This window comes from Elephas maximus, chromosome 23 (genome assembly GCF_024166365.1).
Source record: "Elephas maximus indicus isolate mEleMax1 chromosome 23, mEleMax1 primary haplotype, whole genome shotgun sequence".
NCBI classification, from domain to species: domain Eukaryota; kingdom Metazoa; phylum Chordata; class Mammalia; order Proboscidea; family Elephantidae; genus Elephas; species Elephas maximus.
This window is the reverse complement of record NC_064841.1, coordinates 3,572,291-3,860,648: the sequence shown is the minus strand read 5'-3', so window position 1 is coordinate 3,860,648 and position 288,358 is coordinate 3,572,291. Positions and strand designations below refer to the sequence as shown.

Below are 288,358 nucleotides of genomic sequence, written 5' to 3'. Positions count from 1 at the left end.
TCAGTTTGCCAAACGTTAAGAATGATGATCTTCAGTATTTGAGAGGGAGGGAGGAAATGAGCGTTTATATGCTGCTGACAGGAACCTAAATTGGCTATCATCTTTATTAAAGGCAATTTCACATTATCCAAGTTTAAAATGCACAACCCTTTTGACCTAGCAATTCCTCTTCCTGGACTCTATCCTACAGATAAGCTTACACAAATGTGAAAATATAGATATACAAGGACATTTACCAAATAATTGTCTATAATAGCTATAAGCGGGAGCAAACTAAGGGTCTACATATCAATAGCAGAACAGTTATTAAAAAAAACTATGATTTGTTTACACCCTGGCTACCTGCAGCCCGCTAAAAAAGTAGGTTGATTAATATACTACAACGTTAACTGTAGTATATTGTATATTAAAAAAATCAAGTTAGAGAACAGTATGTAAGTACGATGCTGTCTTTCTAAAACACTGTGTGCATATGGAGATGGGGTGGATATTCAGAGACATATATTTGTGTCTGCTTAGAAAAAAATGTCTAGAAGTGTATACACCAAACTCTAGCAGTTAGTATCTTCTCCTGAAGCCCAGAGAAGTTTCCCATTTTAGGGGCATTTAACACATTTTAAAGCATGTGTTGTTTTTGTAATTAAGAAAACACACACACAAAGAAAGCAGGTCATAAAATTGACTGGGAAAAGAAGGCAATAATAACCTTTAGTTCGTATTTCTAAACAATTCCAGGAATCTTAAACAAGTTGCTCTCTCTTCTAAGTAAAAGGCCTCTTTACTAGTAGGAAAGGAAAGACACCTCCTTGCCAGATTGCTTAACCTTGGCCTATGCAAGAGTAAGGACAGACACTGTGTCCATCTTATCCATCATGATCACTCCAGCGTCTACACTTAGCAGGGTCTCGATATACACTGGTTGAATTAATGAATTAAATAAATAGATTTTTAAAATGACAATGGCTTTGTGACAAATTACTCTAGATACACAACAGAGAAATCTGGCAAACAGTTGATAGGTTTCTCTCTTTGGTAAGTATTCTAGAATTTAAATACAGAAGTTACCAGAACCACCTCAATGTTGAAGAAACTAACCAGACCAAGAAAGAGTGTTGCTCACTGGTTAAGAATCTTCCTCTTACTGACATAGCAGTAGAAATTGCCTGGGCAATTTTCTCTTTGTCAGCTCACAGACTGTAGTGAATGAGGCACGAATCAGGATGACCTGGCATTTCAGTGGGTTAGAGTCTATGAACACAAACTACCAGGATGAAAAGACTGAGGAGAGCCACATACATTGAGTGCCTCCTAAATACCCAGTGATGCACTGAGTTAGTCACTCAAGACATGCTATCTCATTAAGTGTCACAACAAGCTTGTGAAACAGTGTCATCATTTTATAAATGAGGAAACTTGGACTTGGAAAACTTGGGTAACTTGTCTCAGGACACGGCCAGAAAGTGCTGAGCTGTGATTTCAACACAGTTGGCCTGGCTCCAAAGCCCATGCTCACCTCTCAGGCCACCGGAATCTGTCCTGGTTAGGTTGGTATGCCTCACTTATAACACGAGAGCAAAACCTCCAGAAGGCTTCTGAGGGTTTCGTTACTGTCTTAGTCATCTAATGCTGCTGTAACATAAATACCACAAGTGAATGGCTTTAACAAACAGAAATTTATTCTCTCACAGTTTAGGAGGCTAGAAGTCCGAATTTAGGATGGCATCTCCAGGGGAAGGCTTTCTCTCTCTGTCAGCTCTGGGGGAAGGTCCTTGTCGTCAACCTTTCCCTGGTTGAGGAGCTTCTCAGCACAGGGACCTTGAGTCCAAATGACGCACTATACTCCTGGCTCTTGTTTCTTGGTGGTATGAGATCCCCCTGTCTCTCTGCTTGCTTTTCTCTTTTATATCTCAAAAGAGATTGACTTAAAATACAACCTAATCTTGTAGATTGAGTCTTGCTTCATTAATATAACTGCTGCTAATCTCGTCTCGTTAACATTATAGAGGTAGAATTTACAACACAAAGGAAAATCACATCAGATGACAATCACACCATATTGGGAATCACGGACTAGCCAAGATGACACACATTTTTGGGAGACACAATTCAATCCATGACAGTTACTAAGAACTGACTAGATTGGACCATCTGCACCTGTAGGTGCAGATCCAGTGGCTTTATAAATACACGAGATCCCCACCCCATCTTTAACTTTTCTGGGGAAATGAGTCAGTATTACCAAACAGCACTCTCCAAATCTTGAGTAAACATAGGTGTGCTGTACATTTCCTGAACCCGTCCCAGGATGCAAAGCACCCCCATGCTGAGACAAATCGCCGAAATTCCTGAAGAACTGCTTACGAGGCGTCAGTGATGAGGGGACGGCGGTCACTTGTTATAAATACCCTCATGGAATAAAGTTCTCTGTTTACTTTTCCAAAATATCTGCTAACTCAGAAGAAACGGTTTTCATCTTTATTTTTGCCACAGCAGAAAAGTTAACATTCCAGAGTGCTGCAGCTTTCAGCATGTTCACGTCGTGTTTGATTCCTTCTCTGATACACTTTATGCCTGGAGTTTGGCCTCCATTTAGAGCATGTTAGATACTATATCTATTTTCTTAACACGCTCTGCTGGACCTCTAAATGTGGAGTACCTCATGCCCACTCCTGGACTCTGCTTTTCTCTCCTCCCGTAGCTTTCTGTACCTTTTACAAATCAACCCCGCCCACTTTTATTTCTCTCATCTTCCTATCTCCAGTCAGGTGCCCAGGAGGAATCTTACACGGGAGAGTTGCACAGAATTCTCGATTTCTACTTCCATCTCAAGCCATTCCTCCCCGCCACCTTGAATCTTTCATCTCAGTAAATGGCACCACCATCCACACTGTTGCCCAAACCTAAACGTTTTCCTGGTTTCCTGCCTTTCTTTCACTCCCGTATCTAATTCCTCGGCAAGTTTGGAGGCCCTGCCTCCCAAAACACCTGGAATCCATGTGCTTTACTCCATGTCACTGCCAACATTAAGCCGCCATTCTCTTGCCTCAACTACTCCAAGCCTTCCAGTTGATCTTCTTTCTTCTATTCAGTCTCCTGTAAAGCAGCCAGAACAATAACTTTAAAACATACTTGAGATTGGTCTCTTGCTTGAAGTCTTTCAACGTTTCCCGTTGTACCTGGCCATGGTCTACAGGACCTGGTGGTGCAGTGGTTAAGAGCTCCTCGGAAACCCTATGGGGCAGTTCTATTCTGTTCTGTAGGGTCGCTATGAGTCGCAATCAACTCGATGGCAACGAGTTTGGTTTGAATTTGGACAGGACCTGCATTTTCTAGTCCCCACCTACCTCCATGACCTCAATTTATGTCTCTTCTTCTAACTCGCATCACTACAGTCACATTGGTCTTCCTATTTCTTGCACACACTAAACCTAACCGTTTGGAGTTTCCTCTGCTGTTCCATAGGATCTATTCTCAGACTTTCCGTAGCTGGGGCCTTCCTCATTATTCATGTCTGAGCTCAGATGTTCTCAAATGGTTCTCCTGTGACCACCCTAAAGTAGTCAACCCTGACCGAATTCGCCAGCCCCTATCACATCATCCTGTTCTAGTTCTTCATAGCTACAATTATTTTGTTCAATCATTTGTCTTCCTGCTTATTGTCTTCTGTCTCCTGCAGAGTGATGCCTCTACATGAGCAGGAGACCCTTTCTCTCTTGTTCAGTGTTTTATCTCCAGAACTAAGAACGTTTCTCTTATGGAAATAAGAGTAGAAATTGTCTGGGTCGCAGAGTAGATCACTGATTCAGGAAATGGCCTAAATGTATAAAATTTTAGTTTTAATTTTTGCATTAAAAAATAATGTGGAGAATGGGGCCAGAATCTGGATTCTGAATTAGACAATCAGTCTGGCACACTGTAGATGTTCAAAGAAGTTTGTTGAAAGTTGAACGTACAATTGCTTTGAACATGATTACAAAGAGTGAAAAACAAAAACAACAACAAAAAACCCTTTACTAACCTGAGGTTATAATTATGATAAAAGAACACTGTACTCGTTTTAAGCTGTATTCTAATTAAAGGACAAACTCTGGCTTGTATTAAAAATATAAACTGCATTGTGTTATGGCTTACTGGATCATTTATCACATCAATTGGGCACTGCAAAACACCACTTGAATTCATCCAAGGAAGAATACCTGTTGCCGTCAATTCTGACTCGTAGTGACCCTATAGGACAGAGTAGAACTGTCCCATAGAGTTTTCAAGGAGCGCCTGGTGGATTCGAGCCGCTAACCTTTTTGGTTAGCAGCTGTAGCACTTAACCACTGTGTCGCCAGGGTTTCCTAAAGAAGAACGGTAGAGGGGAAGTCTGTTTTCCTAATAGTGACCAGCTGCCCTTATGAACATTCTTGTTTGTCATCTTTTTGGATGTCTAATGTCATTTCTAAAATGCTGAGATGGCCAAATATGGGACACCCTGATTACTGACCTCCATTTCCCCTTCGGCGCACTGGTGGTGCAGTGGTTAAGAGCTATGGTGAGCTATGGCTGCTAACCAAAAGGTCAGCATTTCGAATCCACCAGCCACTCCTTGGAAACTCTATGGAGCAGTTCTACTCTGTCCTATAGGGTCACTATGAGTCAGAATTGATCAACGGCAATGGATTTGGTTTTTTAGGATTTTCCTCTTCAGTTAGTTTAAGTGGATCCCAGCAGCCCTGGCTCTCAGCCAATGAGCTGGCAAAAATGAGGGCCAGTTGCCTTTGAACACCACCCTTTCCCAAGCAGACTTCCACGGTGAGGACCCCTCTCAGTATGACTGGCAGCATAGGTATTGCTCCTTCTCTTTCCCCTCTCAGACAGCGGTATATTATTTATTCTTATCACTACTCACAAAATGTTGTCTGAAAGCATAGAAGCAGAATGCTGAAACACGATAGAACTCTGAGGTTTCCTTTTGCCTCCTAAGGAGAACTTCTAAATAGAGGCATTTTATAAACAGCTGCATGTTCTGTTGGAGAGGAAATTGGAGGAACTGGCTGGCTGAAAGAAAATGAAACATGGAGCTGTATGAATGCCTTTTCTTCTGATAAATTCTGGGTAACCTTGGAGGTGCAGGGGAGACAGTGGTCCTTTCATTATCTGCAAACTAAGGCCAGAGCATGTGGGATGTCCCAGAATGACTTCCCCAAAGTGAGGTGGGTATTTTTTAAGTCCAGGTTAAAAACAACAACAATATGAAATTAAAAGCTGAGGGAGGGTCATTCATTTCAAGAAATTTCTCATGGCCAGGCTCTGTGAATCAGCTAAATCGAACGCTGTTATTTTGCAGGTTGTAAGAGATTTATTTCAGTATTCTGTGGCAACAGAGAGAGCAACATGAGTTCAAGTTAGATTCCACATGGATTTGGAAGAAGGCAAACATACAAATCACAAGGAATAAAATAGAGAAAGATTTTCTGAGGACTCACAGCAGTTAAATTCTTTGGATTAATCTGAAAAAGGGAGCGTAAGATGACTTACATCTGCAACGGAGATAGACTAGGCTGTTTTATCTTGAGACTTCAGGAAACCAAAAGTGAATTTGAGCTTAGTTGAGGTTTCTGCACATATCAGGACTAAAACAAGTAGGGTCATGAAAATTCACACTTACGTAGAGAGGGCTTTGTGGATCTTCTACTCTACCCTTCAATTTATGGATGAGGACATGGGTCCAGAAAGGTTTTGGTTCTAAAGTGAAAAGTTAAGGCAATTTTAGGCTCACACCACTCTCCACTTTTCTGTCTACCCCTCTCTCTGCTTCACCCAGGAAATTCTAAACTATCTGATACTGTAGTGGTTGGAAGACAATTTAGGAAAGGCCGGACTACTTGTCATCTTTGGAAACACATCTCCAATCTTATGTCATGGGAGTAAAGACCAGTGAGGAAAACAAAGTCCAGTATATGGACTTCTACTGGTGGTCCAGTGGTTAAGAGCTCAGCTGCTAACCAAAAGTTCAGCAATTCAAATCCACCAGCCACTCCTTGAAACGCTATGGGGCAGTTCTACTTCATCCTATTGGGTCACCATGAGTTGGAATTGACTGAACAGCATCAGGTTGGTTTTTTGTTTTTTCTGTTTCATGTATCAAGGGATTGCTGTATTTTCTGGAGGTTTCCAAAAGAACTTCGTTGTGATTAGATAATGGTGGTTTCAGTTTTTTTTTAATTTCTACGCACAAGCTAATTATACATTATCTAGTTCCCAATCCCCAACTATTCCACCCTAAGGTTAAATGCCACCTGTTTGCTTTTTGCCTCTGTGTACTCAAAGAGAAGCTGGAGACAATGAGAATTCAGGCACGTACATAGACTGGGTCTGGAATATTTGGACATTGGCATCTTGATTTGCAAGTCTCTGGGGAAATATTTTAAATTACTGTGAGTCAAATGATTTCATTGTCCTTCTAAAGAAATGACCCCAAAAGCATTTCTTTAGAAAGATTTAAGCTCGGCATCATTGACAATAACTGAGAAAAAATGAAAACTCCTTTTTCACTAACTCATAATCTACTCTTCTCTCAAGGGAAAAAGCTATTTATACAAAAAGTGCTCTACTGTATTTATTATAATACTGAACATTGGAAATGTTTTTTTTTTGAACATTGGAAATATCTGAATAACCAATAATAAAGTAGTGACTAAGTGAATCATGACATATAACCTATATGAAATATTGTGCAAGGATCAAAAATGATAATTATGGAAACTGCAGCAATATGGAAATGCTTATTTAATAAAAGTGCAGAGTATCTACAATATTCTGGGAACTGTCCTGGGCAATGGAAATAAAGGAGTACTTTCTACTATTTCTGCAGTAGTAGAAATCAGACATGGATAAGCATTTTAGGAAGGAAGGACAGTGAGAACAAAGGCCTAGAGGTATATCTGGAAACTGTAAGCCTTTCTGGATGGCTTGGATGACAGAGGTGGGAGCAAGGTGGAGCCTCAGAAATAATCAGGGGCCAGACTGGGGGGGTCTTGGGAGGTGCCTTTGTAAGTTATAGCAGAATAACGTACATGACTGACTACTATAGTGATGTATTCATTCATTAATTCAAGAATTCCTTATTAATCACTTATTAGGTGTGTCCTCATTATAGTAGGCACCGGTTCTATAAAAATAAATAAAATATAATCTCTACATTTGAGAAGCTAACAATCTAGTGATAAGACACTGCCAAGTAAGAAAATAATTATAATTATACTGTGATAAGCACCTCAAAGGGGCCATCTACAAGGCTTTGGTGGAAAGAGAGTAGACAAAATGGTCCATAACCAATGTCTTAACAAAGGACATATATCAGTTAGCAAAATAACACCACCACCAACAACAACAAAAAAAGCTTATTGAGAATTTCAGCAGAGAGAATTTAATACAGGGAATTGGTTAACCAAATCCCCAAAAAGACAAAAAGGGAGTACTGAGGTTTCACAGAGACAGTAACCTCAGGGAGTTGCTATCACCCTATAAAAATATATATATATTTTTACCCTCTAGGCCTGAGCAAACAAAGGGGAAAGATTGGAGTTATCAGAATTTAGAAGCTTGGAGAAAAACAACAGCAACAGAAAAACACAACCCAAACCCACTGCCCTCTGGTAGGTTCCAGCTCAGAGAGGTACCCCACCAAGATGGGACCCAGGCCTCAGAGGAGGCTACACTGGCCAGGTGGGGCTGGTGTTTCTGAGAAAGTCTGAGAATGCCAAAAGAACCTGGAGACCAGAAACAACCATTGCTGGCAGGATGAAAGGTTATGGCTGGGTTACATTAACAGAAACAGTAAGCAAATAGGAAGGAACAAGCCCTTTTGTCCTCTTTATGGATGTGCCCCCTATTGACAGCATCAAACAGGAACCCTGATGGCAAAGGAGAAAGGTGGTTTGCATAGTACCAAATCCTGCAACACAACGCAAGACAAAGAAAGGTAGCTTGATCTCCGGCACAAGAGGTTAAATCTTATAAAATGAGGAGGCAAGAAAAAAAGGGATTCCAGGCAGAGGGAAACCACCATGTGCAGGGCCAAGATGCCATCAAAGTGCTTAGCATTGAAATCAGTTGTAGCTGGAAAGCAAAATACATTGGGAAAATATTGACAAGTGCAATTAAAGATAGAGAGACAACGTGGACTGAAGGGCAGGGAATTCCATGCTAAAGAAGGCAGCAGGGTAATATTTTGAGCTCTCTCTCCTTGTATTTTCTCTTCTTAGTAATTCAGGTTTTTTTCACCCTCACAATCATTAAGAATAGGCCTTGAGTCTGAGGCTTATTGTCCTAGGAAAGGGAGTGCACGATACAACATAGAACAAAGAGGTCATCGCTTAGCTTTTTGAATTTCAAAATAGTTTTTTTAAGTCCCTAGGGAAACAAAATAGCCTGAGGGCAAGCCCTTTTGATTTGCAAAAGCTTGGGTCTTTGAGACAGAAAAAGATTGGCTCCAAACCGTAAAAGCTTTATCAAGAGCCAGAGCTGGAGAACTGGAAACCATAGTTTATTCTAAGGAGTCACCAAGTAGGAATACAGATATGACATAAGGCAAGTTCCTGTCCCCCCACCCGCCCCCCAAGAAAAACCAGAAAGAAAACCCTTCAGCTGCTGAGGAAATGAACCAACAGCAATGCCAGATTCCAGCATCCTCACTGTGTTCATTCCTCACCCCTGATCTCAGGGTCAAACCCGGGGTGGTGGGAGGTGGGGAGGGTGGAGTATGGATGTGAGTAACATCCTGAGACATTTAATGGGAAGTCCCAGAACAAAAAGTTTATTCCTCAATTCCTCAGTTGCAGTCTATTCAAACTCCCTGCCCCTAGGAAAAGCCCTGCCTTGGCATGGTGTCACAATGGACCCGAAAGATGGGACTGGGGCAGTGTATCCCCAAACAGTATGATGTGGGGTTTTTCTTGGTTTTGAGCTTTATAAAAATGGTGGGACTTGAGTTTCTCATATTGTTGCATTTGTATACCTGCCCCTGCTATACACAGTATCTTTTTTATTAGACTATATACCAGGGGTAGAATTGCTGGTTATAGACTATATGATTGTTGACCTTTATTAAAAAAAAAAAAAAAGTAAGATAATGCTAAATAGTTCTCCAAACTGGTTGTGCCAATTTGAATTCTCAGCAGTATTTTTAAAGAGTTTCTGTTGACTGCATTCTTTCCAACATCTGACACTGTCTGACTTAATTTTTATCTAGGTAAATCTAGGTAGAGGATGTAAAAAAAAAAAAAATTCTTTTTTTTAGTGGATGTAAAATGTTACCCCAATATTGATTGTCTTGATTTCCATTGCCTTAATTATGAATAAGGTTGGACATATTTTCCTGTATTTATTATTATTATTTTTTTTTGGTATTTGTTATCAGGGTTTTCTCGTCTGTGAAATTTCTTTTTATGTCCGTTACCTTCTCTATCAAGTTATTTTTCCTTTGATGCTGATTTGTAGATCTTTAGGTATTCTGGATTCTAATAATTTTTGTTGTTGTTGTTCTGGTTGTGACAACTAACAATAGCAACAGTCTTAGTTTGTGGTTTGAGTTTTCACTTCCTTAATGGTTGCTCTTTAAGAACAGACATTCTTAATTTTAATGTACACAAACTTATCCATCTTTTTGTTAATAGTTAGAATTTTATGCATGTTATTTAATAAATCCTTCTCTACCCTAAAGTCATAAAACTTCCTTCTAAAACTTTTAAAATTTTGCCCTTAACTTTTACATTATCAATCATTGATATTTCAGAATGGTGTGAGGTAGGGATTAAATTTTTACTCTTTCCATATGGATAACAAATTATGCCATTTATTGAATAATTTTCCATGTAGCCGTTTATATATTAATGTTTCATAACTATTTTAGATCTCTAATAAATCTTACTATCTGATATTATCCCGTCCCCCCACATTGTTCTTCTTTCAGAATGATTTGGCTATTCTTGGCCCTTTGCTCTTCCATATGCAGTTTAGAATCAACTTGTCAATTTTCAAGAAATATCTTATTTGGATTTTTACTGGAATTACATTGAATCCATTTGTTCATCAATACACTCTATTCTGGCTTCAATTCCTAGAACTCCATTAAAACTGGTGTTGTCAAGATCACCAATAATCTCCATATTGCCAAAATCAATGGATTTTTTTTTTTTTCATTCTCATTTCACTTGATCTGTTAACAGCATTCAACACAGATAAGAACTCTTTTCTTCTTGACTTGTTTTATTCTCTGGGTTTAAGGAACATCACACTGTCCTGGTTTTCTTCTTGCCTCAATGAATTCTTCTCATTTTTCTATATCTGGTTCTCTGCCTGAGGAGCCCTGGAGGCATGATGGTTAAATGCTTGCTGCTAACTGAAAGGTTGGTGGTTCGAACCTACCAGCCACTCCGTGGGAGAAAAGACCTGGCAGTCTGCTCATGTAGTGATTACTACCTAGTAAACCCTAAAGTTCTACTCTGTCCTGTAGGGTTGCTATCAGTCAGAATGTACTCAATGGCCCACAACAATAATCTCTTCCTAACCTTGGAAAGTTGGAATGCCCCAGAGCCTTGTTTTCAATTCTGTTCTTATTTCACTCTTTCCTTCATTGTACTCTTCTGGTCCCATGGCTTTAAATGTAACTATGTGCTGATGAAGGAGCCCTGGTGGCACAGTGGGTAAAGCACTCAGCTGCTAACCAAAAGGTTGGCAGTTCAAACCCACCAGCCACTCCAGGGAAAAAGATGTGGTAGTCTGCTTCTGTAAAGATTTACAGCCTTAGAAACCCTATGGGGCAGTTCTACTCTGTCCTATAGGGTCATGATGAGTTAGAACCAACATGATAGCAATGGATTATGGGCTGATGACTCCCAAATATATAGCTAAACTGAGTTTCAGACTCATATACTGAATTCCTTACAAGACATTTCAAGTTGGACTTCAATTAGACACTTAAAGTACCTAAAAAAGAACTCTTGACTTCTGCCCTAAATATAATCCTCTTCAAGTTCTCATCTCAATGAATAGCTTCATCATACCCTCAGTTGCTTAAACTCAAAATCTAGGATCCCTATCCTTCTTGATTTTTCCTTTTCCCTCATCCTCCACATCTAATCCATTGGCAAGTTTGGAGGTGGTGCCTCCGAAATGTATCTTGAATCCATCTATTAACACCATCTCCATTGCCACCATCCTAGTCTAAGCCACCATCTTCTCTTGCTTTGACTACTGCATTAGCTTCCTAACTGGTCTCTCTGTCTCTGTTCTGGCTTCATCATAATCTACTTTCCACTAGGCAACCAGAGTAATCTTTCTAAATGTTGGGACAGATATGTGCTGCCTCTGCTTAATAAAAACCTTCCAAAGGCTTCTCATTGCACTTAGAATAAAATCCACACTCCTCACCATGGCCTACTAATCTGACCCCTACCTACTCTTGGGTCCTTGCTCACTTACTATATCCCCATTGGCTTCCTTTCACTTCCTCAAATATCCACTTCAAGGCTTTTACATGTGCTGTTCCTGATGCCCTGGGCTTCTTGCATGGTTTGTACCTTGTCATCATTCAGCTATTAGTTCAAATGTCTTCAGAGGGGGCCTTCCCTGACCTCCAAATAGCGCTACCCACAACAAAAAGTCTAAAGTAATTTTGTTTATGTATTGGCTTACATATTTGTTCCTACTACAGTTAGGTCAGAACCCTGCTGGGGAAGTGGTTAACACCCCGGCTGCTAACCAAAAGGTTGGATATGTGAATCCACCAGCCACTCCTTGGAAACACTATGGGGCAGTTCTACTCTGACCTATAGGGTTGCTATGAGTTGGAACCGACTTGATGGCATTGGGTTTGGTTTTTAGTTTAGAGTTAAGTTCTCTGAGGGTTGGGACTCTGCCTGTCTTGCTAATGATTGTATCCCCAGCACCTAGAACAGTGCCTGGGGCCTAGGAGATGCTCAATAAATATTTACTGATAAAAGCTTCTCTCAGAGAAAGTGTGTGGTGTGCCAAGGAAAGAGGACAAGACGGCTTAAGCTTGTGGAGCATCTTTTTTTTTTTCTTCTTTTTAAACTTCTATGCAAAAATGAGAATTGAAGCCTTTTAATTGTGGTGTTGGTGAAGAATGTTGAATATACCATGGACAGCCAAAAGAACGAACAAATCTGTCTCGGAAGAAGTACAGCCAGAATGTTCCTTAGAAGCAAGGATGGCGAGACTGCGTCTTACATACTTTGGACATGTTGTCAGGAGGGATCAGTCCCTGGAAAAGGACTTCATGCTTGGCAAAGTACAGGGTCAGCGGAAAAGAGGAAGACCCTCAAGGAGGGCGATTAACACAGTGGCTGCAACAATGGGCTCGAGCATAACAACGATTGCGGGGATTGCGCAGGACCGGGACGTGTTTTGTTCTGTTGTGCATAGGGTCGCTATGAGTCAGAACCTACTTGACAGCACCTAACAACAACAACAACAATGCAAAAATGGGCATGCAAATGGACTTAGTACAGCAGGGAGCAAAGGAAAATGAAAACAACTGATGTGCTACTGTTTGCGTGTTAATGGTATTTCCCTCCTTCCACCATTGTTGTTATGCTACTCATGTACAAATTCAGATTAGTAGAAAAAATGAACTTCTTTGAGTTCATATAGTCTCCTCATGAAATGGATCATTGTCAGCTCCTGAAAACAGTGTATATTTATGATTTGAGAAGAAGAAAAGAAACCTATAAGAAAGTGTTCATCTAGGTGTTTATTTTCAGCTTGTCTGACAATCCAGTTAGCGCCTCAAATACTGAACTCACGCGCTTGTTTTAACATCTTCAGAAATACTTTACTGCTAAGGATGCAATTCTTTAAGTCATATGTTTTGTGTCTTATCTGCTTTGGAGAAGGAGAGATTTAAAACAAGTCTCAATATTTGTATTATTTTTCTGTCAGCTCTAGTTACTATCTTAGTAATACTTTAGTTGGGTGTATTTTTTTTTATAATTGAAAATGGACTATGGCTAATACAGCACTCTGTTTAACAGAGAGAATGTATTGGCTTAGTCAGTAAATAATAATAAATATGTGCCCGTCTTATTTTACTTATTTATTTAACAAACCCGTACATAGCGCTTACTATGGGCCAGGCACTGTTCCAAATGCTTCACAACTATCAACGTATTTTGTTTAGTTCTCATCAAAACCCTATGAGGTAGATAAGGGTAATGATTGAAGAACATGAGGAACGTAAGTTAATGTCACCGAACTGTGCACATGAAGAAAGTAGAGCGATGGTAAATGTTCTGTTGCATATGTATTTAACACACACACACACACACACACCCCAGCACCCTGTAAGGTAGGTACTATTTTTATCCCCATTTTACAGGTGAAGGAACTGTTACACAGAGACCGTAAGTAACAGTCTCAAATCTCGCAGTAGATGCCAAAGCTAGTCTTCAGGTAGTCCTCGCTATTGGGTGTTTATTATAATTGCATGTTCTAGGGATCAAAAATTGATTGAGGAAATGAGAATATGTTTTCTTTGTGCACTGGAAATAATCTTACCATATGCTTGTTATTTTGAACAGCTACTTATTCTGAAATATCATGTGAAGAACGAGTACCACAGGCAGATTGGTGGGGTATCACCTAGCACATTAATGGGTATATCATCAGTGGGTATATTAGTGGGTATATCACTAATTTTGCAGTGACCAGGGCCACTATGGACTATTTTTGCAGTGCACAACTCCAGAGGCACCACTCATATAGGTTTGATGTGGACTGCACCCCCTAGAGTTGTTTAGAGTCTAACCATCTGCAGTAGCCCTGTCTGTGGCCTAAAGATTTATTGGCTATCTCATAAACTGACTTCCCACTGGGAGGCCCTTCTCTCTGCACAGCCCATTTTTAGTTAATACGCCCATCAAAATTTATTATTATTTTATGTAGAGAGTATATTAAAATGCCACTCTGTATGTTAGATAATTGTCATGTCTCTTTTTCATTTTCAGCTCAGCTGGAAAGAAAAAATACTGAAAAGTTTAAATATGTCCGTATATGGTACACTATAAAGACACTTTTTTTTTTTCTCCTTGCATTTAATGTTATGATTTTAAATTCCTTTCTGTGTACTCTCAGAGATGGCAATAAATCAGTAAAGCTGTGAAGTGCCAAACTCATTCACTGGTCCACTTGCCCTTGGATAGTTTTGATAAAACACCCTATTAAATTCTCAATTTTGTTGATGGGCATTCAGCTGGTTTTGTATTCTTGGCCCACTGAGCTTAACCACAAAAGATAGGTGCTCTCATTTTGAGAGCGCACAGAGCTAAAGCAGTTTCGCGTACATGGGATGTTGGAACTGGAGGGGGTCTGGGGACCTGAGCAGCCCTCTGGTCTAATTCTTCTGTAGACAAATAAAGAGCCTGAACCCAGAGAACTGATAGGAATAATACAAGCTGGTCCGCACAGCTGGTTGGTGGCAGGGACAAGACTTGAATCTGAGATTTCAAAACCTTTGTCTTTTGCTTTTTTCCTACTACATTTCACTACATCCTGCATCCCTGTAGAAAACAGAATTTATCTTGGGTGAATACTTTAAACCACTCGGTCCCATCTTTGTTATTTGCCTTTGTTCACATTTACCGGGACAGTCAGTGGAGTTCTTTGAACATTGAATGTAAGCTACTTCATTTCTAGGAAGAGAAAACCTAGCCCAGAAATACAGGCTCGGTGGTTTACTGGTCATTGCTTAGGAGTTTGGGCTCCGCCACTAATTGTGTAAACTAATCAAATAATTGCTCAAATAACTTTTACTGGCTTTGCTTTCCTCAATTATGAAATAAGAGGATTGGACATGTGGCCTGTCATGTAGTACAAGTTTCTAGGAAGTATCATTGGGGTTCCCAATTATCCTTCCCATGCATTTGGAGCATGTAACAATCCTTATGGGTCTTTATTAAATGAGATCCTGTTTTTAGTTGTTAGGTTACGTCAGATTGGTTCTGCCTGATAGCGACCCTATATACAACAGAAGGGAACACTGCCCAATCCTGCACCGCCCTCACAATTGTTGCTAAGCTTGAGCCCATCGTTGTAGCCACTGTGTCAATCCATCTCATTAAGGGCCTTCCTCTCTTTTGGTGAACTTCTACTTTACCAAGCAGGATGTCCTTCTTCAGGGGCTGGTCCCTCCTGATAACATGTCCAAAGTACATGAGATGAAATCTCAACACCCTCACTTCTAGGGAACGTTCTCTCCATACTTCTTCCAAGACAGATTTCTTTGTCCTTCTGGCAGTTTATGATATGTCCAATATTCCTCGCCAACACCGTAATTCAAAGGCATTAATTCTCCTTCGGTTTTTTAGTAACTTAGACAATTTTGCTACCTTATTTTTCCTGTGTTGCTTTCGGAGCTTAGTAGCCTAACCCTCTAAATCACCCCTAAATAGAATGGTGATCAGGGTCCTTGAGTGGGGCAGTTTGCTCTCAGCTACTAACCAGAAGGTTGGCGGTTTAAATCCACCCAGCGACGCCACAGAAGACAAGCCTGGACATCTGCTTCCGTAAGATTACAGCCAAGAAAATCCCATGGAGCACAGTTCTACTCTGGAGCACTTGGGGTTGCCATTGAGTCAGAACTGACTCAATGGCAACTGAGAATTTGGTGACCTGCCATTTTGTCCTGGTTAGTAGTCTATAGGGTTGCTATGGGTGGGAATTGACTCGACAGCAACAAGTTTGTTCTTTGTTTTTTTTTTGGTCAGTCTAGTCTTACTTTCTATTTTTGGAGGAGGAGAGGGTTATTGCTAAAAGGAGGAGAGAAGAAAATCTTCCAGGTGAACTCTTTAGAGTTCTAAGGATCTGCAGTGGTTGTATACTTTGGACCATGTGACTCTGATTAGACTAGAGAATTGTGCCTGGTTCAAAGGGAATCCATGGGGGCATGGTTTGAGAACTTAGCCCCAAATAAATGCTCAGGATTAAACAGTGATCAAACACCCAGTCAGATCCTCTCCCTTGGAGCCTACAAATGGAGTTGCAAAGAGTGCGCTATAGGCAAAAGAGAACAGCAGAGACCCAAGACGTGCTGTGCCAAGGTTCTATGCAGAAGCAGTGAGGTGGTGTAAGTCATGAGGTGGAGAAAAGTTAGTCAGAAAAGGGAGCAAGAGAAGTGAAATTAGATAAAAGCCGAGTCACAAAAATGGTGGTTTCATGAGAGCAAGGATAAATAAACCGGCCTGAGGTGATGACCAGATGACCCAGAGCTACTGCTGTATCTGAGGGTTTCACAATTTGTTGCTGAGGACTGTTCTATGCTCTAGTTCTCTGTGAGACCTGGCCGGCCTGACCTGGCCGGCCGGCTGGCTGCTGAAGCTGCTCTTTGTAGTGCCCCATCTATCTAACAAATTTCCATCTCCTGAAGTAACCCAACATGCCTCTGATTCTTACCACTTGGAAAAGCCTAAGTAACACATAGCTTTGTTGAGTCCACACTCCAAGATCTTGGAGTGCTTGGCACTTCAATAGTGCTGGTATACAGTAAGCACTCAGTAGTACTTGCTAAATGAAGCTGTGAGATGTACAGGATTACTCTGGGAATGACTGAGTCCATGTTAGGCTGGTGAAAGAGTTCATTTTATAGATCAAGGTGTACCCAAAGTTAACTGAAAACCTGTGGGCTGGTGAGTAGGTGAAAGAAAGAGTGGCCAATGTGGTATGAGTACCAGGAAGGCCCCCTACCCAAAATATTTTTGCTTTCAACTTGCCATACTGCCTAAAGTTCAGACTAAGAGATTTGCTTCTTCAATGGAAGACATTGCCTCTCCAAGTTCCTACTTGCAAAGTACTTACGTTCAAATAGAAGATGAACATATAAAGCTGTTATCAGTATTTCACATCTTGGTGGCATTTGTCCAGAAAACCCATTCCTGGATACTTTATCTCCAAGGACTGGGAAATGGAAATTTTGGTGATGTTGGGTTATAGGAGCTGGGGCGGGATGAGATTGTTTCAGAACATGGAACACTGTTCAAGGAAATTATGGTGACCACATGGACATTGGAGCCCTAGTGGAGCAATGGTTAAGGGCACGGCTGCTAACCAAAAGGTTGGCCATTCAAATCCACTACCTGCTGCTTGGAAACCCCATGGAGCAGCTCTACTCTGTCCTATGGGGTCTCTATGAGTCGGAATCGACTCGACGACATGGGTGTTTGGGTTTTATGTGGACAACATGAACTCTGGCTACTTCTGGTAACAGGAAGAGTGAAAGAAATAGTAGGAATGAAGTCAAATGTCAAATAACTCCAAGCCTTGTTCTAGCTGACCCCACTTACCAAATACAGTACAAAAAGGGCAGCCTTCAAGGATAATATATGCTGTATTCCAAAGATTACAAGAAGATCTGAACAAGAAGATCTGAACTCTAAATCACTCCTCTACCTCTTGTTTATTGTATGTATAACTTTGGGCTCTCTTGGCCTCAGTTTCTCCATCTATAAAATGGGAGATGATAATAATACATAATTCATCAAAGGAAGGTAGTAGTAAAGAGCAACTCAGAGGATGGAGATGAAATTGCTTTGGTAATTACAAAGTAGTTGAATCTGGGAGTTGAAGGAGAGGGAGTAGGTAAGAATGACCTTAGCTGAGGGTGGGCCTTTCCTGCTGCTAAGACCCCCTGGCTCAGCCTGGGTGCAGGGAAAAGTACAAGAATGGAGTTTTCTTCCACCCTACACTACTGTGGTGGTCAGTGTCACTTAAAGACATTTTTTTCCTCATCCTCCTCTCAATGGCTGTCTCTCATTTATTCCTTTTAGATCTTTCCTCACTCTTCTATATTAGTTATGAAAATGACCTTAAAATAGTCATTAGATTCTCTCCTTGTCCTCTTCTCTTTCTTTTATAGATCATTTCCAATGGAGAGATATGGCAGTTATGAATCTTTGTTGCAAATTACAGAAAACTCAAATCAAGCTAGTTTAAATAATGTAGGAGATTTACTTGCTTATATTCCTAAACGGTCCCGAGAAAGATCATCAGGAAGCTTGATCCAGCGGCAAAATGATGACAGCTGGGCCCTGGCTTCTTCCGGTTTTCCTATTCTGCTTTCCACAGTATTTGCTTTATTTTATTTTCATGGTCCTAAGATGACTGCTCCTTGGAAGCGAGGATGGCGAGACTGTGTCTCACATACTTCGAACACGTTATCAGGAGGGACCAGTCCCTCGAGAAGGACATCATGCTTAGTAAAGTCACGGGTCAGGGAAAAAGAGGAAGACCCTGGACAAGACAGATTGACACAGAGGCTGCAACAATGGGCTCAAGCATAACAGTGACTGTGAGGATGACACAGAACCGGCAATGTTTCATTCCATTGTACATATGTCGCTGAGTCGGAACCAACTCGATGGCACCTAAAAACAACAGCTAACTCCAGCAAGCTTAAACACAATACTTGGACTATAATAAATATTCAATAATTGCTCATGAAATTAATTCTAGTACAATAGTGAAAAGCAAATAAATATTGGGCATTGGTGGTTCAGTGCTGGAATGTTCACCTTCCATGCCCCTCAAGCACAGCTACCACTTGTCTGTCAGTGGAGGCTTGCGTGTTGCTATGATGCTGAACAAGTTTCAACAGAGCTCCCAGACTAAGACAGACTATGAGGAAAGGCCTGGTCATCTGCTTCTGAAAATGAGACAACGAAAACCCTATAGATCACCAAGGACAGATCCACCACCAGTCATGGAGATGGCACAGGACTGGACAGTGTTTCATCCTGTTGTGCATGGGGCTGCCGTGAAGTGGAACCATCTCCATGGCACCTAGCTATGACCAAAACAAGATGACTGCTAACTGCTTCTGTGTTTATGTCCATCTGGAAAGAGAGAATAACTTTTTCCCATTGAAGCTCTCATGATTCACTTCGGTTGGGTGAGCTTAGGTCACATGCCCACCCTAAACAAATCTCCGTGGCCTGGGGAGAGAATGCCTGGAATAGTTTAACCTAGTCACAAACTCCCTTCCTGGGCCTGGAGGCACAGTCAGCTTTTCCAAAAACACACAGATCTGAAAACAGAATCTGGGCTAACAAGGTGAATGGGAAGCCATGGGTGCTGAGAAGGCCACAAACCAAAGGCAATTACAAAGGTTAAAGGAGACGCCGTCCTAACGTGAAAAGCTGTACGGACAACTGATGTGCCACAAATTGACTTTCATCAATAGGCATGAAGAGCAACCGTTAACCTTTGAATTTTGTGATTTTATAAAGCATTGAATTCTATACTTCAGTGCTGCCATGAGGGAAGATTTCTTTGTTTATGCGTGTAGTCATTTTTACCATGCTCTGAACTGAAGCAGCATACGTATTTTTCTTTTTCTTTCTTTCGGTGTAAAATCGAATAAGCAACAGCACACCGCAGGAAGTCAGTCTAGCCACAGCAAATCTGTACTTGTTTTTGTGAGAGACGAGATGGGAGGAATGAATATTTGCCCTGTGGCATCAATTTCCTGTTTAATGTTCTCCAAGAGGCATGTGGAAAATGTCCAACCACACAGATGTACGTAAATACCATACATAACTTGTTTTTGTGAGTGGAAAGAGGAGTCTATGAAATTATGACAAGGCTGGTTTATCCTCACCTCCTGGTAGCTGGTGAGTCATACCACCTTTAACTTAATGATTGGAGGATGGATCTTTCCAGTGTTTGGCATTGGAAGGATGAGCAGTGTAGGAAAAACATGGCATTTGGCTTTTTGGCCCAAATTCTTATTCCTTTAAAACTACTTTCATCTCAGACTTTGCATGTGCCTGCTGGAGATTGCCCACAGATCACCTGTGAGCAGTCTACAGGTGCCAGGACAGTTTTCTAAACAAACAAACAAAAAACTCTACAGAAATCTGTCAGTAAGATTTGTAGTCACAAACGAGTTTTCAAACAGCAGAAACACGTATGCACATGCTGCTTAGCCTGTCACAGGTGTGGGCAGACATGTTCTCAGTTCGTAGCGTTGTATTAGCCCCAGACAGCTCACATACCGGCTTTGGACATCTTATCTAAAAGGTCAGGAAGAACCAAGCTCCTGTTTTTATTCCAGCGGGAAACCTCTGGGGTTCCTACAGGATTTAAGAATTTGACACACAAAGGAAGATGTGGATGTATAGAACCTGCCCTCTACCTTACCCTTTTGAGCCACCTCCTCACATAAGGCAATATGAGAAATAACAGCTATGATCTATTAAGCACTTCCTTTTTTTTTTTTTTACTATGTGCAAGGAGAACCTTTTATACACATCTCAGTGCTGATCCTCACAACCAACCAACCAACCCACCCACACACCCACTCACCCACCCAACTGCGGCTGAATTGATTCTGACTCGTGAAGACCTCATGTGAGTCAGAGTAGAACTGTACACCACAGTGTTTTCAATGACTGGTTTTTCATAAGTAGACAGCCAGACCTTTCTTCTGAGGTGCCTCTGGGTGGACTCAAACCAGCCCTTTCAGTTAGCAGCCAAGCGTGTTAACCATTTGCACCGCCCAGGGAATTCTCACAACATTACGTCATTATTTGCTTCACTATCCTCCCCATTTATCCTCCCCATCTTATAGATGAGGAAACTGGGACTTAGAGAAAATCAATTTATCAACCCAAGGTCATTCCAGTAGCTAGTGGAGCTAGCATTCAAACCCAGATTTGTCTGGCCCTAAAGCCCATGTCTTTAGTCAAACTCAGAAATAGTTAATCTAAGATTCTTGGATGGGATTCAGGAGATTTCTGTGTCTAAAATTGCTTGCAAATTTGTAAGTATGTGTCTGTATGCATTTTCCTGGGGAGAGGGCACAAAACCTTCATCAGATGCATCACTCGTGTTTCCAGAGACTAGTGCGGTCTTGAATGGACACTCTGAGTCCCTGACACGGAAAAGGGAAATACTCCTGCTTGTAGTGCATGCCTTTGTATGGCTGTAGCTCGTCCCGTTATCTGCCCTCTGGTTTAATAGACCTGAACTTCCACTGCGACTGGCCTTTGTTTTAGATACCTAAATTCATCCTTTTAATAAAGTGAAAAATGAAGAATTTTGTTCATAATCCATTTTGAAACTATCTGATATTTAAATGGAAAGATCAAATGCTTTTAGAAGTCTATTACCAAAGGATCTTTTCTCTCTGTCTGTCTTAAACACAGCACACCAGCGCAAAGGACTGGAAATTCGACCAGTGTTAACCCACAGAAGTATAACGTGAGCTGCAAACACAATTCGCATTTATAACTTTAAATTTTCTAGTAGCTACACTGGAAAAACAAAAAAGAAACAAGTAGAAGTGATTTTAGCAATGCGTTTTTAGCTCAACAGATACAAAATACTGTCATTTTGACCTGCAACCAATGTAAAAAATGATTCGTGATATAGATTACATGCTTTTTCCATAAGAAGTCTTGGAAATCCAGTGCGTGTTTTGCACTCAGTAGGGACGAGCTAAATTTCACAGGCTCAGTAGTCACTTGTGGCTCGTGGCTGCCATTCTGAAAAATGCCAAGTGGAGACTCAGGTGGTTGAAAGTGGTGGGCGATGCTGACAAAGCATGGGGGAAGGAAGAAGAGAATGGGGCATGTCTTGGCACGTGGGGAGACACTTCGATTATCCAAACCTTGATAACTTTACACTGATGTTGGGTTATTGCCAAAATTGTAGCTTTGTTGGTGATTACTGAGATGGGCTCCAGAAAACAGCATCACCTTCAGCCTTTCAGCAGAAGTCTTTGCCTATTCCCTCAGTGCTCTTCTTTCCTTGGTAACAGACGTGCAGACCCAGGACACACACTTAGGGGAAGATGTGAGGCAAAATGACTAAGGTTACGCCCAGCAATCATAATAATTTTTTTCCTTTAACCACACCTAGAGCAAAGGATCTGGGAGTTTTATAGTGCTTGGCCTAGGCAGGCTCCAGCCCCTGGGGGGAGAAAGGCAGAGCAGAAGTCCTGCGGTCCTATTCCTCCGTTTTACAGCTAAAGGAAGGCGGCTACGGAGGGCCTGAGGTCATAGGCTGCAAGAGCAGACAGAGCCGTGAAAGAACCCAGGGAGTTCTGCACACCGGCCAAGCGTTACTCACAGCTCCTCTCTGTGCTTGGTGAGGCTGTACTGAGGCTTTCGCATGGGGAGTGGTCCTATTCTGGCCTGCCTGTCCCAAGGCCTGGGCTTTGGCACACGTAGAACACCTTCTGCTACTAGGCAAGGCAGATTTGTGACTTAGAACACGTGGATGTAAAGTATGTTCTACATTATTCAGTTACTCGACATGACGAGTATAATATTGTCTCTCTCCATGAGATACTTCCAGTCCATCTGGGAGCTTAGAGTCTGGTTCGTGTGGGCACCACACCTAGAATTCCCGAGAACCGAGAAGCATCTGAAGCCACATGCTGTGGTTCCATTTTATCCCTGGCCTTCAATTAAAAACATTTTTTTCAGGCCTGATGGTAGAAGATGTTTTTAACTTTAAAGGAAAAAACCCATACGAAGACCCTAACCACTTGAGGAAAACAAAAACACTCTTCATTAGAAAACTCTCAATTTCAACAACCTCATAGGATCTTGATAACTTATGAAACATTGTTAAGATCAAATTGACATGGCGGAAGGAAGCCTACACCTATATAAGGATTTGCTGAGTCGGATTCCATGTGGTTGAACAAAATCTCTCCACCACCACTGTTACCACCACCATCACCACCATTACCACCACCACACCATTACCACCACCACCGCTGTTACCACGACCATCACCACCACCATCAGCAGCGCTACTACCACTGTTACCGCCATATCACCAGTGCTACCGTCACTGCCACTGTTACCACCACCACACCATTACCACCACCACACCATTACCACCACCACTGCTGATACCACCACCACACCATTACCACCACCACTGCTGATACCACCACCATCACCATGACCATCACCACCACCATCAGCAGCGCTACTACCACTGTTACCGCCATATCACCAGTGCTACCGTTACCACTGCTGTTAACACCACCACCAGCATGCCTCTCTTCCTATTAACCTGCTCTAGGTAGTTGGGGAAGGGACTAGGGAAACATTGTTCTGTGGGAATTTCCTCTGCACGCAGGGCCATATCCTCCCAGCAGGTTACGGGTCATGAAGTGGTATGAATTAGAAGCTGCAGCATTTGAAAACCAATCCACAATCCAAACAATTTCTTGCTCTTCCATGATGATGCAAAGTTCTTCGCCGAGGTAGACATCAACTAGCCTAACAGAAGGATCAAAGAAAGCAATTAACTAGGAGGGCAAAAATACAAGCCAGAGATGACTGCTGCTAAAAACCCGTGGGGAGTAATGAGATAGGAATTCTTAGGACTTAATTCATAATGGACAGCGCCAGAGTGTGGAGGAGTGGGTGGGTAGGTGATGACTCACGTCCCTGCACAGAGGACAATCTCAAAATAGTGAAGCTGATCCTACCAGGCATGTATGAAAACCAGACTCAGAACTGCAGTCACTACTCACGGATGAGCTCTGTGCTGGGTAATTTCTAAGAGCAGTGCCCTGCTCACAGCCGGTTGACAAGCAGGAGCAGCTCGGGAGGATGGTCCTTCAACATTTGTGAGCTGGAGAAAGCTTCCCAATTCTCTGAGGCTTGGTGTCTCCATCAGCAAAATTGGGATAATGTGGTATAAAGTAGATCGTTACATAGGCGCTCAGCACATTAGCAGTGAGGATGATAATGCAGGCCTTGTTTACTAAGAGAATTCCTTCCCTATCTCTATTAATCCCCTCTGCATCCTTGGTGGCGCAATGCTTGAGAGCTGGGCTGCTAACCAAAAGACTGGCAGTTCAAATCCCCCAGCCACTCTTAGAAATCCTATGGGAGCAGTTCTACTCTGTTCTACAGGGTTGCTATGAATCAGAATCGACTTGGTGGCAAGAGGTTTGGTGTTGGGTTTTTGTGCATCCCTAGGAAGTAGGCACTATTATCGTCTTCATTGTACAAATGCAGAAACTAAGGCTCAGTAGGGCTAAGATCGCACAGCTTGCAGGAAGATTTCTACTACATACTCCTTACTGTTGGGTGCAACTAGATTTCTTTATAAAACAGTTTTCAAAATTTACCATTATCCAAACTGCATAAAAAAAGTTTACTCTAGTATTTAATATGAATGACTTGATACCAGCTATGTCCTTTGTTTCTGTACACAGTTTTTGAGAAATACAGTCTTCCCTCAAATGAAATGTTAGGTCACTTGTGAGTAAGCTTTGCTGTAGAAAATGGAAAAATGGGAAGCAAGTGTTCAGACTAGAACTTTGACAGCATCAGGGATGGCTGCCCTTTGTTATAGACTTGCAACTTCCATTCATTTCCGTGTACCATGTACCACCCAACCTGGGCATGGACTCTTTCAGCTACTATTGTTAATCCATGGAAAATATTTTCATGTAATATGTTTCCCTTTAAAGTTAATGAGTTATTGCAAAAAGAATAATGGGATTTATTAAACATGGCGGTCCTGAACCATGCCAGCTATTTTGTGGTTTTGTGGGAACACAGCAAAGGTAGTTATTGCTTTAGTAACAAATGAGGGTCTCGACCAGCCCCAGCTGTTGAACACATGATCATTACTTGGGAGGACAAATAGCAATATTTTCCCATCTTCTAGTGTACATTCTCCTCTCGATACGCCTACATAACTACAATGAATAATTAGTGGGAATTTATATACAGAGAAAAACTAAAGGACCACATTTCTTTTCTGCTTTTCATTTGGCTGATGTCTCTCTAGAGTTAGACTTTCCGTATCATACAAAGCCTATGTTAGTATTTTAATTCTATTTGACAGGATGTCTTTATATAAGCCAATCAAACATTTATATTAAATTTTTTATTATGTCAGGTCTGGTTTTTATTGCTTATTTGTGCAAATAACTAAATACAATATTCAACAAACAACTTTTAAGCACCTACCTTATGCCCAGCACTATAGCTTGCACAAGCAAAGGAAAAGTACCAGCCACTGCCCTATAAGAACTTTAAGTCTGGGTACAGAGATAAAATATATTTATCTAGAATCACAGATATGCAGAGTTGGAAGGGACCACAGAGATAATACTGTGTGAGGTTGTGTTTTCAAACTCCAATGGGGAGTTAGCATAAACAAGTTAAGCGTCCAGGTCAATTGGGTCACCATGTCACGTCAGAAAGTCCATACCACATTTAAAGGGACAGCTGTTTTCCTTCTCAGTGAATTTGCTGCCAGGCAGAAATGTAGGTCTACTGTTCCCTGATCTTCTGATCTTTTCAGAAGCTAGAATTCCAAAATTTTCAAAATATCCTGATTTTTAAACATTTTCAACTAATTTAATTTTACTAAGTTCAGACTGAACACATCTGTGGGCCTTATCCAACCTGTGGGCCGCCATTTTGCAACCTCTGGTGGAGACTAACCCTTCCATTTTACAGATGTGGAAAATGGCCTGTCCAAAGTCAGGTTTCTGACTCCTAGTCCAACATTCTTGGCATTTAACTATACCTTTTTTCAACAAGAAAGCAATTAGATGACTCAAAAAGAGAAAAAATAATAGTTATAAAACAACGTGTCAAAAAGAAAAAGCTACAAAATAATACAATGAAAACTATGGGGGTAAATCCTGTGGGGAGAAGCAATGGAGCCTGCAGGAAGAACTCAGGAAGGCTTTTGCAAGAGGCCTTTTGAACCAGATCTTGAAGGAAGTAATGCTAATTGACAAAAAGGAACAGGAAAGGGAATTCAATAAGAGGGGAATAGAATGAAGAAAACACGTGGATAAGAATTCGCAAATGAATATGCAACAGAAGGTGGCTTAGCTTAATTGAAGACTAAAAATTATGGCACCACAATTCATTCAACAGATAGTTCCTGAGCTCTAATTGTGTGCCAGGCACTGTTCTAGGCCCAGGGATACAGCAGTGAACAAGAGAGCCAAGTTTCTGGTTCTCATGGACCATCTTCTCCAAGCACAGACAGATAATAAACAAGGGAAAAGAATAATGTAAAGTATTATGAAGGAAATAAAACTGAGAAATGTCATAATAACAGCTATTACTGTACACCATTAGGCAGGATGGTCAGGGAGGTTTCTCTGAGGAGGAGGTATTTGCACTGAGTCCCAGATGATGTAAAGAAAACGATCATGCAATGATTTGGGTGAAGAGCTTTGGAGGCAGAGGGAAGATCTATGCAAAGGACCTTGGGTGGAAAGGAACAGTGAAGTGCAGCGAATACTCAGCATGGCCCTTCTAGCCATAGTCTTTGTGACTCCCACACAATGGTTGGGTGGGAGTATACGTAAGGTGCTTGTGGCTCACCTAGGGGATTGGACAGCTTGCTGCTAATGCAAATAAGGTGCACAGAACACTTGTGGGGGTGGGACCATGCAAATAAGGTATATGAAACCCTAACGAGGGGACTGGTCTGTTTTGCCATCCTGCTGGGCTCAAAGGGAGACACAGGGAGGGAGGAGCTCTCACACTGAAGACAGCAAGAAATGGCGGCATAGCAGTAGCAAGAGTGATAGTGGCATGAGATGGCAGGAACCAGGAGACCAGTGCACAACAGCTGTGGTAGGGATTGCCAATCATGGAGCTAAGAGTTGTAACACTTGCCCAAGAAGGCCCCCAGCAGGCCCTAGCAGCAGAGGGCGAGAAGAAGCTGTCCCAGACAAGAACTGTATCCTGAGCTGTTCCTGTTACCTCTTTGTTGCTCTTGATCCTGAATTGCACCCTGTTACTTCCATATAAACCACATTGTAACTGTGAGTATAATCTGTGAGTTCTGTGTGGTCACTGAAAAGAATTATCAAACCTGCAGAGAAGTAGAGAATGCTGTAGGAGGGATGGCTGGTGTCAGAACTGGTAAAAGTGTTGGAGAGAGAAGGTATGTCTGACCTCCACCTCACAGGAATCAGCTTTGGGCTGATGCTGATGGTGATTCTCCCCCCTTGTGAATTAGAGGAGGTCAGATGCCCCCACCACTGCATTTTTATAACAGAAAGAAATAAGTATATTTATAGCAGAGAGAGCTCTGGGGAGGGAGGTAGGAAATGTGGTCAGAGAGATAGGCAGGTAACTTCTAGGCCTTGGGAAGGTGTCTGGAGCGAAATGAGGTTTCCTACAGGGAAGTAGCATAATTTGATAACACATAGAGAGTCTCCAACAAGGAAGGAGCATAATTTGATAAGAAAAGGAGACTGATAATGGAGATTCTTCAGCTGGAGCTGATGAAATACATTCAGCTTCCAGGAGATTCGATAGATTCCAGCAGGCAGAAAAATGGTGATGAGAGCCTATTCTGGCTGAGGAGTGCAGGGAATGGGTTGGGATCAGGAGCTCTGGGTGAAGGCTGTTGCACAAGTCCAAGTATAAGGGAGGATTAGGACTCAGTCAGGAGACATGAAAATGAATTGGAGGAAGCAACTATGAGTAAAACAGAGAACCCCAGGCTGTGGAGAATTCCACGGCCTCAAGCAGCTTGCTTGGCATGCCCAGTAGCTTTACATTAGAATTCTGGTTCCTTTGCTGGATGGCCCTGTCGCTTTCCTGTTCCCCTTCCCTTAACTGCTGCCCAAACTAGAGGAAATTGGCAGAAGCCAGTTTAGGTGCCATGCTGACATTCAGGATAACCTTTAGCTCATTAAATACCTCAGACATAGTAACTTCCCTGCCTCTGGGTGGAGTTTAACTGCCATCTTCTGAACACAGGATGCATGAAGTTATATGTAAACCTCGTTGTACCTGCGTAGTATCATTAAAAATGTTGCTGATGTAACTTGTATGAACTTCCTACTTGGAAATCCCTTAAAGGTAACATTTCCCTTCACCCTCACTGAGCAGTCACCACCATCCCTTGTTTACTGGCTGAGGTAAGTAGTGCCAAGCAGAACCTGGGGTTTCCACCGGGCAACATCATGAAGGTGAATTAAAGAGGATGAATTGACACAAACTGGCATTGACTGTCAAATTCCTAAGTTTCAAGGATAGGAGGCCATTTTGGAAGTGGCCTTGGTGACCAGGATGGGAAAGAATTCTAACTTTTAGGGAATCATGGAGCATGTATAAAAGACAATTAGAAATACAAAAGTAGACAGACCTTGAAAGTGACAGGTCAGGGCAGGAGAGAGGTTTGGAACTGCTTTTTGTATTCTGAATATTTTTGAAATTGAGACTGACAGAGAAGCTAAATTCCCAAAGATAATGTAAAGGAAGATAAAAGGCAGTTGTTGTTGAGTTGGCCCCAACCCATGGCAACTTCCTGTGTATCAGAGTAGAATTGTGCTCCATAAGGTTTTCAGTGGCTGGTTTTTTGGAAGTAGGTCACCAGGCCTTTTTTCCAAGGTGTTCCTGGATGGACTCAGTTAGCAGCCCAGCATGCTAACGGTTTGCACCACTCGGGGATTCCAAGGGAGGATAAACAAGTCTAAGAACTAAATTCTGAGTATATCCATAGTAAGGTCGAGGGTACAGTGTAACTACTTATTTTTTCTATTTTGCTTTTTTTAAATTAATCTGTTCAATAAAGGAAAAAAGTATAAAGCTTGTTTGTCAGTCTTGGCTTTGGGAAAAATGGCTTGCTGGAAGCGGGAAGCTATTCTATATTAATGTAATAAACACCAATATGTTTTACCATAAAAAGGTGTTACTTGAAACAAAATTTAAAGAAACATAAAACTTAGGCTCAGTTAGATGTCTTTTCTTTAATCTTTACTATTTTTTTAACCTTAAAATATTTATTAAGGAATAATTCACATAAAATAGAATTCACCAATTTTAAGTGGCACCATGATGATTTTTTTCTCCATTCCTCCTCCCTCTGTCACCCTGGAAACCATCAATCTTCTTTTGTTTCAGTGGATTTACTCCCAGGTATTTCCTATAAACCAACCAAACCAAACCCACAGCTGTCCAGTCAATTCTGACTCATAGCGATACTATAGCAACCCTACAGGACAGAATAGAACTGCCCCATAGAGTTTCAAAGGAGCTCCTGGGGGATTTGAACTGCTGACCTTTTGATTAGCAGCCATAGCTCTTAACCTCTACGCTACCACGTATTCCCTACAAGTGGTATCAAATAATCTTTGTACTTTTATCTGGCTTATTTCACATAGCATAATGCTTTCAAGGTTCATCCATGTGCTGGCATGTATTAGAACTTCATTTTTTCTTACGGCTGAATAATACTGCACTCACTGTGTGCATATACCGCAGTGTGTTTATCCATTCATGTGTTGATGGGCACTTGGGTTGTTTCTACCTTTTAGCTATTGTGAATAACGCTGTAAAGGACATTAGTGTACATGTGTCTTTCTGACTTGCTTCTTTCGATTCTTTTGCGTATATACCTAGGAGTGGAATTGCTTGGTCATATGCTATTTCTATGTTGAACTTTTTCAGAAACCACTAAACTGTTTTCCACAGTGGCTGTACCATTTTACATCCTACCAGCAACAGACAAGTGTTTTGATTTCTCCACAAACCAACCAACACTTGCAGTTTTCTGTTTTTTTTTTTTAGCCATCCTGGCAGGTGTGAAGTGGTATCACATTGTGGTTTTGATCTGCATTTCTCTGATGAGTTATGATGCTGAGCACCTCTTTTATGTACTTTTTGAGCATTTCCATACATCTTTTGGAGAAATGTCTATTCTCATGTCTTTTGTCCATTTTTAAAATGGAGTTATTAGTCTTTTTGCTGCTGAATTTTGTTGTTGTTGTTAGGTGTTATCGAGTCACTTCTGACTCATACCAAAAAAAAAAAAAAAATCAAACCCGTTTCCTTTGAGCCAATTCCGACTCACAGTGACCCTAAAGGACAGAGTAGAACCGCCCCATAGGGTTTCCATGGAGCAGCAGGTGGATTTGAACCATCGACCTTTTCATTAGCAGCCACGCTCTTAACCACCAAGCCACCAGGGTTCTTTCTGACTCACAGAGACCTTATATACAACAGAGTAAAACACTGCCCCTTTCTGCACCATCCCCACAATCATGGCTATGCTTGAGCCTATCATTGCAGCCACTGTGTCAATCCATCTTGGAATTTAAAGAGGTCTTTATAAATTCTGGATATTAAACCCTCATCTGATATTTTGTTTCCAAATATTTCTTCCCATTCCGTAGGTTGTTTTTTCAATTTCTTGATAATGTCTCTTGATGCACCAAAGTTTTTAATTTTGATGAAGTCCAGTTTATCTTTCTCTTGTTGCTCATGCTTCTGGTGTCATATCTAAAAATCCATTGCCTTAAGGAAGGTTTTGAAGCTTAACCTTAGGTTTTCTTCTAAGAGTGTTATGGTTTTAGCTCTTATATTTACATCATTCATTTTCAGTTGATTTTTGTATATGGTGTGCAGTATGGGTCCAGCTTCTTTCTTTTGCATTTGGAAATCCAGTTGTCCCAGCACCATTTGTTGAAGAGACTGTTCTTTCTCTGTTGAATAGGTTTGACACTGATGTATGGATTTATTTCTGGATTCTAAATCTATTCCATTGGTCTATACGTCAATTCTTACACTAGCACCATACTGTTTTCATTATTACAGCTTTGTAGTATGTTTTGAAATTGGGATGTGTGAGTCCTTCTACTTCGTTCTTTTTTTTTTTTTTCCCCCCAAGATTGTTTTGGCTATCTGGGGACCCTTCCAATTCCATATGAATTTAAGGATCCACTTTTCCAATTCTACAAAAAAGGCTGTTGGAATTTTAATAGTGATAGCATTGTATCCTTGGATCTCTTTGGGCAGAATAGACAACAATATTAAGTCCACCAATCTATGAACACAGAATCTTTTTTCATTTATTTAGGTTTACTTTGATTTTTTTCAACAGTGTCATATAGTTTTCAGTATAAAATCTATCATCTCCACATATGTACACCCATGTTCATTGCAGCATTATTCACAATAGCAAAAAGATGGAAACAACCTAAGTGTTCACCAGCAGATGAATGGATAAATAATATGTGGTACATACATGCAATGGAATACTATGCAATGATAAAGAATAATGATGAGTCTGTAAAACGGAACATGGATGAATCTGGTGGATACTATGCTGAGTGAAATAAGTCAATCACAAAAGGACAAGTGCCACTTTTATAAAAAGTCAAGAATAGGTTTACACATAGAAAGCAACATTCTTCGATAGTTACCAGGGATGGGAGGGGGAGGAAGAAGAACCACTCGCTAGATAGTACCCGTTGCTGTTGAGTGTTTCCCACTCATAGTGGCCTTACAGGACAGAGTAGAACTGCCCCATAGGGTTTCCAAGGAGCAGCTGGTGGATCTGAGCTGCTGGTCTTTTGGTTAGCAGCTGAGCTCTTAACCAATAAGGCACAGTGGTTAAAGTGCTCAGCTGGTAACCAAAAGTTTTGGTGGTTTGAACCTACCAGTCACTGCACATGAGAAAGATGTAGCAGTCTGCTTCCGGAAAGATTTACAGCCTTGGAAACCCTATGGGGTTGTTCTAATCTGTCCTATACGGTCATTCTGAACCAAAAACAAACAAACAAACCCATTGCTGTTGAGTCGATTCCGACTCATAGCAACCCTATAGGACAGAGTAGAACTGCCCCGTAGGGTTTCCAGGGAGTGGCTGGTGGATTCGAACTGCCGGCCTTTTGGTTAGCAAACAAGCTATTAACTACTGTACCACCAGGGCTCCAGGGTCACTATGAGTCAGAATCAACTCGATGGCAGTGGGTTTTTTTGTTTGTTTTGTAGTAAATGCTATAACATATACAATTCTGCACCAATGTAATAACAGACAAAAATCTGTGAGTAGTAACGTAGTAGATATGTACGCTATATGGGTGAGGTAGGGCACATGGGAGTGCGTGCGCATGCATATATAGGCATGGTTATGGTCACTTGTATATACATATTTGTATGTGCTGCATATATTTTCATATGTATAACAGAGCACATAGGGGACACAGTTATAGAAACATCTTAGAAGTATCCCAACACCTCCTGGGATTGAGTTACTGGGCTTGAAAGCTAAGGACCATAGTCTTGGGGAACATATAGGTCAACTGGCATAACATAGTTCATAAAAACAATGTTCTACACCCTGGTTTGGTGAGTAGTGTTTGGGGTTTTAAAAGCTTGTGAGTGGCCATCTAAAATAAAACTATTGGTCTCTTCCTGTCTGGAGCAAAGAAGAATGAAGGAAACCAAAGACTCAAGGAAACAACTGGCCCACAGGACTAACGGCCCACACCAACCACAGCCTCCTGTAGCCTGAGACCAGAAGAACTAGCGGGTGCCCGGCTACCACTACCCACTGCTCTGACCAGGGACACAATAGAAGGTCCTGGTTAGAATGGGAGAAAAACGTAGAACAAAACTCAAATTAAAAAAAAAAGAACAGGCTTACTGGACTGATAGAGACTGGAGGAAGCCCAGAGACTATTGCCTTAAGACATCCTTTTAATCCGGGACTGAGCCACTCCCAGAGGTCATCTTTTAGCCAAATGGTAGATTGGCCTATAAAATAAACAGTGACACTGGCTAGGAATGTGCCTCTTAGGACAGTCAATTATACAAGACCAAATGGGCAAATTTGCCCAAAAGCAAAGGTGAGAAGGCAAGGAGGGGCAGGGAAACTGGAGGGATGGAAATGGGGAAGGCAGGGTAGAAATAGGAAGAGTGCTGACACATTGCAGGGATAGCAGCCAAGGTCACAGAACAAGTTGTGTATGAATTATTGAATGGGAAACTAATTTGCTGTGTAAACTTTCACCTAAAACACACACACACACACGCACACACACAAAAGATCTTTTACCCCCTTGGTTAAATTTAGTCCTAGGTATTTTTTCCTTTTAGATGTTATTGTAAAAGGAATGATTTTTTTAATTCCCTTTTCAGATTGCTGCTGGTGTATAAAATCACCATGATTTCTGTGTGTTGCTCTTGTACTCTGCAACTTTGATGAATTCATTTATTAGCTCTAACAACTTTCTTACAAATCCTTTGGTATTTTCTATATATAGTATCATGTCATCTGCAAGTGGAGATAATTTTACTTCTCTTGCAATTTGGATGTCTTTTTATTTCTTTATGTATTTTTCTTGCCTAATTGCATTGGCTGGGACTTCTAATACAATGTTGAATAGCATTGGTGAGAACAGGAATCCTTGCCTTGTTTCTGATCTTAGGGGAAAGCTTTCAGTCTTTTGCCATTGATTTTAATGGTCACTGTGGATTTTTCATAAATGCCCTTTTTCGTGTTGAGGAACTTTCTCCTATTCTTAGTTTACCGAGTGTTGTTATCATGAAAGGGTTTTGGATTTTGCCCAATACCTTTTCTGCATCAACTGAGATGATCAAGTGGTTTTCTTCCTTCATTCAATTAATGTATTGTATTACATTGATTGATTTTCTTATATTGAACTACCCTTGCATTCCTGGGATAAACCCCCCTTAGTCATTGTCTTAGTTATCTAGTGCTGTTATAACAGAAATACCATAAGTGAATGGCTTAACAAACAGAAATTTCTTTTCTCACAATTTAGGAGGCTAGAAGTCAGAATTCAGGACAGAGGCTCTAGGGGAAAGTTTTCTCTCTCTGTCGGCTCTGGAGAAAGGTCTTTGTCTTTTCTGAGCTTCTCTTCCTGAGTGTTCTTCATATGGCTTGGGCTCTCTCTTCTCCCATCTCTGATCACTTGCTTGCTTATTTAATCTCTTTTATATCTCAAAAGTGATTGACTCACACCCTACACTAATCCTGTCTCTTTATCATGGTAAAGACAACTCATCCCAAAATGGAATTATGACATAGGCATAAAGGTTTACATATTTTTGGGGACACAATTCAATCATAACAGTCACGGTGTACAGTCTTTTTAATATGTTGCTGGGTTTGGTTTGTTAAAATTTGGTTGAGCATTTTGTCATAAATATTCATAAGGGATATTGGTCTATAGTTTTACTTTCTTGTGATTTCTCTGCCTTTCGTATTAAGGTAATGCAGATTCACAAAATGAGTTAGCCAGTGTTCCATCTCCTCTATTTTTTAAGAAGAGCTTGAGAAGAATCGGTGCTAATTCTTTTTTAAGTGTTTGGTAGAATTCACCAGGGAAGCCAGCTGGTCCAGGACTTTTCTTTGTTGGGAGATTTTTGATTACTGTTTCAATCTCTTTCATTGTTACAGATCTATTAAATTTTCTACTTCTTCTTGAGTCAGTATAGGTAGTTCGTATGTTTCTAAGAATTTATTTATTCATCTAGGTTATCTTGTTTGTTAGCATTCAATTATTCATAGATTCTCTTATAATTCTTTTAATTTCTGTACGGTCAGTAGTAGTGCTAACACTTTTATTTCTGACTTTAGCTTACTAGTGATTTCTCCCTTTTTTTCTTTGTCAGTGTAGCTAGAGGTTTGTCCATTTTGTTAATGGTTTCAAAGAACAAGCTTATGGTTTTGTTGATTCTTTATTTGTTCTTATATTCTCTATTTCACTGATCTCTGCTTTAATCTTTATTATCGTCTTCCTTCTGATTGCTTTGGGCTTCATTTGCTCTTTATTTTCTAGTTTCTCAAGGTGTAAAGTTAGGCTGATTTGGGCTCTTCTTTCTTAACGTAGTGTTTAAAGCTATACATCTTCCATCTGAATACTGACTTCATTGTATCCCATAGGTTTTGGCATGTAGTGTTTTCATTTTCACTCGTTTCTAAGTATTTTCTCGTTTCCCTTACAATTTCTTCTTTGATCCATTGGTTGTTTTATCTCAAAAAAGCCGAAAACGAAACCCACTGCCATTGAGTTGATCCCGACTCATAGTGACCACATAGGACAGAGTAGGACGGCCCCACTGGGTTTCCAAGGCTGTAAATCTTTATGGACGCAGACTGCCATATCGTTCTTCCACAGAGAATCTGTTGGGTTTGAACCACTGAACTTTTGGTTAGCAGCTGAGTGCTTTAACCACGGCACCACCAGGGCTCCTGGTTGTTTAATAAAACCCAAAACCCATTGCTGTTGAGTTGATTCCAACTCATAGTGACCCTATAGGACAGAGTAGAACTGCCCTGTAGGGTTTCCAAGGAGTGGCTGGTGGATTCAAACTGCTGACCTTTTGGTCTTAGCCAGTATACCACCAGGGTTTCCGGTTGTTTCATAGTATGTTTAACTTGCACATTTTTTATGGAATTTCTGATTTTCCTTCTATTATTTATTTCTAGTGTCATTCCAACATGGTAGGAGAAAATACCTGGTGTGGTTTTAATCTTTTTAAGTTTATCGAGGCCGTTTTTTTGGCCAAACATATAACCTAGCCTGGAGAACGATCTACATTCCCTGGGGAAGAATATATATCCTGCTGTAGTTGAGTGACGGGTTCTATAAATGTCTGTTAGGTCTATTTGGTTGATAGTGTCGTTAAGATCCTCTATTTATTGGCGCTCTGGTGGCGCAGTGGTTAAGAGCTCCAACCTTTTGGTTAGCAGTGGTAGCACTTAACCTCTGTGCCACCAGGGTTTCCCTATAGAGTCTAGGAGGTTGTTAACCTGAACTTGAAAGCTCTCAGTCTAAAACAAAGTAAAACAAAACAACACACAAAAAAAACTCCAGGCAGATTTTTAGGTCAGCTTTCTACTCTTACCATATCAAAGCATTAATTTTGATCTCTTAACAAAAATGAAATTTGGTAAGATCTTCAACAGTAAAGACTGGTTTAGCATATCACAGAACAGGGGATAATTTAAAGAATAAGCCATTGATGGTGTTTTAGAAAGTCCTTTGCTATCATCAATGCCTCTTAAAAAAAAGAATCAGGGTCATAAAGTGAATATAGAGGCAAAGAGCAAGGACTAACTTTGCCACTCAAAATACCATATCGTGCCCTCTCTGAGGAAATTCTGAGAAAATGAAAAAAGGCTAGTCTAAAAATTCTAAAGGAGTTTTTTTCGATTATTTTAAAAATGCTTCAATCTCTTTTTGTTTTTTGGAGAAAATTATTACTGCTTTTGTAAAAATTAAACATGTTCATTACACACTGCTCATGAAGAATTCAAAGAATACAGACGGTACAAGTACAAACATTAAAAAAAAAATCTCTCTTTCCACCACAGGATGTTGTCGTCATGAAGAGCAGACAAACATTATCCAGGTGCTGTCTCTGCAGGTACAGGGATGGAGGACAGAGATAGATACAGAAGGGTAAGAGAATAGTAGGTAGGCACAGAAATACTTCCATACAAGTTAGGTTCTGTTGTTGCTGTTTTTAATAAAAAAGGTATTACATTGCAGAAAAGGAGAAAGAAAAGGCAAAAAATGGGAGAGGGGGACAGAATAAAGCATCAGAAAATACCAGAAGCCATTGTACTTTGGCCTCTAATGCTTGGTACTGCCTATTAGGTGTATCAATCTTTGTGACTTAGTAGAGCTTACTAGCTTAATTTATGCTATGTTAAGGTACGTGTTTAACACTTCTTTTTGATGTATTACCCTTACTAACCTTTCACGTTTAATCCAATCCAGTTATAATGTACAGGAAAGCTTGCTATCATGAGAGCGTATTTTTCACTGATACATGCTAAAGACTAACAGAGCTAGCACAGTACTGACAGCCCTCTCTTTGCAAGGTTCCAATACGCAGAAATTTCAGTTACATTTTTAATTAAATAACACCAGTCCTCCAACAACATGGCTCAAATTTCAGTTACCGCAGTGTATTAACTGTGCGTAATTGCCCAAAGTACAAACGTTGCTGCTAGCGCTTCAGCCCACAAATCATTACGCAAATAACAGGTAATCATGATCCGTGACCAATCACGTCACTTTTTTCAAAGTGTATTGGCGACTGGTCACCCACAGATAGCAAAGTGTGTAATTGTGTTGCCTTCTTGTCCCCCAGTGATGAGCCCCTGTGACATTTTACAAAATTGGATAACCGAAAGAGGCAACTGGCCAACAAAGATAAAAGGGCAGCAAAGAAACAAAAAGTCATAACGCTGTTGTTGAAACTGGAGCCGAACGCCCGTGGAGTTATGAAGGGAATAGCTGACCGTAGGAATGTTGACGCTGACGCGCTTGGAGAGGCTCTAGATATGCAGCCAGGGGAACCTGGCGAAGGCGACCTCATGGACGTGAATGAGGAACGTGGTTGTGAAGACAGGGAGGACGATGTCCCAGAGGAAGTCAGGGAACTTCCCATGAAAGGACCTCGTGGGGATATTTCATGACATTTGAAAGTGCAAAGGATAAAACGCTGGAAGCTAATCCAAGCTTAGAAAGGAGCATGACAGTTTGCCAAGGCGCAGAGAGATGTTTGTCCATGTAGCAAGTTACAAGACCAGAAGGGAAGTACTGTTCAAACTATGCTTGGTAAGTTTTTTACAAAGAAAGAAAACTTCAATTCTTAATGTTGATAACGTTTTAAATTACAGTGCACTAAACAGATGCTAGTTTTACTTTTTTTTTTTTTTTCATTTCCCTACACATTTATAACCTACAGCATGGGAGTTAATTTTTTTTTTTTTTTTTGGCTTCAACAAAGAAGAATGTATTTCTTCACAGTAAAGTAGGCTAAAAGTCCAAATTCAAGGTGTCACCGCCAGGGGAAGGGTTTCTCTTTCTGTTGGCCTTCTCATCAGTCTCGCCCCAGACTAGGAGCTTTACTGCAAAGGGACCCAGAGTCCAAAGGACGTGCTGTGCTCCTGGCACTGCTTTCTTGGTGGTATGAGGTCCCACGAGTTTTTAATATTTTGACCAAAAAAAATTTCTAAAGGTCAGGAAACAGTCATAATTTGCCCCACTGATTGTTAAGATCCCTTTGCCTGGCTTCACCTTGCACTGTAATTTTAACGGTCCTGCTTGACTTGCAAAGCAAGGGCTGCTTGTACTTAATTACATTGTGCAAATTAACACTTGAATACAAGCTGTCCCTATTTCGTGCATCTCCATTCCCCAATTAGATTTTAAACTGCTCAGATACAGAAATAAGACGCCCTCTCCTCTTTCTGCTTTGTACACTCCACCCAGCATAGCGTTGGATACTTGGTGAATACTTAGCTAGTACCTACTGATTTGCTAATAGGAGCCCTGGTGACACAGTGGTTAAAGCCCTGGACTGCTAACCGAAAGGTCAGTGGTTAGAAACCACCGGTGGCTCTGCAGGAGAAGGATGTGGCAGCCTGTTTCCACGGAGGTTTACAGCACTGGACACCCTGCGGGATCACTATGAGTTGGAACTGATGGCAGTGGGTTTGGCTTGGTTTTAGATTTGCTAATTAGTCTTATATTGAATGATAGGGTGTTTCTAAGGCGTGAAGGTGTGACTAAGGTGTGAAGTCACAATAATAAATATTATTCTTTCATTAGAATGTAAGCTCTAGGAGGTTGGTAATTTCATCATTTATTCCCTACTGTCAAGACTACGAAGTGTGGGTGCTAGGTGGTGCCCTGCATAGTTCCGGGGGGCACTGTTCCCATGGATGATGATGCCCATGGTGGTCTGTTAATATGCTTTGTGCACCATCTGTATAATCCCACAGGCAACGCTTATACCCATTCCTAAAGCCCACTGCTACTGAGTTGATTCCAACTCATAGCGACCCTACAGGATGGAGAACTGCCCCAGAAGGTTTCCAAGAAGTGGCTGGTGGGTTCAAACAGCAGACCTTTTGGTTAGCAGCCATAGCTCTTAACCACTGTGCCACCAGGGCTCCATACCTGTCCCTAGTACCTGGAAAAATACCTACCATGCCAAAGGCACATAATAAAAATTTAATGGATGAATTCGATTAATAGCTACTACAAACATACATTGCACGTTACTGTTACTGTGTACCAGGTGTTGTACATGCATATTCTCATTTTATTCTTAGAACCATCCTACGGCCTCCACTGTAGAGAGAGATTAAGTGACTCAAATGGCAAGAGCATGCTAGAACCGGGATTTGAATCCCGGGCTGTCTGATTGTAATGTATCTTAGCCACAACACTGAGGTTAAACCAGTATCTGTGTCGTGAAATAATCTGTGAAAAGATTATAGAGGAGACGATGCCATTAAGCATCTCTTCAGATGTGTTTCCTTTTTTATCGTAGATCTGTTTTGACAAGGGGAGTACTTATCAAATTTATTTGTGCATGATTTTCCATTTATAATTTCCCTTATGAATATTCTTTTTTAAAAAACTAAAATTTTAAAAGAATCACAGAAATGTATTTCCTAAAATATTAGCTTGAAACAGAAATGGCCAAAAATCACATTATGATTATGTAGAACAGTCTCTATATTTATAAGCCACTTTATGAAGCTCTCCTGGTACACAAAAGAGTATGTGTGTCACTCGTTATGTTAAAAAAAGGTCATGCTTTAAAAAAATCATTTGGTTTTCTGCTTGGTACTTCCCTACACAAATAACTTATAGATACTTCTTGACTAATAATGGAGCCCTGGTGGCAAAGTGGTTAAGAGCTCAGCCTGCTAACCCAAAGGTCAAAAGTTCAAATCCTCCAGCTGCTTCTTGAAAAACCCCACGAGGCAGTTCTACTCTGTCCTGTAGGGTCTCTATGAGTCAGAATCAACTTGACGGCTGGGCAATGCGTTCTTGACTAATAAACTACTGTTTGTAGGGGGAGAAGTATCCCTGCAGCACTGCACATTACATTTCTATTCATTTAATTTCTTAGTCTAGTAGCAGCACGTCAGATCAACCACAGCATGGTTTTCATGGGAAATGCCACGTAGCACACGGACCCTGGAGAGGCCACAAAGGCCATCAGAGGCCATGATGGAGCCAGGCAAACCCGCTGTTGTTGGAGGGCTGTTGTCACTGTCAGCTTGCCCAATGCTCCTGCTTCAAGCTTGTTTTTTCTTCGTATATAATAAAACATTTTTTTGATTACCTTTCTCCCCGGCAAATATATGTATCTATGATATTTGGTGGAATATTCAGTTTGAATTCACTGCCAAACAGAATGTGGCTTGCTCTAACCTCTCTTTCTCTTCCCCTACTGCTCCCACCCCATCCCTCCCCCTAGGATTCTGTAATAAAAAACTGCTTTTTAAAATCAGGCTTTTATTCTTTGATATTTGTTCTACTTTTAGACCTCCTGCTGTGTGCTATTCACAATGCCCTTTTCTGTGGTTCACTCTTTCTTCCTTTAAATCTTCATAGTTGTCTTCCTTTCTCTTTAAAATGGAAGACCTGTCACCTTCAATTGCATTTAGTAAAATGCTCAGTTAAGGTGGTACCTTGGCCTGTGTTTTGGACCAGAAGCAACTGCTTCTATCAATGGTGTTCAGTTGGTGGGGTTCTTCTGTCGGCCTTCCCCTTTCTCAGATACCTCACTCTCCTTGGGGCTTGAACCTCACCATCTCTGAGCAGATTCAGTCATTCAACAAACATTTACCAAGCTCCTACTGTGTGCCAGGCTAGTGGATATGGTGGCCAACAAGACACATAATCTTTTACCTTCTTTGAGCTTACACTTTAGCAGGGAGGACATTAATCACAATAGTAATGAAACAAATAATTAAGCAGCACAGTGGGTAAGGGTTCAGCAGCTAACCAAAGAGTTGGCAGTTTGAATCCAGCAGCCACTCCTTGGAAACCCCAGGGACAGTTCTACTCTGTCCTATAGAAGCGACTCAAAAGCAACAGGTTTTTTTTTTTTTTTTTATGAAAGCAATACACAGTTAGGATGATGTGTCGAAAGGAGTCCTGGTATCAGAAATGGTTAAGTGCGTGTCTGCTGACCAGAAAGGTCGGTGGTTCAAACTCACCCACTGTCTCCTCAGGAGAAAGATCTGATGATCTACTTCCATAGATATTACAGCCAAGAAAACCTTATGGGACAGTTCTACTCTGTCACATGGGGTCTCTATGAGTTGGAATGGACTCAATGGCACCCCACCACAAAAAGATGATGGGGTAGGGGTGTGCTATATAGGACGAGAAAAAAAAAAAAAAAACCCAGTGCCGTCGAGTGGATTCCGACTCATAGCGACCCTATAGGACAGGGTAGAACTCCCCCATAGAGTTTCCGAGGAGCGCCTGGCAGACTCGAACTGCAGACCCTTTGGCTAGTAGCCATAGCACTTAGCTACTACACCACCAGGGTTTCCATAGGGCGAGTAGGAAAGGTATTTCCTAGGAAATGACATTTGCTCTGATAACTGAAAGGCAGTGTTATGGATTGAATTGTATCCCCCCAAAATATGTGTTGTAAATCCTAACCTCTGTGCCTGTGATTATAATCCCATTTGGGAATGGGTTGTCTTTGTTATGTTAATGAGACAGGATTAGTGTAGGGTGTGTTTTAAGTCAATCTCTTTTGAGATATAAAAGAGATTAAACAAGCAAGCAGACAAGCAGAGATGGGGAAAAGAGATGCCAAGCCACATGAAGATTGTCCAGGAGCAGAAGCTCAGAAGAGACAAGGACTTTCCTCTAGGGCCAAGAGAGAAAGAAACCCTTCCCTTAGAGCCAGCTCCCTAAATTAGGACTTCAAGCCTCCTTAACTGTGTGAAAATAGATTTCTGTTTGTTGAAGCCATCCACTTGTGGTATTTCTGTTACAGCAGCACTAGATAACTAAGACAAGCAGTCAACCCAAGATCCCAAGAAAAAATTTTGCAGACGGAGAAAACAGCATTGCCAACCCGAGGCAGCAATGAGCTAGTCCTGCTTGAGGAACAGAAAGAAGGTGTTGAGAGGGGCTGTAGAGCCTGAGTAAAGGTGAGCATGGAGTAGGTGAGGTCAGGAAATAGTCAGGGGCCAGATCCTCTGAGGTCTCTGGGGACCATCGGAAGGAGTTTGGGTTTTATTCCAAATGTAATGGGGAACCACTTGACTATTTTAAACAAAAGAATGACATAAGCTGATACATTTAAAACCTCACTCAGACTATGTGTGGAAAATGGATTTGGGAGAGGGTAGTACATTCAAGGGAGCCCTGGTGGCACAATGGTTGAGCATTACGGCTGCTAACCAAAAGGTCAGCAGTTCAAATGCACCAGCAGCTCCTTGCAAACCCTATGGGACTGGTTGGGAGGGGATGTAGTAATGCAGGTAAGAGATGATGTTGGCCTAAACTAGGATGGTAGCAGTAGAGACAGAAAAAAGTGCAGAGATTTAGAATATATTTTGGAAGTAGAATCAAAAGGACTTGCTGATGAAGTAGCTATGGGAGGATGAGGAAAGGAAGGAATAACAAATGACTCTTAGGATTCTGGCTGGACAACTCTGGTGTGTTTATGCGGATAGGGAAGACCAGGGGGAAAGGCTGAGGGTGAGGAATGAAGAGTTCTGTTTGAACACGTTCAATGTAAGATGCCCATTAGAAATCCCAGGGGCGATGTAAAGAGTAGAGCTCAGAGTTGAGGAAGGGTCAGCATCGTCTGCTTTTAGGCTTGGAGAAAAGTCTACAGAGCAAATGGTTTAAAAGAATATCAATATATCTATCTTGGAATTGAAAGCCTGGTGGCATAGTGGTTATATGCTAAGGCTGCTGACCAAGAGGTCAGCAGTTCGAATCCGCCAGGCACTCCTTGGAAACTCTATTGGGCAGTTCTACTCTGTCCTATAGGGTTGCTATGAGTTGGAATCAACTCGACGGCAGTGGGTTTGGTTTTTCCATTGTCTTGGAATTGGAATTGTTCCTTCGTTTACTAATGTCTGGGTCAACTAACTCACTTTGGAAAACAGAATGGTTCATACAGTAGATTGGATACTAGAAGCACTTAACGACATTTGCTGCCAACTCATTGCAGGATTCTCAGTGAGTGTATTCCAGGAATATTCCAAACTATTTCCCAGTGGATTTTGAAGTAGAGTGACTGGACTTAAATCTCAGCTCCATCACTCACTGACTTTGTGATTGTGGTAAGTTACTTAAGTCTCCATGTCTCTGTTTCCTTGAGTGTAAAATGGAGGTAATGTTGACCGCACAGAGTAGATTTCATCAGAGGCCTCTTTAGTTGTAGGTGGAAATTACACGGAGGGAGACCTGAGAGCAGCAAAGGTTACATCTGTCTATGGTTCCCAAAGCTGACTGTCACCTGAACTGCATTGGCCTAGGAGTCACTAAAGAGCTCAATGCAGCATTACAAGAAGACCTGGGCCCTTGTCTTGCCCTCCTCCAGCTTGAGGTATGCTGTGAAGATAATGACGCCTTGCTGGCAACCTGGAGTAGATGATCATTTAATAAGCTCAGAAGCGGGTGTGGAGTCGGACCACATCTTAGCCTGGGACTATTATGACTTGCCTTAAGAAATAGACACATGTTTATTATTTATACTGATGCCCCTAACGCAGTGGTTCTCAAAGGTAAGTGTGCATCAGAATCCTCTGGAAGGCATGTTGAAACGTAGGTTGCTGGGCCCTGCTCCCAGAATTTTATATTCAGTAGGTCTTGGATGAGACCCAAGATTTTGCATTCTAATAAGTTTTCAGTTGATGATGATGCTGCTGGTCTAAGGACGGCTCTTAGAGAAGCACTGCCCTAATGCATCCCAGGGAGCCCTGCTGGCATGGTGGTTAAGAGCTTGGCTGCTAACCAAGACTCAGCAGTTTGAATCACCAGCCACTCCTTGGGAACCCTATGGGGCAGTTCTACTCTGTCCTATAGGGTCACTATGAGTCAGAATTAACCGTTTTTTTTTTGGTTAATCCATCTCAGATACCTAGGCAGTAGGTGTGACTATGACCTCATCATTTGTATCTGTCACAGGCAGGAATTATTCATATTGGCAACAAAGTTGACAATAAATACAACATCCTCAAGCTATGGGGAAAACCCACCTCTAAAGCCAACTTTTCTCAATTCTCGAGGGAAGTTAAAATCCTGGGTTTCAACATCAACTGAATCAGGAACACAGATGAAACAAAGAACACAGAAAAGTAAGAATCTGCCCTGTGAAGCATCATCCTCTGAGTGGCACACCAGTCCAGGGTCTGGCTTCCCCAGCTGGGACCCATGAATCCTTCATAGATCGGATCTAACCATAGCATTTGGGCCCAGGTTGGACCTAAATTTACTGCCACTTTCCTGCAGTGTCTAAAACGGCACCCTTTCCTCATAGAGAGTTGTGTGGGATACCTTAAGCTTTCTATCTGGGGCTATAAACTGTAGGTCAGGCGGTCAAACGAACCAGAGGAGAGAGAAAGCTTGGAGTTTCTCTGAGCCCCCAAAGACTTTCATTTCTACTCTACAGACAGCTAAGAATAAGGACCTTTCTTCTTGAATTCATTCTGAATTGTGTCCTTTTTCTGCCCTCCCATTTCCTGAAGATCCTGTAGGAAAGTCATTAGGCACATTTGGTCCATTTAGTTCCTCTGATCTTATATCCTTCTGTGAAAGCCTATACTCTCGTCCCTCAGTATCCACAGGGGATCAGTCCCAGGACCCCCACAGATACCCAAATCTGAGATGCTCAAGTCCCTTATATAAAATGGCTGTGTATTTGCATATAACCTATGCTCATCCTCCAGTGTACTTTAAATCATCTTTGAATGACTTACAATACCTAATAAAATGTAAATGCTATAAAATAGCTGTTGTACAGCACTGTATTGTTTAGGGAATAATGACTAGACACAAGGCAAACAATGCTCAAACAACGAGTACTGGACAGAGACTGAGGGTCAGTGAAATGACAGGAGGCTACAGCAGGGTATGCCTACACATCACTTCATTCGTGGTGATTCAGCGTAGTACTTGATGCAGTAATTTCAAGTTTTGCTTTTTGGAACTTTCTTTCTTTTTTTTTTTCCAAATAGTTTTGATGCGTGGTTGGTTGAATACGCAGATGCAGAACCCAAGGATATGGAGGGCCGACTGCATTATACTCCTTGGAGGCTTTCTTTATGTCTGACTGGCACCTAAATCTGTGTCATCGTGCCACAATCTCTTTGACTTTTTTCCCCTCCCAAACATCCCAGTCTGCTTTCTGGAATCAATGCCTGTATCAGTCAGGTCAAGCTAAGTTATGCTGAAATAACAAATGACCCCCAATATTTTAGATGGTTACAACAACAAAAGTTGTTCAATCATTTATGTTAATTTCTCATTCCTATAAATAGCAAGTCAGCTTCAGCTCTGTTCCATATTATGTTTCTTTCAGGATTTAGGTTGAAGAAGCAACTCTTATCCAGGATACTTTTAGCAGAGGGAAAAGCAATGGCAGAACCATGCAATAGCTCTTAAAGCTTTGGCTACAACTGGCACATGTCCCTGCTTTTCACATTTCTTTAGTCAAAACAAGTCACAATGCCAAACCTAATGTTAGTGGGTGGCAAGTATAATCCTCTCTTAATGTAATTCCCCCTAGGATATAACCCTCCCCTTTGGGAGGAGCTGTTAGGAAGGGAATGGTGGGGAAGAGCAGCAAATGCTGTTGCATGATAGTACAATCTAGATGGCCCATCCTCTTCATCACAAATGCTGCTCCATGTGTAAATATACTCACATACCCTCCACCCACCAAGAGAAATAACTCAGAAGTTCCACTGAACAATATCAACATCATGCTCAAAGTCCAGGATCTTGTGAAAAATCTCAACTTTAGGTCTCGATGCAGCACATATCAACCTGCAGATCACTGAATTTTAAAGGCAAGTTATTTGTCTCCCATGTACCCAGTATGCACTGCTGGAGCAGGACAGGACAGCTGCAATAAACGCTTGCATTTGAAAACAGGAAGAACTGGAGGCTTTCAGCTCTGGGAAAGCCCTTCTTATCCCATCACTGTCTTTGGCCCATATGAAGGGGGCAGTGAGGTTCATGGGGAAAGATAAGTTTTCTCAGCCTGTTTCTTAGTATTAGAAGGTTCGGGACCCAAGTCCCACTCAGTTTCTTTTAGTTCAGTTTTGTGCCTCTTTTGACAATATAAACCCAAAACCAAACCCATTGTCATCGATTCGATTCTGACTCACAGCAGCCCTATAGGACAGAGTAGAGCTGCCCCATAAGCTTTCCATGGCCGTGAATCTTTATGGAAGCAGGCTGCCATGTCTTTCTCCCAGCAGAGGGACTGATGGGCTCAAACCATCGACTTTTAGATTAGTAGCTGAGTGCTTAACAATTGCACCACCAGGGCTCCTCTTGGACAATATAACTCCCTCAAAATCTTAGTTGAATTTCTATATATTTGATTCCTGCCGATTGCATATGTCAATAATCACACTTGCAATTCTTTTGAGTTCTGCCTTTCTTTCTAGATTTAACTGCTAGCAGTCTAAGCCTATCAGATTTCTGGGAAGGGGACAACCGGGTAAGGAGGTGCTGATAAGGAAAGGTATATTTTTGAACAGTATGAATTCATGCTGTTGAATTCGTATAGCATTTGGCTACAAATTCTGATAGAAGTTTAACTCGCATCTGTTTTTGGTGCATAGAGGTTGGAACTTGCCAGTCTCTCTCTTGGAGCCCTGGTGACACAGTGGTTAAGAGCTTGGCTGTCAATCAAAAAGTCAGCAGTTTGGATCCACCAGCTGCTCCTTGGAAGCCCTATGGGGCAGTTCTACTCTGTCCTATAGGGTTGCTATGAGTTGAAATGGACTTGACGGCAACGGGTTTGGTTTTCTGGTTTTGTCTTTCTCTTAGGTGGAATTTGCCTCCTAGTAATAATGAGTTGGAATCAACTCAACAGTAATGGGTTTGTTTTTTTAAGAACAATTTACCAGCCCTAATGCCACCCTTGTTTAGATGTGATCATTGGAGCAAAGAGGAAGTCCTACCTGATCTCGATGACCAGCTTCTTGGGTGGGTCAGGGTCACCTTGGAAGAGTAGGGATAGTAGTCAGGATGTCTGTGTGCAAGAGGGCAGCTAGGAAAGGCCAGGATGTCTGTGTGCAAGGGGGCAGCTAGGAAAGGCCTGCTGTATTCTATTTCCATGGAGTTCCAATTACCTCTGAGTGATGCTGTGCATGGTTCAAGTCCCTAGGCTGAATTAATCCTCTGCTAATACGACACGCGCTCACAAACATCGAGTGTTTTGGGGATATGAGAAGGCATGTAGAACACAAGCATTTTTACCCAAGAGTTCAATTGCCCTTCTGTCCTTTGTTCCCTGCCTCCTACCATAGTAATCCTGTATTGAGTGTCCATTTTGTACATTAAAAAGTTGATATTTTAAGAGTTTGATTGAAATTAATTATAATTTAAAAAAAACACTCAGGCAAGACTGAAGAATTAAATGAAATAATGGGTACAAAATGCTTATCACAATTCACAGGAGCTGGATTGGAAATCCTGGTGGTGTGGTTAACAGCTACAGCTGCTAACCAAAAGGTCAGCAGTTCGAATCCACCACGTGCTTCTTGGAAGCCCTATGGGGCAATCCTACTCTGTCCTATAGGGTTGCTATGAGTCCGAATTGACTCGACAGCAGTGGGTTTGGCTTTGGTTTTGGACTAGAAATTAAGTTCTAATTTTATGGGCATCTAGAAGACCCAAGTCACTAGTGTCTGCTCTACCCCCCTTCCCTTTTTTCCCCCTCCTCTCTTTTCATTGTCCATTCTACTCATTTTCTTCCAGTCGATCAAGCTATTGTCAGCTTCTTTGGACTCTACAAATGATCTTAAGCCATCTTTAGTTGAGAGGTTAAGAAAGGAAAGAAGAAAGAGAAACAGGAAGGGAACAAGAAGCCCCTTCATTTAAGAACATTAAATCAATGTACTTTCTTCTTTTTTTTTTTTATTAACTTTTATTGAGCTTCAAGTGAACGTTTACAAATCAAGTCAAACTGTCACATATAAGTTTATATACACCTTACTCCGTACTCCCACTTGCTCTCCCCCTAATGAGTCAGCCCTTCCAGTCTCTCCTTTCGTGACAATTTTGCCAGCTTCCAACTCTCTCTATCCTCCCATCCCCCCTCCAGACAGGAGATGCCAACACAGTCTCAAGTGTCCACCTGATATAAATAGCTCACTCTTCATCAGCATCTCTCTCCTACCCACTGTCCAGTCCCTTCCATGTCTAATGAGTTGTCTTCGGGAATGGTTCCTGTACTGGGCCAACAGAAGGTTTGGGGACCATGACAGCCGGGATTCCTCTAGTCTCAGTCAGACCATTAAGTCTGGTCTTTTTGTGAGAATCTGGGGTCTGCATCCCACTGATCTCCTGCTCCCTCAGGGGTTCTCTGTTGTGCTCCCTGTCAGGGCAGTCATCGGTTGTGGCCGGGCACCAACTAGTTCTTCTGGTCTCAGGATGATGTAGGTCTCAGGTTCATGTGGCCCTTTCTGTCTCTTGGGCAATGTACTTTCATAGATATGAACAAAGCTATGCTCCAGAAGAGAGCACTGGTGGCTCAGTGGTAGAATTCTTCCCTTCCATCTGTGAGGCCCAGGTTCAATTCCTGCCAGTGTACCTCACACACAGCCAGGACCCATCTGTCAGTGGGGGCTTGTGTGTTTCTAAGATGCTGAGTAGGTTTTAGTAGAGCTGCTAGACTAAGAGGGGCTAGGAAGAAAGGCTTGGCAATTTACTTCCAGAAAAATCAGTCAGTGAAACCCCTATGGGTCACAATAGTTCAGTCTACAACTGATCACAGGAAAGGCCCAGGATGAGGCAGCATTCAGTTCTATTGTTCATGGAGTTGCCAAGAGTCGAGGGCCAACTCCACCGCAGCTAACAAGAACAACATGCTCCAGAGGACAGGTTCATCTGACCTGCTTGGCATGAACTTGACCTCAGGGGTTGTCAGTGATTATTGTGTTCGCTTGCCATGATTGCCGTAATTATGAATAGATTTGGGGATGCTTCATGAACATTCTTGACTCCCTTGTGTCCAGAAGGACAAAGACTGCAAGACTTGGAAGAGTTCGTAAGAAGATGCATATGACTATGATGGAAACAAAAATGTAGAGAATAAAGCATTTCAAACGAGGAGAAGATGATGAGAGTTACATGTGTGTAAAGGATGAATTGTTTCACAGAAGGAATGGTTCTGAAGGACAAAGAGAATCAGGCAGCAATTGAAGAGCTGAGCTTTTGCAATCAAGAGTAATCAGCAAGAGATGAGGCAAAGTGATTAACAAAATGGAAAGCTTGGCCCAGAATTAGGTGATCAGAATCAACACGAATGTCCTTTAGCCTGTGTTAATTTAGGAGAAAGCCAAGAGTTTGTTTGAGAACTCAAAGGCTAAATATGTTTGTGGTAGACCAAGGCCGAGCCTGCCTGCAGAATAAGAGGAGCACTCCTACACTCTGCCGCCCAGGTGTAGATAAGTAGAGAGTGCCCAAGCTGGGCACAGCAAGCATTTCAAGGTCTGGAATCTGGACAGCAGCCTGAATGAAGCAGCCTGCTGGGTAACTGCCTTATATGGTAGCGCAAGCTGTTTCTGGTTGCTAAAGTGGTTGGAGGTCTAAAAGACAGTGAGCCCATGCTTCTGGGCTCCATTGACCTCCTAGACACCTTTAGGCTGCCGAAACCACCAAATTCATGGCGACCCTGAAAAACAAAGGAGTCAATGGACAGCGTATCCCCCTCACCTCATGTCTGAATTCTGTACTGCTTACAAGCACTTCAGGGACAAATCAAAGTAAAGCATCTTTTAACTGAGCTCAAAATGTCATTCTGGCCCGTTCTCCCACCTAGACGAGACTCCATGGTGTGTCTCTGCAAGGGGTGAACACTTAGCCAGCGAAGCTCTTGCTAAAAGCCATGAGTGGGCCATAAGTTCAAGACCTGGCCCATCTACAAACGAGTGGTTAGTGCAGATACTGTGTCTGAGGTCCTTCAAGGAATTACTGCCTCAGCAGATTTTCAATGACCTATTCAAAATGGCCAGTGGCACATGTATCAGTAGGAAGGAGACAGTAGGGAGGAGTGTGACTTAGAAGTTTTAAGAAACATCTAACACCTGTTAGGTAGAATGTGTTCATTTACTACAGGTTTAAGCTCCTCTTAGTCACCTTAGGCAGTGGCAAGGGGCCCAAATCCCTCCCGGTTGGTCTCTGCCTTTTTTTGTGAAAATTCCCAGGCACCTTCCCAAGCCCCCGGGGCTCATGACCGTGCAGCTTCTGAATAGCAGTCTCTACATTCTGCGGTGTCAGGAAGTTATAGTCCAAACTAGGACACTTTTGAGCACGAAAGGGGGTGCTACTGATGACTATGCTCTGCCACAGACATAACCTGGGATTATTCTGGGAAAACTGGCACATATAGTCACCCTATAGAGCCCTGGTGGCACAGTGGTTAAGAGTTCTGCTGCTAAGCAAAAGGTCAGCATTTGAAATCCACCAGCTCCTCCCTGGAAAACCTATGGAGCAGTTCTACTCTGTCCTGTAGGGTTGCTATGAGTCGGAATTGACTCAACGGCAATGAGTTTGGGTTTGGATTATAGTGCTCCTACAGATATGCTAATTCCAGTACATACCTGTCCACCTCCTCTTCCAAATGGACCCTGTTCTGTTCATAGTCCCTGCTGAAGAGCAGTCCCAGGCTTATCATACTGACCCTGAGCCATGACTGACTGAACTCAGGTTGAGCACGTGACCCAAGGCTGTAGTAATCCTGAGGTAGTGACTCTGGGAGACCCTGATTAGGTTGGGCTCAACACGGCAATGCTGGTCAAGCAGATTGTCTCTTCCAGGAATCGAAACTTACTGACCAGAAGAAGCAGTGGTTTTATTTTTTCTGCCTCCACGCTGTTCACACGTGGAATGCACACTGCTATTGTCTTAATGTCTGTCGTTACACTGCAACTATTCTCAGTTGGCAGGGGCTGGGGAGGGAAAGGGGTAATATAAAACAGTCCGGCAATGTCTACTGAAACTACAAATGCACACACCCTTTCACCAAGTGATCCCAAGCCTACAATATCCTACATATACACTCCCACACTTGCAAATGGTGTTATTCATTGCAGCAATCTTTTAATAGCAAAAGATGAACAACAGCAATGAACCTCCCTCCTCCCACACACACACAAATAATGCTTGTTAATAAGGGACTGATTATTTATAATACATACATAAAATGAAAAAAACATCAATGTACTAAATGGGATGATCTTCGGGATATAAAAAAAATAGCAAGTAAAAAAAAAAAGAAGCTGTCAAAGTGTGTACAGTATGGTATAATTTATGTAAATGTGGGTCAGGAAAAATGTGTATGAGTTTGCTGTATATGCATAAAATATTCTAAAAGTATAATAAAAGTTGCCTCCAGCCAGGGAAACTGTACAACTGGGGTACAATTGGAGAGCTTTCACCGTATACTTTTTTATCATCGAATTTTGAGCCATGTGAATTTAGGACCTATTTTTAAAATATACCAAAAAAAAAAATCAAAATTTAGGTCACAGAATGTATACATAACCCCAAAACCCCTTAGGTAGGAAAAATTTCAAAGAATTTGCCTTAGAGATATCAACTCTATCTTTGCTGACAGGGAGCCATCTAGGGTCCCTGTGGGCCTGGTAGACTCAGGCTGGATGCAGTCTTGGACTGAGAAGCAAAGTCCCACTATTCAGCAAACACATGCTAGGCACTATGGGGTTTGTAGACATGAATAAGGCAAATTACAGTCCAGTTAGAGCCTGGATAATTTAGTACTTTACCCATAGAAGATGCACAACAAATGTTAGATGGATGGAATAGAACAGGCAGAAGAGAGAATGAAAATAATGAATTAAAACACAAAATGGAATGAAATGATTGTTATAATAATGGGTTAAGCCAGGTGCTGAAAGAGAGTGGAGGAAGGGCCCGTTGATTCCAACAGAAGGCTCAGGGATATGAGTGTTGTGACAGAGAGGAAAAAATTAGGGCCTGGAACCCACACTCTAGGGATCCATTCCTGGCTTGACTCCTTTTCTGGCTAAATGAGTTAATTCCTCATGACCTCCTTGTTCACATCTGTACAAAAGGTCAAAAGACCTTTCAGGGCTGCTGTGCATTGTAAATAAGGCAACTCATTTAAATTACCTAGCAAGGTGATGGGCACACAGTGAGTGCTTAAAACATCTCCACCCTCCCCCACCGCCCCTTGAGATTTAGGGAAAGCCTTGAAGGATGAGTAGAAATTTAATAGTCTGGAGTAAGAAGGAGGTATTTCAACTCAAAGGAATAATACAATCAGGTTAGTCAAGTAAGAAGTTCATTGGAAGTTTCATGGAAACCATTCCACTGGCATCAGATTGATTTTGACTCATTGTAACCCTACAGGACAGAGTAGAACTACCCCATAGGGTTTCCAAGGAGCGGCTGGTGGATTCAAACTGCCGACCCTTTGGTTAGCAGCTGAGCTCTTAACCACTGCACCACCAGGGACTCAAATAACTCTTTAATGTGGCTAAATGCTAGCACAAAGACCTGAGTTTCTTCTTTTCGTTCATTTCCTTCTTTTGACTTCTTATAGCGTTTCTTTAAACCTTCTTCTTTTTCCCCTTCTCCTTTCCCCCCCCCCTTCCTCTTTTAATGATGGAAGATAGATTCTATTCTAAGGACCATCACTATTTTCCCAGGTGGCCTGAAAATGTTACTTAACTTTTCTGAATTTTAGTATAGTTTCATAGGAGTTAAGAGCTAGAAGGAACGAGTCTTCACATTTAAAATAGAGAAGAGGATTATCTGCCCCAGACACATCAGTAACAAACTAATAATAACATCTTTGCTCCTGTACCAAGTGCCTGCTAGGACCTTCACATGAAACACTGATTTCTCACAACTGCAAGGCAAGTATCATTAGCCTCGCTTTTCAGATGAGGAAAATGAGACCCAGAGAGGTTAAGTGACTAGACTCTGTGGAACCAGGATTTGAGCCCAAGTCTGATTTCAAAGTCCATGATCTTGCCTGTGTACTCTCTCCCCTTCCAAAGACCCCTGAATTTCTCTGATCTTCCATCCCTAGCCTTACAGTAATGCTTGCAGTGTTTAGTGCTGTGAGCAATAGTCACATTTAATAGAAAAGAGTGGTTAGGGTAGGTCTTTCACATAAACAAGAGAAAATGACAATAGTATTGCCATCTACTTGTTGGTTCTGAGAGTGGAATTTTATTTAATAGACCACAAAGCTATTAGGTAGTTTATGAAAGCTCACGGAATATGGGGGCATGCCTTTGGCTCCATCAGATGTCCATAATGATGAATACTGAATCACTGGACCCCCTCCCCAAACTGTTTTGTTCTTAATGTCCTAGGTCAAGTGGCAACCTTCTTCTGTTGTTCCTTTTGTTTAAGTTACTTATGCAGAGAGCAGAATTATCACCATGCAGAAAAAACATGGAGTCAGACCTCCAAACTCAACAGAAAGCTGTATTGTTTTGAGAATTTAACAACTGTTGCATGTACTTTATTCATTTATTTTTTCTCTTTCTGACATAAAGCAATTGTCAAGAAGCCTGTATGCTTTTAGCTGCTGGCCTGCCTTAAATGCTGGCACATATGCTTTAATATTTCCGTTTCAGCTATAATTTGAAAGGCTCAAAAGTTTTTTAACCGAACTGCGAACATGTCTGAATGCCGCTATAATGGGAACAACTTCTTGGGGGAATTTCTTTGCTTGTAAGTAGGAAAGGTTCAGATATGACCGTGTACACTTGCTTATTTACTCTTGTTCATTTTTATGCCCATGATATTCTGATATGACTTTATCATTGGTGTCTACACACACACACGTTACTACTTCTTAGAACATTTCTAAGATTTTTTCCACCTAGGGGGAGAAACAGCTTAAATGTTGAAAGGTGAGGCAATTCACGGGATCTTTGCTAGGATTATGGAATATTTGTTGTAGACGTGGCTTTAGTGAACATTTTTCCAACGCTTTCATTTTATAGATAAGAAAACTGAGACCCAGAAAGGTAAAGTCACATACCAAAGGTCACACAGCTAGACGGTCCCAGAGGCACGACCGGAACTCATTAGTCCTGATTTTCAGGTTGACATATGGTAGATTCTTCAGAAGGAACAAACCTTAAAACAAAAAGCTCTTGGCTAGCTTCTCCTTCCTCTCCGGCAATACTTTTTTTTTTTTTAATAATAATTTTTATTGTGCTTTAAGTGAAAGTTTACAAATCAAGTCAGTCTCTCACATAAAAACTTTTATACACCTTACTACATACTCCCAAGTACTCTCCCCTCCAATGAGACAGCCCGCTCCCTCTTTCCAGTCTCTCTTTTCGTGACCATTTTGCCAGCTTCTAACCCCCTCTGCCCTCTCATCTCCCCTCCAGACAGGAGATGCCGGCAACATATTCTAATGAAGCTCGTAGCCTTTTCTGTGCCTTTTACCTTCCTTCAGCCTTCCTTTTTTTCCTTCCTGTTACAGATTGAATTGTTTCTCCCAAAAATATGTGTTGTAAATCCTAACCCCTATATCTCTGGAAGAATCCATGGTGGTGCAGAGGTTAAGAGCTTGGCTGCTAACCAAAAGGTCAGCAATTTGAATCCACCAGCCGCTCCTTGGAAACCCTATAGGGGCAGTTCTACTCTGTCCTGTAGGGTCCCTATGAGTCGGAATCCACTTGATGGGAACAGGTTTGATTTTTTGTTTTATATCTGTGGAAAATGGTTAAGTGGTGGACTGGTAACTGAAAGGTCGGCAGTTTGAACTCACCAACAGCTCCAAGGGAGAAAACAGCTGGCGATCTGCTCTCGTAAAGATTATTAAAAAAAAAAAAAAAAAAAACCTGTTGCCAGCCAGTCAATTCCGACTCATACAGACCCTAGAGATTATGGCCTAGGAAACCCTTAGGGCAGTTCTGCTCTGTCATACAGGGTGGCTATGAGTCAGAATCAATTCGAGGTCACACAACAACAATAGACCCTTGAAAAGGAGCCCTGGTGGCACAATTGAGGAAGGACTAGGCTGGAGCAGGGCTGCTTGGGCCCCCCCGCCCCCCCCACCACCACTACCACCCTCCACATAGGCTGAGAAAAAGTCAAGCAGGAGAGTGGAATAAACAACCTGGTGCAACTATAACCCACCTCCTGGAGAGTAGAACAGAACACACAGGCCCTGTGGGGCAAAATGTTCTGGCTGTGGGGTGGAACAAACTGAAATGTCCTAAGATGTTGCAAATAAGCTGTTAATGTAGAGCTTGCAGGACTCCACAGGTCCAGAGTGTGTGCAAAAGAAGCAAGAGTGACTGCTGTTTGCCCTTCTGGTGCCAGCCGAAGGGGGTGATGTGACAAAGGGACCCAGTGCGCCTGCGTCGCATCCCATAACGAGTTATGTCAAGGGAAACCAAAGGACTTCCATCTTGAAGAAATCCTGCCTGGCACCGACATTTGCATAACCCAACCCCTTCTCAGAGATCTCTGCCCCAGAACCTCATGAATAAACATCAAGACCCCACCTTGTTGAAACCCTTAAGTACTTGGCTTTTAGGCAAATCCGAGAGACAGTCTCTCTGAAGGTTCTGGGCCTTACTGTGTCTCCTTTTGCTAGCTGCTGGCAAAATAAAGTTGATTGTGTGACTCCAGGCTGCCTCAGTAGTCTTATTGAGCAGCACGAATCTCGTTGTGTTCAACCGAGGAAGGGGCCCTCGGTAACACAATGGTTAGGCACTCAGCTACTAACCGAAAGGTTGGTGGTTCGAACTCACCCAGCCAGCTGCTGTGAGGGAGAAAGACCTGGAGATCTGCTCCCATAAAGATCACAGCCTAGAGAACCCTACAGGGCAGTTCTACTCTGTCGCATGGGGTCAATGTCAGTTGAAAATTAACTCCATGGCACATAAAAACACCACCACCACCATACCTGTGGATGTAAGCCCATTTGGAAATAGATTTTATTTGTTACGTTCATGAGGCCATATCATTGTAGGGCGTGTTTTAAACCAATCACACTTGAAATATAAAAAGAGCAGATCAGGAACAGAAGCAAGGAACCACAGATGATGGAAGACAGATTCCATGCCACATGCAGGTCACCAAGGAAGCTGAAAAGAGACAAGGACCTCGGAGCCAAGAGAGAGAGAAAGGCTTCCCCAAGAGCCAGTGCCCTGAGTTTGGACTTCTAGCCTAAAAAGCCACCCACTTGAGGCATTTCTGTTACAGCAGCAGCAGGTAACTAAGATGCTTCCCCATCTCTGCTCCAATTCCTAAGTGTTCTGCTGCTTCTCGCTAGAAAAAAAAACAGTTGCTGTCGAGTCGATTCCGTCTCATGGTGAACTGCACTCCACAGGGTTTTCAAGGCCTTTCGAAGAAAACACACCACTAGGCCTTTCCTCCCAGGCACATTTGGGCTGGTTCTAATTGCCAATCTTTTGTTTAGCCAATTAAACAAGGAAGGAACTCCTTGCTTCTTCCTAGAGGGAAAGTATTTTACAAGCTCGCTCATATTGCAGGTCAAAGGAGGCCCCCGGGGAGAGGGATTGCTTAATGGAAAGGACCGAGGATAGAAATGCAGGCGGCAGTAGGAAACAGGTTTTTATTTTTTTAATTAAATTAATTACGTAATGTTTTGGAGAGGGGGAAAGGTATGCTTAGTTGATAAGAGTGGTTCTCAGCCTCCTATATATAATAGCCATCTAAACTGGGTGTTTTTGGGTAGGCAACACAGGAGTCAGAATAAACGTTACAGCAACCACCAACAAGACAACTATGGACCATGAAACTACACAGCCAGCTGTGTATAAAGCCCAGTTTAAAATCCGTAGTAAAAATGAGACCTATCATCACAGGATTGTTCTTTAAACCTGTAAAACAACTAACATTTTTACAGTTCCTTACAATTTTTTTTTTTTTTTAACAATTTACAATGCACTTATAATCCATTATCCTCTTGGGCTCACGAACAGACCACGTGAGCTGGGTAAGGCAATCTGTGTTGTCAGTTAGTGGAAGAAAAGCAGAGGCTCAGGGTTAAAGAGACTTAGCCAAGGCAGACTCAAATCCAAGTCTCCTAATTCTCCAAATTCCATGTTATTTCTATTTCACCACTTTGTCTCCCAATAAGCCCAACAGCTGGCCTTCACAGTTTGAGAAATTAGGGGAACTAGACCAAAGTTGTTTAGAAGTTTATGCCAATATGATTTTAAGATATGATTTCCTGCGTGCTGTGGTTTTTGTGGGGTCAGAACGTAAGGCACAAGCATGCATTCTGGCTGGTTTTGGATGGTTCAAATATGATCCTGTTGCTGTCGAGTGGATTCCGACTCATGGCAACTCTACAGGACAGAGTAGAACTGCCTCGTAGGGTTTCCGAGGAGCAGCTGGTGCATTCCAATTGCCGACCTTTTGGTTAGTAGCCGTGGTCTTAACCACTGTGCCACCAGGGCTCCTCAAATATGATAGCTCACACTTTTTTACTCTGTTTATTTTTATGAAATGCTTCTCTCTTGCACACAGACACACACACAGAGATGTTATTGCTGGTAAGGCTGATATCTATCAGAAGGCGAGTGGCTTAGTCACCTAGTGCTGCTGTAACAGAAATACCGCAAGTGGATGTCTTTAACAAAGAGAAATTTATTCTCTTACAGTCTAGTAGACTATGAGTCTGAATTCAGGGCGTCATCTCCAGGGGAAGGCTCTCTCTCTGTTGGCTCTGGGAGAAGGTCCTTGTCATCAATCCTCCCCTGGTCAAGGAGCTTCTCAAGTGCAGGGACCCTGGATCCAAAGGACATACTCTCCTCCCGGTGCTGCTTTCTTGGTAGTACGAGGTCCCGGCTCTCTGCTCACTTCCCTCTCCTTTATCTCTTGTAAGATTAAAGGCACTGGAGGCCACACCCAGGGAGACTCCTCTGACATTGGATCAGGGATGCCTCATTAACCACAGGCAGAGATTAGGTTTTACAACACATAGGACAATCACATCAGATGACAAAATGATGGACAATCACACAATATTGGGCATCATGGCCTAGCCAAATTGATACACATATTTTTGGGGGGACACAATTCAATCCATGACAGTGGGCTTCCTAATTTTAAACCCTAATATGAGACTTGTCTACCAACTCATAAAATATGAAGAGGCATCCCTTTGGCCCTGTTCGTTCCCGGACATAGAACAAAATGGAACAAGCAAATCAGGGAGCTCGTCCCGAGAGAAAGCAAAGAGAGGAGACTGGACTACTCATGTGCGGTGGTGTTTTGCAAACTCAGACACGTGAAGTCACCTCCCAGTGGGCAAGGTAAGAGGTGGGCTAGAGGAGCCGGGATTCTTACTGGGTAGAGCTCCCACCGCATGGAAGGACACATCAGGAGTGAGGAGCCAGGTTCTACGCAACTACAAGTTAGCTGCGAGTTATATGACTGCATGTAGGTAAGGCATTAGGGCCTGGTATAGAGTCACCACTTGATTAATGAAAGCTCTTTTAATTAGGAATCTACAGACTTATTTCTGGTGGCAGCTCCTCCATAAACTGTGTGATTTGAGGCCAGAGTCACATCTGTCTTCTTTACATCTGAGTTCTCAGAACCAAGATGGTACCTTGCATGGCAGCTGTAGCAAAAATAATAACAACAGTGTTTCCGAAAGAATTAATTATCCTTTTAGAATCTCTTTCTTCATCCATAAAAGGAGGAATTTGATCTTGACAACACTTAAGTTTCCTCCTTGCTCAAATGTTCTAATTCCGTCATAGTTAGGGAGACTCAGCATGCCTGATAAGCTTCTGTGGGTTTTTTTGGTTTTAAAAAAAGACAAGATTTGCCGCCAGCGTTGGCATTTAGCTTCTGTATATTGAATTCCAAGGGGCCCTGGTGGCACAGTGGTTAAGCACTTGGCTGTTAACCAAAAAAAATTTGGTGGTTCAAATCCACCAGCCGCTCCTTGGGAGAAAAATGTGGCAGTTTGATTCTGTAAAGATTTACAGCCTTGGAAACCCTGTGGACTAGTTCTACTCTGTCCTATAGGATCGCTGAGTTGGAATCAACTTAATGGCAATGGTTTTGTTTGGTTATATTGAGCTCCAATCTACAGAAAGGGCAATTCACTGACAATAACAACATATGTATAATTCTGCAATTATGTTAGGGTTAATTAATCTTTTTTTATCCCTCGCCCCCAAATATCATGGTCAATTTTAGTAATAGTGCCAGCATTTCCTTCTGCTCCTTAAAGTTTTTTAAAAGCTTTCCTTCTGGGGTAATAAAAACCTTATCTCTGTGAGTCAAGTATCCATAGCTGTGTTACTAGACAGTCTTTCAATTACAGAGTTTAGGGTTTTTAGGGAACAAAGCCAATGTTGCCAAGCATTCAGATAATTGTTTTAGAAAATAACCTCTTCTTCACCCACTGAGCCCAAGACACCACCATCCTCCAACTGTTACTTTATGAGAGATGAGGAAATAGGATCAGGTGGTAATATGACCAAGGCGTGAAGCTAGGGAAGTGCAGGGCCCAGTCTTGGGCACTTTTTAAGGTGCTATTGTGTGTCAGTCTCTTTATTAAGCAGTTGGTATCTAACATCAAGTGCTCCACCCTCCACCGTGCAGCTAGAAAGTTAACATGCTCCAGGAGACCGCACGCATAAAACGCAGGAGAATTTTAAACGTTTTCATTTGAAAATGCAAAATTTCTTATTTGCATTTGAACAGATTTGCCATCAAAGGCAAACATCATAAATTTTAAATGACCAGCCTCAAAAGACACAAGGAAAAATAGCACAGTTAGGTGGATAAATGAAGAAACATTCCTCAAAGAGTCTCCTTTACGCCCAGCCATGGCCCCGCTGTTTCAGTCAAGAGTCTACTTGTTTTTGCGTCAAACAGGAACTGGAATCTGAACTTTGCTCTCCAAAAGCAAACTAATGTAAGATGAGACTCTCAAAATCAGTGAAGGCTTCTCCCAGTCTCATTCGTTCTGTCTGAAGTGATGAAACGATTTGATTCCCAGATAACCACCACCCTTACTACTGATTTTACAAATCACATTACTTTCTATACTTAGTTCTGATCACTTGTAGCATTCCTGAGGCAAGTCTGGATTCATGCAGCATTCCAACCCTGAAGGCCTTTTCAGGTTTCCAGCAGAACCTCGTGCTGGTTGGTGATGCTGCCTTTACCGTCCTCATCGCCTCAGGTGTGGAAGTGGTTTCCTGGGGCCCATCCCTTCCACTTGTTGAAACATCTGCAAAGGCTTTTTTCATTTCAGAGGCATCTGACCACAGTTAGGCTCTCATCTGGATTGCTTCCTTTTTCCTTATTGCTCACGTAAAACATCAATAGCCCGAGACGTTTCTCAGGGAGGGTGAAGGATTAGAGTGGAGCGCTTAGACCTTACTTCTTAGGGGCTTTCGCACATACTCGTTCATTAATTGATTCACTGGACTATCATTACTGGGTGGGAACAGCAGTGCAAATACTAACAAGATGTAGTCTCTGTCCTCAAACTGGGAAGAACTGGTCACATGCTACATTTGTATTCTCAAGGTGGGGGATTAATTAATCAATTTACAGTCATCAACTGTGTTTACCCACTGCCTCTCACATGCCAAGTCCCACAATTGTTTCAATTCTCCTATCCTTGTTAGCAGTTCAAATCCACCAGCCACTCCTTGGAAACCCTATGGGGCAGTTCTACTCCTTCGGATAGGGTCACTGTGAGTCGGAATGGACTCCACGGCACCTAACAGCAACAACAACAACCTTGTTAGGTACAGGCTTATGGGGCATTTCACTTACCCTCTTTACGTTTATCCACCTTGAAACCATATAAAATTGAAACAACACTCTCTGAAGGGTTTTGGAAAAAATAATCATTAATTAATTTAAAAATACCATAGGAGTCTTTACTTGATAAGTGAAACGATAAATCAAGTCGTGCAGAGTAATCACATTCCTTCACATTTCACTTGCTTTAGGTCTATATGTTGAGTTACAAAACTAACTGCTTTACTGTTCTTAGATAGAAACTGTTTTAGAAGGTGTTAATCTGGTTTTTATGCTCTTATATTACATTAACTCCATTTATTTTATCTATTTGCATTATGCATACATTTTCGTATTTTAATAAGTTACATTTCAGCTCTCATTTTATTATAATCACATCACACAAAGACCTAATTAACTCCATCCCTGGAGTTGTTGAGCAATAATTACACGTTTAACGCACCAGGAGATTTAAGGTGTACGCAGGGTGCGGCCCATCCACCCAGGATTTCAAAACCACAGGGTTCTTCAGGTCCTGTTGGGGCTCATCTCTGTGTGGTCTCCCCTGCCGGAGTTCCGACTGATCAGGTCACTACGTCCTGACACTGCAGTCTCCACGGCTCATTGTTTGCAATATGACATCATGTCGACAGACCGTGGAGAGGTTAGCAACGGCAAAAGGAAGAGGCTTTAGTCCTTCAGCCCGCCCCCAGGGTTCGGCAGGGCACAGACCCTATACCAAATCATCTGATACGAAGCCCTACAAATGAGCCTGGCCAAGAGGTTGGGCCACGCTGCCTGACTGTATCATGTGTGCGGGATCCAGTGTAGCACTGAGGCAGCCTGTTGGGATGTGAGCTGAAGGTTTTCCCAGTTTGCTAAAATCGGGAAGGCCGGTGTCGCTCTATCGTGCTTTCTGTCGGCTGAGGAACCTCTTGCACAGCGGCATCATGCCTTGGCTAGTCTTCATTTACCGAGATACTAACTGGGCATCTCGGAAGCCGGCAGAGGCTGGCTCACTTCTTCTGCCTCGTCCTCTCCCCGTCCCCCCATGCATCCTATCTTATGATTCACAGCAAAGCAACGCCACTAAATACGGCACGCAAACATACGTCAAGGGGTAGAAGGGAGGTAGTTGCCTGAGAACTCTGAAGAGCAAAGAGAGCGATGCGGCCCTAAAGTGTTTTGTTCAAATGAGTAAAAGGCACCCTTTTCTCTGGGGGCTGCAAAGCACGCATCTTGGCAGGTGAAGCTAGGGCTGGAGTTCAACGCCCACCCACCTCCTCCACCAGGCACCCTTATGCAGTCAACAAGTCGCACAAGTGATGGGGCCCTGGCAAGAAGGGCATGGATAGCCTTAAAGCGATGTCAGAGGGTATTAGGAAAAATGAGGGCAACTCGGATAAGCAGGATGGTAAAAGGCAGAGTGTTGCGTAGTTTTGTCCTGTAATGTTTTTTTTTTAATAGAAGACACTAAGTCAATGATTAAGGACTGATATCTTCCTTCTGATTCAACTCAGGCCGCTAACCACTGTCCTATCCTGACCTTGGAAACCCTGGTGGCATAGTGGTTAAGTGCTACGGCTGCTAACCAAAGGGTCGGCAGTTCGAATCTGCCAGGTGCTCCTTGGAAACTCTATGGGGCAGTTCTACTCTGTCCTATAAGGTCGCTACGAGTCCAAATTGACTCCACGGCACTGGGTCTGGTGGTTTTTTTTTTTTTGTATCCTGACCTTTCACCTCCCTTTCCACGGAGCCTCTTCGGTGATTTTTTTCCTTCCCCTTCCAAGGGCCCTCTGCCAAAAGGTGTGAACAGGAAAGGGTTTTACATTTACACAAAGATGTGTGTAATGTGTTACTATTCCTAAGACCATCTGCGTTTAAATAGTGACTAAAACCATTTGAACTTTAAGCTATCAGTCAGTTTCTCCGTTCACTGCGCTAAGTTCCAACTCCTAGAACAACGTCTGACACACGGTAAGCTCTTGATATGCTGACGGGTAAATGTCTAATCTCAGAGGTCCAGTCATTCAGCAACAGGAACCGGTTCAGGATGCCACATACCACATTAGGCAAAAGTCATCAAAGGAGTCATTGCTCAGGCACTTCACAGATCAGAGGTCTCTGTTCTCTATAAAATACCATTACCTATATACCACTAAACACTGATTATTTAAAGCTTCTATTGTACACCATGAAATATTTGTCGAACGGAGATGAAGCTTCCCTAAGCCAAGTATTTTATGTACAGATGCAGCCTGCCACGCTGTCTTTCAGTACTTGATAGACTAAGAACAAACAAACAAAAAACTGGTGGCATTTAAACATGATTTTATACTTTTGTAGCTTTATATATGGGCTGTCGTAACAGTGGTATAGTATTTACAATTGAGTACATCATCTTCAAGGATCTCAAAGCAACCTGCATGAGTAAGGAACAGTTGGCCCCATACCCCTGGGAGGTAATTATGCTGTAAGGGTTACTTCCTTCGTACCACGATCATGAGTGAGTCACTGGCAGGGCTGGCACTTACTCACGTATGACACTGTACTTGTCAGCTCTAACCATCATACTGTACTGACTACATGTCCATCCATTCATTCGAAATACTCATTTGATGCTGTTTGCTAGGAACTTATTGACACAAAGGTAAAAACAAAAACAAAAACAAAAAGACCAAGTCCCTGCCTCCTTAACTCATATCGTATTAACATTACAATCTGAAAAAAAATTCTCATAACAAATACTTAAATTCAGAGCAGAGATTTTTCTGCACATGGTGGTGAACGCTAATGGTTTCATACTGACAAAACAACCAACCAAACCCAAAAACAAACCCATTGCTGTGGAATCAATTCCAACTTGTAGTCTCAGAGACCCTATAGGGCAGAGTAGACTGTCCCATAGGGTTTCCAAGGAGTGGCTGGTGGATTCGAACTGCCCACCTTTTGGTTGGCAGCTGAGCTCTGAACCATTGCACCATCAGGGCTCTGGCATACTTACCAATGAGTCATATATCCACTAAGGAATGGCTGAAATTTCAAAGATTTTAAAGATACACTGCAGTCTTATGTGTTACGAATTTTACCCGTGTGCCTATAACATAAGGTTTACGTTTGCTGTTTGCCTGGCACAACTAAATACTTGCGTCTTCTGTGTCTACTTATAAGTTTCCGCAGTGTATTATACTTGAGTTGGTACAAGATGCGCCACAGCATGAAAAGATGAATGTAATGGCTTCCTCCTGTCACAGACTGAATTTTTTTTTCCAGTTCATTTGTTCCTTTTAAGTAATCTGACCGTTTGTGCCTTGACTCTTTATGAATTCACAATTATTCCTCTTGCCAAACCGTGCCTCCATACTTGACTGTATAAATTAAACTTCATGCACGCCTATGCAAGCCGTGTGCACTGCGTGTCAAAAGAAGTGATATAAACAAAATAAAGACACATGTTAATGACCTCTGAGGTCCGTGAGGAGCCCTGGTGGCCAGTGGCTAAGAGCTACTACTGCTGCTAACCACAGGGTCGGCAGTTCGAATCCGCCAGCTGCTCCTTGGAAACCCTACGGGGCAGTTCTACTCTGTCCTATAGGGTCGCTATGAGTCGGAGGCGATTCGACAGCAAGGATTTGGGTTTGGGTTCCGTGTCACAGTGGATTCTCCAGTTACCTACTGGGCTCAATGTAAGGCACTGATTGGCTGAGCGAAATTTCCAGCGTGCGCCTGGAAAGCTGGTTTGCTCTCAGAATCAGCCCCCAAATGGAGCAAGACACATTCTGCAGCGTCATGTCCTCGCCCCTTGAAGAGCCCTGAGCGCCCGGCCTGGAGGGCGCTGGTTCACCCGCACGCAGCTCCCTCTCCCGGACACGCCGGGCTCCCGGGCACACCGCGCTCCCGAACACACCGCGCTCCCGGACACACCGGGCTCGCAGCCCAGGGAGCGGCTCCCAGCCCAGGGAGCGGCTGCGTGACTGGCTGCATGTCCCGGCCCGACGCTGAGGTTACCCAAGCTGATCTCATCCCCGGCCGTCACGACACGCGCTCCCCTCGCGTGCGCCCTTGGCATGCAAGGCCCGGGCAGCCGGCGGGGCAGAGAACCCGGCCGCTTGGGAACAGCGCCTCGGGGCTCCTTCTTCAGCCAGAGAGCCCCCAAACCGCCGCAAATCGTCGCGCCGCCGCCTCGCAGACCCGCCCCTCACTGCCCCTCCGAATTCCGGGGAGAGGCCGGGTCGCCGGGCCACGAAGCTCGCTTCCCGCGCGCCCGGGGCTCCGGCCCGGAGGCTGCGACGCAGGCGGGGCGCCGGGGGCCTCCGGGTGGGCGGCGGGCGCCCCACCCCGTCCCCGGAGGGCGTCCCCGGAGGGCGCGAGGCTGAGCCCCCGAGCGCCAGCGGCGAGGCCAGTAGGTGTGAAGGCCGCTGAGGAAGCCGAGGGGGCTCTCGGGTTGAGGCCGCCCCCGCCCGCTTTCCCCTTCTCCCTCGTTCCACAGCCAGAAGTGTCTGCTTTGCAACATCGGAGGAGGAAACTTTCCCGCGTTGAGGAGGGCCGCAGTCGGCAGAGGGAGCAGGACACGGGGCCAGGCAGGCTTCGCAGTCCTCGTGGGCTACGCGGCCCAGTAGGCATGCGACGAAGCCCCGGGCGTGCACGGAAGCCCCCCGGGCGTGCACGGAAACCCTGGCCGTGCACGGAAACCCTGGCCGTGTACGGAAGCCCCCCGGGCGTGCGCAGAAACCTGGCCGTGCACGGAAGCCCCCGGGCGTGCACGGAAACCCTGGCGCTGCACGGAAGCCCTCGGCGTGCACAGAAGCCCCCCCCCCCGGCATGCACGGAAGCCTCGGCGTGCACGGAAACCCCCGGGCGTGCCGGAAACCCCCGGCGTGCACAGAAGCGGCGGGCGTGCACGGAAGCCCCCCGGGTGTGCACGGAAGCGGCGGTGGCTGGCACGCAGGCCTTGGGGTTGCGTGACCCGCCGGCCCGGCGCCGCACGCACTTCGTGCACACCCGGCCCTCCCCGGCCTGGCCAGCCGCCCGCGCTCGGGGCGGGAGGCGCAGGTGCTGGAGGGCGTGCCCGCCTTCCGCGTTTACAGCCCCGGCGGGGAGGGCAGTCACGCTACATTTCTGGGGCGGGGAGTGAGGTCACGCAGGGAGGACACGGCGTCTCCTTGTTATCAGGACATGGGTAACGTTCGGTAATAAAAGCCACTCGGACGGGATGCACTAAACGAACCGGGAACCAGAGCTGCTCTGTCAGGGAGCAGTCATGCCGGGGAAACTTTCCAGGCAAAACTTTCAATTACGAGGCACAGAGCGCAGGAGCGGAAAGGATCCGGAGCAGGGACGGCGAACGGTGCAGGCCGTGACCTTGGGCAGCAAGTTTTGTCCACTCTCCCCCAAGAGTAATAACTGCGTCGTGATTTTGTGCGTCTGCCATTCCTCCCAGAAGCTTTCTGTCTGTCCAGTGTTTTGTTTTAAAACCAGAGGTGCCTGGTCTCCCCAGCATACTAACTGGAGAGATTTTTTTTTTTTAATGTGGTGACTCAGAAGCCCCAAGGACGTTAAAAAAAAAAAAAAGGTGTCGGACGTTGTAAGATCCCAGAATCCAAATTCCTTCCCAATGTCATATGAGCAAAAAAAGGCTTTTCCTCCAGGTGGCTGTTTATATAATTCAAATGTTGTAGATTTGTAGATAAACCAGTCTTAAAGGCCAAAACAAAAATATTCATGCCAAGGCAGTTTAACATGCAAGACCACCCCAGTCAACAGTCAGCTGAAAGTCTGCATAAACAGAAAATATTTAAACTTTCATTTGGTAGAGCTATGAGCTTATTTATTTATGTATCCTTACTTTAGGCCTATGGTTAAGAAATATGTGCACACACTCATTTATTTTTGTTGCATAAGTAGCACACTATTACAGAAACAGGGATTCTCAGGTGAAAGGATGTTGTTGGGTGTTGTCCAGTTGATTTTGACTCTTAGTGACTCCATGCCAAGAATAGATCTGTCGCATACGGTTTTCTTAAAGCAGATTGCCGGGTGTCTCTCCTGCAGAGCGGCTGGGTGTGTTCAAAACGCTGACGATGTACCTACCATAAATTCCTGGGAAGCTTTTTAAAAATACAAATGTCCTCCTATCAGCTTATCACATACGGGAAGAAAGAGCAAGATTCACTGTTAACTTTTAAAACGTTCTCCTGGCTAACTCTGATTCTCAAGTGTATGTAGTAAAAAAAAATTTTTTTTTTTTGTCTGCCAATCACTTTACCTTTCTTTTGGGAACAGAACTTCCCCTCCTTCCCAGGTTCTGCTTTTGCCTCTTCTTTTCTAGACATGCAGTTAGAAAGGAGGTGTCACCGCGCATGGCCTTGCCTACCTAGTCCGCACAATTGGTCAAGAGGAATACACCTGGCTCAAGCTGAACCAATCACAGTGGTTCCTCCCTGTGAAGTGGTCAAGGGGTTGGTGCGTAAATCAAGGTGTGCCAAACAGAGTCCCTTCCTGGTATTTTTATAACAGGATGCTGGGAACAGAAGCCTCCTCTTGTTCTCTTGGTGGCAAAACTGGACTGTTGGCCATCACCGTCTTGCCACGCGCACACACTGTACGTGGTAAAAGAGAATGGAACCAGCGTGCGTTCGGACGTTTTAAGAGTTCCAGAATCTAGGATCCGAGATTCTCCACGCAGTCCCGATTCCTGTGTCCTGAAGCCTGGGTATTCAGTTCTGCTGCTGATTCTGTGAGTTTCTCCGACATCCTCTACTGAAATATACATGTGTATAAATAACAAAATATCCTTTGGAACGCTACCTAGGATACTGTTTTTGGTATTTAGAATATGGTTTTAACTTGCGTTTTTCACAGAACAATCTGCTAGGGCCTTGTACCACATCACCAAAGAACTACATCATCGTTTCTAACAGCTGCGCAATCTTGTTGCTTGAATGAACTCTTTCACGTTTTAGTATTTCCAGTTTTAAATATTACAACTAGGACTGTGATTAACAGTGAATATACAAGCTTGTGCTCCTACTTAATTCTCTTTAGAATGAGAAAGAACTTTCCAGAAGCTTCCAGCAGTCTGGAGCGTCTTTGGCCAGAGTGAGGTCATTGACCATTCTTGATCTGATCACTGGCAAGGGGGAAGGGGCTGACAAAATTGACCTAATCTGAGTTCATTCCTGGAGTTGGGCTGAGTCACTTGTGACTGGGGATAGAACAGAGGGTGGACGGTGAGGGTGGAGTGGGCTGGATCCCTGAACAAAAGGAGGAAGGGGAACTAAGCCCATGACAACAATTTTGAACATTTTATGGTATTTAATACGTAATAAATGCACTAATTTTTGACCCTGACAGCGGTGTATCAGAGTATTGGTTGTTCTACACCCCTGGGAACCAAGGTTATTATAATTCATTTTAACCTTTATCCTCTATTTGATAGATCTGACAATTGTTGATTTTTTTTTAACAGTAGTTTGCAAGAGAATATCTTTAAGATGACTCACAACTCCTTATTTAATGGCATTAAAATAGTCTATTAATAGAATCATAACAAAATGACAGGAAAAATGCTATAATTTGTTCCTGCAAATTCAGTTGCTACCTAAAATTCTAGGTATAGTAACCTGAACTATAAAGGCAAAATCATTTATTAAAACAAATGTTAGACTTTTACATGCTTCACTAGAATCCTATAGAGCCTCAAAAATAAAGATGCAGTGCTTTCACTAAGCAAATAATAAGTTCTACAAGAGTTGTTTTTTAAATGCACAAGGCAGTTATCAATTTTCAGGCTTTGAATTCGTTAGTATTTATTAACTGCTTCCTAATGGCCAGATATTGGATGCTAAGAGTTTAACAAAAGGAATTTGGGTAATTTTGTTTATAGATTAATCTGTTTAAGAGCTGTTTTTAAATATATTCGTGCAACACATATCAAATTAGATCGGCACACAGTACATCTTTGCGTGAAGCTCTTATCACATAGTGAAAAGGCCGCGAGGGGATATGCTTATATTCATCAATGTTTTCTCTACAGTGCTCGACTTATTTTAGTATTTGAGAGTAGATTTTTATCATTTAAAGATCTGACTTGTCTCACTGGAATTTTTGTTGAAGAATCAAATTTTTAGGACTAAAAAGTATCCAGTGTAAAAACTTCTTCCCGCACAGATGACAAAGCATTTGACTAAAGTGAAACGCCACTTCAGCGTTGCGGCCTTAGATGTTTAGGTCCTTGACTTTGTACTGCACACACAATGGATTAAAAAAGACATGGCGTGAACCCGCAAATACTATTGTGTGGTCAAAGCCACCTCTAGGCCAGTTTTTTGAGGTTCAAAATATGCACAGCAGCTTTACAGAGCAGTCTAAAACTTTACATGCTTATGGCAGTAAAAAAACAAAACAAAACAAAAACAGGAAAGAAAATACAATCCACATTGTGGTGGGAAAAATCTATTGAGGTAAAGACAATGAAGCAAGTACCATGCGGTCCCCTGTAGCTCACCTTTTTTTTTTTTTTTAAGAAACTGGAAGCTTTATCAGAAAAATGATGAAGAAAGTAAGTCTAACACACAAACTTAAGTTCACAGAATTAAATCCTTTTTGGACATTTACATGAGTTACTAATCCACAGGAGGCTGGTGCCCCTTGGGTGCAGGCTGGCAGAGTCAACTCACACAAGAGCCATGAAGTCCAGGTGCTACTGCTCACACTGAGCCCAAGGACACTCTGTACACACTGTCGGGCCACACCCTTGGCCACTTCCATCATTTGGGTGAAAGAAAAGTAGGTAGGATCTGACTGTGTTTGGAGGGGTTCTCAGTGAAATGGGACATTGTGTATGAAGCGCCTGACAAACAGAAAGAGCTCCATAAATGTTAGCTTTTTGTAAAAAATTCTGCACGTGCATTGGATGGAATCCAGAAATAACAGTGAAGGCTGTGGTTGCTCCCAACCTGAGAGGCCTGTGCAATTATTTTGTTCAAACTTCAAGGCGATGGGTTGTACTGTTTTAGTCATAGGAAGAAAATAAAGTTGGAGCTAAAGTTTATAATTTTGTCATGTTGACTTTGAACAATTCTGAGCTCACTTTGGAATTAGCAGTCATGGGTAGAGTTCCTGACATTTTTATCAGACTTTCAGACAAAGTGCCAATTCTCCCACAGGCTTTTCATGGAGGTGGGGGGGAAGGGTAGAAGAGGAGGAATAAAACCACTGACCAGAATGAATGGGATGAATGACAACGCCCTGCTGGATAAACATCTTAGGTAAATTCATAACAGAAACAAAAGTACAGACTCTGTGTTCGCATAAACATAAACAATACAACACAGAGGTCTGCAGAGCAGGTAGAAAGCTCCAGTCTTAGAACCGCCACTTCACGGAGACTGCTCCAACAGCTAGAGAGCATTTTCATTTAGGGGTCACTGAACCCCAGGGGAAAAAAAGAAGAATAACGGGTCACAGAAGAAGTTAAGAAAAACTTAATTTGGTTATTATTGGATTTTGTGTCTGTTTGAGAGTCACAGTCAAATGTGAAACTTAGCTGATTTAAAAATTAAGAACAGGATAACACAAAACTTTATTCAGTATGCCCAATTATGGGAATGTTTTAAATTATACTTCAGATCCAGTATGGCCAGGAATGGGCTGGGGAAAGAAATGGAAAAACGAGAAGGGTAAGAAGAGAAACCAGGAAAGGTAGGTAAAGGGAGAGACAGAGATCAACAGAGAGAGCCAAGAAAAAAAACAGACCAACACAGGAGAGACACTTGATGGCATCTTAAGGTTTTTAAAACCTGTTTTATAACACCCTGCCACAAGTCTTCATCTGGGCTGTAGGCTTCAGGAGTAACACTTCTTACTGTTACCCTTTGAAAAAGGCTATTCTTCACAACTCATTACCTTGAAATTCTTACTGGGTCTACTGTTGTCGAATAGAACTTTCTATGGTGATGAAAATGTCCTGTACCTGTGCTGTTCCGTACATAGCCACGTGTGACTATTGAGCACGTGAAATGTAGCCAGTGTAACAAAGGAACTGAATTTTTTGTTTTAATTTCAACTTACTTACAAAGACACATGAAGCTACCTTATCGGACAGCACAAGTCTAAACGGATGTTTATGATGAAAGGAAAATTGGTTTCAAGTGTAATTAATGTGCAGATGAATAGGCACAGAGATCAAACTACACAATGTTTCCTTATAACATACACCTTCTCCTCACTTAGCAACTATCTCGTTATCCGACATTTTGCATTTACGACAATAGTAAGAAATCTACTATCCAACTATTTTGCGCAGTAACATTTCTGGCAGTAACCCTTTCATGACTAGCAGGACATAGTGTGCCCACCTACATTATCTGCCTGTCAGGTTCAGAGGGATATATGTGTCCCACATGATATTTTTGTGGTGTTTTGTTAGACCTCTGTGGTCACATAATGCCTGTTTTCACCTACCAACCAACCTGGTCTTTGGAAGCTAACTAGTACTAGTAATCATACTACTAAACTAGCCTCAGAACAGAATGATCTTGCTTCAGGTGAGCAATTCCTGTCCCAGATAAAGCACTGAATGGCTCTGGATGAACTGGTGTGTGTGTGTGTGTGTGTGTGTGTGTGTGTGTGTGTGTGTGTGTGTGTGTGTGTGTGTGTGTGTGTGTGTGTGTGTGTGTGTGTGTGTGTGTGTGTGTGTGTGTGTGTGTGTGTGTGTGTGTGTGTGTGTGTGTGTGTGTGTGTGTTTACAAACCACCATTGTTACAAAATGAGAACCGTCCTACCTACACTGTCCCTCAAAGGAACACGAGGAGAAATTGCTCTGAAAGCTCTTTGCACGTCTCATAAGCGTGCTGTACTCTGACCACTTGGTTGGTTGCCCTTTGCTCTCCCTAATCCTTTCTTCCATCCTCTCTTGCTTATCTGTCCCAGAGGAAAAAAGCAGCCCTCTTTGAGGGGGTAGAAACAGAAAAGCACTGGTAGGCATTGGGGCAAAAAGATCAGTCAGGTTGAGTGTACTGGTACATCGACTCCTAAATTTTAGGTGCCCTAATTTTTTTTTTTTTTTAGGGAGGCTTTTAAGAAGTGTTCTGCACTTCGCGTTGCCATTCCCCCTAATAAACAGCTATCAACCGGCAGTATGACTACTGTACCAGCGCTGCTCTGCTCCCTATCATCTGATCTCTAAATCTACAGGTTTTATGAATTTCCTTTAAATTTACTCAACCTTACTTCATTCAACAGTAACAAGTTTCCCAGCTAGTGAGTCGCTAATCTTTTTTGTTGTTGGAACAGCTGCACTTTTGGACTTTATGCAATCCTCAGACAGATCTGGACAACGAATGAGTCACCTGCTTATCATACCACAGGCTGCTCCTGCCTGGCTCAGTCACAGCGCATCACCCCATCCAGGTATGCAGTGCTTAGCCAGTAGTAGGTTATCACTGTTTGTTTTACAGATGAATATATTACTGAAGAAAAAAGTAACATGTAAGGGTACGCAGCCTGATACATATAAAGTGTCTACTCTGAGTCTCGAGTCTCAAGACACGTTTAAAAATAACACCTTCATCCTGATTGTTTTCAGACTAGATTAAAAATTTTACAAACGCCTACCCCAGCTAATCTGCCTTGGCTGCAATGACAGAATTCCCCTTTACACCTGCGGCTCAAGCACAATTGCCTCCTGCGGAGTCCATGTCCCAGGAGCCCCGGTAGAGCAGCGGTTGAAGCGCTCGGCTGCTAACCGAAAGGCTGGTGGTTCGGACCCAGCCGCCCGCTCCCCGGGAGAAAGAATCTTCAAAGATTTACAGGCTTGGAAACCTCATGGGGAATTCTACCTGTCCTATAGGTCGCTATGGGTCCGAACTGACTCCACGATATGGGGAATTACTCTGTCCTATAGGTCGCTATGGGTCCGAACTGACTCCACGATATGGGGAATTCTACTCTGTCCTATAGGTCGCTATGGGTCCGAACTGACTCCACGATATGGGGAATTACTCTGTCCTATAGGTCGCTATGGGTCCGAACTGACTCCACGATATGGAGAATTCTACTCTGTCCTATAGATCCCTACGGGTCCGAACTGACTCCACGATATGGTGAATTCTACCTGTCCTATCGCTATGGGTCCCAACTGACTCCACGACAGTGGGTTTCGTTTTGGGTTTGGGGCCACGGGCGCCAGGCCGAGGAGGTGAGAGGCAGCTGCCCTGGCACCCAGCCCCGACGGCGCCTCCCTCGGCTCCCCGCAGCGCTGGGGGCGTCTCCCGCATTCTTGCAGCCCGCGTCACACCAGCCCTCGCCTCCCATCCCCACAGCAAGCCTTCCCGCTTCCGCGTCGGGGGCGGCGAGCTCCGTGACGTCAGAGCGTCCTGACGTCAGGCCGACGCGCCGCGCCGTCGCCCGGGAAACCGGGAACGCCGTGTCGCCCCCGGCGGAGTGGAAGACTAGGTGAGAGACAATGGCTTCCCTCAGCCCCCGGATGACCCCGTCCGTCCGCAGTTCCCGGGCCGAGGCGCGCCGCTCCCGCGGGCAGAGGCCGCAGCGTTGACCCGCGGCGCCGGGCGGGCCTGGGGTCCCGGTCGCCGCCTCAGCCGCGCCCTACTCGGTCTGCGCAAGCCCCCCGGGCGCCCCAGTCCCGGGGAGCGCCCCACTCCCCCCTTCCCCCCAGTCCCGGGAGCGCCCCACTCCCCCCAGCCCCCCCGCTCCCGGAGGGCGCCCCACTCCCCCCAGTCCCGGGGCGCGCCCCACTCACCCCGCTCCCGGAGGGCGCCCCACTCCCCCTAGTCCCCCCCGCTCCCGGGGGGGCGCCCCACTCCCCCCAGGCCCCCCAGTCCCGGGGGGCGCCCCACTCCCCCCAGGCCCCCCGCTCCCGGGGGGCGCCCCACTCCCCCCATGCCCCCCGCTCCCGGGGGGCGCCCCACTCCCCCCAGGCCCCCCAGTCCCGGGGGCGCCCCACTCCCCCTAGTCCCCCCGCTCCCGGGGGTGCCCCACTCCCCCCACTCCCCCCAGCCCCGGGGGCGCCCCACTGCCCCCACTCCCCCCAGCCCCAACTCGCTCCCGCGCCTCCTCCTCCGCGCAGGTCCCCCGGGAGCCGGGGCAGAGGGACAGGCTCCCGGGGCGCCCCCGAGTTTTGCGTCCACTGGAGTTAAGGCCTGGCGCCCCTCGCCCTGACCTGCCCGTGCGGGCGGCTCCGCCAGGGGCAGGGCTGTTTCCGGAAGGGCTGAGTGACCCGGCGTGACCCGGTGTGAGCGGGAAGCGGAAGTGGGCGCCGAGGAGGCTGTGCGGGCGTGACGTCCAGGGCGTCTCGTCAGCGGCGGGTTCGCCGAGGGCCACGGAGCTGCCGCCGCCGGTGGCCGCACGTCGCCCGGGGAGTGAAGCGGCCTGGTTGGGGTAGAGCACCCAGAGGAGTGTAAGGACGCGTCAGACAGGCTTCCTCGCGCCACGGGGAGGGGACCTTCCGTCAGCCCCCGCTCTTGAGAAGCCTAGTCTCTGTGACTCCGTTCTGTATTACTTCAATATGTATTAAAACAAACAAACAAAAACCCCACACACGTCGCAGTTGAGTCAGTTTCGACGCAGGGACCCTACGGGACAGTAGGACTGCCCCGTGAGGAGCCGCTGGTCCCTTGGAACTGCCGACGTTTGGTTAGCAGCTGTAGCTTTCAGCCTCTGTGCCACCAAGGCTCCAGTATGTATGTAAGTCTTTTAAAAGCCGAGACATGTTTTTTCCATGAGGGCTTGGGACCCTTTTCTTTAAAATATAATCAAGGAATACATTGCCTTTGTCTCCTTGTTACCGGGGAGTGAAACGAGGCGCCTCGCTCCGAGCTCTGGCCGCCCTGTCACGCAGATAGGTAGGTAGTTCTCTGGTCAAGGGCAGTTAGCGCGATGGCACCTCTAGTTACCGCTTGAATTTAAGCTGAACTATTAAAGAAGGCACAGCAAACAGTACTGTCAAGTCCTCTTCATGAGGACAAGGTTCCCATTTATCTTAAGAACACGAATGCTATGGATTCTATTGCTTGGCTCTATAACAAGAGTGAGATTTTTTGTTTTTGTAAACTCGTCAACAGATTACCTGTGATGTGCATTGCGGTCTGGTTTAACGCTTATTCAGTAATAAAATTTTCTTTCTGCGTTTGTGGAGAGGGTTTTCTGCGTTGGCAGGTGATTTTATTTTTAATGTTCCCTCGACAATCAGATCCTTCCAGTTTCTCCCTTTGGTGTGGTAAAGCCGCAGAGTTAGAGTAGATTCACAGATAATGCAGGCACTAAATAAAAATAGTTCCAGTGTTGCTTGGTTTATACTGTCACTCAGATGTATGTTCTCAAATAATTCTATGGGTGAAACTTTAGAAGGAGAATTAGTTGATAGTTTTAAGAAAGTTCTACTAGTAGAGATAAGATGGTACCATCTTATTTTATTGATGGTGAGTCCATTTTAAAATGGCAGAAGTTAGAATAATGAGCTTTCTGGACGTTTATCATGTCACTGTGACAATCTGCCAAGCATCCTATTATTGTAATATACCTGGCTGTTTGGGCCTAAGTTGATATAATTAACCCCAGTTTTAACTTTACCAAAATACACACATACATTATTATGTTTTATGTAGGAAAACAGCCCATTAGTTACCTGTTTTAGTCAGCAAATCATTAAAACTAGGGGTGTTAGTACTAACACAGACAATGGAGAATACTCTTTTCTTGCAGTGGTTGCACAGTTTTAAAAATACCACCATTACAGGACTTTTTGCCAACTGCTGTTTCTGTGCCACCTCGTTACGTACGGCAGAGTTTGCCCTCTCTGATAGAGCACTGTGCTTGGGCCAGTCTCTCTTAAAATCCTGCCCTGATCAAATGTCAGGAAGCCTTGCCAAGCTAACTCCCCACCCCATCCCAGAGATAAGGCATCCTCCTTTCCTGAACCCCTTGATTGCTCCCTGTCTGTAACTCATGGCCCTCGGGCCCGCTTCCCTGCTATGGAACTGTACCTGTATCGTATTACTTCACTGCCCCTCACTGTTTAGATGTACATGAACACCCCTCACTCATGAAACTGGACGGTCTGTTTTCTTTCCATGTTTGGGAAGGATTAAAAAACAACAACAAAAACCAAGGTGCTCCTGCATTCATCTTCTGTGGTTTTATGACAATAGGGATAGAGTTTTAATAGAAAATGAAGATCTATTGAAAGTAAAATCTCTGCATTACACTTATATTAACGCCCATCTTAGCTAAGATTGACACTTACTTTCTGATGCTTTGACGACTCTTCTCTTGTTTGTTGTTGTCAGGTGCTGGCAAGTTGGTTCCAACTCATAGCGACCGTGTGTACAAAAGAAGAAACACTGTTTGGTTCTGTGCCGTCCTCACAGTTATTGCTGTGTTTGAGGCTATTGTTGCAGCCACCGTGTCCATCCATCTCACTATCTTTTTTTCACTGACCCTCTACCAGGCATGATGTTTTTCTCCAGGGACTGGTCCCTCCTGATAACATGTCCAAAGTACGTGAGATGAAGTCTCGCTATCCTTGTTTCTAAGGAGTACTCAGGCCGTACTTCTTCCAAAACAGATTTGTTTGTTCTTCTGGCAGTCCATGATATATTCAATATTCTTCGCCAGTACCGTAATTCAAAGGCGTCAGTTCTTTGGTCTTCCTGATGCATTGTCCAGCTTTCGCATACATATGAGGTGATTGAAAATACCAAGACTTGGGTCAGATGTACCTTAGTCCTCTAAGTGACATTTTTGCTTTTAAGTACTTTAAACAAGTCTCTTGGCGATAGATTTGCCCAATGCAATGTGTTGTTTGATTTCTTGACTGCTGCTTCTGTGGCATTGATTGTGGATCCAAGTAAAATGAAATCCTTGAAAATGATCATCTTTTCTCCAGATATCATGATATCATTTATTGGTCCTGTTCTGAGAATTTCAGTTTTCTCTATATTGAGGAGTAATCCATGCTGAAGTCTATATTCTTTGATCTTCATCAGTAAGTGCTTCAAGTCCTCCTCTATTTCAGCAAGCAAGATTGTGTCATCTGCATATTAAACAAACAAAAAAACCCATTGCCATCAAGTCAATACCAACTAATAGCGACCCTATAGGACAGAGTAGCACTGCCCATAGAGTTTCCAAGGAGCACCTGGTGGATTCGAACTGCCAGCCTTTTGGTTAGCAGCTGTGGCTCCTAAGTATTATGCCACCAGGGTTTCCATCGGCACATTACAGGTTGTAAATGAGTCTTCCTCTAATCCTGATGCCACAGTCTTCATACAGTCTGGCTTCTCAGATTATTTGTGCAGCATACAGGTTGAATAGGTACGGTGAAAGGATACAACCCTGATGCACAGCTTTCCTGGCTTTAAATCATGCAATATCTCCTTGTTCTGTTTGGACAACTGCCTCTTGATCTGTGTACAGGTTCCTGATAAGCACAATTAAGTGTTCTGGAATTCCTATGCCTTGCAACATTATCCATAATTTGTTATGATCCACACAGCCGAATGCCTTTGCATAGTTAATAAAACACAGGTAAACATTTTTCTGGTATTCTCTACTTTCATCCAAGATCCATTTGACATCTGCAGTGATATCCCTTGTTCTGCATCCTCTTCTGAATCCAGCTTGAATTTCTGGCAGTTTCCTGTTGATGTAAATGATCTTCAGCAAAATTTTACTTCTGCGTGATATTAATGACATTGATAATTTCCACATTTGGTTGGGTCACCTTTCTTCGGAATGACACAAATATGAATTTCTTCGGTAGGTTGGCCAGGTAGCTATCTTCCAAACTTCTTGGCATAGACAAGTGAGCACTACCTGTGTTGCATTCGTTTGTTGAAACATCTCAATTGGTATTCTGTTGATTCCTGGAGTCTTGTTTTTCACTGTGCAGCTTAGACTTCTTCCTTCAATACCATCAGTTCTTGATCACATGCTACCTGCTGAAATGGTTGAAGATTGACCAGTTCTTTTTGGCGCAGTGACTTTGTGTATTCCTTCTATCTGGTTTTGATTTTTCCTGTGTCGTTTAATATTTTGCCCATAGAATCCTTCAGTATTGCAACTCTGAGGCTTGAATTTTTTCTTCAGTTTTTCTCAGCTTGAGAAATGCCGAGCGTGTTCTTCCCTTTGGCTTTCTATCTCCAGGTTTTCGCACATGTCATTATGATACTTTGTCTTCTCCAGCTGCCCTCTGAAATCTTCTGTTCAGCTGTTTTACTTCATCATTTTTTTCTTTGCTTTAGGGACTCGATGTACAAGTGCAAGTTTCAGAGTCTTTTCTGACATCCATTTTGGTCTTTTCTTTCTTTCCTGTGTTTTTAATGACCCTTTACTTTCTTTGTGTATGATGTCATCCCACAACCCATCTGGTCTTTGGTCGTTAGTGTTTAATGCATCAAATCTGTACTTGAGATGGTCTCTAAATTCAGGTGGAATATACTCAAGGTCATAGTTTGGCTCTTGTGGACTTGTTTTAGTTTTCTTCAACTTCAACTTGAACTTGCACATGAGCAATTGATGGTCTGTTCCGCAGTCAGCTGCTGGCCATGTTCTGACTAATGCTATTGAGCTTCTCCATCGTCTCTTTCCACAGATGTAGTCGATTTGATCCTGTGTATTCCATCTGGCGAGGTCCATGTAGTTGAGTTTATGTTATTGAAAAAAACGTATTTGCAATGAATAGGTTGTTGGTCAAGCAAAACTCTGTCATGTGATCCCGATGTCGTTTCCAACACCAAGACCATATTTTCCAACTACCAACCCTTCTTTGTTTCCAACTTTCACATTCCGATCACCAGTAATTATCAATGCATCTTGATTGTATGTTTGATCAATTTCATACTGCAGAAATTGGTAAAAATCTTCAGTTTCTTCATTTTTGGCATTCATGGTTGGTATGTAAATTTGACTTCCTCGTAGGCATGGATGTTATCCCATCACTGACAGCGTGAAGCTTCAGGATAGATCTTGAAATGATCTGACAGCAAATGTGACACCATTCCTCTTCAGTCGTTCAGTCCCGGCACAGTAGGCCGTATGATTGTCCGATTCAGAATAGTCAATACCAGTTCATTTCAGCTCACTAATGCCCAGCGATCGGTGTTTATGCGCACCATTTCATTTTTGATGACTTCCAGTTTTCCTAGATTCATACTTCGTACATTCCACGGTCCTATTATTAATGGATGTTGGCAGCTGTTGTCATTTTGAGTCACGCCACATCAGGAAATGAAGCATGACTCTATCCACATCATTAAGGTTGACTCTAGTTTGAAGAGGCAGCTCTTCCCCAGTCGTATTTTGAGTGCCTTCCAACCCGAGGGGCTAACCTGCCAGCACTATATCAGACAGTGTTTCGCTGCTATTCATCAGGCTTTCACTGGCTGGTTTTTTAAGAAGTGGATTGCCAGGCCCTTCTTCCTAGTCTGTCCTAGTCTGAAAGCTGTGCTGAAACCTGTCCACCATGGGTGACTCTGCTGGTATTTGAAATACTGGTACCATAGCTTCCAGCTTCACAGCAGCATACAAACCACCACAGTACAACAAACTGACGGATGAGTGGCGGTCGCCTGTTCAGTACCTGCATGTCATATTTAATCTGGTTAGTTTAAATGTTTTTTTTTGCACTTCATCATTTCAACCAGATTCATGCCACAACTGTTTTTCTTATCATCAGCTGAGTTAAAATGCTAGATTTAGTTTTTTTCTAACAACATTTGGGGGGGGGGGACTTTTTGCACTGAAATAAATGAGTCTATTTAAAATGTGAAAGTGATTCTTATTGTATATTTGCAAAACAAAAAATGAGTGGTAAGCGCCAAGGAAATTCCTACTGGATGATGCGTTTTAAAGAAAGAAAATCTCAGTGGTAACTCAGCAGTCAGTCTCCCTGGTTCTGCCCTGTCCTGTGGCCCTCCTGGCTAACTGAGAAGCCCCCAGCTGTACCTTCTGACTCAATGCTGGTGAAACATCTGTTGGAGCAGTTACCACCGATTCATCCCACATGCTCCCAAGAACTGACAAATGATCTCTTAATTTGAATTTTCCTCTCATTAATTAAATTCTGACTCTTGCCATCAATGTTTTTAGATTATTTTACGTCAGAGCTCTCAGTAAATTTTGGGAAACTATGGATCGTCACGTTCCCATGCATGCTCTACCTGAGGAGATCCAAAAGGTATGACGTCATACTGTGCTATTAGGGTGTAACATCTGGTATACCTTAGCAGCTAGAGAATTCTAAAACCTAGGAGAATGAGTTCAGAGGTTTCAAGATTATTTCAGTCCTGGGATCTGTAATGAATTGGTGGAGGTGGGAAGAAATAGTCATAATGGGCAGGATCGTAGAATTCATTTCAGTCAAAACTGTTTGTTCCTGTGAAAGAAGACAGGTACATAATTCCAGCCCAGTAGTAGTTGTCCAGATGTTGGCAGAGCCCTTGTGAAAAGAAGGCTCCAGGAATGTCCATATTTGTAACTTTTTATGATGCTAGATTTTTAGGTTTCTCCACATGAGGGTCTATTTCAGTTTCACCTGTGTTAATTCTCACCATCGACTATGTGCCAAAGAAGACCTGGTGGTGCATTAGTTAAGTGCTCAGCTACTAACTGAAGAGAGGTCGGCAGTTCGAATCTACCAGCCGCTCTGCAGGAGAAAGATGTGGCAGTCTGCCTCTGTAAGGATCTGCAGCCTTGGAAACCTTGTGGGGCAGTTCCATCCTGTCCTGCAGGTTTCTGTGAGTCGGAATCGACTTGACAGGAGTGGGTTTGATTTTTTTTTTTTTTGGTTTACCGTGTGCCAGGCACAGTTTGAAGACCTTTCATACGTTATCAGGAAACCCTGGTGACGTAGTGGTTAAGTGCTATGGCTCCTCACCAAAAGGTCTGCAGTTTGAATCCACCAGGTGCTCCCTGGAAACTCTATGGGTGGTTCTACGCTGTCCTGTAGGGTCGCTGTGAGTCAGAATTGACTTGATGGCAACGGGTTTTTTGGTTTTTTTTTTTTAAATACGTTATCAACTGATGTATTCTGGTTAGTCAACAGTTCTCCACGTTTATTTACTACTGTCTTTTTGCCAGTTCACATCTGCCCTCAGGCAAAAACATTTCTCCCAGCTTTAGTGTGACAGTCCATCTGTTTTTAAAGTATAACTAAAAAAAAATACCTCTTTGGAAATGATTGGCTTAAATTGTGAGTTAAAACCTTAAACCTTAGGTATCATTACTCATTCAGTTTTTTTCAGTAAATCTACAGCCAACTCTTAATTAACCACCAACCCATTACCTTTTAATTAAAAATCGCAGTCAGCTCTCAGGTACGCTTTTATTCTCTGTGCCTGTTGCTTTGATCTGCCTGCTAGCAGTGATAACGCCATTGATTTAGCCTGATGGTTACTGTTAGTGCCTGTCCTTCCGATTTATGTAAACTGCAGCCTAGCAGGAACTGGACAGGAAGTCCAGTTACAGAAAAGAACTTGTAAACCATTGCATCCAAATTGCTTCAGCTTTTCAGTTAGGCCATAAGATAATAAGCACAGAGAGAGCTCAGTTATGCTTGTGCTCAGCAGAGAAAAGATGCCGACTGTGTTTGAAGACATGAACTGTCCTTCCTTTCTCCCTCACCTGAGTGTCTCCTGCTTACTAGGCTAGGCGTGGTAGAGTTTAAAAGAAACAAAACCTACCAGCAACAATACTGGCACTTCAGATACTAATCATCTCACAGGAGAAGGATATATAATCACATAAGAAAATAACTATAAGGCAGTGTTTGGTTTTAGTGCCATGTAAGTTGTATAGATCGTGTCTGCTGAGAGAACAGAGAAGGTGGGGAGAGGAACCCCAGAGTACTGGGATGGTCAAGGGGTGCTCCGCACAGGTGGAACTAGAGTTGACCTTAGAAGGCTGAGTGTTCCATAGACACACAGGGGATAGGGTGCCCTAGGCCAAGACAACAGAAGCTTCGCAGTGGGAATAAGCCGGTCACGTTAGAGGATGTTTAACAAATTAGAATGTTTTGAATACATAAAAAAAATTATTTTGATAAGATTTTTATGAGTGTCTTCCTCCTGCTCACAGTTCTTTTTAAGTAAATTGTTTAAAAAATGCAAAAAAACCCAAGCATTTTATAAATCTACAGTTGTATCTCAAAGCAGGAATGGCAGCTGTCCAGATGGTGCAGGAGAAGTAGGGACACGAGGGGAAGCTGAGCAGACCAAGGCCTGGGACACGTATTCTGGTCGTAACCCTTGTCCTACTGAGCATCTAGGACGTAAAGATCGTGGAGCTCTGTCTTCTGTACTTGTTAAAACTTACCTCCTGATCCCAGATTTTCAGTATTCCAGACCTTTTTGTACAAGTATTTACTGAGTGCCTGTTATGTGCCAAACACTGGCCTGGTTGCCTGATCATAAAGCAACCAAATGTGTACGTGCATCCCTAAGTCTGTGAAAGCACAGTCTTTAAGAAGGAGTCAGCTGTTTGTTTTCCCATAGCTTCTTACCTGTGCTTGATTTATCTAGTTTGTCTGAAGTTTAACTTACTTAATTGCCTGGTGATTATCAGGCAGTCACTGGATACTGAATGGACGAGTGTATCTCTTTATTCAGCTTGCATATGTCGTTCTCTATAGAATCACGTTAGATAGGTAGCTTGTAGTGATAACAGGAAGAGTTGAGATTAGAACCACTTTATTTTTAAGATGAAAAGAAAGATCTTTTTCATAATGGCTTGGAAACTGTACTCCATTTCTTAAAGAAGGATTTGAGATGGTCAGACTGGTGTATAGTGATGAAGAGGTCTTTCAAAGGTTTCTTTTTTCTTGTTCTTCTGTTAACTTTTCGTGTTGGTTTTGCATGCTCATTTCTCTTACTTAGGAAGCCCCTGCTGTGTTTTATTTATTCATTTGTTTCTCTGTAGATAGGCGAGGAGATTAGTATAGAATTAAGGGAAGAGAAGGTGATGCGAACCTTTCTTATTTACTTTTGCTATATGGTATGGAAATAGGATGGTTGCTAAACGAGAGTGTGAAAATGCCTGTCCTCTACTATTTTTTTTTTTCTACTATTAAGAGCAAGATGAGCCGTAGTAGTAAAAGGGGAGTGGCAAGAACGCAGTACAGATGGTGGAGGAGTTGGCCACTAAAGAGAAGGGGTGGAGACTGAGGAGAGAACCTCCTGTAGAGAACCCACCGCCTGATTAGAATGCTGAGGTTGTTAAAGCTTCTCCCGGCCTTGCCTTCTCCGGGAACCTTAGGGAGGAAGGAATAAGTTCATCTTCTCACTCCCATTCCTTGGTGTTTTTGCTTTTCGTCTAATTTCTGACTGAGCATAGAGTAGAATTCCAACAAAATTCCATCTTCCTAAGTGGCAAAAAATGTAATACAGGCCTGTCTTAGTTACCTAGTGCTGCCGTAACAGAAATACCACAAGTGGATGGCTTTAACAAAGAGAAATTTATTCTCTCACAGCCTAGGAGGCCAGAAGTCTGAAATCGGGGCACCAGCTCCAGGGGAAGGCTTTCTCTTTTTGTCGGCTCTGGGGGAAGCTCCCTGGTTGAAGAGCTTCTCAGCGCAGGGACCCCAAGTCCAAAGGATGCGCTATTCTCCTTGCTCTTGTTTCTTGGTGGTGTGAGGTCCGCCTGACTCTGTGCTCGCTCTTCCTATTATATCTTGGAAGAGATTGACCTAAGACACAGCCTAATCCTGTAGATTGTGCCCTGCCTCATGAACATAACTGCCTCTAATCCTGTCTCATTAACATCATAGAGGTAAGTTTTACAACGCCATCAGATGACAAAATGGTGGACAATCACACAATACTGGGAATCATGGCCTAGCCAAGTTTGACACACATATTTTGGGGGACACAGTTCAATCCACGACAAGGCCCATGGGCTGGACAGCAAGACCACGCTTGTCACCTTATCTACTGTTTGACTCTACAGTTTACTTCTGTGTGTACTTAGACCCTATCCCTAAATCTGCTCTGTGGCTAGGCCTGAGCTGGCTCCTACCTAACCAGCACTGCTGTTGGAATTTTCACCCAGCATTCCCAAAGCAGAATGCACGTGAATTATAGTACACTTCAGTGTTTAAGATCTTATTGCCACAGCAGTAAAACTGAAGCATCATTTATAGATCTGCAAAGTAGTAATTCTGTCTCTCTTTTCCTCAGGTATGTCAATCCATTTGAGAGACGTACAGACCCCTCTTTGTATAAGAAAGCAGTGAACAGCCTTCCCTTTGCTGTGTCTACTAGAGGACATGTGCAGAACGCAAAACAACAGTAACACACTAGTGGAAAAATTAGTTATTTTGCAAAAGCCCAACTGACCTCTTGTTTTTTAAAAAGTGACAAAATGAATACTTGTAATAGAATTTTAGCTCTAGGAGGTCTTTATTCCCCAGGACACAAAGTAAAATAAAGAGACTGAAGTTGTTTATTTTGCAAATCAGAAGTGGCAGGGCAAGAGCTGAAGAGCACACTGTTCCTTTTGGGATAACAGTCCCTTTCCCCAGCAGTAACAGCTCATTTTGGCCTGTTTCAGTGAAGTGATTTTAGTACTTTGGAACTTTGAAGTTTATTCAGAATAACAGGTTTATATTTCCAAGCACAGATTGTCATTGCCAGAAAAAAATAAACTTAATTTTCCAGGTCATTTTGGGCCACTGTGGCTGGGGTCAGATTTTGCATTGAGTTAAAGCAGAGGAAAAGGGAAAAGAAAATGGCCATAGAAATGTGAGAGCTAACCCTCTCCCCCGGGAAAGTAGGGATATGAGTGTGTCTGCATGTAGGAGGGTGTGTGGTGTGTTATTTAGCAATTGCAGTTTTAAAACCTAATAAAAGAAATAGGGAGCCATGTGATTTTTGGAGAGACCATTCACTTAAGATTGTGATCCAAGGTAGTTTATTAGGAAAGACAGTTCTTTCAAAATATTACTATGAGTCATGAAAAATCTGCATTTGTCAATGTGTAGTTAAAAAGGCTTTTGCTGGCTGGCCATAGAGGGTCACAGAGTCTACTAAGATGAGGTTTCCTGGTGGAAAAACAGGTATTGGAGGAGATATAATTTAGAAGCATATTTAAATAGCCATAGGTATGTCATGTATAATGAATTCAGCATTTCTTGAAATTGCTCAATAAAATATTTTTTTTTATTTTCTTATTATACTTTAGGTGAAGGTTTAGCTTCTCATTAAATAATTAGTATACATATTGTTTTGTGACATTGGTTACCAACCCCACAACTTGTCAGCGTTCTCCCTTCTGGACCTTGAGTACCCTATTACCAGCTTTCTTGTTCCTTCCTGCCTTCTAGTCCTTGTCCCTGGGCTGCTGTGCCCCTTTAGTCTCATTTTGTTTTATGGGCCTGTGTAAACTTTGGCTGCAGGGTGAACCTCAGGAGTGACTTCATTACTGGGCTAAAAGAGTGTCCAGGGGCTATACTCTTGGGGTTTCTCCAGTCTCTGTCAGGCCAGTAAGTCTAGTCTTTTTTTTTAAGAGTTAGAATTTTGATCTACATTTTCCTCCACCTCTGTCTAGGACCCTCCATTGTGATCCCTATCAGAGCAGTCGGTGGTAGCTGGGTACCGTCTGGTTGTGCTAGACTCAATCTCGTGGAGGCTGTGGTAGTTGTGGTCCATTAGTCCTTTGGACTAATCTTTCTCTTGTGTCTTTGGTTTTTTTCTTTCTCCCTTGCTCCCGGCAGGATGAGACCAATGGAGCATCTTAGATGGCCGCCCACAAGCCTTTAAGACCCTAGACACTACTCACCAAAGTAGAATGTAGAATATTTTTTTTTATAAACTATGTTATGGAAAAAAAAAAAAAAAAATTTTTTTTTTATGGCAGCTGAGCTAGATGTTCCCCAAGACCATGGTCCCCACAGCCCTCAGCCCAGTAATTTGGTCCCTCAGGGAGTTTGGATGTGTCTATGGAACTTCCATGACCTTGCCTTGGACAAGTTGTGTTGGCTTCCCCAGTATTGTGTACTGTCTTACCCTTCACCAAAGTAACCACTTATCTGTTGTCTTCAATAAAATGTCTTTATGAATCAATGCTTGGTATTTCAGTCCTACATTATTTTTACTTTTATTGTTTTTTTAAAAATTTTATTTTTAGATATTGTAGATTCATATGCAGTTGTAAGAAATTACACCAAGAGATCCCATGTACCCTTTCCCCAGCTTCCTCCAGTGGTAACATCTGGCAAAACTCTAGTATAGTGTCAGAACCTGGATATTAGCATTGATACAGTCAAGTTACATAACAGTTCCATTACAACAAGGATTCCCCCCACATCGCCCATTTATAGGCATGCCCACCTCCCCCACCCCCAATCCATGACCTCTAATCAAACCAAGCCAAACCCGTTGCTGTCGGAGTGATTCTGATTCATAGCGACCCTATAGGACAGACCATTAATCTGGTCTCCATTTCAATAATTTTCTCATTTCATATATTTTCCATACTAAATGGAAACATATAGTAAGTATGTAGCCTTTTTGGATTCGTTTTTTTACTCAGCATAATTTTCTGGAGATTCATCCAGGTTGCTGGCTGTACCAATAGTCCATTCTTTTTTATTGCCGAGTAATACTTCATGGTATGAATGTACCACAGTTTGCTTAACCATTTAATGTTTGAAAGACTTCTGGGCTTTTCCAGGTTTTTGCTATTACAAACAAAGCTGCTGTGAACGTTTGTGGACCCTGGGATAAATGCCCAGGAATGCAGTTGCTGGGTCACATGTTTTTGTTTTCAATACGCTGCCGAACTCTCTTCCTGAGTAGCTGTACCATTTTATGTTCCCACCGACCCTGTATGAATGATTTTTTCCGCATTCTCACCAGCATTTGATGATGTCGCTACTTTTTATTTTAGCTGTTCTGATAGATGTGAAGCAATATCTCCTTGTGGTTTGAATTTGGATTTCCCTAATGGCTAATGGGAAACCCCGGTGGTGTAGTGATGAAGAACTATGGCTGCTAATCAAAAGGTCCCCGTTTGAATCTACCAGGTGCTCCTTGGAACCTGTATGGGGCAGTTCTACTCTGTCCTATAGGGTTGCTTCGAGTCAGAATCGACTGGATGGCAACAAGTTTGATTTTTTTTGGTCTAATGGCTAATGATGTTGAATATTTTTTCATGTGCTTATTTTGCCATCTGTATTCTTTTAGGTGAAATGACTCTTCATGTCTTTTACCCATGTTCTAATTGGATTTTTTTTTTTCCCTGTTGGATTTTGAGCCTTCTTTATAAAATCTGGATACTAGTTGTTGGTGAAAGATGTGGTTTTTAAAAAATCTTCCCGTTTGTAGCTTGCTTTTTATCCTCTTCCCAGGGATATTTTGCAGGGCAGAAATTTTAGTTTTGATGAAATCTAGCTTATCAATATTTCCACTTGTGAATTATGCTTTTGATATTGGAAATTCTTTACCTAGTTTAAATCCCAAAGATTTTCTCCTGAGTTGTCTTTCTGTAAGCATATTTTTACATTTTACATTTGAGTCCATGATATATCTTCAGTTAATTTTTGTATAAGGTGTGAGGTTTAGATTGAAGTTCTTTTTTTCTTTTTGCCTATGGATGCTCATCTGCTCTAGTAGCATTTATTGAAAAGTCTATCTTTCCTTCACTAAATTGCTTTTGCACTTTTGTCAAAAATCAATTGGGCGTATTTATACAAGTCTGTTTCTGGGTTTTCTATAATGTTCCTTTGGTCTATGTATCTGTCCTTTCACTAGTACCACATAGTCTTGTTTACTGTAGCTATGTAGTATGTTTTGTGTAAAAACGGCTTGGGGCAGTGTCTGACCTCCTCCAGCCCCACAAGGGGAAAGGAGAACCAAGATCAACAGCACAAGGCTGACTCCCATGAGGTGGAAGCCAGACAAGCCGCCTCTCTCCACCACCTTTACTAATTCTGACGCCAACCATCCCTCGCACAGCAGAGCACTCTCTACTTCTTTGCTGGGTTCAATAATTCATTGCAGTGGCCACAGAGAACTCACAGACCATACTCATGATTATGGGGTTTGTTAGGGAAGTAACAGTTACAATTCAGGCTCAGGAACACTCAGGATGCAGTTCTGCCATCAGGACAGCCTGTGCCCAGCTGTGCTCGCAGGCACACCTCTCCCTGGCCCTCGGCCTCGGCCCAAAGGCACTCAGCTTTCTCCATGGGCGGGGAAGCCCACCAGGCCATCTCCCAGCTGTGCTCGAAGGCACACCTCTCCCTGGCCCTGGGCCTCAGCCCAAAGGCACTCAGCTTTCTCTCTCCGTGGGCCGGGAAGCCCACCACGCCATCTCCCAGCTGTGCTTGCGGGCACACCTCTCCCTGGCCCTGAGCCTCGGCCCAAAGACACTAAGCTTTCTCTCTCTGTGGGCCGGGAAGTCCACCACCCCATCTCCCTGCTGCTAGGTCTCTGCTGCTGGACCTCTCCTGCTCCTCTCTCCTTCCTTGGTGGTGGTGGGCTCCTCCCATCCGCTCTGGAATTGACTGTCTTTTAAGGCAAAACTGACCAATCCCCTTGGATTACCCTATCACAGGGTCCTGCCCAATCAACTGGGTGGGAGTTACAAGACCGTGGCTAGAAAGGCCACACAACAGTGATCAATCAGGAATCAGCCGCACTGTATCTTGAAATCGAGTACATTCTCCTCGCTTTATTCTTCTTTTTCAAGATTTGTTTTGGCTATTTCAGTTCCTTTGCGTTTCCATATAAAATTTAGAATAAACTTGTTTAGGACTATAAAACATCTTGCTGGGATTTTGGTAGGAATTGCATTAAACCTGTATATCATTTTGGAGAAAATTAATATCTTTACTATGGTGAAGCTTCGAACCCATGAGCACAGTGTGTCTCTCCATTTATTTAGATCTTCTTTGATTTTTGTTTTTTCATTAGCACTTTGTAGTTTTCAACACACAAGTCCTGGAATTGTTTTTCTAGATTTATATGTAAGTATCTCATTTTTGGGAGCCATTTTAAGTAAGTGATTTTGTGTTTTTCACTTCAGTGCCCATGTGTTTGTTGTGATATATACAGGTGCATTTTTTTTTGTGTGTATGTTTATCTTGAATCATGCAACCTTACTGAACTTATTAGTTCTGTGAGTTTTACTATAGATTTATCGGGGTTTTCTGTGTAGGCGATCATATCGTCTCAAATAGTGACAGTTTTCTTTCTTTCTGATATGTATGCCTTTCCTTGTCCATTGCTCTGGCTAGGCCATCTTTCACTATGTTGAATAAGAGCAGTGAGGGTGCAATCCTTGCCTTGTTTCCAGTCTCAGGGGAAAAGCATTTAGTAGTCACCATTAACTATAATGTCCCTGTAGGGTTTTTTATAGATCGCTTTACCAAATGGATTTTTAAATTGGTAGTGCAGCAGGTTGGCTTGTTAGTAACGAAGGATCCTGATGGCCTCATTAAATGATAACGTGGTCACGTGACTAATGGATAGGTGGATCCATTGTCCAGTGTCAAAGTTTTTCCTCCCAGCAGGAATGAAACTTACTAGATACTCGCTTTTTTGATTGAGCACATGTTTTTAAATGCAAAGCCTTCTTAGAAGGGTTGACATTTTGTACTGCTGTCATTCTTACTTTTGTGGAATAGTTTATTCTTTTTTTCTTCTCCAAGCCCAGAACACTTGCAAAAAAAACCCAAGAAAGCAAATCCATTGCCGTCGAGTCAATTCTGACTCATAGCTACCCTATAGGACAGAGTGGAACTGCCCCATCGAGTTTCCAAGGAGCGGCTGGTGGATTCAAACTGCTGACCTTTTGGTTAGCAGCCATAGCACTTAGCCACTACGCCACCAGGGTTTCCAGAACACACGTGATGGATGGGGAAAAAAAGGAGAAACCGTTCTGGAGTCACGAATGCCTCAGTTGGCCAGCAGGATGTTACTGAGTGCCTTTCTTTTTGAAGCACAGACGGGAGCTTGACAAGGATCTGAAGCCTAATTTAATCTCTCAGAAGTTCTGTGTTATTTGTATATTAAATAACTGCAATTTTAAAAGTACATTTTTCTGAGTTCGTCTTATAATTTATTTTCAAACGGATCTGCATTTGTTTAATGTACTGCCTTCTCCAAAGTCCATCTTGTAGAAAACAAAAACATCTGCTAACGATAGCCTTTTTGTCAAGTATAACAGCATGTCATTATTTTACGTACAAAACGAGGAAATGATATAACACCAAGTTATAAGAATGAAGCACAAATTATATTTCACATAAAAAAAGATCAGTTTTACTTCAATTGGGAACATAATTACAGTATTTCATATCATCTCGAGTTTCACAGAAACGTCCTAAATAATTAGCCCATAGAGAAACTAAGAATTTGAAAGAATTATTGCATTTTTGTTGTTGCAGTTTTGCTTATGGGAAATTATTTACGATTTAATGGCATGGAAAACTTTTGTGCAGTGTATTTATTTAACATAGATCACTCAGTGATTCAGGTTGTACTAGGTGTCGTCAGGAGGCTAGCCTTGTGGATGATTACGATTTTATTATCTTCTTACATTATAATGACTGTCATGTTTTGGCTTTCTTTTCTGAACTTCAAGAAGACCTGTTTTATAAAATGCATTGCTTCCCTTATTTTGGCATTTCCCCCATGATTATTAGTGTGGACTAATATTCCAATAGTTTTCACAACTGTGAAGGATATGCTATTTCTGCAAATATGCTCTACCATCAAGGATTCTCTTTAGGAGAAGGACAGGGCACTTTGCCAGGAGCAGGGCAAGAACTGTGATTAATAGTCAAAAGGATAAGGACGAACATACTTTGGAGTAAGCAGTATAATTTTCAGATTGATGAGGATGAACCAAAACTCGAGATGGGAAAAGAGATTGTAAGGAAATACCCATCTGCTCTGAATTAGTTCAGGTCTCTTGACCTGGATGAGTTATATCCTGGGGACTGATACTGCCTCTGAATGGGGTTGCACAGCCAGTCTCGGTGATCGCTGAGGACGTGTAGGGATGCACAAACGCTATTCCGTTTAGAGAATGTCCATAAATTACACACCAGTGAGCTGAATTTCAACCCCAGACAAGATTCTGGAGTGAGGATACACTGAGGAATACAGTAACCCTTGCACCAGTTTTACATTCATCCAGAGCCAGCATGCAGGCCTTGCCATTTCATTGTGGGTAGGGTTACTAGACCCAGGAACTATTGTGGGCATAGAATATGTGGGCTTTATAAAGCCATTTGACAGCTTGTTATAACATCCTAAAAGGCAATATAAATACATACAAGCTCGTTACAAAGAAAATTGGGTGGTTTAAAAACCAGTTGAAGAGTTGTACCTAAAGTGTGCTGAGAAGTGGATTAGTGTCTACCAAGGAGACGTGATACGTTGGGGCGTTCTATGCTCAACTTTGTCATAGTCAGCATTTTTTTTTTTTTCAGTCAGTGAGTTGGTTGGATAAAATGCCTTATAATGATCAAATTTGCAAAGACATAAAGCTTAGAACTTTCTGGATACCAAAGTCAATAACTTTGACTAATGTATATATAAGTACCTTTCTGCACTTAGATCTGAAAACCAATTGCTTACATAACAGAAGTATTGATTGAAAGGAATAAATAGCTCAAGGTGCAAAAGAGAGGATAGTGGAAGAAGATCCCAAAGTCAAGTACGGCAGCCAAATCTCAAGAGGGACTGAAGCAAGGAGCTGGAAGGTCACCATGTATAAGGTGGCGACAGGTTCCACCTTCTCTGTCTTTCTCTCTGGAGCCGCAGTGTCTATGTCTCAGCATCCCTCTGTGCAGTCTTCTCTCTCATTCCAGTAATGTGGCTTATTCTGTACCTTACTCATGACCCTTCGCTTTTAATGGCTGCCACAAGTGGTGACCTAAACGTCCAGATCTGTGACACTTACAGGCCTAGTTGGCTCAGCCCAGCTTAGGGCTTGGTTCTTCTGGGTCCAGTGTCCACTCCTGGCCCCCTAAACAGCCGTAGATAGGATAGATGGGTGGAAGGAGGCCCTAGTCCCATGACCAAACAGAAAATCCAGGGCTGTGGAAGGTGGGTTTTCCAAAAAGGGTACATGGAAAAGAAATGATTGGTATAATGAGACATTATACTGCAGGTTTTTTTAAAAAAAATTTATTTTGTTTTTGTTGAGAATCTACTCAGTGAAACATACACTAATTCATCGAGTTCTACATGTACAATTGAGTGACTTTGATTACATTCTTCGAGTTGTGCAACCATTCTCACCCTCCTTTTCTGAGTTGTTCCTCCGCCACTAGCATAAACTCACTGTCCTTTAAGGTTCCTATCTAATCTTTCAAGTTGCTGTTGTCAATTTGGCCCATATAGATAGTTCTTAAAAGAGCGTAATGCTCAAGGCATACAATTTTTTTTTTTATTATTAACTCTTTTTTAGCTTCAAGTGAACGTTTACAAATCAAGTCAGTCTGTCACATACAAGTTAATATACATCTTACTCCTTACTCCCACTTGCTCTCGCCCTAATGAGTCAGCCCTTCCAGTCTCTCATTTTGTGAAAACTTTGCCAGCCTCCAACTCTCTCTATCCTCCCATCCCCCCTCCAGACAGGAGATGCCAACACAGTCTCAAGTGTCCACCTGATATAATTAGCTCACTCTTCATCAGCATCTCTCTCCCACCCACTGTCTAGTCCCTTTCATGTCTGATGAATTGTCTTCGGGGATGGTTGCCGTCCTGTGCCAACAGAAGGTTTGGGGACCATGACCGCCGGGATTCCTCTAGTCACAGCCAGACCATTAAGTCTGGTCTTTTTATGAGAATTTGGGGTCTGCATCCCACTGATCTCCTGCTCCCTCAGGGGTTCTCTATTGTGCTCCCTGTCAGGGCAGTCATCGATTGTGGCCGGGCACCAACTAGTTCTGTTCTCAGGATGATGTCGGTCTCTGGTTCATGTGGCCCTTTCTATCTCTTGGGCTCTTAGTTGTCGTGTGACCTTGGTGTTCTTCATTCTCCTTTGCTCCAGGTGGGTTGAGACCAATTGATGCATCTTAGATGGCCACTTGTAAGCATTTAAGACCCCAGACGCCACATTTCAAAGTGGAATGCAGAATGTTTTCATAATAGAATTATTTTGCCAATTGACTTAGAAGTCCCCTTAAACCATGGTTCCCAAACCCCCGCCCTTGCTCCACTGACCTTTGAAGTATTCAGTTTATCCCGGAAACTTTTTTGCTTTTGGTCCAGTCCAGTCCAGTTGAGCTGACCTTCCGTGTATTGAGTGTTGTCCTTCCCTTCACCTAAAGCAGTTCTTACCTGCTAATTAATCAGTAAAAAACCCTCTCCCTCCCTCCCTCCCCGCCTCGTAACCACAAAAGTATGTGTTCTTCTCAGTTTATACTGTTTCTCAAGATCTTATAATAGTGGTCTTATACAATATTTGTCCTTTTGCCTCTGACTGATTTCGCTCAGCATAAAGCCTTCCAGGTTCCTCCATGTTATGAAATGTTTCACAGATTCGTCACTGTTCTTTATCGATGCGTAGTATTCCATGTGTGAATATACCACAATTTATTTACTCATTCATCCGTTGATGGACACCTTGGTTGCTTCCAGCTTTTTGCTATTGTAAACAGAGCTGCAATAAACATGGGTGTGCATATATCTGTTTGTGTGAAGGCTCTTGTTTCTCTAGGGTATATTCCAAGGAGTGGGATTTCTGGGTTGTATGGTCGTTCTATTTCTAACTGTTTAAGATAACGCCAGATAGATTTCCAAAGTGGTTGTACCATTTTACATTCCCACCAGCAGTGTATAAGAGTTCCAATCTCTCCGCAGCCTCTCCAACATTTATTATTTTGTGTTTTTTGGATTAATGCCAGCCTTGTTGGAGTGAGATCGAATCTCATCGTAGTTTTAATCTGCATTTCTCTAATGGCTAATGATCGAGAGCATTTTCTCATGTATCTGTTAGCTGCCTGAATATCTTCTTTAGTGAAGTGTGTGTTCATATCCTTTGCCCACTTCTTGATTGGGTTGTTTGTCTTTTTGTGGTTGAGTTTTGACAGAATCATGTAGATTTTAGAGATCAGGCGCTGGTCGGAGATGTCATAGCTGAAAATTCTTTCCCAGTCTGTAGGTGGTCTTTTTACTCTTTTGGTGAGGTCTTTAGATGAGCATAGGTGTTTGATTTTTAGGAGCTCCCAGCTATCTGATTTCTCTTCATCATTTTTGGTAATGTTTTGTATTCTGTTTATGCCTTGTATTAGGGCTCCTAGGGTTGTCCCTATTTTTTCTTCCATGATCTTTATCATTTTAGTCTTTATGTTTAGGTCTTTGATCCACTTGGAGTTAGTTTTTGTGCTTGGTGTGAGGTATGGGTCCTGTTTCTTTTTTTTGTAAATGGATATCCAGTTATGCCAGCACCATTTGTTAAAAAGACTATCTTCTCCCCAATTAACTGACACTGGGCCTTTGTCAAATATCAGCTGCTCATATGTGGATGGATTTATATCTGGGTTCTCAGTTCTCTTCCACTGGTCTATGTGTCTGTTGTTGTACCAGTACCAGGCTGTTTTGACTACTGTGGCTGTATAATAGGTTCTGAAATCAGGTAGAGTGAGGCCTCCCACTTTCTTCTTCTTTTTCAGTAATGCTTTGCTTATCCGAGGCTTCTTTCCCTTCCATATGAAATTGGTGATTTGTTTCTCTATCACCTTAAAAAATGACATTGGAATTTGGGTCAGAAGTGCATTGTATGTATAGATGGCTTTTGGTAGAGTAGACATTTTTACTGTTAAGTCTTCCTATCCATGAGCAAGGTATGTTTTTCCACTTAAGTATGTCCTTTTGAATTTCTTGTAGTAGAGCTTTGTAGTTTTCTTTGTATAGGTCTTTTACATCCTTGGTAAGATTTATTCCTAAGTATTTTATCTTCTTGGGGGCTACTGTGAATGGTATTGATTTGGTTATTTCCTCTTCGATGTTCTTTTTGTTGAGGTAGAGGAACCCAAGTGATTTTTGTATGTTTATCTTATAACCTGAGACTCTGCCAAACTCTTCTATTAGTTTCAGTAGTTTTCTGGAGGATTCCTTAGGGTTTTCTGTGTATAAGATCATGTCATCTGCAAATATAGATAATTTTACTTCCTCCTTGCCAATCTGGATGCCCTTTATTTCTTTGTCTAGCCTAATTGCCCTGGCTAGGACTTCTAGCACGATGTTGAATAAGAGCGGTGATAAAGGGCATCCTTGTCTGGTTCCCGTTCTCAAGGGAAATGCTTTCAGGTTCCCTCCATTTAGAATGATGTTGGCTGTTGGCTTTGCATAGATGCCGTTTATTATGTTGAGGAATTTTCCTTCAATTCCTATTTTGGTGAGAGTTTTTATCATAAATCGGTGTTGGACTTTGTCAAATGCCTTTTCTGCATCGATTGATAAGATCATATGGTTTTTGTCTTTTGTTTTATTTATGTGGTGGATTACATTAATGGTTTTTCTGATGTTAAACCAGCCTTGCATACCTGGTATAAATCCCACTTGATCGTGGTGAATTATTTTTTTTGATATGTTGTTGAATTCTATTGGCTAGAATTTTGTTGAGGATTTTTGCATCTATGTTCATGAGGGATATAGGTCTGTAATTTTCTTTTTTTTGTAATGTCTTTACCTGGTTTTGGTATCAGGGAGATGGTGGCTTCATAGAATGAGTTGGGTAGTATTCCATCATTTTCTATGGTTTGAAATACCTTTAGTAGTAGTGGTGTTAACTCTTCTCTGAAAGTTTGGTAGAACTCTGCAGTGAAGCCGTCCGGGCCAGGGCTTTTTTTTGTTGGAAGTTTTTTGATTACCGTTTCAATCTCTTTTTTTGTTATGGGTCTATGTAGTTGTTCTACTTCTGAATGTGTTAGTTTAGGTCGGTAGTGTTTTTCCAGGAATTCATCCATTTCTTCTAGGTTTGCAAATTTGTTAGAGTACAATTTTTCGTAGTAATCTGATATGATTCTTTTAATTTCAGTTGGGTCTGTTGTGATGTGGCCCTTCTCATTTCTTATTGGGGTTATTTGTTTCCTTTCCTATATTTCTTTAGTCAGTCTAGCCAATGGTTAATCAATTTTGTTAATTTTTTCAAAGAACCAGCTTTTGGCTTTGTTAATTCTTTCAATTGTTTTTCTGTTCTCTAATTCATTTAGTTCAGCTCTAATTTTTATTATTTGTTTTCTTCTGGTGCCTGATGGATTCTTTTGTTGCTCACTTTCTATTTGTTCAAGTTGTAGGGACAGTTCTCTGCTTTTGGCTCTTTCTTCTTTTTGTATGTGTGCATTTATCGATATAAATTGGCCTCTGAGCACTGCTTTTGCTGTGTCCCAGAGGTTTTGATAGGAAGTATTTTCATTCTCGTTGCATTCTATGAATTTCCTTATTCCCTCCTTGATGTCTTCTATAACTCAGTCTTTTTTCAGGAGGGTATTGTTCATTTTCCAAGTATTTGATTTCTTTTCCCTAGTTTTTCTGTTATTGATTTCTAGTTTTATTGCTCAAGGCATACAATTTTTATTAAGCTAAACTACTGTTTGGTTTTAAGAAGACTTCAGGGGATATTTTTGGTTTAAGGTTTAAGATTATCTTAGGGCAGTAATTTCAGGGGTTCATCCAGCCTCCATTTCTCCAGAAAGTCTGAATTCCATGAGAATTTGAAATTCCGATCTGCATTTTCCCCCTTTTGATCAGGTATACTGCAGGTTTTACACCAGAGAATCTTTTTATAATAGGGGCTTTATTCATCACAGAGACCAGTCCGAGTGTGTGATAGAGCTGTGGTTTAAATCGTAGTGGGTGATATTTCATATTCAGAATGAGGAAAGCTTGAGTCCTCTTGTTCTGTTTTAATGAGCCCACACTGAAGCATTCAGTTCTGGGCACCATTAGAGAACACTGGAACAAGTTCCAAGAAGATCACTCAGAATGAGGAGGACATTCAAAACACGTCATATGGGAAAGAGCCGAAGGAATTCAAAGCATTGACCGGAGAAGGGAAGACATGGAGTGTTCCCCATAGCTGTTTTCAAATATTAGAAAGACCTTTGTCTGCAGTAAGGCTGGAGTTGTTCCACGTGGCTACTAGGCAGACTAGGTAGGACCAGTGAGACAGATTTTAAGGTCAGGATGAGAATGAGCTTCCGAAACGTCAAAGCTGCCAGGAGATACTAGGCTGTTTTAGAAAATAGTTCCCCGTCCTTGGGAATGTTGAAATAGAGGCTGGATAACGATTTACCTAGTTTGGATTAAATCCAAAAAACACACCCAGAGTGTGAACCAGATTATGATTTATTTCAAACCTGATGTGTTATAAATCTATCGAATTTGGTGTCCGTTGCAGCCAGATGATTTGTTATTCGTTTGTTCCTGCTGACTTCTGACAGGTAGATGAAGCCGCACCCCTCTTGGTCGCAGGAGCGGTTTCTGTGGTTTTAAGGGTGGTTGCCTTCAGAGTGAGGACTCCTCAAATAACCCAAGTGTTGCTTTCAGTGCGGTGCCCTAGTGCAAATATTTAGGGAAGCAGCTTATTATCCTCGTGAAAAGCAAAACAAGCAGAGGCTGCTTGAGGAATATTTATGCTTGAGACAGAAAAAATAACCAACTCTCTCCTGACTTTGTTGGAATCCCATTTTTATTGCCCCTATGCTGTCCAGAGTCATAAGAATGTTTTATGTGAAGGAAGTAAAAGGGGTTTAGCTGCAATACACTGGTAAAACCAAACCAAACCCAGTGCCGTCGAGTCAATTCCAACTCATAGCAACCCTATAGGGCAGAGTAGAACTGCCCCACAGAGTTTTCAAGGAGTGCCTGGCGGATTCAAACTGCCGACCCTCTGGTTAGCAGCTATAGCACTTAACCACTGGGCCACCAGGGTTTCCTTGGTAAATACAAATGGTTACAGGCCTAGGTTTTAAATAGACCTGGGTTTTAATTTCAAATTATTCACATATCAGCTAGTTATAACTACAGTAGCCTGAATTATCTCATCTGTAAAATGGGTATAACCATGCCTAACCAAAAACCCCAAAACTAAACCCATTGCCATCAAGTTGATTCTGAGTCATTGCAGCCCTATAGGACAGAGTAGACCTGCCCCACAGGGTTTCCAAGGCTGTAAATCTTTGCACAAGCTGACTGACTGCCACATCTTTCTCCCGTGAAAGGTCTGTTGGGTTCAAACTACCAACCTTCTTGAGTTAAGGGGTGCTTTAGCCACTGCTACCGGCCTTGTCTAACCGTGCCTGCCTGATGGGAAAAGAACTGACTTAGGGAGAAGAGATTAGGTTCAAAGTGTTTTTTCCTATTTGAAGTTTTATGACAGAATGTTAAATTCTGTAAGAAGCATAAAATGTTAAAACTGAACATGAACTTAGAGTTTATTTGGCCCAATGCCCTAATTTTACAAATGAGGAAAATAAGATCTGAAAAAGCCAGAAACACAGAGCAGTTGGCAGCTAAGGCCAGTGATTTCTTCCCCCTTTATGAAAAACTTATTTTAAAACAAGAAAGTGCTCGTAGAAATATAAAGATGTTTTCATCATTTTTAGTTTTATTTTATGAAGAATATTTCAAGAGTAGATCTTTCTTAGAGATGCCGTGGAAAAATACTTACCACGAAAGGTCCTTTTCTAATTCCAAGATTTTGCATCAGATTGAATATCATGTCAGTTTTTAAAATTTTATCCAGATGTAGGCAGTGTAGTAATTTACTGCTCCGTGGCATAGTACAGTATATATTTATTCCATTTGGCCAGCGTGGTTTCAATAACATCTTCAGTTGAACTGTATTTTTCAGAATTTAAAAGAAATCATTTCAGTAAACGTATGTTCTGTTTTCTAGATGCCTTCTGAGGAAAAAGTTTGTAAGTACTGTGGAGTCAGCTATCTAATTCTTCATGAGTTTAAGGCTATGGAAGAAAAAGTGAAAGCAATGGAAAAAGACATGAAATTTTATCAAGGGAGCGTAGACCGTGAAAAGAGACTTCAAGAAAAGCTACAGTCTCTCAGCCAAGATCTTCAGCAGTACAGAACTGACAATGAATCCAAAACACAAAGGTTGGAATGTGTTATTCATTTGTGTTATTTATTTAGTTTGGAAGAAAAGGACAGAAAATAAATAGGCTTTGAGTGTTTTTCTAGAATTTCCCTAGATTAAGTATAATTTATACTTTAATACATTTGAATTTTTTATGAATTATATTAACAGTTACGAATTATAATTATTAATTATAGTTTGAAGCATTCCTTTGAGGCATATGTTTACTATCGGAACAATTGGCAACCAGTTAATTCAGTAACTATAAGTTGAGAAAGATCAAGTTTTTTTCCCTAGATACATATCTTACTTTTTTTCATTAGGAAAATTTGTCTATCAAAAATCAGGTGAATTTTGGTAGTTTTTGATACCTAACATTTGTTTTTCAGAGGTTTTGAGTTTTTAGATTTATAGGATAAGGTTTTCATGTTTTGAAAAAGATGCCAAAGCATAAAAATTGGTACATAATTCTAGATAATTGAAATTGGAGTAAAATTAAATAAGGAATAGGTTCCTAAGACTGTAGAATCTAACCAGCAATTTAACCTGCCCAAAGACACTGTAAAGAGCTTATCCAAACACTTCAACAGGAGGATTTTTGTTGGTGTTTTTATGGCAGTTCTTTTTTCCTACGAATGACAATTTCTCAATTTAAAATACTGACAGCTGATGTTAGTAAACTTTGAGTTCATGAATTTAATGAATATTACATGTATGTAGACATTTTTAAAATCCCCTAGAATTAAATATTTTATTAAATTTTACTACCCTGATGGCATAGTGGTTAAGTGCTACAGCTGCCAACCAAGGGGTCGGCAGTTCAAATCTGCCAGGCGCTCCTTGGAAACTATGGGGCGGCTCTACTCTGTCCTATAGGGTCACTATGAGTCGGAATCGACACGACGGCACTGGGTTTTTTTGGGGGGTTTTTATATAAAAGTGTACAATTATGCCGGTTGAATCAGATACTTCTTAGACCTTACCTGGAAAGTTATTTGTTACAACTCCTTTAATTTAAAATTTGAATTCTAAAATATTTTATAATATTTGAGTGGAAAAATTAAAAGAAGGATGCAATTATTTAATTTAGCTGGGTTTTGCCATCAGTGATTCTTTTGTTTTGTGTTATTCACACTCTAATTAAAAAAAAAAAATTATTATACAAGTAATACATAAACAGATGCAATAGAAATTTAGGCCAAAAAGAAGTATTCGAATAAAAGGCAAGAAAGCTCCTTTTACCCTGCCCGTTGCTGCCTTCTTACCTGAGGTAAAACCGCTTTCAATGGTTTGGTGTATATCTTTCTCGATCTTTGCTTGTGTTTTTACCTCTATTATATATTTCTTCAATATATGCAATGTATTATATATAAACCATGTAGTTTTACGTATTTTATCTTTTAATATACTAGTTTTTATAATTTATTGTTGTGAATATACACAGCAGAATGTAGAACACTTCAACAGTTTCTGCATGTACAATTCAGTGACATTGATAACATTCTTTGAGTTGTGTGACCATTCTCACCCTCCTTCTCCGTGTTCCTCCCCCGATAACAGCTGATCAGTTTTTAAACATAAATGATATATAATATATGAAATATATTGCAATGTGACTGGCTTTTGCCAGGTAACTGTATGTATTGGAAATTGTTCCATGTCAATGTATGTAGATCCACCTTGTTCTAAATTGCTGCATTTTCCCTACTAAGATTAAGCCATAATTTACTTAACTGTGTCTTTTTTGATCAACATTTAGTTTATTTCCAATTATAATTATTCCATTTATGGCTGTTGTTAGCCACAGAGTCTGCCCCTGACTCAAGGTGACCCCATGCACGATGAAGCTCAGCGCTGTCTGGTCCTACACCACCCAGTGATCGGTTGCAATCACACCATTGTGATTCCTAGGGTTTTCACTGGCCGATTTTCAGAAGTAGATCACCAGGCCTCTTTTCTTAGTCCATCTTAGGCTAGAAGCTCCACTGAAACCTGTTCAGTGTCACGGCAACACACAAACTACTACAGGCAGGTGGGTGGTGGCTGTGCATGAGGCACACTGACTGGGAATCAAACCTGGGTCTCCCGCTCGGAAGGCGAGAGTAGTACCACTGAGCTACCAATGTCCCTCTTACTGTTAACATACAGCATTTGCATTTCTATTCTTGCATACATATATTTTGCCATAGGATCAATTCCTAGAAGCGCAATTGCCGGAAGAAAGCAAATACCAGTTTAACATTTTGATGGGTATTATACCAAATTGCACTTTAAGAGAGTAGCATTAATTTATATTAATTAGTTGTTTAATCAGATCTTCATAAACTTTTTGGCCAATAGTTTATGAAGTAGCCATTTTCCTACATCGTGTTAATATTAGAGTCTTCTTAATTTTTCTCAGTCTCTTGAATGAAAAAATGTTGCCTCATTATTTTAATTTGTGTTTCTTTTTTGCTAGTGAGGCTGAACAGTTTTTCATGTGTTTATTAGCCATTTATACTTCCTCCTCTATTAATTGCCTGTGCACATATATTGCCCAGTTTTCTAGTGGATTATTGGTTTATGTTTTACTGTTTTATAGGAGTTTCTCATGGTTGCTTGTCTTTTTACTTTGTTGTATATTTTGTGGTATTGATTCTTTTTTTTTAAATATTCTCCTATACCAAACTGGTCAATTAGTTCTCTTAATTGCAAACAAAAAAAATTTATTCTGCTTAAAACTAAGCTACACACAAAAAAGAATTTATTGGAAGCGCATGAGGTGTCAGCTCATTGAATGAAAGGAAAACTTTAAGTATCCTGGTCTGGGAAATAAAGAGCAAACCACTCGTTCAGGAATCTGGGAAGTCTTTCTGGGAGACTGTTTCCATCCTTAAGTCATTCCTTCAAGATTAGAATCCCGAGAGAGTCTCCTTGTTTTTATTTGGATTACGTGACACCTCCCCCTTAGGTAGCGGAAGGCAGGCTCTAAGGTGTCACACGATACAGGAAGGGGCATTCGCCAAAGGGAAGTTAGCTTACGGTGTCAGAAGGGGCATAGATTCAGGCAAGTAGAACCTGCGGGTATTTACTACAGCTGTGGTCGTTCTGTTGTTTTAGAGTTAGTTTTTTAATCTATTTGGAATTTGTGTATATAATGTATACAAAAAAAATTTTTTTTGTATATGATTTCGGATTTGTTTTCCAAGCGTATGGCATGTCGTCTAATGTCATGCATTAAATCCTTCATCCTTTCTGCCCTGATCTGAAATGCCACCTATTAATTTCTATTTTAGCCCATTGGTAGAATCTTTCTGTTATGCCATGGGTCTGTGAGCCATCACTGGAGCAGTATCCCGTTTTCACTATTTTAGCTTTATAATGCATTTATTTTTTAAGCCTTTTGTTTTGTTTTTCAGGTTTTCCTGGTTTTTCTCTTTTGACTGAACTTTCGAATCAGCTTGTCAGATTCTGTAAAACATTCAATTCTGATTTAGATTGGAAATACATTTACTTTCTAGATTAATGTGACATCTTGAGATTTGACATCTTTATTATGTTGAGCCTGGAACATGTGTATGTCTCTTTTCGTTTAGTCAGGTCTTCATTAAATCTCTTACTAATGTTTTATAATTTTCTTACATATTCTGTATTAGTTTAATTTCTAGGTATAATTTCTGTTGCTACTGGGAATGGGATGTTTTTCCTTAGCGGATTTTCTAATTTTTCAAAATGCTATTGATTTTATATGCTGAGCTTGTATCTGGCTCTTTTATGGAATTCCTTTATTTGTTGTATTTGGTTTTTAGTTGATTTTCTTGCACACACACACACGCACGCAAACGTAAACAGTGACTTTAATTTTTTTATTTCTAATTGTTATAGCTTAGGTTGGCTTGGGCCTTCACAACCATGTTAAACAGTCAAGTGGTGGAGTGCCTCCTTGTCTTGTCTCTGATTTCATGTGAACCTGGAAGATATGTTTCTTCATTAAATAGGATGTTATAGATTTCCTAAAGATATCCTTCATCAATTTAAGAATTCTTTTATTTCTAGCTTCTTAAGATTTAATTTTTAATCAGGAAAGGTTATTGAGTTGTTAGTAAATGCTTTTCCATCTCCTGCTGACATGATCGTATGATTTTTCCATTAGTGTGGTAAATCATACTGATAGGTTTTCTGGTAGGAAGCTATGCCTGTGGTTTTGGTATAAAGCCGTTTTTGATCATGGTATGTATTCCAGAGTTCCCTAAATTTTGTTTGTTTGCCTTCACGATTTTTGCCACAGTTATGGGCACTCTGTGGAGCCCTGGTGGCGCAGTGGTTAAGTGCTATGGCTGCTAACGGAAAGGTCAGCAGTTTGAATCCACCAGGCGCTCCTTGGAAACTCTATGGGGCAGTTCTACTCTGTCCTACAGGGTCGCTATGACTCGGAATCAACTTGACAGCAACAGGTTTGGCTTTTTGGTATGAGCACTCTGTACTATTTTCCTTTAAATACTCATTTTCTTGCTGTTGTTAGTTGCTGTCGAGTTGATTTCGACTCCTGGTGACCCCATACATGCAGAGTAGAACTTCTCCCAAGGGTTTTCAAGGCTGTGACCTTTTGGAAGCAAATCACCAGGCCTGTCTTCTGAAGTGCCTCTGGATGGTTTCAAACCGCCAACCTTTCAGCTAGTAATCGAGTGCTTAACTATCCGCACCACCCAGGGACTCCAAAAACTCCTTTAAATATGTTTAATTAAAGAAAACTTTCTCTGAGTATAAAAACCAAAAAACAAACCTATTGCCGTTAAGTCGATTCCGACTCATAGCGACTGTATAGGACAGAGTAGAACTGCCCCATAGAGTTTCCAAGGAGCGCCTGGTGGATTCAAACTGCTAACCTTTTGGTCAGCAGCTGTAGCACTTAACCACCATGCCACCAGGGTTTCCTCTCTGAGCATAATAAGTGAGAAAACATTATCACTTACCATAAATACCAAACCAAAAAAACCAAACTCGTTGCTGTCAAGTTGATCCTAAGTCACAGTGACACTATAGGACAGAATAGAACTGCCCCACAGGGCTTCCAAGGAGTGCCTGGTGAATTTGAACTGCTGACCTTCAGCAGCCTGAGCTCTTAACACTGTGCCATCAGGGTACGAGGTAAAAATAAGTATATAATTATTAAAATATGTGGAACACTTCATGAGGATGATCATTTTTCTAATACAGTGCTGGATTAATTTGCTAATATTTTAAATAGATTTTTCCATCTTTGTTCACAGGTAAGGTTGGCCTCTGGCTTTCTTTCTTTTTCCTTCTTTATGGTGCCTGGCTCACACCAGCCTCTTAAAATAAGTGAAGAGGGCTTCCAAACTTTATGTGCACCAGACATTTTAAATAACACATGAGTTGCCTGTTCCTTGCAGGTTTGGTAGATTTTCCTCATGAAAATAAATATCTTATATCTTTTTGGGGCAGGGGGAGGAAGGGGTAGTAAAACTTTGTTGACACATTCATTATGTTTCCCCTATAATTATTTGTTTATTTATGGTTTTTACTTCTTCTTGAGTCAATTTTGGAAATTAATGTTTTCTTAGAAAACCAAGCATTTCATTTGGCCTTTTAATTTCTTGGCATTTAATAATATGGAGTATTCTTTTATTTAAAAGATTTTCTCTGAAGTGATTATTTGTGTTTGACTAAAAATGAGATAAAAAAAATTTTTTTTTTCCCTAGAGAAATAAACAGGTTGGTCTATTTTATTGGCCTTGGGAGACCAGATTTTGGTTTAATTGACCAACCTGTTTCTTTCCTGTGTAATTATTTTCTGCTTTTATTTTATTTATTATCTTGTCTTTAATTTCTAGTTCTCTGACTGGCTACTTGAGTTGAAGTCTTTGTTAATTTATTTTCAGTTTCTTTTTCTAATAAGTACACTTAAAGCTATCAAGTTTCCCTTTAGCGACAGGGTTTGGCAACAACAAACCTTATGATAACAGTGTCTTATCTTCACTTATTTCTAAATAAGGTGAAAGTTCAATTTTTGTTTCCTTTTCCATCTAAGAAATGTTTGAAAGAATGTTTTTAATTTTTTAAATGGATAGATTTTTTTGGCTGTCCCTTCATTGTTTATGTCTATTTTTATTCCATTGTGGACATAGAATGTGACCTATCTTGGGGAACTTGTTGAGAGTTTAATAAACAGTGAATTTTGGGAGCTATTCCATAGCTGCTTGGAAAGGATGCATATTCTCTGTTTTTTGGATACAACTTTTTAATAAGTCTATTAAATTTAATTGGTAAATGTGCTATTCAGATCCTACGTATTTTAACTTATTTTTTGTCTGTTTCATTTGGCAAGTTATACGAGTCTATTAAAGTCTCCCAAAATGAATGTAGATTTGCCGGTTTCTATTTTTTTACCTATTTCAAAGTTAATTTCATGGGGTAAATAAGACCTGTTTTTTTGGATGACATACGTTTTGTTAATATAGAGTATTCTTGATACATTTAAGTTTTTCTAACATTTGATTTTTTTAATGCTATTTTGTGTCTTTACACTTTAAAAATGCTTTATAGTGACATTTTAAAAAGTGATTAAACATTTTCTTTAAAAAGTTTATTTTTTGCATGTACTGTAAATGTTCATAACTGGGACCACTGACACTCGTGAAACCTGCATCAAAGTATAGATAGTGCAAGAAGGGGAGCAAAAGTAGTGGACAAAGAAAATAAGCAAGATGAGTGCCTAAGACTGAAAAAAGTATTCCTTTGAAATACCCTGTCTCTGGCCTTAACTTCTTAGTTATAATGAGTTAATGTTATTACTCTTGTATCGGTTCCTCTGGTGCTTATCATAGCAGTGATACTGTGGCAGAAATAACTTTTGGAGTCTCTCTAGGACATCTCCCTCAGGGTTCCTTTGGAGAGGACTCCACTTGAGTAGCCTAGGAGATTTTGTGTTCAGAGACATGTTGATACCGCATAGGCAAATATATCATCATTGCAGCTACTAGTGCTCGCTGTTGATTTAAGCTTATTGAAGTTATTGATTTAAGCTTATAATACTCACCAGCGGGCCAATTATACCTTTATTTCACGCTCATGAAGGAAGACGTGGCAATATCCTTCTGTAAAGATTACAGCCTTGGAAACTCTGTGGGGCAGTTCTCCTCTGTCCTATTGGGTCACTATAAAACTCAACGACAGTGGTTTTTTTTTTTGTTTTTAGTGTTCATGGAAGTAGTGTAAGGGTCATACATGTTAAAAATGGTTGGGACAATTGAATTTTGGATAACGAAGATTTTTTACAACAAAGAACTGACATAGAACTATAGTTCTAATAGGGTAGGGCAAGCTTCCTAGGGAAGCTAGGACGCACTTCCTAGGTATGCTTCAGATTGTGGGGGCTTCTCAAAGTCACTTGTCTTTTGAGGTTCTGTTTTGCCCCTTCCAGATCAGGGTGAGAATCTCTGCAGTGAAATGAGAGCTGCTACTGATGTGAGTGTCTGGTCATATGAAAATGGGGGAAAGCAGAAGAAAAAAAAAAAGAGGAGAATACCATTGTATAAAAACCTTTATTGTTTATAAATCGGGCCACTGAAAAATGGCTGTAGTAGATAAATGTAGTAGATACAGGGCCATTAAACAATTTAAACCTTGAAGTTCATGTCACACTTTTCCTAATCTACACATATAGATATGAATTCATTATATTGATATTTGTGCCCTTCGTTACTTTAACTTTGAGAAGCCTAAACAAGTTTTATTCACACCACCTAGTTCTATGACCGGCTAATCCTTTTCTTATCTTTTCATTTTTCTCCCACTCCAGCACTAGATTGTGGCCCAGACCACAGCTCTTAGGTATAGTGTACACTCTTTATTCCTTCTCTCCATGGACATGTGCAAATAGTAAACAGAAGTTGACAGATGTTTTTACTATTGGTATAAAAATGTTTACGTGGGTCTCCTTGTTTCTAGATCTGGCAAGGTTATGGGGATTGATATTTATTCAACAACACTGATAGGCCTATGTATACATATATATCTTTTATTACTAGTATAACTTCAAAAGCCCTTCTGTGTACCATTATGATGTTGCTATAGCAACATGGTTACCAACATAAGGTACATTTTTTTTCCTGCTTTGTCTTTCTAAAGGAGTCCTTTTCTTCCCCAAGCTTTACGACCAGCAGTGTAGAGTTTCATTCCCAGACATGCATTATTCTTTCTGTTCATCTTTCCACCTTGGATTTATGTTATTCAAAATGAGTTATTTATTATTGTAACAAAATACAATTTTTATTGAGCCAAATCCTAGCGAGAATTTTAAGAATGGGTAAGAAGGGCCGCAGAGTGTGACAGGGAACAACAGCTTCTTAGCTCGATGAGCTTGCTGCTTGACGTCTTTGTGCCTTTGTTTCTTCCTCTGTAAAACGGCAATGGAAACAGCCACGGCACAGGGCTGACATTACACGTTCTTCCGTCCTAGCAAGGGCTCAGCTTTCACTTCCCTCGCCTGCCTTCTCTTTCCTTTCCATGTTTGTTAACTAAGATTAATAGCGTACTTTTTCTTCTCCTGTGGATATCATCACCTTCCCACCCACTTTTGGTGTCCAGATATTGCCTGATACCACAAGGAAGCTCGTAGGTAGGTCTAGGGAATATCCCGATGTCAGCTCCGCCACAACAGTTAATTTCGGCTTAATTGGAGTTTTAAGATACCTGGTCCAACTTCAGTTAGGTTTATCGCTGGTATTTCTGCTCAATGGAGTAGAGATTCTGTTGAAAGCACAATTCTAGAACTTAATTACTGCTTTTATGTATCATATCCTTCTTTTTTCCCAAAAGAATATGAAGTGGTTTAGAAGGACATAATAAAATCAACAGCACAGGGGGAAAAAGGAAAGTTGGCGTTTGGCAAAAAGGAGACACCAGATATGTCAGCCATGAGGGTCAACAGTTAAATCCTGAAGTGAGTTACGATTAAAAAAAAAATAAAAGTTGCCGTTGAGCTGATTCCGACTTATTGCGACCCTACAGGACAGAGTAGAACTGCCTCATAGGGCTTCCAAGAAGCGGCTGGTAGATTCGAACTGCCGACCTTCTGGTTAGCAGCCAAATGCTTAGCTACTCCTATTATATCCATTTTACAGATGGCTAGGGAAAGAAAAAGAGATTAAATAGGATGCTCCCACAGCTGGTTAAGTTCTTTATCTTCCTGTTTTCTGTAATATCATTACTTGGATGAGTTGAAGAAACCACACAAATATTACCAGCCTGGCAGAGTGGAGACATTGTCATGGGGGACCTGTTCTGAAGAGGCAGACCCCACCAGATCTTGAGCCTTGTCTTGCTGGACCGAAGAAGCCCGGTTATAGAAAAAAGCCACCTAGAGGTAGCAAAAGAACTGTTAGGAAAGCTGTCCCTGGAAACAATGAGAAGAACTCAACAAGAAATCTTCACATGCTGCTGACCTCAAAGTAAACTGATGACCTGTGACAATGGAAAAACCCATGTCATCAGCTAGATTGGCTCCACATCTGAAATCTGATTCGTCCATACCATTCCTTGTTCGCAATCTCCTCATCTTCCAACTCGATCAGCTTCACTGAAGCCTAAAGTCTGTGATGCTTCCACCCTCTCTCTGTCTCTTCTGCTCTCACTGTCTCTCCCATCCAGTTCAGTTTCCATGGTCCATTATGTCAGCCATTCCCATGACAGTATCTTAAAGTCCTTCGTGTCATTCTCCTTTCATTGTGTCAGCCTGGGAAACCCTGAATTTTCCAGAACTAACCATGCTCTGCACCTGTACCCTAGCTGCCAGCAGCCTGGCGCTCCGTGTTATCCCCACATTCTGTGGTATTTTCATGCTCTCTTTCTCTACAAACTCCTCCCTGCTCAGCAGCCTTTCCTCAGGGCTCTTGAAACAGATGAAACTTTGATTCAGTCTGAGGCTTCTCCCTTTGGCTGGTCCCTTAGTGCTCCTTTGCCTTTAGTGCTGGTCGTATCAGATAAATGGAGACCGACTGTCTCCGTTTCCTCACACCCATAGAGCCTTGGTCACTGTAATCTGGCTTCAGTCAACATCATTCAAGAAAATGCTCTCATCCAGGCACCAGTCACTTCCGTGTTATTAAATCTTGAAAAATATGCTAGTTCTTTGTCTCTCTTATTTCTCAGCAGTATTTGGCACAGTATTTTACCCCTGGTGGTGCAGTGGTTAAGCATTCGGCTGCTAACTAAAAAGGTTGGCGGTTCAAATCCACCAGCCGGCCCATGGAAACCCTCTCTCCTACAGTGTCTCTATGAGTCAGAATCAACTCGACAGCAATGGGTTTGGTTTTTTTGGACCCAAAACACTCTCTTCTTTTACTTCCCATGATATACTCTTCTGGTTTTTCTGTAGCCTTTCATGATCTTGTTGCTTCTCAGTAGCCTCTCCTGCCCTCTCCTCTTCTTCAGGCTCTGGAGGTCCAGGGGCCGTTTGGAGCCCTGTCCACAGCCATGCTCTCTTCTCATTCTGCACTGCCTCTCTCCAGGTGACCGCATCCGTTCTCCAGGCTTCAGTTAGCCCCTGTGTGCTGTAGCCCTCTGAATCTCTGCTTCCACTTCAGACCTTTCTCCTGAGCCCCAGACTGCTTTATTCAGCTGTCTTTTTAACACCATCACCTTGCTTTATCACAGGCTTCAGATTCAGCGTGCCCAGAAGTGAACTGGCTGCACTGTTTCTCCACCTGCTGCTCTTAACGTTCCCAACTTCAGAAAACATTAGCGCCATCACTGCCGTGCAGGGTCAAGGCCGTTATGGGAGCGCGGGCTCTGTAGTCGGACCGCCTGGGTTTGAATCCTGGCTCCACCAATTACTAGTGATGTGGACATGGGCAAATTATTTAAGCAGCCTTTGCCTCAGTTTCCTAGTCTATAAAATGAGAGTAATAATACTACCTATACTGCGGTATTATTTTGAGTGTTATGGGGTTGCTGTGAGGTGTATGTATTGTACATTTAATAAAATATATAAATCTATAATTATGATTTTCTTCCATTCTGGTCTGATTATGCCTATTTTATCACCTTCCTCCTGGATGTCTCTCAATCCATAAAGCCACCATCCTAGTCTAGACTCTGGACATCTAGAATAGTCTCCCGACGTAAGCTGTTGGCCCTTTTCGAATCCATTCCTTACTCTGCAGCTGGGTGATTGCGTCAAAATGCCTATCTGATCACTTTACTCTACTGTTTTATGTATACCATTTCCAGTTGTCCTTAGAATAACGTCCAAAGTCCTCTTTGTGGTTGGTAAACAAAAACGCATTGCCGTTGAGTCGGTTTGTTGGTAGTTTGTATGATCTAGCCCTTGATTGTCCCTCCAGCCTCACTCTCCTTTTTCCAGTCAGCTTAGACTTTTTTTCAGTTCCTAAAAGGCACCATACTCTCACCCCTGACCCTTTGACTGTGCTGTACCATCTGCCAGGGACTCCTCCCCCTCCCGCCACCTTCAGATTTCAGGTGCTTTGTCAGATCCTCAGGAAGTTATTCCCCTGACCCCCAGTGGGGTTCCCATGGTACTCTTCGTTTTCCCTTTCATAGTGATCTTTATTACTTGCAATTTTTTGTTGAATGGCTGCATTCCTGGCTAGAAGGTAAGCTCAATGAAAATGGGTTTTTTTCTTTGCTTTACTTATCCCCAGCATGTAACACTGTGTCTGGCACGTAGTCCTCCAGAAATATTTGTCGAATTAATTTGTAAACAGATATGAAAAGCCTCTAGTGGCTTCCTGTGTTTGAGGAAATCTTCGCTGTCTGATTTACATAAGCAGAAAAAAAAGCTACCCTTTATTCTAGACGCTGAAAACGCCAGACACCCGCCACCCCCGTCTCCCTTGCAATTGAAGGGTGACTTCCTGTGTAGGTTCTGTTGAATGAGATGCAAGTGAAAGTCTACTGAGACATTCCGGGAAATTTTCACCACCCCTCCACTTTGTTGCTTTCTCCTTTTTCTTGCTACTGAAAGGCAGAGGAGAGGCTGGAGGCGGGTCATTCTCACAATAGTGAGGTAACGTGAGGAAGAACATGACATTCTACGAAACACCAAAGGAGCCTGGGGCACTGATGACATCTTGGAGCCCTTGTACCAGTCCTGAAATGCCTCTATCCAGACTTCCTGTTATGTGAGGACAATCAACCATATGGTGAATATATTGTAGTCTGGTTTCTGTTATATATAACCATATACCAACCATGATGCATATACTTACTGCCTACGTTACTTATTTGGTATCTAACTTGTGCTATTTCATGATAGTTGATGTTTGGATGGATGGATGGATGGATGGATGGATGGATGGATGGATGGATGGATGGATGGATGGATGGATGGATGGATGGATGGATGGATGGATGGATAAAAAAAAGCAACTGCTAAATTATAAACTGCTGGAGAATAGAGATCATATTTACACTTTTTGTATTCTTCCCCTACTACCACTCTATCCACCCTGAACACTGTCTTACATACAGTAGATACCCAACAAATGTTTATTGACGGTAATGTTGATCGAAGTTAGAAGAGGGTATTTCATTAGGGAGGTCTCTGAATTACAGGTTTATTTTGGACTCTCAAGATGGAATACCCTAAGAGGGCAGCTTCTGTACTCTCATATCTAAGGAGACTCATAAGTATTTGGGTCAACCTGTGGCACATGCCTGGTAATTTAGAAAACCAAGTATCTTTATAAAGGTCAGAATCAAGGCTGTGTCTTTGCAAATGTCTTTCTCATTGGTGTTAAAAACAAAGCAACCTTTATTAAGTGAAAGGATCCCAAGTAGTATATTTCTCTGTTGAGATAGCTCATTTTAAGTAAGATGATCATAAAATTTATAGTCCAAATTGGGAACTTTTTGAGAGTGAAAGAGGGTGCTATCAATAATTATACTTAGACGATATGTTTAAACTGGAACTGTCCAGGACTTATGACTAATTAATGGTAAAAAAGTGACTCATTTCTATATGTCAAAAAGTCTATAATTCTGATATAAATTTGAGTTAGTATGAAGCTCTCTGAGGCCATTCTCTTTTCAGTGTATCTGCCCTTGTTTTTTTCCTAGCCAAAATAAACTCCCCACTTCATTTCTTTGCTTGGGTTTAGTTACTCTGACCTTTTAGGACCTTTCTTTTTTCATGATGTTGTATCCACAACGATCTCCTTTTTTCGTATTAAAAAAAAAAAAAAACCTGTTGCCGTCGAGTTGATTCCGACTCCTAGTGACCCAATAGGACAGAGTAGAAATGTTGACCTTTCGGTTAGCAGCCAGATGCTTAACCACTGCACCCCCAGGGCGCCTTGATATTGTGTAGCACTCATATTTTTAAACCTACAGTTTAGCAGTCTTGTTTTGTCTTTTAGTGTTTGTTCCTAAGTCTTTCCTCCTTACTGTGTCAAAATCTTTGAGGACAGAAATGGTGATTTATCTTTTCTGATATTACCCATAGGGCTTAGCCCAGTGGTAGCTCATGGTAGGTGTTTGCTAACTTGCTGGGTGATTGAAAAGTATGAAATGAATCATAAAGCCAAGATTTTCATATTACTTTTCATCTTGATGTTACTACTACACCTGACATAGGCATGTTTACACGCCTCCTGGAAGGCACTCAAGCTTATGCACTGTACCGCATTGTAAGCGATTCCCATGTCAAGAAAGGAGAAATGGAAACATTGTATCTCTTGCTGTCATCTCTCTTTCTATTAACAGTCAACACATGCAGGCCCATAGATGGCTCTCTGCCATGAATTTCATCATTTACCCTGGCTTTTAATACTCCTCCTGGCATTTCAGGTCTGTTCTCAGCGGGTGACCTCACTCGGGCTGAATCCTGTAATATTTGTGTACCCAGAAAAATGCTCAGAGACCGTGCAAGAGATTTCTTGCTTTGCCTCTACCTGGTTTCAGATAAATGTCAGTGACATATTGGGAAGTGTATCATTCAAAATATAAAAGATCGAATCGTAGTAATTTCTTCGAGTTCCTATTCTATTTGTATATTAACGGGCATGAATTTTCAGATTGGGTTTTGCCACCTGTATACGATTACTCCTGGGTTTTGTCACTGCTCTCAGAAGAGGAGGGATGCACCTCACCTGTGCCAGCCAGAGGCACCTTGTGGGATGCCTTTGCCTGGGACAGGAAGGAGTGCTGGGCAACGGAGAGAGAAGAAGAGGGGAAAATGATTTCTAAACATTTCCTTGCCTGTATGGGGGTGGGTATGGCAAGGAGGCAAGGAGGAAGGGAATGCATATTTAGATATGGGATTAGCTTTTAGTTAACCAAGGCTCAGAAAAGGAAAACACCTCACTTTGTAATCATTATAAATTTTTGTTGTATCGATAATTATGTAGATGAGCTTTAAAAAAACATTTTTAAGGTTTCTTTTCAAGGACCGTTAGTGTTCAAAAGACTCATACTGTACATAAGATAAAGTGGAAAATTTGTACATTTCTTTTAATAGAGAACATTTTTTTCACAATATCACTTTAGTGAAATAATTGTTTTTCTTTCAGGGAATAAGATTCTGTATTCAGAAGCAGGTGTTCATAAATGTTATGAACTATTATTTAGATGTTTTATGTGGCCACAAGAATGGTAGCCTTGAATGGTGAATTATTTGCTGAAAAATACTTGAACAATGAATTTACGCATTCTGCTTTATTGGCACATTGAAGACAGTGAGGGGAGTGCAACTAAACGGCAACATTCAGGATGACTTATTTTCTCTGTGATGCTGACAAGAGGCTCAGTGCCATTACTCAGGGTTGCAGTGTCGCAACCGAGAGCAAAAACCTAGAAGCAGGTGTGCAGTCCTGGTAAGGCACTCACGGTCTCTGAGCTTCAGTTTCCTCATCTGGAAAATGGGGATAATATTATATACTTTACAGTGATATTATGAGAACCCAGTGAGATATCTGTTTGAAGCTCTTAGCTTAGTACTTGGTACATAGTAAGAACTCAGCAATGGTTATTATGATCGTTGTCACTGACGTATCTAACTCCAAAAGTAGATGTTACTGTCCTTTGGGGTCCAGAGAGAGAGAGTGGTTGACAGCTAAATGCAATAAATATGTAGTTTATTTATAAACCATGAACTATAGTGAAGGGGCTCCAGGAACTCAGAAATGTTGGTAAATCAAACAGGAAGTAAGCAGGATTTTTTTTGTGGGTATGGAAAAGATGTTAATGGACTCGTAACATAAGTACTATTAAAACTATTAGATGCTTTTAAATCATATAGTTGATCTAATTTAGAATACTTTTTGTCTCTTTATTAGAAATTAAATATGGGAGACATAATGATTTTGTTAGGGTACTGGGATCAGGGTCATCTCCCTCTCCTTGCTTTTTTTTTTTTTTAAATCCATAGGTAAAGGTTTACATTAACTCATTTATTCATGAAGATTCAGAATTTCCTAATTGTTTCCAGATGGTGTACATTGAGAAGGACATTTCAATATTCATCTCTGTGTTTTTTATACCATTCTGTTATTATTTTGACAGCCTCAGGAGCGTTGTTCAGCCCATAGCCCACCATTGCCATGCAGATAAAACTGTGATACAATTAACACAATGATATCTATCAGGGAATGCAAAGAATGCCTCCCTTTTCAGTATATAATTCTGTCGAATATGTGGTTTCAGCTAAAGTCTAATGAATCTACCCCATTGCACATGACTGCATAAAAGCTGGCCAGAGAAGGTGGAATAGGAGAAGTGAGGAGAGATTGGGGTTAGGAAAGGGACAAAAAAGCAAAAGAAGGCAATTGGTCAGCATCAGCACTCTGTTAAGGAGCAAATCTGCACTGGGAGACATGGTAGTACTTACGACCAGTCTCAGCAGCAGAATGTATTTCAGAATCAAGCTTGCGCCGCAGGTAAAACATTGCCAAGTGCAAGAACCAATGCCAAATCCCAGCACTCTCTCAGTGAGCCCTACGTAGGCCTGTGATTTAAGTTTTTCTTATCCTTTGCTTTTGCAAAATAAATGATTTTGTGAAATGAAGTTAATGGTTTTCTTCTGATATTTAGCCAGATTTTAGAGTGGGACAGAGGGAGAAACAGAAATAAAAGAATCAGAATAGACTAGCAGGGTTGGAGGGCTGCTAATCTGCGGAAAAAACCTGTTGTCTTCCGGTCGATTCCGACTCATAGTGACCCTATAGGACAGCGTAGAACTGCCCCATAAGGTTTCCAAGGAGTGGCTGGTAGATTCACACTGCCAACCTTTTGGTTAGCGGCTGAGCTCTTAACCACTGCACCACTAGGGCTCCGATCTGAGGAAAGCAATGGCTAATTAAATGTGCTTTCCTTTTGTTTTTTAATTTTGTTTTCTTTTTTCTCTAATCTTTTGCTTTTAACCTGTCTTTGTGTTTTCAGTTATGCCTGTTATAAATGGCATTTTTTGGAATATTTGTCCCTGTTGTTCTTCCATGTCAGACTTTGTCCAGCATTTTTAGGTCTTTCTCACCAGCATGACATTCCAAACACAAATCCTTTTTCAACTTAATGAAAAACTAATTCGAATATGAACCAAAAAACTAAGCATATTATGTTTATATCTTTGAGACATTAACTTTAACATAACCTATTTTATAGCTCTTGTTTTCTAATTAGGAAAGTTTATTTTCTTGTAAATGCTACATCATGGACTTTATCAATGATCTTGTTTTCTTTGGCTAGACATTCAGTCTTTTTTTTTTTTTTTAACCAAGGAGACTACAAAAAAAAAATCAAGGAGACTAGATTAGAATTTTCTGTATTTCCTACCCTCTTTTAAAGGAAAAAAAAATTTAGCTACTTGAAGTGAAACAGGAAATCTTTACCAAGTTAGAAGCCAGACATTTAGCACCTCGTTCACACTCTAATTTGGCCTGGTATTTTATGCTAATGTGGGAGAAAAGATTGCAGCTAGAGAGCTTTGGGTTGATAGCAAGAATTATATTTTTTAAAAATGATGTTTCACATAATTATAAGCATTTTTTGTATGCCAGAGAGGAAAACTCATAGCAAACAACAACCATGGCCACCCCTCTGCCTCTTCTCTTTCTTCCAATGGCTTTCTTTTCTTTTATCCAAATCTGAAGTCAGTTTGGAGGCCTTTAGAAGGAGATGAAAAGATTTGCTGTGGAAGTTAGAGAATTAAGAGCTCTGGCAAACACTTGGATTTCTCTCTCAGGAGGAAAGGAGAAGCTTGCCAAATCCCTACCATGCTGAAAAACAGATTAACTGGGGTTGATTCTGAAAACGTTTCATGCCCATGAAAACAAATGTTCGTGAGAATTACCACTTAACTTGTTCCCTCTGTGTCCCCCTGGGTTTTGCAAGAAGAGATTTTTACAAACATAATTTTGGAAAACGTGTAAAGCTAATCTACTTAACTTTTCTGCATACCCATGACATTTGCGGTTTTCAGTTGCTTTTCTCTCTTGGTAATGCCCCTGGTTCCTACTGCAGTCCTTCTGTCCCCACGCCTCAATTCCTGTCGGTTCCTGTCATTCATCAATTTAATCAAGGCAGAATTCAAAGTACAATATGCAAATCCAAGCCCATCTTTTAAAATGGTATATGATGAAATAATCAGAGGTCTCAATCTAGAGCAAAGTACTGCTCACTACACATTAGTAGCAGGGTGAGAGTGGAGGCCTTCAGTCAGGCTTCCATAATCATCGTCCCATTGCTGTTGAGTCAATTTTGACTCATGACGATCCTATAGGACAGAGTAGAGCTGCCCCGTACAGTTTCAAGGAGCCGCTGGTGGATTTGAACTGCTAACCTTTTGGTTAGCAGACAAGCTCTTAACCGGTGCACCACCAAGGCTCCTCCAGTCAAGTTGCATGGGCTCAAGTCCCAGCTCAGTCACTTATTTACTGGTTGTGTGGCCTTATTCAGTCAGCTTGCTTACCTCTCTGTCTCTCCGTACCCTCATCTGTCAGGTGGGGCTGGGAGTGGATCTAGCTCACAGGGGTATTGTGATGTTTAATATGATTACTTGTGTAAATTATTAGGCTGTGTCTGAAGTCAGTCTATTTTGAGATAGAGAAAAGTGAGCAGAGAGATGTGGGGACCTCATACCACCAAGAAAGCAGCATGGGGAGCAGAGTGCACCCTTTGGATCTGAGGTCCTTGTGCTGAGAAGTTCGTAGACCAGAGGAAGATTGATGACAAGGACCTTCCTCCAGAGCTGACAGAGAGAGAAAACCTTCCCCTGGAGCTGATGTTCTAAATTCGGACTTCTAACTTCCTATGCTGTGAGAGAATAAACTTCTGCTTGAGAAAGACATCCTCTTGTGGTATTTCTGTTGTAGCAGCACTAGATAACTAAGACAGCTGGATAACAAGGTCATTGATAAGTGAGAGGAAGTTATAATGCTGCCACTGAGGGTAGATAACGGATGTTATCCATCAGTGACAGTATTTATAAGAATTACAGATGAGACAAGATTCTGAAGGAGAGGGCTCAAGGGGAGGACAGACTGATGGGTGGGAGGGTTAGAGGAGGTCTCAGTGACACAAATATTCCTCCCTCCAAGTCTTGGTGGAGTTTCACGGGTACTTTCTGGTAGAATAATCTTGTAAAATGCAAATCTGATTCCCGCCTTAAATTCTCCGGGGGCCCTATAGCCCCCCGCCCCCGCAGGAAAAACCAAACGTGTTGTCATTGAGTCGATTCCAACTCACGGCAACGCTCTAGGGCAGGGTGGAACTGCTCCCTAGGGCTTCCAAGGAGTGGCTAGTGGATTCGAACTGCCGGCCTTTTGGTTATCAGTTGAGCTCTTAAACACTGCACCGCCAGGGCTTCTATACCACGGGGCCCCCTAGACTGAGGAAGAAGTTCTGATTCCTTAACATGACACACGTGATCTCCAGTTGTTTTCTTTTCTGGTTACTCCATAAAAATCACTAGGAATTAACTAGAATGTGCCATCCTCTCCCAAGCTTCTGTGCTCCGGCTGATGCTCTTCTGGAATCCCTTGGTTGTTATGCTTGCCCTCCTCTGCTTCACTAACCCTAAGTCATCATTTACCGTTCAGCTTCCTTGACTGAACACCCCTTGCCGTCCTAAAATCCTGTGCATGCCTGCTGCTAGAGTGCTTACCTTTAGTGCCAGTTGACTGACGGGCCAGTCTTCTGCATTAACTGAAGTTGTTTAAAAATGAATAAATGCATAACTCAGATGAAATTCTGAGTAGGAAGAAATATGGTTAATACTTAGCGTGGTTTGATGGTCAGCTTGTTTGAAGTGCCGCAGCCCTACTAATGATAGCCTCTTGTTTGCAATTAAGGAGCCATCCAAAACATGTCAGGAGATCTTCCTTAGGGGGCTTCTGTTTCTCAATAGAGCCCTTTGTAGAGTACTGGAGCCTTGTAAGGTCAGGATGTATAGAAGAATGTCTGTTCTTGAGGGGCTCTGGAATTCGAATTATGCATCTACTGTCAAGAGAGGTTTCAGGTCCTATATTTTTGAGAGTGGAAAAATCCAAGACCCTTGTAGAGGAATCTGGCACCAGGGGGACCCTCTCTGGCCATGATTTTTATCTGTGGCTGTTGAAGTCCATGGTGTGGGCTACTTGCAGGTAGCAGATAGGCAGGACTCTGAATTTGGCTGTGTGGGGAGTAGTTATGGGTATAAGAAAACTCTATTCACTAGCTCCCTTGACGTGTCTTTTGTATTGGCCTTACTGGTCTTTTACAAGGGAAATATTATCATTCAGTTCACTGAGAATGATAGGACAACATCTTTTGTGGTGATACCGTCAGTGTTCTCCTATAATCAAAGACACTCTCTAGGACTGGGGCAGAAGACTGGTTCTGGGTAGTGAAAGCACCCAACCTCCCCATCCCACTTAGGAACACAACGGGGCAGATGGACCTGCCCAAAGAGTCTTGGGAGTCTAAAACAACCGGGAAAGGAAGGGCTTAGAGTCAGAAGTGAAGGGTGAGGAATTGGAAACCAGTTTGCTCATCCAAAAAGATTGGAGGACAGAGCCTGGAACAATTCTCCGAAGCAGCAGTGTGTAGGAGAAGGAAGTCTTTGATGGAGCAGATTCTGTCCCGGACAGGAGTGACCTCTGAACAGGGCAGCTCATGTGGACAGATAAGGCTTCTTCAGGACTAACTAGGAAAAGGATATTATTCCCCATTCTCGTTGGAAGTACCTGCTGTCTGCCTTTTGCTGATGTTTTGTAATACGTATTGAAATGAGCAACACTTAAGTAAAAGTTATCACCTAGAATGATTATTCACTTAACACTAAAAATAGAGCATTCCTTCTCAAAGTGTGTTCCAAGAGATTCCTAAGAAATACCACTGAAAAAGTATTATACGGTCAAATTTCAAGTTTGGAAAATATTCCTCATCTGTCTTCTCTTGGTGATTCACTTTACATGTTAGCATAGTAAAAGCTCTAAGAAGTTTCATAATAAACTTGTTATTTCCAATCCTAGTTTGCTGTGAAGCTTTTTATTGCGGTGCAGTGGGGTTCTTATTGTGGAAAATACTTTGACAACACTAAAATGAGGGTAAAAAGTTAACAAAATATTTAATATGGCAAAGACTGCTAAAAACTTGGCAAATTCCTTTGATTGGAACCAAAAGAAGATCGAGAATCTGAAGTTATGATTCCCCAAAAGGTTTAAATGAAAAGCGCCTGTGAAGTGTGTTTTGTAGGGCCTTTTGCATAGATGGTGCTGGATCATTTGTGGCTGCCATTGTTACCATTTTTGTTGTTGAGTAGGCTGGAGAGGAGAAGGGGATGAACAAGGCTTGTCCTTGCAGCTGTGGGGGAGACAAGTTGCTGTCGGTGGGAGAGGTTGCAGCTAATTCCTCAGCTAAGGAACCAGGGCACTTTGGGAGCAACAGTCACAGTTTCTTCTTGCTTTGAAGTTTTAGTATGTTGGAAATTATAAATAAAATATTTTCCTATGAGTTTGCCAAAAATAAAAATAAAAAATACACACACACACACACACACACACACACACGTGTATCTACTTTTTAATTATAAAAAAATAAAAAATTTATTCTAAAGAATTCCTCAAGTGGCTGGCAGGCAGCCACCCTTCGTAATTTCCAGAGAAAAAATATCTGGAGTAGCCAAAGGCCCGTTCGGATGGGCTGTCAATGGATTATGAAGCCATCCTGGGCTCCAGCAAGTGAAGTCTGGAGTTAGGCTGTGCAGCGGCGTCCGGAACAGTGAGCCAAGCGGGCTGGGTGGGAAGGCCAGCAACCTGAAACACGGCGCAGCTGCTCCCGAAGGTTGCTCTGTGGGAATGTGGGCCTGCTGTTTCTGAGCCACCACCTGAGTTTTAAAGAGAACCAGGGAATTTGAATCTGTATGTGAAAGCTCTCAAATTTTAAAGGTTGGGTGCCTCATTAAAATACACGCACGCACATGCATACACACACACTCTCTGTCGGTGAACACGTCCAGGGACCAGTTTGTGCCTTCTGAATTAGGCAGACTGCACACAGCAGACTCCAGACAAGTCTTCATTCCAGCTCAGCGTGGAGCTCCGTTTATCACCGGACACTTTGCAAAGACACTAGTGTAACGATGTACCTACCCAGCACTGTAACTATGGGGGTCTTTGTGCACCTTGTAAGAATTCACTTGAAATTAACTGGAAACCACAGTACCATTTTCTGGTGGTCTAGAAAAGTCATATACTTTCCAATGACATTGCTAGTAGATATGAAACTCTCTGTGTAAAGTTACAGGATTTGGGTTAGGAAATAGTTAAACATTGGTAGCAGGAAAACCTGCCAAAGGTAGTAAAAAGTTTTCTTACTGTATACAAGAGTATTTTGACAATTATATTTCTGTGTGATTTAATAATTTGTAGCTAAAGAGTATTTGATAACTTCTCTTCAGAATACGGTAGTCAGTAATTTGGATTTTGAATAAACCTTACATTTCTTTTCTGTTTCTCTTTGAGCCAGGAAATAAAAAGCATGTAATATCTCATGTGTCTACCAAGACCGCAGGACACAGTTGATCCTTCTTAGTCACTTTTCTCCTTCAGTCCATCTTGTAGAACTGTGTGACCGCAGGGCACAGTTGATCCTCCTTAGTCACTTTTCTCCTTCAGTCCATCTTGTAGAACTGTGTGAATGCAGGACACGGTTGATCCTCCTTAGTCACTTTTCTCCTTCAGTCCGTCTTGTAGGACTGTGTGACTGCAGGGCACAGTTGATCCTTCTTAGTCACTTTTCTCCTTCAGTCCGTCTTGTAGAACTGTGTGACCGCAGGGCACAGTTGATTCTCCTTAGTCACTTTTCTCCTTCAGTCCGTCTTGTAGAACTGTGTGGACTGTTTGTGAGCTTTTTGTCTCATCTTTGCTGCGTTGATATTAGCTAAGAATACATGTATAGAGCAACTTAAAAAAATATGCAATATCCTGTTGGAATGATTCTTTTATTCTTTGTCATGTTTAAACGTCACTGCTATGTTAGTGGAACTCTTTGAAGGATCTTTGGTTTTGAAGTAGTTATAATAACCTACATTTTTTTCTTGATTATTAAATATTTTGAGGAGAAAATATAAGTCTTTCTGGTGAATTTTCTTTTCTTCCCCCTATTATCCTCTAAACAACCTTCCCTCCCCCTTGCCTGCTTTCAGCTGCGGCTATGATGCAAGCAGGGACTTATCTAATCAGAAGGTTCTTCAGACTTTTCAGGGTGTACAAAGGAACAGCTGGCTCCGGTCCTCTGCCTCTTCTCATCTGCCTTCCCGTTATCATCTTTATCACAGTGTAGCATAGCCATCCTTTTTCACTCACTCCTATACCTGCCTATGAGCCAGGTGGGGACAGGCACCGTTCCTTTATTTCTGAATCCTTAATGGTACCTAGAATGGTATCAGGTACATGCAAAAAAACGAACCAAATGCGCTGCCATTGAGCTGATCCCAACTCATAGCCACCCTGTAGGACGAAGCAGAACTGCCCCACAGGGTTTCCAAAGCCATAAATCTTTACCAGAACAGACTACTACGTCTTTCTCCCATGTAGCAGCTTGTGGGTTCAAACCACTAACCTTCTGATTAACAGCCAATTGCTTTAACCGCTACACCACCAGGGCTCCTTATCAGGTACATAGTGGGTATGAAAAGCGTATGTTTTTATTCTTTTTCTCTCTAGCGTAATTACAGTTTTGTCAGAAGATTAAAAAAAGGTACTCGAACTGTTTCTTTTCCCTTTATTGAACCAAGGGTACTTTGCTTCAAACCCAAAAGTGCAAAGAAAAGGAAATCTCAAATTCTAAGGATTCTCTGAACATCTTATGGTTCTCTACAGAACTTTCCAGAAGCTTCCATATAGCTCTCTTGATCCTTTCCAGAGAAAAACAGCCATATAGACAGACCAGTGTTTAAAACCACAACGTAATCTAGTGATATTTTGGGATGCATTAGTAAATGGGCTTCTGTATTGTGTTTCTAATGTACTCATTTTCTTCATTGTTTCAAACATGAATTTATAAATTATTTACTCACTGGCCTATTTATTATCTACTCCTCAACAAAAATTAAGTCCGTTATTACCGTTGTGCACATTATGGAATATTTAGAAAGTAGAAAATAGATAAAAAAAGGTTGCCCTTAATATCATTTCCTAAGATAACTGATACAAACTTTTTGGAGTTCTTTTAAAATGTGTTCATTACATAAAGAACCTCAAAATCACATTAAAAAAAAAAACATGTATTTCAATGAGAAAAAGAGATTTAGAGGCTGAGATTTCACAATCAAAATAATGCATTTTTTCCTTTAGGAATTTTAATAAAAGTTCTTTATAACCTGGTATTGATATTTTGTTATTGCATGGCAAAGATAATAAATACATGGATTGATTCAGAGAGCACTTAGACAAAAGCACTGGATTTTAGACATGGGAATGACTTGTCCAGGGTCAAAAAGCTCAGAGTTTGACTACATAGTCTTGTAGCTCTAAAGGTTTCTGGAATTGAAACAATCAAACATGTACCTAAATATCACTGAGGACATCCTGAACAGTATGTAGGACTGTACTAAAATTGGGTTTCCAGCAGGGCTTCAAACCACTTCTGCCGCCTTCAGTCATGGCTGATGAAATGAAATCCAAACAGACCCAAATTTTTAAAATGTGGTGAACCGGAATGATAAGTGGAACAGGAAGAATTACTGGTCAAAGCCCTGTAGAAAGTAATCTCCCTCTTAGAAAACAAGGGCAACGTGCACACTGCCTGGCAACCAAATCTCCTGACCCGCAGAGTCAGAAACAGTGGTGCCCTGCTTAAAGATGGCGGCCGACCCCACCACTTTGAACGTGTGTTTCTCTTCCCAGTCTTGCCAGTAATCCAGTCTTCCGCATCAGGGCTCCTGAAAGGGCTCACTACACCTCTTCCAAGTCTCCCATTCCAGGAATTTGACTCGGAATTTTTCCTGTTTTACTTATTGTTCTGCTTCACCCAAATTTTAAAAAATTCGGGTCTGTTCCAGTTTCACTCTATTGGCCTAGACTGAACTGGTTTGAAGCCCTGATCTCTAGAAACTGCTGTATATACATTGTGCAACCACCAACAGTGAAGAAAGGAGGCAAGGACAGCTGAACATCCAGCCCCATAAACAGGGTAGCTGTGTGTTCTTATATTTGGAGAATAGCAGCTTATTTTCCTCCACTCAAGATGCTATTTCTTGGTTATTGTTGTTGTCTGAAGTCAGGTTGGCCCCCAACTCATAGTGACCACATGTATTGCAGAGTAGAATTCCTCCATGGGGCTTTCTTGGCTGTAATCTTTATGGAAGCAATTCACCAGGCCTGTCTTCTCAGAGCAGCTGGGTGGATTCAAACTACCTACCTTTGGGTTAGCATCTGATCACAAACTGCTTGCACTACCCAGATTCACTAATTGCAGCCCAAAGAATGCAAATTGTGTTCCCTGTTAACCTACTGAGGAAACCCTGGTGGAGTAGTGGTTAAGAACTAGGGCTGCTAACCAAAATGTCGGCAGTTTGAATCCACCAGGAGCTCCTTGGAAACCCTACGTGGCAGTTCTACTCTGTCCTATAGGGTCACTACGAGTCAGAATCAACTAGAGGGCGATGGGTTTGGTTTTGTTTTTTTTAATCTTTATAGGAGCAGACTGCCACATCTTTCTCCCATGGAGCAGCTGGTGGGTTCGAAATGCCAGCCTTTCAGTTGGCAGCTGAGGGCTTAACCACTGTGCCACCAAGGTCCCTTCTTGTACCCAACCAAAACCAAACCCGTTGCCATTGAGTTGATTCTGACTCATAGCGACACTATAGCACAGAGTAGAACTGCCCCATAGGGTTTGTAAGGAGTGGCTGATGGATTCAAACTGCCAACCTTTTGGTTAGCAGCCAAGTTCTTAACTACTGAGTCACCAGAACGCCCTTTGTCTTGTACCAAACTCGTTGCCGTTGAGTCGACTCCAATTCATAGCAACCCTATAGGACAGAGTAGAACTGCCCCACAGAGTTTCTGATGAACACCTGGTGAATTTGAACTATTGACTTTTGGGTTAGCAGCCATAGCTCTTACCCACTAAGCCACCACGGTTTCCTTGTCTTGTACCAGACCCTTCTAAATCATTCCTAATACAGAAGTGCTTTCTGTATGGGGTTGGTGTGTGTTTGCTTTTTGCTAAACATTGTATCTATAACATGAAAATGAATTCTTCATAGATCTCAGGTCCCCTTGACAATCTGGAGAAATTGTACACAAGCACAAAAGCACAGTTTCTGTGTGTTTTCTGAAGGTTCACAGTCAAGCTTAAGAGTATCATATTTAGTCAAAGGAGAGTTTATTATTTAATAGACTAAATACCTACATGTTAAGTGGACCAGGGGAAAATAAGTAAATAATCAAAGACTGAATAAATCTCAATGAGATTTCAGACAGTTAGTTAAAAACGATATTGATTCAGTCCAATGCAAGGTACTTTCTCCAGTACCTTGTTGGGAGGAGGAGGTGGGGAGAGACACAGTCCAAAGAGGGGTGATGGGAGAGGGAGATAATAAATATGAATGGATATCAAGTGTGGTATGAAAGTCAAGTCTTGTTATTTTTAGAATTGAGAGATCCCCCCCCCCACTTTAACTCAACATGGCAGTCATCCTTCTGATGGACTCAAACTATTAAAGAGTGTGTTTATTAGTAAGTGGGATAATGACTCTTTGGGATAAATTAAAACTACCTTAACAAAAGGATATATATTTTATTAACTAAGAACTTTTGTAGGAAGTTATAAATAGATGTTGCACTAATTTTCTAAATGTAAGCAATAAATAAGGAGGACCAAAGAAGAATTCATGCATTTGAATTATGGTGTTGGTGAAGAATATTGAATATACCATGGACTACCAGGAGAATGAACAAACCTGTCTTGGAAGAAGTACAGTCAGAATGCGCCTTAGAAACAAGGATGGCAAGACTTTGTCTCACGTACTTTGGACAGGTTGTCAGGAGGGACCTGTTCTTAGAGAAGGACATCATGCTTGGTAAAGCAGAGGGTCAGAGAAAAAGAGGAAGACCCTCACTGAGATGGATTGACAGGGGCTGCAACGATGGGCTCAAAGATAACAATTGTGAGGATGGCGTGGGACCACACAGTGTTGCGTTCTGTTGTACGTAGTGTTGCTATGAATCAGAACTGACTTGATGGCACCTAACAAAAATGAGCAATAGAATGCCACTCAAGAGAAGATTGTGTATTTGTATTCACAAATGATCGTGTTTTAAATATTGCTTCTGTTCTATACACTTGCATATTAATGACATTTCTGGTCCTGTGCATACTTCTGCAACGTTTTTGAAGTTGCTTTAGCTCCTAATAATAGCTAAAGTGGTCTGGTTTCTGCTTCTACGATTTCACAAAGTGCCTATGATTTTTTTTTTTTTCTACAAAATAAGTGCATTTTTTAGTTTTATTGAATCCTCCTAAGTAATTATCTACCTATATACTTGGGTTCCCCACTGCCATTCCCTACTTTCTTGAAAGGTAATTTAATGTTCTGGATGCATTTTTAAAGGTAGTGGTTAATCCCAAAGGACCCGTTACAGAAACCAGTTCTTTTTTTTTTAATCTTGAGAGTTTATTTCTCTCTCACATGAAATCCAGAGGTAGTTAGCCCAGAGGTGGTTTGGTGGCTCGAAGTTTATCAGGGGCAGATGCTCCTCCTTTCTTACCGTTCACCCATTCTTAGCACATTGCCTCACAGTCCAGGATGGCTGCTTGAACTCCAGCCATGATGTCTACATTCCAGACAGCAGAGTGGAGGCTGGAAGAGGAGGGAAGAGCAAAAGGGAGAGCCCCAGCAGCCTAGCCTCCTATTTAGGAGCCTTCCAGCCCTCCATCCAGTACCTTCCTCTTACATCTCATTGGCCAGAGCTCGTTCACACAGTCACACCTAGTTGCTGCTTATTCTTCGCTGCAAATAGAAGGAAAAAAGGGGTGGATGATCCTACTGCTGTGCCTGCCCTGCTGCCCCACAGTCCGTGACTCCTTCGCCAGCCACTCGGCTTTGGGCTGTCCACACTGCTGGCAAAAGTAACACAATTGTGCTGACAGGCCACTCTGCAGACTCATGACTTCCAGCTCAACTGAGCCCCAATTTCTGGAGTCCCTTTTCCCCTCATTGCCAGTATTCCAAGGATTCAATCACTTTCCTGAAACTCTTTCTGCAATACTCTTCCACTCCTTGCTCTTGGCAGTATGTCTTGCCTCTACCGGCCCTCATCTGCCTTTTTTCTTTCTTTCTTTTTTTGAATTGTGCTTTAGGTGAAAGTTTACAGAGCAAATTAGTTTCTCGTTAAATAATTAATCCACAGATTGTTTTGTGACACTGGTTGCTAACCCTGCGGTGTGTCAGCACTCTTCCCTTCTCCACCCCGGGTTCCCTGTTTCCATTCCTCCGGTTTTCCTGTCCCTTCCTGCCTTCTCATTTTTGCTTTTGGGCTGGTGTGCCCATTTAGTGTCGTATACGTGGTTGAATTACTCATATTATTGTTTGTTTTATAGGCTTGTCTAATCTTTGGCTTAAGGGAGAATTTCAGGAGTGACTTTAGTACTGAGCTAACAGGATATCTGGGGCCATATTCTCGAGGTCTCTCTAGTCTTTGTCAGACCAGTAAGTCTGGTCTTTTTTGTGTGAGTTTGAATATTGTTCTACATTTTTTTTCCTGCTCTTTCTGGGACCCTCTACTATAATTCCTATCAGGGCCATCAGTGGTGATAGGCATTGTGCTGGACTCAGTCTGGTGGAGGCTGTGGTAGTTGTGGTTCATTAGTCCTTTGGACTAATCTTTCCCTTGTCTTTGGTTTTCTTCATTTTCCTTTGCTCTAGACAGATTGGGACCAGTAGATTTGTCTTAGATGGCCACTCACAAGCTTTTGAGACCCCAGACGCTACTCACCAAAGTAGGATGTAGAACATTTTCTTTACAAACTATGTCATGCCAGTTGAGCTAGATGTCCCCTGAGACCATGGTCCCCAACCCTCAGCCTGATGACTCAGTCCCTCAGGGAGTTTGGAGGTGTCTATGAAGCTTTTATGAGATACCAGTTCTTCATAATTGGCAGTTGTGTGCCAATTTCTGGAATCCCTTTTCCCCAAAATTCCTGAAGTCTCTCTTGTTTTGATTAATTTTTGTCGCAGTCTTTATTTTCCTCTTAATATTTGGATGGCTTTGCCTGTCAGACCTCAGTGAGATGTAATTTTGAAAATCACCCACTTCATTTTTTCAGACCCCATACTTCCACCTGTCACCTCAGATTGCTGCAAACCAGTGTGAGGGAAAGCCTAAAAACACACAAATCCTTAGAACCAGGAGCTTGGCAAAAAGCACAGACTGCATGTGGTGAGAGCCCCAAAATGCAACCAGCTTTCTTGTTGTGTTTTCCTAAGTGATGATCAAAGAGTAGAGAGAAATTAAAGGAGTTTTAAAGTATTTTCCTTCAGAGTGTTTTCATTATGAATAATGTTAATAATAATAATTAAGAAGAAGAATGTTTGCATTAAGAAAGGACCACAGTGCTCCCCCTCGTTTGTTTTACCACTCACTGATCCTCACAGAATCCATTGTAACCAAGTTGGCTGAGAGAAAAACTGGGACTAGATCAGAGTAATGAATACGCATGTGCTTGTGGATGCTTTGGCTGGAGGGCTCCGGTACCAGTCATCTCACTCCCCGTACAGGACCCCATCGGCCAGAACATGGCGTTATTTCCCGCTCTTTGCAGGAACACCCTCTGATTAGACAACGGCGTGTCCTCACATCAACAGAGCGTTCAAATTCTCTGCAGGATTACGACTGCCAGGGAAAACTGTCTGCCTGCACGGTACAGACTGTATTGTAATATCTGGTGAATTGCTTATTTCAGAAAGTTGATATACACAGTAAAAGCGAACATTAGTGCCTTTCCAGGCATGTCACTTTTAACTCTATCGGTTGAATTTGAAAGAAGTGAGATGGAACTGGCACAGCCAGCCCTGAGTGAACTTCAGTGACCTAGGTTCTTAGAGCTCAGCAGAAACCTGGCCCATTGTCCTTCAAGTGCCTCACTCTTAAATATGAATAGATAACAAAAGATCACCAGACTTTTGACAGAAACCTCACATGTGACAGACAAAAAGCAAGACAAAACAAAAGTAAACCCCAAGGAAACAGAAGGAATTCAGTGAGCTAGGGGACACTTTACCGCTATAATTGACATCCTCAAAAAAAATAAGAGAAGAAATTGTGTCCACGAAACAAGAACAAGGGGTAATGAAGAGGACCTTTTGGAGAATAAGAAATAATTCTTGGTAATTAAAACATGATAGCAGAAAGTAAAAGTTTAATAGGCAGGTTGGAAGATAAAGAAAATGGAGCAAAATGTCAAAAGTTGGAAATTGGAGAGAAAAGGTGAAAAAAAAATTAGAGGCTTAGTTCAGGAGGTCTCACATCCAAAATAATAGAAAGATGTTGCAGAAAGAAAAGAGAGAAAATGAAGGGGAAGGAGTCATTCTCCCTGTGGGAAAATTTCTAAAGCTAAAGAACATCCATTTCCAGAGGAAGGACTCAGCAAGAGCCCAGCACAGAAAATGACAAAAGACTCACAAGACGACGTATCATGATCAAATTTAAGAACACCAAGTGGGAAAAGAAAATTCTTAAAGCTTCTAAAGAGGGAGGAAAAACCTACCATGAATCACACAAAGAAACGGGAATCCGAGTGTCATTGGACTCCCCAAAAGCAGTACTGGAAGCTAAAAGAGAGTGGAACAGAGTCCTAATTTTCTGATGAAGGGTATTTTTGTCATCTATGATTATATTTCCAGCCAGACTCAGTTCGAGGTAAAATAAAGACATTTTCAGACAATCAAGGTCTCAAATTTACCTCCCATGCACCGAAAGCAGCTGGAGGATTTCCTCCCGCAAAAGGAGGTAAACCAAGAAAGAGGAAGATTTCAGAAACAGGAGACAGGAGATCTGACATAAAAGAGAGGTGAGAGCAATTCCTGAAATGATAGAGAAAGGAAGTCCCAGACTAACAGCTGTGAAGCCAAACTAGAGCAGTGGACTGGAGAGTTCTAGAAAGGCTGCTCCTGGAAAGAAATGATCTGAAAAGATTATCTGCTGTGTCTGAAGGCACCGAGAGAAGAATCACAGCTCTGTCAGACTCGGAGGAAGAGCCAGTGGTAGGTACACAAGAAACCAAGAAAAAGGAAAAGGAGACAGTTTTTATTCTAGGGATAACAAAAGTTGTACAAGAAATGTAATCATGCGTAGCGTGTGACTCGCCAGTGGAGAATAACGTAATACTGAAAGTAACTTAATAGAAAGGATAGATTTAACTATATGGGGTGGACAAGGGGAGGAAAGGTGTGTATGTGAGTGTGTGTCCGAGTGAGCAGGTGGGTATGGAAGAGTAAATGCTTATTTGGAAGTTGTGGCAGAGACTGCTAGCTGCCTACCCCAGTAACCATTCTCCCTTATGCCTTACTGAAAAAAAAACCAAACCCGTTGCCGTCCAGTCGATTCCGATTCATAGCGACCCTATAAGACAGAGTAGAACTGCCCCATATGGTTTCCAAGGAGCGCCTGGTGGAGTTGAACTGCCGACCTTTTGATTAGCAGCCATAGCTCTTAACCACTACACCACCAGGGTTTCCCCTTATGCCGTAGTAACACCAAAAACCAAAACTAAACCCATTATTACCAAACCCATTATTATGGAGTGGATTCCGACACATAGAGGGCTTCCCCTTATACTTTAGTAACACCAAAAAACCCAAACCAAACCCATTATCAACGAGTCGATTCCAACACATAGTGACCCTATAGGACAGAGTAGAACCGCCCCACAGGGTTTCCAAGAAGGGGCTGGTGGATCCAAAATCCGACCTTTTGGTTAGCAGCCGAGCTCTTAACCACTGCGCCAAGGGGCTAATAGTCCCAGTTAGAGGACTGCATTTCCCAGCTTCACTTGCAGCTGGATGTGGTCATGTGTCTCAGTTCAGCAGAGAGTATTCAGTGGTGCTTCCAGGAGATCTCCTTAAATGGACGGAGTGAGCCGTTATTTTCCTCCTGTTGCTGGTCTGGAATGGGAAGATAATGATGGTGCTTCACTTCTCCCGCCATCACCGACCATGAGAATAAAGGACACACCAAATCTGGCAGATCAAAGAGTTGGCAGTAATCTGGGCCCTGATGACATTATAGAGCCATCACATCAACAGTAGACTGGCAACCAATGCATTTGTTTTGTGTGAAGGAATGTACCCTTGTGTATTTAAGCCATCACACTCAGGCCTCAGTTATATATAGCTGAACCAGATCTTAACTGATTTGGAATTCACTAGATAATATCTAAAATGAAATACTAAAAAAGTAGAAGTATGAGCATATTATTTAGTAGTATGGAGTTAAATATCAGAAGCAGCAAGTAAAAAAAAAATGGAAGTAGTTGCCTTTGGCAGCGAGAATTGGGGTATAGACAAATGATGACTGTTTTTTTCTTATAAACCTTTGGGTAATATTTGACATTTTAAATTATGTACATTTATTGATTTAATAAAAATTGATAGTTGTTTAAAAAAAATTTTTTTAGTCACATTTTAATACTTCATGTAAGAATAACTGCTCGTTGTAAAAATTCAAACAAGACAAAAGAATATAGAGTCAAAAGTTATGTATCCTTTCCACACTCTCTGCCTTTTCCCCGCCCATCAATTCCACTCTTCTCCCCAGAGACGATGGCTGTTGGGACTGTGCCCATACTTTTTCTATAGATTCATACAGCATATATAAAGGTGCTTAGTTTTCCTACTCTACTTATTATAAGTGTATTTAAATTTTAAACTAAAAATAAGCTCTCATGAGGGGATATTTAGTTTTGTAATGGATGTTGCTTGTATTTTTAGAATTCAAGATGTAAGCATGCAGCTAAAAAGACAGCAAGATGAATTTAAGAAGGTACAGGAAGAATTGAATCATTTGCAGCAAGAGTTAAAAGTTAAACATAGACAGTCACAGATCTTCAGGTAAGGTAATCTTTAAAGAGTTGAAAATTATAAAGATTAAAAAGATGCATTTACTGTTAACTTTATAAACATTCGATGAATTTTAGTAATATGGTTTCTATATCCTGTGTGGTTGAGAAAAATGGAAAAAGCCTCTTTAAAAAAAATTATCTCAGCTGAATAGTTTTACTAATAAAATTTAAATCAGGAAAACACTGTTCTTACTTTGCAGTGACATTTAGAATGAAAGCACAGTAGCTAAGCTGTTTTTTCTCGACGGGTATTTCTTAACGTATTTGATAGCCTGAGTGATATTCCAGTGGCACGGAAAATAATAGAATGGGGAAAATTTCTAAAGGATCGTAATAGACTCCCTAAATTTAGAAATGTCCAACATAAAGAAAGGATGTTAATCCTGCTTTTCTATAATCTTTGGAGGGTTTATAATATGTAAAGACAAAATCCAGTGTTCTAAGGAAACTAGGAACTACGTTTTACTTTTCAAAAACCAGAATTGAATATACTAAGAATCTTTATGGGAAGAATGATTCCTTTTGGAATTGAGTAACTGTTAGCTCTCAGAAAAGGGAAATAAGTGAAATGACCATTGCTAGACACAGGTTCAGGATGATTCAGAATCACTGAAAAAATATCCGGATAAATATTTTGAATGTTAGGATTTTTTATCTGCTAGTTATTACCGGAAATAGTGTCTGATAAAAATAGTTCTCTGGGCTAGTAATTTTTTTACATGCTGTCTGGTGATAATCTGCTGACCATCTATGTTTTATGAATGGCTTGCACTTATCTGATGCTCAATAAATTATTTTTGAATGAATGAAATCTACTCACAAACTAGATGATTGTTTTTGTTGTCAGAAGTTCCTTCTGCCCATTCCCAGAAATCTGGTATCAAACCAGCAAGATAATACCACCCCAGTGACCCCAAAGAGTTAGGACATGGATATTAAATCTTGGCTCCTGCACTAACTTTGACCTGGGTCTGCTAGGGTGGTCCCTTCCGTTTTATTCACCAGTGCCATCAGGGATGGTAGGATTAACTAAATTTTGAAGGTTAAACTGGGACTAGATCAAATAACTATTGCTGCTTCAAGATATCATGAGACTATTATTATATTCTACTTTAAAAAAACTATTAGGGTAGAAGCTTTTAAAATTGTATGTTATTTTGAGAATATAGTTAAAAATGAATAGCCTCCGTTATTTATGTACTTCATTATGGAAATTAAATTTGAACCTTATTCTTTAGGTCTGTAAGGGAAACTTACTAACTTATGTAGTTATTACATTTCTGGAATTTCTTAGTTAAATGGATTTTTACACCGATTGATAAATGTTCATCCCTATAAAGATGTTAGCAATTATTTATTAATAATTTATTGAGGTATATTTTGCTTGTATTATAATGATAAACTACCATATAATTGTTATTGCAAAATCTATTATTATTGTTTTCTAAAGAGGACTAATAAATGCCCAAAGAAATTAGTAATTAAATTTTTAAATTTATGTATGAAAATATATATGAAAGGATGAAAGTTTTATTAGAAAATGTAATAGCATTCCATCCTAGGTATTATTTAATCTCCATGTAAAAAAAGTATCTTGAATTGGAAATGAGAGTCAGAGAAAGAGTAGTAAAAATAATACCTGGAATTTATATAGCATCAAAGTGTTTTTTCAAAGCCAGTCCACACTGTTTGCCTTATCCTAACCTCTCGAGAGCCTTTCCGGAGACTTGGTTATGGAAGTTTTCTGACCTACACTGAACCATTCACTCTACCTGCCGCTTCACAGCCACCCTCTTGCCACATGCTGTGGCCCGAGCAGCTCTAGGAAAAGCTTGGCTGTGGCCACAGTCATGGGTCTCAGTCCCTGCTGCTGCCACAAGCCCCATTATTGGGGCATGACACAACCGCCTCCATTCCTCATTTTGCTCCATGGTTCATTTACACACCATGCACCTCTCAGCTCCCACCCCAGAGCCACAAGGGCCAGATGCTGGGAATCTGCTCAGTAGCTATGCATGTGCAAAATGGAAGTTCAGGGAGTTGACACCCCATGTGGAGCAAAGTCCGGCCAGTGGGAAACAGGAGCTGGCAGGAAAATGCAGTTTCCTTTCCCCTCATTTCTGCTTCCCTGAGATTACACTCTCCAGTAACATGTTAGCACGTGAACTTCAGCCTCTGGCTCTAGGGAATCCACAAAAAAGCAAAAAAAAGAAAAAAAGCTAGAGAGAATGTTATGCTGTACTTCCACATGCTCATCACCCAGCTTTAATTATCAACAAAGAGCCGATTTTGTTTCATCCCTGCTCCCACCCACACTTGCTCCCCCGTTAGGTTTGAAGCAAATCCCATACATCATCATTTCAACTGTAATACTTCAGAATGTACCTCTAAAATATAGGCTTCTTTAAAAAAAAAAAAGAACCCAAGTACATCATCACAATTAGAAATAATTAACTTAGTTTAAAAAAAACAAAACTCATCTAATATCCAGTGAAAGTTGACGCTTCCCTGATTGTCTCAGTTGCTTTGTTGAAATCGGACCCAAACAAGGTGCATTTGGTTGATATGTCAAGTCTCTTTTAAGCTACAGGTTTCTCCACATTCCTTTTGTTGTTGTTGTTGCAATTAATTTGTTGAAGGAACTGGCTCGTTTGCCCTGTAGATTTTTTTACTCTCTAGATTTTGGTAAATGTATCCCTGTAGTGTCGTTTTACACGTTCCTCTGTTCCTTGAATTTTCATTGTATAGGTAGTTGGATCTAAGGGCTTGAATAGGTTTAAGTCCAATTTTTATCGAGAATATTTCCTAGATGGTGCTGTGTACTTCCATCGTGAGGCACAAGATATCCGATTGTCTCTCTTTTTATGCTATGAAAATCCTAACTAACATCAGTGGGACCTGCGGGATCAAGCATTATCATCCCGACCCGCCCATTATAATATTCACCATCAGCGCTTTTCACTTAGTGGTCTCAGTAGCCATTGATGATTATTGTCTAGATCCATAATTTCATTAGGGTTTGAAAAATGTTTTTATTCTAACTTCGTTATTTCTTCTGCATCTGTTGTTGTTGTTAGGTGCCATCGAGTTGGTTCCGAATCATAGTGACCCTATGTACAACGAAGCAAAACACTGCTCGGTCCTGCGTCCTTCTCACAATTTTTGCTATGCTCGAGCCCATTGCTACAGCCACTGCGTCGATCCATCTCGTTGAGAGTCTTCTTCTTTTTCACTGACCCTCTACTTTACCAAGCGTGATGCCCTTCTCTAGGGACTGATCCCTCCTGATAACATGTCCAAAGTAGGTGAGATGATGTCTTGCTATCTTCTCTTACAAGGAGCAATCTGCTGCACTTCTTCCAAGACAAATGTGTTTGTTCTTTGGGCAGTCCATGGTATATTAAGTATTCTTTGCCAGCACCATAATTCAAGGACATCAATCATTCGATCTTTCTTATTCATTGTCTGGCTTTCCCAGGCATATGAACTGAAAATACCATGGCTTGGGTCATTAACTAGAATTCTCTTAAAAAAAAAAAAAAAAGCGCTTGCCCTTATCAGCTATTTGTTTACCCTAAAGTACAGTTGTATATGAAGGGCAAGAGAAATGCTGGACTCTCTCCGTTTATTTACCAGTGTTCAGACTAATGAGTTATTTCCCTAGCATCCTCCAAGCTTGGCTTTTTAAAAATTTTCATTTGTGAACACATGAGTTTAAACATATCTGATGTGTTTCAATCCATTAGAATTGTTATTTAAAAATTTTTTCTTGAGAATATGTACAGGAAACCTACACCAATTAAAAATTTTCTACCTGTACAATTCAGCGGTAATTCTTCGAGTTGTGCAGCCATTCTCACCCTCTTTTTCTGAGTTGTTCGTCCTCTGTTAACATAAAATCACTGACCCCTAAGGCTCCTGTCTGATACTTCAAGTTGCTGTTGTCAGTTTGACCCTATATAGATAGGTCTTAGACGAGCATCATGCTCAAGGTAGGCATTCTTTACTAGTTAAGCTAAACTATTGTTTGGTTTTAAGAAGACTTCAGGGGATATTTTTGGTTTAAGGTTTAAAGATTATCTCAGGGCAATAGTTTCAGGGGTTCGTCTAGCTTCCGTGGCTCCAGGAAGTCTGGAGTCCGTAAGAATTTGAAATTTCGATCTGTATTTTCCCCACTTTTGATGAGGATTCTCCTATAGAATCTTTGATCGATGTGTTCAGTAACAGTAGCTGAGCACTATCGAGTTCTTCTGGTCTCATGGTAAAGGAGGCAGTTGTTCATGGAGGCAATTAGCCACGCATTCCATCTCCTCCTCCTCTTCCTGATTCTCCTTCTTCCTCTGTTGCTTCAGGTGAATAGAGACCAGTTGTTGTGGTTATTTATTCCTTTTGTTGTTAATATCCAGCTAGAGAGAGCCTTCTCAAATTGGCATCTGAATCCTTCCAACAGGACCCTAGTAGTGTTTGATATACTTTCTCATATGACAGTATGTCCACGTTCAGCTTGTACATTTCCTTTGCCAGACCTGAAATTCTCTGGTTCTTTAAATGCGAAATATTTACTTGGAGAGTGTAATTTGGACACTAGAAGTGCTCATTGTTTCTAGATTTGTCATTGCCTTTTCAAGAGCAGATCTAGGAAATAATTTTTAAGAGAAAATATGAGTTTGTGCTAATATTTCCAATTCAAATATAGGATTATAAAATTAAAAAAGTTTTTTTTTAACTTCTTTCATTTTTGTCTGAATCTCCTTTCTCATAAGCTGAAAACCTTGCTGCTACTGATGTTAGCATAATTATTTATTTGCTTCATCATATAATTCATGTATAATATTTTCATGTTAACAATACCAAATTATTACTAAGATATGGCAATAAGTGTGTATTTACTTCTCTTTTAAAAGTTTTGAGTGTTGTCCTCAGACTTCAGAAACAAAAGCTGACTGGACTTAGAATTTTGAAGATAGAAATGGGGTTGCATTTCTTCGTTTTGCAGAGGAGGAAACTGTGACTCAGATGAGTTGTTTTGCCCAAGATCACGAAGCTTAACCAAAGATGGAATTGGAACCAAAACATTACTTTTCTTCTAAACCATGCAAGCAGGAGTTTAGCACTGACATTAAAACAAAAGTTAATCTGATACTTTTGAAGATGTTAATAGTAATAATTACTGTGATGATGGACATGAACTTAAGGATCAAAAGATTTTTTTTTTCTCCTAGCTTTGTAGTATGATCTTGGGGAAGTCATAGGTCCTGCTTCTACTATGACTAAGATAGTTGAGCAAGTTACAGGATATAAGAAAAATATACAAAAATCAATTGTAAGTCTATCTACTAATTGTATTGACCATTTTTGAATGCCTATCATGTATTACGCCCAGTGCTAGGTACTTTCAAATGTTACTTCTATGCCTCAATATAAACATAAAACCAAAAAAAAGCCAAACCCAGTGCCGTCAAGTCAATTCCGACTCATAGCGACCCTATAGGACAGAGTAGAACTGCCCCATAGAGTTTCTAATGAGCACCTGGCGGATTCGAACTGCCGACCCTTTGATTAGCAGCCGTAGCACTTAACCACTACGCCACCAGGGTTTGGACATTATTATCTACATTTTACAGATGAAGACACTGAGGTAAAGAGACTTGGCCAAAACTACAGTAAGTGATGAATCTGGAATGTGAACACAGACCTCTTCAGCTCCAAGAACTGGGCTTTCCTTTTCACCCTATTACATCACTTTCTCTTTGCCTCAGTCTCCTTATGTGGGAGATGGTAATATTATCTATTTTATATATGACAAGGTTGTTTGAAGAACTAAAACTTAACATTTGTTGACCTGAATTGAACAATAGCAAAACATTTAAAGTGAGTACTGTTAAGAGCTCAGTGATTCTATTTAATCAGTTAATTTCATGCAAAAGTCACTTGCACCAGCAAGTGACTTCCAAAGTGAATGACAAACGAGTGAAGAACTTTTTGCTATGGTAGCAAAAATAAGCTTTAGCTAGTTGTTAGGGCTTCTGCTTCCTGGACAGGCTGTGGTGAGTGTGGCTTAAGCTAAAGGAACAGTTAGGCAGCAGTACTCACATGAAAACCAGTATACTAATATTGCAAAAAGTACAGGACAGAATGTAACAGCATCAGTGACAGAGTGTCATTGAGCTCTCTGGGAGAGAATGTTTGCACCAAAGCCTTGGATTTCCTATACTTTAATCAAATTACATTTCTGATACTCCTAATAAAGAATTGGAAACTTTGATGAGTGAGAGAATAAATAAAAGCATTCTTTTGTAAGACAGGGCATTTTGGAGGAAAGATGGGCAGATAGGCTCTGAGTATATGTTATAAATGAACACAGTCATGACATAAATAAACAAACAATAAAACAAAACAAAAAAACTCAGCAAATTAGGAATAGAAGGAAATTTGATAAACATGATAAAGGACATCTATGAAACACCTATAGTTAACATCATACTTAATGATGAAAGACTAAATGCTTTCCTTCTATAATTGGGAAGAAGGCAAGAATGTCTACATTCACCACTTATGCTCAACATTTTACTGGAGATTCTAGCGAGTGTAATCAGGCAAGAAAAAGAAATTAAAGGCATGCATATTGGAAAGTAAGAAGTAAAACTATTTTTATTTGCTGTCAGAGCATGATTCTTTATGCAGAAAAAACAAGTTTAGCAAGGTTACAGGATATAAAAAAATACAGAAATCAATTATAATTCATTATACTTAGAAAATATACTAACAACAAGTAATTCAAATGTGAAATTAAGAAAAGAATTCCATTCACAATGGTGTCAAAAAGATTAGCAAATGAAGTGCAAGGCGTGTGCACAGAAGACTACAAAACATTCTGAGAGAAATCAACCTCAGCTGAGAAAGATCTCAATTCATAGAGAGACATACCATAATCATGGATTGGGAGACTCAATACTGTTAAGGTGGCAGTTCTTTTAAACTGATCGGTTGAAATCCCAGCAGGTGTTTTGACCCTAAAAATAGTATGGAAATACAAGGGACCTAGAATAGCCAAAATACTTTTGAAAAAGAAGAAAAAGCTAGAGGAGTTATACTGCCTGACCTACTGTAAAGCTGCAGTAATGAAGACAACGTGGTATTGGCATAAGGACAGACATATAGATCAATGGAACAGAATAAAAGTCCAGAAATAAACTCTTACACTATGGTGAATTGGTGCCAAAGCAATTCAATAAGGAAAGGATAGTCTTTTCAACAAATAGTGCTGGACAGTTGGAAATTCAGATGCAAAAAAGAAAGAAAGAAAACCTTAGAATCTTACCTCATGTCATACACCAAAATCAAAATGTATCATTGATATAAGAGCTAAAACTATAAAATTCTAGAAGAAAACATAGGATAAAACCATTGTGACCTGGGATTAGGCCAGGTGTCAGCAAAGACTTTCTGTGAATGACCAGTTAGTAAGTTCAAGAAGCAAAATAGAGGCTATTATGTAGGGACTTACATAACAAGAGGGCAAAAAAACTGCCACAATTTTTTTATTGATAAAATTCAAAATTTAATAATTAATTGAGCACTTTTTTTTTTTTTGGCAATACAGGTCTGCTAATGAAAAGAATGGAATTATTTTTTTTGGAGATAAACACTTTGCTTAGTTTGAGTTCAAAGGTAGTGTTGCCTCTGATATAATAGATAGTAAGCGTTCTTCTGTAAAACTCTTCTTAGCCTGCAGGCTGTATTAAAACAGGTGATAGGCCAATTCGGCCAACCTCGAGTTTAGGCAAAGACTTCTTAGGTGTGTCACCAAAAGCAAAATCCATTTAAAAAATATCAATAAATTGGATTTCATTTTTAAAAAAAAGCTTTTGCAGATCAAAAGACACCATTAAAAATGAACAGACAAGCCACAGACTGGGAGAAAATATTTGCAAATCATATTTCAGATAAAGGACTTGTATCCAGAGCGTATATATAAAAAAAAAAAAAAGAAAATACCTTGTACAATTCTATAATAAGAAAAAAGCCCAATTAAAAATGGGCAAAAGATTCGAACACGTTTCACCAAATAAGACATATGGATTGCCGATAGGCACAAGAAAAGATGCTCAACATTGTTAGTCATTAGGCAAATGTCAACTAAAACCATGATGAGATTAAAACCACTGGAATGGCGGTGATCTAAATGACTGACAGTAGGAAGTTTTGGTGAGGATATGAAGAAGCTGGGTCCCTTACATACTGCTAGAAGGAATGTGAAATTTTCAGTCACATTGGAAAACAGGTTGTAAGTTTCTTAAAAAGTTGAACGTACACCTATCACACCACTCCATAATTCCACTCCTAGGTATGTACCTAAGAGAAATGAAAGCATATGTCTGCACAAAGACTTACACAGGTCTGTGTGGCTTAACGGGTAGCATCCGACAGCATATACAACGTGACCAGCCACTCAGGTGTCTCAGTGCCAGGACCCAGACCTTCCTCTTGAAGGTGGAGCCCCACTTCTGCCCGCCTGCTGCACACAGCCCGGAAGCCACTTAGTCTGCAGGATGGAGACCCAGGCCCCAAATCCCGATTCTGGACCCCCTTGGCTCCCACGTTTTGCCCGGTGTGGCCGCATAGGGTGCTGATGGAAAGATATGTGCCCCGGAAGCCCCAGCCCTGGCTCAGGCGCCCTCGGCACCCTTGCTCTGCACCGTCCCCTCTCTGGGCAGGTTCTCACAGGTGAGCTGGCTGTCCCTGCAGCTGGTTTAGCAGAGAAGGTGACTGCCAGGCGGACCTGGCCGAGCGCTCACCTGAGATGTCAGCAGTGGGAACTTCCGAGACCCTGTGCGGCACAGCGGCCCCCAAGCCAATGCACCCAGGAGCCCCGTGCCCCACCGACACAGGTGTTCCCATAACAACGTCCAAATCACGTAATGTTCTTTTTCACGAAGGATGGTGGACATTATGTATACGAATGTTTATAGTAGATATTCTATGACAGCAAAAAGGTGGAAACAATCCCAGTGTTTATTAGCTGGTAAGTGGATAAATGCAATGCGACACATTCATACAAGGGACTACATAAAGAGGAATGAACTACTGATTCATGGAACCACACGGATAAATCTCAAAAACATTATGCTAAGATGCCAAATACCAACGACGGCATATTCTATGGTCCCGTTTTGTGAAATGTCAGGCAGATGCCCATTTGTACAGGCAGAAAGTAGATCAGTTGTTGCCCGGGCTTAGGGGAGGAGCAAGGATTGACTGCAAATGGGGATGAGGGAACTTTTGAGGGTGCTGAAAACCTAAAGTGGGATGTGGCCATGCTTGAACTGTGGTGTTAAGTTTACTAAGCTTAAACTTTGTACGTTTATTAAAAATCATCTACCTGTATGTTTACAATTTACAGAAAGCTGTTAAAAGTAATAAAACTAAAACCAAACCAAACCCGGTGCCATGGAGTCGATTCGGACTCATAGCGACCCTATAGGACAGAGTGGAACTGCCCCATCGTGTTGCCAAGGAGCACCTGGTGGATTCCAACTGCTGACCTTTTGGTTAGCAGCTGTAGCACTTAACCAGTACACTAAAAAAAAAAAAAAAAAAATACCGGGGTTAAAATAATAGGATTAAAAATAAAATCTTATTTTTGCATCTCATTTTCAGTATTTTAAGTCCTTAAGAAACTTAAATTCTTAAGAAACTTAACCAGTTGCTATCAAGTCAATTCCAACTCATGGCACCCCCATGTGTTTCAGAGTAAAACGGTGCTCATTAGGGCCTTCGGTGGCTGTAATCTCCCGGAAACAGATCCCCAGACCTTTCTTCCAAGACACCTCTGGGTGGGTTCAGATCACCAATCTTTTTCAGTTAGGAGCCGAGCACTTAACTGTTTCCACCACCAAGGGACGCCTGAAGAAACTTAGGCGTATATATTTCAACACTATTTTATTCTATATTTTAATTTAATCATCATTTTGAATCATACCTTTCATTGCTTATTCCTTTCACGTTTTAAATTTAAATTTTTATTTATTTTTAAATAAAAGATCACAAATTAAGAGTAAAGTATTACTTAACTCAAAAACCCACTGCCGTCGAGTGGTTTCTGACTCATAGTGACCCTATAGTATTACTTACATAAAAAAATAGTGCATACTAAAAACAATTTTGGAAGTAACCATACAACTAGACACTCAGCACAAATAAAAAGTTTGTAATAGATGAATAGAAATAACAACTGGTTTTATTTATACCCTCAGTGGAAGGCACCTTGCATAGGGGAGGGCATTCTGCTGAAAAGAAGCTCAAACCAAAAGTTGTAGACTTCAGTGACTAAAAGCAGATTTTTTAAATAGTTTATTGATTATTTAAAAAAATATTTATTAAAACATAAAACTTACTGACTTGTGTGGGTAAATAAAAGGAGCCCATAATCATGTCTGCTAAGGAGGTCAGGGAAAGAAGCATGAGCTTTAGCTCTTCAGACGTAATCATCTTTATTTACGGAACCCAAATGTAGCGTTCAGTGGACCAATGAACTGAGTCTTTGGGTCACGTTGCTCTTTTAAAATTATTTTCTGATTTATTTAATTACAATTGGGCTTAATCACCTAGCATCCAGCCGTGTGTTCTATATGCTGTGTGTTTTCCCTGACATCCTTTCCGACCTGTCTCTTGAAGGAGATTGATCGCGAGTAGGTGTGGTATGCCTCAGTTGGCTCAGCCCATCTGCTATTCAGAATAAAATATCTTTTTGAGAATGGAAATTAACTTTAGAAGGCCCGTAAAACAGATACTAAAATACCAGATAGCATATAGTTCTCACTGAACTTCATGTAAAATTGTATATAAATCCAATATTCCAAGTCAAGCCATATTTGGAATATTCAGGCAGCATTTATTTTTAGAGGATTCATGCAGTGACTATTTCATAAATTGTTTATAATATAAAGTAAAACAAAACAAAACAAAAAAACCCAGTTGCTATTGAGTCAATTCCAACTCACGGCAACCCCATCTGTTTCGGAGTGAAACTGTGCTCTGTAGGGTTTTCAATGGGGGTGATCTTTCAGGGGAGTAGATTGCCAGCCTTTTCTCCCTCTGGGTGGATTTCTGTCAACCTTTCAGTGAGTAGGTGAGAGCTTAACCATTTCTGCCAGCCAGGGACTCCTTGAAATACAAGGTACTTGAGCTTAAATTTTTCTTACTTATAAATCTAGATCCTGTCATATCTGGAATTTTCAGTGCCAACTCCCAATCTCCCTTTCTAGCTCTCACATTTTCATGTCAATTCTTTACCCTCAGTGGGGCTTCCAGGTTTTGTTTGCTTTTCATTTACCCAGCCTTTTTCTGGTGTCACTCTGTTTTCTGACCTTAATCCCATAGTTCATCATCTCACATCTTGTTTTCTTTTTAGCAGCTTTATTGCAGTGTAATTCACATGCCATAAAATCCACCAACTTTACGTGTATAATTCAGTGCTTTTAGTAAACTTACAGACTTGTATGACCTTCACCACATCTAATTTTAGGACATTTGAATCACACCGAAGAGTCTCGTGACTGTTTCCAGTCAATCTTAGTTCTTACCCCCAGCCCTAGGGAACCACGGCCCTTCTTTCTGGATTTGCATTTTTCTGGACGTTTCAGATGGATAGCATCATACGATATACGGTCTTTTACATCCAGCTTGTATTTCACTTAGCATTATGTTTTTGAGGTTCATTCACGTTATGGCATGTCTCAGTATTTTATTCCTTTTTACTGCTGAATAATATTCCATTGTGTGGCTATTCCACATTTATTTGTCCATTTACTAGTTGAACACTTGGATTGGTTCCACTTTTTACCTCTTATGAATAAACCAGTTGCTGTCAGTTCGATCCAACACATGGCAACCCCATGTGTGTTAGAGTAGAACTGTGCTTCATAGGGTTTTCAATGGTTGATTTTTCAGAAGTAGATTGCCAGGCCTTTCTTCTGAGGTACCTCTGGGGGGACTTGAGTCTCCAACCTTTTGGTTAGCAGCCAAGTGTGTTAACCATTTGCACTACCCACTTATGAATAAGGCTGCTATAAACATCTGCATACAAGTGTTTGTGTGGACATTCATTTTCATTTCTTATGGGTGGGTAGGTAAGAGTAGAATTACTGATTCTTATGATAAATTTAATGTAACTTTTTAAGAAATCGACAAAATGTTTTCCAAAGTGGCTCTACCATTTTACATTCCAGCCAGGAATGGGGACTCTGGTTTTCTCTGTCTCCTCTACACACTTATTATATTGTCCACCTTTTTGATTATACAAATTCTGGCACTGGATGGGCTGGAGTGGGTGTGAAATGATACTTCATTGTGGCTTTGATTTCTGTTTCCTGAATAACTACTGATGCGAAGCATCTTTTCATGTGCTTATGAGCTATTTGAAAATCCTATTTGGTAAAATATCTATTAAAAACTTTTGCCCATTTTATGATTGGTTAGCTTCCTTATTAAAAGATTTTAAAAGCTCTTTTTATGTTCTGCATATGAGTCCTTTATTTGAAATATGATTTGCAAATATTTTCTCTCAGTCTGTGACTTATCTTTTCATTTTCTTAATGGTATCTTTTTTTTTTTAAGGGTATTCATCCAGTAATAATTGTTTTCATTGTTGTTTACTGCTCATTCTCCCCCCTTTCATCTGCTGCTAAGCACTAATCTTTTGTCTTGATAGTTTTACCTATTATAAATATTTCATGTAAGTGGGATAACAGTATTTGACCTTTTATGTTTGGCTTATTGCAGTTAGCATGATGTTTCAAGGTTCATCTTTGTAGCTGAATAATACTCCATTGTGTGTATATAAACAAACAAACAAAAAACCCATTGCCGTCAAGTCAATTCCAACTCATAACTACCCTATAGGACAGAGTACAACTGCCCCATAGAGTTTCCAAGGAGTGCCTGGCAGATTCGAGCTGGCAGCCTTTTGGTTAGCAGCCTTAGCACTTAACCACTGTGCCAGCAGGGCTTCGTGTGTGTATATACCACATTTCATTTATCCATTCATCTCTCGATGAACATTCGGGTTGTTTCTACCTTTTGGCTATTGTGAATAATGCTGCAGCGACCACTGATGTACAGGTATCTGTTTGAGTCATTGCCTGAGATTCTTTTAGGTGTATATCTAGGAGTGGAATTGCTAGATTATATGCTAAATCTGTGTTCAAATTTGTGCATAAACACCAGACTGTTTTCACTAGTGGCTGTACCATTTTACATTTCCACCAGCAATGGACAAGGGTTTCGATTTCTCCACATCCTCTCCAACGCTTATTTTTGGTGTTTTTTGATAATAGCCATCCTAGTGGGTATGAAGTGGTAACTCATTATATTTTGATCTGCATTTTTCTGATGACTAATCATGCTGAGCATCTTTTCATGTGCTTGCTAGCCATTCATATACCTTCTTTGGATAGATGTTTATTCAAGTACTTTGCCTATTTTTTAATTGGGCTATTAGTCATTTTGTTGTTGAGTTTTAGGAGTTATATATATATGTATTCTGAATATTAAACCCTTACCTGATATACGGTTCCCAAATATTTTCTCTCATTCTGTAGGTTGCCTTTTCACTTTCTTCTTAATGCCCCTTGATGCAAAGTTTTTGATATTGATGAAGTCCAGTTTATCTATTTTTTCTCTTGTTCCTCATGCTTTTGGTGTCATATCTAAAAATCCATTGCTTCACATAAGGTCCTGAAACATTATTCCTATCTTTTCTTCTAAAAAATTTTATGGTTTTAGCCCTTATATTTAGGTTGTTGATCCATTTTGGGTTAATTTTTTTATATGATGTGAGATAGGGATGCTTCACATTTCAAACTTTCAGGCTCCCTATATCATTTCTTTTAGGGCATGTCTGGTAGTAACAATCTCCCTCAGCTTTTGCTTATCTGGGAAAGTTCACTAATTCTTTCTTGTGTCACCTGAAATTTGCTGTGGGACCCCTCTAATGAATTTTTCATTTCAGTTATACTTCTGAACTCCAGAATTTATGTTTGGTTTCTTTTTATAATTTTCTATCTTTATGTTAATGTTCTTACTTTGTTCAAACGTTATTTTCTTGATTTCCTTTAGTGCTTTACACATATTTAAAACAGTTGTTTTAAAGTCTGTATCCAGTAGAGCTAATGTCTGTCTGCCTTAAAGATGGTTTCTGTTGATTTAGTTTGTTCTTTGAATAAGCCATCTTTCCTTGTTTCTCCATTTGTCTTATGATTTTTTTTTGGTGTTGTTGAAAATGGGGTGTTTGAATAATATAATACAGTGGTTCAATTACTCAGATTCTTCCCCTTCCTCAGGGTTTGCTAGGTTGATTCATTCATCTGTCCGTCCTTACTTCCCTCCTTCCTATCTTCTTTCTTTTCCTTCACTCTTTCCTCTCTTTTTCTATTGTTGAAGGCTGCGGTAGTCCATTAGTTTAGTGCCTTTTCTATTTTTGCTGGGTCAAATTGCGGGGGGGGGGGAGGATTGCTAAAAAGACAAAACAAAAACCTCTTATAGTCTTTGCAGACTTACTCTGTGGTAGGACAATCCCCAGGCTTACACTGAGCCGTGAAATCCATCCAATGAGAAAGTTTAGGATTACCTCAGGTCTTTCTGGGCATGTGTGTTGCCCTGGGCATACATGTGGTTCTCCAAATTATACACACTTTGGTACCTTTAAATGCCCAATTTCCCAAGGAAATTCTCTCCCTGGAGTTTCTCTCCCTGGATCTCCTTCCTTTGCACCAGGTGGCCACAGGATTCTCGTTCTGCCTTACCATGCCTCAGGGTATGCCTACTGCTCTTCTGCCATGCGACCTCCAGAATGGATGAAATAAATACAAGCTCTTTGCCTTAGTCCTTTAGGTAATCACTTGACTGATTTGAACAGGCAAAAATCATTCTTTATTATTAACAAAGTGCATTCTGCTCACCACAGAACCATGGGCTGAGATCCCAAACTGGAAACACAGCTGCCATTTCTAGCTGGCTGCCCAGCAGAGGCTGTGATGGTGCTCAAGCCAATATCAGGGAGAAAAAAGGAGTCTCGGAGTCTTCCCACCACTCTGCAAGGCCTTATCCAGCTGCTGTGACCCAGCCCCTCCCCACTTGTTCAACAGAGTTCCAACAAGACTAGTATCATCATTTTCTCTTGTTTTTTTTTTTCACTTTTTCTATAGATGGACTGGAGTGTGGAGCTTCTTAGTCTGCCATCTTGGTTCTGGTATCTCTTAATGGAGTCTTTTGAAGAGTCAAAGTTGTTATTTTTAATGAAATCCAATTTATCAATGTCTTCTTTTATGAATTTTTCTTTTTGTGATGTATCTAAGAACTCTTTGCTTAACCCAAGGTCATGAAGGTTTTCTCCTATAGTTTCTTCTAACAATTTAGTAGTTTTAACTCTTACATTTAGATTTATAATTTATTTTGAATTAATTTTTCTATATGATATGAGGGAAGGATCTAAATTTATTTTTTTGCATGTGGATATCTAATTGTTCCAGCACCGTTTGTTGAAAGGACTCTTCTTTTCCTACTGAATTATCCTGACAACTTTGTTAAAAATCATTCACCGCAAATATAAGGACTCATTTCTGGACTATCTATTCTGTTCCTTTAATTTATATGTCTTTTATGCAACTACCACACTCTCTTGAATCCTATAGTTTTTAGTAAATCTTCAAAGTGAGAAATGTAAGCCTCCCAACTTTATTACTTATTTTCAAGATTGTTTTGACTCTTCTGGGTCCTTTGCAATTCCATATGAATTTTATCATCAGCTTGTAAATTTCTACAAAGTAGCCTGCTGGGGTTTTGATAGATATTGCATTGACTCTATAGATCAATTTGGGGAGCACTGCCATCCTAACAATATTGAGACTTCCAAACTATGAATATGGTATGTCTTTTCATTTATTTCTCTCAGGAATGTTTTGTTTTCAGTATACAAGTCTTGCTTTTTTTAATTAAAAATTTTTCTAAGTATTTTATTCTTTTCAGTTTTATTTTGAATGGAATTGTTTTCTTAATTTTATTTTTGGTGCTGGTCACTGCTAGTATATAGAAATAAAATTGATTTTTAAATATACATCTTGATGAACTAATTTATTAGTTACAGACTTTTGTTGTTGTTGTTTTGGTGTGGATTCCTTAGGGTTTTCCACACAGAGGATGTTTCTGTGTAAAGCAGTCTATGAATACCCCAACTCCTTTTACATTTACTGACTTAGCCATATTTATCCTTAAAACCCTCATTGTTCGTATCTGCTTCCAAGCTGTTAAGCAGTAGGCCCTTACGTCCTTCAGTACCATTCTAAATCCTCACTATTCTGCTTAGGCCTCCTGTGCTACTACCTCCCCCACCCCCTTCAGCAGCTGTGTGTCTTGCCTCTTATTTCACAGAGAAAGTGGATGTTACCAACACAGGCAGATTTACTGTGAATCAAATCATGCTTAAGTTTCAGAGCTCTTCACTGAGGACTCCCTTCGAAGGTTCTGGAAGGGGTCCTAGCAAAAGTAAGATGGTTTAATTGTAATTGTTTAAAAATTCCGTCTCTTTCCACTCAGACTTCCTCTCTGTCACACTTCTGATGTCCATATGGCATTGGAATAGCCACAGGCATTTTGGAGCCCGAGGACGGAAAGTTCAGTTGGCAATACACTATTATAATTACCATTTGGAAAGACATTTTTTGAATGCTTCAAAAAAAAAAAACAAATAAATTACAGATGACAGATTTGGGTGTGCATGAATCTTAAAAAAAAAAAAAACATTGGAGTAAAAACAATCAAGATCAGCAATTTAAGCAATGGAAATTTTTCAGGCACAAAGAAGCAAATTGTATCAACTTTTTCAGGTCACATCAAAAGCAAATTCATTAAAAGGAAGAGATACATTTTCAATAAAAGCTTTTGGATTATTTGATAATTGATTCAACGAAGGAGAGCTAATTATCTGAATACATTGGAGAAAGATTTAAGTTGCTGATTTGACCAAAAGTGCTAATTTTGGTGGAGATAACATAAAAATCATAGTGCATCAGTTCAAACCTGGCATCTAAGATAAACTGGTTCATGAGTTTTCATCATTCCAATGACAATTTAAGATGAGTCACTTTCCAAGAAAACTTGAAAAGCCAAAAAATCTTATAATTCACATATGAAAAAAATTTGATAATGATTTTTCCAAATTTGTCAACCCTAAGTATTTACACGGCTTTTTTTAACCAATAATGGGGTATGAAGCTGGATCTTTCTAAACTATTAGTAATAAAAAAAAGAACATTCATACTAGGGAAATCTAGCTGTATGATCTTTGCGTTCCCACCAAATAATGTGATATTACAGAATGGCTCTCCCGTGAACAGGTGATTATGGAGCATGTAGCCAGATGCCACAGGGAAAATAAAGTTGTAAAGCTGTGTTACTTATTAAAAAGTTATATCGTTTTCCTATATTTTGTGATATTCATGGAATTTATCAACCTTTTAAAATTTTCTAATTTGTGTTTTTTTAATTCTAAAATAATTACTGTTTTTTAACCTAATTTTGTAGTTTTCATTTTTGTATTTATTTTTAGAGGGGGTTTTGCAAATCATGTTGTTATGTGATGTCAAGTCAATTTTGACCGATAGCAACCCCGTGTGACAGAGTAGAACTGCCCCTTAGGGTTTCCTATGTTCACATCTTCAAGCAAGCAGATCACCTGGTCTCTTCTCCCACAGAGCTGCTGGTGGGTGCCACGGGCCACCTTTTGTTAGCAGCGGAGCACTTAACCATTGCATCACCAGTGCTCCTTCTCCAAACCATAGATCCCACAAAACTTGGATCTGTCCCTAGCTGACAAGCTTGAACTGTCTCCTGCCTTTTCCCCTATAGAGGCACCTACATCCACATCCAGGCTTTTCTTCTGTTAATGTCCCTGCTAGGCCCTGACAGCCATGTTCAGGGCTTGCTCCAGGCAGCTGTCCCACACTGGTCCCCTTAGCCCCTTACCCTTGACTTAGTTTCTGGTCCATCTCCCTGCCTCACCAGTGCCTGGCTTCACATTCAGACTTCCCATCTTCACTTTTGGCTTCCTTGGTGCAGTGACCCGTTGGGACTCTCTCTCTACTTTCTGAAATCAACATTCTGTTAGCTCCTAGCTCTGCATGCTGATTAGGTACCCCCTGTAGCTTCTGCTCACCCAGGTGGACCTTACTTACCACACACTGTCACATCATTCTGCTTCTTCCTGGCCAAAGCTAGTCTTTCAGCCTCTGCTTTACATCTGTCCTTTCTAGGACTTTGCACGACAAATTACCTCATCTCTATTCTGTGTTTTTAGCCTCTGTGACTGCCTAATACTGTCTGCTCTGCTGTGTGTAGACTCAGGTGTGTCCCATCCTAACCACCTACTCTCTATTTTCTTGTTTTTCTCCCTGTCTCCTCAAGCCAAGGTCCCTGACAGCTGGTACCACAGGACTGATTTTATGTTTTTCACCTCGGGTTTACTGCTTAGCCCTTTCCTACCTAGTCTCTCATCATCCCCACTGACACCGCTATCTCTGAGATTACCAAAACCTCCTTAGTGTCAGATACAATGAACTCCGTTTGGTGTTTATCTGATGTCTTAAACACTGGCCATTACTGTCTTCTTAGAAATTGCCTTATCCTCTGCTTTTTCTGACCTAATTCTTTTGGTTTTTCTCCTAACTTACTGATTGCTCCTTGCTGGTCTTCTTTGGGAGCCTTGGTGGTACAGTGGTTAAAGCTTAGCTGCTGGCCGAAAGGTCGGCAGTTCCAGTGCACCAGCCGCTCCTGGAAGCTCTACGGGGCAGTGTTACTCCGTCCCATGGGGTTGCTGGGAGTCAGTCAGCTTGACAGCAGCAGGTTTGTTTTTTTTTTTAAGTCTCCTTTGAGGGATTATTTCCTGCCATGGTCCCTTCAATGCTTGTGTTATCTTCCGCACTTCTCACTTCTTCATTCCTTCAGCTTAGTCATCTCTTTTACCCACTCAAGTTACAATATTTATTGAGCACATTGTTGTTGTTGTTAGGTGCTGTTTACATAGCGACCGCATGTACAACAGAAACACTGCCTAGTCCTGTGCTATCCTCACAATCGTTGCTGTGTTTGAGCCCATGATTACAGCCACTGTGTCAGTCCATCTCACTGAGGGTCTTCCTCTTTTCGCTGACCCCCTACTTTACCAAGCAGGACATCCCTCTCCAGGGTCTGATCCCTCTTGACAACACGTCCAAAGTACATGAGACGAAGTCTCACACTACGTAGCAAACACCGCGCTAGGTTCTGAGGAGACTGGAATGAGTAAGACAGATACCAGCTCTGTATTATAGATCTTGGTCTACCTAGGAAGATAAATATTAAACAAACAATTACACTCCCATCGCTTCAGTCATCACCGTCTTGCTGTTAACTCCCAGATCTATATCTACATCTTCCTTGGTGATTAGGAAAACTATAACCATGACATCTGAAGTAATAAAAATCACAGAGTTAGCAAAAAGACATGTAATTACTTGAGCTATGGCATCTGATGAAGCAAAAGCATCGGATCAGTCATTGTAAAATGCATGTTTATTATTACCCCAAGTTTTACACTACCTGTGGAACCGTGATGTGTGGAAGAATGTGATCTAAGAATCTTCGATTCTCATTTAGACTTCGTGACAGAATCGCTTTTGACCTAACTTTCTTCAATAAATGTTTGCTGTTGGATTAATAAAAAAATTAATATAGTTTATGAAAGTGTTTAACAGTCTCCATTTATAGTTAAAATAATAACAAAATCAAAATGAGTTAAAGTGACCAGATGCGCTAGCCTACCTGGGATATTCCCAGTTTATATCTGTTGTCTCGGCATAATATGAATAGCACCTCTTTTCAGTGGAAACCCTGGTGGCATAGTAGTTAAGAGCTACAGCTGCTAACCAAAAGGTTGGCAGTTTGAATCCACCAGGTGCTCCTTGGAAACCCTATGGGGCGGTTCTGCTCTGTCTTATAGGGTTGCTATGAGTCAGGATTGAAGAGATGGCAATGGGTTTTTTCACTTTCAAAATTATCTCCATTTACACAATAGATTATATGGGCACTCTAAAACTGTTTTCTAAAAGAGATATTTGTTATTATGCATACTATTTTTAAAAGTCCTAATTTTTTTTTTTTTTTTTACTACTTTACAGTAAAAAATTGGTGGAGTACAAATATTTCTGGAATAAGACACTTTCATTCCTTACTTCTACTAAGAGGGAGCTAAGCAGTATTAAAAATGAAGTATATGATAATTTTCAAAACTGGACTTCTCTGAAAGAAGAAGTTTTTCTGCAAATTAAATCCATAAGTGAAACGGCCTTGACAGGTTTGTTATATATATTAAGGACACAATTGTCCTTTTTAAAAATTTTTTAAAGTTACATTATAAACAATGAGGCAGTGATATTTCACTTTATGTGTTGGGAATTAGGATTAACTTTATAAATCTGTCATTGCTTGGTAGACTAGATGGCTGTTATGATCTACTCCAACTCAGAGATTCAATAGTTTTAGGCTTATCTAAGAGAAACTATGATATGTCTTTCCTGAGCTGCGACCAGAAGTCTGGTTGTTCTTGTTAAATGTACCAATCTTCTATTTTATTTTCTTCTGTTAATGGCAGAGTAGTTCATATCAGATCAGTCCTCCCACAGATAACTATTTATTCAACAAAAAAATATGAAAAAGAACTGAAAACACTGGGGAGTAACCAAAAACACTGTGTTAAATAATAGCAATTATAAAGGATGTGCTTGACTTTAGTGGGAAGGTCCAGTGTTTTGGTCGATGCTGGTTTCAGGGCTAACGCAGATATGTTTTTATCATGTTAAGAAAGGATCTATTCTTATGTTGTTTAGTATTTGTTGTTACATTGGTCAGATGCCATCTTAGTGTCCATGGAGATTATCATAGGTTCTTCCTCCATAGACCCATATGAAGAAATATATTAATAGATTTCTTAATTGGACCATTTGTGCACTTCCTGAACACACCCCACTTGTTTATTATCCTTTTATTATGCTGCTGGATTCTGTTTACAATATATTTTTTAGGACTGTTGCATCCGAATTCATACGTGATAATGATGGCCTATTTTCTTTGCTCTTTTATGTTTGTGAATCTTCAAATGTTTGGGAATGTTGCATTTGTTGTCTGGTTGCTGTCTTTGTGATTATGACTTTGTAAATCGGAGTCGATTCGACGGCACTGGGCACTGGGATAATACCCTCAGTCCTTTATTTCTTTAAAGTCTAAAGTTTAGACTATATTTATTAATATTAGCACCTTACTAATAGATGGCTTATTTTATCGTTCCTTTTTTTCCTTTTTTTCCTATCAGATGTTAAGAAAATTCTTAAGTTTTACATTTATACTGTTTATTTTACTTCTACTAAATGATTTATACACTTAAATTATGTTTTTTTCCTTCCAGTCAATTTATATACTTCCCACCTCCTCTCCACACCTCCCTCCCCCAATTTATATACTTCCTGTCTACCCTGGACAGCCTCCGTCCCCCAATTTATATACTTCCCATCTCCTCTCCACAGCCTCCGTCCCCCAATTTATATACTTCCCATCTCCTGTTCACACCTCCGCCCCCCAATTTATCCTCTCCACACCTCCGTCCCCCAATTTATATACTTCCCACCTCCTCTCCACACCTCCGTCCCCCAATTTATATACTTCCCACCTCCTCTCCACAGCCTCCGTCCCCCAATTTATATACTTCCCATCTCCTCTCCACACCTCCGTCCCCCAATTTATATACTTCCCACCTCCTCTCCACACCTCCGTCCCCCAATTTATATACTTCCCATCTCCTCTCCACAGCTCCGTCCCCCAATTTATATACTTCCCATCTCCTCTCCACACCTCCGTCCCCCAATTTATATACTTCCCATCTCCTCTCCACAGCCTCCGTCCCCCAATTTATATACTTCCCACCTCCTCTCCACACCTCCGTCCCCCAATTTATATACTTCCCATCTCCTCTCCACACCTCCGTCCCCCAATTTGTATACTTCCCATCTCCTCTCCACACCTCCGTCCCCCAATTTATATACTTCCCACCTCCTCTCCACACCTCCGTCCCCCAATTTATATACTTCCCATCTCCTCTCCACAGCCTCCGTCCCCCAATTTATATACTTCCCATCTCCTCTCCACACCTCCGTCCCCCAATTTATATACTTCCCATCTCCTCTCCACACCTCCGTCCCCCAATTTATATACTTCCCATCTCCTCTCCACACCTCCGTCCCCCAATTTATATACTTCCCACCTCCTCTCCACACCTCCGTCCCCCAATTTGTTGTTAGTTAAATGACTTCTCCGTTATAAGGATGTGTAACATTTACATTCTGTTTTGTTACCTTATCTGCCCTATTTGTGCTCATTGCCAGTCGTTTTCTGTGGTTTCCCCCATCATCTCTCCGTTGTCTAAAGTTCTTCCTCTGGTGCTGTCCTTAAGAATGGTTTGTGGAAAAAAGGAAATAAAAGGTATCCAGGTTGGAAAAGAAGAAGAGAATTATCTCTGTGCACAGATGATATGATCCTATAGAAAATCTCAAAGAGTGCGCAAGAAAATTTCTAGTGCTAATAGAGGACTTTAGCAAAGTTGCAGGGTACAAGATCTACAAACAAAAATCATTTGGGTTTCTAATACCCTAGCAATGAGAAATCTGAAAGGGAAATTAGAGAAACAATTCCATTTACAATAGCATCTAAGAGAATAAAATACCTAGGAATAAATCTAACCAAGCATATGAAGGACTTATATGATGAAAACTATAAAACACTGCTGAAAGAGATTAAAGAAGACTTAAATAAATGGAAAGATGTCTCATGTTCATGGATTGAAAGACTTAATATCGTTAACATGTCAGTACTACCCAAAGTGACCTATAGATTCAATACAATCCAGATCAAAATCCCAACAGCCTTCTTTACAGAAAAGAAAAACCAATCCTCAACTTTATATGAATGGCAAGAGACCCTGAACAGCTAAAGCAATGTTAAAGGAGAAGAACAAAGTAGAAGGACTCACACTTCCTGATTTTAAAACATACTATACAGCTACAGCTACACAGTTTTTTATACAGCTACAGGGGAGCCCTGATGGCACAGTGGCTAAGACTTCGGCTGCTAACTAAAATGTTGGCAGTTCGAATCCACCAGTCACTCGTTGGAAACCCTACATGGCAGCTCTGCTCTGTCCTATAGTGTTGCTATGAGTCAGAATTGACTCAGTGGCAACGGGTTTGGGGTTTTTTGGTTATACAACTACAGTAATCAAAACAGCCTGATGCTGGTATAACAATTGAGAGTTCAGAAATAAACCCATATATCTATGGCCAACTGATTTTTTACAAGGGTGCTAAGTCCATCTGATGGGGAAAGAAGAGTCTCGTCAACAATAGTGCTGGGAAAATTGGATTTCCACATGCAGAAAAGTGAAACAGGATCCATGCCTCACAACATACACAAAAACGTATTCAAAATGGATTAAGGACCTAAATATGGAAACTAAAACCATAAAATTCTTAGAAGAGCAAGCAGGGACAACAGTGTCAGGCCTAGCATTCAACAATGGATTATCTAATATAATAATAAAAACACAAACAGCAAAAGACAAAATAAATGGGACTTCATACAAATTAAAAACTGTTGTGAGAACCCCTGAGGGAGCAGGAGAGCAGTGGGATGCAGACCCCAAATTCTCATAAGACTAGACTTAATGGTCTGACTGAGACTGGAAGGACCCTGGTGGTCATGGCCCCCAGACCTTCTGTTGGCCCAGGACAGGAACCATTCCCAAAGCTAACTCTTCAGACATGGATTGGACTGGACAATGGGTTGGAGAGGGATGCTGGTGAGGAGTGAGCTTCTTGGATCAGGTGGACACTTGAGACTATGTTGGCATGTCCTGCCTGGAGGGGAGATGAGAGGGTGGAGGGGGTTAGAAGCTGGCAAAAAGGACACAAAAAGAGAGAGTGGAGGGAGAGAGCGGGCTGTCTCATTAGGGGGAGAGTAATTGGGAGTGTGTAGCAAGGTTTATATGGGTTTTTGTGTGAGAGACTGACTTGATTTGTAAACTTTCACTTAAAGCACAATAAAAATTATTAAAAAAAAAAAAAAAAAGACTGTTGTTCATCAGAAGACTTCACCAAAAAAGTGAAAAGACAAGCTACCAACTGGGAGAATATCTTGGGAAACCATATATATAACAAGAATCTAGTAACCAAAATATATATATAAAACTTCAATTTTTTAATGACAAAAAGACAACCCAGTCATAACATGGGCAAAGGACTTGAATAGACATTTCACCAAATAGGACATTCAAATGGCTACCAAACATATGAAAAGACACCAGCATCATTAGCCGTCAGAGAGATACAAATCAAAAGCACAATGAGATACCATTTCACGCCCACTGGAATGGCTAAGATTAAAAAAAAAGAGATAACAAAACAGAAAACAACAAATGTTGGTGAGGATGTGGGGAAACTGAAATCCTTACCTGTTGGTGGTAGGAATGCAAAATGGTATAGCCATTGTTGAAAACAGCGTGACGGTTTCTCAAAAAACTAAAAATAGAACTATCATATGACACAGCATTTCCACCCCTAAGCATATACCCAAAAAACTTGAACGTAGAGACTGGTACACCAATGTTCATTGCAGCACTATTCACAATAGCCAAAAGGTGGAAACAACCTAAATGCCCATCAACAGATAAATAATAAACTAAATGCGGTACATACATACAATGGAATGCTACTCAGCCAGTAGGAGAAAAGAAGGCTTGATACATGCTACAGTATGGATGGAGCTTGAAGACATTATGCTGAGTGAAATAAGCCAATCACAACAGGACAAATATTGTATGACCTCACTTATATAAAAAGATAAGAAAAGGCAAATATATAGAGAACAAAGTTTATTAGTGGTTACCAGGGGTGGGAGGGAAGGAATAAGGGGGGGGGGCGGTGAACGGTGGTGGAAATATCACATTGATTAACGGTGGGATTGCACAGCTAATTATTGTAATTGCTGTTAATAAATTGTATACCTGTACAAAGTTGAATTGGCAAAAGTGTGATAGATATATTTACAACAACAACAACAAAATAGTATTTGCTGAAGCTGCTTATATACAACGAAAAACCTCATGAGATTTGGTTTCTTGGTTTGGATGTTTAGGGTCATGGTTTCATGGGGCATCCCAGTTAATTGGCCTAATAACATGTTTGGTGCCTCTGTTCTATCTCCTAGTTTGATGTGTAGTACCTAGGGTCTTAAAAGCTCGCAAGTGGCTATCTAAGGGACCACAATTGGTCTCTATTCACCTGGAACGAAAGAGGAAGAAAGAGATTTAGGAACAGGAGGGAGATATGGAATGTGTGGCTAATTGCCTCCATCAACAACTGCCTCCTTTGCCATGAGACCAGAGGAATTGGATGGTGCCCAGCTACCATTACTGAACATTTTGATCAAAGATTCCATAGGAGAATTCTGATCAAAAAGGGAAAAATGTAGCTCAGAATTTCAAATTCTCATGGAATCCAGACTTCCTAGAGCCTTGAAGGTTAGATCAACCCTTGAAACTATTGCCTTGAGATAATCTTTAAACTTCAAACCATAAATATCCTCTGAATCTTCTTACAACCAAGCAATAGTTTAGTTTAACTAGTAAAGAATGTCTGCCTTGAGCATTGTGCTCTTTTAAGAACTATGTATACAGGATCAAATTGACAACAGCAACTCCAAAGATTAGATAGGAACCTTAGGGGACAGTGAGCTTATGTTAATGGGAGAGGAACAACTCAGAAGAAGAGGTTGAGAATGGTTGCACAACTCAAACAATGTAATCATTGTCGCAAAATGGTACATGTAGAGACTGTTGAATTGGTGTATGCTTTGCTGTGTATGTTCTTAACAACAAAATAAAATTATATGTAAAAAAAAAGCTACCATTTGAAGTCATGCATAATAAACCATTTACTTGTCAGGGGGAGGAAATGGTTTGTGGGAAATGAGTTCTTGCTCAACAGTGTTGGTAGCCTTTGTATGTGAAGAACGACTTAGCTGGGTATAAAATGCTTTGCTCCCATTTGGTTTCCTTGAGTATCATCTAGGTACTGTTGCATTGCATTCTGGTATTAAATGTTGTCCTAGCGAAATCTGAGACCAGGATCATTTATTTTTCCCTTTTAAATGAATTTATCTTTTTGGCCTACCTTTCCAAAGGATTCTTTATCTTTAAAATTTAATGACTGTGTTAGAATCTTTCTCGGTACTGACCATTTGTGATCAGTTTTCTTTGGCATGTCACTTTCCATATATTTAGACTGAAGACTCTTTTATTTCAGGTAGATTTTCTTGAATTCTATCTTTAAATATTTGTTTTCTTTTACATATTTATTTATTTTGTTTGTGGCTTCTAATCACGCGGGCACCACATCTCCATCGCCTGCATTCTGTAGCTGTCCTTTTCTCTTATTTTTGTTTCACTTTAGAAACTTTTTTCATGCCTGCCTTCTATATGCCTGTTAATTCTAATGTCGTTTCCCCCACTGTATGCCTTCCAATTTCTTCTTCATTTCTGTGTTGGGTTTCGTTATTTATTTTCATTTTTTTCCTGAGTTAATTTAGCTTTTGTTCTATCTCCTGTTACTTGGCTGTCTCCTCCCATTTTTTGGCCATCTCTCCCCTGAATTCTCATTTTACTTTTTGTGGTTTCTTCATAGACATGGTTACTTCATTACATTTTCATAGTGAAATATATGATGTTTGGTTAGAATTGTCTTTTGTTTCATAGCAACATTAGGCACAGTGGTTAAGAGCTATGGTGAGCTGTGTTTGCTGACCAGAAAGGTCTGCAGTTCAAACCCACCAGCCACTCCTTGGAAACCCATGGGGCAGTTCTACCCTGCCCTATAGGGTCACTATAAGTTGGAAGTGACTCGACGCCAATGGGTTTAGTGTTTTTTTTTTTTAGTTTTTTAGTACTCTTCAGTAAGTTTTGCTTCTTTTTCCTACCTTTTTTTCTTCTAATATCTTTGTATTGATGCTGTGCTAGTTCTCTTTTTATTATTCATCATATGATTTCTTGGCTCCTTTGCAGAAAATTCTTTCGGGGATGTATTTTTGCTGGCATTTACTGTGACTTGCATCCTCTAGGTCATTTTGGTATTCTCTGTTTTTCTCCACCACACAACAGCTGCCGCTAGTGTTCCAATGTTCTTCCTGATTGCCATCCTGCCCTCTCCATTTCCACAGGTCTGCTGTGTGCAAGGAATATGGGCTTGCCATTTCTTGGTGCACCCCTTCCCTTAGAAAGTGTATTTTGTTGGCATTTCCTGAGATATGCTGTTCTGGGTCCCTTCCTATCCTCCCATCTGCCTTTCTTTTTTATTCGGTTTACTTTTATTTGGAAACCCTGGTGGCGTAGTGGTTAAGTGCTACAGCTGCTAACCAAAAAGTCGGCAGTTCGAATCCACCAGGTGCTCCTTGGAAACTCTATAGGGCAGTTCTATTCTGTCCTATAGGGTTGCTATGAGTTGGATTTGACTCGATGGCAATGGGTTTTTTGTTTTGTTTTGTTTTGTTTTTTTGTTTACTTTTATTTGGCATCTCAGGTGAGAAGAGGAAATTGTTGCCTACTGTCATCATGTTTGTCCCATAAATCTCCACCTTCTCCTTAAAGCTCTGCCTTCTCCAGGCCTTTGTGGCAGGTGCAACTAGCTTTCCCTCAATGCCCATTCTTTCCTTTTGTTCTTTAGCACTAGAACCTGAATATTATTTGGACACCTGGCTGCTCAACTAAAGGCTGTATTCCCCAATCTCTTCTGTAGCCAGTTGTGATCATGTGACTAAGGCCTAGCTAATGGCTTATAAGTGAAAATGATTTATGCAGCTTCCAATTCGTGGATTAAAAGGAAAGAGACATACCCTTTCTGTCTCCCCATCTCCCCTACTCACTTGTTGGAATGCATGATGGGAAGAGCTAGAGCAGCCAGCTTACCACCTAAAATAGAAGCTGCATGCTAAGGATAGCAGAGCAAGAAGGTAGAAAGGCTCTGAAAACCGTGGAGCCACTGGTTAGAAAAGATCAGATGGCTGATGTGTGCTGGCTATTTCTGATTATCTTTTAGCAATGTTACTTTTGGTTATACAAGAGAAGTGAACTCAAGCTAGTGATAAGAGGTGGCCTTGGCAAGAGATTATTCTGGGGCCCCCTGTCATCCTCAGAACCTCTCACTAAGAGTCCTAGACCAGACAGTAGCAGCTATGCCCAGGAAAATGTGTTGCCTTTCCCTGTTTCAAACTGCTGGCCCTTAAATTGAGAGGAGGGAATGGGCAGATTACAGAAGCCTGTAAAAACGACCAGATATTTCAAGCATAAAAACTATGTCTCAGTGAGGTCTTGACTAATTATTTGTATATGCAACTGAGTGGAAGCCTACCAGCTTTTTGACAGAATCATATTGCTAAAGAAATGACAAATTTGCCTAGAAAAAGGGTTCCTGGGTGGCACAAATGGTTTACACACTTAAGATCTTCTTTGTTGGCATCTCTCTTCTTTGTCCAGTTTCTAAAAGCTGGAGTGCCCTAGGGATCAATACTCATACCGTTCTCCTGTCTACACTCACTCCAAAGGTGACCTCATCTTGTTCTGTGGCTCTAAACACCCTGTATAGGCGTATGACTCACTCCCAAATCTTAAGATCTTCTTTGTTGGCATCTTTCTTCTTTGTCCAGTCTCTAAAAGCTGGAGTGCCCTAGGGATCAATACTCATACCATTGTCCTGTCTACACTCACTCCAAAGGTGATCTCATCTCGTTCTGTGGCTCTAAACACCATCTATAGTTGTATGACTAACTCCCAAATCTGTATCTCTAGCCTTGATCTTTCTTCTGAGCCTCAAACTTGTATAACTAATAGTTTACTCAATGTTTCCATTTAGATGTCTAATAGGAATATGTCTGAGAAAACAACTCTCAATTGTCCTCCTGCCCTCCAAACCCTTTCTCCTCCTGTCTTCTCCATCTCATTCAATGGCACCAGTATCCAGCTATCACTCAAGCCAATCTTTCATTCCGCTAATTCCCTCAAAAGTAATATGAGTCACTTGAGTTTCTGTATAAATTTTAGGATCAGCTTGTCAGTTTCTACAAATAAGACCACTGGGATAAGGATTGTGATGAGTCTGTAGGTCAATTTGAGGAGTACTGCCATATTAACAATATTCTTCCAGTCCATGAACATTAATTTCCATCTTCTTTAACTTCTTTCAGCAATGTTTTGTAGTTTCAGTGTACAGGCCTTGCACATCTTTTATTAAGTTTATTCTTACTTTATTCTTTTTGATGCTGGCATAAATTGAATTGATTTCTTAATTTTATTTTTTGAATTGTTCATCTCAAATGTATAGAAATACAGTTTATTTTTGTATGTTGATCTTGTATCCTGCAACCTTGCTGACTTATTTATTAGTTCTAACAGCTTGTGTGGGGGGGGATTCCTTAGGATTTTCTATACATAAGATCATAAAAAAAAAAAAATTATCATCAAAGTTAGTGAAATTTTGTTACATGGTATATAGAGTATTACATGATTTTAAATATTACTAAAACACTTCAGAAGATGTCTTTGTTTTCTGGGTGCATATTTTAATTTTTAAATTTTTAATTGAAATATAACTTATATACAATAAACTGCATCCATTTAAAGCATACAGTTTGATGAGTTTTAACAGATGTGTACACCCATGAAGCTGGTGCAGCAAGCAACATACAGAACATTTTTTTCATCCCCCAAATTCCTGTGTGCTTTGTAGTCCATCCCTCTCTCCTCTCTCGGCCCTGGGAAGCCACTGATCTGCTTTTTGTTGCTATAATATTTGTTTACGTTTTCTAGAATATTAGATAAATGGAATCATACAGTAAGTACTCTCTGTGTATCAGTCACTTTTGAATGGCTGCTCAGTACCGCACTGAATGCCTGTGCTCTATTCCGTTTATCCATTCGTCTGTTGATGGACATTTGAGTTGTTTCTAGTTGTTTATTATTATGAATAAAACTACTATGAACATTTGCGCATAACTCTTTTTATGCATATTTGTTTTCATTTCTTCGGGGTAAACGACTAGGAGTGGAATGACTGGGTCATATGGCAGGGTATATTTAGCTTCTACCTAACAGTTTTCCAAAGTAGTTGTATTCTTTCACATTCCTATCAGCAGTGTCTGAGAACCCTGATTGGCCCACATCCTTGCCAACACTTAGTATTGTCAGTCTTTTTAATTTTAGTCATTCTAATGGGATGTGAATAGAGAATATTAATCCACATTTCAGATGGGCTTTTTCATAGTTTTTTTTCACTATCTTGCCACATCTTCTCAATAACATTGTTACTGATGATGATGTCGCTAATCATGAACTCAGTCATACTAGAACAGGAGAAACATCAGCTCTGACAGCTTTCCTTTTCAATTGTGTTGCATTATTAGTTTTGTCTCCAATCCATGATTTCTTTTCAGAAGTCTTTTAAACTAATTATCAGTCTTAGAATTTGTCACGGATTGAACTGTGTCCCCCTAAAACATGTGTCAACTTGGCTAGGCCATGATTCTCAGTATTGTGTGGTTGTCCTCCATTTTGTGATGTGTCGTAAATCTTAGCCTCTATGGCTGTGGTTATGGTCCTATTTGGGAGTGAGCTGTCTGTTATGTTAATGAGGCAGGATTAGGTCATATTAATGAGGATTAGGGTGGTATACACCCTTGCTTGGGTCACAGCCCTGATCTGATATAAGGGGAGTTTCTCTGGGCTGTGGGTTGCATCACCTTTTATCTTACAAGAGATAAAAGGAGAGAGAAGCGAGCAGAGAGAGAAGGACCTACTACCATCAAGAAAGAAGAGGAGGGAGTGGAATGCATTCTTGGACCCAGGATCCCTGAGTTGAGAACCTCCTAGACCCAAGGGAAGATTGACGCCAAGACACATGGAGATTTCCAAGGAAAGCTGGGCCCACAGATGTTGAAAGGAGGCAAGAACTTTCCCCTAGAGCCAACAGAGAGAAAGTCTTCCCCTAGAGCTGATGCCCTGAATTCGGACTTCTAGCCTCCTAGACTGTGAGAGAATAAATTTATTTATTAAAACCATCTCCATATGGTATTTCTATTAAAGCAAAAAAAAAAAAAAAAAAAGCCGTTGCTGTCAAGTCCATTCCAACTCATAGCGACCCTATAGGACAGTTTCCAAGGAGTGGCTGGTGGATTCAAACTGCCGACCTTTTGGTTATTAACCACTGTGCCACCAGGACTCTATAAAGCAGGAACAAAGTCACAGGAAGAGAAAGAACAGAAAGCCTGCTGCACAGAATGCGATCTGTGGCCATGACCATGTGATATATGGAGACAGGGAGGCACTTAGGGTCATGAAGGGGAAATGGGTAGAGGATCTCCCAGAACAAGTAGCTGCCCCTTATGGTTTAGCTCTCAGTTCAGATTTCACCTCCTCAGAGTGGTCTTTGCTGACCACCCTAGTTAATTAGAGTAGTCTTCCCTTGCAATTCTTCTCTATCTCCTTTTAATGTTTAATTTTCAATAGAATTTATCACTGCCAGAAATAATCTTATCCATTTATTGACTTAGGCGTTTACTGCCAATCTCCTAATAGGCTATAGTCTCCTTGAGGACAGAGATTTTGACTGGTATTTTAAGAGAGTGGTGCCTGTTCCATAGTGGGTACTCAAACGGAAGTAGTTTAATAGTGAGAATTTAATAGTGAGGTTACTGATAACCTTTAAGTTCTTTTCTAAGCCTCTGTGTATTCCCTAAATCGTTTTGATGATGCTCATGTATTCCTTCTGTAATCCAGAGAGAAGGGGGTAGAAAAGGAGAGAAGGCTTCAAGTAGGAGCTTCGCTCACCTGAAAGCCAAGAGCAAGTTTTACATGCTTTGCTATCAGTGATGTAATTCTTCATCTGATTTTTAAAACAAGATTGAAAGTTGGTTATTGAATTGACAAGCAGGCAAATAAAAAACTTAAAAATTATCTCTTTTCTCCAAATTGCAAATGCCCTCAAGGATTTTTTCTGACTGTAAACATAAAAGGACCTCAATATAAAGGCAAAGAGGATATAAAAAGGCAAAGAAGGACATCAGGGTCATCTGTAGTCTCGTTGCCCGGGGAGACCCGCTGCTAACGTTGGTATACGTTCCTAACTTTGTATATGTTAACATACCATGGAAATACAGCGTGCCAGCAAATGAGGTCAATTATGTTGACGTAGTACCTCTTTATGGAAAAGTATCTTATTTAACTCGTTTTCTATTCATAGACATTTGCCTAGATCATCGTTTTTGCTTCATAGATAAAGCTTCAGTGAACATCTTATACATGCAACTTTGTGACCTTGTCCCATTTTTTCCTTAACAGTTAATCCCTGGAATTGCAGAATCAACGAGTAGGCCCATTTTGCTTTTCGTTTGCAAGTAATACTACGTTTCATATTTTATCCAGCCTGAGAAGAGAGAAGTTCATTTTCAACCCTTGACTTTTGCATTTGCCGTCAGAGGAGATCACTTTTACATCAGAAGTGGTGGGCTTCGTTTAGAAGTTTGTTGGAAGTGGTAATTGCAGAAGCTCAGAGGTAGAAATACGTACACAAGAGTGGTATGTTCAGTTCCCAAGCGAGAGCTTCATGAGCCCAGCAGATGGGGTGTGACTGGGGCTGAAGTTATATTATTGTAAGGTTTTTTTTTTTCCTCCATTTGTAAAACTTTCTCCTTAGTCAGAGATATCAGCACAATCGAAGCCCCAAGGCATGGATGTACAAACATGAACAAGTATGTGCAGGACTCCAAAGGTGCTGAGGCTTGCCTTTTTTCAAAGTTTCTTTGATCAGTTTGAACACATTTTAAATTTAGAACCAGTTCTAGTAAATATAGAAACGTGACAATTTCACAACATATTTAAATAAACTATATACCTTAAATTTAGATTCAGAGAGTCTAAAGAACTTAAAGATTGATTCTGGTAAATCTTGAGGAACTATCACCCGTACCTGAAAGGATTACCAAGAGCCTAGGCAGGGTACAGACCTGCCCTGCCCAATGTGGTAGCCACTAGCCACACACGGCTACTGAGCGTCTGAAACCCGGCTATAAAAAAAATAGCCCCTTGTTAAAATGATAGTATTTTGGATATGTTGAGTTAAATAAAATACATTATTAAAATTAATTTTCACGTGTTTCCTTTCACATTATTTAATGTGACTACTAGAAAATTTAAAATTATATATGTCGAATTGTGTTGTATCTCTGTCGGACAATGCTGGTATAGATAAACAGTGAAATGAACTTTTTCACACTTTTAAAAACTTAAAACTTTGTAATTCCATTTCATTTTATTTGCTATGCACAGAAATTATGAGGACTTAATGTGAATTGTAGCTGGAGAATACTTTCAATATTCACTCTGTTAATCTTAACTTGTTACTTAACTTGTTAATGTTTTTTATTTCTTATTTCTAGTTTGTCATCTTGGCTATTTAATTCAGCTTTAGCTTAAGTTTATTAAACCAGCCCTACTCAATCTCAGTAAAGTTGGAAGTCTTGGCAGAAATCATGAAGAATCTGGAGAGGAATGTGGAATCCTTGGTAGCTTTGTCCTTTAACACACCTGACCCTCACCCTGAAGGAGGGCCTCAAGAAGCTGGTGTGTCTGTGCCAGCCTGTGCTGACCTCTTCGTGTTGTGGGCTTCAGTTCTTCTGCATGTGGGCTCTCTAGTTGTCCCAGCACCATCTGTTGAAAAGACGGTTCTTTTCCCAATGGATGACATTGGCACCCTTGTTCAAAATCAGTTGACCATAAGACTGCAATTCTTAGTACTTACAGGTACATGGGCTTCCTAAGAGCAAGGCTCTAGGGCCAGAAAGCCAACATTCCTATACTGGCTCTGACACTTAGAGATGACTCTATATTACAGATTGAATTGTGTTCCCAAAAATGTGTGGACTTTTGATTAGGCTATGATTCCCAGTATTGTGTGATTGTCCATTTTGTCATCTGATGTGATTTTCCTATGTGTTGTAAATCCTGTCTCTATGATGTTAATGAGGTAGGATTATTGGCAGTTATGTTAATGAGGCAGGACTCAACCTACAAGATCAGGTTGTGCCTTAAGTCAATCTCTTGAGCTATAGAAGAGAGAAGTGAGCAGAGAGACATCGGGGACCTAATACCACCAAGGAAGTAGTGCTAGGAACAAAGCGTGTCCTTTGGAGTCAGAGTCCCTTCACAGAGAAGCTCCTGGACCAGGCAAGATTGATGACAGGGACCTTCCCCTAGAGCCAAGAGAGAGAGAAGCCTTCCCCTGGAGCTGGCACCCTGAATGGGGCATCAGGATTGGAGGAAGACTCAGTAACAACCTGAGTTATTCAGATGACACCAACCTTGCTTGCTGAAAATGAAGAGGACTTGAAGCACTTATTGATGAAGGTCAAAGGCTACAGCCTTCAGTATGGGTCACACCTCAACGTAAAGAAAACAAAAGCCCTCACGACTGGACCAATAAGCAACATCATAATAAACAGAGAAAAGATTGAAGTTGTCAAGGATTTCATTTTACTTGGATCCACAATCAACACCCATAGAAGCAGCATCAAGAAATCAAAAGATGCATTGCATTGGGCAAACCTGCTGCAAAAGACCTCTTTATAGTTTTGAAAAGCAAAGATGTCACCTCGATGACTGATGAATACCTGACTGAAGCCATGGTGCTTTCAATTGCCTCATATGCATGTGAAGGCTGGACGATGAATCAGGAAGACCTAAGAAGAATTGATGCCTTTGAATTGAGGTGTCAGTGAAGAATATTAAATATACTACGGACTGACAAAAAAACGAACAAGTCCGTCTTGGAAGAAGTACAACCAGCATGCTCCTTAGAAGCAAGGATGGCGAGACTATGCCTCACATTTTTTGGACGTGTTATCAGGAGGGATCAGTCCTTGGAGAAAGATGTCATGCTTGGTAAAGTAGAGGGCCAGAGAAAAATAGGAAGTCCCTGAACAAGATGCATTGACACAGTGGCTGCAATAATGGGCTCAAACATAACAATGATTGTGAGGATGGCACAGGACCAGTCAATGTTTTGTTCTGTTGTACATAGGGTCACTATGCGTTGGGACCGACTCAGCGGCACCTAACAACGATGACAGCCTCCTAGACTGGGAGAGAATAAATTTCTGTTTGTTAAAGCCATTCACTTGTGGTATTTCTGTTATAGCAGCACTAGATGACTAAGACACTCTGTACCATCATGTCCTCATCTAAAAAACGAGGGAACACACACACTATGCCTAGCATGGTAAGGAATCAGCACATGTTAGCCATTGTTATTTTATATTCTCCAGCAGCTTTTTTATTCTAAAGTCTGTATTTCTTCCATTGTATTAAATTTTTATTTATGTTGCAGAAGTGTTTATTTTAGCAGGCTTGTAGCTCTCCTCCTAGATAAGGGAACAGAATTACTGCTTTTCACCTGTAGTTTTTAACAAATCTATATAGTTACACTCACATAGAAATAGGCCCTTCCCTTCTGATTTTTGACAGGGATGCAGAAGCAATTCAATGGAGCAAGGACGACCTTTTCAACAAATGATGCTGGACTAATTCGACATCCATAGGCAAAACAAAGGAACCTTAACCTAAGCCTCATGGCTATACAAAAATCAACTCAGAATTAACCATGGACTTAAATGTAAAACCATATAAATTCTAGGAAAAAAAGCATAGAACTCTTTGGGAACTAGGATTAGTCGAAGAGTTCTTAAAGTTGAACTAAAAATGTGATACATAAAAGGAAAAATAGATAAATTGGACCTCAGCAAAATTAAATACTTTTTGCTCTGTGGAAGACCATGTTAAGAGGATGAAAAGACAAATGGGAGAAAACATTTGCAAACCATATATCCGACACAGAATAAATAAAGAATTATCAAAACTCAACATTAAAAAAACAATCTGATTAGAAAATAGGCAAAAAACATGAACAGGCATTTCCCCAAAAAGGATATAGAGACAGCAGGTAAGTCCATGAAACAATGTTCAATATCATTCGTCATCAGGGAAATGCAAATTAAAACTACAATGGGATACTGCTACAGTTTTATTAGAATGTCTAAGAAGGACCAACCATACCAAGTGTTGGCAGGATCAAGGAAACTGGATCCCTCATACAGTGCTGGTGGTAATATGAAATGGTACAGCCCCTCTAGAGAATAGTTGCGGTTCCTTCCAACGTGAAAATGCCCTTACCATATGACACGGTAATTGCACTCTGGGCATTTATTCCAGAGAAATGAAAACCTGTGTGCATGCAAAAACCTGTACATGCGTGCTCATAGCAGCTTTATCTGGAATAGTCAAAGATGGAGAACAGCCCAGATGTCCTTCAATGGATAAGTGGTTAAACAAACTGTGGTATGTTTATACTCAGCAATAAAAAGGAGTAAATTATTGATCCATGCGATAGTTTGGAAGAACCTCAAGGGATTATGCTGAGTGAAAAAGACAGTCTCAAAAGGTTACATAATCTATGATTTCAGTTATGCAACTTGAAATATTCTTGAAATAAAGTTATAGAGATGGAGAACAGATTGGCAATTGCAGGGATTAAGGATGATGGAGGGTTGGGGTGATGGTGGCTGTAAAGGGAGCCTCGTGATGGAGCAGCTCTGTACCTTGATATTGTGGTAGTATTTATATGAAGTTACATGCGTGATGAAATTGCACAGCACAGGACTACATACACAAATGAGTGCACATACAACTGGTGAAATATGAATAAACTGTGTATTCTAACAGTGTCGATTTCTTGGGCTTTGATGGCATATTATAAAAATAGTTAACGCAAAATGTTAACATTGAGAGAGCAGGATCAAGGAGAGGACAGGACCTCCTTGTACATTTCTTTGTAACTTCCTGTAAAATTATATTTATTTCAAAATTAAAATTTTTAAAAAACTTTCATGATCCCTAAATTAAATAATAAATCTAGTCTGAGGTTTTTTTTTTTTTTTTCTATCCCTGTAATAAAACCGAACTCATTATGTAAAGTCATTATGAACTTACGGTCACACAGGGTTTGTATCAGTATGCCCAGACAAAAAGGTTATAGAAGTATCCTAATATCATAATGTCCTAACATAATATTAAGCTTATTTGAACAGGACTACAAAGAAAATTCTTGTCAAGTCAAAGATATTGATTGTATGGGATTAATGCTAATAATTGTACTTTCATTACCAAGTGAATTATATAATAAGAACTTATTTTAAAAGCTAAAAGCATGTATTGGCTATAAATTCAATGTGATAAACTTTTTAAATAATAAATATACTGGAATATATTAAATCCAATACACAATGCACAGTATTATTCAGATTCTTTAAAAAAGGATTCGTGTATTAAATATTAAAATTGTTAGATTTTACGATCAAGGCACAGAGACAGCTTTCCTAGTGAAAGGCGTTGCTTAATGTTTTCTTGCTGACAAAGTATGCTGAATATTGAATGGCAGATATGAGTGAAATATTTCCTACTCTTGCATGAATATCACTTTATGTAATCAATATTTTTAAGTCTAAATGTTCATAAATTAGAGTTTCTTAAACCAAAGCATACCTATTTTGATAAATTTTTTAAATCAAAATAAAAGAGATTTTAGAAAAAATTAATATTTTTACCAAGACAAACTATTTTTAACAGGCATGGAATCAAATTAACTTCCACTTCCAAAACAGTTGTTTACTGAGTCCAGAATTGGGTTTAGAAATGCAGTTCACATTTTTTGTTAAATTGATGAAATTAGAGGTAGAATAGGCTTATTTGCTTATTATATTAGGGTTGTCCAGAGAAAAAGAACCAATAAGATAGCTAGCTAGATAGATGGATATTGCTTGGTTTTAAGGAATTGGCTCACGAAATCGTGGGGGCTGGCAGGTCCAAAATCTGTAGGTCAAGCAGTAGGCTGGAAACTTGGCAAGATTCCTATTTTACTGTCTCGTAAAAGGAATTTTACAAAATATCTTCTCCCTTGAAAAACCTTAGTTTTTGCTCTTAAGAACTCCAACTGATTAGGTAAGGCCCACCCACATTATGAAAGGCCATCTTCTTTGCTTACAGTCACCTGATTGTAAATGTTCATCACATCTAAATACCCTCATAGTGATATCCAGACTAATGTTTGACCAAACGACTGAGTGCCGTCACCTAGAGAATTTGACACATAGAATTAACCGGCACACCTGTTCTATTAAAAATGTCTCCTTCTTTTTGGATGTGTGTTTATCTGCCTTACGTAGCCTGACATTAAAAACATGTGCAGAATGTGGGCCTCTGAAGAGACAGCTGAGGAAAAACAAACAGAGTGTTGGGATCTTCTTAGTCGTATATTAGAAACTGTTTAGAAGCTTTGCTTGACAATGCCTTTCTTCATTTAGTAGGTATTTTTAAAAAAAAAATTTATTGAGCACCTATTAATTCCAGGGTGTTGTGTTAGAAATTACTGGGGGGGAGTAAAAGTGAATAAGTAAGTAGGGTACTATCTTTGGCCTAAAATGACTTATAGTCTAATAGTAGGTTACATGTATGCATATGATCAGGACGATATAAATGGTGCAGATTGGTGTGAGTCCCAGGAAGATGAAGGTCACCTCCAACTCAGGTTAGAAAAGAGCTGGAGCGAAGGTAGCATTTGAGCCGTGGCAGGCAGGATGTACCAGGGTAGGGGGACCTCCATGGAGTGGTGCCAAGACAGAGAAAGCACAGGGTAGGTATCGGGAGCACTATAAGTTGACCTGGTGGGAATCATAACTTCTGAAACCCCAAATTGGGACACCTGACTGACAAGTATGCAGTTGTATTAATGGCAAAGGTAGGATTGAATATTTGACACCAAGGTTGCCCTACAAAGTCTAACACATGATTCCTATAGGTGTGAGTAGAGGGGATGTGGTTAAAGAAAAAATAAAAAAACAAACCCGTTGCCGTTGAGTCGATTCCAGCTCATAGCGACCCTATAGGACAGAGTAGAACTGCCCACTGGGTTTCCAAGGAGTGGCTGGTGGATTCAAACTGCCATCCTCTTGGTTAGCAGCCATAGCTCTTAACCACTGTGCCACCAGGGCTCCGTAGTATGCCAAGGGTGAGTTAATTCATCTCCACTGAGTTAACTTTCCTAACTCCGTATCAGAAACATTGTAGCTCCTTATTGGTAGTTTTGAAATCTTGCTGTACTTTTCCATGTATTAGAACATATTTCACAAATAAGTTTGTATTGCAAATTCTTACTCTTTTAGTGTCAGAAGGAAAGTCACGTTGACATAGTATTTATTTTAGAGACAGATAGTAGTGTTCACTAACAGAGGCCACCTGCTAACCTAATCAGTGTCATTTTGGCAGACGAGAACTAGGTAACAGCGTGTGTGCTTCTCTGACAGTGTCATTCTGACTTACCCATGGACAGACACGGTTGGGGTACAGGACAGTGTATTCAGCTGCAAGAGCCACCTTGATGGCTCTAAAAATATCCAGTGAGACTTTGTAGGTGCCAAGAAAAACTGCAACCTTCCTTTCTTTTTTTTAAATACATTCTTTTTAAAACTGCACTAGTATGAGAGCGGTTTTTATCACACAAACGTGTGTTTATTCATAAGTTTTAAAAAGCGTATAGCTATTCTTAGGAGGAAAATCCCATAGGAGGTAACCGTTGAAGGGTAGTAGAACCCCACTTATTTGGTCCCAGTCAATTTGTTTCTCCAGGTTGTCCGTTTTCAACAGGAACACAAAGTGAAGAAGGTGCCAGACCCCTGTGCTCCAGGCTTATCTTAATGCTGATTTTTCTCCCGGACCTACTTTCCACTCAGGACAAGGCTATTTGCCTTTCTCTCTTTGGACTGCAATCCTGGTCTGGCTTCTCACCATCTCGTAAGACACACACTCTCCTCTGTGCTCCGTTCTAGCTCCCTGCTTTACTTCTTGCATAACCTCTGGTGGCCAGATGGCTTCTGCTTCTCTGTCCATCTGTGTATCTTCACTTCTGGTCTTCGCTGGCCCACATGGCTGTGATTTCTAACGTGGTGGCAACCAGAGCAATAAGGCAATCCAGCCTGTTCTGACACCCTGGACCCAGCAGACAGCCCAGGGCTGAGAGGACCAAGGAAGGGAGTGCCAAGTAGACTGTCGAGATTATCACGTAGATCACATCCGCATCAATTCAGCTAATTTTGGCTGTGTAAATTTTATGGGATTGTATCATTATTTTCTAGGTATGTTTATATATTTCAATGCTGGTTGAAAGCAGCGATGCTGAGAAGACTGGTGAAGGAAGAGCTTGATAATTATCATTCTGAAGGATAATATGCTCCATGTATTTCTCACAAAATTATGCAAAATAAGTACTCTAAGTAGATCTGTAAAAGCATATTTTTTTATTAAACTTAATCTAAGTAGAATAATGGCAGATAACTGCTTTGATGAATTCTGGTCTCATTTTTGGGGATAGAGTACTGTTAAAATCATTGTGATATATTAGTACTTTCTGCACATAGATTTATTAGTTTTAGACACCACACACTTATTCTATTCCTTGTATCCTAGTTAATCTGCTAGAAGGTCCACCAACCAGCTCATGCTAGCACATTTAAATTTACTTTTCTGAATCATGTTGCCAGAAAAACAATTTAATTTAAATAAAATCCAGAACATTACAGAGATATTATTCATTTATATGAGCATTTTTAAAGCAGGTGGGATTGGCATTTAATACAATTTAATGTCTAAAAATGCCTACTAAAAGGTTTCATGCATCATTTAGCAATACAACCCATTTTCCCCTTTCTTCTTCGGACTCACTACTGAATTTAAATTTAACATTTTGGTTAGGTCTCATTATGCTCTCAGAAAAGTTATGTTGGCTCTCACCTATTAATTTTACAGAAGAAACATCAGAGGTTTTGGAGAAATATTTTATGATTCAATGATGCACATTTGTGAACTTGGATTTTTCTTTACAGAGATAGCCATACTGAATAGAAGTCTGACAGTGTCCCAGAGAAATAAGGTATGCCTGGAAGAGGAAGTGAAAAACCTGAAACTCTTGTCAGATGAAGCCATATTGCGATCTCAGCAGATTCACACATCAAATCAACAGGAAGAAAACTTGCAAGCCAGATGCTATGATCTCCAAAAAGAAGTACTAGGTAAAAGAAAATTATTTTTTGCCGTTCTTGGCAACTAGCTGCTGAAAGGAAATGTCTATATATATGTTTTTTATTTCTCTTACAATCCCAACAAAATCTTGTTTTAATTATTTTGTGTTGCAACTATGCCTAATTATGAATAACTATGAAAATAACTGGAGCCCTGGTGGTGCAGTGGTTAAGAGTTCGGCTGCTTACCAAAAGGTCGGCAGTTCAAATCCACCAGCCGCTCCTTGGAAACCCTATGGGAGAGTTCTACTCTGTCCTATAGGGTCGCTATGAGTTGGAATCGACTTGACGGCAGTGGGTTTTATGGCAATAACAGCCTGTGATCAATGTTTGCTATCATCAACTTATATCCTGTCATTTAAAGTGTTAAGATTTAAGTGGGTATGTTAGAGACATCTCAAGTACAAAGTAAGATTTCAGGAGAACAAAATGGAATTTACTTTATTTATCATTATCCCCAGTGGATTGATGGCTTAAGGTGCTGAAGAAAAACACAGCATATGATGTTATATAAGGTAAATCAAGATTTTTAAACAATCCTTCATTTTCCCAAAAAGTTAAAAATTGTGTTTTGGGTAACTTGGGCAATGTTTTTAGTTTCTCTGTGCCTCAGAGGAAAGGGTGTCTCAGCAGTAAGCCTAAGGAGTTTGCACTTTTTCCTGAAGGCAGTGAGGAATCAGTGAGAATGGTTAATCAGGAGAATGATATATATATATATATATATATATATATATATATATATATATATACACACACACATATGTATATATATATATGCATTATATATAATATATATTATATAATATATAATGATATAATAAAAGCAGTGTTTTAGCAAAATTAATCTGTTAGCAATGAATGGAGATATTTCAAGCATCAGAAGATTGAAGCCAGGTAGCCAATTAGAAAAGACCTTTGCTGGCAGCCCAGCCCCAAGACTAACTATAAGAGACTGAAGTAGGGAAAGAAACTAACATTTCTTAGGTCCTAATTCGTGTTTTTTTTTTTTTTAATTCATGTTAGGTATCATGCTAGCACTCTAAATAAATTACTTCTATCAGCTGTCAGAGTGACCATGAAAAGGAGGTAAACCCACTCCTCACTTACCCACTATCTTGTTAACGACATTTCGCATTTACAGCAATAGTAAAAAACTACTATCCGACTATTTTGCACATTAACAACATACATCTGGCAGTAGCAAAGGTGCTAGTAACTGAGGTGCTAGGCGAGCATAATGCTGGCTGTGATGGTTAAGGTTATGTGTCGCCTCGGCTAGGCCATGATTCTCAGTGGTTAGACAGTTATGTAGTGATGTAATTTGTCAGTTATGTAATGATGTAAATAGTCACCCTCTATTTTGTGATCTGATATGATCATCCTCCATTTTCACATAACACAGGTTTTTGCATAACGGCCTGATCTTTGGAACCTAACCATGTCAATAAATGAGGAGCGTGTACAATTATTCCATCTTTCAGATGAGAGAACCAAGGCCCAGAAAAGTAGCATGCCATGCATGGCACCACATAGCTAGTAAATGCAGGGAGTAAAAACAAACTTAGACTCCAAGCCTCATGCTTTTCCCACTCTCTTTACTTGGCTGTCTCCAGAGCCGCAATGCAAAGCCTGAGGTAGAATCAAGGTAGACAGAAGTACCCAGGACTGGGAAGGTGAGCACCTGTCTGAGTAGAAAAAGGAGATAAGGAAGTCACAGATGGCTCTGTGCCTGGGAGTCTTCAATAATGAGAGCATACCACAGACAAGGGAAATCTGGAAAGAAGCAGGTGTAGGAAGAGAAGATAATGAGCTCAATTTTAGAGTTATCACATGAATTTGGTAACAACATGAAAGCAGATAGAAATGAAAAAATCAGATAAAACTAAGAATAAGCAAATATTTTAATTTTCTCTTCTGTGAATTACCTTCCATAGATTTTGCCAATTTTCTGTTGCAATACTGGATTTTCCCTTGACAATTTCTAACAGCAGTTTGTGTAGTATTTTGTCACCGTTAGGTGCCATTGAATCAGTTCTGACTTATAGCGACCCTACGTACAACAAAACAAAAACTGCCTGGTCTTGTGCCATCCTCACAATCATTGCTATGTTTGAGCCCATTGTTGCACCCACTGTGTCAATCCATCTCATTGAGGGTCTTCCTCTTTTTCATTGGCCCTCTACTTTACTAAGCATGATGTTCTTCTCCAGGGACTGGTCCTTCCTGAGAACATGTCCAAAGTACATAAGACAAAGTCTCCCCATCCTTGCTTCTAAGGAGTATTCTGGCTGTACTTCCAAGACAGATTTGTTCGTTCTTTTGGCAGTCCCTGGTATATTCAATATTTTTTGCCAACACTATCATTCAAAGGCATCAATTCTTCTTCAGTTTTGTTTGACCAAACAACTGAGTACCATAACCTAACCAAATTGACACATAAAATTAACTATCACAGGTACCTAGTAAACTTTTCTCTCTCTACTATTTATACTTTTCTTACATATTCACAGGCAGTTATTCTTCCACATAAATTTTAAAAATAAGTGTATTCTCAATAGGGATTTAATTGGAATTACTGTATGTATACATATATATATACACACATACACATATGCTAATTTTTGGTGAATTGACATTTTTAATGATATGAAGTCTTCTTAATATTATAAAAAATCCTTTAATTCAAGAATATGGCATGTCTTTCCATTTGTATATTTTATGTTCTTTAATAAGATTTTGTTGTTTTATTTAAATATGTTTCTTTGTTATTCTTATTAAATTTATTACTAAGTATCTTATTGTTTCTGCCTATAGTATGAATGGACTATTTTTCCTATTTTCATTGCTAAGTGATTGTTGATAGAACAGAAAAACATACTGATTTTTGTGTATTTGTCTTATATCCATCAACCTTACAAAGTCCTCGTATTAATTCTAGCAGTTTTTTATTAGTGTCTCTTGGATTTTCTGGTTATATAACTATACAAGTAGCCCCCACATCCCCCCCAAAAGAGTTTATGGATTCTTCTCCAATGTTTATATCTGTTATTTTATTTTCTTGTCTCGTTCATGTCTTAGTAAATTAATTTGAACCTCTGAGACATTGTTAAATAATAATGGTGACAGTGAGCATCCATGTCTAGTTCCTGGCCTGCCTAATCTTTGGCTGAAAGGGTGAACCTCAGGAGTGACTTCAGTACTGAGTTAAAAGGGTATCTGGGAGTCATATTCTCGGGTACATTATTTCTTTTTTATATCTTGTTTTCTACATGCTAATATTTTATTTATAAGTTTAGTGTTTATATTTCTAAGTGAGAGTAGTATTAAATCTTTATTCGGTGCCCCTAATTTTATCAGAGTATTATGTTAAAATTAAGTGAACTTTATAAAACAAATGTGTTAAATAGCCTTGGATTGTTTGATCTTTTAAAGTTAGATAAAACTCAGCAACAAACCCAGTATCTTTAGGTAAAAACTCATGTGTACCACTTTACATGGTAGACATTTGATCTTTCAGAAGTTTTCTGTGGTAACTTGACTACTTAAATTTTCACTTCTTCTTAGATCAGGTTTGATTATTTGGATTTTTACAGGAAATCATCCAGTTTCTCTAAGATTTCAAATTTATAGCCGTACAGTGGCAAGTAATATTCTCTCATTAAAAAAAAAAAAAAATTCTTCCCTGTGATTATGCTTTACTTCTGATTTTTAATTTTGTCTACTTTTGTTTTCATCTTTTGTTAGTAATTAGGCTTGCAAGCCTTTATTTTATTGGTCTTTTCAAAGAACTAGCTCTTGGATTTATTTATGCTTTGTACTACTTTTTTTCTAGCACATTAATTTTTGTATATTTATTAACTTCCTTCTGGTATTTTGTTTTTATTTTTAGATGTCTGAATACAAATACTTAGTTCTTTTATTTTTTATCCATTTTTGTGTAGTAATATAGGCATTTAAGGGTATAAATTTTCTGATGAGTAAAGCTTTCTGTGTCTCATAGCTTTTAATATGTATTATTCTCCTTTTCAATGCTCTCTGAATACTATGTAAATTCTCATTTTTTCATTTGATCCAAGGATTCTTAGGAATATATTTCTTTCTTTCTTTTTTTGGCCGGGCAAATTAATATTTATTAGAATGACCCAAGTTTCATTTTCACTTCTTTTTTCTTGTTAACATCATAAATAATAACCACTGCTTATAAGGTGTTCTACCCATTATCAGTGAAAAGCTTGTTGATGCAATTAGCAAGCAAATTATTTCTGCTTGTGTGTTCTAATAGCAGATGAGTTATTTTTTCTATGGTGCCTTTGATTGTTTCAAATTCTATATGTATTTTGATAAATTATAACTTTAAAGCAGTGAGTCAATTCAAAATACAATGTTATTTCAAACATTTTTGTCAATATACCATCAAAAGCGTTTACTCTAGCATGACGTAAACAGGAGAACGTGTATCCTTTCTGGTTATAATAAATGGGTAACTGTAAGTAAAGGTAATAGTTTCTGGAATTTTCTGAGCTGTTTTAGGGAATTAATGGACCCACAGGGGCAATGAGCCAGCAGGCACTGGCAGTAGAGAGTTGAATTGTGTAGACCCAGCTCCAGGTGGCTGGGTGATAGAGAAAGGTTGCACAGGCAGTCATTGAAGAAGGATAGATTCCTTCTAGCTTGTGCCCTAGTCCCAGGGGACTAAAGAGAGAGGAAGGGAGGGAGGCCAGTTGCTCTGAAGCCCAGGGAGCTGTGCAGACTCCCCCGAGCTTACCCCGGCTCCCCAGTGGCCTGGCCTTAGGTGGCCTTTAGGTGGCCAGGGATGTTTTGACTGGCTCAGGGGGTGAGATCTGATTTAACTCTGGGTGGTCAGGGTCAGAGAGAGGAATTGCTGCAGAAGTCGCTGGTGACAGGGAGTGGAAAAGTGAGAAGGTGAGGCCTGGATTCGCTTCCGGCTGGGAATTGAATGCAGTTAGTGCCATACAGTTAGTGATAAAGGTGGGGTTTGCCCACCTTGCCCCTTTTATAGTGCAGTTGGTGGCACTGGAATCCTCACAAACGGTGAGTCAAAGGACACGGTATCTTATATCGTATATAACAGATAGTTAAGGGTAACGTAGACAGTAATAACCTTTCCTTAGTTGAAAAAGGAAGTGATAGCGTGTGTGGGGTTTATGGGAATAAGGACAAGAGGGGAACAAAGGAAAGAGTTTTCACTAACTAGGAGCCTTCTCTATGCCAGTGCTGCTAAGCACTTGACAGTTTTCTCTCATTTAATCCTCACAGTATCCTTACGTGGAAGCTTTTACTACCTTCGTTAGGAATAGAGAAGTAGCCCATGATCACACAGATGAGATTCAAACCTAGATCTTTGTTGTGCCAAAGACAGCGTGGGCTCATTAATCACTTCAGTAAACTCCAAAAATGCACACATGGAAACACTAAACTCCTTTCATTTAAAAAATTAAAAAGTTGTTTTCTTCTCCCGCTCCCTCCCTTACAGATACAGACCGTTAACCTAGTAAGCATTGTGCAAATTTAGACCAGGACAGTGTTCTACAACACACCTGACCACAAGGGCACCTGGGGCTGTGGGTGTGGGTGGGTGTGGGTAGGAAAGGGGCCTGTTAAAAGTGCACATTTTGTACATCAGTCCAGACATACTGGATTAGACTCTTTAAGGGCCTGAGATGCTCTATTTTTAATAAATGCTCCAGGTGGTTCTTATGAGCAAGCAAGTTTGGTGCTAGCCTGAAAAAATAAGGAATGTGGGGAAAGGATCCATACTACTATAGCATAGAGAAAAACTGGAAATGGCTTATATTTCCAAAAAGAGGTATATTAGTGAGGTTTCTTAGTTGCAAGCAGCAAAAAAAAGAACTCTAAACTGCAAAGGAATTTATCAAATTCAGAATCTCTGGCAAGGTGGAAGAACCCGGCTTAGAGAGTGGTTGGGAACCTAGTGGAGTTAGGCTGCCAGAATCATGGTCAAAAATATACCCAAGGGCCATGTGGTGAGGCTGCAGCTGCTATGACCCTGGGACACTGAACACCTTACCTGCCCCTTCCTTCTTTAGTCCCGAACACTGGTTGACCCCACAATAAATTCTATTCTGCTTCTGCTCCTTCGTGTCAATTTTTCTCAGATCAGATCTTAGGAAAAATATTTCTTAAAAATAGTCTGTAAAAAGAAGAACCATGTTGGCCCATGTCTTAGGCTGGTTTCTCTAGAGGAGCAAAACCAGCGAAATGTATATATAAATATAGAATTATAAAATAGAGAGATTTAATCCAAGGGAATGGCTCATGCAGTTGTGGATGCCGGCAAGTCGCAAAATCCATGGGCCAGGCATCAGGCTGGAGGCTTCTCCTGGCCCGCGTGGTTGCAGGGGCCGATGAACCCAAAAGCAGCAGGTGCAATTTTAAGACTAAATGAGGGTTTCATTTTTGCTGCTGCTGTGGAATGGATTCACTCATAGGTAGCCACTGAACTATGGTAACACAGAAAGAAGCCATTTTTAAAGGCTATCTGTTACATCTCTCTTGGTTGAAACCATTTAAAATTGCTAGGTCAGAGTGGACGGGATCATTAGAGCTACTCTAATGACCTCAACTAGTGATGTCAAGTACCACTTCCCACGTACCTGTCCGTGAAGGGCACAGGTATCCCCCCCTTTCCCTCCACCAACCCAACAATCTTACTCGGTGTGGAGTTCAGTATGGAAATTGTCAGAACATTTGTTAAATATTCATAAATGTACCTCTTGCCTTATCCACAAATACCTTTCTGATGAATGGATTGCACCAACATATTGTTTCTTTCCGACTCATTTTACAAAAGGGGTTACAAAAGGAGTTTTACAAAAAAAAATTTTTTTTTTTACAAAAATTTTTACAAAAGGAGTGCGGAGAAGACAGCCAAGTTACCACCTCATGTCTTGCAGTGTTGCTTCCCAAACTTGGTACGCTTCTCCCCTTTGGGGCCCATGGGGCACTTTATTTACCAGGTGCTCCCACCTCCAGTGTCCAATCCTGCCCCTCTGCTCCCCGCTTCTCCACTGTTCTCTACTTGTTAAAATGTTTTCTCTCTGCCTCCAATCCACTAACCTACTCATTAGCCTCTTACCACAGCTCAGCTCTTCCCACCTGCTGGCCCTGGACTGCCCATGTCCTTCCTGGGACTGGCTTCTTTGTTTTTCCCTAAGTATTTATTGGGAGGTCTTTGGTGAGATGGACTGACACAGTGGCCGGAACAACAAACTCAAACATAACAACAATCATGAATGTGGCACAGGACCAGGCAACATTTCACTCATTTTTTAAAAAAAATATTCATTTTTTACAGTTGTTACTTTTTTCTTTTAAATAAGCAGTGAATAATTTCAAGTTTGATTCAAGTACATAGTTTTTAGGATTATCACTGTTCCACGTAAACATTTTTAATCTCTGTTTTTTCCCTTTGTTTTTTGAAATGTAGACACTCAAAAATTTAAATACATATGGTAATTCTGGTCCATATAGTTTAATAGTGATTTAAAAATAAATACGTCAACAGCAGCCTAACTCTCAATGCCAAAACTGAATCTTTTTCGTAGGGAAGTAAACATAAAAAATAAAAATTTCAAGGCTAAATTATTGGTTCCCTTTTAAGAGTTATTTATGTAAGTTTTGTAATTTTATATTTAGTCACACTAATATAACTTCCAAATGCACAATTTATCTCAGTTGATAATACTCCTCTCAAAGGTCATCGTGACCCACAAATCAGTTCACTTAAACGTTTTTCCTTCCACCTGGTGGATTAAAGCGTCCTTGTTGTCAGTAGTCACAAATCTGGGAAGACAGAGTTCAGATAAATCACTTCAGCGTTAATATCCTTCCTTAGATGTATTTGACCAACTTTCACATTTAATCCAAATGTAAAAAAACTTTTTGACTTTTTTTCTCTCAGTAAACTTTTCAATGTAATCAATAATGCACAAATATTTTAATGAAATTATTTTACATGTAGCATTTTAGTATTCTAATTGAATTTTTTAAAAACAGCTTTATTGAAACAATTTATATACCATAAAGTTCACCTCTTTTAAGTGTGTAATCCAGTGTGTTTTTTAGGATATTTAAGATTTGTGCAACCATCACCATGATCAAACTTTAGAGCATTTCCATCACCCTGAAAATAAACCTCATGGCCATTAGTGGTCACCCCCTTTCTCCTCCTGCCCTCTCCAGTCACTAATCTACTTTCTGTCTCTGTAGATTGCCCACCAGGGCATTTCCTACAAATAGAATCGTACAACATGTGGTCTTTTGTGTCTGGCTTATTTCACTTGGTATAATGTTTGAGTTTCATCCATGTTGTAGCCTGTCTCATTACTGAATTCCTTAATTAGTCGTTCGTCTGTTTAACTGAAAAAATCAAAACGGGCAACGTGGTTGAGTTGAAAAAAAAAAAATATTGACCCAGGATTCAAACACTTCTGCTTTCTGGTTCTGTTTATGCCTTTTATGGGCCATTTAGACAAGTTATTCATTTCTTTGGCCCTCGCTTACTTCATCTATAGGACGGGGACATAATAGCCTTCCTCATCTACCGTAAAAGCAGTAGGAGAATAAACAAGATAAACTGTAGGAATGCCTGACCAACCATTCAAATACAGAATATTAAGCTTGTATTTTAAAGTGGTTTTCCCAGTGTGATATCAAACCAAATGGTTGTATTTATAATAAAAATATTAGAATTTCTTTAAATACTACTTGAGTCACAAAGGCAAGTCATATATTTTTAATTCCTGTTCACCCAAAGGCAGATTTACCTGCGCTGATTTATCTTTCAGTCAGCGGCCTAGGTTAGCTCTAGTGGGCCTGCCCTTAGAAGAGATTGCTAAAAAACGGAGGAGCTATGGTCAATCCAGGAGTCAGCAACTGCCTGGGGGATGAAGGAGTCTATGAACAGAGTTCCACCGGAAGTGTACTCACCTTTAGAAACGACTTCCAGTGGGAGCTCACTGCACTAAACCGGCTGGGCTTTATGATTTGGGGTTATGATTTGAACCCTTGGGTTCCAGCTGGAATAACATAACAAATAAAAAGACAGAACCGTTGATTTTACAAGCAGACAACCAAGGTTCGCAGTGATCCTTGGTTATACTAAATCCAAAGAGACCAGCTCAATATGGGATCCCTGCAGGCTGCAGCGGACCACAAAAAATGGCCCAGTTTCCCAGGACCTCTAGAGAAACTGCGGGTCAGATAGTCAAAATCAGGGAGCACAAAAGCAGTGTGAAAGGAACCTGTGGATTCTAGCTAGGAGATGGCAAATGAGATTACTGGGGTTTAGAGGGATTAAGTCATTTACCCAGGGCCACACAGCCGCTCATCACTGGAAATGGAACCTGAGCCCTACTGTGCGGCCAAAACTTTGACTCTTAACGGCTGCACCCTGCTGCCTGTGAGTCATGTGAACTGCTGTTATTACTTCATGCTTCAGAGAAAGCTAGAGGATGAGACTCCTTCTAGCTTAACCAACTCATAGCGACCCTATAGGATAGAGTAGAACTGCACCAGAGGGTTTCCAAGGAGTACCTGGTGGATTCGAACTGCTGACCTTTTGGTTAGCAGCAGAGCTTTTCTCTACTCTGCCACAAGCGTTCCCCTTCCAGCTTGGCTGGAAGTGAACCTAAGTTTTCATGTGGGGAAGGCAGAAGATGTCCAGAGGACAGTAGACAACTGCTGATTGGTTATGAGAACTATCTAGACAGGTTTGAGAAAGGATCTGTTATGTACACAAGGGACACGGAGGTTCCATGGGAGGCACACCATGAGTTTTTTTTTTTTCTGTTATGCAAGTAAGCCATGTTCACTATTGATTAGGAAACTCCAACATTCAGATAGACCCATTATAAACATTTGGTGTGTATCCTCTCATTTGTTCTTTTGTGAATACATATATTTTTATAAAAACAGGATAATCGAGTTTTATAATCTGTTCCCCTTCCCATTAGCCATATTTCTATGTTGACAATATTCATAGTATTCTGATGTTTGGATGAATCATAATTTATTTAATCACACCTTATTGTTTTTGCTTTTTTCTGTTAAAATGATATTGTGATAAACAGCTTCACAGCTAAATCTTTTCACATATCTGTGAATATTGCCTTAGATCTCTTCAATCCTAAAATTACAAAATCTGAGTATAAAAAACTTTTTGACTTTGCTTTTCTCTCAAACTTTTTGATGCCTTTTACTTTTAAATTGTGTAGCTGTGTGGTAGGATTTTTTTTTTACAATATGATTAGCTCATAGTGGTTCTGTAGCATTAAAGCACTCTTGAAGGACTTCTTGTCCTTTGCCTATTTTACTGCCACCCCAGCACAACAAGGAGAAAGGTGCGGAAAGACAAACCAGTCTTTCTTGAAAACACACTCCACCCACTGAGCGTTTTTGCGTAGAATTAGTCCTGTGTAAAGGCATCTTTTATACACTGACCATAAAACATGCCAATTCATTAAAGAAAGTTGATGTTTATATGATGGTATGACTCTATTAGGAAATGTCTTAAATATCTTTAAATCTAAACTTCTCTGTCTTCCATTTATTCATTTACTTTATTACTAACCATAAGTCTTTTTTTAATCCCATACATGATTTTGGCTAGTATTCTCTTCCTTTCACTACAGGTCTCTGTCTCTTCCCACTTACCTCTTTCTAGACTGTCCCTACTCATTGCTAGTATTATTCAGTCTTCAAAAATCTCATTATAAACTGTAAATACATGTGATTAAGTGAATTTATTTGTACAAACTGGTCAGGAAACAGTAAAAGTTCTAAAAGCATTCTGAGCAGTTTCTAAGTTCATCAGGATAGTTCCTCTAAGAGAGGCAAAGTACTGTCTTCATTTTGCCAGCTGAGAAACTGGGAAATTAGGGAAGGAGTGGTTAAATGGCTTAACCGGGGTTAAAAAAAAAGAAGGAAACTTAAGGCTCCCTATCTTATCCATTCCTTATTTACTATATCTTATAAGCTCCTGTAAGTTATAATTGTCTTCATGACATATTGAATTGCTTTAATGTTGAGAATAAAAAAATACAGTGCAGGTTTAGAAGCATTTTTTGTGTGAACCATTCTGAAGTGAAAGTCGTAATTCTTAATGCTAGAATGTAATTCATTTTTAAATTTTAAATACATTCTGATTATCTCTTTAGCTTCATTCATTTTAACCTGCTTTCCCCGCCACCAGCATGCATCCCGCCAAATAATTTTCTGGTTTTAATATAACTACATCTGGACTGAATTGCAACTTTTTAGCTGTATATCCACACCTGCTGTACCATCTGATTTATAAAAATCTCCGCACGTTATTTCAATCCCTTCTGGCGTTAATGCAGAAAATGTTAAATGTACTTCAAGAATACTTGTTTCAAAATAGATGTGAATCAAACCTCTGAAATATAGTGTCTCACATGAAGTGAATTTTCCAAGTGACTGTATCACCGTCCAAGCTTTGAAAAGTGTTAAAATATGTTAATTTGCAATTGACATAGTTGAATACTCACTGAAGTAGTTTCTTTTATTATTGGCATATATTTTTGTATAATGATTTCCTCCATGAATGCTTATTTTAAAAATTAAATGAGATGTTGCTTTTATAAAGGGCTAAGAACTCATCGTCAAACTATGGAACAAAAATATATATAACCTAAATGCAGCAGACTGATACATTCGTTCAGACCTGTTACGTCCAATCATAAATCCCAGAATTTCATCCAAGTGATTAATTAGCTAACCATCTAACTAAATAAAATCATTTAAAAAGTAAAAAATAAAAAAGGCTTTAGTTTAAAGGACTTATTGATTTCTTATTAAAAACACTATCGTTCACCAAGGCCAAATAAGGTTCTTGATTTTAGTTTCTCTAAGTCAAGGGAATCTATTTTATTGATATTTTTACACTAAATCTGGCCAGCATGGAGCCTAGCTATGCATGGAGTAGGTATTTAAGCATTGTTGAAATAAAAAAAATGTACAAAAGAGTTGCATTTTAATGCCAAGATACGTGTCAGATAGTATCAGTGGAAGCCGCACGCCTGTTTCTGTTCCGTGCGTTTTAATCTGAGGTGCAAGATTTTAAACATTTGTTGTCATCTCATTTCTAATATATAAAAAGAAAATTATTCACTGTTTCACCAACTATTTTTTGAGTGCCTCCTGTGTCTCAGGCGCTGTGAATACCACGGATGAGGTCCCTGCTCTCGTGGAGCTCACATCCTAGCACGCTGACGCTGTGAGGAGCCCATGAGTGTGGAGCCAGTAGTAAGTACTGGCCACCTTCTAGCTGTGATGACAATGGAAGACGCCCATATACAGGTGCCGTTCAAAGCCTCGAGACTGGATGAGATCACCTCGGTAGAAAATGCAGGTAGAGAAGAAGGGTCAGGACTGAGGCCCTGAGGCTCCCCATCATTTAGGGTGGATCTAAGAAGGAGCGTTGTTGATGGAGACAGAAGCAGCAGCCAGTGAGGAAGGGGGGAAATGAGAGAGCATGGTATAATGTAAACAAGAGGAGACAGAGCCCAAAGACGGGGCAATCAGCTGTGTCAGACGCTGCTTTAAGTCTGAATTAGGTAAGAACAAAAACCAGAAAACCAAACCCAGTGCCGCTGAGTCAATTCCGACTCGTAGCAACCCTATAAGACAGAACAGAACTGCCCCATAGGGTTTCTAAGGAGCACCTGGTGGATTAGAACTGCCAACCCTTTGGCTAGCAGCCAAACTCTCTCTCTCTTTTTTTTTTAATTGTGCTTTAAAGGAAAGTTTACAGTTCAAGTCAGTTTCTCATACAAAAACTTAGGCACACATTGTTATGTGACCCTAGTTGCTCTCCCTGCAATGTGACAGCACACTCCTTCTCTCCACCTGTATTTCCTGTGTCCATTCAACCAGCTCCTGTCCCCCTCTGCCTTCTCATCTCACCTCCAAACAGGAGCATTCCACAGAGTCTTGTGTGTCTACTTGAGTTAAGAAGCATACTCCTCACCAGTATCATTTTGTGTCTTACAGTCCAGTCTAATCTTTGAAGAGTTGGCTTCGAGAATGATTTTAGTTTTGGGCTAACAGAGAGCCCAGGGACCATGACCTCTGGAGTCTCTTCAGTCTCATTCAGACCATTAAGTCTATTATTACTAGAATTTGAGGTCTGCATCCCACTTTTCTCCTGCTTCATCAGGGATTGTCTGTTGTGTTCCCTGTCAGGGCAGTCACTGGTGGTAGCTGGGCACCGTCGAGTTCTTCTGGTCTCAGGCTGATGGAGTCTCTGGTTTATGTGGCCTTTTCTGTCTCTTGGGCTCATATTTTCGTTGTGTCTTTGGTGTTCTTCATTCTCCTTTGCTCCAGGCGGCTTGAGACCAATTGTTGCATCTTAGGTAGCCACTTGCTAGCTTTTTAGACCCCAGATGCCACTCACCAAAGTGGGAGCAGCCAAACTCTTAATCCCTGTGCCACCAGAGCTCCTAGATAAGAACAGAGGAATTAATTTTAGGACTGTATGGGGCTCTTAAAAGAGCCATTTCTTTGGAGGAGTGAAAAAGAACGCTCAACTGGAGTAGAGAGAAAAAAGACTTTAGAAAAGGCAAATCATAAATGGGGAAACGTGCATAGTCAAGAAGAATGAGATGCTCAGCCTCAACAGTAAGCAGAGAACTAAAAAGTAAAACAACAACAAGAGACCACTTTGCATCCACTGGATTGGCAAACATCAGGAAAATAGCTATTTCTAAGGCGTATTAGGGAAGCAGGGACCTTCTTGTAGTGAGATGGGAGGTTAAGCTGGTACCTGTATTCTGGAAAGCAATTTGTCAGTATTGAAGTATGCGTATACCTATGACCCATGAGTCCACTCTAGAGACATATTGCAGAAAACTCTCCCACAAGTTCACGAGAAGACAGGTACAAAACTTCTATTGCAGAATTATTTGTGGTGACAGAAAGTTGCAGGCAACCTAAGTTCCATCAATATAGGACTGTAAGTAAAAATTGATATGTACACTGGATAAAATATTATATATATAAAAAAAAGCCCCTTTGCCATCGAGTCAGTTCTGACTCCTAGCAACCCTAAAGGATAGAGGAGAACTGCCCCATAGGGTTTCCAAGGAGCAGCTGGTGGATTTCAACTGCTGGCCATTTGGTTAGCAGCCGAGCTCTTAACCACTGCACCACCAGGGCTCTGAAATATTATATAGCAGTCATAAATGAATGAATCATATCTATATATAACTCCATGGATAGATCTCACAAACATTACTTGAGTGGAAAAAGTAAGAATTAGAATGAGATTTATAACAACACCATTTATGTAAATTTTTTAAATACCTGAAAAGAGTATACTGTTTTTTTCGCACATAAGAGGCAGGTTAGAAGGCATACATTGAATTCACAAGTATGCATGCCCTCTAGAATAGATCTTTCCCAAATGTAAGCAAACATGTCTCAGTATCACTCATTAAAAAAAAAAAAAAAAAAAAACCCTCCTTGTTACCACACCCTCTCCAGCCCTCAACTGAATTTCTCTGCTCCCGGTTTACAGAATCAAACTGGTTGTCTTTAATTCCTGTTTCAACTTCACTCCACCTCTGACAGCCAACTTTCTCCCCCTTGCTGGTTTGTGTTCTTTTGGACCTTGGGCAGAACACGCCATCCTCTTTGACTCGTTCAAAGAAGGCCCCTGTCTAAACAGTGTAGCTGTAAAACATTTCACAAAAAATAGAGAACGATGTGACAGACGCGTGTGAACCCACATCCACGCTTAGCAAGTTTTAGCATTTCGCCATATTTATTATGTAGTTGTTTTATTTTAAAGAAAAAAACAGAGTTGAAGCCCCATTTTTACGCTTCCCCATTTGAAGATAACTACTGGTGACCACAGGTCCAGCTGCAAGAACCGGGTCCTGAGGCAGGTGAGAGCTGACAGACTCAAAGCTGACGTGGCCGAGTAGCCTTAGTAACCCGCTAGGTAACTGCTCTCCCTGCTTTACGTGCACTGAGTGGTTTCACTCTCTGAGCAGGCCTGTGCTGTAGTAACTGACCGTGTCACAGGTGAGGAAACTGAGGCACCTAAAGCCGCATAGCCAGCAGGTGGCAGAGCCAGGACCTGACTTTAGAGCTCACACACTGTTCCGTCCTAGGAGCACGTTCAAGGAGTATCGAGCTTTTCCTTTTCTTCAACAATTTCTACCACTATTCTTCGAAATACAGACTTTAATTTCTCATTTTAAAAACTTTTTTTTTTTCCTCTGCTCCCTGGGCATCACTTCTGCCGGGTTGTCATTCAGTCCAACTCGTTGAACTCGGAGTCATTTTCCTCCGTATAGCGTTTGAACCAGATGTTGAGCTTTTGCTGTTGCCTTATCCAGACCAGAAAGTTTTAAGCTTGAAATATCATTTGACTCTAAAGGTTTTGGAGCCTTGGTGGCACAGTGGTTAAGAGCTTGGCTGCTAACCAAAAGGTAAGTGGTTCGAATCCACCAGCCACTCCTTGGAAACCCCATGCGCTAGTTCTACTCTGTCCTACAGGGTTGCTACGAGCTGGAGTCAACTTGACGGCACGCAACAACATAAAGATTTTATAAATTGTTTTCTCAAACATTATACTAACTTAATGTACTCTCCCAGTGACTGTGAAGTCTTACATCCTTCTGTAAAATAACTGCCTAACGATGAATCCTTTCAGAATAACAGGATTTTCTTAAATATCTGATTACCCCAAGTCTGAAGCCTCTGTAATGCTATCCAGTGAGCAGCTGGCTCCGTATGAAGAGGGGCTAAGAGTTCTTTTTTGTCTTATTCATTTAAAATCATTTGCTACTTATTTAATATCTGCAAAGAACACAGTAGAATCTGCTGTTGTGAATTTTGGATTGTTTCCATGGGTTCCGCCTTACATCTGTGTGGTGTTGCAAACCAGTGCTTCCCTTCTTTCTGAAGGCATTCAGGGCCTTTTGCCTCATAATCCAATGTCATGCTGAATGACAGATAATTGAAGTCGAATTTATTTAACTGTAGAGAAGGACTGCGCAGAACAATATACTTTTTAAAGAACTCCTTGCCTCCGAAACGGAAGGAGTTGTCTTGTGCAGGTGGCTTAATCTCTGCTGCGCGTGCTGTGTTCCTTTATTTATTAAGGACAGGAACCGGGCACTCTGCTTCTCAAAACAAAAGGACCCGACTAGTCTATGAGAGCCCGCGATAAACCAGTAGAACGCTTTTACGCCTTGTCCAGCACAGCAAAGATATGTTCTTTTTTTTTTTTTTTTTTTAAATAACTCTTAGCATTTTGTATTAGAGAAAATATAACAACAGCAACAAAAAAGCCAGGAAAATATGCTAACTTGTAATTATACACTGGTGCACTGTTTGTATTTTGGATTATTCATAATCTTTTTTTTCTACAGTCTGGTGGTGTCTTCTCTGTTTACATGAAATGGTTTTTGTTGACATTAGTTGTATTTTCTGTTTCTATTTACTTCACATGACAGCCGTCAGAGGTTCTCGTGTTTTAAAGTAAAACATTTACCTACCTCCCATTTTTACTCAGAAATGCTGTGGACTACATAGTGAGGAACGACCGTGGAGGAAGTGGGTCTCTACTCACTGGGTGCTATGAAGTAAAGACTGGGCCAGCTACGTTTATCCTGAAGTAGGGAGAAAGGGAGATTTGGGTGGGTAGGTAGAAAGAAGAATACCCATTGCCATTGGGTCAATTCTGACTCATAGCGACCCTATAGGACAGAGTAGAACTGCTACTTCGGGTTTCCAAGGAGCGGCTGGTGGATTCCAGCTGCCGACCTTTTGGTTAGCAGCCGTGGCACTTGACCACTACGCCACCAGGGTTTCCAGAAAGAATACTGGAAGGTAATTAATAGCGTTTACATTCTTCTTGAGACAGGTCTTCATCATGTAGTGTATTTTAGTTTTAAACCTAGTAAATTCTGGAATCATGACGCACAAGCATATTCCAACGTGAGCCTAAGAATTCCTGTCAATGCTATAAAAGTGAGCTTTCAACTAGCTGCCGTGTTTATCGTCTACAATTGTACTAATTCTCAGGTAATTTAGACTTAATTGCATAAAATTCACATATCAAGTACCAATTCTTTGGGATTTATTTTTAAGATAATCCATTCTTTCTTTTAACTATAGCTGCATTTAGAAGTCACGGCATCGACTGTATCACATGGGCTCAGATCCATGTTTCATCTAGTTTAGGATTATATCCTGACAAAAGCACCAAGGAAACATTTAATGGGGAGGCATAGCTGTCCTCTCTTATGTTGGCCTCATGAAGCCAGTCACAGTGATACCGGATTTATCTTAATATCTTTCATTAATTATAATATATAAATTACAATCTAAAATCACCCTTTGGAGTTAGAAATTCTGCTAATTTACTACATATTTTATGTAAAATAATACTTTGCACTTAAGCGTGCCCCTTTAAAGATTCTGGAATACGGCGAACAGATCTGTGGCTATGCTAACCACACTTTTATAGACAAACATCATATTCCCTTGCAGGTTTTATATTTCAAGAGTCAATAGAAGAGAGTAGAAAGATCGGGACTTTGGAATTAGGCAGACTGGGTGTGAATCACAGCACCACTTCTAACGAAATGGGTGACCTTTGATAAGTTAATTAATTACTCCAATCCTTAGATTCTTCACCTGTAAAATGGTTTTCGTGGTAGTTGTTACAAGTGAGGGAAATGATATAGAAGGCACCCTGCGGTGCCCGGACATGGTACACCATCAACGGACGTCAGCTTCCTCCCCTAGTTATTCTTCAGAGTATGAGTCTCATTCTTCTTACGGTGTCTGTGTGAACAGAGCTTCTCCGCAAGCTTAAAAACAAAGCAGCAGAAATTGCTGTGTCTCAAAAAATTGTGCCAAAAAAATAAATTCTGTGTGTGTGTTATTTTATCTTTTCTCACATATAACATTAACACTTGATAAATGGAAAAGACGTGGCCCACAAATATTTCCTACCATGTCCACATTAAACCTTCTTTTGAGGAGTAATCCCTTCAAACTCATTTCCTCAGCCGAGTTTAAAGTCTTCAGTCAGCCTGACTGCTGGCTGATGCCATACTGATTGTTAAGACACCAGGCAAGACCTTACATGCAAATCAGGGAGGGTCCCCATAGCACAACAGGGCCGTTTAAGGGATGAAATTAAATAATGCTTGTGAAAATACCAGATAAGCAACGATTTATAGTAATGTCTGCAAATCCTGATTAAAATGTTTAGAATGAATGTACTTTTCGATTTAAGGAACTGGCTTTTCCTGGTAAACCGAAGTTATTGAGGCACATCAAAATGTCTACAGAAACTTTATGTATCTGTATATTTATAGGTGTGTAAAGATTTTAAGGTTTCCTACTGAAAATATGTTCTTAAAACACCTCAGTAGATGTGATATAGAAATTTTAGAAGCTTGTTTTCTGTGTCCCCATGTACCCAAAAAGAGTGCCAGCACAGGCTGTCATTGGGCCTGGGGTGCAGATCACCGTTCCGACGCACGATTCAAGCCATTTGCCCTTTCTGCTTTAGTTTCAGTTCTGCGTCCACACACACGTCAGACACGCTGCGTGAACAGTCTTCCTCAGATGCTACTTGGATTTCCCACATCAAGGCTCTATGGAAGCCAATTTCTTGCTGATATGTCTTTGGCTTTGAAAGTCATTAAAATGTCTTTTAAATGCTGCCCAGAATTAACAGATTCTTTAGCAGGAGCCCTGCAATGGTTTGCCTGTTTGAGTTCTACCAGGAGGCCTCAGCAGTGCCTCTCAGTTCCAGGCCACAAGACAGCTCACGCAATCAAGTTTTTCAGAAGTGAGCCGCAGGATCAGAGATTCTGAAATGTGTAAAAAAAAAAAAAAGGAAAAAATCCATTGCTGTTCCAACTCATAGAGACCCTATAAAAAGACTAGAACTGCCCCATAGGGTTTCCAAGGAGCACCTGGTGGATTCAAACTGCCGGCCTTTTGGTTAGCTGACGTAGCTCTTAACCACTGTTCCACCAGGGTTTCCAGAAGTGTGTAGGCTACAGGAATTTCCTTTGAAAACATTAATAAACTTTAGCCTGTTAGTTATTTGAAAATTAGTGTGATAGTGGGGGTAGGAAGAGGCCAAAAATTGGATGTGTCAGAACCCAATATTTCTGTGGGGTGTCAGTGTGGCGAGCGCTGAGCAGCCACGGAGCCCCATGTGGTCATCCAGGCAAAGTGGAATAAAGAATTGTATTATTCTTCAGGAGCTGAGTGACAACTCCAAAAGAATATGGTTTACTGCGGTTCGAACCCACCCAGAGGTACTGTGGAAGAAAGGTCTGGCGACCTGCTTCCCTTAAGATTACTGCCAAGAAAACCCTCTGGAACAGTTCTAACCTTTACCACATGGGGTCCCCATGAGTCAGAATTGACTAGACAGCAGTGGGTTTGGTTTTGGGTATGAAAATATCTGGGCACTTAAAACTTACTAACCAGATGAATACATTGTGTCATTGCAGATTTACAATGTCACGTGGAGGCACTTGGGCTAAAACTCCAGAAGGCAGCGACCGAGACCAACAACTATAAAGAAATGCTCACGTAAGATGGTGCACACTAAACAAGTATAAGATTACAGTGCCCTGGAATGGGGGGTTTAGAAAGATCCCTTGTGTATTCTCTGTGACTCTTTGGCAGTGATTCAACTGTGTGGGTACAGTCTGCTGCTGCTTTTCTTGGTGACTTTTTGAAGGCCCTGTAAATATTTTTAGGTAGGTGGAGGGTTTCTTTCCCTCAGTTAGAAACTTACCTACCCATATGTTAAAGCCTTTCCTGATTGTTCTGGTGTGGTTAACTTAACAGGAAATATTCTCTGGGGCTTCGTCCTCTCTCTGTCTATTATCTGCCCATGACAAACCTCATACACAATGAAGTTGTTTTTTAAAATTACCAATTTTAGGTTCAAAAAGAGAGCTAAGCACCTTTGAAATGCTAGGGTACTTATGCTTTATATAAGTGATAAAGAAAATTTTAGAAAAAAAATGGTAAGAAAACGCTCTTGTAAAATGTCCATAACATTCTTTTAAAAATGAATTTTATTCCAGAAATTTTGAAAGTTACTTCATAGTATTAAATATATAGTATACCTATAATTATAATATTAAGATAGAATTTATATAATCTTCGACAAGCAAAAAAAATTTTTTTAACTTTGTGGTAATGATCTTATAACTCTGGTTTTCAGTTCCGATGTTTTAGAAGAGTGAGCCTCAGAAGAAATATAAATATTTAGAATGCTTAGCAACCAAGTATTTGTGTTGACCATGAATTACTCCTAAGAATAATGTGTTTAATAAAATCCTTAACAACACAAGAAAGAACAAACTCCAAAAAATGCCCTATCGAATGAATGTATACTGAGATTATTTGTAGCAAAGTAATTAGTTTTTGAAAAACAAGAAAAGCCAAATATTTATGCTTTGTAACTGTGTGGTTAATAATACACTAAGTGTAATAGTCTGGCTACCTCTGTTATGATAGCTGAGGGTGAAGAAATGAGCAGGCAGAGGGGCCCTTGGGAGGCCCACTGGGCCCAGAAGGTAACTTCTAAGAGATAAGAAATACCTGAGGCATGTAGTGTTTGTTGTGAGGTGCCGTGGAGTCGGTTCCGACTCATAGCGACCCTGTGCACAACAAAACGAAACACTTCCCGGTCGTGCGCCTTCCTCACAATCGTTATGCTTGAGCTCATTGTTGCAGCCGCTGTGTCAGCCCATCTCATCGAGCGTCTTCCTCTCTTTCGCTGACCTCTCCTTTACCAAGCATGGTGTTCTTCTCTAGGGGCTGATCCTTCCTGACAACATGTCCAAAGTACGTGAGATGTAGTCTCGCCATCCCACTTCTAAGGAGCATGCTGGTTGTACTTCTTCCAAGACAGATTTGCTCGTTCTTCTGGCAGTCCATGGACATGAGAAATATGAAAAAGAGGGAAAAGAGAAACAAGCTGGCCATTGCCAGATTCATTGTTCTCCTCCCTCTAGAAAAGTCAGGGAGGACTTTGGCCATACGGATGTCTCATGTGGAAAGCAGCCTAGAGAGGCACAGCTGCTGTGTGATTTTGACTCCTTGGAGCTCCAGAGGTGCCAAGAGCCCTGTGTGGGGACTGGGAGGTGGGGCTGGCACCCATCTGAGCTAAGCAGGGGTTCCCGGGCATTCTAAGACACAGTACATGGCGTGCGGCCTGGAAAGCCAGGACAGCAGCTGAAAGAAGAAACAAGCATACTGGGGAAAAGGAACAAAGCTTATTGGCTGTGGTATGAATCAATTAGAAAAATGTTTTATTTGTATTTCTATTTTTTAATAGACTTTGTTTGTTAGAGCAGATTTAGTTTTACAGAAGGATTGTGTAGAAAGTACAGGGAGTTCCCAAACCCCCTCTCCTTCCTGTCTCCCCACACAGTCTCTCCTCTTATTAACATGTTGCAGTGGTGTGATGTATTAGCTGAAACCAATGAACCAATATTGAGACATTATTTTTAAGTACTTAGTTTACAGTAGGGTTCACTCTTCATGTTATACAGTCCTGCGGGTTTTGACAAACACATAATGGCGAGTGTCTGCCATTACGGAATCCTGCGGAATAGTTTCACTGCCTCCCAGATCCCCTGTGCTCCACCGATTCACCCCTCCCTCCCCCTGACTCCCTGGCAACCACTCATCTTTTTGCTATCTTTATAGTTTTACCTTTTCCAGAATGTCCTATACGTAGTTGAAATGATATAGTCTGCACAACCTTTTCAGACCGACATATTTCACTTAGCAATATGCATTCAAGGTTCTTCTGTGTCTTTTCGAGACTTGATAACTCATTTCTTTTTACTGCTAAATGATACTAACACAGTATCACGGGTGTACTAACGTCGTCTGAATAGTACATAGTATGGCTGTCCAGTTTGGGGCAATTACAAATAAAGTTCTATAAACTTTTCACGTGCAGGTTTTTGTGTGACCGTAAGTTTTCATCTCATTTGGATAATACCTAGGAGTGCCGTAGCAGTCGGTTCACATGGTAAGCCTAGTAAGCCTATATGGAGCTTTGTGAGAAGGAGTGCCATGACAGTCGGTTCACATGGTAAGCCTATATGGAGCTTTGTGAGAAGGAGTGCCATACCAGTCGGTTCACATGGTAAGCCTAGTAAGCCTATATGGAGCTTTGTGAGAAACTGCCAGACTGTCTTCCAAAATGCACCGTTCTGCACTCCTGCCAGCAATGACTGAGAATTCCTGTTGCTCCACAGCTTGACAGCATTTGACGTTGTCAGTATTTTGGATTTTAGCCATTCTAAAAGGTGTGGTGGTATCTCGTTGTTTTAATGTGCAATTTCCTAATGACTTATGATGTTGAGCATCTTTTCATGTGCTTATTTGCCATCTGTATATCTTCTTTGTTGAGATGTCTGTTCACATCTTTTGCTCATTTTAAAAATTGGGTAATTTGTTTTCTTACTGTTGAGCTTTAACAGTTTATAGTTTGGCTATAAGTCCTTCATCAGATACGTGTTTCACAAATATTTTTCCCAGTCTGTGGCTTGTGTTTTCATTATCTTAACAGTGTCTTTCACAAAGAACAGTTTTTTATTTTAATGAAGTTCAATTTATACATCTTTTCTTTCAGGGATCATGTTTTTGGTGTTAAATATAAAAAGTTATTGCCTCCTATGTTGTCTTCTACAAGTTTTATAGTTATGTTTGTGATCCATTTTTGGTTAGTTTTTGTGAAAATTGCATGGTCTGTGTCTAGATTCCGTTTGTTGAAAAGCTGTTTTCTCCATTGAATTGTCTTTACTTGTTTGTCAAAGGTCAGTTGACTGTATTTACCTGGGTTATTTCTGAGCATTCTATTCTCTTATATTGATCTGTTTTCTATTCTTTTGCCAGTACCACCCCGTCTTGATCGCTGTAGCCTTCTCTTAAGTCATCAGGTCTGTTCTTCAGGACTCCATTGGCTGTTGGAGGTTTTTGCCTTTCTGTAACTCCAGGTAATTCTGGTCTGCAGAGATCTACAACGGCATAACGGAATGCGAGTAGTGGGGAGGGGCGGTATACTTTTGGTAGAGTGGTTGAAATGGCATCCCTGAGAAGATGACGTTGGAGTTAAGACCTGAGGAACAGACAGGAGCCAGCTGTGCTCAGATCTGAGAGCGAGATGTCACAGCAAAGGCCTGAAAGTCTTGGGAATGAGCTTTGCAAGCTCAAGAATCATGAAGAACACCAGTTGTGGTAGGCAGAACAGTGGACCCCCCAAGATGTCCGCGTTCTAATTCCTGGAATCTGTGAATATGTTACTTTAATGGCAAAAGGAACTTTGCAGATGTGGTTAAATGAAGGATTTTGCAATGGGGAGATTATCCTGGAACCTAGAGGTGGCCTGATGTAATCACAAAGGGGCTTATAGGAGGGAAGCAAGAGGGTCAGAGTCAGGAAAGTAGATGTGAGATTGGAAGCAGTGACTGGAGTGAGCTCTTTGAAGATGGAGGAAGGGGTCATGAGCCAAGGAATGCAGGTGACCTCAAGAAGCTGGAAAAGGAAGGAGCCTGCGGGAGGAGCCCAGCCCTGGTGACACGTCGATTTTAGAAATTTTGGCCTCCAGAGCTGTAAGATAATAAATTTGTGTTGTTCCAAACCCCTCAATTTATGGTGATTTACTACATCAGCAATTGGAAGCTAATATGTCCATGTGTCCAGAGCCTAGTGAGGAGTTTGCAATTATTTGGAGAGCATTGGAAAGCTGTTGGGGGATTGTAGGCAAGAGAGTGATCTGACCGGACTTAAATTTTAAAAGGTGCTCTGGCCGGGATGTGGAGAATGGACTGGAGTGGGAAGGAAAGAGAAATCAGGGAGACTGAGCAAGCGGCTTGCAGTCAGACAGGTGAGAAGAGGCTGCAGCCGACTCTAAGCCATAGAGAGGCTACGTGTGGGTGTTGGAGCTCTGGTGGTGCAGTAGTTAAGAGCTCAGCTGCTAACCAGAAAGTCGGCAGTTGGGATCCACCAGCCACTCCTTGGAAACCCTATGGGGCAGTTCTACTCTGTCCTATAGAATTACTATGAGTTGGAATCAACTCTACGGCAACGGGTTTGGGTTTTATTTTTTTGGTGGATGTGGATGTGGATGTTAGAGGGCCATCTGATAGGACTTACCTGACGAAGTAAACATGGTGGAGGAGGAAGGGGACTTGAAATGAGAGGAGAGAGTAAAGGATGGGGGTTGAGACTTCACTCTCAGCTTAGGCAGAAGCAGTGGGGTGTAGTAACTTAGAGCCTAGACTCTGGATCCAGACTGCTGGGGTTCAAATCCCAACACTACTGCTTAGTAATTAGGTCGCTTTGGGCAAGTTACTTATCCCTTTGGCCTCAGTTTTCTCATCTGTAACATGGGAATAGGGCTGCTTTAAGAATTGCATGAGCTATATGAAGTGTTACCTATTTACTGATGTGGGAAAACCTGCGTAAGACATACATGGCGGTGGGGAGGGGTGAGTGAGGAAATCAAAAACAATGCTTTTTTGCTCTGTTAGATTTGAGGTGCCTTTTGGACAAAAACCAAACCAAACCTGCTGCTGTCGAGGCGAATCTGACTCATAGTGACCCTATAGGATAGCTCCTGATAGGGTTACCTTTTGGACAGCAAAGTGGAACTACCACGGAGGTGGTTTGAGAAGGGCATGACTGGAATAGTATGGGCCATTGCCTTTCACATTTGGAGGGAAATATCCAATTATTTTATCTTATTTCCTTTGCATTGATTGACAGGAGCAGCAGGGGCCTTTCTAAAGTCTTATTCATAGAGGCTGAAAAGAAAGGATTAACACTGTTTGCTAGGCAGTGCTTAAAGAAAGAGATGCAGGCATGCTTTGTGTTCCTTCCAGTTCTCCAGTCCCAACTATGGTGAAGATAACAACTGGGTGGTGACCGGTAGACCACAGAAAGAGTGGCTGAACTGGGGGTGGGGATAGGAGTGGGGGGCTGAAGGGGATCTTGGGATGGTCAGCTCCCTAGTGAGCAGACTCTTCTAGAAAAAAAAAGTCACAGCCAAGATTACCTGAATAGTAAAATGACCACCGAAAGACATTCTCCGGTCCCTGCCCTTAGATTTGGCAAAGTTTGGAAAAGAGTCTGGGCAGAGAAGTGACAGTTGTAGGGCTGTTGAATCTCAAGGCATTTTTAAAACTAATGTTTTTGTTTGATTTCAAAGTAAATGTGTGAAAGTTGAAAAATACAGGAATACACAAGAAAGAAAATCCCAGTTATACTTTGATTTTTTTTTTTATTATGTCGTCCTAGTCCCTCTTTCTAAGTTTCATGTATTTTTAGTGTAATTATATACTGTTTTGCAAAATGTTTTCTCCCTTTTCCTGGACATTTTGCCATGTCATCCCATGATACATTTATAAAAAAAAATAAAAAATGGATACATTTATAGGTAATTATGAATGTTTTTTTTTGTTTTTTATAGTATTCCAATCTATGGATGAACCTTAATTTATTTACTAATTCCTTGCTTTTAGAATATCCAAATTTTTCACTTAAGGTACTTTGAAAATCCATGTGGAAAACCTTTCTACTCATACACAATTATTTCCTTAGGATAATTTTTCTAGAATTAAACTCACATTTTTTTAAGGCTTTTAATGCATGTGACTAATGGCCCTGTTATAAGATTACAGTGGATTATAGTCTCAGCCATGTTTGTGAATACCCATTTCCTCACTTCCTAGTCAATCCTAGATATCATAACTTAAAAAAAAAGCTAATTTAGTTGATGGAAAATACCCTGCATTTCTGGCTGCTGGTATTTTTCCATTTGTCACTCACCTGAATGTAGCCTTTGCCCGCTTTTCTAGTGGCATGCCAATCTTTTCCTTGTTCTTTCTTTGTTAATGTTTTACTCATAAATAAATTTCAAATTTACAAAAAGTTGTAAAAATAATAATAGTACAAAGAGCACCCAAATACTCTTAACCCAGATTCACCTGTTATTAACATCTTAACCTATTGCTTTCTCTCTCCATATCTACCTGTATCTACACACACACACACACACACACACACACACACACACGTGTATAATTTTTTCCTGAAACATTTGAGGATAAGTTACATACAACATAGCCCCTTACCTCTGAATACCTTCGTGTGCATTTCCTCAGGACAGGGACAGTCTACACAACCAGTAGAGTACTCAGCATCATAAATTTACATTGATACAATATTTCAGTTTTGTCAGTTGGCCTAATGATGTCCTTTATGGCATTTTCCTGTTTAGTACAGGCTCCAGTCTAGGGTCGGTCTGTGAACTCATGAATTTTTTTTTTCCCCAAAAGTTTATAATTTCTTACTGTGCTTAATGATTTTGGTACACAAATTTTTCCAGATTTAGCTAGTGGGAGACCATTCAAGCTGGCTCCTGTGACCTTGAAATGTGATCCCATCATTTTTTTTAAGCACTAAATTACTTTCTGGCGTAACAAGATGTTTCAGGTATACCTACTCTGTCCCTGCCTAGGAATTATTAAACACAGCAGGAATCAGTGAAATTCAAAACAGAATAATAGAGAAAAATCTATAAAATAAAAGCTGGTTCTTTGAGAAGACCAGTACAATTGGTCAACCTCAAGCCAAATTGATCAAAAAGAAAAAAAAGAAAGACATAAATTACATGAGGTGAGAGTAAGGCAACATCACTGATGATTCTACAGGTGTTAAAAGGATAATAAGGAAACCTTATGATGATTATATGCCAATAAATTCAGCAACTTACATTAAAGGGATAAATCCCTTGAAAAACAACACGAACTACCAAAACTCACTCAAGAAGAAGAAGATACCCTTAGTAGTCTTGATCTATTAAAGAAATTGAATTTGAATTTGAAAAACCTTTCCACAGGGATGAAGGGGTAAGTGTGACTTCTAAGAAGTAGCACAAGGAAGTGTTGTGATAACGAAAGGGTTCTGTGTCTTGATTGTGGTGGTGATTGCATGAATCCATAAGTGGTGAAATTGCATAGAAGCACACACACACCTGAGTGCATATATAACCGAAATCTGAATAAACGCTGTGGATTGTAACAACGTCAACTTCCTAGTTTCAATATTGCACTGTAATTATGCAGGAACCCTGGTGGTGCAGTAGTTAAGAGCTATGGCGGGCTACAGGTGCTAACCAAAAGGTCAGCAGTTGGAATCCACCGGCCACTGCTTGGAAACCCTCTGGGACAGTGCTACTCTGTCCTACAGGGCTGCTATGAGTCACAATCAACTTGACGGCCGACAGGTTTTATAGTTATGCAAGGTGTTACCACTGGGAGAAATTGAGTGAAGAATATGTTAGGACTTCCTTGTATACTTTTTGGTAACTTCCTGTGAATCTATAATCATTTCAAAATAAAAATTCTAAAAAAATAAAAATAAATTAAAAATAAATACACCACCAACTGCAACAGGAGACCTTTCCACAAAGAAAACTTTAGGCCCAATTAGCTTCACTGGAGAATTCTACCTAACATTTAAGGAAAAAGTAATACCAATTCTGCACAAGCTGTTCTAGAAACTGGAAGAGAAGAGACTGTTTCCCAGTGAATTCTATGAGGCCAGCATTACTGGCCAGACAAATTGACAGACGAAGACATTACAAGAAAGTAAAACTACAATATGTATGCAAAAATGCTAAACAGAATTTTAGCAAAATGAATCCAGTATTATATAAAAAAGATAATATATGCTTACCAAATGGAGTTCTTCCCAGTTTTGCAAGGTTGGTTTAAAATTCAAAAATCAATCAATATAACTCATTATATTAAAAGACTAAAAAAAAAAGCAAGCTCAACAGACATAGAAAAAGCAATTGACAAAATTCGTAGCAGGTGACAATGCTCCCCAAGTTGATCTATAGATTCAACACAATCCTTGTCAAAACCCAAGAGGTTTTTGTAGAAATTGAAAAGTTCATTGTAAAATTCATATGGAAATGCAAACGACCCAGGATACTCAAAATAATTTTGAAAAAGAAGAATTAAATTTGAGGACTTAACCTTTTGTCTTAGTCATCTAGTGCTGCTATAACAGAAATACCACAAGTAGATGGCTTTAACAAACAGAAATTTATTCTCTCACAATCTAGGAGGCTGCAAGCCCAAATTCAGGGTGCCAGCTCCAGGAGAAAGCTTTCTCTTTCTGTCCGCTCTGAGAGAAGGCCCTTGTTATCAATCTTTCCGTGGTCTAGGAGCTTCTCAGTGCAGGGGCCCCAAGTCCAAAGGATGCACTTCCCTCCTGGTTCTTCATTCTTGGTGACATGAGGTCCTCCTGCCTCTCTGCTCACCTCCCTCTCAAAAGAGATAGACTCAAGATACAACCTAATCTTTTAGATTGAGCCTTGGCTCATTAACAGAACTGCCTCTAATCCTGCCCCATTAACATTATAAGGGTAGGATTTACAACACATAGGAAAATCACATCCGATGATAAAATGGTAGACAATGACACAACACTGAGAATCATGGCCTAGCCAAGTGACACACACTTTTGGAGGACACAATTCAATCTAACATCTTTCTGATTTTGAAACCTACTATAAAAGCTACACTACTCAAAACAGTTTGGTACACTAATCAAGATAGTTTGGTACTAGTATAAGGATAGACATGTAGATCAATGGAATGAAATTGAGAGTGCAAAATTAAACCATTCTATTTATGGTCAGTTTATTTTTAACAAAGAAGCCAAAATAACTCAGTGGAGGAGATGATAGTCTTTTCAGTGAAAGGTACTGTAAAAATTGGATATCCACATGAACAAAGAAGAATTTAGAGCTTTACCTCACACAATACACAAAGTTTACTAAAAATGTCCCATACATCTTAAGGTAAGACCTAAAAATAATTTTTTTTTTAAACTATAATTTCTAGACAAAAACTTTGTAACCTTGGAGTTGAAGATTTCTAAAGTATAACACAAAAGCATGACCCATAAAAGAAAAAAAACTGATAAATTGGACTTCATAAAAATTAAGAACTTCTGCTCTTTGAAATACACCATTTAGAGAACAAAAAAAACAAACCATACATACATTGGTAAAAATTATTTGAAACCGGGTATCTGATAAAGGACTTGTATCCAGAATACATAAGAAATGTATCTTAAAAACAAGAAAAAGATTTAAACACTTTACCAAACAAGAGTTAAAGATGGGCAATAAGCACATAAATCGATCTTTAACATTATTAGTCATTAGGGAAATGCAAATTAAAATCACAATGAGATACAAGCACATACCAGTGAGAACAGCCAAAATGAAAATGACTGATCATACCCAGTGCTGAGAAGGACGCGGAGAAAATGGAGCTGTCACATACTGCTGGTGGGAATGCAATATATGGCACAACTACTTTGGGAAGTAGTTTGGCAGTTCCTTAAAATGTTTTCATATTTACCCAAGAGAAATGAACGCATATGTCCATACGAAGACTAGAACATAAATTTTTACAGAAGTCTGATTTGCAATAAGCAAGAATGGGAAACAACCTCAATGTCCACCAACAAGTGAATGGATAAACAAGTTGTAGTATATCCATACGTGGAACTCTGTTCAACAATTAAACAGAATGAACTACTGATACCCACAGCAAAAAATAATTGTACGTGAAAGAAGCCTGAAAAAAGGGGGTGGAGGGATATACTGAATGATTTCATTTATATAAAATCATAGGAAGTGTGAACTAGCCTATAGTCACAGAAAGTAGATCGGTTCTTCCCTGGATAAGGAGCAGCAGAAGGGCTAGGAAGAATGGATTACAATGGGGCTTGAATAAATTCTTGGGGATGACTGATATGTTCATTTTCTTGATTTTAATGGTGTCATGGGCATAAACTCACATCAAAACCTATCAAATTGTACACTTTAAAGATACCAGTTTATTGTATTTCTGATAATACCTCAATAAAGCCATTATATGGAAAGGAATTAATAGAGGAAGTATCTATAGATTAATTTAGAAATTTAAAAGACACATTAAAAAACATAAGCTAAAGTAAACTATAGCGTTCAGGAATAAAATTTGGGTGATAAAACTCCAATAGGAATCAAGATAGTGATTACCATAAAATTCATGAAAATAGTTATTTGTAGGAGGTGAGGAGTTTGCTGTAATTCGTACCAGGGATATAAAGGACTAATAGGTAGCTGGCAAGGCTTTATTTTTTTATCTGAATAATAATTACAAGAATGTTTTCCTTATAATACCTGACCATCTTGTATATCTGTTTTATGTAGTTTTCTATTTCTGTGTCATATTTTATAATAAAAAAAGGTTTTAAAATAAATGAATATTATTTATGTTCTTGATGCCTTAAAAATTATTATTTGTTAGAAAATCAAAGTCATTCTACAAGTAGGGCAAAGCCATCGATAATCTAACATATTTCATTGTATGGTTTATAAGGTATTTTAAGGTGTATTCAGACAATGACATCTTATTAATTTGCAGCTTAGAAGGAAATTTAAATTGGAATATTACCATTTCTTCATATAGTAAACTTTTGAGTATTGGTGCCAAATCCTAATTATATAAGATCAAGCAGAAATCCTGGTGGTGTAGTGGTTAAGTGCTACAGCTGCTCACAAAAAGGTCGGCAGTTCAAACCCACCAGGCGCTCCTTGGAAACTCTGTGGGGCAGTTCTAGTCTGACCTACAGGGTTGCTGTGAGTCAGGTTCAAGCAAATGTTTATTTCAGTTTTAGAATTATCTTTTGGTTCTTTTTAATGGTTTCTGTTTCTCTCCTGAGAGTTCCTATCTTTTTATTCATTGGAGTACATTTTATTTATATCTTCCAGCAGAGTTGTAATTGCTCTTTCAAAAATCCTTGACTTCTGATTTCAATATCTGGGTCATCTTAGAGTCAGTCCCCATTAGTTGTCTTTTTTCTTGAGACTGGGTCATACTTTTTCTTTGTATGTTCAGTGATTTTTTATTGTATTGTGGACACTGTGAATGTTCTGTTGTGGAGACTCTGGGTTTCTTATAGTCTTCCCAAGAATATTTTGTTATTGTTTTAAGTAGGCAGTTAGTTTGGTTGGCTTTGACAAACTATGACTCTAGGGTGGCAGCTCAAATCTCAGTTATTTTATCTTTAACTAGGATCTTAGATTCTTTCTAGTGCACATATAGTTCAGGGCTCACCCCCAGATCTGGGTAAAGTTCATGTGCAGTGTTCGAGGCTCCCTCTGTGGCTCTCTCCTATTCAGGCTTCCCCCTTCACTTTCTAGGAGCTGTTACTGGCCCCGACTCTGTCCTCTGGATCTTCAGGACAGAAAGACTGAGTTTTCGATCAGGGTTTTATCTGTCATGCCTGGTGCACACTGGGGCCTGCCCTCAGGCTTAAGACATTAAAAAAACAAACACAAAACCAAAACTGATCCCATGCTCTCCCCCCCTTCCAAGTGGTACTCCCCTCCAGAATCTGCCTGCTTTTGCTCACTCTCTCGTGCCTTCACATAGCTCTAGTTTTTATGTTTGGTTTTGTTTTTAATATTGTCCAGAGTTTAATCTTTTATCAAAAGGGAAATTAGTCTGATAGGAGCTGACTTGGCCATTATAAAAGTGGACTAAATGTTTCTTTAAAGAAATGATATTACGATGATGCTAATAAATTCTTTCTATGGATGAATAAAATAATGATATAAAAAATTACACTTTAATTATTTTGAAATAATATACTTGAATCTCTTTTGCATTGTTTTAGGAGTAAATCTAATGAAGCCGATGACTGTCAAAGAAAGCTTAGAAAGCTGAAGTTTGAATCCATTATTTCTGAGTCACGGTATATGTGAAAATTTTTAATTAAAAATCTAATAACTGAACTTGAAACATTGTATTTAAAAGATACTTAGCTTTTCTTATTGTATTCCTTACATATAAATTACCTAACTCAAGTTTATAATGTCTCGCAGTTGTTCAGTGATTTTGCTTCATGCCTAAATGAGAAAATTTTAATATCATGGAAATATTTATTTTCTTAACATATTAAATTTTTTAAAATTTAAAGTCATACTCTATAATTTCAAATGGCCTTTTCGTATATCTTTAATAAATATAAAAATTTTGCATCTAATACACATTTTTTTTTTTTTTAATTCTCCTTTAGTCACACGAGACTGCTTAAAGAAAAAGAAGAATCTTTAATGACTTGTCAAAAAATACACAAAAATTTACAGGAACAACTGGCTGCAAAAGAAATGCAAGAAGAAGATGTAAAAAGAAGAATTAACCTTGCAGAAAATGAACTTGAAATAACGAAGACTCTTCTGAATCAAACAAAGGAAGAGGTTGTAACGCTGAAAAATGAAAGGTGCAGTCAAAAATAATTTCTTACAAAAATATCTTACTTTTAGATCACTATTCCATATATGGAGCCCTGGTGGTGCAGTGGTTGAGAGCTTGGCTGCTAACCAAAAGGTCGGTGGTTAAAATTCACCGGCAGCTTCTTGGAAACCCTATGGGGCAGTTCTGCTCTGTTCTATAGGGTCACTATGAGTCGGAATCAACTTGATGGCAATGGTTTTTTTTGATAGTCCATATATTTGAAATATAAAGATTCTGTATAATATAATAACAATAGAACGACAAGATTAAAGATGTGTATCCCCTGAGAGTTCATGACATCCTTCCAGCTCATTTTTCAGGTGATTAAACTGAAGCCCAGACAGGTTAAATGACTTGCTTGAAGTCACACAACTGGTTAGGCACGAGGAGGAATGAAACCCAAATTGCAATTGGTATTAGATTTCTGTAAAAAGAGCCAAATAAGACTATGTGTGGTACTTGTACTACTGAATTTCACCCAGGCCAATGACTGGTGGAATTCTATAACTTTTTAACCAAAAAATCTTTCTTTAAAATATTATTCTATCTTTTTATTGGTTAGCTGAGCAATTCACTTATTATCTAGAACACCTCATTTCCAATGATGCCAGATTAATTAAGCTTAGCTAGACAGATGTTACCTCCTTCACAGTGGTCGTTGAGAAGATCTTACCTTTGGTCAAGCTATTTGGAACTCTTCTCTGAGGACTGGCTCAAGTGACCATTCTGTAGAATTTCCTCAATATGACAAATCTTTGCCCTTTAGGAATGGATAGACTTTTTTGCTCAATCTCAAATAGATCCAGTGAAAGCAAGTCCGGTGAATATGATGGGAAGTTAATCTAGGGAATACCACTTGGGATAAAAAATAAAATGTTTTCTTTTTTCTATGCTTAATAAACTATCTCTGGCTGCCATTTGAAGAGGGGGGGTTGTGAATGTTTTGGGGATTGGCAAAGCCATTAAAATAACTAGAGAGCTTTCTCAGGGGGTTGCTTTGAAATAGCACACCCACTTGAATGTATATGTTTTCCCACTTTTTTTTTTCATTTTAGTTTTGTATGATTGTAATCATGCCTTCTGTTATAAAATACTGGATGAGAAGGACAATTTCCATAAAACTTTGGGAAACAGAGACATCACTGAACTATTGTTCTGTTCTTTTGCTCCCTCCTTTTCTTGTGTCCTTGCCTTTTTTCCTCTTCGTTGTCTATGTTTTAGTCTGTACAGAAGCAAGCATGATATTGCCCAGTCATTTCATGACACTAAGTTTATTGACATGGTATTTGTCACTTAAAAAAAAAGGCATTCATGGACCAGCAAGTTATCATATAACCAAGGGCTTTTCCAAGGAGGAGGATTGTCCTCTTTCTTTGTCCTAGGCTAATTTCAGATTGCATCTGCCTAGTCCTCTACTGTATCCCTGGGGCCCGGCATGGGTAACCACTCAATAAATGTTTGATGAATGAAAGAATGACTTGCTTTGGGTAATTCAGTTAGACAACAATTATTTGTTGATCATTTACTGTATGCCAAGTACTGTGGAGTTCCTGGGTGGTGCAGTGATTAAGCAGTTAATTAATAACTGAAAGTTTGGTGGTTCAGATCTACCCAGAGGCTCCTCGAAAGAAAGGCCTGGTGATCTACTTTAGAAAGATCAGAGCCGTTGAAAACCCTGCTCTGAAACACACGGAGTCTCCACGAGTCAGAATGGACTCGACAGCAACACACGGAGTCTCCGTGAATCAGAATGGACTTGACGGCAGCTGGTTTGGTTTTGGTCCACCCTGGGGATACAACAGTGAGTCTGAGATAGTCCCTGTCTTCACGGAGCTTGCATTCTAATAGAAGAAATAGTAAAAAAAAAAAAAAAAAAGAGAGAGAGAACTAACTAGAATAATTATAGATTGTGATCATGGATATGAAGGAAGTAAAGCGTGTGTTGTAGTAGAGACTGATAGTAGGGTGCCTGCTTTGAATAACCAAACCAAAACCAAACCTGTTGCTGTGGAGTCAATTCTGACTCATAGCAGCCCTGTAGGACAGAGGAGAACTGCCCCATAGGGTTTCCAAGGAGCACCTGGTGGATTTGAACTGCCGACCTTTTGGTTAGCAGCAGAGCTCTTAACCATTGAGCCACCAGGGCTCTTAAAAAGTGACTTCCGAGGTGACACGTAAAGGAAGACAAGTGAAGGTTCTGTGTCAGGAATCTGGGAGATTTACAGGCAAAGAATGAGCTTGGTCGGCTCTAAGGAGGACGCAAAGGCAGTGTGTCTGGAGGTGCAGCAGTTGTGTGAAGAGCAGGCAGAGCCAAATCACTCAGGGCCCACAGGCCTTTGGAGTTTGGGTGTTATTTCAGTGTGATGAGAAGAAACCACTGAAGGGCCTTAACAAGAGGAGAGGCACTGTAGGAAGGCCATTTCGGCTGCTGGACGGAGAAGGTATTGGGCAAGTCAAGTCATTTACTCTTTTGATATCAAAGGATTTTATTTGTGGTGAAGCCTAAGAGGTGTGAGAAAAATGAAATCTCTACCCCCTAGCCCCTGCAGGTTATCGAAGTGTCTTACCCAAATGCATGGCAGTAGAATAGCCAGGACTTACTCTATGATGAGCTAAACAGGATGTATTGAAGCCAGGTTAAAAAGACATCCTGAAGAACAAATACCTTTTGGACGCCTTTGACATTACTGTCCAAATCTGCCTGGAAACTTTGTCTTCCTTTGTCTTCAGGGACAGCTTGTTTGTTATCCAGCCCTTTGCTGTTGGTGTTTTGGCTCTTTCCTGTCCCTCCTGCCATCACCAGATGTTCCCCGAGGTCCATGGGCGGACTTTACTTTCCTCTCCCTGCTTTGTTTTCAGTAAACTGACCTCTCCCAGCTGAGTGAGTTTGCTCTTGAAGCTTTGATTTGAGCACCCAAGGGACCTCTGAAGAGAGGCGCCCTTAAGCAGATGGAGGTGTGAATATCCTTCCAAAAGAAGAAGCTGAGCTCAAGGAAAACATCTGAAACACCGATATTTGACTACACCCAGAGGTTCTGGCTCAGTAGATCTGGGCAGTGCCCAGGAATCTGCACCAGCCAAGGTCACAAACCACTGGCATGGAAGTACTGTAACCGCCCAGGCTGCCAGAGCTGCTCAGGAGGCCAGAGCCCAGCTCGCTCTGGTGGCAGCTTGTGGGTGCAGATCCAGGCAGCCTCAGACACAATGGCCCTCCTCACCATCCTCCCCACGGCAGAGCCCTTTCTGCTGCTGTTGTCTTTGGGGTCGTTACGAAAAACGTGGCACTTAATTTAGAAGCTGTGTTGTTTCAGAAGAGGAGGAAAAGGATATATAAAAAGCCAGAACTGACCCCAGAAAAAGACTGACAGAACTTCGGGATTAGGAACAGAAGAGGAGTTAGTGACTGGGAGAGAAGTCGCCCTTTAGTGCAAGTCTATTTAAGTACCATACGTTGTTCTCCTCTTCCCCTCCTTCCGGCTGAGAAAACTCTAAGTGAGAAGAGGCTTCGCGGAAAGGAAGGACATAGGTCCTTTGGGGTCATGGGATGCGAGGTAAGAAGGTCTGGCCAGCTTGGTCACAGAAGCCGCGGGGCTGGCAAGAGGGGCCTTTGTGGAGGAGGGATGCAGTACCAGAGAAGGTGGCTGCTTTTAAATTCCATGCAAAGAGAGCTCTCAGTTCCCACATTTCTGGGCCACAGGTCTCTGCGGCCAAGGCCAGCTCTGCTCCCGGTACCATTGATGTGGACGCCACTTCAGGTGTGTTGTTGATTAAATGGGGTTCTGTGGGTTGGCCTGGGGGCCTAATTCCATTTTCCTTGAAAAATATTTCTGTGGTAAAATGTGTTCTAAATTCCCTATAACCTACTTACAAATTCATTTTAAAAGGACAGCTTGGAGAATGCCCACATATAACGCTTGGAGAAATTCATTTATGCACTGTCCTGTGGCCTCCAACCAAACTGCTGGAATACACAGCTGTTTATAACAGGTTCTCATACCCTGTGCATTCCCCAAAGCTGTGTTATCCACAGCTCAATAAATTCCGAGAATGAACAGAGAAAAAACTTCCTCTGACGTCCTTGCCCACAATGTGACAGGAGTGGTGAGGAGCATCAGAGGAGAAGCTTAGCTGTAATCAGAGTTCAGGTGCAAGTTGCTCGTGTGTAAAATAGTCTGTGAAATAAATTATATATATCTATTTCTGTCTTTCTACAGTAAATGAAGTTTACTTGATTGATTCCTGGCCCCAAAGAACATCTTTCAGGCTATAGGGACATAGCCCATATATGGTCCTCCATGACATTAGCTTCTCTTCCTTGTTCCTGATTCTCTCCTCTTTCTTTCACGCTCTCTCTCTCACTTCCTTTTTTCTTTTTCCTTTTGGATTGGAAGCTATAAATCCTTGCTCCAGAAAAATACACACACAATTTAGCATATTATTTCAGGAAGTTCATGGCTTTTCCTGTTCCCCCATATGTGACAGGACCCCATGGTTGAACACACCTGCTTTCTCGTTCTCTCTCCGTCCCTCCCTCTCATCTTCAGTCCCTCCTTCTCTCCCTTCCTGTTTCTTCCTCTTCCGCTCTCCTGCCCGCAGTCCAGAGATTTCACAGTCATGGAACCTCTGAGCGAGCCTGTGACCATGATCTTATCTGGTCTTCACACTACCCGGCCATGATGCTACTTACTGCTGTGACGCTCAGTGGGAGGGATAAGCGGGCGGAAAGCCAGCCCGGATCCTGGCCTCCTGGCCTCCTGCCACAGAAGAAGGCTTGTTTTTCATGTGTGCCTGCACCATCCCCCTTGTCACATTTGGTGTCCATAGAGCTGCCCCCGCCTCGAGAGAGCATTTTTCTAATTCACCGACCCAGAGGTGAAGCTATTTTCCAATATGCGCAGAGAAAATGGCATATGGGTGGGGCAGTGGCCCTCGCCTGGGAAGCAGGCTTCATTGTCCACATTTTGTAGATGAGGAACCTGAGGCTAAGCAGATTTCTTACTCGGGTTACGTAACTGGCCAAGACAGAAACCAGGCTCCATTGGGTCTGACCTAGAGCCCATGTTTCCTCCCTGTGGTTGGCACAGCTCTCTCAGGATTTGTCTTGAATGGCTAACTTTGGTCAGCTTCTCTCAGCCTGACTTTTCTGTCTCAACCATGCCGTGACAGTGAGCCTTGGGGAGACCCACAGCCCTGCAGAAAACAGAAAATCCCAGGGTGCCTCCTTGGTGTCCCCTCTCTCCCCTCCCCTCCCTCCTTCATAGCACCTCTCTCTGCTCCCCCAAGATTCTTCCACTCACTTGATGAACAGGAGGCAGTGACTTCTGCCCCCTGCATCCCCAGTGTCTTTGCAAAACCAGAAGTGGAGTTAGAATTTCAGATTGAAAATAGCCTGAAAACCTTTCACCTCCACTTTCTAGAAGAAGAAAGCCTCAGTGTTTAGTGAGGTTTGTCATATTTCCACAAAGCCCAGAAGCAGTGACAAGGGTAGATTTTTGTATGTATATCAGAAATTAGATTCTTTTTGGTCTAAGAATTTAAAAGTTAAAAAAAATTTTAAACAAATACTCTTAATTGTGAGTAGAAGCTAATTTGCCTATTTTGCCAGCTCCAAAAACGTTATTATTTTTGATGCCTGATGGAAGTACAGTGTAAAATGCCACGGGTGGCCACACCCCCACCCCCCCACCCCCCACCCCAGGTAAGAAAAGGCGGCATGATACACAGAGAGCCCTCAACTGGCAGAAGCTTGAGCTAGTGTTGCCACTTATGAGTCATGTCACCTCGGATAGTCGTTTATCATTCAGGGTCTTTGTTTCTTCTAAAAATGAGGCAATTACATTATCTTATTTCTAAGGAATGGCAAGAGAAAAACCATGTCTGCCTTTTTTTTTTTTTTTTAAACCACTGTATCCTTAGAGGCTAAAACAGTGCCTAACACATAGTCATCACTCAGAAGATATGTACTGGATGAATGGCAATGTATTTAATCCCAGCCAACTGATGACAGGATTTAAAACAGGGAGGTTCTACCATTATTTCTCTTAGGCCTACAGAGCTTCCGACTTGCCAAAAATCAGTGCTGGGAATAAAGTTCAAAGCTCCACGATTCTAGTGGTAATCTTCTTCATTAGATTCTTAGTACAATCCCAATTTAGGACCTAAATCTGTGTTGCTTCCTATAATTCTAAAGCATTGACAGGTCTAAGAATTGGCTCTGAAGAGGAAGTCAGATATATGTATGCAGATTTTCAGCTATTTTATAACATGGAAAATAACAGAAGATGCCTCTAACAATTAGTGTTTTATTTTCCATAATTCCTCTAGATTTCTAGCAAAAATGTTCACTAGAGTCAATGATGGTACTTTATCATGGCTTTCAAAACAAAATTGCTTTTTCTTTATCGATGTCTTACGATGGTCACACTTTAAAGTCCACAGGCATACTATACAAGTGTCTTCTTCTAAGAATCAAGATTACCTTTTTTCACATACAATCATATCTCTATATGTTCCATTCTAATAGGGACAGGAAGTGCTTGTATCACCACATATAATTATTCTTTCTTGCCTTGTCCCCATTAAAGAGTTGTGTTGAATAGTTCTTAGAGTCAAGGACTCAGCAGGAGTTTCTGAAACCATCCGATGTCCAGCCAACCAGTAGCAAGCAAAATTTTCATCACAGATGCAAATTCATAATTTTTATAACAGTTCACTCAGAACACCTTATACTTTGTGAAACTGTCATAAAAGAACTTCTTTTTTTTTAATTCAGTAAGAAATTATCACTTTAGGTAACTTTGGTGAAGGGTAAGACAGTATACAATACTGGGGAAGCCAGTACAACTTATACAAGGCGGGGTCATGGAAGCTCCATTAAAAAAAAAAGAAGAAAAGAAAAAAAACAAAGTCATTGCCGTCAAGTCAATTCCAACTCATAGCGACCCTATGGGACAGAGTAGAACTGGCTCATAGAGTTTCCAAGGAGTTGCCTAGTGGATTCAAACTGCTGCCCTTTTGGTAAGCAGCTGTAGCACTTAACCACTATGCCACCAAGGCTTCCGGAAGCTCCATAGACACATCCAAATTCCCTGAGGGACGGAATTACTGGGCTTAGGGCTGTGGGGACCATGGTCTTGGGGAACATCTAGCTCAATTGGCATAACATAGCTTATAAAGAAAATGTTCTACATTCTACTTTGGTGAGTAGGGTCTGGGGTCCTAAAAGCCTGCGAGTGGCCATCTAAGATACTCCACTAGTCTCACCCCTTCAGGAGCAAGGGAGGTTGAAGAAAACTAAAGACACAAGGGAAAGATTAGTCCAAAGGTCTAATGAACCACAGCTACCATAGCCTCCACCAGACTGAGTCCAGTACAACTAGTGGCACCTGGCTACCACCCAGCTGCTTTGACAGGGATCACAATAAAGGATCCTGGAGAGAGCTGGAAAAAAATGTAGAACAAAATTTTAACTCATAAAAAAAGATCAGACTTACTAGCCTGCAGAGACCAGAGAAACCCCGAGAGTATCTCCCCTGGACAGACTTTTAGCTCAGTAATGAAGTCACTCCTGAGGTTCACCCTTCAGCCAAAGATTTGACAGGCCCATAAAACAAAATGAGACTAAAGGGGCACAGCAGCCCAGGGGCAAGAATTAGAAGGCGGGAGAGGACAGGAAGGCTGGTAATAGGGAATCCAATGTCGAGAAGGGAGAGTGTTCACATGTCATGGGGTTGGTAACCATGTCATAGAATAATATGTGTACTAACTGTTTAATGAGAAGCTAGATCTAAAGTACAAAAAAAAAAAAATCACTTTGTTAACAGTGTTTTAACGCTGGCATAAAGACCTCTTTAAAACGTTAAAAAGCAAAGAAGTCCATTTAAAGACTAAGGTGCGCCTGACCCAAGCCAGGGTGTTTTCATTCGCCTCATACATATTTGAAAGCGGGGCAACAAATAAGGAAGACCGGAGAGGAATTGATGCCTTTGAATTTTGACGTCGGTGAAGAATATTGAATAAACCATGGACTGCCTGAAGAACGAACAAATCTGTCTTGGAAAAAGTACAGCCAGAATACTCATTAGAAGCATGGATGGGGAGACTTCATCTCACATATTTTGGACATGTTATCAGGAGGAATCAGTCCCTGGAGAAAGACATCTTGCTTAGTAAAATAAAGGGTCAGTGAAAAAGAGGAAGACCCTCAACGAGATGGATTGATACACAGTGACTGCAATAGTAGGCTCAAGCATAACAGCGATTGTGAGGATGATGCAGGACTGGGAAGTGTTTTGGTTTGTTGTACATAGGGTCACTATGAGTCAGAACCAACTCGACAGCACCTAACAACAACAACGACCCCAGCATATTATATTTTAGGTGCCATAATCTACTAGACTTCCACAGTTTTTATAATACATATAACAGCAGTGCTTTGTACTAGGCCCATCAGAGGGATATATATGGAATGAATTTTAGTGGTATCAAAATTGTAACTATCTCTACCATTACCATTTTTACCGGTTGCTGTCGAGTGAATTCTGACTCATAGCGACCGTATAGGACAGAGTAGAACTGCCCCCTATGGTTTCCAAGGAGTCCCTGGTGGATTCGAACTGGTGACCTTTTGGTTAGCAGCCATAGCTCTTAACCACTATGACACCAGGGTTTCCATAGCTGTCTCTAGGGAGACTGAAATTCTCACATTCCAAATGTTTAGTGCCATCTACTTTGTAGTAAAAGTAGCTCTAAATGTACTCACAGGTACCCATCTGGAAATGCTCGTTGAAGTTTTCTAATCAGCAAGACCTCTTTTCAAACAGGAAACTTGCCGTAGGTAATAAAGTTAATCAAATTGCCAGGATTCTGCTGTCTGACCACTTCTAACAAGCCCATGGCCAGCCATATGCATTCTATGATCTGGGCATTTTGAAAAACAGATGAAGTGCTACTTTATTTCCATTCAATGCTGCTCCTTATTTTTATCAAGATTGTATATAAAATGGTGTAGTATTTTTTGAAGGTTGTCTACCCTGTTAGCTTTCCATTGGCTGCTGCAGCAAATTACTACACAGATTTATTCCCTTACAGTTCTAGACTCTTAAGGAGCTAAAACCAAGGTGTCAGTGGGGCTGGTTTCTTCTGCAGGCTCCAGGGAAGAATCCATTCCTTGACTCTTCCAGCTTTTAGAGGCTGCCAGCACTCCTTGGTTCCTGGCCCCATTAATCTAATCTCTGCTTCTGTTGTCACATTGTCTTCCCCCAAACTGACCCTTTTGCTTCTCTCTTATAAGGACCCTTGTGATTGCATTTTGAGCCTACCCAGATAATGCAGGACAAGCTCCCCATCTTGAGACCCTTAACTTAATCATATCTGGAAAATTCCTTTTGCCATATAAGGTAACATATTCACGGATTCTGGGAATTAGGACATGGACATCTTTGGAAGCCACTTTCAGCATACCAGAGTCCTGGTGGTACAGTGGTTAAGAGCTTGGCTGCTAACCAAAAGGTCAGCAGTTCAAATCCACCAGCTGCTCCTCAGAAACCCTATGGGGCAGCTCTACTCTGTCCTGTAGGGTCACTGTGAGTTGGAATCGACTCAGTGGCAATGGGTTTGGTTTGGTTTTTTATTCAGCATACCACAACTGCGATAAGTTAAGGATGTCTATTTATAAACCAAAAAAAAAAAAAAAACCTGCCATTGAGTAGATTCCCATTCGTGGTGACCCTATGTGTTTCAGAGCAGAAATGCCCGTAGAGTTTTCAGTGGCTATGACCTATGACCTTTCAGAAGTAGATCACCAGGACTTTATTCTAAGACACCTCTGGGTGAATTCGAACGGCCAATCTTTCAGTTAGTAGCCAAGCACTTAACTAGTAGTGCTACCTAAGGACTACCCATAAATCGTAAAGCAATCTCTGGGGGAAAAAAAAAGTTATAGCTAATATGCCAACGAAGGAGATAAAAATGAATCATAAAACACATAAGTATCCAAAAGGAGGCAGAAAAACAGGAAATAGGAAACAAAGAAGGACAAATGAGACAAATAGGAAACAACAGCAAGGTGATAGATTTAAACCTAACCATATCAATGATCCCCTTAATATAAATGGTCTAAACACCTCCAATTAAAATGCAAAGATTATCAGCTTGTAAAAAGAAAAAAATGAGATCCAGCTATCTGCTGCCTGCAAAAAACATACTTTAAATGTAAAGACACAAATAGATTAAAAGAATGGAAAAAGACATACCATGTTGACACCGATCTAAAGAAAGAAATGACTGTATTAATACTACCACCAGTACCCAGTGCCGTTGAGTCGATTCAAAAGTATATTTCAGAACAAAGAGTATTACCAGGCATAAAGAAATTCTTTTCGTAATGATAAATGTATCAATTCAGGAAGACATAACAATAGTAGACATTTATTGCCTCTAATAATAGAGCTTAAAAATACATGAAGCAAAAACTCATAGAACTGCAAGAAGTAGGCAAATCTACAACAGTAGTCAGGGATTTCAATAATACCCTCAATCTGACAAAAGCTGTGTAAGACCTACACAACAAAAACTGTAAAACATAGCTCAGAGAAATTAAAGAAAACCTATGTAAATGGAGAAATATACAATGCTTATAGAACAGAAAATTCAGTATTGTTAACACTCATTCCCAAATTGATTTATAGATTCAATGCAATCCCAAATACAACTCCAACAGACTTTTTTTCTAGAAGTTAAACTAATTCTAAAATTTATATGGAAATGCAGAGGACCTAGAATAGCCAGAACAGCTTTGATAAAATCTTTGAATAGTCAGAATATCAAAGTCACGTCCTGACTTCAAGGCTTATCTTAAAGCTACAAATAATCAAAACAATGTGGCATTAGTATCAAGACAGACAAGAGTATCAGTGGAACAGAACCCAGAGTCCAGAAATATCAAGATCAAGATCAACTGATCTTCTACATGAGTGCCAAGACAATTTATTGGAGAAATAATAGGGTTTTTAACAAATGGTGCTGAAACAATTGGGTTTCACCTACAAAAAATGAACTTTGATTCATATTTAAAAATTAACTCAAAATGGATCATAGTTTTAAATATAAAACTTAAAACTATAAAAATGTTAAAAGAAAATGGTGATTATGGAAGGGGGAAGAAGCCCTGAACAACAAGTCATGTTTTTGCCACTACTGATGATATTCAGGGAGCCCTGATAGTACAGTGCTTAAGCGCTCAGCTGCTAACCAAGAAGGTTGGCAGTTTGAATCCACCAGCAGCTCCTTGGGAATCCTGTGGGGCAGTTCTGCTCTCTCCTGTAGGGTCACTATGAGTCAGAATAGACTTGACGGCAATGGGTTTGGATTTTTTTGTTTGTTTGTTTTAGAGATATTCAAAGCCTTAATTTTAGTGTTTCTGTGAAATTTTCTCTTGAATCTCCCAAACTTATTTCTACCCAGAGATTCACAAACTGAGATTTAAGATCCTTTATTTTTGGGCTAAGTGGATTAAAATGTTAAAGTGTTCTTTACATTTTCTAATTTCTAATATGTTTTGTACTATACCACATCTCTGACATTTATACTTCACCTTAATTTTATTTGTTCCTATTAGTATCTGAGGTAAGTAAAAGAAAAATTCAGCAGGAACTGCTGGCATTTATTGATTTTATGGCATATCCCAATATATTTTCCTTTTTTAAGAAACAAAATATTGTCTGGTATTAGAATTATCAACTTTTTGAACCACAACTTCTTCTATTTGTGACTCCAGATGTGTTGCTACTATTTTATGCAAAAATAATAATTTATAACTTGCTAAACAAAAATTTAGCCTGAGCACATACTTACCTTGTATGCAGTGTTTGTAAATTTCTGTGAACGGTTAATCTGGTATCTAGTAGCAGTGTATGCGTTGCTACAGAAAATAAACAGACTAAGTTATGAAATAATATTCTCTGAGTGAGGAACTGAAACTGGAGAAGAGTGTTAGGAGTGAGTCTTGACTCATTTGTTGGGTTTATGGTTTTCAGAGAGTTGATGCTGATTTCACATCAGAAAAGCATCGAGCAGCTGCAGGAAACCCTTAGACAGAAGCTGCTGAGTGATGATAACTGGAGGGAGAAGGTAACGATGATGTGCTTCTCGTCAGCAAGTGTTTTATTTGCTTTTTTAATTCTTCCCATTTGGTAGAAGACCGTATCCCAGCTACATTTCTTTGCTTTTGTGCACTCTTTTGGTTCCTTCTGGGATTCCTAGACCAAATATGCCTATGGTGCATGTCTTTTCCAAAGCATTAGACAATATAATGGGAAGTGAAAGATAAAAATAAAACTTGAAGTCTTGCAAGATTAATATAGCCCTGAGTTTTCATGCAAAAGCATGATTTTTACTTTTATATATTTAATTTTTTTCTCATAAAGTGGCAGGGTCTGCATTTGACCATGTTCTTAAAAGCAGGGAAATATTAATTCTAACAACTTCTGTGTTTTTAACAAGATAATATAAGAGAATGGAAAATGACTAAAAATTATTTAATTATGAACGTTTGACATGTTTATCCTGGCAAAGTAAAAATGAATAAGTATTTAGCTTTCTGGCTATTAATAAAGAAAATGTTCACTCAAAGTATGTAGAACGGTGCACTGATTTATGTCTTTGGGTTTTTCTCTATTTTTCAAGGATTCAACAATGAGTATGTATTACTTTCATGATTTTAAAAGAATATAGCAGGTGATGTCTTAAAAATTCGTTAGTCCCTACCTTCCCAGACCATGCATAGGTATAGTCATTGGGGTGATGGCCTGGTACTTCTAGACTTATCCCTGGGCCCTGTCCTGCACACTAAGCCAAAGCCTTCCCCAACCCCTTCTCTTCCCCAACCTCTGTCTATTCCTAACAGTAGCCTTCTGCCTTGGCTTTCTTAAATTTTCTTCTAGAACTGTAGCTAGCCACTGAAATTCAGATTGCTTGGCTGAAGCCCTGACGGCCTGTTTGGTTATTAACAGATTCTTCTTCTTTGGGGACTGGTGCAACAAAGTTAGGCCACCTTCAAACTAACATCCCCATCCAAAATACCCCAGTCTTCCACCCAACATACTGAAACCCTTTAGGTTTGCTGGCTCACATCAAGGCTGAATTTGTCACCTTCATTTCCCAACTTCAAGCAGTTGGCCATTCTCAGCCAGGACTAGCCCAGTGCTGTCGAGTCGAGCCCATTGTAAATTAATTCTCCTTCCCTTCCTCCTCCGGATGCGATGCGCAGTCAGGCTGTGACAGAAATGATCACTGCAATAATGGTTCCATGTCGACAAAAGTTAAAATTTGAGAAGATGGACTAAAGAGTTGCCATAAGTATCTCGTTCTTATTTTATTTTGTTTTATACTGGCTATCTCTTTTCCTTCTCTAAGGATCATGCTTCCTTTAATTCTTTTTAAATTTACTAGCCTCAATCAGTGTACTTAATTGGCTGGTCTGCTCTTATTCATTTCTCTCATTCTAACCAGTTCATGTTTAAAAGTTCAAAAAGAGGTGGAACGTTCAGCCTAACCAGTAATCCAAAAAAAATGAAAATTGAAACAATGAGAGTTTTTGTTTTTTCTTTTTTACTCATCCAATTGATAGAACGGTTTTTACATTGTGGTGAAGTGAGGTAATGTCTCTCTCATACTTACTCTTTAAGAGATTGCAATTTAAAGCAACCTTTTGGAGAGCAGTTTGGTAATGTGTATCAAAAGACACTATAAGGCTCCCATCTTGTGATTCAGAAAATTCACCAATGGAATTAACATGGACAAAGATAGATGGATCCTTCTCTTGCCTCGGACTCCTCCTGAGTGCCTTCCCTTGGACCAACAGAGTGACCTTTCCAGACTTCACATTTGTAGAAGTTGCCCATCTCTGTCTTCACATCCTGCTAGGGGCTTTCATGACTGGAGAAGAGGTCTCTGTGTTCACGAGCCACTCTAGTACTGCTGCTCACTGTATCCACGTCCTGAGATGCTGACGTAAGTGAGGAGAGCAAGTTGTGTTAACATCCAACCATATAAAAGTATTATGTTCTTGCTTTACGCTGTGAAGCTAATTTAATAGTAAAAATAAACCTATATAAGAGTCTCTAAGTTCTAAGACCATGACATTTTTCTAATAAATTAATTATACCCACAGATGAATTTTCAGACGTATAATTTTCTATAGTACAAATGGACACTTCATTATATTGAGAGGACATGACTTCTTATTAATAAGTGTTATCATTTAGCTTAGCAGTGAATCAAGATCCAGACAAATAAAGCCAAAGAATGATAATTATGTCTTGGCTGTGTTAGCTATTGAGACTATGAATAAAAAGTTCCCTAAAAGTTCTCCCATGAGATAGGAGAATCACTAATATGACACTGCCATCTTTCTCGGGTCACCGTGCCTTTGCGTAGGAATGAAATGTTCCTTTTACAAATATATCATACACATATTAGAATAAACTTCATAACTTAAATGTTTTTAACATTCAGGAAAAAAAAGTAGATAGCAGTTTGTGCCTGTGCTTAATTATTTTAGAGTATGTACAAGGCACACAATGGAATCAATAGTTGCTATGCAACAAGGATAGCACATTTTAAAATAACTGTGTATTTACTAATTGTCATGGATTCACGTATTGCTTTGATGTGAAGAAAGTAAATTAATGTGCATGCTGAACCTTTAACATTGGTTCCAAAGGCACAATGTTGTTACTGTTCACTTCAGACTTTGTAATTAAATCTCTTATAGCCATAGTGTTTACATAATCAACTCACATCACTTACTGCCTATCATTTTTTAGTTCAATAAACAAATTCTAAGCTAGACATTATCAAAATATCACATTTAAGAACATTTTTAAATTGCACTGTTGACCTCATTTTGGAAAGTACATAGAGCTTTTTAAAACCAATAACTAAAACAAACAAACAAAACCTTAATTCTTGGCTGAAGCAATTGGACTTATGGTGGAAATGGGGGAAGAGGCAGTTTATTCAAGAAACAGCCAATCCCAGTATGGCTCCCAGAAGCCCTTTTAGCTCAATAATGAAGTCACTCCTAAGGTTCAAACTTCAGCCAGAAATTAGACAGGCACATAAAACAAAATGAGACTAAAGGGGCATACCAGCCCAGGGGCAAGGACTAGAAGGCAGGAAGGAACCGGAAAGCTGAGAGTGTTGACATGTTGTGGGGTTGTTAACTTATGTCACAAAAGAATATGTGTACTAATGTTTTAATGAGAAGCTAGTTTGTTCTGTAAACCTTCATCTAAAGTACAATAATAAAAATATATATATTAAAAAAAAGAAAAGATAAAAGGTAGGAAGACTGGAAAAGAAGTAAAATATTCTGTATCAGCAGATGATATTAAATGTATACATAGAAAAATCCAAAAGAATCTAAATAATTTGACTTAATAAGTGAACCTAAGTGAATTCACTTAGTAAGTGAATTTGCTGGCTACAAAGTCAACATACAAAAAAAAAAAATGTGTTTTTATCAATTGGAAAGTGAAATTTAAAAGACAATACCAACTACAATTTTTAAAAAAGCCAAGTCCAGAGTTGAAAGAAGGCAAACAAAAATCTTTTTAAAATGGAAGAGCCAAATGGCCTAATAATTCCTAATGTAATTCAGTGTACTATTAATGAGCTGTAAAAGAATAGCTATAAAATACAAAACTTGACAGAGTTGAAGTTCTTATTGCCAAAATACCAGTTTTCATTTAAACACAATAAATGGCCTACAACGATCATCTGATTTAACTCCTTAAGGTAGGTAATAAACATATCCTCATTACTACAGAGCTTCCTATATGTCAGGTCTTGTGTTGAGTGGTTTCCATAAATGTAATTTTAATCATTGTAACATTATTATTTCCATTTTTCACATTAAAAAAAAAAAGGGTCAGAGAAGCTAAGCAATTTGTTCAAAGTCGTATAGCCAGGAAATGACAGAGCTGAGAATTAACATCTATGTATGTAAGCACAAAGTCCAAAACTTGAGCATCAAACCAAGATAGAGTAACAGGGATCAGATTTATACCCCCACATGGAACAACTAAAACACTGGAGAAAAGATAGGAAACAATAGTTTTGAGATATTGGACATCAGGCAACAAAGGACAGTGATTCTTGGAGACAGGAAACAAACAAGATGAGCCCTATGTTTGCCCTAACATTATGCCTTGAAAGAAATTCCAGGCCGTGGTTCAGGTGGAGCTTGGCAGATTCTCTAAATTGAAACATCAATGAGAGCCCAGGGAGATACGAGTAGCTAGAGTTTGCGGAATAGTGTACCAGAGAGGAGAGACCTGCACACAGAGAGAACTCAGGAGGGAGACACTGCCCCTTGAGTATGTGCATGACCAGCACATATGTGTTGAGGAAACTACTCAAAGCTGGGAAAGAACTACCTGAAAGGATTAACAAGAAGAGTACCCAAAACTCACACAAGACCTGGAATAACTTTTCCTGCCAGCTGTCTGGAAAACCTCATAATTCACAGAGCATTGGGTTAAATACTCAGAAGGATCTTTTAGTAGTAAGGAATAATTAACCGTAGACAAAATGCTGATCTAGTCCTGCCTAAGATATTTTTAAAGGAAGACCAAAAAGAAACTGATTCCAAGAAACTAAACTTCATCCCAGAAGAGAGCTGAAGAATATTCATAGGAATACAAAAATATTCAGCACCTAACAAGATAACATTCACAACGCTTGGCATCCAGTCAGAAATTGCCACACATGCAAAGAAAAAGGAAAATAGACCTATAGTTAGAAGAAAAACCAACAAGTAAAAACTGACCCAGAATTGACACAGATGTTTGAATTAGCAGACAAGGACATTAAAACAGTTATAATAAATATTCCATATGTTCAAAAGCTAGAGGAAAGATTGACCATGCTAAGTAGAGACATGGAAATATTTTCAAAACTCAAACTGAACTTCTGCAGATGATGACAACAATGTCTGAGATTAAAAACACACCTAATGGCACATTAGACATTTCGAAAGAAAAGCTTAATGAACTTGAAGATATAAAACATATATATATATTTTTTTGAAGATATAGCAATAGAAATTATACAAATTAAACAAGTGAGAAAAGAGAAACGAAATGAACAAACAAAAACCAGAGAACCGTGATCTGTTAGACAAATTCAAGTGAACTAATATATGTGTAGGTGGCTGGGTGGTGCAAAAGTTTAAGTATATGATTACTAGCCAAAAGGTTGGCAGTTCAAAACTACCCAGAGGCACTGTGGAAGACAGACCCAGTGATATGTTTCCAAAAAGTCAAAGCCTTGAAAAACCTATGGAACAGTTCTACTCTGCACACACAGGGTCACCATGAGTCAGAACCAACTCAACAGCAACCAACAACAATAAAATATATTTGTAATCGGAATCCCTGAAGTGCAGAAGAGGGGACAGAAGAAATACTTGAAGAAATAATAGCTGAAAATTTTCTATTTGATGGAAACTAAACCCACAAGAAAATCAATGAGTCTGAAGTAAATGAAACTAAGCACAGCAAGGCACATTATAATCAAATTGCTCAAAATCAGTGATAAAATGAAAATCTAAAGAGCAGCCAGAGGAAAAAAAGACATGTTATGTATAGAGGAACAAAGATAAAGATGACAGCAGATTTTTCATTGGAAAAAATGCAAGCAAGAAAACAGTGGAATTGAAAGTACTGAAAGAGGAAAAAATACAAAAAATAAAACAAAACTATTGACCTAGAATTCTATACCAACTGAAAATATCTCTCAAAATGAGGGTGAAATAAAGACTTCTTCAGATATACAAGAGCTGGAAGAATTTATCACTGGCAGACCTCAATGTTAAAAAAGCCCTCAGCCAGAAGGAAAACTATCCAGTGGAAATATGGATTTGCACAAAGTAATGTAGAACACCAGAAATGGTAACAGTATGAATGAATATATGAGGATTTTTTTTTTTAAGTCATTTTAGGTCTCTTTCAGATATAGTTGGTGATCTAAACAAAAATATAACAATTTAATATAGGGTTTATAACATATGTAGAAGCAAAATAACATGGAGGCTGGAGAGGAGAAATGGAAGCGTACAATTGTGAGTTTCTTATATGAAATGTTGTATTGCTAGAAGGTAGACTGCATTGAATCAAAGATGTATTCTATAAACCCTTAAGGAACCACAAAAATGGAAAAGTAAAGTGTTATGGCAAAGAAGATAAAAATTGAATTAAAAAAAGAAAAAACTTAGTCCAAAAGAAAAAGAGGAATATGATAAAAGACGAGATAGGACAAATATAAAACATGTAAGAAGGTAGTCAATTTAAAGCTAATCATATCAATAATCACATGAAATGTAAGTGGTATAAACCAGAGATCAGCAATTTTTTTTCTATAGAGCCAGTTAGTAAACTTTTCACCTTTATGTGCCATAGAGTCACTGTTTCAACCACTCAACTCTGCCACTGCAGCATAAGAGCAGCCATGGACAATAAGTAAATGCTGGGCATGGCTGAATTGAGTCTGTAGGTCATAGTTTACCAAGACCTGGTCTAAATATCTCCATCAAAAGGCATAGGTTGTCATATTTGTTAAGAATACAAGACCCTATGACATGCTGCCTACAAGGAATACATTTTAATATAAAGACACATATAGGTTAAACGCAAAATGATGGGAAAAGATATACCTGCTAACACTAATCAAAATAAAACTGGAGTAGCTATATTGCTATCAGGCAAAGTAGATTTCAGAGCAAATAAATCAGAATATTTAGAATATTATCAAGGATAAAGAAGGTTGTTTCATAATGATAGGAGCCTTGGTAGTGCCGTGGTTAAGAGATATGTCTGCTAACCAAAAATTCGGCAGTTTGAATCCACCAGCCACTCCTTGGAAACCCTATGAGGCAGTTCTACTCTCTCCTATGGGGTCTCTATGGGTTGGAAATGACTCTACGGCAACAGGGTTTTTAGTTTCATAATGCTAAAGGGGTCAATATACCAGGAGGACATAACAATCCTAAACATTTATGCATCTAATAACAGAACTTAAAAATACATGAAGCAAAAAAAAAAAAAAAACTGAAGGAAGAAATAGGAAAGTCTACAATTAGAGTTGGAGGTCTCAGTAGCCCACCCTCTATCAATAATTGATATAAAATAGCCAGAAAATCAGTAAGAATATAGAAGATTTGAACAACACTATTAGCAGACTTTACCTACTTGATATTCATGAAACTCTTCACTCAACAACAGCAGAATATGCACTCCCCTCAAGTGCATATGGAATATTCACCAAAATAGACCGTATTCTGGGCCATAAATAAATCTCAATGAATATAAAAGGATCCAAGTCATACAAAGTATTTTCTCTAACACAATGAAATTAAATTATAATCATTAACAGAAAGATCTCTGGAAATTTTCCACATATTAGGAAACTAAAACAGAACCCCAAGTCCAGGCCTTTAACCACTAAGCTGTGTATACTTGAGGTGAAACAAGCTGATTGGAATAACTAAACACGCAGAGCCGTATAGTCCACCAGAAACACCTCTGTGTGCACACGCTTTCCACCTCATTGTACTTTTATGACCTTGGTGAAGTTACTTAACTTCTCTGAGCCTATTTCTTAATCTATGCAATGGGAATAATGATCATAATTATTGTATCTTCTTCCGAGTAAGAATTAAATAAAGTAGTACATGAGAAGTATCCTTTACCATACCACCTTAGCTCCTGTTAGGTACTCAGCAGACATTCTCTCCTTCCAACCTAAGTTCACACAATTCTTGGTAGAACTTGGCCTGCAGCCTAAATATTCTGATTTTTTTTACTATACATTTTTTTTGGAGAATCCTCTGCCTTTATAATTTATTTTTTCAGCAGTTAATTCAGAAATAGTCTAAAGTGTTGGTTTTCATAAATTTTTTTTTCCTCAGTATTTGCCTGTAACTTCTGGAAAATGGTATAGTAATTTATTTTCAGGAGATATATTTTCAAGAATAATACATGCCTAGCAAATGTAAGTAAATCATCTCGTCCTTACTTTGGCATCTGAAATTCCCATTGATTTTAAAAGAATAGAGTAATGCTTGTTATAACATGGTAATTGGCTTCGTGTGACGTTAGGAAACGATAAAAATGGAAGTTAACCACAAAGGTCTCACTTGGAAAACAATTAGTGACTAGACAGTATTTGGCACATCAGTGTTAGACACAGATGTCATAAAATGTTCATTATGCGTTTCAACAACAGGTACAAAAGTAATTAAAGAAAAACACACTCATGTCACTCTGGAGTCATCAAGGAGGTCTTGACCAAGGAGATGGAATTTGAGCTGAAGGAGGATAAAAAAAATACAGAGAAATAAAAAGCAAAAAAAAACAAAACACAACATAAAACCTGGAGTATGCATGTAGACAACAACTGATTTTCCTTTGTATAACTCTTGAGCTCATATATCATTAACACTTTTCTCTTAGAAATCAATTTCCCCCATGAGTATCAAATTTACTATTATCAAGTGGTTCGTGCTTTATATGTGCGCCATTATCAAACTCAGTATTTTGCATAAACATTAAGCCCTGATATCCAAGATATTTGAAGCTAACAACTCCTATCAGTAGATGAAAACGTCAACGTGACAATCCGGCATGAATTCATCTTCTCAATGGCAGATAACACACTGGCTTAAGCAAATCATTGTGTTCATGGGCTCGCCATTTTCTTCAAACTAATTGGCCATGAAGGGACCAGTCGCCTCATCTCTCCATCCTGTGGCATCCATACACTCAGCTGGCTCTTAGCATCCTGTTGCTGCCCCCCTAAATCTTTACAAATTCCATCGGAAGCTCATTGTTTTGATTCTCTTTCTAATGTTGGGCAATTTAAAAACCCAACTGGTAACAGTCAATCACGTTTTTCCTTTCTACCCACAGTGTTCCCTCTCCCTCCCTCCAACCATTCCTTCCTTTCTTTTTTCTCTTTACGTACAATAGTTCATTTCAAGGGACAGTCCTGGGCTAAGAAGATCTCCTTGCTTCCTGACTCAGATAGAACAGAACATTGTACTCATTCAAGCAGTCAGCCATCCCCTCTTCTTCCCTGAAAGCTTCCTTTGTTTCCTCTTCATCAAGGGACCCTGCTGCTTTCCTAAATGGCCTCTTCCCCATAATAAATTTAAAGAACTTCTTTTCAAAAGGTCCTTCTAAAGGCCTTCTGTCCTCTAATTTACATATTACCCTGTCCAGCTTACTTTGGGTACATTCTTGTTCTCTTAATTTGATCAATCAGTCCATATTTTGAAAGATGCCTTTTTGTCCTAAAATAACTGCTTGAGTCTGCCAATTAACAAGGCATTTTTTGAACATTTGGTCTTTCAAGTACCTCAGCACACATTTTTCTTGAGCTTCTCAAAAAATATTTGTTTGGTTCTTTTTTTTTTTTTAGATAGTATCAAGGCATCTTGTGGGTTATTAACTCTTAAAGTTATAGCTTTCAACTTTTCCAAATGTTTTACATTTGATTTCCTTCTTTCATGTGTTTGTGACTTATCTACCCCAGTGTAGCTGGTGCAGAGTGATCTTTAAAGAAAGTGGTAGAAGTCAGCTTGGAGAGGTCCCGGGCTGCCATGTACAGTGTTCTTGTTGCACCCACCCTACAAAGAGCACAGGCTGGGTGGGGGGTGAAGGGAGCTGGAATCCAGCCTGCATCTGCTCCCCAAGTCCTGTGCCGGGGCATGAGGCTGTGTTTACCTGAGGAAGGGGGTGCTCTGTCAGTTCACATGAAGTGCCGTATGGGCTGGTGGTGGCCCACTAGAAGGTCACGTACACTAGTTTTGATTTCTGTATAATGCATTGAGAAGCCACTGAAAGAGAATACAAGGGGACAGTTTGTGTTCTGTAAAGAGCACTTTGCTGTGCGTGGCCCAGACTGGAGAGGAAGTGAGAGGCCAGTCAGGAGGTGATGGTACTCAGAACTGGGGTGGCGGGCGTGGAGACGTAGAGAAATGAATGTATTCAAGGCATCTTTGGGAGGTAAAATGAGCAGGGCTTAGTGCTGGATTGAGCGTGCAGGGTAAAGGAGAGAGAGGTGAGGAAGATGACTCCCCACTCAAGCAACTTTGGTTGGTGGTGCCATGGCCTAAAGTGGGGAGAGCTGGGGAGGAGCAAGGTCCCTGGACAGGGCAAACAGTTTGCACTCAGCTACTAGCTGAGAGGTTGGCAGTTCAAATACACCCAGTGGTGCTGTGGAAGAAAGGTCTGGAGATCTACACGGCCATTGAAAACCCTATGGAGTATTGTTCTACTCTGGCACCCATGGGGTCACCATGAATCTGAATTGACTCAACAGCAACGGGTTTGGGGGAGGAACAGGTTTTTGGGGTAGGGGAAGTGTAGCCAGATTTCTGTCCTGTGAGACATCTAAATGGCTACATGCAAGAGGCAGGTGGATGTAAGTATCTGGAATTCAGACGAAAGCCCGTTCCTTGTTCGGACTGCCCGGAAGCTTTACTAGTCTTCAGCAGGCTGAAAGCTGCCCATCTGAGCAATCCTATCATGTTTCTAAAAAACTCATCAGTAGCCTTCCCCCCAGACAATCCAGGAATTTATTTTGAAAGAGCCAAGACAACTCCTTACATTGAGTATAAACATAATTACTTTGCCCTGGGAAAATGCTCGGTCCTGCGCCCAATGCAGTAAATCCATAGACTGGGGTTGGTCTTCTGTCTGCATTTTACTTGATTAAAAGGGGCTTCCAGTAAACTGTCCTGGAGCCCTGGTGGCATAGTGGTTAAGAGCTTGGTTGCTAACCAAAAGGTCTGCAGTTCGAATCTACCAGCCACTCCCTGGAAACTCCATGGGCAGTTCTACTCTGTCCTATAGGGTTGCTACGTGACAGCAACAGATTTAAATTGTCCTAGTAAACATCCTGTTTCCTGGTATCCTGACTTAAGTGTTTGCTGGAAAAATTCAGATTGACCTCTCTCCCCTCCTCTTAGTGGCCTGGATCACACAGTGAGTGTCATTTACTCCTTTCTAGAATTTATAATCACGGCATCTCGTAAATCTAGAGCCAGCCCATCACTAGGAATTCTTCTCTAGTCTCACTAGATAAGCTCCCAGGCCTGAAAGTTTCCAGTACGGGTAGGCGTGTACTCTCTATTGCTCCAGTTGTTATGTGCTGTCGAGTTGGTTCTGACTCACAGCAATCCTATAGGACAGAGTAGAACTGGCCCGTAGGGTTTCCAAGGAGTGGCTGGTGGATTGAACTGCCCACTTTTTGTTAGCAGCCCAGCTCTCAACCATTGCGCCACCAGGGCTCCATTGTTCCAGTAGGCAGAGCCAAAGCCAATTGTTAAAAGCCACAGGGCAAGAGGTCCAACTAAAGGAAGAAGGGCCTAATGCTTAGTGCTGTCTGAAAATGGAAATGCCTGCTGGGGAGGGAGGTGTGAGTGATGGTTAGTGGAAGGGTTGAAGCACAGAGCAGACACTCATTTGATGCAGATTCCACGGGAGAGACTGAAGACCTGAGCACAGAAATCATCCCCACTGACTGTTGCATTCTTGCTCTTGCTGGAGTTTTGTCTTGTTCGCCCTCATGACAACCCCCATTGAGACAGTTACAGCCTCACTGCACTACGACTAGGAGAGGTTACATTCACAAACTCAAAATCGCACAGTTGGCAAGTGGCCGGGCCAGGATCTAGATCCAGGATTTGAACCCAGCTCCATCTGAATCCAGGCCCTCATTCATTCTCTCCACAATTGACAGAACCAGGGGATTTCTAAGGCTCCTTCTGGAACTGTGCTTCTATCTGAATCAAAATATGGATACTGTTGTTCTTTAATCATTCTTCTAGCCTCATCACATTAAAGCAACAGTTTGTGAATCCAAAACTTTCTATGACCTCTATCAAGAAAATGCTATTTGAAAAATCAACATTTGCCTTGGTAACCAAATCCAAACCCTTTTCCATAGTCAATTCCGACTCACAGCGATCCCTGTAGGACAGGGTAGACCTGCCCGCATAGGGTTTCCAAGGCTGTAATCTTTACGGAAGGAGACTGCCACATCTTTCTCCCGCGTTGTACTTGGTATCCCCACTGAATTTTAAGCAGAACTGTGTCTAAGGGCCTCAAGATCTTTTTCATCCTTTTTTCTTACAGAGTTGGTTGCAAAGACTAAGTTTACAATGTAAATGTACAGAAGACTAACCTTTTAACATTTCTGAAAACTGTCGTAATAAAATATCCTGAATTTCCTTCTTATTTTAGTCTTTAAGACAGTCTTAGAACTTTGGGTCTAAGGCTCATTTTTCTGACCCAAGGTCTGAGTCAGAAGGTTTTGTGTTTTGTTTTCAATTTGTAAATATTAGATTCTCTAAATAGGATGAATGTGCTAACTTTAAAGAAAAATGGCTTTACATGTGTGTTAAACGCTGTGTTCTAGATGGAAGCTGAACGTGCTGAGGAAAAAGCTCAGCATTTAGTTGAATTTGAGGAGCAGGCTCTTCTCTTCAAAGAGGAAACCAAGCTGATACTTGATATTGAGAAGGAAAAGTACCAAGAAATGATCAAAAAGTACCAGAAAGAACGAGAGGAACTGCAAATAAAGGTGTGTCCTTGTGCTGGCCGTCCTTACGTACGTAGCAGGTCTGAAGCTGGTAAGGCCACCTGAGTGTGGGCTGTTTTCATCAGCGGTTTTCATCACGGACACTGGGCGTCGGTTTTAGCCACAATGGTAAGATAGTTGGACTTTCTCCAAAATGGATAACTGAGATAAATTACATAAGCATACAATGCAGTTATGCCTGGATTTTTTCTTCCAAAATCGACTTATTTTAATAGCAATGTACACTGTGTAAGTAATGCACCGGATACTGCAGTACCTCCAATATTGAAATATCAAAAGATAATGCAGTGCTTCACCCAGTTCAGGGCTTCTCAACAGCTAGAGCTTGTCCCCTTTTGTTGCTCATGTTTTCAATTCTGAACATTTTTGAATGAAGGGAAATATCTTTAAAATGCATCTCAAACCTTCCTAATTTCTTTAACAAAGTACCCTGAGCATCATTTAAGATTTCCTTAAGGTTTCTTTTTGCCCTGTTTTCTATAGACCCCTCGGTATAGCATAGGGAAAATATATGTGTATTTTCTTTAATTTATATTTATTTATATATATTTTTGGAACACGTTAAGTTATGCCCAGGAAAAGTGGCTTTATATGTGTGTTAAGCACTATTTTCTCTATTGAATACCACTGATACTGTTTTTTACTAGCCAAGGAAGCTGGCTAGTTCCCATCTCCTTCCTTCGTCCCCATCTCCCCCTCCCCCGTCCCCCATTTTATTCACTCTTTTTAACCAAGATCCAGTTTTAAATAAACTTATTGAGTATGGAAACCATTTGAGAGTCCACGTAAGTTACACATCACAAGAAGCCTGAATGGCCTCTGCTGAGGTGTACAGGAGGTATGGCACCGTTGTTTCAGTAACGAAAAACAGGCAAGCCAACTACAGGGCGGACGACCAGCACAGTTACACAGGGCCCCACGCTCGGAAAGCCCTCGCCCTTGGGGTTTTAATGCTCTGCAGTCCCTGTCTTGAAGTTCTTTACAGTATTGTCTTTGAATTTATGTTTTGTGGATCTGATTGAGACAATGGAGCACGTGCCTGGGCTTGGAGCCCTGGGTCACATGCAGCACCAACCCCTCTGGATGGGTTCTAGGCCCCATCCAATCTCCCTATCTCCTCCTCCGCTCCCCTCGGGGCTCTCTGCCCTGAGCTCCTGGGGTCCCCCCTGCAGGGGATTGCCTGCATTCTGCCATTGCCCTTCCTGGGGACCTCAGCATGGACACCGGGAGGGTTGGGGTCTGGCAGTTGTCACTGGTGTCTTGGAGTGGGGCAAGGTATCGGGCGGACCCAGGCTCGAAGTACCATAGTATGTTTAGTGGGCGAATTGGCTGGGACCCCTCACACCCCCATTCCAATTCAGGTACTGCACACGTCCCAAGGCACAGGTTGCAATCCCTTGGGGGTCACTGTCTGCGGTGGGTTGGGTGGTAGGCTCAGGGGGAGGGAAGACTGAATTTTCAGTTTGCATTAGCCTGCCCTGAAAAGAGGATAATATTTTCCAAACAAAGCAATGAAATACAGGACAGGAATGGGAAAATAAAAACGTTTTAGAACACATTGGCACCTTCCCATACCAAACTTAAACTACCTTAAACCAAAAACCAAATCTGTTGCCATCAAGTCAGTTCTGACTCATAGTGACCCTATAGGACAGAGTAGAACTGCCCCATAGTGTTTCTAAGGAGGGGCTGGTGGATTCCAACTGCTGTCCTTTTCATTAGCAATCAAGCTCATAACCACTGTGCCACCAGGGCTCCTAAACTGCCTTAAGGTACCTTAAAAAGAAGCCTGGTTGCATAGTGGTTAAAGCGCTTGACTGCTGACCCAAATGTCTGCAGTTGGAACCTGCCAGCTGCTCCATGGGAGAAAGATGTAGCAGTCTGCTTCCCTAAAGATTTACAGCCTCGGAAACTCTACGGGACAGTTCTACTCTGGAATAAGGTCACTGTGAGTTGAAATTGACTTCACAGCAATGGGTTTGGTTTGGTTTAAAACCCCAAAATACAAACCTGTTGCTGTCCAGTTGATTCCGACTCATAGCGACCCTATAGAACCGAGCAGAATTGCCTATAGAGTTTCCAAGGAACGGCTGGTAGATACAAACTGGTGACCTCTTGGTTAACAGCTGAGCTCTTAACCACCTTGATCTGTTTGCTTTCCTTTCTAAGCTCAAAAAGTATTTATTCTCACTTATCTATACTCTTCCAAGTATTTAAAAAACAAACAACAACAAAACCCTCAGCTGTCAGCCTGGCCCTGGCCCTGGCCCTGGCCCTCTGATGGCAGGTTTTCAAACTCTGGGCCCCAAGCTTGCTGCTGGACCGGGGCCTAGTTCTTAGTAATTTACTAACAAGTCCCCATGGCTAAGGACTGCTGTTATCTCCTTCTTCTCTTGTGGCTTTTTATGCCTCTGTCTTCAGACAGGAAACACAAAAGCATTCAGAAGCCCACCACCTCTGAAAGAAAACCTGTGGTTACTTCTCTGAACAATCTACTATGCCACTCAGTTAATTTGCTCCATCCTTCTAGATGAATGTGGTCCAAAACACAAAGAAACAAAAAAAACAAAGTGCAACTGCCCCATAGGGTTTCCAAGGCTGAAATCTTTATGGAAGCAGACTGCCACATCTTTCTCCCACTGAGCAGTTGGTGGGTTCCAACCACTGAGCTTTCAGTTAGCAGCCAAGCACTTTAGCCACTGTGCCACCGGGGCTCAATGAATGTGGTAGCAACTCACAAAACAACTCCTTGTACTTCCATAGGTTAAGCATTTGACAACCACTAGAAGACCGAAGCAGACTTGCTTTTAACAGAGATTTAACTCTCCAAAGCAAATTATTCTGATCTGATTGTTTATAATACTCTGAAAAGCACTCAAAATAGCCAACCAAAATCACTCAAAAAGCAACCAAATCACTCAAAATAGCAAACCAAAATCACTCAAAAAGCAACCAAAATCCTTACAGGTATTGTTTTTAAAGGAATCGGTTCTCTGATTAGGATGTATTTCTTTAAACTAGTATCAGTTTCATAAATTATGAAAGTAATGAATGCACATTACAAAAAAAATGAAAATTTTTATATTTAAATACAGAAAAGCCTAAAGAGAAAAAATAAAGACCACTCCCAAGCCTTCCAATGAAGGGTAATATATGGTAAATTTCCTCCAGTCATTGTGTGTGTTTTTTAAAAATAGGGTCATAGTAAGCACATTGCTTTGAAATCTGCTTTTTTCCCCAACTTAATATATCACAAATAGCCGTCTACATAATTTTTAAAATGCATCCTAGTATATCCCAATCTATAAGCATTTCTTCCTTCATTTTACACCGAAAGAAACATCTTTTTCCCTAAAAACCAATACAGCCCTATTATCTTGCTTCAGTTCTTTCCTGTAGCAATTTACTGTTTGTACTGATAACAGTTTCTCCTTAAAATGCAACAAAGTCCTAACAATCTTAGGTGTCTACCCTCTTGGATAGACCTCAGTCATTAAGGAAGTTTTATCTGATTTTGGAACTCCATGGGTATAAAAACCAAAGGAAATAAAGAAACACTACCAGAGCCTCATTAAAGATGTGTCAGCATCACAATGAAGGCAGATGGCAGTGCTCATCCTTTAAAGACCCTGGACACAGGAAATAGATGCAGGTGAGGGCACTGTGGGGAGCACTGTAGGTCACTCTGCAGAAGCAGAGCGCCCAGCTGGGGAAGTGGTGGCACGCCTTCCTGCACAATTTATGATTAACTTATGATTAATAATTTATGATTAATAATAAAAAGATAAATTTTTATTATTAATCATAAATAGTTTACATGAATTCCAAAGTACTCTTTAAATATGAACCAAAACACAGGTCTGGGGAGTCATACTACCTATTGCTGAAATTAAAACTATTTTTGGACAAAATGTAGCTTTTTAAGAGTCTGAGAATAGATACAAAAACATCTTGAACAATTGGGCATAAGTGATTCCGTCAAGCACAGACTGTATTCTAAATCTTGAGGAAACACTCACCTTTTTTGGTATTTCATCACAGTCATTTAAAAAAGGTCCTCATCAGCCATGGTCTTGGGGAACATCTAGCTCGATTGGCAGAGCATCGTTTATAAAGAAGCTGTTCTACACTCTACTTTGGTGATTCGCGTCTGAGGTCTTAAAAGCTTCTGAGCAGCCATCCAAGATACTTGGTCTTATGCCATAGGGAGCAAGGGAGAATGAAGAAAACCAAAGACCCAAGGGAAAGATTAGTCCAAAGGACTAATGGACCGAAACCGCCGCAGCCTCCGTCAGACTGAGTCCAGAACAACTAGGTGGTACCTGGCTATCACCACTGACTGCTCTGACAGGGATCACAATAAAGGGTCCCAGACAGAGCTGGAGAAAAATGTAGAACAAAATTCTAACACACACACATACACACAAACAGACTTACTGGTCTGACAGAGACTGGAGAAACCCTGAGGATATGGCTCCCGGACACCCTTTTAGCTCAGTGCTGAAGTCACTCCTGAGGTTCATCCTTCATCCAAAGATGAGACAGGCCCGTAAAACAAAACGAGACTAAAAGGACACACCAGCCCAGGGGCAAGGACGAGAAAACTGGAGGGGACAGGAAAGCTGGTAATAGGAAGCCCAAGGTGGAGAAGGGAGAGTGCTCACATGTCACAGGGTTGGCAACCAATGTCATAAAACAATATGTGTACTAATTGTTTAATGAGAAGCTAGTTTGTTCTGTAAAACTTCATCTAAAGTACAACTAAAAAAAGAAAAAGAAAAAAAATGCCCTCATCAATGGAGAGGATTTTTTCACACCATAAGTCAGGAGGTAAGGCTCACAAATCCGGGGGCAGGGGTTCCAAGCAAGCTGCTTGTGAGTGGTGGGGTGGGGTAACTGGGGAGGACTGGCCTTGGTTAGAGAGGCAGTCGTGACCCAGCGCCTGCTCACTGTTGCGGCAGGCCCGACTGCCAGGGGTTAGAGTTTCTCAGGAGAGTCAGAAGTCCGCGCTTTGCAAGTGAAATCTCTGGTTTTTAAATGTCGACTCCCTTTTGAAAAAGTCCAAACACACTTCTGGCTATGTGAGCCTCCTCTCCAGAGCACAGCCTGTTCTACTTCAGTGTCCACTCTCCTGGATGACGGAAATCGCCATTCAGACCTGACGGTGATCAGCTTCCTTCCTGGACTCATTGAAAACCACGGAATGTGAATTTATAAAATGACTGTAGTGAATAGATTTCTCTTGGAAGTTATTCTTTATGTAAATTTAACATTTGAAACAAATTTTGGTCCACAGTTCTTTTTAAGTATTAGTTCCCAGAAGTCCTTGGAACTTTGGTCTGTGAATGTTTTCCAGATTCTTCGTGGGCTAGTGGCTTGTGTTAATATTTATAACATAATATCTGTAGCATAAAATATAAGAATATGTTTCATCAGAAGCAGCTCTGCTCCGCCTGATTTGCTTTCTGCTCTTTGTTCTGTTTTTTAAGGAGAAAGAGAATAAGTGGTCTTTCCTCTTCTAAAGAGTTTCATGATTGTGAGAAAGTTTCTCTAAGCTATTCTCACGTCCCTTCTGCCAGAGGTACCACCTTAAGAAGCAGTATGTTTTCAAAGCACTCTGGTACTCACTACAACTGCTCTGTCCAACACTGCAGCCACTAACCTTGTGGGCTATTTAAATTTAAATTAAGGACATTAAATTGAACAGGAAATCCAGCTCCTCGGTGGCATTGACTACCCTTCAGGTACTCAGTAGCCAGTGGAGGCTGGTGGGAGCCAATCACAAGCATCTCTTATAGCTCTGTGGACAGTAATGTCGCCTTGGTAACTTGGAACTGGCCATGGTGAGAGTATTTGTAGCAAATGCTACAAGCCCAGCCTTTTTTGTCTTCTGAGAACCAGTTGTTACACACTCACCGGCAAACCACCATCAACAGTCGCGTGTGGCTTGTTGTGGTCAGCTGCTGCGGAGTCAGCCCCGGCTCGTGGCAACCTCACGTGGAAATAAACGAAATGCTGCCAGGTCCTGCGCCATCCCTGTGGTCGGTTGCAGACCGGACAATCGTGAAGGGCTGTTGTGATCCACACGGTCTTCATTGGTAGAGTTTTGGACGTAGATTGCCAGGCCTTTCTTCCTAGCCTATCTTAGTCTGGAAGCTCTGCTGAGACCTATTCAGCATCTTAGCAACACTCATGCCATCACTGACAGGTGGTGACTGAGCATGACATGTACTGGCCAGGAATTGAACCTGAGTCTCCCACGTGGAAGGTGAGAATTCCACCACCAGACCACCAGTGCCTCATAGTGGCTACCATGTTGGACAGCACGGAATGTTTCTATCATCATAGAAAGTTCTCTTAGGCAGTGCTGTGCTAGGCGGTAAAATTAAAAGTTTTCTTTCTTTTTTTTTTAATCTTTTAGGTGGTAAAAATAAGTTTTATTCTTAACTTGCAAAAATATAATCTTGAAGGCCACATCTATCATAGAATTTGGTTTCATCTGGTCAGAATAATACACCGGTTATTTAGAATAAACCTTTTAAGAGCCATGAGAACCGCGTGGTTACCTGGTTACTGCCGCCTACAAACTAACACAAGCTTTCTCTTACAGATATCTGACTTAATCACAGGCGCAACTAGAGACCTAAGGCAGCAAGTAGTCGCTCTGCAAGAAGAACTCCGTGAATCCCATCGCAGACATACTCAGGAATCTGAGTCCAAGGAAAAAGAAATTGAACATCTTAAAAGCTTGGTTGCAGAATTCGAATCTCGCCTGAAGAAGGAAATTGACAGTAATGATTCCATGTCAGAGGACCTGCGGAAGGAAATGAAACAGAAGTCAGAAGAACTGGAGAGAGTAATGCTGGCACAAACCCAACTGATGCAGCACTTTAACCAGTCCCAGCAAGAGGTAGGCTTCAGGTGACGGCCCCGCTGCAGTCAGCGAGAGACGCGGGCTCCCAGAAACACGGGAGGCAGCTTCGTGTCGTGGAAGGAACTCCGGAGGGTTAGGAACCCGGGGTCATCTCGCCTCGGCTGTCTTCAGCCTAGGCAGTCACTCACCCTCTGGGTACCTGGTTTCTTTTTCTGTAAACTGCATACATTGAACCACACAGTCTCTAACGTTTTCTTGGCCCCCGGCTCTACTGTGGTGCAGATGACTGTTTAAAACCTAAGACTAAGAATCTTTAGATATTTATGTCCGTTTGTTTTGACATGAAATCTTTGCCAAAGAAACAATTAGAGCACTTGCTGTTTGCTTTTAAAGAGGTATTTGCATGATATATTTTAAATGGGATTTTTCTTTAGGGTTTTATCTTTCTGTTAACCTCAACTTATAAGGCAATTTACACGCATTTTTTTTCTTATGCATGCATAATTATTTCGGCAATGTTTTTATTTTATTTAAACTGGGGTAGACACTTAATTTTGAAATGAAAGCTTTTTTTCCTAATGAATTCTTATTTCTGAACTTCTAAGCAATTAGAAATAGTGAAGTGATTAATATGCTCTCTAATCATTAAAGCCATGTCACGGAATATTTAATCCCATTTATGAGAAAACCAACTCATAGCAACCCTATAGGACAGAGTAGAACTGTCCTATAGAGTTTCCAAGGAGTGCTTGGTGGATTCGAACTGCCAACCTTTTGGTTCGCAGCCGTAGCTCTTAACCAGTACGCCACCAGGGTTTCCAGCCATTCATGAGATTATGTCAAATAAAGACAAATGGGGAAAGATTTTGAATGTTAGTGAAAAGTATGTTTTTGTTGGTTTTATCGACATCTTAACAAAGGATTAAAAGGAAACTGTTAGTGATAATATTGACTATAAGCAATTAAATATACCATGTTCTTGCTATATTTATCAACTAAAATAAAAAATTTATGTCATTATTATAATTATGGTGAACCTATTACAAAAAAAAGAAGCTGCAAATAGAAGCTAAAAAATGGAATGGACAGAGTGCTAGACCAAGAGTAAAGCCTCAACAGCCCTATAATGTAGAATTCATTCCCAAGTTACAGACGAACCGACTCAGGGAGGCTGCAGAATTTGCACAAGGTCACACAGCTTGGCGGAACCAAGGTTTACATTGGAGTCGCCATTATACCACATTTCCTCTTTTAGGAAACCTGAGTTCTAGCGATTCTGCTCCTAAATTTCAAGGTGACCTTGGGCGTAGCATTGGTCACCTCCAGGCCTCATCTCTTTACTTTAGACTGAAAATAACAATAAACCTGCTATTTACCCCTGCAGGTGCTGAGGGGGTCAGATGATTGAGCGTCTCAGGTTGGAGCGTAGCAGCCTTCCCGGTGAAGGGAGCCGTTTGCAGTCCAGGCGGGAGTGGGAGGGAGAGCAGGAACACAAGGAGGGGCTGAGACCAGCACGGGTGTTTGACGCTCTAGAGGAGGGCTGGCAAGGCTAAATGGGAGGAAGTTCAAGGAAATTATACCAGCAGGTTTCTAACTATTAAATCCCAGAAGAAATGACAATATAGAAAATGAGAAGTAATTTATAAACTACGACGAATAGAAAAAGATAAAATTTAGTAATGTAATTGTCCAGTTTTTTGTTTTGTTTTGTTTTATTGTCCAAATACCTTTTAAAGATAAGCAGCGAGTGCTCTGAATATTTCTTTGGCAAAGATTTCATGTCAGAACAACTGGATGTGCATATCTAAAGGTTCCTGGTCTTAGGTTCTAAATTTAGTGAATACATACGGAGCGTCCGCCTGGGTGCCAGGCACTGTACTAGACACTGAGACACGTTTACGAACAAAACTGACGACCGCCATTCCCTGTTTTCAAAGAGGAATTTAAGAAAGCCTTGCATGGGTATTAAGTCAAGTACTTAAATAAAGGAAAGAATGACTTAAACAGAAGCAGCATGCAAAAAGCATAGATTAAAAGCTAGAAAATCGGCCCCAAGAGCCTGTATTAGTTACGGATTGCTGTGTAACAAATTGCCCCCAAGGTTTATCAGTTTAAAACCACAAACATTTTATTATTTCCCAGTTTCTGCAGATCAGCAATCTGGGCGTGCTTAGCTGAGGCCTCTGGACCAAGGGCTGTCTCTCATGAGGTTGCAGACAGGGTGTACCCCGGAGGCTCTGGTCTCATCTAAAGGCTGGACTAGGGCAGGACTGGCTTCCAGGCTCCCCTGTGTGGCTGTTGGCAGGACTTATTACCTTGTAGGTTGTTAGACAGAGAGCCTCAGTATCTTCCTTACTCTTGACCAGAGGCCTCCCTCAGTTTCTAGCACTGGGACCTCACCCTATGGCAGTGCACGGAACAGAGCGGGCTTCCCTCAGGCTAAGAAAGTAAGAGGCGTAAGGTGGAAGCCACAGTCTCTTTGTAACCTAATCTCAGCAGTGAGTTCCATCACTTCTGCTGCATTCTGCTTATTGCAAATGAGTCAATAAGTCCAGCCCACACTCAAGGTAAAGGGACTATCAGGAGGCACGGACCGCTCAGGGTCATCTTAGAGGTGCCATTCACAGGGCTTCCAGAGATAAGTTTGGCAAGGGAAACGAGGCTAAAGATGAAAAGAAAATTTATTTTTCAGACAGATCAACCAACCCGTTGCCATCAAGTCGATACGGACTCATAGTGACTCTATAGGACAGAGTAGAACTGCCCCACAGGGTTTCCAAGGAGTAGCTGGTGGATTCCAACTGCTGACCTTTTGGTTAGCAGCCAAGCTCTTAACCACTGGGCCACCAGGGCTCCTTGCAGACAAAAGGAGCAGCACTTACAGCTTTTGGTGCTCATTAGTTGTGAAAGGAAGCCACTTAGTGATGAGGTTTTAGTTTAGTTTTTTTTTTTTAATGTAGATTTCTTTTGAAAGATACAGACATTGGGTTAGTATATATATGAAAGATTGTGGACCATTACTAGGGAGGGGAAAGGGATCCTCCCCAAAATAAAGAGATTTCCTCTTAGGGGTAGACTAGATTTCCTATTGGAAGTTAACAAAATATCACCTCAAAGTTAAATAACTAGAACTGAACTATAAAAGTAAATAAGGATGCTTCTCTGGCTAAGCCTACCAAATCCAGAACATTCTTACAAAATAGAAAACAAGCCAATAAAACTGATAGGACTTAAGAACCAGAAAGAATGGAGTTGTGGCATTTCAAGTGAAAAAGCACTACCGTTTTGATGATGCACCCCAGACACTCGAAATCTCTCAGAGTCAGGAGAAATAAACCTGTATTATGTGGCAAGCAAATTCCCATTATGATGAAGATAAAGTGATGGTTTAATAAGGAGGCTAATTAAGGAGAGGAAAGCCCTGCTTTCTTTCAAGAGGTCAGGGAGTGGGCGGACTTTGTTTTTAATTGTGTGAAGACAGTTCTGGAGGATGGGAGGAAAGCCAGAGCTTCTTCGGGGCAAAGGGGCAAAGGGGCTCTCCTAAGTGGGGCGGGGTTACTGGAGAGCTTCCCAGAAACAAGGGCCAGGAAGGTGGAGGGAGGGCAGCCACCAGAAGTGCAGGTCAATTAGTGGAGAGAAAGAAGGAACTAACACTCTATTGAAAATATAAGTGTGAAAAAGGCCCCGAAAATTCTTGGTAAGGAAAAGACCACACACACACACACACACACACACACACACACCTGGAACATTAAAAAAAGAAAAAAGGAAGTGAGAAAAGGAAGTTATCACTTAATAGGGCATTATCGACTCGACGGCACTGGTTTTTTTTGTTTTTTATCCTTTATCACTTAATAGGACGGTATCCCTTAAACCAGGTTAAAATGGATAACATGCTTCTTGCTGCCAGTTTCCCTTCCATGCTAATCCTATCAGAAGAGTGTGGCTCCGCTTTTGGGGGCCTTCTTGTGATCCAGAGGAAGGAGGTGTTAAATTAAAAAAATAGCACACGTACAACCACCTTGAAGAAGGTGGAGAAAAACCAGTACAGAGAGTTCAATATTTCTGTTGTTTGAAGACTATAGTAAGGAAGACCAAGGGGTGAAAGTTTTAAATTCTACTAATTCCTGTAGTCACCTGATGGAGGTGGGATTCCAATACAGGAAGGTACGCTCTTGGTGAAACATGGATGCCTGCATACACATCTATCTCTTCTTTATCCTAAAAAACCACTAAAATAAAAAATGAATAAATTCATAAGGACAAAGGGAGGAGGAGATGAGGTGGCCTAGATGACAAAGATGTTGACAACATTTTAGAAACGGGAGAGCGAGTGGATATATATGGTCACTGGCTCAGCAAAGCAAAGTGTATTGAAACCGAGTGCCAGTGGGAAGCGGTGGAGAGACACAAAAAGCAGCGGACTTGATTATGTGACGCAACACTGAGGAGTCTCAGGAATTAGGGACACCAGATGCCTTTGAAATCGGGAGAGGAGAGTGGGCCTTCAAACAGGACTCTTGGAAAGATTGCAAAAGGGGCGGATAGCTCCTCAGACGTTCTCCCTAACCTCCCCCAGGGTTAACCCCCTTCAGGGAATAATAGTTATTTAAATACTTATGCGACGTTGTTCCTAATAACGAAACATGGATACAACGTCAGTGTTCATCATAGGAGAATACGTTTCTAAGGCGCATGCAGCGGACTACTATATATAGAGTCATTAGTAAGAGTACAAAACAGCGAGATCTTCACATATTGCATGGATGTTTTTGTTAAAAAATAATAAAGGGAGAATACATGTGTGTCTCTATAGGGTTTCAGATATGGAGACAGAGATGGTAAGAAAAAACCAAAGAAGGATTTGCCTCAAACTGTTAACAGTGGTTACCATCAGGGGTAGGTAGGAAGACATCGGCAGGGTTTCGCTTCTTATATACTTTTTTTAAAAAAAACATTGGGATCATGGATGATTTTCAACTTTTTTGGTGCTTTTCAATCATTTCCAAATGTAAAATTTATTGAGAGACAAAGAGAAAGAGAGAAAGATCCGTTTCCTTTCAAAAGTGTACTGGTAAGTCTGGCAAGGATGGATCTAGGTTAGCCCTAAGATTTAGGAATACATGACATTTCAAACACAAATCACTTATTTAAAGAGGGACTTGCTTAGTTTTGGAATACTGTATGTGTTAACTGTGTTCATATATTAAAACAGAGAAAATGTGCTTACCTCTCTGGTAATTTCATCTATGAGAATGGAGAAACCAAAGTACCAGTTAGTAAATTACCAAACAAGTGGTTCTTAATTGTCTTAGTTATCTAGTGCTGCTATAACAGAAATACCACAAGTGGATGGCTTTAACAAACAGAAGTTTATTGTCTTACAGTCTAGGGGGCTAGAAGTCCAAATTCAGGGCGCCAGCTCCAGGGGAAGGCTTTCTTTCTCTGTTGGCTCTGGGCGGAAGGTCCTTGTTTTCAATCTTCCCCTGGACTAGGAGCTTCTCAGCACAGGGAGCCCAGGTCCAAAGAATGCACTCTACTTCTGGCTGTTCCTGCTTGGTAGTAGGAAGTCCCTCACCTCTCTGCTCAATTCTCTTGTTCATATCTCAGAAGAGATTGACTCAAGATTCTACCTAATCCTGTAGACTGTGTCCTACCTTATTAACATAATTGCCTTTAATCCTGCCTCATTACGTCATGGAGGTTAGGATTTACAACACATAAGAAAATTACATCGGATCACAAAATAAGGACAACCACACGATACCAGGAATCATGGCCTGGCCAAGTTGACACACATTTTGGGGGGACACTATCCAATCCATGACATCAACTTTGGGACACGATAAATTATAACATCTGAGTCTTACCAAAGTGTAAGGGGGAGAAGGGGGCAAGTTCTGAATCTTATGACCTCACAGGGCATTGGCAGGGAGGGTGGGTGAACTGGGGAAGATGAGCAGAGGCTGAGAACCTCAGCCTTAGAGCATGGAGCAGCGGAGGCTCCGACTGGGGCTGCCCAACTGTGGAGAAAGGAATCCAGGAGAAGCTTGATGCTTTAACGTGGTGGAGACACAGTGCTGAAGCAGGCTATTTGCTGTTTTTGTTGGATGCCGGTGAGTGCCAGAAAATTGGCAGGATGGGAAGAAATATAGGGACATTGTTTTTGTTTTGCTTAAGTAACACTAATTAAATCTTAATTCAACTTAGACTATTGAATTAGAAAAGTCAATCTTGAACACTACGTTCTCATGGGCCCTTCCCATCCTGAAAACCTGTTCCTGAAGGATAGCAGTCCGAGGGCTGAGGGATTACTGCCCTCTGTTCCTGCAGCTTCTGTTTTGATCCATCTGCCATAGTTGGTTTCACAGTACCCATTCTGTTTGCAAGCATGGAAATATAATTTTAAAAACAATCTGCCTGACATCCATCTTACTTCTTCCTTGGAAATTTATTCAGATTCTCATGCCTGCCTCACCAAGGGCCATTTCCACTCTGCTGTGTTTGGGGCTGCTCAGATTAGCTGAAATTAGTTAAAATGGGAGTTAGGCATGTCACTTCTTCATCCTTCTGGCTCCCATGCCTTTGCCACAGAGATTCTTTTACCTCAGTTCCCCACCTCACTCAGTCCTAGCTAGCAATCCATTTCTCTCTGAGATACATCTAGTTAGGGTTGGTGGGAACTCTGTAATCTGCTAATTCCGTGACTGGCTCTGATGTCACTGGACACAGAGTGTGAACAAAGCCACCCATCTGTGCTTATTCTTCGCTCAGTACTTGCTTTCCTGGCATGTTCGCCACAGATTTACTAAATACGGCTGCATCCCCCTGCAAATGGGACTGTCACCTTCAGAATGATCGAGTTACCCGGCAGAGCCTTCTCTCAGTCCTTCCACTGTTTTTTGGAATTGAAAGCAACCCAGCTGTCTCTAAGGATAAAAATGAAAACAAACATAAAAATAAACCACTCTTCATCTCAAAGAGTGAGGGAAATTGGCTCTATTTTAATATTAGGAATTTCAAACAGTTGGTGAGATAATTTATATTTTCATTTTGACATTTACCTACCCAGTGGGAGTACAATTAAGCCACATTCTAAGCCCATTCAAAGTGGCCCTCATCTGAAAATGTTGCAGAGATATCTATAGATACTGCTCCCCACCCATCTGCAGAGCTCAAGTGGCCTCCATGAAAACATCAGGCTCCTGCTGTCCTCCCTGCCTGCCATCTTGCCCCACTCTGAGCCATTTTCCACAGGGCTGGCATAGTCAAATCTGCACTAAAGGAAGATACCTTTGCCCCCTGCTTGAAATAAACCTTTTAACGACTCCATATGGCCCTCAGAATTAAGTTAAAATTCCAGTGTTAGCATATCACCAAAGTGCTTCTTGACCTGGTCCTGCTCACTCCCCACCCCACCAAACTGGATTCCCAATCTCTCCCCTGGTGCTCTCTGCACGTGAGTCACACTGAGCCACATGTGGCCGAAGCTGTGCCTGTCTCCTGCTCACTGCCAAGTGTGTGCCCTCACTGCTCAGTCTCCCTGAAAAGCTCACTGCCCCTTCTTCACCTGGTTCATGCCTCCCTTTTCATCTTGACTTTCCACTTAGTTGCAAGACAATGATGTTATTTCACCATGCTAAAATATGGCCAAAGATAATTTTATCCAAAACATTTAAAATGCTATGTCTTCGTTGACAATTATGTTTGCCCGTGTTTTTCGATCTTACTAAGCATACTTAATGTTACACAATATTCCATACCGTTCGATGAACACATATTAAAATTCTACAACAACTCAACCTTCCGCTTGCCCACAAAGACGAAGGTTGTGCCTAAACTGCTGAAAACAAGCTAACTGCCAGTGGATGATTCTTTTCCATGTGCGATGGAATTTTCCACCAACGTGCCAGCTGACTCTGGCCACGTTCACGTGTCCTCTTGCCATGGCCTGTCACACACACTCCACCACCGAAATCGTCATCCTCTAAACAAGCATGTGTTCCATTTCCGTTTTTTTTACCCATGATTGAAAAATTAGAAAGCATTAGAACTGTCTGTTGCACTAAGCTGAGTTAAAATCACAGTTTCAGAGGAGAAGGACACAGTGGCAGAGGAGATACATATACTATGAAATTCCCCCAATATTGCATAGTATTTGTGGCTGTCACAACTTTGGATCCAGAAGCCCTGGTGGCACAGTGTTTAAGGCGATCAACTGCTAACCAAGTGGTCGGTGGTTTGAACCCACCAGCTGCTCCGAGGGAGAAAGATGTGGCGGCCTGCTTCCTTAGAGATTTACAGGCTTGGAAACCCTGTGGGGTAGCTGTAAATGAGAATCGACTCAATGTCAGTGGGCTGGTTGGTTGGTTGGTTTTTAACTTTGGATCCTGTTTTCAGTTCAGAGGGTCATCCTAGTTTGGGAAATAATAGAAGAAAGGTGATTAATCCTTTATCCAGAAAGCTAATAGCTTCAAAGAAGGAGGAATTCCTGATCAGTGACGCCCACCGCAAGAGCAGTCAGCAGCCCCTCCAAAGCTCACCTGGAGGCTGCTGGCAGTTTGCTGCCACTGCGTTTGCTGCGGGGACGTCTTTGGGTTCTCTCTGCCTTTTCATTTTCTCCGTTCGTGGAATGTCACTTGCCTGAAATAGCTTTTAAGTGATTTGCTTTACAGATGTTTTCCATACAGGCATACTCCTTTCCTTTGAGAGCTGGATTTCGTTTTAGTAAATTGGTTGAATTTTATTTTTCTTTCAGTGAGCGTTCTTCTCATCACAGTATCTGTCATTTCATCCCTCCATATTGTCGCACCTATTATTCAGGTGAATTTACCAACCTCATTATTAACTGCTACCTGTTTCTTTTTTTACGCATTAAAAACAAAATTAACTCTTCCTCATAGTTTTCCTAATCAAGAGTGTCTTTGTATTTAATGAAAGCCACTTAAATACAATCACTTCAACACATTTTGCCAGCTTAGTCTAAAGAAGAAACATGATGCATTAATTTCTTTTTTTAAGAAAGCTTAGGTTGATAGGGTTTTGAAAATGTGGGCAAGAGCAGATGAAAATATCTTACTGTTTTGTATTGCTTCAATGTTTTAGAAACTGTGATGGTTAAGGTTATGTGTCAAGTTGGCCAGGCCATGATTCTCAGCGGTTTGGGAGATACTATGTAATCATCCTCCATTTTGTGATCTGATGTGAGCAGCCAATCTGTTGAAAGGGGAGTTTCCTTGGAAGTGTGGCCTGCATCCAATATAAATGGATGTTCTGGCAAAGCTCACCCTCTCTTGATCCTGCATTCAACTCATCATACTTTGACCTCCAGTTCTTGGGACGTGAGCCAGCAGCCTGCTGTCTGACCTGCAGATTTTGGAATTCACCAGCTCCCACAGCCCCGTGAGCCAGCAGCCTGCAATCTGACCTACCAATTTGGGTTTGTCAGCTTCCACAACCATGTGAGTAGGGACAAGCCTCCAGCCTGATGCCTGACCCACAGATTTGGGGCTTGCCATCCTCCATACCCCCATGTCTCTGTCAGTTTGTCGTACTGTGGGGGCTTGCGTGTTGCTGTGATGCTGGAACCTATGCCGCCAGTATTCAGATACCAGCAGGATCACCCATGGAGGACAGGTTTCAGCTGAGCTTCCAAGTTAAGACAGACTAGGAAGAAGGACCCGGCAGTCTACTTCTGAAAAGCGTTAGCCAGTGAAAACCTTATGAATAGCAGCGGAACATTGTCTGATATAGTGCTGGAAGATGAGCCCCCCAGGTTGGAAGGCACTTAAAAGATGACTGGGGAAGAGCTGCCTCCTCAAATTAGAGTCGACCTTAATGACGTGGATGGAGTAAAGCTTTCAAGACCTTCATTTGCTGATGTGGCACAACTCAAAATGAGAAGAAACAGCTGCAAACATCCATTAATAATCAGAACCTGGAATGTACAAAGTATAAATCTAGGAAAATTGGAAATCATCAAAAATGAAATGGAACCCATAAATATTGATATCCTAGGCATTAGTGAGCTGAAATGAACTGGTATTGGCCATTCTGAATTAGACAATCATATAGTCTACTATGCTGGGAATGACAACTTGAAGAGGAATAGTGTTGCATTCATCATCAAAAAGGACATTTCAAGATGTATTCTGAAGTACAACACTGTCAGTGATAGGATAATATCCATACGCCTACAAGGAAGACCAGTTAATACGACTGTTATTCAAATTTACGCACCAACCACTAGGGCCAAAGATGAAGAAATAGAAGATTTTTTTCAGCTGCTACAGTCTGAAATTGATCGAACATGCAATTAAGATGCATTGATAATTACTGGCAACTGGAATGCGAAAGTTGGAAACAAAGAAGAAGGATCAGTAGTTGGAAAATATGGCCTTGGTGACAGAAACAATGCCAGAGATCAAATGATAGAATTTTGCAAGACCAACAACTTCTTCATTGCAAATACCTTCTTTCACCAACATAAATGGCGACTATACACATGGACCTCGCCAGATGGAACACCCAGAAATCAAATCGACTACATCCGTGGAAAGAGACGATGGAAAAGCTCAATATCATCAGTCAGAACAAGGCCAGGGGCCGACTGTGGAACAGATCATCAATTGCTCATATGCAAGTTCAAGCTGAAACTGAAGAAAATCAGAGCAAGTCCACGAGAGCCAAAATATGACCTTGAGCATGTCCCACCTGAATTTAGAGACTGTCTGAAGAATAGATTTGACGCATTGAACACTAGTGACCGAAGACCAGACGAGTTGTGGAATGACATCAAGGACATCATACATGAAGAAAGCAAGAAGTCATTGAACAGACAGGAAAGAAAGAAAAGACCAAGATGGATGTCAGAGGAGACTCTGAAACTTGCTTTTGAACATCGAGCAGCTAAAGCAAAAGGAAGAATTGATGAAGTAAAGGAAGTGAACAGAAGATTTCAAAGGGCCTCTCGAGAAGACAAAGTAAAGTATTATAATGACACGTACAAAGAGCTGGAGATGGAAAACCAAAAGGGAAGAACACGCTCCGCGTTTCTCAAGCTGAAAGAACTGAAAAAGGAATTCAAGCCTCGAGTTGTAATAGTGAAGGATTCCATGGGGAAAATGTTAAACGACACAGGAAGCATCAAAAAAGATGGAAGGAATACACAGAGTCATTATACCAAAAAGAATTAGTTGATGTTCAACCATTTCAAGAGGTAGCATATGATCAGGAACCGATGGTACTGAAGGAAGAAGTCCAAGCTGCTCTGAAGGCACTGGCGAAAAACAAGGCTTCAGGAATTGATGGAATATCAACTGAGATGTTTCAACAAACAGATGCAGCGCTGGAGGTGCTCACTCATCTATGCCAAGAAATATGGAAGACAGCTTCCTAGCCAACTGACTGGAAGAGATCCATATTTATGCCTATTCCCAAGAAAGGTGTTCCAACCGAATGTGGAAATTAAGGCACAATATCATTAATATCACACGCAAGCAAAATTTTGCTGAAGATCATTCAAAAACGGATGCAGCAGTATATCGACAGGAAACTGCCAGAAATTCAGGCTGGATTCAGAAGAGGACGTGGAACCAGGGATATCGTTGCTGATGTCAGATGGATCCTGGCTGAAAGCAGAGAATACCAGAAGGATGTTTACCTGTGTTTTATTGATTATGCAAAGGCATTCGACTGTGTGGATCATAACAAACTACGGATAATGCTGCGAAGAATGGGAATTCCAGAACACTTAATTGTGCTCATGAGGAACCTTTACATAGATCAAGAAGCAGTTGTTCGGACAGAATAAGGGGATACTGTTTGGTTTAAAGTCAGGAAAGATGTGCATCAGAGTTGTATCCTTTCACCACACCTATTCAATCTGTATGCTGAGCAAATAATACGAGAAGCTGGACTATATGAAGAAGAACGGGGCATCAGGATTGGAGGAAGACTCATTAACAACCTGCGTTATGCAGATGACACAACCTTGCTTGCTGAAAGTGAAGAGGTCTTGAAGCACTTACTAATGAAGATCAAAGACCACAGCCCTCAGTACAGATTGCACCTCAACATAAAGAAAACAAAAATCCTCACAACTGGACCAATGGGCAACATCATCATAAACAGAGAAAAGATTGAAGTTGTCAAGGATTTCATAAATCAACTAGAAATATAGACTCTCAGAATTTAAAGGAGTATTGACGATGTCTAGTCCAGTCACACAACTGAAGCTTAAATTTACTCTAATACAATCTCCAAGTGAGGTTGAACCATCAGGGTGTCCTCTGACAGTTCTATTAAGAAGTTTTTTCTTATCTTAAACCCCACACCTTCCGTCTTTGGGTCCAGATTCTGCTGGGAGCATAAAAGGAAGCTCTGTCTAAACTTATGCGACTGTAGTCTTCTGGAGTGCAGGAACTATATCCACTATAGTTTTAGTAACTTCATAAATGATTGCTGAATGGAGCTAAAAGCAGATGTTTCTTACCTTTGGAATATTATCTTACAAAATAAAATGGTCAACATTTTAAAGTTCCTTTTGGAAAGCATCATAAAAGTAACTGATTTTAAGGTTTAAAAGCTATAGCTCATATATTTGTTGTCTTATGTATTTCAGTGTACCTTTTTTTTCAGACTTAGAGGCAACTATAGAATAACGTACATAATGACCCTACAAACATTAACTATCAGACATCATGTGTAGAGGACGTACTATCTGAGACATGAGGCACAGAGAAGTTGAAACCCCACTGAAGTAGGCTTTAGAAGTTCTGGGTTTCCAAAGACACAAGGGAAAGATTAGTCCAGAGGACTAATGGAACACAACTGCCACAGCCTCTACCGGACTAAGTCCAGCACAGCTAAATGCTGCCCAGGTACCACCACCAACTGCTTTCACAGGGATCACAATAGACAGTCCTGGACAGAGCTGAAGAAAAATGTAGAACAAAATTCTAATTTACCAAAAAAAAAAAAAAAGATACGACTTACTGGCCTAACAGAGACTGGAGAAACCCCAAGAGTATGGCCCCCAGATACCCTTTTAGCTCAGTAATAAAGTCACTCCTGAGGTTCAACCTTCATTCAAAGATTAAACAGGCCTATAAAACAAAATGAGACTAAAGGGGCACACCAGCCCCAGGGCAAGACAAGAATGCAGGAGGGAACAGGAAAGTTGGTAATGGGGAACCCAAGGTAGAGAAGAAGAGAGTGTTGTTGACATGTCGTGGGGTTGGCAGCCAATGTCACAAAACAATATGTGTATTAATTGTTTAAAGAGAAACTGGTTTGCTCTGTAAACCTTCATCTAAGGTACAATAAAAAAAAAATTAATAGAAAAAAAAGAAGTCCTGGGTTTCAGCCCCACCATCATCACTAGGGTGACCCTAGATAGGTCAATCAGTCTCTCTGGTTCTTGTCTCCTCTTCTGAAAACTTCAAGGGTTGAACCAAATGCTTGCTAAAGTTCTTTCTAGCTTCACAAATTGTATTTCTGAGTTGTCTGTCCCATGTGGTAGAATATCTGCAGAGGCAGGCAAAGAACACAGACCTCTAATTTCCAGTTCAGTTCTCAATTTAGATTGCCAGTAACTATTTATGTATGTACACTGTTTGAAGTGAAGGGTGTTTTGATATTTTTTTCGTTCTATTTTCAGAACACTTTTCTTCAGGAAACAGTGCGTAGAGAGTGTGAAGAACGCTTTGAACTGACGGAGGCTTTGAGTCAAGCCAGAGAACAGCTCCTGGAGCTTAGGAAGCTCAATGGAAGTTTACCGTTGTCACCGTGTTCCCTCAGCCAGGGCAACCTAACCTTCTCTGCTGCAGCAGTCAGTAATCATGGAGAGAAAAGCCTTGCAAGAGTGAACTCTGAAAAAAGAATCAAAATCCCCAGCCTGCAACAAGTTTCAAGACCCACCGTTTCCTCAGAGAAGCCCAAGAGAACGAGCAACTCAGGTTTACCTGTCTTCCCTCAACCACATCCTCCTCGGGGTCGCACATCTTCAGTAAATGAGACTAGACAAAGACTGGCTGCCATTCTTCGGAGGAGGCTGAGTCAGCAATGACTGACCCCAACTCAGGAGGCCAGGGACGGCCACACGGCATGCACATGCTTTCACAGAGTACCATAGACTCCCTGTAACTGAGGATGATGAAGACCAAATTACTGTCACAGATCAAGAATGGGGATTGAAATGAATGTTTATAGGTATTTTTAACAACAACAACAAAAATGTAAAAAGCTAGAAAATTGTGAAGTCACGTTTTCCAAGAGGCCTTTGAAATTGCAAGAGAATCAAGTTGTTGGTAGCCCAGAGGCCAATTCTACATTGTTTATGTCTTCTATATTGTATATGTTTAGATGTGCTCTATATATATGCCCTTTTAGAGATCACAGCTAAAAATTCTCTCCCATAGGGTCTTTTTCATTTTCTTGCACCATTTCAAGCAGATATATTTCTACAAAAAAAGAAAAAGAAAAAAAGATTGCATTGGTTTTGTTGGTGTTTGTTCATTCATTTGTTTAGCTGAATAGGTTAGATAGACATAATAAGTATTCTAAATAAAAAAAGAAAGTACTTTAGTCCTTAATTAGATAGTTTCCAAAATGCTTAAATATTCAGAGAGTTCATTGTAAATATCAAAGCCTTCTTTTTTTTTTTTTTTTACCTCTCAGTCTAATTGGTTAATTCCTTTTTAGACTAGATCAGAAGCAATGATGGATAGCCTTCAGAAAGGCAACCTACACCTATGAGGCTAAGGACCTTCTAGAGTAGAAAAAGGGACAGTAACTCTAAGGAAAAGACAGCTTACTTTTCATACTACAAGATTATTTTAGAAAACAGAGAGCTTGGCCATGACCATATCACTTGGTATAGATTTTCTACATTGAGTGTTTTGTTGGTACTAGCAGTTAGGCCTTGATTTGAACTTGTATTCTCCAGCTGTCAGAAAGAGAACTACTTCAAGGCAATTTAGTAAAGGCTCATAAATCTAATTTTTTCTGGTACACTTTAAAAATAAACGTGTATCTATTAAAATAAGAAACGTTAATTGGTGTACCCCCTAAAACCATCTCGTGTAGTGCCAGCGGTACTCATGCCACACTTCAGGGGCCACTGCACTAGACCTCGTTGTCTCTGATCTGTTGTTTGCCTGTTTAAATTACAAGTACTCATGGCATAAGGTAAATGGCAAGTCCTAGTGAAGGCGTAAGAGGATATTTTGGGCAACAGTTTTCATTATCAGGTTACACACAATTTTTCCAGTCTTGAAATTTCAGCACCCTGTTCAGGAGCCATGGGGATGGAAAAGGTTTCTTGATTTTTCCTCAATTATGAGAATATTTAAATTTGTAAAGAAAGTCACACATAAGCTTTTCAAAAATTGATGTAAAGACTATCAGCACAAAACCTGGTTTCTCAATTAGTTGTCACAGTCTTGCTTTACACTGAGTAATTCTGTAATTAATCACTCTGAGAATAGAGTCATGGTCTGCAGTGAAGCTGTGTTATAACCCACAAATATGCCAGAGAAGCAATTCCATAGATAAACAGAGAGGCAATATTTACATTTGTTTCAGCCTAGACCATTCGAATGGTGCAGACTAAGCTATGTGTTTATATATTTTGAAGGAAGACATTTAAAGAGAACAGCATTAGAGTATGTAACACAGAGGTTACGTGGTTTCCTTGATTTTCTCACTGATGAATGAACTCCTGGCAACAGTGTTAGGAAGGTTAACAGAGTGGTGAATATTATGGCAAAATAAGGATTTCAAATACATATAATAGATATTGAATCTAATAGTTTTAATTTCTCTAGAAATATACTCTTTCTATGACCTCAGTGGAAGGTTTCATGTGTCAAGAGAAAAGAATATCATAGAAAATATTCTTTAGAGAGTTATAACCCTCTTTGTTTTTTTCTTCTTAAGCTGGTATTTGTGGACAAAGACAGGAAAAATTCTTTTATAGCTAGCACAGGTTTTTCAAGCAGTTTTTAAAAAATCTAATCAAATTAAACTACTGTATTTATAGTTGGTCAGAACTACTTAAAAGTTCTATTTTCTGGCAATGGAACTGACTGGAGAGACTTTAATATTTAATATTACGTAAGACTAAGGCCTTTTAATGTTCTATTAGTTTAATGTTTGGTAATATTGCAAATCAGTTATAGCTAATTTCTCTAATTATGGAACAAGTTTTCTCAAGCTTTGTCTTTTAAAGTTCTTACGATTATAAAATACTGCACTGATAGATCAACCTAGTATCCTGAAAGGGTTAATTCGCTACAGCTGAAAATTCCCAACTGTCACGGAGCACAGGAAATCAACCTGGTGTGTGCCCAAAGTTCACAAATCTTATAATGATTGTGGATTATTGGACACTTCCATATTTTATGAAAACAATGTACCCTGTGTCTTGCACAGGACACCGTTGATGGTCCCCAAACCATGATAGACAAATACGGTAGCATTCCCAAGGTGGTATCTATGGTATCTTAAGAAATTTGACTTCTCCTCTTAAAAATATTAACACTGTATAGTAATAAATTCTGAAGCCAATGTTATTGTGTTGAATCTTTGGACATATCATCTTTGCACATTCTGAATTTCACATACAGAATTTTCTTAGCAATACAGTAGTCAAGACTGAAACACACTTATCCTATGACAGTATTTACCACGATCCACTAAGTCGAATGATTTCCCTCTTCTCCAACTTTTGTTATCACATAGTGCTTTATATCCATTAAGTATAAAATCTAGAATCCCTTACTCCAAAAATAAGTATATACGAGAAAAATGAATCAGAAAGATCGAGCAATTTGCCCAAAATAAGTAATAAATAAGATTTACAAGGAACTTTGAAACTTCGGCAGTTTCTGAGTCTCTTGACCCACGGTTTCATACTGAAGCTGTGTTATTCATTCAGTCATTTCTTCAGCAGATACGGAGATTTCTTTTTTATCCGTGACAGCTACAAAGGTAAATAGGACGTGCATCAGATCCCCAGGAATTGTGTAGTCAGAGGCAGAGAGAAAGTGTGTGAAGAACTGTAACATAGGGCAGAAGGTGTTAAGTAGATAAGAGTCAAGAGCAAGGCATCATATGAGCTCAGCTTTTTGCTAGAAGAATCGGGAAATGCTTTAAACAACAATTGGCATTTACAATAGGTCTTGAAGAATGGGTGAGATTTCTGTGGAAGAAGGTATTCCAGGAGGAGGAAACGTATAAACGAGAGTCACAGATAAGGGAAGTATAGAGAACATTTGGTGAAGGGAAGTCTAGGAACCCAAAAAGGTATTGACTCCATAGCATGAGGGTGCTGAATAAAGGGCCGTTGCAGGATTTTGGGAGACCTGGTGGCACAGTGGTTAAGAGCTCGGCTGCTAACCAAAAGGTCGACGGTTTGAATCTACCAGCTGCTCCTTGGAAACTCTATGGGGCAGTTCTACTCTGTCCTATAGGGTCACTATGAGTCGGAATCAACAGCAATGAGTTTGGGATTTTTTGGTGAAGTCTTTTGACTGGAAGTGTCACGTGCTTTGTTGGAATATGGGAACATTGTTCTGTCGGTACTGTACTGGGGTAATTGTGAAGTGAAAAGACCAGAGATGGCACCCCAGTTGGTAGGTTACTACAATAGTCCGGACAAGACTTAATGAAGTTCTGAGTTAAGATCCTGATCTTGGGAGTAAATATGAAGACAACTGATTCAAACTCTCTTTGGAGAAGGGAACGAATCTGTTCCCTGTCAAATGCAGTTTGACACCATTGTCAATCATTGCTGTCTTAGCAGGGGTGCATTTTATGAGATTGGCTCCAATTAAAGTATCGTCCCTTATTTACGAATATTACAGCTTTTCTGAAAAAATGTGAAATAACAGGAACTATATTTTCATTTGGGCAACAGGTAATTGACCCCACACACTCTGCACTCATGTGAACACTTTTTATTTATTTTTTTAATTGTACTTTAGGTGATGAAGTTTTATACAGCAGATTAGTTTCTCAGCAAACAATTAGTATACATATTGTTTTGTGACTTTGGTTGCCAACCCCATGACACGTCAACACTCTCCCCTTCTCGACCTTGGGTTCTGCGTTACCAGCTTTCCTGTCCCCTCCTGCCTTCTCATCCTTGTCCCTGGGCTGGTGTGACCATTTAGTCTTCTTTTGTTTTGTGGGCCTGTCTAATCTTTGGCTGAAGGTTGAACCTCAGGAGTGACTTCAGTCCTGAGTTAAAAGGGTGTCCGAGGCCATACTCTCGGGGTTTCTCCAGTCTCTGTCAGACCAGTAAGTCTGGTTTTGTTTTGTTTTGTTTTTGTGAGTGAGAATGTTGTTCTATATTTTTCTCCAGCTCTGTCCAGGACCCTCTATTGTGATCCCTGTCAGAGCAGTTGGTGCTGGTAGCTGGGCACCATCTAGTTGTGCTGGACTCGGTCTGGTGGAGGCTGTACTACTTCTATTAGTTCTTTGGACTAATATTTCCCTTGTGTCTTTGGTTTTCTTCATTCTTCCTTGCTCCACATGGGGTGAGACCAGTGGAGTATCTTAGATGGCCACTCACAAGATTTTAAGACTCCAGACGCTACTCACCAAAGTAGAATGTAGAACATTTTCTTTATAAACTGTTCCGCCAATGGAGCTAGATGTTCCCTGAGACCATGGTCTCCACAGCCCTCAGCCCAGTAATTCAGTCCCTCAGGGAGCTTGGATGTGTCTATTGAACGTCCATGACCTTCCCTTGTACAGGTTGCGCTAGCTTTCCTAGTATTGTGTACTGTCTTACCCTTCACCAAAGTTATCTATTGTCTATAGTAATGTTTTTAAATTAAAACTATTGTTATTTATCTATTATTTATTGTCCACTTAACATTTTTCCATCCCCACCCCTCCCCTCCTTCGTAACCATCAAAGATTATTTCTTTTTGTGTGTAAACATGTTCATGAGTTTTTACAGTAGTGGTCTCATACAATATTTTGTTCTTTTGTGGTTGACTTATTTCACTCAGCATAATGGCCTTCAGATTCATCCATGCTGTGAGATGCTTCACAGATTCGTTATTGTTAAGAACTCCTTTTAAATTTAAAGGAAAATACAAATCTCAATTGTGTTCTAAGAATTATGGAGGAATAGCGTGGAAATTGACATAAAAAATAATTATCATCTTGGCTCAAAAAACACAGAGTGTAACTAACTGGGGGCCTTTGTGAGTAATACAGTACTATAAAATTTCTTTCTGATTTTTGCTAACCATTTATGAGGAAAAACATAGAACAGCCCAAATAAAAATAAGGGTTAGCTTAATATCTATAAATATTGGAGTTCTGAAGAGTCCTGAGAGATCACTAGCTCAGACCTGTTATTTTATAGAAGGAGGTGATCAGGTCCCTTTGAGGTCAAATAATTTTCCATTCACATAGCTGCTTATATATATGCCTGGGTCTACAACTCCTGGCCAACGCATCTCATTTTTGACTGGACACTGGGTACCAGTGTTCTAACGTCTTGCTGCACAAAATGTGGTCCAGGAGCATCCGTGTCTGCTGGGAGCTGGTTAGAAAGGCAGACTATCAGACCTCACAGCCAAACCTGCTGAACGGACCCTGATTCTAACGAGACCCTCAGGTGACGGGTCTACACGTTGAGGTAGGAGAAGCACTGCTCGCGAGGTTGTCGTTGGCCTCATACCTTGCACTTGTAAGAGGTATGACGCATTGGCATTAACGGGGTTAGTTGTTTGGTTCCCTTATGCCTGCTGAAACCAGGGGTGCACTGAGACACGCCCCCCACATGGTAACCCATCTAACGCCTCAGCTCCCAGTGCACTCAAGTTCTCCTTCCTCACCTACTGACTGTGAATCTGTAACTATCCAGGAAAACTAATGAATTCAAGGAAATAAATACTTCTAAGAACCTGAAGAATTTTATTCACTTACTCAAGGCTCCAAGCCTGAAAAGAACTGGAGATTTGTTACTCTCCAAAAAAATTTAGTAAAAACACTTTGGTTTTGATCATTTGCAACACACTGAGTCATCTTAAATTTTAATCTTCTAACAGTATATTTTTGAATATCTGATTCCTAAGAGAAAATTTGGTGATGTTGGTTGTCTTTTTTTTTTTTTTTCTCCCCACTGTGACTCCAGACAGGATCCAAAGAGGAGTTGCAGAATCTCTTCTCTGGGTTTTGTGGAGACTTACCCTCCTGTGCAGCCACCTTGGGCACTGCATCAGCCTTACAAGGCACAAGGAAGGGTGCTGGTTGTCTTTGGAGACTTGTGAAATACAGAATACTTAGATAAGTTATTAGAATTTTGAAGGAAATATTACAGTGCCATTATTTCCCTTAAAAAGCCGTGGTGCTGTAAGCATTCGGCTGCTAACCAAAAGGTCAGCAGTTTGAATCCACCAGTGGCTCTGTGGACGAAAGATGTGACAGTCTGCTTCTGTAAAGATGACAGCCTTGGAAACTATGGGGTAGTTCTACTCTGTCCTACAGGGTAGCTGTGAGAGTTGACTCGATGGCAGGTGTTATTCCCTTGGAAGTGGTTCTTAATCACTTAAATATAAACCTGTAATTTATGGTACTACACCTAGGTCTACTTATTCTAAAGGTAGCGCTAACAGCAGCTGAACCAGATCCCCAATTTCAAAACCTGTATTGAACACAATGAGGCACTATGCTTACCAGCTCATCTCATTACGCTACAGGGTGGCCACATTCTTTCAATTTTTTGAATTCAGAAAATAATGAAGTGTCTTTTAAGGTTTTTTGAATATCTTTTATCAACATACCAGGGCCCTGTTGCTGGAGTGGTTAAGAGCAAAGGCTGCTAACAAAAAGGTTGGCAGTTCAAATCCACCAGCCACTCCTTGGAAACCCTATGGGGAGGTTCTACTCTGTCCTATAGGGTCACTACTTGGAATTAACTCAACAGCAGTGGGTTTTTAATTAACATACTTAATGCTAATGTTTAACCTATACAGCTATTTGTTATTATCACTAATATTTGAACCCAAGAATTAGACAGACATAGGATTTAGAATCTTGAAGCATTTTAAAATACTTTCATAAGTCGTGTGTGAAAAGATGTAACACTAGAAACACATTTGTTTTCTGGAAAATATGAACACCTGACTTTCCACTGTGTAACATTGCCAGGTACATCTACAGCCTTCTTCCCGGTTACCCTGATATCGTCTAACACATGAAATCTAGAGTTACCTCTGTCTTCTGTCTTCTTAGGGTGGATGAGTTCTCCAGTTAGAAGTGTCCATCTGGAACCTTACATTTCTAGGGAATTAAGGTTACTGCCAGGATCCAAGTAACTGCTTCTTTTCACTGATTTGAAACCTGGGGCAGCCAAGTTTTCATTCTGTATTACCAGACTTTACAGTACTGTATTTGAGTTTTAAGCTGAGATCTCATAGGATCTCGAAACTACAATCTTCATTATTTTTCCAAGGGATGTACGGTACAGAAACCGAGAAATGTACTTTTGCTGAGATTAGGGAGAAAAGGAACCACAACGTTGTTTAATTACAGTTTTTGGAAAAGGACCTTATCCACAGGCTCCTCCAGAATCCTGAGTCAAGGGTTTTGCTCATGTACCCTGTAAATTTTCCACGTACCTCTAGCACGTTTTTAGGTTGACAGCTAAAATTTTATTACAAGTTCAAAGATTTGCAAAGGATATTGTAAGGATAAGCAATATATTATAAATATTGACATTTAAAAGTAAAACTGTTACTTTAAGATATTTTTATGATTGTAAGCCTGTTATTGATCTCACATTATTTTAAATTACTACAAAAGTATGTATTTAACTTTATAAAATTCTTCTTGATTGAGTCATCCTTACAGTTACTTTTTTTTAATTAATTTTTATTAAGCTTCAAGTGAACATTTACCATTCCAATCAGTCTGTCACATGTAAGTTTACATACATCTTACTCCCTTCTCCCACTTGCTCTCCCCCTATTGAGTCAGCCCTTTCAGTCTCTCGTTTCGTGCCAATTTTGCCGTCTTCCCTCTCTCTCTATCTTCCCATCCCCCCTCCAGTCAAGAGTTGCCAACACACTCTCCAGTGTCCACCTGATTTAATTAGCTCACTCTTCATCAGCATCTCTCTCCCCTCCGCTGACCAGTCCGTTTCATGCCTGATGAGTTGTCTTCGGGGATGGTTCCTGTCCTGTGCCATCAGAAGGTCTGGGGAGCATTGCCTCCGGGATTCCTCTAGTCGCACTCATACCATTAAGTATGGTCTTTTTATGAGAATTTGGGGTCTGTATCCCATTGGTCTCCTGCTCCCTCAGGAGTTGTCTGTTGTGCTCCCTGACAGGGCAGACATCGATTGTGGCCGGGCACCAACTAGTTCTTCTGGTCTCAGGATAATGTAGGTCTCTGGTTCATGTGGCCCTTTCTGTCTCTTGGGTTCTTAGTTGTCGTGTGACCTTGGTGTTCTTCCTTTGCCTTTGCTCCAGGTGGGTTGAGACCAATTGATGTATCTTAGATGGCCACTTGTTGGCATTTAGGACCCCAGATACCACATTTCAAAGTGGGATGCAGAATGTTTTCATAATAGAATTGTTTTGCCCATTGACTTAGAAGTCCCCTCAAACCATGTTCCCCAGACCCCAGCCCCTGCTCCGCTGACCTTTGAAGCTTCCATTTTATCCCGGAAACCTCTTTGCTTTTAGTCCAGTCCGATTAGACTGACCTTCCTTGTATTGAGTGTTGTCTTTCCCTTCACCCAAAGCAGTTCTTATCTACTGATTGATCAATAAAAAACGCTCTCCCCCCTCCCTCCCTCCCCCCTTTGTAACCACAAAAGTATGTGTTCTTCTCCGTTTTTTCTATTTCTCAAGATCTTATAATAGTGGTCTTATACAATATTTGTCCTTTTGCCTCTGACTCATTTTGCTCAGCATAATGCCTTCCAGATTCCTCCATGTTATGAAATGTTTCAGAGATTCGTCACTGTTCTTTATCGATGCTTAGTATTCCATTGTGTGAATATACCACAATTTATTTACCCATTCATCCGTTGACGGACACCTTGGTTGCTTCCAACCTTTTGCTATTGTAAACAGAGCTGCAATAAACATGGGTGTGCATATATCTGTTTGTGTGAAGGCTCTTGTATCTCTAGGGTATATTCCGAGGAGTGGGATTTCTGGGTTGTATGGTAGTTCTATTTCTAACTGTTTAAGATAACGCCAGATAGATTTCCAAAGTGGTTGTACCATTTTACAATCCCACCAGCAGTGTATGAGAGTTCCAATCTCTCCGCAGCCTCTCCAACATTTATTATTTTGTGTTTTTTGGATTAATGCCAGCCTTGTTGGAGTGAGATCGAATCTCATCGTAGTTTTAATCTGCATTTCTCTAATGGCTAATGATCGAGAGCATTTTCTCATGTATCTCTTAGCTGCCTGAATATCTTCTTTAGTGAAGTGTGTGTTCATATCCTTTGCCCACTTCTTGATTGGGTTGTTTGTCTTTTTGTGGTTGAGTTTTGACAGAATCATGTAGATTTTAGAGATCAGGCGCTGGTCTGAGATGTCATAGCTGAAAATTCTTTCCCAGTCTGTAGGTGGTCTTTTTACTCTTTTGGTGAAGTCTTTAGATGAGCATAGGTGTTTGATTTTTAGGAGCTCCCAGTTATCGGGTTTCTCTTCATCATTTTTGGTAATGTTTTGTATTCTGTTTATGCCCTGTATTGGGCTCCTAGGGTTGTCCCAATTTTTTCTTCCATGATCTTTATCGTTTTAGTCTTTATGTTTAGGTCTTTGATCCACTTGGAGTTAGTTTTTGTGCATGGTGTGAGGTATGGGTCCTGTTTCATTCTTTTGCAAATGGATATCCAGTTATGCCAGCACCATTTGTTGAAAAGGCTATCATTTCCCCAATTGACTGACCCTGGTCCTTTGTCAAATATCAGCTGCTCATACATGGATGGATTTATATCTGGGTTCTCAATTCTGTTCCATTGGTCTATGTGCCTGTTGTTGTACCAGTACCAGGCTGTTTTGACTACTGTGGCTGTATAATAGGTTCTGAAATCAGGTAGAGTGAGGCCTCCCACTTTCTTCTTTTTCAGTAGTGCTTTGCTTATCCGGGGCTTCTTTCCCTTCCATATGAAATTGGTGATTTGTTTCTCTATCCCCTTAAAATATGACATTGGAATTTGGATCGGAAGTGCATTGTATGTATAGATGGCTTTTGGTAGAATAGACATTTTTACTATGTTAAGTCTTCCTATCCATGAGCAAGGTATGTTTTTCCACTTAAGTATGTCCTTTTGAATTTCTTGTAGTAGAGCTTTGTAGTTTTCTTTGTATAGGTCTTTTACATCCTTGGTAAGATTTATTTCTAAGTATCTTATCTTCTTGGGGGCTACTGTGAATGGTATTGATTTGGTTATTTCCTCTTCGGTGTTCTTTTTGTTGATGTAGAGGAATCCAAGTGATTTTTGTATGTTTATTATATAACCTGAGACTCTGCCAAACTCTTCTATTAGTTTCAGTAGTTTTCTGGAGGATTCCTTAGGGTTTTCCATGTATACGATCATGTCATCTGCAAATAGTGATAGCTTTACTTCCTCCTTGCCAATCTGGATGCCCTTTATTTCTTTGTCTAGCCTAATTGCCCTGGCTAGGACTTCAAGTACGATGTTGAATAAGAGAGGTGATAAAGGGCATCCTTGTCTGGTTCCCGTTCTCAGGGGAAATGCTTTCAGGTTCTCTCCATTTAGAGTGATATTGGCTGTTGGCTTTGCATAGATGCCCTTTATTATGTTGAGGAATTTTCCTTTAATTCCTATTTTGGTAAGAGTTTTTATCATAAATGGGTGTTGAACTTTGTCAAATGCCTTTTCGGCATCTATTGATAAGATCATGTGGTTTTTATGTTTTGTTTTATTTATGTGATGGATTACATTAATGGTTTTTCTGATATTAAACCAGCCTTGCATACCTGGTATAAATCCCACTTGATCATGGTGAATTATTTGTTTGATGTGTTGTTGGATTCTATTGGCTAGAATTTTGTTGAGGATTTTTGCATCTATGTTCATGAGGGATATAGGTCTATAATTTTCTTTTTTTGTAATGTCTTTACCTGGTTTTGGTATCAGGGAGATGGTAGCTTCATAGAATGAGTTGGGTAATATTCCGTCTTTTTCTATGCTTTGAAATACCTTCAGTAGTAGTGGTGTTAAGTCTTCTCTGAAGGTTTGGTAGAACTCTGCAGTGAAGCCGTCTGGGCCAGGACTTTTTTTTGTTGGAAGTTTTTTGATTACCGTTTCAATCTCTTTTTTTGTTATGGGTCTTTTTAGTTGTTCTATTTCTGAATGTGTTAGTTTAGGTAGGTAGTATTTTTCCAAGAATTTATCCATTTCTTCTAGGTTTTCAAATTTGTTAGAGTACAATTTTTTGTAGTAATCTGAAATGATTCTTTTAATTTCATTTGGCTCTGTTGTGATGTGGTCCTTCTCGTTTCTTATTCGGGTTATTTGTTTCCTTTCCTGTTTTTCTTTAATCAGTCTAGCCAATGGTTTATCAATTTTGTTAATTTTTTCAAAGAACCAGCTTTTGGCTTTGTTAATTCTTTCAATTGTTTTTCTGTTCTCTAATTCATTTAGTTCAGCTCTAATTTTTATTATTTGTTTTCTTCGGATGCCTGATGGATTCTTTTGTTGCTCACTTTCTATTTGTTCAAGTTGGAGGGACAGTTCTCTGATTTTGGCTCTTTCTTCTTTTTGTATGTGTGCATTTATCGATATAAATTGGCCTCTGAGCACTGCTTTTGCTGTGTCCCAGAGATTTTGATAGGAAGTATTTTCATTCTCGTTGCTTTCTAAGAATTTCCTTATTCCCTCCTTGATGTCTTCTATACCCCAGTCCTTTTTCAGGAGGGTATTGTTCATTTTCCAAGTATTTGATTTCTTTTCCCTAGTTTTTCTGTTATTGATTTCTAGCTTCATTGCCTTGTGGTCTGAGAAGATGCTTTGTAATATTTCGATGTTTTGGATTCTGCAAAGATTTGTTTTATGACCTAATATGTGGTCTATTCTAGAGAATGTTCCATGTGCACTAGAAAAAAAAGTATACTTTGCAGCAGTTGGGTGGAGAGTTCTGTATAAGTCAATGAGGTCAAGTTGGTTGATTGTTGTAAGTAGGTCTTCCGTGTCTCTATTGAGCTTCTTACTGGGTGTCCTGTCCTTCTCCGAAAGTGGTGTGTTGAAGTCTCCTACTATAAATGTGGAGGTGTCTATCTCACTTCTCAGTTCTGTTAAAATTTGATTTATGTATCTTGCAGCCCTGTCATTGGGTGCATAAATATTTAATATGGTTATGTCTTCCTGATCAATTGTCCCTTTTATCATTATATAGTGTCCTTCTTTATCCTTTGTGGCGGATTTAAGTCTAAAGTCTATTTTGTCAGAAATTAATATTGCCACTCCTCTTCTTTTTTGCTTATTATTTGCTTGATATATTTTTTTCCATCCTTTGAGTTTTAGTTTGTTTGTGTCTCTAAGTCTAAGGTGTGTCTCTTGTAGGCAGCATATAGATGGATCGTGTTTCTTTATCCCGTCCGTGACTCTCTGTCTCTTTATTGGTGCATTTAGTCCATTTACATTCAGCGTAATTATAGATAAATAAGTTTTTAGTGGTGTCATTTTGATGCCTTTTCATGTGAGTTGTTGGCCATTTCATTTTTCCACATACTTTTTTGTGCTGAGACGTTTTTCTTAGTAGCTTGTGAGATCCTCATTTTCATAATGTTTAACTTTATGTTAGTTGAGTCATTACGTTTTTCTTGGCTTTTTTCTTGAGTTATGGAATTGATATTCCTTTTTGTGGTACCTTGTTATTTACCCCTATTTTTCTAAGTAAAAACCTAACTTGTATCGTTCTATATCGCCTTGTATCACTCTCCATCTGGCAGTTCAATGCCTCCTATATTTAGTCCCTCCTTTTGATTATTGTGATCTTTTATCTATTGATTTCCATGATTCCCTGTTATGTGTATTATTTTGTTTATTTATTTATTTTTTGGAATTAATCTTAATTTGTTTGTTTTTGTGCTTTCCCTATTTGAGTTGCGTTGATTTCAGGACGTTCTGTTTTGTGACCTTGTATTGTGCTGGTATCTGACATTATTGGTCATCAGGCCAAACAATCTCCTTTAGCATTTCTTGCAGTCTTGGTTTAGTTTTTGCAAATTCTCTAAACTTGTGTTTATCTGTAAATATCTTAATTTCGCCTTCATATTTCAGAGAGAGTTTTGCTGGATATATGATCCTTGGTTGGCAGTTTTTCTCGTTCAGTGCTCTGTATACGTCGTCCCATTCCCTTCTTGCCTGCATGGTTTCTGCTGAGTAGTCTGAACTTACTCTTATTGATTCTCCCTTGAAGGAAACCTTTCTTTTCTCCCTGGCTGCTTTTAAAATTTTCTGTTTGTCTTTGGTTTTGGCAAGTTTGATGATAATATGTCTTGGTGTTTTTCTTTTTGGATCAATCTTAAATGGGGTTCGATGACCATCTTGGATAGATATCCTTCGTCTTTCATGATGTCAGGGAAGTTTTGTGTCAGGAGTTCTTCAACTATTTTCTCTGTGTTTTCTGTCCCCCCTCCCTGTTCTGGGACTCCAATCACTCGCAAGTTATCCTTCATGATAGAGTCCCACATGATTCTTAGGGTTTCTTCATTTTTTTTAATTCTTTTATCTGACTTTTTTTCAGCTATGTTGGTGTTGTTTCCCTGGTCCTCCAGAAGTCCCAGTCTACATTCTAATTGCTCGAGTCTGCTCCTCTGACTTCCTATTGCGTTGTCTAATTCTGTAATTTTATTGTTAATCTTTTGGATTTCTACATGCTGTCTCTCTATGGATTCTTGCAACTTATTAATTTTTCCACTATGTTCTTGAATAATCTTTTTGAGTTCTTCAACAGTTTTATCAGTGTGTTCCTTGGCTTTTTCTGCAGTTAGCCTAATTTCATTTGTGATGTCTTTAAGCATTCTGTAAATTAGTTTTTTATATTCTGTATCTGATAATTCCAGGATTGTATCTTCATTTGGGAAAGATTTTGATTCTTTTGTTTGGGGGGTTGGAGAAGCTGTCATGGTCTGTTTCTTTATGTGGTTTGATATGGACTGCTGTCTCCGAGCCATCACTGGGAAACTAGTTTTTCCAGGTAATCAGCTAAAAAAAAAATGCAGTCAGATCCCTATCTGAATTCTCCCTCTGGCTCAGGGTATTCGGATGTTAATGGAGCCGCCTGTGGAGGGTGGGGGAGGGATCAGAGAGCTAGGAGTGTAGCACCTCAGAATATAGAGCTGATCCCCGCGTTCACGCTCTGCCCAAGTCTGCCAAAATCCCAGCAGGACGGCTCCCCAGCTGGGCCGCTGCTCTCCCCGCTCCAAGACCAGTCACTTCCTCTCGGGGACTTCTCCCTCTGGCGCACTGCTCTGCTCGCACGAACTGGGTGGGCGTCTCCCGCACGAATGGCTGGGCCCGCCCCCGGGGTCTATTCAGGGGAATATAACTGGTCCCCGCGCTCACTCCCCGCCCGCGCCCTCCGCAATCCCAGCGGGGTGGCTCCCCGGCTGGGATGCTGCTCTCCCCGCTCGGAGACCAGTCACTTCCTCCCCGGGGACTTCTCCCTCCGGTGCGCTGCACCGCTCGCGCGAACTGGGTGGGCGTCCCCGGCACGAACAGCTGGGCCTGCCCCTGGGGTCGCTTTAGGGAAATATAGCTGATCCCCACGCTCTCGCCACTCCCGCTTCCCCCGAAACTCCCGGCGGGACGGCTCCCCGGCTGGAACGCTGCTCTCCCCGCTCCAAGATCAGTCACTGCCTCCCGGGTGCTTCTCCCACTGGCTGCGCCGCCACGCCACCCGCGCCAACCAGCTAGGCTCCCTCCCGGGATGAGTTCAGGGGGTAGAGCTGGGCCCCTTGTCTGTGCCGTCTGCCCCCAGGGCTCTGCCCCAGATCGGGCTCCGAAGGTCACCTGCCTGGTACGCTGGCTCCTGGTTCTGAAAACGATCGCTGTCTGCCTGTATTTGTTCGTTCTCCATCTCTAAGTCTGTGTTTATTGTTCAGAGTTCGTAGATTGTTATATTTGTGATCGATTCACTTGTTTTTCCGAGTCTTTGTTGCAAGAGGGATCCGCGGTAGCGTCCACCTAGTCTGCCATCTTGGCCCCGCCTCCTTACAGTTACTTTTGGACACTACTATTTAAAACAACATAAATATATTGCAAATTTTGATAATTATGAATCACAAAGGTTAAATTTTATTGACAGTGCATGTCCTGATGGGATGAATTAATATCTAACTTTTCCTTTAGATTTAATGAATAAAAGGTCCATTCAAAAATAATTTGTCTGTGTATTGGTTCCTATTTACTTTTTATTAATAGGAGGTAGAAAACATTAAACATTTAAGATGAAATAAGGTGAATCTTTGCTGCATTATAATAAACATTTCAAACAGTGTGATAAAATCATGGAATTTTGTCTACTATATCCTGAAATTTTCAATAATTTAAGAAAACATTCTAATTATATTTAAAAGAATTAGTGACATTAGCCTACACTACTTTGGCCACCTAAAGGTGCTTTTCTTCCCAACTAATTATGTGGCCCAGGGATAGGTTTCAAGAAGAGCTGAAAAGAACTGCTTATATCTAAGTGCACTGGGCGAGGGGGCACTTTTCACAGCCAACCTTTCTTACCAAAGTTGTTTTTGCTTGGCTTTGGTGAAACTGTGCTTCAAATGCCTACTTTGACAAAGCCAGCGCATAAAGAGAACCATCAATCCCAAACTGACTTACTCCCATCACTGCATTCAAGCTCGTATTTGAACTTGGAAAATTTCACTGTGATCTGAAATACCATGTTCTAGGACTTTGAGAGGAGTATTTCTAAGGCAGGGAAGCGCAGGAAGCCCTGTGAACTTGCCTACAAAATGGAAGAAAGTAGGCAAATCTTATGGAAGTTGGGTTTCCTGAAGATCATTCATCCCTCAAGTATCTCTAGGGTACTGTTCTAAATCACCAAAGCAGGTCATCCAGAATCCTGTTTACAACCCGGGTAAGGGTGCCTGGGGTCAGAGGGCTGGGCCTCCAGAAGTCAGATCTGAGACAAAGGCCATGCTCCCCTCCGACAGCCCACCTCCACCCAGGAGGTCAGGGTGTCAGAGAGAGGATCCTAAGAGCCTTGGAACACAGGAGAGGGAAGTCTCTGAATACAGTGTTAGCGGTGTCCTTGTGGTTCTTCGTGACTATGTCCCTGTGGAACTCTTCATGACACCCTGACCAGAGGGACCCCAAATTTACCAAGCCCCGCTATGTAATGAAGTCTAAAGCAGACCTGGAATCACCAAGAAGAAAGCCCTCCTTCAATTTTCAGATCCGGGCAGCAGTAGGGTGGCACTGTGGTTAAGAGCTACGGCTGCTAACCAAAAGGTGAGCAGTTCGAATCCACCAGGTGCTTCTTGGAAACCCCATGGGGCAGTTCTACTCTGTTCTATAGGGTTTCTTTGAGTCGGAATCAACTTGACAGCAACAGGTTTGGTTTTTTTGGAGGGGGGTTGGCAGCAGTAGGAGAAGGAGCCATAAAGACTGAGTTTGGGGGCTCAGAGAGGGCTTCATTTCTTAAACTCTTTGTAACTAACATGGTTGAAACGCCAAGCCAACTGCTGTTCCTGTCCCCAAATCCTCGTTGTCTGTACAACTCGTGGACAGAGGGGAAAAGAGATAATCACTTTTACCATTTGTGCCCTGATCGTAGTACATTGGTAGGAAGAGATGACCCTATTTGATAGAAAGAGGTATTTTTCCTTGGTTTTAATGCTATTATTCATGACTCAGATACACACAACTAATACTAGAGTTTGTTTTGTTTCTGTATTAGACCTTTGAAAACGTTTGTCAAACCGTCTGTAATTTGATTCTCCACATTGATCATGAAGCCTCTCAGTAGCATGTATGTGTAGTCTGTATTGTTAGCCTTAGTTATTCATGTCCTAAGTGCTTCCAATGCTAACTTCATAGGCACACTCTTAATTTTGCATGTTCCCCAGGTGCCCAGGGTTCCTACAGCCACCCCCACCCTTCCCGCGCGCTAGGAGCACTGTTGGACGGGCAGCAGAGGAAAGAGTGAGCGTCCTATGGGTCTGAGGGCACATGGCCTGATGGCGTATAAGACCCTGACTGCATTTCAATCAAAAATCTTCATGAACTGTGCACCTACTTATTATTATTTATGCCTCGTCTGGCTTTTATTAGTGCAGAAGCAGCTAAGCTTTTAATGAGCAGAACTGTGTATCCGTATACTATAGGACAGAGTAGAATTGCCCCCATAGGGTTTCCAAGGAGCAACTGGTGGATTCGAACTGCTGGTCTTTTGGTTTGAGCTCTTAACCACTATGCACAATAGCCCCTTTCGACACACATTAAGATGTTAGAGGATCTAAGGCCAAATTATCCCCTCCGGAGTGGTAAGACTAAACCCAAAGGCAGCCATAAAAAAAACTGCCGAGATACTATCCTTATCATGTTTCCAGGAAAATTCAGAACTTCAAGGAGAAGATCTATATGCTAAAACCCATGGTATTAAATTTGGAATAAGGTTAATATTATTGTCACAGGATGGTAACAGGTTTGGTTTTTGTTGATAACCCATGAAAAAAAAAAAAAAGCTATTGCCATTGAGTTGATTCCGACTCACAGCAACCCTATAGGACAGAGTAGAACTGCCTCATAGGGTTTCCAAGGAGTGCCTGGTAGATTTGAACTGCCAACCTTTTGGTTAACAGCCACACGCTTAATCACTGTGCCACGAGGGTGTTGTTAGGTGCTCTCAAGTCGGTTCCAAATCGTAGTGACCACTACGTACAAAAAGAATGAAACACTGCCCAGTCCTGTACCATCCTCACAACTGTAGTTAATGTTTGATCCAGTGGGCACTGTGTCAGTCCATCCACTGGGGGTCTTCCTCTTTTTCACTGACCCTCTACTTTACCAAGCATGATGTCCTTCTCCAGAGACTGGTCCCTCCTGATAATAAGTCCAAAGTATGTGAGACAAAGTCTTGCCATCCTTTCTTCTAAGGAACATTTTGGCTGTATTTCTTCCAAGACTGGTTTATTCTTCTGTCAGTCAGTGGTACACTGAATATTCTTAGCCAACACCACAACGTAGTAGTAATAATAATAAACCAAAAACCAAACCCATTGCTGTTGAGTTGATTCTGACTCATAGAGACCCCATAAGACAGAGTGGAACCACCCTGTAGGATTTCCAAGGAGTGGCTGGTGGATTTGAACCGCCAACCTTTTGGTTAGCAGCCAAGCTCTTAACCACTGCATAACTAGAGCTCCGTTTTTGGGACATATGTCTTCAAAAGTTCAACGCTGCTCTTGTGGAATAGTTTTTTTTTTTTTTCTTTCTCTCTTCTCCAAAGGCCATTTATGCTAATTGTTCATTGTTACCAGCAGTATGAAAATCAACACCTATCATTTACAGTGTGTATAAACTACAGTTTTTGTTTTGTTTTGTTTTGGGGAAAAAGATCATAAAACTCTGCTTTGACTCTTCTTCTTTTGATTTATTTCTACCATCTTATGTACTACTTCTCTAGTGTCCCCCGCCCTTTCCTTTTTGCCATCTTCTGAATTGATTTCTTCTTCTTCTTTTCTTATCTCCACCCGCACCCCTTCTGTTCTTTGGAAGAAATTATCTGTGTCACCGTTTCAGAAGTTACCCTAGACATTCGATAGGATTAGTTAAGAAAGTCAGTATCTTGATGCTCCAGCCAAACAATGCCAGAACTTTAGAATATATTAACTATAATTTTCACTCTGTCACAGAATATATTCTATTTTGACCAGTATTTTAGTTCTATCTTGTTTCTTTAACCACACAAATTAGACACCGCTATGAGTCGGAATCGACTCGACGGCACTGGGTTTGGTCTGGTTTGGGTTTATTGTTGTTATACGTAGTCAATGTTTATTTAGCTTTACCCACATATTTCTCAATTTCTTTGCTCGCAATTTCTTCTTGCATTGCAGACCCGTAACTACATGATCCCATGAATTTCCTGCCTAAAGCAGTTTTTTCATTTCTAAAATTTTATTCAATTTTTCCTCAAGCTGCATGATTTAAAACAAAAAAAAACCGCTCTTACTCCTTGCTTACAAACTTTTCCTTTTTCTATAAATATATCAAACATGCTTACTTTATATTCTGTGTCTGATAATCTTTGTAGATCTGATTCTGCTGCCTATTGTTTTGGGGGATTCTCACTCCTGGCACTTTATTTTCTCATGTGTTGCTGGGGTCGTGTGCGTATGCGTGTTGGGGACCTGTATGCACAACCGTGTTTTACTGTGAGCTTAGGTCCCTCAGAACTTACCTAGACGAGCCCTCTGAGGCCTGGGCAGAGATTGACCACTTCCGGAGATTTCCATCGCCCCGCCCACTTGATTAAACAAACATTCGTAATTAATAGTCTTTACTTTCGATTTTTCAGCTGATGCAAATTCATACAAAAAGCCACGTGAGGGCCAGGTGGTACGCAGTTACACGTCCTCGAGTGAGACTTCTGCCACCGTCCACGCAGCACCGAGATCAGAACTGGTGTGTAGGTTGATGGCCCCTCTGCAGGGCAGCTTGTTTTCCAGTCACCCTTACCTGAAAGGAAAAGCCCTTTTGGATTCCCGCTTTAGGCAGGAGTCTCTTAAGAAGACTTCCAAGTTCGTGTGGGCCCAAGACTTTGTCTCCCGTCCTCCACGATCAGAAAAACTCAGAGAAGTCCCAGGTTTCCAGGTTTGGGCCAGAGAGCTGGCTTTGATTCTCCTTTCCCAGGGTTGCCGCTTTTGCTTTGTTTTTGATCTCCGCAGATGACTTACTTTTGTGCCATCTCAGTAATGCCTTTTAAGTGTTTTGTTACATTATCTATAGCATTTTGGTTGCTTTCACTGAGTGAATCTCTGGTGGCCTAGTGGTTAAGCTGCTCACCAAAAGGTTGGCAGTTTGAATCCACCAGGGGCTCCTTGGAAGCTCTATGGGGAAGTTCTTCTCTGTCCTATAGGGTTGTTATGAGTCGGTTAGGGTTTGGATTTTGGTTTAGCTCAACAAACTAGAAGCAATAATCCATAGAGATGGGTGCCATCCTCCGGAACGCGGTGTGGGAACGGAATCAGAGACCTCTATATACCACTGTGTCTTCTAGAAGAATGAGCAGATCAGGGAACTAAGGGATGGAAACAGGAGTGCCCCTGCTTACCATTACTCCAATGACCTGGTGACGGAAGGTTTGCTTCCCATCTCTGCAACTCTGGGCTTTGCAGGGTTAGAGATCCTGGCCCCCAAACTCAGTGCACGCCTCATCAGAGAATGCATTAAGGGCCCCATTAAATTACAAGCTACAGATGCCACCAATGCACTTTGAAATCCTTGTGCCTGGGTACCATCACACAAGAAAAGGAGTCACCTTACTGTCAACCACCAAGGGCAGCAGAGGCAATAGCGGAGGGTGAGGGGAATTTGAATGAATGGTGGAGAGAGACGAGGAGTACCAGTTGTGACCTCAAGGCCAACAGCAGTGATGGGGCCTTAATATGTCCCACTAACTTTCTCAGTTTGCCCTCAAGAGGAGAAGTCCACTGGAACTCTGGTAGCCAGCTTCCAAGATGACCCCTGCCTCCTGATATCCACACCCTGTGGGGTCCCCTCCCATACTGTATCAAGGTTGGTCTGTGCGACCAATAAAATATAGCAAAGGCAATGGCTGCAACTTCTAAGATTAGGTTATAAAAGACTATGACTTCCCCTGCAAAAATGAAGAAAACCAAAGACACAAGGAAAATATCAGGCCAAAGGACCAATTGGCCCACATGAACCACAGCCTCCACCAGCCTGAGCCCAGAAGAACAAGATGGTGCCCAGTTACCACCACCGACTGTGCCGAGACAGTTCACAATACAGGGTCCTGGACAGAGCAGGAGAAAAATGTAGAACAAAATTCCAATTCGCAAAAAAAGACCAGACCTACTGGTTGACAAAGACTGGAGGAATCCCCAAGACTATGGCCTCTAGACACCCTGCTAACTCAGAACCAAAACCACTTCCAAAGTCCACCTTTCAGTCAAAGATTAGACAGGACTATAAAACAAACAATAACACACATGAGGAACGTGCTTCTTAGTTCAATCAAGTATACGAGACCAAGTGGGCAACACCTTCCCAAAAGCAAAGACAAGAAGGCCGGAAGGGACAGGAAAACTGGATGAATGGACACGGGGAACCCGGGGTGAAAAGGGGGAGAGTGCTGACACGTTGCAGGGATTGCAACCAATGTCACGGAACAATTTGTGTATAAATTTTTGAACGAGAAACTAATTTGCCCTGTAAACTTTCACCTAAAGCACGATAAAATACTGACTTCTGTTTTGGATTCTCTCTGTCTCTCTCTCACTCGTCGTCTATCAGACACTTGTAAATTTGCTCATCGACGTGAGGAAATTCAGGCAGCTTACGAAGAGGCCCAGCCAATGAGAAACCGAGGCCCGCCAGCACCCACATGACTGAGCCTGGAAGCAGGTTCTTATCCCCAGAAGAGTCTTGCCATGATGTCAGCCCTGGCCAACAGCTAGACTGTAGCCTCACACTGGACCTTCAACCAGAACCATGCAGCTGAGCTGCTACCGGCCTCCTCCCTCCCTCAGAAACTCTGTGAGATAATAAATGTGTTGCTTTAAGCTGCCGAGTTTGGGGAGTAGCTTGTTACACAGAGGTCCCTGGTTGGCACAAACAGTTTGCGCTGGACTACTAAACCAAATGGTGCTGGTCTGAACCCACTCAGCAGCATCACGGGAGAAAGGCCTGGCTATCTGCTCCCATAAAGATAGATCACAGCCAAGAAAACTCTTCTACCGTAAGTCAGAGCTGACCCCACAGCGATGGGTTTGGTTTTGTTGTTTAGGTTTTTGTTACACAGCAATAGATGACTAATTCAGGAGTCACAGATAGTGAGCGCAAATGGGTAGTAGTTCGATGCAGCACAAGGCAGCCCGTGGCAGCCACGTAAGGGCACTGCTCAGATCTCCTTCAATACCCGCTACAGGAGTGCAGTCAGCCAACAGCCTGCAGCTGCAGGGGCCTTCAGGATCTGCCTCAGTTTCCAACCAGAGGCCATGTGTTTCTCTGGAAAGCCCCAGCCAATGGTTGACCAAGGAGGTGGTATCAGGCTTGTCATCCAGCCAACACAGAGCTACTCTCTGGGCAATCTTTGCACCAGGGCTCCCCGCTGGGCAGGCTGAGACTTGCTCAGAGAGGCACCACACCTGGGGCTCCGACTACACATCCCTCCTTCCCTCTCCCATCACCGGGATCAGACCGCATTCTGCCTGCTCCTGCGTCCTCTCCCCTTTACCTTTCACAGGGATTTCCCCCAATAAATCTCACACACTTATAATTCTTCCTGTATCTGCTTCCCAGAGGACCCAGATTGAAGCTTTATTATTTCTCCCTTTTGTTTACCTTTATTATCTCTTTCCCTTTATTTTGTCTTTACTTTTTAATCCACTTTTCTGATTATGAAAGTGCAAGCTTAGTTCAATTATTTTAACCTTTTCTTTTTTTTCTAATATAAGAATTTAAAGCTACAAAATCCCTCTAGTCATCTCCTTCCAGGGAGAACCCAATCGATATGCTGCTCAGTGTAGAAAAGACTTTTCTGTTGGGAAAAACCTCAGGATATGTATTTTGATTTTAATTCTTTGGTCAGTTTTTATCTATAGCAAAATAGAACAAACATGGCTATCTGAAATCGATCCTGAAATATAATGTAGACTTTTAAATAAAATGCTGGTCCATGCTTTCCATTTCAATGTCATCATTCGTTCGTTCATTCATTCATTCATTCATTCAACATTAAGTTCTTTGTGCCAATCACTAAGCTGAGGTGGTGAATTAAGGAAAGTCTCCACCTGCAGGTTAATTTCTTGTGTAAATGCTGGAAATTTGTGAGAGGAAGATCAAGCCCTGCTCTTCAGCTGATAACCACCAAAACCAAAAACCAAACCCAGTGCCGTCAAGTCGATTCCAACTCATAGTGACCCTGTAGGACAGAGTAGAACTGCCCCATAGAGTTTCCAAGGAGTGCCTGGTGGATTTGAATTGCTGACCCTTTGGTTAGCAGCCATAGCACTTAACCACTACACTACCAGGGTTTCCGCAGATAACCACCAAAAACCAAACCCACTGCCTTCGAGTCGATTCCGACTCATAGCGACCCTATAGGACAGGGTAGGACTGCCCCGTAGAGTTTCCAAGGAGTGCCTGGTGGATTTGAATTGCTGACCCTTTGGTTAGCAGCTGTGGCACTTAACCACTATGCCACCAGGGTTTCCTTGGATAACCACAGTGGTGTTTAGTTACAAAGCCTTCGTTGGCCTGGTTTCAGACGCATCTAAACGATTCCCCAACATGTGCCTGAATGAACCTCAGGAGCTCCACTTACGTGTCATTACTAAGCTGTTTGCACTCATAGTTCTTTCACAAAGAAAGGGACGGAATAAATGTCTTCAAGAAAAAGAAGTAAGAAATGAAGAATATAAATTACGTATTGCCTGTTGAATCAGTTCTTCACTATTTCATTCAGCATTGATTCTTGGCTTCAGGAAAAGGAGAAGAATAAATAACTTTAATCCCAAAAGCTTAGATTTAAATTTTTTAAAGAAGAAAAAAACCCACATCAGTTGCCATTGAGTCAATTTCAACTCATGACGACACCATGTGGGCAGAGTAGAACTGCTTCATAGAAGTTTCAAGGCCGTGACATTTTAGAAGCAGATCGCAGGCCTGTCCTTCGAGGTGCCTCTGGGTGGATTCAAACCACCACCTTTTTGGCTAGCAGGCCAGCGCTAGCCAAGGCCCAGGGACTCCTGGATTAAAGGGATGAAAGCATACATCAGTATCGTCACTTTTCAGGTATTTCCAACCTTTGCGTTTCACTTTAGGAGCCCTGGTGGCACAGTGGTTAAGAGCTACAGCTGCTAACCAAAAGGTCGGCAGTTCAAATTCACCAGCTGCTCCTTGGAAACCCTATGGGGCAGTTCTACTCTGTCCTATGGGGTTGCTATGAGTCGGAATTGACACGACAGCAACGAGTTTGGGTTTTTTGGATTTTGTGTTGTACTTACTATCTCCACTGTTTGCTCCTCCCCCGCAGCACACATGACGAAGGCCTGGAACTGTCACCCCTAAGTTGTTCTGAGCGTGAGTGTTAGCAGGACTCTCCCCGCTGTACCCTGAAACAGTTCATGACTGTGCAACATGGCTCCCTCATTCAAAGTCAATTTCAGGTTAACGTTGTATGGAAACACCCTTTGAAGTCACGGGGACACTATGGCCGAGTGTGAGTCAGCAATCGCGTGGCCTTCCATTTGGCACTGGGATCAAACTCTGGCCATATCATGTGCAGAATAGCAGCAGGCTGACCTTTCTCGCTTTCTGCAGCTTTTAGGAGAGAAACCGACCATGTACAGATTTTACTAACTGAGCTAGCAAGTCTTTGTGTCATGACAACAAGTTTTTCTGACTTAAAATTATTCTTTAATCTTTATGTCAACAGCATATTCAAACATACTGGCTCAGCATCGGCTGAGTTCCATACCTAACACTTAAGTCACCACCTGGGACAGGAGTTAAGAAAGCAATTCTGAACTGCCTGCGTCTGCTGCTTTGCGGTGCCTGGGAGAAATGGAAGATCCTTTACTAATCTATGAACAATTTTAAAAGAGTGAGAATCAGAGTTTATCGAGTTCATGTTACTATCTTTATGCATGGACATTTGAAAACGCCTCTCGCCGTTGTTTTTCATTATCACGATGGCTTTTAAAGCCTCCCATGTAGTCATTTTGGCAAATGAGTGAACACCAGCAGCCGTGTGGAAACAATGAGCCTCACTTTGTAATATGACATGGGGGAAATATTTTTTAATTTTCTCACAGGTGCTGGGCTATGCGCCTGACTCATATAGTAATTATACCTCTTTTCTGAATTGAAGCACCAGGGAGAATACACGAAAATTTATGAAGAAACAAAACTTGGGTTTGTTCTTTCTGGAGAATCCATGACCCTGAGAGGTTTTATAAATGAATCACTGCTTTGTGAAGCATGGCACAGGAGAGGATATTTGTCTTTGTGTCAAGAACAAGGACCCTTACCAAACTGAATCTCTTCCTACCTTTAGACAATTCGAGGAAGATAAAATCTCGAGGGTTTTATAGTGTCAAGCACGGATAAAGCCTTCTTGCAGATTGGAACGAAGGTCTTACCAGTTTCAGCTGGCAGGTAAAATGTGTTTCAGAACTAATTTTTTCATGTAAACAACTTTTTAATGTTAGGACACTCCACACAGGCAGAGTGGTAATTGTGTAAACATGCTACATTGTGTAAAAATGGAAGCTGACTGATTCCCAGAGAACAGGCATTAGCGATACTATGAATCAGAAGAAGAAAGATTTTCTCATTCCTTTAGTGGTGAAAGTAAGGAGGGAGGCGGGGTGGGGAGAGGGTTGGCTTGACAGAGAACAGGATGACAAAGACCAGCTGAAAACACGGGGCAAACGCTGCAAGATAGGTGCACTTTAACGTGAGCTGCAAAGGGCAGCTAGGTGACATGGAGTATTTGCTCCACGCCTTATTCAGCAACTGTAGCTCACAGATATGGGCACAAAATAGCCCCAAATCCAGTTCAACTCAGAAGACTGGTATCTCTCTCTCTCTCTTTTTCGTACAACAATAAAAAATAGAGATTTAGAAAAAATGAAATTGCTAGAAATTAATTTCAGAAGAAAAACTTTAAATAGCAGTCTGTAGCAACCCTAGCCAGTGGCATGTCTGCATGTCTTTAAACCATCCTGTGATTGCTTCCAGCAGTTTCTTTCCTGAACCCCTTTATTGATGTTCCTTATTCAGCCTCAGTAGACTAATGGTGTTGTGACTGAAGGGCACCCTCTCACACACAAGTGACATGTTCTGTATCACTTTGTGATCAGCACTGTTCTGTGGGCTGACAGCGATCTTCAAGAAGATTAAGCTGAGGTTTCCTTGGGCACCACACACAAAACAAACAAACAAACAAACAAAAAACGTACATGTGATCCTGTGTTGCCATTGGCTGTGGACAGGGGCAAGTTGTCTTGGACTTCTATCACCCAAGCAGGTCATTATTTAAAAGGGCATCTGAACCAGAATAGCATAAGCCCAGAATTTACCACCAGGAAAGTGTTTACGGATAGAATTTGGATCTCTGAATTTATTGATTCTCTTCCCTGACATCTACAACCTCAGGGCATGCAAGAAATGACTCAGAACCCACTGAATCCCTTGGTAACGTGTCATCCCACTGATGTCAAGCTGCAGCCTAGAATTACGGAGATCACCAGAATCCCGTAAACAGCCTGACATACACACCAAATCGGGCTTTTCTGTCCATTTCCTTCTCTCCCGTGTATTATACGAATGCAAAAGGGATATTATTGTGGTTGTTAGGCACCGTCAAGTCGATTCCAACTCATATCGACCCCGTGTGACAGAGAACTGCCCCATAGAGATTACGAGGCTGTAATCTTTACAGAACAGAGCACCAGGGTTTTTCTCCCACAGAGTTGTTGGTGACTTCTAACTACCCACCTTTCAGTTAACAGCTGACCACTTAACCACGTCACCATCAGGGCTCCTCAAAAGGAATAAAAAAAAATTACAAAAAAAACCTGTTGCCATCGAGTCCATTCTGACTCATAGTGACTTTATGGGGACCATCAGTTAGAGTCAGTGTGCCAGACACCACACTAGGCGCTTTGGGAACACAAATATAATGCGTGGAGTTGCTTCCCTTAAGGAACTTAACCGTCTGGTGGAGAAAGACAAGTCTGTACTCAGACATAAAGAGGGGCTTTAGGGGACAAGAGTGACCAAGGTGATTTTGGTTTTGGGATTGTGGGAAGGTTTCACAGAAAGTGCCAGGGAAGGTTTCACAAAGAGAAGGACTGTTTTGCTGTCTAAGAAATCACCCCAAATGTAACGGCATAAAACAGACATTTTATAATGCTGAAGGGTTCCATGGGTCAGGAATTTGAAAAGGACACAGTGAGAGCAGCTTGTCTCTGCTCTGTGCTGTCGAGGGTCCAAGCTGGGATGGCTCAAAGGGTTGGGAGTGGATCAAACAACATGGGGCTGTAATAACTGGGACTGGATCATTCACTTCCAAGATGGCGTATTCACCCACGTGCCTGGCGCCTTGGCTGAAAAGACTGGTTACAAAAAAAGGTGTGGTGGGGTCAGAGGTCCTCTAACTTCACGACAGGGAGAGAGAATCCTCATCAGCCTCAGCACCCCAAGGTTGACTGCTATGAGGTGGAGGTCGAACACATCTCCAATCTCCAATCTCCAACCCTTTTACCAATTCTGACACCAGCTGCCTCTCCCACCGCACTTTCTGCTTCTCTGCTAGGTGCTATAATTTGTTGTAATGGTAACTCACAGACCATACTCACAGTTATGGGCTTTATTAGGGAAGTAACAGGTTACAATGCAGGATCAGGAATGACTCAGGATACAGTTCTTCAATCAGGACAGCCTCTTTTCAGCTGTGCCCACAGGCAGGCCTCTCTCTGGTCCTTGGCCCCTTGGCCCCTCAGGCCCTTGGCCCGGCTTCTGCCCTGCTTGGGCAAGTGTTACAAAGCTCTTTAGCTTGGCCAATAAGTGCCCAGGTGCACCCCGCTCCACCAGCAAGCTCCAAACAGAAGGCACTCAGCTCTCTTGCTTCGTGGGCCGGCATACCCACTGTAACTGACGCTGCACTATATCGCGCCGGTATCCTGGTTCTACTGCCACCATTTCTCTACTGCACTTTTCATCATCTTTTGCTTTCTCCAGTGTCGCAGCTCCCTCTCTCTGTCTCCTGTGTCTAGGAGATTCTCATCGCAGGGACCCTGGGTTCAAAGAACACACTCTGCTCCTGTCTCTTCTTCTTGATGGTAGTAGGTCCCCCTCTGCTCTGGGATTGGATCTCTTTTAAGCCTAGCAGATGGCAAAACTAACCAATCCCCTTCTTAGGATTCCATGCACCTTATTTGCATGGTCCCATCCCCACAAGCATGCCATCCATTTTATTTGCATTATTAGCAAGCTGTACAATCCCCTTGGTGGGTCACAAGCACCTTATTTGCATAGTTCCACCCAATCATCCCATGGGAATTGCAAGACTATGGCTAAAAAAGGGCCATATAAAAGCAATCCATTGCACCATGTGGGCTCAGCAGGGAACGTCAACCAGATACCTACATATGGCCTCTCCAACATGCCAGCCTCCATGTAGTTGACTTCTTACATGGTGGTTCAAGGCTTCAATAGGAGGTGGAGAGCACATGGCCTTTTATAATCTAGCCTCAGAAGTCACATAGCAGCATTACCACTATGCTCATTTGTTGAAGCAGTTCCCAGCCCATATATATTTAAAAGGAGGGGACACAGACACTATCTCTCCAGAAAGGCGAATCAAATATTCGTTGCTGTATTTTAAAAGTGCCACAAAGACCTTGATAGCATCAGTGTTGTTGTTGTTACGGGCTGTCAAATCAGTTCCGACTCACAGCGACCCCAAGTACAACAGAACAAAACACTGCCCAGTCCTGTACCATCCTCACAATCGTTTTTATGCTTGAGCCCATTGTTGATGCCACTGTGTCAATCCATCTTGTTGAGAGTCTTCCTCTTTTTTGCTGACCTTCTACTTTACCAAGCATGATGTCCTTCCCCAGGGACTGATCCCTCCTGATAACATGTACAAAATATGTGAGATGTAGTCTCACCATCCTTGCTTCTAAGAAGCATTCTGGTTGTACTTCTTCCAAGACAAATTTGTTTGTTCTTTTGATCAAAAACCCAAAACCAAACCCAGTGCCAATGAGTCGATTCCGACTCATAACAACCCTATAGGACAGAGTAGAACTGCCCCACAGAGCTTCCAAGGAGCACCTGGTGGATTCGAACTGCCAACCCTTTGGTTAGCAGCTGTAGTGCTTAACCACTACAACACCAGGGTTCCTTTTGGTAGTCCACGGTATATTCAACATTCTTTGCCAACACCACACAATTCAAAGGCATCGATTCTTCTTTGGTCCTCCTTATTCAGTATCCAGCTTTTGCCTGGATATGAGTTGATTGAAAACATCATGGCTTGGGTCAGATGCACCTTAGTTCTCAAAGTGACATCTTTACTTTTCAACAGTTCAAAGAGGTCTTTTGCAGTCAATTTGCCCAATGCAGTATGTCATTTGATTTCTTGACTGCTGCTTCCATGGGCATTGATTGTGGTTCCAAGTAAAATGAAATCCTTGGCAACTTCAATATTTTGTTTTTCATGATGTTGCTTACTGGTCCAGTTGTGAGAATTTTTGTTTTCTTTATGTTGAGCTGTAATCCATATTGAAGGCTGTGGTCTTTGATCTTCATCAGGAAGTGCTTCAAGTCCTCTTCACATTTAGCAAGCAAGGTTGTGTCATCTGGATATCGTATGTTGTTAGTCAGTCTTCCTCCAGTCCTGATGCCCCATTCTTCTTTATGTAGTCCAGCTTCTCAGATTGTTTGCTCAGCATACAGACTGAGTAAATATGATGAAAAGGTATATCCTTGACGCACATCTGTCCTGACTTTAAACCACGCAGTATCCCCTTTGTTCTGTTCAAACAACTGCCTCTTGACTTATGTATAGGATCTGCGTGAGCACAATTAAGTGTTCTGAAATCTCCGTTCTTCGCAATGTTAGCCATAACTTCTTATGATCCACACAGTCGAATACCTTTGCATAGTCAATAAAACATAGGTAAACGTCCTTCTGGTATTCTCTGCTTTCAGCCAGGATCCATCTGACATCAGCAATGATATCCCTTGTCCCATGTCCTCTTCTGAATCCAGCTTGAATTTCTGGCAGTTTCCTGTGAATGTATTGCTGCAACTATTTTTAAATTATCTTCAGCAAAATTTTAACTGTGTGTGATATTAATGATATTTTTCGATAGTCACTGGCCAATTTTTTTTTAGAAGTAGAGAGTCACGTCCTCCTTCCTATCCTGTCTTATTCTGAAACTTGTCCGCAGTGGGTGACCCTGCTGGTATTTGGCATAGTTTCCTGCATCATAGCAACACACAAGCCACAACAGTACGACAAACTGACAGACGAGTGGTGGGAAAGTATGAATAGTAGTATTTCAGTAAATCTTATATACAGAAACTTTATTGTCTGAATTTTTTTTTCTGCTTTTTACATATACCCATTGCCGTTGAGTCAATGCATATTTATTATTTTAGAGAAAAGGAAAACCATGGGTAAATATAAAGAGATCCATTCATTATTTCAACAAGCAAGCTATGTTCCTGGACCTGAGGTAGGAATTAGATGTAACCTTAAACAAGACACAGTCAAAAGATTTGTTGTTGTGGTGGTGGAGTCTGCTTCAACTTATAGCAACCTTGTGTATAACAGAACAAAACGTTGCCAGGTCCTATGCCATCTCCATGATCCTTGGTGTGTTTGAGTCCATTGTTAAGTCTACTGTGTTAATCCATCTCTTTGAGGGTTTCTCTCATTTTCACTGACCTTCTACAGCTTATTAAATCACCCATGAACACACCCTTAAGAGGTAATTATTGCCAATAAGTTAATGTAAAACCCATCCTTCCCAATTTGAATAAAACAAATTGAGACTTTCCTGTACATACAGCTTTGTATCCTGGTTTATTTGCTCCCCTCTGTATACAATAGGTGGGGTGGAGGTCAACAGTTCAAATCCACCGGGTGCTCCTTGGAAACTCTATGGGGCAGTTCTACTCTGCCTATAGGGTCGCTATGACTTGGAATTGACTCGACGGCAGTGGGTTTGGTTTTTTGGTATACAATAGGGAAACCCTGGTAGCGTAGTGGTTAAGTGCTACTGCTGCTAACCAAGAGGTCGGCAGATCGAATCCACCAGGCACTCCTTGGAAACTCTATGGGGCAGTTCTACTCTGTCCTATACGGTCGCTATGAGTTGGAATCGACTCGATGGCAGTGGGTTTGGTTTTTTTTGGGGGGGTATACAATAGACTGTCAGAATTTTCCTCATGGCCTTAAATATGCTACAAAACCATGATACTGAGTGGATTTATCATGTATCATCATATGAATATACCATTGTTTATTTATTCATTTCCCTGCTGCTGGACATTTACGTTGTTTTCAAATTTTTGATACCACAAACTAATACTGTAATAAATATACTTACAGGTCTTTGTACTTCTCTGACAATTTTCTTAGGATAAATTCCTGAACTAGTTGAATTATTAATTAAAAAAAAAAAAAGACATTTTAAGAGTTCCTAATTATGTTTTGTTTTTTGTTTCTTTTTTTCCAATTTGGCTTGCAGAAATGTTATGCTGGTTTCTGTTTCCCCAAGCATGTATTTGAGTATCTACTGCTTGAGTAGCATCAAGCAACAGACCATATGGGAAGCAAACTTGTTCCCCACGTTTTGGGGTGGAGAGATTGGCCCAGTCTGAATCGAACTGAAAAATGTTGAGATTTGCCAAAACGCAGACTATAAACAACATTCAACTAGTGACAAGCATGGGCTTAACAGCTAAAGCAATGGATTCTAGGAAGTTACTACAGCAGAGTCAAGGGTATATGGAAATACTTCATTTGCTTCTAGCACAGCTTTGGGGCATTCTGAAGCCAAGCATGACTTAAAGGAGTCTCAGAAGCACTGAGTTCATTGGGGGTGTCATTTAGGGCTCCCTGGGTGTAAGCAACAGAAACCGGCCCTAGATAATCTAAATAAAAAAGAAATTTACTGGAAAAACAGCAGGGATCTTAATGGCTCAATGGGAAAACCAAGCTCAGAAATACACAAGAACCTGAGTAACTCCACAGACAGAAGCAGCGTGGCATCAGGATCTATGATGCATGAACTCCTCACCAGGGTCACCTGGGTCACCTGCGTCACTTAGGCCACCTGGGTCACCAGGGCCACCCGGGTCGTACACCCATCTGAATAACGAATGAGCTACAGCTGGTTTCAGCCTTTTCATGACTTGCCTCAAATTTCATAAAATCAAAACCCTTCCAAGGAGGGAGGCTCTGACTTGAGCTCCTGTGGTTCACATGCCTGCCCTCGGGCCAAGGAAAGGCAGACACCTGACTAGCAGCTTCCCATCTGTGGGAGAAGTAACTCCCAGAAGGAAATCAAGCCACAACCAGCTGAATCCAAAAACTGTTTGCCATGCCACGTCACCTGAGGGGGAGGTACACTAACATTTAACCATTAACCACTGAACCCAAATTCGTTTACCACATGCCACCCCTGCCTCCTCCCCACCCCAACCCCCGCTGCCCCCACTGAAGTAGAACTTTGAGGAAATGAAATAAGACCTAGGGACTCTTAGGCTTCCATGAGACACGAACCAGAGGCTCTAAACAGACGCTGCAATGTGTGAGACGCCATGCTGGAGGCTGGTACGAATAAATAATTAAAATGAACAATCCTGCTTTAACTTGGCCTGGGTGTTAGCCTCTCCGCCTCCCCCTTCTTTTTCATCTGGAACTCCGGGCTTTGACCGATTACAAGCAACCAGGGAGGAAGCAGACTGGAAGGAATCCTGACGGAAGGCCAAGGCCACACACTGACTCTGCCTGACTGGAGTTCCCTCCTCAGGCTGATGAGCCTGATGGGGAAAGAGAAGCCAAAAGATGTCATAGCCTAGGGCTTTGTCTGAGAGGGACACGGAAAACAGATCAGGATGAGGGATAATTTTGGGAGGTGGCTCTTCCAAGAAGTCTCTCCTTTATGACGATATCTCCCAGCCTTGTCTTTCCCTCCTAAACCAGTTGCCATGGAGCCAGGTCCAACTCTTAGCACCACGTGTGCAGAGAAGAACGGCTCTACGGGGTTTTCAAGGCTGGGACCTTGCACAAGTAGATCGCCAGGTCCTTCTTCCAAGGCACCTCTAGGTGAGTTTGAACCGCCAATCATTAGATTAATAGCCAAGCACCTAACCCTCTGGGCCTCCCATTCCCTTCTCACTCATATGAATTACTTCTCACCCCCCTCCCAAACCAAAAACCAAACCTGTTGCTGTTGAGTCAGTTCCAACTCATAGCAATCCTGCAGGGCAGAACAGGACTGCTCCATAGGGTCGCCAAGGATTCGAATTGCTGACCTTCTGGTGAGCAGATGAACGCTTAACCACTGCACCACCGGGGCTTCCATCCCACCCCCAGTGACTGTGAAAGAGGCCTTTGCCCCTGAAGGTCCTGTTGGTATCCAGAAAAAGGAGAGGAGCCCAGGCCATCCCTTCACGTGCCCCATTATCCAGCCAGGCACCGGAGTGACAGATGGGATGAAAAATGGGACAGGGACATCTCAGAGACAGAAGCAAGGTAACACAGGCCACATTGCACTTGGGGTTGAGAGAAGCCACGCAGTCAGGAGGGCGGTTGCTAGGAGGTGAAAACTGTCAAGGGGCGCTGACGTTCTTCTGGCCGCTCAGCCTGTGTTGTCTAGACTTCCGTTGTCCTTTCAACTTTTTTTTTAATCTGTTTTTGCCTCATGTCTGAAAGTCTGTCATACAGTCCAGGAGGCCTAGAATTGCACTTTCTTACTTCTCTGCATCCCACACAGTGCCGAGCGCTTAGTAGGTGTTCCTCTGTGCCCCTTTCTCCTTTAAAAAAAAAGGTCTTGTGTTAATAATTTTGGGGTGCTTGTTTTTTTTTTTGGAGTTGAGTGGCGTAGTGGTAAAGAGCTACAACTGCTAACCAAAAGGTCAGCTGTACAAATCCACCAGGTGCTCCTTGGAAACTATATGGGCCAGTTCTACCCTGTCCTGTAGGGTCGCTGTGAGTGGAAATCGACTCCACGGCAATGGGTTAGAGTTGAGTGCTGAGTTTTGGGTGTTTACAGTTGTAAATCACTTTCACACGTATTATTTGAACCAATGGGTCTTTATCTTTTAAGAGTAATTCTATTCTTTGAGGATATGCAGAAAGATGCACATAAACACAATGAGCTTTTTGCAGATTTCAGGGTTTCACGTCCCCGGAGCCTGTTTAGCCTTTGAGTCCAAGCTAAGAACCACCGTTTAAACCGTTCTCTCCTCCACCCTGTAAGGTAGCTGCCACACGTATTGTGGCCCGTGTTGTGTAGGTGGGGAAACTGAGGTTCAGAGAGGCGGAGAGCCTTGTCCAGGCAGCCATGGGTGACAGACTGAGATGACTGCTGGCTCAGGTTCCTATTTTGTAGGTTTGCCTTTACAAGGGCAAAATCAACACAGGAAAAACTCTTCCGTCACCTGCGCATCAGCAGAAACTGTCGTTCTTGCCCTTGTTGAGATGTTTGGCTGCTGGTGAAACGGTACTTCACAAAGTCCAACTGCTTTTCTTGCCAGAGAGTCCCTCTCCTGGAGGCAGAGAGGAAAGCTGGGTGTCAAGCTCCTGCTTGTTGCCACTGGTCTTTGATTTCTCTCATAGAAGCCCCAGGTAGCGCCCCAAATCTGAATGCACTGACAGGAAGTACAAGGTGAGGGCAGCCGGGTGGGTCTTCAGGGTTGCAGGCAGACACTCCCCACCTTGGCAGGAGTGGGGGAGGCAGCTCCTTCCGCAGGGCCATCATTCTCCTCGTTCTTGAATCTCTGCCCCAGATGCTCTGACCAAACAACAGGCCTTTTATTCACCCCTCCCGTGGCTCTGAAGGCCCCGGCGCCCTGGCAGGCAGGTGATGTGCCTGAAGAAGGCGTCATGGAAGGGCACCTGCCTGTGCCTTACATAACAGCCCCAGTTTCTGCCGTCAGTGTGATACGAGAAATGAAAATCCCTGTGCAGTCATTAATGCGTAATGCTTCAGTCACAGCCTCGAAAATCAATTTTTTACTGCCTCAGCGAGGGAGAAAAACAGCCCACAGTTCCCCCAGGCCCTGTACTGTGAGTCTGCAATGGTTACTCGTATCACTTGGGCTCAGCTCCCAACATGACAGAGTGTAACAGCGTCAACGAAAAGCAAGGGTGGTGGCGTTTTCAAATAGCATTTGTCATATCCCAGCAAATTCACTTCATCACAGCTCCTCCTGCCTGTGGACTGCCCCGGGGGACTGCCAGCTTAGCCTGCCAGGCCAGGGGTCACACCCCCCGAACATGGATGTATTCACTCTGGGTGCCCACATCCCCAGGGCTTGTCCAAAACAGCTCTGCACCTTCCTGAGTTTGTATGTGTATTTTAAGCAGTAATGTCCCCCACAACCTTATAAGTAATCATATGTCTTTCCTACCAGCTTTTGTTGTTGTCGTTGCTTCTTGCTCTCGTGGCCTTCTAGCATGACGTGGCACCTACTGTTGTTGTGCTGCCTCCAAGACTACAAACTCTTGGAGATATTTGTGTGTGAGAGGGGTTCGGACCTTAACCTGTTCTCTCTTTCCCTACCACCTACCTCATTAAAAAAAAAAAAAAGATTCTGATGTTGGACTAGCAGGTGTTGTGACAGCCTGTCAGGCTGAAATATTTCGACAGAGGGATAAGTAGCTGCCTTACGCTGCACTATTAAAACAAGGGTAGTTATAAGAGTAAGGAGTCACTCTGTACGATCGTCACGGAACAGGGTGTTGTGCTATTTCCTCTCGGCCTCCTACATCAGTGATTCTCAGCAGGAGGAGATCCAGCCCCCAGGGCACACTGGCAATGTCACAGCTTGTGGGGAGGGGTGCTACTGGCATCTAGTGGGTGGAGACCAGGGGTGCTGCTAAACACCCTACAACTCACAAGTGCAGCCTCCACGACAAAGAATTATCCAGCCCAAATGTTAATAGTGCTGAGGTTGAGAAACTCTGACTATATCAACTAAGTCGTTCACAGTTTCCAAGTAATCTATAGTATATACACATAGTATATACACATTTATATACACATACGCACATGCCCCCGTGCAGGTATGTGCACCGCGTGCACAACCACACACACACACATATCTGGGGCAGAGGAATTGTTACCCTTCCTCAAGTAAATTAAACTTTGTAAAAATGGATCAAACACCTAACCAATGTAAGGGCGAATGGGGGATCGATGACAGATAGGATCATGCCTCTGCCTTCCAGAAGCTTTAGTCCAATGGTGGAGACAGACGTGTGTGTACAAACCATGCAATGTAATATGAGCTGGGGGCAGTGAGTACTGTCACAGCATACAAACAGCTGGGAACTGGAGAGACAGACCCCAGCTGGTGAGGAGGGAGGACGAACTGCAAGAAGAACTTCAGAAAGAAGTATTGGAACCTTGGGGACCTTATGGATGAGAAAACCTCAGACAAGCAAAAGTGGGTATGAGGAAGCTGTGAAGGTTCAGAGAATAAGGTGATCGAAGGCAGGGACATTGCCTGGTGGGACAGGACCCAAGAGGCTGGCCTATGCAGCTTGGACAAAGGCTGCTTAGTGCATTGGTTTGGAGAGGAGACCAGGTTTCTTCTGTTATTGTTGCATTTTTTAAAAATTAAAGGCCACATATTTCCCTTTCAGACTTTCATAGTCTCCCTCTTTGTCTGCTATGGTAACATATACATTTAATAGAGAATCTTACTATTTTTAATTACTCTTACCATTATTAATATTTAATGGGGAGAAGAGTTTTTGCCTAAAAAGTAAATTATAAGGCTCCCACTGGGATCAGAACTAAATAAGTACTTGGTTCAGTCATTAGTAATTTTGCGTGAGCCACAATTTGTTTTTTAAGTGTGTATATTGGAAGAATCTTAGAATCACAGATTCTAGTGATAGAAGAAACCTTAAAAAATATTCAGGTTCAGTTTTGTCTGGTTCAACCAGATAAGCTGTTGTCATCACTGCAGTGTGATGGGTTGCTTTTGTGTGGCCCTTCTTGCCTTGGACTTGTAACTCCAACTCAAGTGATTGGGTAATCGTGGCCCACCGGTGGGATTGGTCAGTTTTGCCATCCTGCTAAGCTTAAACAGAAGCCAATTCCAGAGCAAAGAGAGAATCTTACCACCACCAAGGAAGAAGAACCAGGAGCAGAATGCACGCTTTGGACCTGGGGTTCCTGTGCTGAGAGCCCCCTAGGCCCAGGGGAGAAAGAGCTGTAACACCCAAGATGGCAAGAAGCAGTGGCAGAGAAACAGCAGCAGCAGAGACACCAGAACCAGGAGACTAGCAGGAGATGGTGAGGTGGGCTTCCCAGCCCATGGAGCGAGAAAGCTAGTGCCTTCAGGCAGGAGGCTTCCTGGCAGAGCAGGGTGCCTTCGGGTATTGGTAGGGCTAGACTTACCAACCGTCGGAGCTAGAGCTGGGTACCTTCGGGCTGAAACTTACTAGTGGAGTGGGATGCCTCTGAGCACTTGATGGAGCTAGGTTTGCCAACCCACGGAGCTAAAGCTGAGCACCTTTGGACTGAGGCTTACTGGCAGAGTGAGGCACCTTGGGCACTTATGGGCAGAGCTAAAAGAGCTTTGTAACACTCACCCAAGGAGGGTAGAGGCCAAGGGACTAGACAGAGGCATGCCTGTGGGTATAGCTGAAAGGGGGCAGTCCTGATGAAAGAACTGTATCCTAAGTGCTCCCGAAACTGAATTGTAACCTGTTACTTCCCTAATGAACTCCATAATCGTGAGTATGGTCTGTGAGTTCTGTGTGGCCATTGCAATGAGTTATGAACCCAGCAGAGAAGTAGAGAGTGCCG

At 41.0% G+C, this 288,358-nt stretch overlaps 1 protein-coding gene and 1 non-coding gene across 7 annotated transcripts; one reads left to right on the top strand and one right to left on the bottom strand.

The window, feature by feature from the left end:
* The first annotated feature begins 72,898 nt into the window (after window positions 1-72,898).
* Window positions 72,899-250,969, top strand: LEKR1 (leucine, glutamate and lysine rich 1). Of its 6 annotated transcripts, none has more exons than XM_049867246.1 (13): window positions 72,993-73,039; window positions 79,691-79,778; window positions 98,459-98,673; window positions 131,079-131,198; window positions 151,420-151,595; window positions 172,370-172,555; window positions 192,121-192,202; window positions 204,395-204,472; window positions 204,797-205,000; window positions 217,050-217,143; window positions 229,498-229,662; window positions 236,291-236,590; window positions 250,215-250,969. In XM_049867246.1, exons 2-13 carry the CDS (start codon window positions 79,731-79,733, stop codon window positions 250,620-250,622), a joined length of 2,076 nt encoding a protein of 691 aa, XP_049723203.1. In that variant the 5' UTR covers window positions 72,993-73,039; window positions 79,691-79,730; the 3' UTR covers window positions 250,623-250,969. The 6 variants fall into 6 exon arrangements, with proteins under 6 accessions (XP_049723204.1, XP_049723206.1, XP_049723203.1 ...); XM_049867245.1 differs by lacking the exon at window positions 72,993-73,039 and adding an exon at window positions 73,656-74,445; XM_049867247.1 differs by lacking the exon at window positions 79,691-79,778 and having other exon boundaries at window positions 72,899-73,039.
* A 5,729-nt stretch (window positions 250,970-256,698) lies between these two features.
* LOC126066645 (small nucleolar RNA SNORA26) lies at window positions 256,699-256,813 on the bottom strand. The gene has a single exon (XR_007515223.1). It is a non-coding gene; the product is annotated as a small nucleolar RNA SNORA26 (small nucleolar RNA).
* Window positions 256,814-288,358: the final 31,545 nt, after the last annotated feature.

What these genes read in the sequence shown, in the direction of transcription:
- LEKR1 (XM_049867246.1), top strand. Translation starts at nt 79,731, where the DNA reads ATGGATCGTCACGTTCCCATGCATGCTCTACCTGAGGAGATCCAAAAG. An exon ending in AAGTGAAACGGCCTTGACAG is followed by an intron (nt 151,596 to 172,369) that starts GTTTGTTATATA and finishes TTTTCTTTACAG; the next exon opens with AGATAGCCATACTGAATAGA. An exon ending in TCTCCAAAAAGAAGTACTAG is followed by an intron (nt 172,556 to 192,120) that starts GTAAAAGAAAAT and finishes GTGTCATTGCAG; the next exon opens with ATTTACAATGTCACGTGGAG.